The sequence below is a fragment of the Heptranchias perlo genome, unplaced genomic scaffold, assembly GCF_035084215.1.
Source record: "Heptranchias perlo isolate sHepPer1 unplaced genomic scaffold, sHepPer1.hap1 HAP1_SCAFFOLD_44, whole genome shotgun sequence".
Lineage (NCBI taxonomy): Eukaryota > Metazoa > Chordata > Chondrichthyes > Hexanchiformes > Hexanchidae > Heptranchias > Heptranchias perlo.
In genome coordinates this window covers 11,224,755-11,513,112 of record NW_027139453.1, presented here as the reverse complement: position 1 = coordinate 11,513,112, position 288,358 = coordinate 11,224,755, and the positions used below count along the sequence as shown (strand labels likewise).

The 288,358-nt window shown below is 44.1% G+C and overlaps 4 long non-coding RNA genes and 1 other non-coding gene across 17 annotated transcripts; 2 read left to right on the top strand and 3 right to left on the bottom strand.

Annotated features, from left to right (window-relative positions):
* Positions 1–19,802: 19,802 nt before the first annotated feature.
* trnai-uau (transfer RNA isoleucine (anticodon UAU)) lies at positions 19,803–19,897 on the bottom strand. Its single transcript has 2 exons — positions 19,860–19,897; positions 19,803–19,838 (listed from the first exon to the last, which is right to left on the bottom strand). It is a non-coding gene; the product is annotated as a tRNA-Ile (tRNA).
* Positions 19,898–54,797: 34,900 nt separating this feature from the next.
* Positions 54,798–196,991, bottom strand: LOC137312936 (uncharacterized). 13 transcript variants are annotated; one of them, XR_010960938.1, is made up of 14 exons: positions 196,727–196,914; positions 194,060–194,136; positions 190,686–190,922; positions 187,112–187,207; positions 172,924–173,425; positions 165,977–166,072; positions 162,935–163,100; positions 148,425–148,590; positions 133,463–133,632; positions 117,705–117,870; positions 105,955–106,127; positions 102,504–102,673; positions 77,793–77,958; positions 54,798–55,941 (listed from the first exon to the last, which is right to left on the bottom strand). It is a non-coding gene; the product is annotated as an uncharacterized lncRNA (long non-coding RNA). The 13 variants fall into 13 exon arrangements; XR_010960928.1 differs by lacking the exons at positions 105,955–106,127; positions 196,727–196,914 and adding an exon at positions 196,926–196,991; XR_010960926.1 differs by lacking the exon at positions 105,955–106,127.
* Positions 196,989–244,608, top strand: LOC137312939 (uncharacterized). The gene is made up of 3 exons (XR_010960941.1): positions 196,989–197,231; positions 206,761–207,263; positions 243,673–244,608. It is a non-coding gene; the product is annotated as an uncharacterized lncRNA (long non-coding RNA).
* A 4,942-nt stretch (positions 244,609–249,550) lies between these two features.
* On the bottom strand, positions 249,551–251,408 carry LOC137312931 (uncharacterized). Its single transcript, XR_010960909.1, has 2 exons — positions 251,187–251,408; positions 249,551–249,845 (listed from the first exon to the last, which is right to left on the bottom strand). It is a non-coding gene; the product is annotated as an uncharacterized lncRNA (long non-coding RNA).
* Positions 251,409–252,494: 1,086 nt separating this feature from the next.
* On the top strand, positions 252,495–257,925 carry LOC137312845 (uncharacterized). Its single transcript, XR_010960827.1, has 2 exons — positions 252,495–254,993; positions 256,758–257,925. It is a non-coding gene; the product is annotated as an uncharacterized lncRNA (long non-coding RNA).
* Positions 257,926–288,358: the final 30,433 nt, after the last annotated feature.

Below are 288,358 nucleotides of genomic sequence, written 5' to 3'. Positions count from 1 at the left end.
AACAACTTTGAGCTGAATCGCCTTGAACTGTGGACACTTACCACATATGTGGTTGCCTGGGATCTCTCTGATCTCCACAAACTCCCACATGCTGCTTTTCCATTCACTAAGCAGAAATACAGTGTAATACAACACTCGTAAGTTACCTTCAATCAGTGTTAATATGGGCCTTCACTGTCTGTCAGCAGATACTTACTTCCGTTTCCCAGCATACCTTCCACGATAACTGAATGTGAATTCAAAACCTTTCACTTTGTATTAAACGACAGTTACTATCTGTTATAGTTAAAGGCGATGGAAATAATTAAACAGAGAAAGTCAGCTGGAGAACATTAGCCAGAGGTCCCTATCGCTGCTGCAGAGTAACTGGAGCAACTTCATAATCTGACAACAGCCCACTGGCAGAATGTTGCTCACATTCTCACTTACAGCCGCATCAACTTGAAACATTCAATGTATTTAGTTGGAGATTAAAAACACATTATAACATGAATTAACATATCACACAAGAAAGATGGAGGAAAGGGAGTTCGTGATATTCTCTGAATTTCTGACACTCGCCCGAAATCAGCAAAAGAATCACTTCAGGACAAATACAGCAAATGACCAGACCCGCAAGAGCAGCAGTGACACAGTGAGACCCGGATTTATACGAACAGGAACCGGTTTCTATGATTTACCGGGAACTCGAAGGGTTCCAATATTAACACAGGAATTAATTTGCACCTCTAAAGGTTTCAGTTACTCTGGAAATGGACATACGATGAATGCAACGCTCATTTCAGAAATTATGGCTCATGGTCCTAGATACGGGATACAAGGACATAGGAACAGGAGGAGATCATTCAGCCCTACGAGCCTGTACCTCCATTGAATTAGATCATGGCGGATTTGTAACCGAACTCCATTTACCCACCTTTGCTCCATATCCACTGATATTCTGACCCAACAATGATCTATCGAACTCAGTGCTCATTTCTAGATTTCCAGAATCCTTACTGTGAAAAAAATGTTACCTTATTTCACTCAAAAATGGCCGAGCTCTAATGTTAAATTTAACCTCTTCTTCAGGACCCCACCATAGTAAATTGTTTCTCTGCATCGACCTCATCGAATCCCTTTACCATTTTAAATACCGAGATCAGATCATCCTTCAACCATCTAAACTCACGGAAATACAACCACGCTCATGCAACCCGGCTTCATAATTGAACCCTGTCAGCCCCGGTATCATTTTGATGAATCTGTGTTGCATCCCCTCCAAGGCCAATATATCCTTCCTGAGATTCTGTGCCCAAATCTAAAAAGAGTGCTCCAGATGTGGTCTGACCAAAGCTCTGTACAACTGAAGTAGCACTTCCCCACTTTTCAATTGAACCCCCTGGCGATAAAAGACAACATTCCATTAACATCGACCCCTACTTTCTGTCTCCTATCTCACAACCAATTACCGACTCATGTCACAATTTAACTCCAATTCTAGACGTTCGCAATTTTGCTAATGTTCTCTTGAGCGAAAACTATCAAAAGCACGGAAATAATTGACATTGTAGCATAACTTGAGAATGTGGAGTTAGGGGTATATAACATTTCACACAGTACTGAAGATATTCTCAGATAAAATTACACCAGCTGACAGCACGTTCAATGATTGTAACAGATTGGAGCTTTTGCTGGACATTACAAGTACATTATGATCCCAATGAAAATATCACAAAAGGAAGGTTGGGGGAAACGCAGATTTGATATTCAATGAAATTTTGACATTGAGAGAGAAACAGTAACACAAATGCTTCAGAATAAACAACAACTTATCGGACACATAACAAGAACATTGATTTATTTAAACCCTGATTCATAAAGTAAGTAATTGTTCTGAATCAAACATCAAACACCACCTGGAGAACAGGAACACGGCGAACGGATATACAATCAATTAAACTTTATTTGTGTCTGAGAATTGATGGTGACTCTGGGTGCGGAACACCGAGCTACAACTGACCCTGTAAGTTGATATATTCAGAGAAACCCTCATTAATAGAGGCGCGAATTTTCCAGTGGGAGTATTAGGCTGCATTGACATTGAGACTGGTGACAGTCAGAGGGACAGTCAGGCAACTCACTTCACTCGGTTCTTACTGAGCAACATCTTTAAACAGACTTCACAGTTTTATAATCAAACAGCCGAAATATTGATGGTTTATTCCGATCACAGGTGGATGGAGGAAGAGGTGATGAAGAGATATGGGGACAGGGCGGCAAAATGCGATCAGAACAATCTTCTCACTCTAAGGATCTGAGTGATATTAAAGGTGAATTTGTATCGAGCAGCGTTTTGACCGGCCGGACAGACTTGCTAAAAGTGCAGCAGGTGTATCAACCTGCAAGTGAGTGATCTAACTGATAAAAGTGTCCGGTTAGTATACAGGGGCCATAACCCGGCATCTAATCGATGCTATGGGTAAAATACAGGTGGTGGAGGATGAAACGGGTTTCGCAAATCGGGTCAAACCCAGGACAGTTTCATGGAGCGCCGCTCCGCGGTTTCAATCGCTCTATCACTGCATTGGATTCCCAATCTCACCTGCATCGTGACAGAAAGGGGTCTGACATAAACTAGCTGGCTCCCACCGGCAGAGGGCAGCAAAATGCCGGACCGTTGGTTGAAGAGGTGGCTGATTTCAGGCTGAGAACCGTTCATGGGAGAAGATCAGGGGGAGAATCAGTGTTCTACGTGGAGCACAAACCCACCCTGGGAATGGATTGTGATCACCAGGAATAATATCAACACTTTGGTGGGAAAAGACCGAAAACAGTCTGAAAGTTCTGATTAATGGGATTGAACAAATCCCACTCCTGATTGTTCGGATTCACAGTAATATGTCCAGGTTTAGAACGGATATGAACGAGCGTTAGATCAGCGGAAGGAGGGGGGGAGAGGGAGTCTGTTATATGTCCAGTTCTTGAACGTATATTACCTAGTGTTAGATGAGGGGAAGGAGCAGAGGAGAAGAAATCTGTTATATGTCCAGGTATTGAACGGATATTGCCGAGTGTTAGATGAGGGGAAGGAGGAGAGGAGAGGGAGTCTTTTGTGACCACGGGAAATAACTTTAAATCTAAATATATCCACTGTATCACAAACTGCAAGGATTCTCAATTAAAAATGCATCAATTTGAAACTCATTTGATGATCAAAATAAGCTGCAGCTTTTGATGGAGATGAACAATAACATTATACTGTCAATAGAATGATCAGTCAAGGAACAAGATAGAGCGGGAAATACAGTCACTGAATTTCTGCCTTTGATTTAACTTGGAAAAAACACAGTGAAATAAGGACAGTTACCGAGATAAGAGTCGTAATACGGTTAAATTCTGAATCATACATTTAGGAAATGAATATAATAACTTACCGGGGACTCCAATGGCTGCTATAATCGGATAGTAAATCATTACTGTCTGTATAATTGGCGGCAATACGGTAAATGGATACACGGCGAATGGAACTCTCATTCTGTCAGAGAAGTGATGGTGAATCTTGACGCTGGACACACGGCTCCAACTGACTCTGTGAGATGAGAGATTAAGAGAAAATCATTATTTATAATCGAGGGAAACATCCAGTGGGATCAGGGAACAGCAGCATTGACATTACTTCCAGTCATTCGGACAGCCCGCAATTCCCTTCACTGTGATGTTTGTGCTGCACTAATTAATTCCAAAGGATATTGCAAGTATTTTCAAATGGAACAGCCCAACGATTGGTGCAATATTATGTTCATATTTCTATCTAACAATATACAGTAAGCCGGACTCTGACAGCATCACTGCAACACGTTAAACAGAAGGAGGTTCAATTTCCCTCCTGTTTTGTGACACGGTTCACTCCTGTCGATGCACCGACTCAATACCAAGAATTCTCAAACATGCTTCACGGGTTTGCATTGCTCCCCGCGATGAAAACACGTGGTATCATATTGTCATATTATGTTTCAGCACTGGAGGAGGCCATTCGGCCCATTGTTCCTTTGCCGGTTCTTTGAAAAAGCTATCCATTTCGTCCCATTCCCCTATTCTTTCCCCGTACATTTCTATATGTTTTCATTTCAAGTATTCATCCAATTCCCCTTTTTATAGTTACGATTGAACCTGCTTCCACCACCCTTTCAAGCACTGCTGTTAAGGCCACTAAAACTAGCTGTGTAAAAAAAATGTTTCCTCATGACCGTTCATGATTTTGAACACCTTTATGATATCTCCCCTGAGCCTTTTTTGTTCAAAGGAGAAAAACCCCGGCTTCTCCAATCTCTACACATAACTGAAATGCATCATCCCTAGTATCTATGAAATCTCTTCAGAGCCCTCTCTAAAGCATTAACATCTTTCCTAAAGTGTGGTTCCCAGAATTGAAAACAATATTGCAGTTGCGGCATTACGGGAGTTTTCTAATGGTTTGGTATAACTTCCTTAATTTTGAACTTGATGCCTCTAATAATAAAGCTCAGGATCCCCTATGCCTTTTAATAGCCTTCTTAACTTGTCCTGCCACTTTCAAATATTTGTGTATGTGCACATCTAGCTCTCTCTGTTCCTGCACCTCTTTGAAATTGTACCATTTAGTTTTTATTACCTCTCCTCATTCTTCCAACCAAAATATATCCCCTTGCACTTCTCTGTGTTAAATTTAATCTGCCATGAGTCTGCCCATTTCACCAGTCTGTCTATGTCCTCCTGAAGTCTGCTGCTATCCTCCACATTGTTTGCTACATTTCCCTGTCATCTGCAAACTTTAAAATTATAACATCCATACCGATGTCCAGGCCATTAACGTATATCAAAAAGAACTGTGGTCCTAATACTGACCACTGGGGAACACCACTGTATTCTTCCCACCAGTCTGAAAAACTAGCGTTCACCACTACTTTCTGCTTTCTGTCTCTTAGCCAATTTTGTATTCACGCTGCAAGTGTCCCATTAATCGCACGGGCTTTAATTTTGGTAATAAGTATATTATGTGTTACTTTATCAAATTCCCTTTGAAAGTCCATTTACACAACAACAATTGCACCAACCTCGTCAACCCTCTCCACTATTTCATGAAAGAACTTAATCAAGTTAGTCAAACACGATTTCCTTCAACAAATCCGTGCTGACTTTATCTTATTAACCTTTTCCAAGTAATAATTAAGTTTGTCCCAGATTATTGTCCCTAAATGTTGCCCCATCGCCGACGTTAGGCTGACTGACCTGTAATTGCCTTCTTTTCCCCCTTTGTGATCAGACGTGTGACAGATGTAACGTTTTCCTTTCGTTCCTCAGCCATGCTATCTGCCTCCACAAGAACATCTCCTTTTATTGTCCCTGATCGGTCCCACCCTTCCTTTGACTTCTCATATTTATACAATTATGAGACTTTTGTCTTCCCTTTTATGTGAGCCACTAATCTATTCTCATATTCTCTTTACCCCTCTTATTCCCTTTTTTAGATCTCCTCTGTACTTTCTGTATTCAGCCTAGTTCTCTACTGTTTTATGATCCTTACATTTGTCATAAGCCTTCTTTTTCTGTTTCATTTTAGTCTCCGTATCTTTAGTCATGCGTGGATCTCTCGCTTTCCATGCCCTTCCTTTCTACCTCTCAGTGATGTGTCCAGTCTGTACCGGAAACCAACTCCTCCTTGACCTTCCCCGTAATTATTGTAAACCTAATGATATTATGATCAGTGTTCGCCAAATTCTGCCCCACTGTAACATGCTCCACCTGCCCAACTTCATTACCCAGAACTAGACCCTGCATTGTATTCTTACTCGGTGGGCTGGAAACACCCTGTCCCTTAACGTTATCTTGTACACATTTCAGGAACTCCTTCCCCACTTTGCCATTTACAATCTTTTCTGTCCCATTCTATATTGGGACAATTGAATCCCCCGTTATCAGAACTCTATATTTCTTGCATCGTTCTGTAATTTGCCCCCAAATTTGCTCCTCTATCTCCTTCCCACTATTTGGTGGTCTACAGTTTACATCCAGTTGCGTAATAGCTTCTCTATTGTATCTTAATTTTAAACAAATAGTTTCTGTCTTTGAACTCTTGACTACATCATCCCTTTCCAGTGCTATATTAGTGCATTCGATCAATACTGCCTCTCTTTCCTTCACTTCCCTATCTTTCCTGAATGCCTAGTGGCCGGGAATATTAAGTACACTGTCCTCCCCTTCATTGAGCAAGGTGTCTGTTATTGCCACAAAATCATAGAACCATTAAGCGACTTGAGCCTGCAGCTCACCAACCTGTTTTGCCACGCTACGTACATTTAGGCACATGCACTCCAAACTCATCTTAGACTGCTTTGGATTTGACCTTGTCTGATATCTCCTGTTTTTGAACTCTCTTTTAAACTAGTGTTATTTGACCTTCCCAATCCTCTGTGTTCTTTGCTTCTCCCCTCCATTGTTTCCTTCTGATGCTCATGCCCCTGCCAATTTGGTTCAAACGCTCCACCACTTCACTAGTTAGCCTCCCCGCGAGGACATTAGTCCCAGCTCTGTTGAGGTGCAACACGTCCATTTTGAAAAAATCCCTCCTGCCCCAGAACTGATCCCAATGTCCCAGGAATCTGAAGCCCTCCCTCTTGCACCATTTATCCATCTGCTTGAATGTGGCCGTTCAGGCTCTTTATTCAATTAGGAATTTATGTCTTTCGGGCCGGAAGACATAAGGCTTTGCTCGAACACCTCAGGTGGACTAATGTAACCATAGACAAGGGCTTGAAATAACGTCGATTTCATTGAAATGAAGAACTTTAACGGTTACAGATGATGATGAAACTGACACCTTTCTATTTGAAGAGCGCTACCCGAGGTATCGGGACCTGGACGATATTGGAATAGGTTGTGACAAGTATGAAGCAGAAGCTCTACGGAAATCCACATCCCCAGGAGTCTGTGGGCTGCGGTGGGGATTCCAGTTTCTGCTCCGTTCATTAATTTCAATTATTATCCATTCCAGAGAGTTTCACTTTGATGTTTTCTGTGGTATTATAATAGTTCACGCCAAGGACAACATGAACATTAGGAACAGTAGGAGGCCATTCAACCCGTCGGGCCTGTTCTACCATTCGGTTAGATCATGGCTGATCTTCGCCTTAAATCCATTTTCCCAACTTTGCTCCCTATCCCTTGATACCCTTAACTAACAGAAATCTATCTATCTCAGTGTTGATAACTGCAATTGACCCTCGGACTCGACAGTCTACATGGGCCGGAACTGTTTTACACCCGACCATTTCTAACAGACTCAGGACAGACCTGACGTAAATACACACATTCATTGTCTTACTGACTGTACGATTTCAACATTGTCGTTCTGGGTGCACGGGCAGGACATGTTGTAACGTTGACTTTATTTCTACTGTTTGGATTCAGAAAGAAGGAAATAAAACGGCTTTTGAAGCTACCGGTGCGACGAGGTGGCCGAAATCATGAGGCGATGCTAATGCAGTGCGCTCGCAGGGTCCGAATCCCATTCTCCTCGCTATTGTATTACAAGTTGGATGCAGCCCTACCGATAAATGTTCTATTGTTTTTTACATTATGTAATTGGCTTGAAATCTATTCGTATCACTCCGGTGTTTTTTGTCTGTGTTTTCACATTTTGCATTCTGCATCAATGAGATCAACTGAATTTGGATAAATAAACATTCAGCTTCTATCTGCACATCATCTTGAAACATTCCAACATTTTCTCCACGTGCGTTGCGTCAATAAACCGTGTACATTCTGTCCTCTGGTGCTCACACATGCTCTGAATGTAAGTCAATCCTGATAAGAATCTTTGTTGCTATTTCTGCAAGAAACAATTTGAAGTTTCACTTTCTTTCCGGTCTCGAGAATGAGGGTATGAATCTTTTGAAATTGTCGAATGTTTTCCTATTGAAGTGAAGTGAACCGTGTAAATCCGGTTAAACCGGCGGGTCGGAATCCCTTTAGATTGAGAATCCAGCTCTTCAACCTCTTCGCTAAAACAGCTCTGGTTTAAGAATTAAAGTCGTTGACCAGAAGCGGTCCCGCGGTGTTGGTCTGTGTTTAATCTCCACCATGAATGTTTAGCTTTACCCTAGAATCAGTTTGTCCAACGTCCCCTCAGAAAAATTCATTCCCTCCTGTCTACTGGATTTGGGAAAATACAGAATATCAGCGAACAGCTGAATTTTTATTCGGCAATTGATTGATATTATTTAATGGAAATCTAAAAGTAGCAGGGGGCACTTTAACCTCATTTGTAAACCCGTGGATGGGAACCTCTGGAACTAATTTAACTCGGCAGTCAACACAGAGAGGCTGTGAAGCAAACCAAGGGCTTCTGCAAGCAGCAAATGTGGAAGAGGAAACGTTGCTCTCGCTGCTCTCTGGAACACAACGGTTGGAAAATGGGAGCAAAGAAACAAAACGAGCTAAAGGCACGGCGGGGATTTGAACCCAGGATCCCCTGTTTATAAGACAAGTGCTTTAAACACTGAGCCACGGCGCCCACATGAATATCGTTTTTTTCCAAAGTTATCGTATTGATACTTTTGCAAGCGACTGTATTGCTGCTTCCCCTTCATTGCGTCTGCGCAACAACATCAATCATGTGTTCATCGGTCTCTGCTTGAGAAACCATGGATATCAGTCATGACCCTCTGTTCCTTATCCCCTGGCAGTAGATCTTATATCTAGCCCTTTTCATCCTGTTGTATTCCCACACTCTCTCCACACTATCTGGTCTTATCCTATTACATTTCTCATCTCTTCCCACGAAATGCTGGTGAGTAATGTCTGTGATGCACCAGGCCTTGACCTCCTCCTGTGGGTGACCTCCCACAACTACTGCAGAATAGTTTAATGTGTGTGTGTTTTACATTAGGAAATGTGTATTAGCGCTAGTCTACCTGGAGTACCTATTCTCACACGAACGACAATGTGGCTTCAGAGTATTTAAATTTTAGGCAGTCTTACTGGACAAGACAAGTTGTACATTCAATATTTGGTGATATTGTTCACTTGGAATAATTAGTGCACAAATCGATGGTGCTGTACATGGAATAGAAAGCGAGATTGGATGGATAGGAACCGTTTGAAAGGATGGCTGATCGGCTGTGGGTGGCAGCGAAATTCTCTCGTGGCCGCGTGGATCTATTGCCAGCGGTTCGTTGATCTCCGGGTGTGAATCTCGCTTTGGGACTTTCACTGATTACTAAATGAGAAATCCGGGTTGCGAATCTCAGTTAAGCGTCACTAGACTTTTGTTCTTCGTCAAAAATCATCAAACCGCTTGTTGCAGATGACAGGAGCGCCATTTTTCAAAGAAAGACGGCAGTGATGGATAGAAGTAAGGAAGACAAGAAGGAGAAGAAGGAAGAACCACTGAAAAGGAACAAAGGACTGAGCCTGAGAGAAAGAGTGAGAAGCTGAGAGGCTGAAGTCTGTGACTTTTCTCAGTCATTTCTTGCTGCCTCATACTTCATTTGCTGTTTTTGTCCAATCGTAAGGAGCTGCGGCGCGATTAATGACGTAAACACAGCGATTTGGCGATCGCCGTTCAAGGGAACGTTGGGCTGAGCGACGAAAACAACTTTTATCGTTTAATTCAACCTTTCGGAGGAGCGGCACAAATGTTCCAGAAATTATGGGCAAATCACGCCATCCCATATCTCACTTGCTGCAATATTTACCTATCGGTAATGGCGCACGCCGTGAATGCATCATTATGGCTCGAGGTCCCAGCAATTGAAGGATTATAAAGATAGTGAAATAATTCTGGTCCAACAACAGTTAGACCTTGTTCCACTGCTGATACAAAAAACTTTTCTGTCCCTGCTCTGTCCACTTATCCCAGTTATTCACACAGAAAATGACGCCGGTCCAGTATTGTAAAAACTTGGGGAGAGCAAAAATCTGTCTCATTCACCCGACAAGAACAAGCGTCGAACCGGGAACCAAACCAAATGGTAGCTGAGCACAGGCCTGGAGATTTCAGTGAATCAGCCGTCGGTGATATTAATCTCCCCATCAGGTCAATAAACACCAGACAGTTGTTTCAACCTCTCTGCCTGGTGCTGAATCCGGATATAAACGGTGGCAGGTGTAAACTGAGCAGCTCATCACTTCAACCACCTTCGCGCTTCACCCTCGGATCAGTTTCACCAAAACCGCTTCCTGTTTCTGGGTCAAATTCAATCTGATCGAGCGGATCAAAAACAAAAATCTCACTCATATTTCTCCATTCGCGCAGTCGGCAAGATCTGGTTCCAGATCCTATTCCTGATTCTTGGAACACTAATCCCTGACTCGCCAGCACGGGATGCAAAGACAATTCTGATTGAACAGCAAAAACTGACGATTTCCAATAAAGTCCCGAGGACGAGATTTACTGCAGCGCTCACTGAAACCTCTGTGGGGAAACACCGTGGGGTTTCAAGGATTCCTCAAAATATTAAGGACCCGGATTTCAGTCAACACTCGGGAATGTGCTCCCAATATTTCTCAGTCACTTGGATGAAGGAATGGAAAGTTGCATATCCAAGTTTGCAGATGACAGTAAGATCGGGGGCACAGTTACCTGTGTGGATGGGATCAGGAAGTTACAAAGGGACAGAGACAGATTAAGTGACTCGCCAAACTGTGTTGAATGTAGTTCAATGTGGGGAAGTGTGAGGTAATTCACTTTGGATCCAATCAATCGGAAAATGTTCTCAATGTCGAGAGCTTAGGAACAGTGGAGGAGCAAAGGGATTTGTCTGTCCATTTGGAGAAGTACTTCGCTATTGGCCGCGTGGACTCATTTAAAGCCAGCGAGTAAAATGACTGTGGTCGGATTGAAATCTCCAATCTTCTGATAGCATCACAATTACCCCCGGAGTCAGACGCCTGATCCATTAGGCCACGCGGCCAATAGCGAATTACTTCGCCAAATGATCTTGAACACGGGGCAGGGTTGGTTAAGACCCTGCTTGTATCTTTCACTTCCTTTCACTTTGTTGATGTTGTTCATTTACTGTTTTCTATACTTTAGAAAGTTAGTTCTACTGTTTCCGACTTATCAGGAAACTGAGAACTGAACTCCCGCTGGGTCTCCGAGAAACCTACAATCAGAATAAACAATGTTCAAATCTTTGATCAAAATGTTTCGCCTCCAAAGCGAATCTCTTTCGCACTCAGTCTGCACAATAGAGAGAGGGGAAATACAAAAAAAGTCAACTCGGTGAAGCTGCACTCTGTGACATTTCTCAGTGATTTCTTGCTGCCTCATACTTCATTTGCCGTTATTGTCCAATTGTAAGTGGCTGCGGCGCGATTAATGACTTAGTACTGAGAATTGGCGATCGCCGTTCACGGCAACGGAGCGCTGACCGAAGAAAACAAATTTTAACCTTTCATAGAAGCATAGAAGTTACAACACGGAAACAGACCCTTCGGCCCAACATGTCCATGTCGCCCAGTTTATACCACTAAGCTAGTCTCAATTGCCTGCAATTGGCCCATATCCCTCGATACCCATCTTACCCATGTCACTGTCCAAATGATTTATAAAAGACAAAATTGTACCCGCCTCTACTACTGCCTCTGGCATCTCGTTCCAGACACTCACCACCCTTTGAGTGAAAAAATTGCCCTTCTGGAACCTTTTGTATCTCTCCCCTCTCACCTTAAATCTATGTGCCCTCGTTATTGACTCCCCTACCTTTGGGAAAAGATTTTGACTATCTACCTTATCTATGCCCCTCATTATTTAATAAAGATCACCCCTTAACCTCCTACTCTCCAGGGAAAAAAGTCCCAGTCTACCTAACCTCTCCCTATAAGTCAAACCATCAAGTCCCGGTAGCATCGTAGTAAATCTTTTCTGCACTCTTTCTAGTTTAATAATATCCTTTCTATAATAGGGTGACCAGAACTGTACACAGTATTCCAAGTGTGGCCTCACTAATGTCTTGTACAACTTTAACCGAGCCTTTCGGAGGAGCGGCGCAACGGTTTCAGAAATCATGGTAAAATCGGTTTCCATCCCGTATCTCACTTGCTGCAACATTCACCTTTCGATGAGCAGTGGAGGAGCAAAGGGATCTGTGTGTCCATGTACACACATCACTAAAAACCATTGGACAACACAAAAGGTAATCATAAAGCTTCAAGGGAAGTTGACCTTTAACTTCAGGGGACTGGAATACAAAGAGGAGGAAGTTATGTTTCTTTTGAAAGGCCTTGGTCAGACTACATCTGTTGAACTGCGTTCAGTTCTGGGCACCGCCCCTCAGGAAGGATATATTGGCCTTGGAGGGGGTGCAGCGCAGATTCACCAGAATCATCCCTGGTCATAAAGGTTAAATTATGAGGACAGGTTGCATAAACTTGGATTCTATTCCCTTCTGTTTGAAAGGTTGATCTGATTGAGGTATTTAAAATGATAAAACGATTCGGAAGAGTAGATACAGAGAAGTTATTTCCTCTGGTGGTGGGGGTGGGGCGGGGCATAAAATTAGAGCTCGGATTTTCACTGGTGAAATCAGGAAGCACTTTATTACGTTGCACATACAGATGGCAACATAGTTTCTTACCTTATACATTCTGCAAAGTCTTACTTGATTATGCAAGGCGCACATTGAAAACGATGTTGGTAAAGAAGGCCTGATAGCTTCGGCTTGAAATAGATAGTGTACATCATGGACTTGGATGGACAGGGCAGAATTTCAAAGTGTGCAGATCACACGGAACAGAAAAACATGTACAGACTTGGTGTAAATCTAATAACTGGACTGGTTCAAGATTGTTAAAAGTTTTGAAATTAGATTTCTTCCTAATGGATAAAGTTAACCCTTTATGTTCCAGCTCCCTTATCATTTGCTATTCCCGTTAATCTTTCATTAGCTGTAAACCCCAGACGCAGCAAGGAAGTACAGAATGATCTATCTCCGATCAGTCCTCTCTACTCGACCTTTATCCGATTAGAGCATGTGAAAAATTCCAATTATCCCTCTCCATTTAAACAAAATATCAACAATCCAGAGACTGAGACTTAAAACACCGGTGTCGGATTGATAATCATAGCATTCAAATCCGTTTTGATTGTACAAAAATTATGTCGGGCCTTATCAAAAGTGCAATACAATAACGACGCGGATGGTATTCGGACCCACACGGACAGAGCACAATGGATTAGCCGATCATTTCTGAATCCAAACAGTAGAAATAAAGTCACTTTTACACTATGTACTGCCTGTGCACCCAGATCGACAATATTGAAAATGCAGAGTCAGTTTCTGTAAGCAAAGAAATTTACATTTTCCGTTCCATTCGGTCAGTTCCTGTGAGAAACGGTCGGTGCAAAACAGTTATGGCGCACGTTAGAACAAATGTAAAAACGACCGCGGCAGGACTCGAACCTGCAATCTTCTGATAACATCGTCAATTAATACCGAAGTCAGACGCCTTATCCATTACGCCACGAGGCCGAGATTACATGGCTTTACCAAATGATCTTAAACCCGGGCCAGGGGTGGTTTAGGCTCTGCTTGTATCTTTCTCTTACTTTCAATTTGTTGATGTTGTTCATTTATTGTTTTCTGTCTTGCAGCAAGCTGGCTCTACTGTTTCCTACTAATCAGGAAAATAAGAACTGAACTCGCGCTGGGTCTCGAGCAACCTACAATCAGAATAAACAATATTCAAATCTTTTGATCGCAATGTTTCTCCTCCAAAGCGAATCTCTTTCCCACTCAGTCTGCAAAATAGAGAGAAGGAAAATAAAAGAAAAGACAAATCGGTAACTTAAAAATGTACACGGAGAACAACACCGAGCGGAGAATGTGAACAGAATTTACTATCCAAGCCCGACGGGCCGAGCGGCCTCATCCTGCCCTGTAAAATACGAACAATCCCCAATTCTGCTGGGTGAGATTATTATTTTCTGATTTTCTTTTTTTGGTAAATATAAACGCGGACGGGGTCCCGCACCACGCGGTAAACGGGTCAGATCCAGACCTGGCGCTCAGTGTTAATGTTAATATTGAGCACGGGATTCTATCCGTGTAATAACAAAATCACCGGTTTCTTGCTATATATTCGACACATCCCCTTGCTGTGTGTTTAATCAGGGCAGGGAATGTTTTGCTGGTTTAGTGATATTCATTTTTCAGGAAATTTGTAAACTCGTCTCGAAACATGAGTTTTCCAGTTTCTATTTCGCTAAATGGAGTTGAGGTGCAGATCAGCGATGAGCTGCTGTGACTCCGCCGCGCCGGTTTAACCGGAATTAGACGTTTCAGTGAAGTGAAGTGAACCGTCTCAATCCGGTTTATTTTTTTATTTATAACATTGGTTATTTTGAGTGACAGATTGATCGAAAATCCATTGAGAGTTCAGTTGTCAGTTTTAAGATCAGTTGGAATCTGAAGAAGATAAAAAAATAAGGAAAGAAAAAACATTACAAAGGTCAAAAGTAGAACTGATACAATCACCTTGACTCCGTTTTTAAAGGTGATTAGTTCTCCCTGGAGCCCTTTCGATATTTATCCCTTCAGCCACATCACTATAATATATTATCTTGTCATTGTTACATCGCTGTTTTTGGGACCTTGCTTTGCGCAAATTGGCTGCCTCGTTTGCGACATGTCAGAAGTGACCACCATTCAAAAATTGCTTCATTTTCTGTGAAGCGCTTTTCGATGTCTGAGTGGTGAAGGGTGCTATCGAAATTCAATCTTTCTTCCTCTGGCCCTTGTGCTGGGTACCATAATGGAATCGTGTCGACATGCGCACGCAGCGAACTTTGGAGGAAAAATTAGAAAAGAGCCATTTTTCGGCATAGGTCGCGTGATGCGCTGTTTCCCTTGCCCAAGGACCCATGTGCAGGCAGGACGCAAGTTTCGGCTGGCCCGATGACTCACCTGCAATCAGCGTTCCATTCCGGGCCTTGCAAGTTGAATGGATGCTATTCGCACTTCCCACCACCAGGGGGAGCTCAATCTCTTCAAGGGAGGATGTTTCTTCGAAATCTCTTCAAGGTAGCTGGTACCTGTTATTTGCTGAAAATAACAGTCTACTGTCTGCACGGAGTCTGAACGGAGATCAAACATCGCACACGTAAAACACAGACGCAGGTTCCATCCCTATGTTTGGACACTGATAAGTTATGTTGAAACATTGAATAAATGTTGCACGCAACTGAATCCCTCATCCTCCAATCTGCACGCCAAACCTCAGCAATCTGCCGATCTGAGTTGGTACCAGGCCTGGAGAGTGCATCCACCAATGTTCTCTGCTGATGCTGAGAGACCTTACTGCAAGAGGTGGACAGAAGGAGGGACATCCTATATCCGCAGAGTTTGGGTGAGGTGAGTGGGTGCCGGGCGCAAGAGGCGGCACCAATCCAAAAGGCAGCGGGAAGCAGCCGGGGACGAAGTTAATGCCAGGGGAACAGCAACATGGACTTGGATGCAGTGCACGAAGAATTTCAATGCTTTGAGAATGAGTCGTCAAGGTGAGTTCGGTCAACTCTCAAGTGACGTCTCCTACCATCTGCAACACGCACGATACCATCCAATCCGCCACATGCGAACAAACTCTTCACATCAGTGCTCAACTCTTTTAACCAGGGACTTCCTCTCACCCTTACGCATGACCACTGTTGCAAGCCGCACACCCATAACTCGCAGGTCACACACACTGGCAGCTATTAAACCATGAGAGGCACATCACACAGGCACACAATCCGAAGATGGCGCATAACAGGAGGCCGCAAGTGGAAGTGACATTTAGCCCGACAAGCCTGTTCCACCTTTCAGTGAGATCATGGTTGAGCTGTGACGTCACTCCATATACCCGTCTTTGACACATATCCACAAATAATCTTGGTTCACAGAAATCTGTCAATCTCAGATTTTACATTCTCAAGTGAGCTAGCGCCCTGCAGAAGGGCGTTCCAAACGTCCCCCAAACTTTCCGTGCAGAAGCCGAGGTTTTGTGGATGCAACACACCTGGAGAAACGAAAATGTCTCAAGGTGTTTAGCAGATTGAAGCTGAATATGAATTTATCCCAATTCACGCGATGTCATGAATGCAGAATGAAAATGCTCCTGCATTGGGCGGTAATCGAACCCCAACTTCCTGTGGGGCAGGTAAGAATTCGACCAATTTTACACCAAAGCCCAAGCAGCAGTTGGCTTCATGTGTTCACATGGAAATCTGTCTGAGAGAACATACAATCTTACAGGCCAAAAATGAGGCTATTTGACGACAACATCACTACCCGGTGGCTCAAGTGGCGCAATCGGTTAGCGCACGGTACTTAGAGAACGACATCAGGCTCAATCAATGCTGAGGTTATGAGCTCGAGCATTTAAACCTTTTGCATCTGAATATTTCCACCGGAGTTCAAGGTACAGCTGGTTTGTTCCATGAACCATCTCCTTCTTCGTGTTCTTATGTGGGAACAAAAGGTGCTCTGGCCGGCCGTATTGCAACAGCAGCTGTGAGTTTAGTTGTTAATCGGCTGGAGAGTGGGCGATTGGCGACAGCATGAAATGGGAAAGGAGGCGCCACCAGACCTTTAAGTCTAAACAACCGAACACACAATTTTTCTTTTCGTGAAACAGGCATTCTTCAGTTTGAAGTGTCGTTTCGGAATATGGGGATCGGGCGGGAAATAGATTCGAGGTCTAAAATCAGCCATGATCTTATTGAATGGCGGAGTAGGCTCGAGGGGCCGTAAGGCCGACTCCTGCTTCTATTTCTTATCTTCTGATGTAACAGCTGACCCGCTCCTCGTGGCTTGGCTGTTTGTTTTGCAATATCCCGACCCGCCTATCCGCTTGACCCAATTTGTTGCTCCAACTTTCACATTCAAATTGTTTCACTTCCTGGTCATGTGATAAAAATAGCCCGCAGGAAGATCAACGGTGGAAGGAATGTAAGCAGCGATTTTGCGTCGCCACCAATGAAGAAACGCTCACTTTTCCTTTATATTTCGTTGTTCTCTCTGAGAGTGAACTTTGGGGAAAGTGCAGCGAACTTCGGTGACTGTAAAATCACCAGGGGTTCTGGCTGCACAGGCTGAAATTGGCGACATCGGCATCTGAGAAGCTGAAATGGTGAACATTGTTCCCGAGTTTCGGTAAGAGGCAGCACGGATTGATTTGTAGCGCTGAATGTCTCTGCATTCTACCGCCCACGGAGATGATGCTGGAAATGTCTGCAAGGAGTGGGTGGAGGTTAAAAATTATCTAATTTATTCGAACAAAGAAATCAGATTAGCCCAACTAAACTCAGTGTTAACCATCCAATTGACAAGCTGCAGATAACTGCAGTAATCCAAACATTTCCAGGTAACTATGGAAAAGACTCAGTTTGAAGCAGTTTAGACACTAAGCAATCTCTGTCCAAACAAGGGACGGGTGGTGTGAACGGGCAATCAGTGGTCTTTCTAACAGATCATCTCCTGTCCAAATGTTTCTGGTAAAAATGGTGATCAGAGAAGATCAAAGTCCTTTTCTGAGAATGCTCACCAAAGGTCAACATATTGACAACACATCGCAGGCATCGTCTCTTCAGCAGTTGTTGCTCCAGTGGACTGGCAGAACTTGACAGCTGTTCTAAAATTGCTCGCATGAAAAGGGACTTTGAACGCTGGACACTCAAATCACTTCTTCACCTAAAGGTCTGATGGTCTACCGACTGAGCTATCCAGGCGCGTGGTTATAGCTGATTCCATCATTCAGATTCATAGAAATAGAATCAGAAATTTACGGCACAGAAGTAGGCTATTCGGCCCATCGTGTCTGTGCCGGCCGAAAAAGAGCTATCCATCCTATTCCCACTTTCCAACTCTTGGTCCGTAACCTTGTAGGTTACGGCACTTCAAGTGCATATCCAAGTGCTTTTTAAATGTGATGAGAGTTTCTGCCTCTACCACCCTTTCAGGCAGTGAGTTCCAAATCCCCACCACCCTCTGGGTGAAAAGAATTCTCCTCAACTCCCCTCTAATTCTCCTACCAATTACATAAATCTATGCCCCCTGGTTATTGACTTCTCTGCTAAGGGACATAGGTCCTTCCTATACACTCTATCTCGGACCCTCATAATTTTATACACCTCAATTAAATCTCCCCTCAGCCTCCTCTGCTCCAAAGAAAACTTGCCACTTTCCCTTGAATCCAATGGACTCTTACTTTTCTTACCAGTCTGCCATGTGGGACATTTTCAAAAGCCTTGCTAAAATCCATGTAGACTACATCAAACGCGCTACCTTCATTGACCCTCATGATTTTATATCATGTTCTTCAGTGCCAAGAAATCCACATAGATCATGTCCACCGGCTACGACCATGTACTGTATAGTTGGTCTGTTTTGTAAACGGATCAGAAGCCACCTAAAGCAGTTTTGTGCCAAATTTTCCTTTCAGCAGAGTACAAGATAAAACTTGTCAGTGACTGCAAGAGTTTCCAATCGGTTTAGTGGGACTCGATGCCAGCGACAGAATGTGAATCTTGAGGATGGCCATTGCCTGCTGTTGGCAGGATTCATATACTTCAATGAAATTCAACCTGCAGTGCTCTTCAAAGGAGCTCTTCAACCATTGATTATTCTGCGACAGAAAAAGGCTGCTCACAATTAACACCATGGGACACTTTGGGGAGGGCAAGCACTTTACAGTTAAAAAGCTTCATCCGATATTAACGTCCCTCTTTAAATTCATTCTTGACATCTAATTTGTAATGTTTTTACAGTTTGGTAAGCTTTGAGATATGTTTGCATTGGTTTATAGATTTAATGTATCTGATTCAAAAGATACACTTCTGAAAAAAGGATTAAGAATTTCTTACCCAAGAGATATTTAATATAGCTACTGGAACTTAATATTTTAGAATTCATTTCTATTATACTTTTAGATAAAGTTAAAAGTTCTGTCTACTAAGATCTGAATATTTTCAATTTAACTACTTTATGTACTCACTTTTTAAAAAATTGTTATTGATCTGATAATATAAATTATATATCTGTTTCTTGGCACTGAAGAACATGATATAAAATCAAAATCAAATTTAGTGCAAATTATGATATTTAGTGCACAAAGAAATATGTTAAACCTTATAATAAATGAAGCTGCAAGCACATAATCAACTTGGAATACATGCAGCTAAATTCATGGTCGGTCTCTGAATTATCCCTTGCAACCGTCGACCTCGGGTGAGGATCCGATTTATAAAATTCTCATTACCGTTTTGAGGAGAATCTGATGTAAGAAACATGGAGAGGAAATTCGTGAGTTTACAATTCTTCTTGTTTGTGCCAAATGTCCTGTCATTCGTTAGCAGCAATTAAAAAGAATCACTTTACCCAGTGGCTCAAAAGCCAGATTTGTCCCACACGTGAGCTGGAAAAGGTCTCTCGACCTGTCAGCGGATCAAAAACTGAAAGCGGAATAATTCCACCCGTTACTCAGTGACTCCGGGAAACACATTGACCTTCCGAATTTTCCTACACGACACTTCAAACAGAAGAATGTCTGTTTCACGAAAAGAAGAATTGTGTGTTCAGTTCTTTAGATTTAAAGATCTCGTACCGCCTGATTTCCCATTTCATGCTGGAGCCAATCGCCCCCTCTCCCGCCTATTAACAAATAAACTCACACCTGATATTGCAATAATGCTGGCCAGAGGACCCCAAATGCCCACATGAAAACACGAAGAAGGAGATGCTTCATGGAACATTCTCGCTGCACCTTGAACTCGGGTGGAAATGTTCAGAAGCAAAAGGTTAAACTGCTCCAGGTGAGGTTCGAACTCACAACCTCGGCATTTCTCAAGCCGAATACTGTTATATAAGTACCGCGCGCTAACCGATTGCGCCACTGGAGCCGCACTTCTTTAAAGCGCCCAGCCAACAACCGCATTTGCGGCCGGTGAGACTGTCTGTTCTTCCAGTTTATTTCCAAGTGGACACATGCAGCCAACTGCCGTTCGGCCATTGATATTTTCGTCGTCAAATTCTTGCCTGCTGCACAGGAAGCGGGGGTTCGATTACCGCCAAATGCAGGAGCATTTTCATTCTGCTTTCATGACACCGCGTGAATTGGGATAAATTCATATACAGCTTCAATCTGCACAATATCTTGAGATATGTTTTTTTCTCCATTTGTGTTGCGTTGACGAAAGCTCGGCATTCGGTCCTCCAGAGCTGAAACAGGTCGAGAATTAAGTCAATCCTGCCTTCTGCATCGCTGAAACGATGTGAGAAACAAATGAGTGAATTTTCAGCAAAAGTGGAGAGAGAACACTGCTCGATTGGGATTTGAACCTGGGACGTGTCGCACATACAATCAGCAAAACCGCCTGCATTGAGAATTATTCCCCTCGACATACCAACCGCCATGAATCGGGCCGTGCAGCCAGTGCACAATTCGCAACCACCCACAGCCGACCACCCAGCCTTGCAGTCCACTTCTGAACATCCAATCGCGTTTTCTATTCCGATGTACAGCAATGTTCAAGTTGAGCACTAACTATTTCAAGTCACCAATATCCGGCTCTCTTTACCACATTCGTTTTGAATTTACCACTTGCATTATCAAGTAAAACTTTGCAGAATTTATTGCTCCAAAGCTACATTGTCATCTGTCTCGCCATCCGCAGGTTATACACTGTACCATAAGTATAATAAAAATGCTATTTTTTCACTGTGAGGGCGAAGAGCGATACGTTTGGAGACATTAGCTCCGAATTCATCAGCTGGGTTGAACCTTTGCTTTTCCAACCGTCTCAGTCTTTCTTTCTTTACCCTTCTCTGTTGGTTTTGCAGGCTCGATCAAACTTGGCCGTTCAAGGCAGCCTGAGAAGTCCATCAGGGGAAAATACAAAGAGACAAGAGACTGAGACAGGGAGAGATAGAGAGATTAAAGTACAGGAACAAAGAGTATAAATTTCAACTTGTGTGAATTAGCAGAATTTAAGATGGAGCTGGGAACAATTCCTTCATGTATTTTGAAATCTTGCAAGAGACCATCGGGCGCTCGAGTTGGAAAATTGATCATTTAGTTTGAACTCAAGCAGGTGCGATGCAAGAAAAATGCGATAATCCCGAGGAAAACCCGATTAGATAACAAGTCCCACGGCTTAACCATTCAGCCATTGCTGTACGAGTGTACATTAGAATGCGTACGGTTATCAGAGGCGATCTGGCAAACTGTAAATTCGTTCAGACAGGTGTCCAAAGCGACATATGTAATTTGTTGCCGTTCATGGCATTGGTGGTTAAGCAGGAGAAATCTCGCTTCTTTTGCAAGTTAGTTGCATTCGATTCCCGGCCATTACAGAAACTTTTTGCATTGTGCACCCATGAGATTTCCTGAATTCGGATCAATTCACATTCAGATTCAGTCTACACACCATTCTGAGACATTTTTTGTTCTGCCCGTATGTTGTGTCGACAAACCCTTTGCATTCTGTCTTTTGGTTCTCAAACATGCTGTCATTAAAAATCAATTCTGCCATCCTCAACGCTGAAACGATGTGAGAAACCAACTGGTGATTATGGACTAAAATAGTGACACAGAGGGCGCTCGTTTGGTATTTGAACCAAATGCTCATCTGTAATTGGAGATTCTCGCATTTCAATCTCCATCTCCGGGCTGCACCTGAATAAATCCGTCAGCTTGTGATTCTTTGCGAGAGAGCGGGAGATGTTTAGAAATGTGCTGAAGATTTCCCTACATTCATTAATATTGCACATTCTAACATACATTTGATAATGGACTTTCACACAGACTTTCAACCCTTTTTATTTATTGATCACATCCTGCTGGAGGGAGGAGCGCATTGGTACATCCGGGTTTATTGGATAGACTGTGCTTGTGCGGGGAGCAAAGGGCCAAATGGCCGAGGGGACCTGTTTGTTCCCCAAGTCCATCACAGCCTCAGACTGACGAAAGGAAGTGGAGTTACTGATGAAATGGGCGAAGAAGTAGTTATTGAGTAGATTTTGAAGGTAGGAGGGTCAGTTAGCAATGTCACTTTTCCCCAGTTCTGCCACTTCCTTTGCTATTTACAAGCCTAAATTACGATTATCTCTTCTCCCCGCTTATATTGAATGGCCCGCCGTGAGTTTTTGTAATTTATGTTGTTTGTTTAAAGCTCGGTTTTACGATGAACCGATGGACGTCAAAACCTCCCGTGGATGGAGGACGGGTTGATTTTGTGGAAGGGGCAAATCTCACTTGGCAGGAAAAGGGACCTTCAACCGAATGCACAGAAATAACTCCGTTAGTGAACCCCGGTCTACAGAAGCGATCATAACACTAAACACTTCACAAGCCTGATCACAAGAGCCTACACTGGAGACTACCTTCCTGACTGAAATCTGCGTGTGGGAGTTAGGCCTGAATCGGTCCCCTTCAGTGTGAAGCGGCCCGGCAGGCGGCTGGCAGACCCTGCTCGGAATGGGACTCGATTCACTCCTGCATTAATGGCTGGTTCAGAAACCGCTCTGGCTGCTCCTGCTCCCACACTCTGGGTACTCTTCTCTCTTCTGGATCCGGCTCCAACTCTTTACTGTAGACTGGAGCGCGTCAGAACTGTGTGCAAATCCAGACCCGAGTACATCGACTCGGGGACTGGCGATTCGTTTTATATTGGGTCATTGTTTAAGGTATCGGCTGTTCAAAGTTTGTGTAATAGTAATTATCATAATTATTTCCAGCTCCTCCTGCTCACTGGCGCTCGGTCCTTCACCCTGTGATATTCCCTCAGTCTCACGATATATATCCTCTCGAGAGGGTGCACCTGGGCTGGTGATGGAAACGGTGAATCAGGTACAGCAATAGACGCTTCGGAGTTACCAAGCTTACTGTCATATCCTTACTTCTTTAAATGGTGGGAGACCTTATAATTAACAACAACTTACATTTACATAGCGCATTTAACATACTAAAATGTCCCAAGACGCTACACAGGAGCGCAATTAGATAAAATTTCACACAGATCCACAAAAGGAGATATTCGGACAGGTGAACGAAAACTTAGTGAAAAAAGGGCGGTTTTAATGAGCGTCATACAGGAGGAGAGAGAGGAGGAGGGGTTTAAGTCGGGCATTCCAGAGATTTGGGCCCAGGTAGCTGAAGCCAAGACCGCCAATGGTGGATCGATTAAAATCAGGAGTGCACAAGAGATCATTATTTGAGGAACGCAGTTATCTCGGGGGGTTGTGAGGCTGGGGGAGGTTACAGCGATAGGGAGAGGCGAGGCAAAGGAGGGATCTGAACACATGGATGAGATTTTTTAAATCGAGGCATTGGCGGAACGGGAGCCAAAGTCGGTGAGCGAGCACAGGTGTGATGGCCAGTTTCAAAGCTGAGCACCGTGTGCAGGATCGGAGGGACAGTGCGACTCGGGATAATTGGCCTGGGGCAGTGAGAACACATCTTGGGCATTAAGATATTCAATATCTGAAAGAGACAGGGAGATGAAATATTTATGTCAGTTATCCTGGCATCTGCAAAATCCATCGTCTCTCAGTGACCAACATCTTTCTTACCCTCTCCTTCCTTTCCTGGTAATGTGTTTTTTTCAGTCGTTTCATTTGCTTCCAACATCTAATTCCCCCGACATTTGGTGGAGCAGAGGATGCTGGAGGAAAATAAAAGACAGAAGCAGACGGAGATGGCAGGTGAAACTGGCAGAAAATGTGAGCGTCACTTGCTTCAAATGAGGCCTGAGTGGCCGGCGTTGCCTTGCACCTTTCCGAGGAGATGCGTTGATCAGGTAGGTTTGTTTTGGAAATGGAAACAGTTACACCAGCAGCTTGTAATAGTATTTCCCCTCACTGTCCACTTCATGTTCATGCCTACCCGCACTTGGTGCTTTCATTCTCTGAAGAAGTCTTTCGTGTTCTTCCAGTAAATTTCATTTTGTACGAGCAGCTTGTCTGGGGCCAAAGTGACCTGATTTTCAAGGGGACAAGTCGGAAAAGCAGCGTTGGTCGGTTTGCTTGCAGGAAAATTGCAGCTGGTTCCCTGGTGGTTAGGATTCGGATGCAGGTCAGGTTGGTTTTCTGGAAGGAGCAAATCAACTAGGCCGAAAAAACACCTCCAGCCGAAGGCACCAAAATTGTTCTGTCTTTGTAAAAGACTGAATGTCAGGACTGAGATTCAAATCCACGTCTCCACGCGAGCTGAACGCAGTGCCCGAGACTTCCGACTCGTGGGTGCAGTGGTACATTCTCTCATTTCCAGATGAAAAGCCAAAGACATTTTTACTCATTCTGGACTTCGTTAAATGTTTCAGGAGGTCTGAGTGACTGGGATACAATCTCCCCACTTTTTCCTACCCATGTGCTCGGTGTATGGGGAGCTTTGATCGGGTCATGGTATCTTTTTTTCCCCAGGGAGGAGCAGTAATGCGATGTCTGAGGCTGCATTCACTGCTTTCCACCGGCAGCAGATGAATGGAAAAAGCGGGGCCAGAAAGGCGGCCTCAATGTTGCTGCTTGTCGCGGCCTCACTTACTCCGGGAGCTGGGTTGCAGCGAAAAAGCGCTGCAGGATCCTTTAATGATCTCTCACAAATCAACTGAAACCATTCGGAATGTGTAGCTTTGAGTGGGGCTTTCTGCATCGTCAGAGCAGGAAACGTGAGTGAGGGAGAGACACTGCCGTTATCTGTGTGCTGTTTGACCATGTGTAGAACTACAAAGAAAGAAAGAATACACCGGGGATGAGAGATATTGTATTATTTTTATTTTACCCTCAATATGAAATATTGTATTGTTTGTAACTGTTCATTTTTAATGAAGAATGTCTTCAAAATGATTCCACCCGACATTGAAACGGGAGCTTTCTTTATATGAGGCGAAATGTAATAACCGCTACGGAAACTCAGCTCTATGAACCGTTATAGGAACAACTCAAAGAAGAGAATTGGGTTCTATAAATGCTTGTAGTGCGGGAAATGCATTCGATTCCCAATCAGGGAATTAATCTTTACGAAACATTTTACCATGTTAATTACGCAAAACACGTTAAAATCTGTAAAAAAAAGATGAATAATTGTTCCAATCACCATGAATCAACCGATGACTTTCTGTTTCAGACTGAAGGAAATCCTAACATGGTTACCGAGACAGTCAAAACTTTAATAAGTTTTTGTGTTTTGCCTGTGTTGAATTGTCTTCCGTGCTCATTTTACAAACGGCATTTTAGGAATGGGTTAAAAATGTTCAGTGCTTATGACACCAGGAATCTGGTGCAGCCTTTGTTAAATTTCCCACCTCACTAAAACACAACGGTAACTCTTGCCCCACTCGATCATACAACCCCAACTAGTGCCGCCTCATTTAAAGACCTTAACTGGTGCCCCCCACTATTTAACAACCTCAAGTGTGTATATACAAAGTGTGAGTGTGTTTATTTGACTGTGATATTTATGTAATAGCAGCCTCCAATCCCTCCGTGTCTATGGAAAGTTTGATATGGAGATGCCGGTGATGGACTGGGGTTGACAATTGTAAACAATTTTACAACACCAAGTTATATTCCAACAAATTTATTTTAAATTAAATTCCACAAGCTTTCGGAGGCTTCCTCCTTCGTCGGGTGGATGGTGGAAATGATATGTTCGAATCCTTCGCATTTGTAAAACATAGAATAATGCCTGGTGATTACTGCCCGTTGCCAAGGCAATCACAGTGAGCAGACAGAAAGGTGTCATCTAAAAGGCCACTGAATATACAAACCCCATCAAAAAAAAGAGAGAGAGAGAGAAGGAAGACAGTCAAAGACCCGTTATATTAAAAACAGATAACATTTGTTCGCTGGTGGGGTTACGTTTAGTGTGACATGAACCCAAGATCCCGGTTGAGGCCGTCCTCATGGTTGCGGAACTTGGCTATCAATTTCTGCTCGACGATTTTGCGTTGTCGTGTGTCTCGAAGGCCGCCTTGGAGTATGTTTACCCGAAGGTCGGTGGCTGAATGTCCATGACTGCTGAAGTGTTCCCCGACAGGGAGAGAACCCTCCTGTTTGGCGATTGTTGCGCGGTGTCCGTTCATCCGTTGTCGCAGCGTCTGCATGGTCTCGCCAATGTACCATGCTCCGGGGCATCCTTTCCTGCAAAGTATGAGGTAGACAATGTTGGCCGAGTCACAGGTGTATGAACCGTGCATCTGGTGGGTGGTGTCCTCTCGTGTGATGGTGGTATCTGTGCCGATGATCTGGCATGTCTTGCAGAGGTTACCGTGGCAGGGTTGTGTGGCGTCGTGGACGCTGTTCTCCTGAAAGCTGGGTAATTTGCTGCGAACGATGGTTTGTTTGAGGTTGGGTGGCTGTTTAAAGGCGAGTAGTGGAGGTGTGGGGATGGCCATAGCGAGGTGTTCGTCATCATTGATGACATGTTGAAGGCTGCGGAGATCATGGCGTAGTTTCTCCGCTCCGGGGAAGTACTGGACGACGAAGGGCACTCTGTTGGTTGCGTCCCGTGTTAGTCTTCTGAGGAGGTCGACGCGATTTTTCGCTGTGGCCCGTCGGAACTGTCGATCGATGAGTCGAGCATCATATCTTGTTCTTACTAGGGCGTCTTTCAGCGTCTGTAGGTGTCTATCGCGTTCCTCCTCGTCTGAGCAGACCCTGTGTGTTCGCAGGGCCTGTCCATAGGGGATGGCCTCTTTGACGTGGTTAGGGTGGAAACTGGAAAAGTGGAGCATCGTGAGGTTGTCCGTGGGCTTGCGGTAGAGTGAGGTGCTGAGGTGCCCGTCTTTGATGGAGATTCGTGTGTCCAAGAAAGAAACTGATTCTGAGGAGTAGTCCATGGTGAGCTTAATGGTGGGATGGAACTTGTTGATGTTATCGTGCAGTCTCTTTAGTGATTCCTCACTGTGGGTCCATAGAAAGAAAATGTCGTCGATGTATCTGATGTACAGTGTTGGTTGGAGGTCCTGTGCAGTGAAGAAGTCGTGCTCAAACTTGTGCATGAAAATGTTGGCGTATTGGGGTGCGAATCTGGTCCCCATGGCTGTTCCGTGTGTTTGGGTAAAGAACTGGTTATTGAAGGTGAAGCGGATGAGTTGTAGGATGGCGTCTGGAGATTGGCTGTTGTTGGTGTTGTGTATTGATGCTGTCGCAGCGATGCCGTCATCGTGGGGGATACTGGTGTAGAGTGCCGAGACGTCCATCGTGGTGAGAAGTGTTCCTGGTTCAGCAGGTCCGTGGGTACTGAGTTTTTGTAGAAAGTCTGTAGTGTCGCGACAGAAGCTGGGGGTTCCCTGCACGATGGGTTTCAGGATGCCCTCGATGTATCCAGAAAGGTTCTCACACAGGGTTCCGATGCCTGATACGATAGGACGTCCGGGTGTGTTGGCTTTGTGCATCTTTGGGAGGCAGTAGAAGTCTCCCACGCAGGGAGTACGTGGGATGAGAGTGCGTAGGATGTTTTGAAGGTCTGGATCCAAGGTCTTGATCAGTTTGTTCAGCTGATGGGTGTGTTCTTTGGTCGGGTCTGTGGTTAACCGTCTGCAGTGTTCCTGGTTGTCCAGTTGTCGGTATGCTTCTTTGCAATAGTCCGTTCTGTTCTGTATGACGATGGCTCCTCCTTTGTCCGCTGGTTTGATGACGATGTTGCGGTTGGTCTTGAGAGGTTTGATGGCGTTGAGTTGTGCTCGGGTGACATTCTGGACTGTCTTCCGACTGCGGCTGATGAATCTGGCATAGACGCATTTCCTGACAGCTTGAGCATACATGTCAAGCTGAGGGCAGCGACCCTCTGGAGGAGTCCAGTGTGACTCTTTCATCTTCGGTTGTTGTACCGCGGAGCCCTCTGTCTGCTGTTACGGATCGTTGATTGTCTCATTGGGTTCGCTGCTGAAATCTTGGGGTTTGTGTTAGAATTCCCGGAGCCTCATTCTCCTGATGAATTCCTCTGTGTCTGCCGCGAGACTAGTGGGGTCCATTTTGGTAGTGGGGTAGAAATTGAGCGCTCGGCTGAGAACTTCAATTTCGTCTGGTTAAAGGGTGTGGTCGGACAAATTGACGATGGACTTCCCTGTGGTTGCAACCGTGGTACCAGGGGAAGCTTGGTCGATGCTGGTGGTGATGCTGAGTTTCTCAAGCTTCCTGCTCTTGGTTTTCATGTAGGCAGCGTAGTTCCGTTGCCTCGTCTGTTTGGCGGTATATCGTAGCTGGTCTGCTTTGTCCTGAGTACAGTTTGAGAGTATGGACTCCATCTTAGTTTCGAGGTTGCGGCGTCTGCTGTGGAGTTGGTGTACGAGATGGTTGCGGAGTGTGCGAGAGGTACGACGGCAGAGTCTCTCAGCGTAATCCGAGTTGCATGTGGAATTGATTGGGTTCGTGATCTGTCGCCCTTTCGGGATCTTGTCTGCTTTCTTGCAGCTCTGTAAAAACTTGATGTCTGTGTCTAAACGCGCGATCTTCTTGGATATCCTTTCTACTGTGAGCCGGCAGCTTGTGGTGTCGATGGTAGCCATGATGTGGAGATGCCGGTGATGGACTGGGGTTGACAGTTGTAAACAAATTTACAACACCAATTTACAGTCCAACAAATTTATTTTAAATTCCACAAGCTTTCGGAGGCTTCCTCCTTCCTCAGGTGAGTGGTGTGGAAATGAAATTTTCGAATCCTTCGCATTTGAAAATCACAGAACAATGCCTGGTGATTACTGCCCGTTGCCAAGGCAATCACAGTGTGCATACAGAGAGGTGTCACCTAAAAGGCCACCGAATATACAAACCCCCCCCCCCCAAAAAAAAAAAGAGAGAGAGGGAGAAAGAAGACAGTCAATGACCCGTTATATTAAAACGGTTTCAACCTATAATAATACATATCATAGACCCGGAGCATCTCTAATCTCTACAACAACGTGTAACATAGGCTTGAAACATTTCTAATCTCTAAAAGATTGTACAACATAGACCTGGAGCATCTCTAATCTCCACAACAATGTGTAACATAGGCCTGGAGCTTCTCAAATCGCTAAAACAATGTTTAACATAGGCCTGAAGCATTCCTAATCTCTAAAACAATGTGTAACATAGACCTGGAGCATCTCTAATCTCTGCAACAATGTGTAACAAAGGCCTGGAGCTTCTGAAATCGCTAAAAAAATGTTTAACATCGGCCTGAAGCATCCCTAATCTCTAAAACAATGTGTAACATAGGCCTGGAGCTTCTCTAATCTCTCCCACAATGTTTAACCTAGCCCTGGAGCTTCTTTAATCTCTACAATAATGTGTAACGTGGGGCTGGTGCATCTCTAATCTCTACAACAATGTGTGACATAGGCCTAAAACATTTGCAATCTGTACAACTTGTAACAATGTCCTGAAACCACTTTAATCATTAAAATAATGTGTAACACAGGTCTGAAACATCTCTATTCTCAACAACAAAGCCCTACAACATAGACAAGTTATAATCCCACGTTATACACTGTTAAAAAGATCACAGATGTTTCAGGCCTATGCTCCAGGTTGTTGCAGAGATTACAGATGTTCCAGACGTATGTTAAATATTTTTGTAGAGATAAGCGATGTTTCAGGCCTGTGTTACTTGTTGTTGCAAAGATTGCATTCTTTTCAAGCTTGTTTTATACGTGTTTGCAACGATGACAGATGTTTCAGGCCCACGTAGAATCGTATATTCACAGAATGGTTACAGCTCAGAAGGAGGCCATTGAGCATGTGTCGGCTCTCTGGAAGCACAATCCAGTTAACCCCACTACCCGCTCTTTCCGCGTAGCCCTGCAGATGTTTCCCTTCAAGCAATTGTCCAATACCCTTTGCAAAGCCAAGATTGAATCTGCCTCCACCAACCTTTCAGGCATTGCATTTCAGATCATAACCGCTCGCTAAAAAAATGTCCTCATTTCGCCTTTAGTTCTTTTGCCAATCACCGAAAATCTGTGTCCATTGCTTCTCGACCCTTTCGCCATTGGGAAGAGTTTCTCTATATCCACTCTGCCGAGCCCCCTCATGATTTTGTACACCTCTATCAAATCTCCTCTCAATCTTCTGTGCTGTAAGGAGAACAATCCCAGTTTCTTCAGTCTATCCACATAACTGAAGTCCCTCATCCCTGGAACAATTCCAGTAAATCGTTTCCACATCCTCTCTAAGAGTTTCACATCCTTCCTAATGTGCAGTGCCTGGAACGGGACACAATGCACCAGTAGTTGCTGAACCAGTGTTTCATAAAGGTTGGTCATAACCTCCTTGCTTTTGTACTCCATGCCAATATTTATAAAACCGAGGATCTCTTTCGTTTTTTCACCGCCTTCTCAGCCTGACCTGCCACCTTCAACGACCTGTGCACATAATCCCCCAGGTCTCTCTATTGCTGCACCCCATTTACAATTGTAACCTTTCGTTAATATTGCCTCTCCTCGTTCTTCCGACAGTGGTGCAAATTTTTGCAATTGATAGCAATATTTCAGGCCTATGTTACACATTGATTCAAAGATTATAGATGTTTCAGACCTGCATTACACATTGATTCAAAGATTATAGAGGTTTCAGACCTGCGTTACACATTGATTCAAAGCTTACAGATGTTTCAAACCTATGTTACATATTGACGCAAAGATTACAAATATTTCAGACCTACCTTGCACATTGATTCAAAGATTAGAGAGGTTTAATACCTTTGTTACATATTGCTGCAAAGATTACAGATGATTCAGGCCGATGTTACAGATCGTTGTGGAGATCAAAGATGTTTCGAGACGAAGTTATACATTGTTGTAGAGATTAGCGATGTTTCAGATTGATGTTACACATTGTTGCAGAGATTAGAGATGTTCCAGCCCTATGTTATGAACTGTTGCCGAGATTAGAGGTGTTTCGGGTCTATTTTATACATTGTTGCAGTATTTATTGGTGTTTCAGGACAATGTTGCACGTTGTTATGGTGATTGCAGATACCACAGGCCAATTCGTACACATTGTTGTCGAGATGACAGGTGTTTCAGGTCCATGTTATACATTATTGCAAAGATTGCCGATACTTCAGGCAAATGTTACAGTTTGTTGTACAGATTGGTGATGTTTCATCCCTAGGTTTTAAATTGTTGCAGAGATGAGCAAAGTTTTAGGCCTATGTTACAAGTTGTTTTAGAGATTAGAGATGTTTCAGTCCTATGTTAGACATCGTTGGAGCAACTGCAGATGTTTCCGTCCCTTGTTAAACATTTATGTAGTCCTTACAGATGTTTCACGCCTATGTTGAACATTGTTATAAAGATTATTGATGCTTCATAGGAACATAGGAACAGGTGTAGGCCATTCAGCCCCTCGTGCATGCTCCGTCATTTGATAAGATCATGACTGATCTGTGATCTAACTCCATATACCTGCCTTTGGCCCATATCCCTTAATACCTTTGGTTGCAAAAAGCTATCTATGCTGTACATTTTCGCAACAATTACAGATTTTTCAGGCTTATGTTACAAATTGTTGCAGGTAAGAGATGTTTAAGGGCTATTTTATATATTGTGCAGATATTAGAGAAGATTCCAGCCAATGTTGTACATTATTGTTGAGATTGGCGTTGTTGCACGGAATAAAGACTTTTCTGGCTTACGCAACACATTGTTATTGAGAATAGAGATGCTTTAGGCCTTTTTTATACATTGATGTAAAGATTAGAGATGTTCCCGGTCTATGTTACACATTTTTGTATTTATTAGAAATGTTTCAGTTCGATGTTACACGTTGTTTTATACATTAGAAATGATTCAGGCCTAAGTTACACATTTTTGTATACATTAGAGATGATTCAGGCCTATGTTACACATTTTTGTATGCATTAGAGATGATTCAGGCCCATGTTCCACATTGTTGTTTAAATTAGAGCTGATTCAGGCCAAAGTTACACATTTTTATATACATTAGAGATGATTCAGGCCCATTTTACACATTGTTGTTTACATTAGAGCTGCTTCAGGCCTATGTTACACAATGTTGGAGACATTCGAGATGTTTCAGGCCCAATTTACACATTATTGTTTACAATAGCGATTATTTAGGCGGATATTACACATTGTTTTATATATTAGAGATATTTCAGGCGTATGTTACACATTTTTGGATATTTTATAGATGATTCAGGCCTGTGTTACACATTGTTGTATGCATTAGAGATGATTCAGGCCTCTGTTACACATTGTTGTATACATTAGAGATGATTCAGGCCTATGTTGCACATTGTTGTATACATTAGAGATGATTCAGGCCTATGTTACACATTGCTGTGTAATTAGAGATGTTTCAGGCCTATGTTACATATTGTTGTTAAAATAAGTGATTTTTCAGGCTACGTTATCCATTTTTGTTTACATTAGAGATGTTTCAGGCCTGTGTTATAACATTGTTGTATACATTAGAGATGTTTCAGACCTATGTAACCCTTTGTTGTATATATTAGTGATAATTCAGGCCGATGTTACACATTGTTGTTTACATTAGAAATGTTTCAGGCCTATGTTACACATTTCTGCTTACATTAGAGATGTTTCAGCCCTACTTTACCGATTGTTGAATATATTCGAACATTTCGAGGCCGATGTTGCACATTGTTGCAGAGGTTATAGCTGTTTCGTTCCAGTGCCAGCTCTGTGAAAGACCTATCCAATTAGTCCGATTCCCCTGCTCTTTCGCCATAGCCTTGTATTTTTCCCTTGAAGTTTTCCCTTTGTTGATCTTTGTATCTTTCTCATTCGCCAGGATCTGTGCCATTTTTTGTCTTTTTGTATGCCCTTTCCTTATGTCTTATAGTTTCCCTTACCTCTTTAGTTGTCCATGGCTGTTTTTTTTTGCCAAGTAGAGTTCTTGCCCCTCAGCGGTATAAACCGATTCTGTATCACGTTAAATGTTTCTTTGAACATTTAACACTGATCATCAGTCGTTTTACCCATTAACAGATTTGCTCAGTTTACTGTGGACAGTCTCTGTCTCATCCCATTGAAGTAGGCCTTGCCCGAGTCTAGAATCTGAGCAGCTGATTCGCTTTTTTCCGTTTCAAACACTGCATTGAACTCGATCATGTTATGATCACTATTGGATAGATGTTCACGCACAGTTAAGCTGTTAACTACATCTGGTTCATTACTCATTACCAAATCTAGTATGGCTTGCCCCCTTGTTGCCTCTAGGACATACTGCTGTAGAAAACTATCCCGGACACACTCAAGAAATTCACTACGTTTCTGACAGTTGCTAGTCTGCTTTTCCCAATCTATGTGAAGGTTGAAATCCCCCATTAAGACCACAATGCCTTTCTTACAAGCTTGTCGAATCTCTGCATTTATACAATCTAGCACTTCAGAGCTGCTGCCAGGGCTCCTATATACAACCCCCACTATAGTCTTAGATCCTTTCCTATTTCTCAATTCAACGCATAAGGTCTCTGTTGACTGCTTACCTCTCGTTATATCCTCCTTGATCATTGAAGTAATTTCATCTCTAATCATTAAGGCTACTCCTCCCCCTCTTCAATTTACCCTATCTCTCCTGTAGACCTGATAACCTTGTATAATTAGTTCCCATTCCTGGCCATCAATGCAGCCAAGTCTCAGTAATATCTACAATATCATACCCTCCAATTTGAATTTGAACCTGTAGTTCATTTAATTTATTCCTTATACTCCGTGCATTTGTATATAGAAATCTTAGTTGGGCCACACACCCTCGCCTGACCTTCATCTTTGATGCTGGGTTAATCGCCTTACGCCATCTAGTTTTTATTTTATCTGTAGTGCCGAAAGTACACTTTCTTGAACAACTGTTTGTACTATTTGAATTGTAAATTTCCCCTGGGTCTTCCCCTCTCTTGCTGCTCTCAAATTTATACACTTCTGACTCCCCGCTCAGGTTCCCATCCCCCTGCCACTCTAATTTAAAACTTTCCCAACAGCACTAGCAAACACCCAGGCGGGGACATTGGTCCCGGTCCTGCTCGGGTGTAATCCGTCCAGTTTGTACAGGTCCCACCTTCCCCAGAACCGGTCCCAATGCCCCAGGAATCTAAATCCCTCCTTCCTACACCATCCCTGCAGCCCCGCATTCATCCTGTCTATTCTCCTGTTCCTGTACTCACTAGCACGTGGCACTGGTAGTAATCCTGAGATCATTACCTTTGAAGTCCTGCTTTTCAATTTATCTCCTAACTCATTAAATTCACCTTGCAGGACCTCATCGCTTTTTTACCTATGTCGTTGGTACCAATATGGAGCATGACTACTGGCAGTTCACCCTCCCCCTCCAGAATGCCCTGCATCCGCTCCGTGACATCCTTGACCCTAGCACCAGGGAGGCAACATACCATTCTGGAATCACGTTTGCGGCAGCAGAATCGCCTATCTGTTCCCCTTACAATTGAATCCCCGATCACTATAGCCCTGCCACTCTTCTTCCTCCCCTCCTGTGCAGCGGAGCTACCCGTGGTGCCCCGAACTTGGCTCTTGCTGCGTTCCCCTGATAAGCCATCTCCCCCAACAGTATCCAAAGCAGAATATCTATTTGAGAGGGAGATGGCCCGAGAGAACTCCTGCTCTACCTGCCTAGTCCTTTTACTCTGCCTGGCGGTCACCCATTTCCTTTCTGCCTGCGTAATCTTTACCTGCGTTGTGACCACCTCACTGAACGTGCTATCCACGATAGTCTCAGCATCGTGGATGCTCCACAGTGAATCCACCCGCAGCTCGAGCTCCGAAATACGGTTAGCCAGTAGTTGCAGCTGGACACACTTCCTGCACACATGGTCGCCAGAGACACTGGTCGTGTCCATGACTTCCCACATAGTGCAGGAGGAGCATATCACGTGTGCGAGCTGTCCTGCCATGATTGCCTTAGACTCTCAGACTCTCCTCCCGCCCTAGTTTTCTCCTGTTATACTGTGCTCACCTCTCGGACTCTCCTGCCTCACCTGTGACGTCGCACAGTAGTTTTCTCTTGTTGCAGGTCTGCTGCTGCTTTTATTCCCCAATCTCAGTCTTCAACGCTCAGGTCCACTGCCGCTCTGTGGAAAACGTGAGGAAAAGCAAGGCAAAGCAGCACCTCCTTCCCCCACTTCACCGAACTCCCACACTTACCAAACTCTCAGCAGTTCACTGTGTTGTCCGCATACCGTACTGTCGCACTGACAGGCCCCTGTATTTCTACAGTTTGTGACTCAGATGAGTCAGGCCTGCCCCACCATCAGGTACCAGTTTAATCCAGCTAACCAATTAATTTCCGACAGCAGCTCTCTCTGCTGAAGCCTGGCAAAAACTTAAAAATGTAAACTTTAAAATTGAACTTAAACAGTTGAAAGCAATATGCACTAGATTTTAAAGAGATTAACCCTTAAACTCCCACACATACCAAACTCTCAGCAGTTCAATATGTTGTCCGCACACCGTCCTGTCGCACTGATAGGCCCCAGTATTTCTACAGTTTGTGACTCAGATGAGTCAGGCCTGCCCCACCTTCAGGTACCAGTTTAACCGAGCTCACCAATTAACTTCCTACAGCAGCTCTCTCTGCTGAAGCCTGAAAGAAAGTAGAAAAATTTAACTTCAAAATTGAACTTAAACAGTTGATAGCAATTGAACTTGAACAGTTGAAAGCATTCTGCACTAGATTTTAACGAGATTTTCCCGAAAACTCCCACACTTACCAAACTCTCAGCAGTTCACTGTGTTTACCGCACACCGTCCTGTCGCACTGATTGACCTGATTGAATTTTTTGAAGAGGTGACTGAAGTAATGGACATGGGAATGTCAATGGATGTTATTTATATGGACTTCCAGAAGGCATTTGATAAGTTCCACGAAAGAGATTGTTTGCTAAGTTAGAAGCCCATGGAATCGAGGGAAAAGTACGGACATGGTGAGGAAATTGGCTGAGCGAAAGGCGACAGAGAGTAGGGATAATGGGAAGGCACTCTCATTAGCAGGATATGACTAGTGGAGTCCAGCAGGGATCTGTCTTGGGGCCTCAATTATTCACAATATTTATTAACGACTTAGATGAAGGCATAGAATGTCTCGTATCTGAGTTTGCAATGACACAAAGATTGGTGGCATTGTAAGCAGTGTAGATGAAAACATAAAATTACAAAGGGATATTGATAGATTAGGTGAATGGGCAAAACTGTGGCAAATGGAATTCAATGTAGACAAATGTGAGGTCATCCACTTTGGATCAAAAAAGGATAGAACAGGGTACTTTCTGAATGGTAAAAAGTTGAAAAATGTGAATATCCAAAGGGACTTAGTGGTTCAGGTTTTTAGATCATTGAAGTTTCATGAACGGGTGCAGAAAATAATCAAGAAGGCGAATGGAATGCTGGCCTTTAAATCTAGAGGACTAGAGTACAAGGAGGCAGAAGTTATGCTGCAGGTATACAATACCCTTGTTAGACCGCACCTGGCGTACGATGAGCAGTTCTTGGCACCGCACTTTCGGAAGGACATATTGGCCTTGGAGGGAGTGCAGCGTAGGTTTACGAGAATGATACCCGGACTTCAAGGGTTAAGTTAAGAGGAGAGATTACACAAATTGGGGTTGTATTCTCCAGAGTTTCGAAGGTTAAGGGGTGATCTGATCGAAGTTTATAAGATATTAAGGGGAACGGATAGGGTGGATAGAGACAAATTATTTCCGCTGGTTGGGGATTCTAGGAGTCGGGGGCACAGTCTAAAAAATAGAGCCAGACCTTTCAAGAGCGAGATTAGAAAAAAATTCTGCACACAAAGTGTGGTAGAAGTTTGGAACTCTCTTCCGCAAACGGCAATTGATACTAGCTCAATTGCTAAATTCAAATGTGAGATAGATAGCTTTTTGAAAACCAAAGGTATTAAGGGATATGGGCCAAAGGCAGGTAAATGGAGCTAGATCACAGGTCAACCATGATCTTATCAAATGGCGGAGCAGGCACGAGGGGCTGAATGCCTCCTCCTGTTCCTATGTTCCTATGTTCCTAATTAAGCGTCATGCTCGTCATCAGTTCAAGAGATCAGTGAAAGCTTCCTTAGAGTTGCACAAATCTATTTCAATGCAATGTCTGCACATAAACCAATTTATGTTGTTCTAACAAAGCTGTGTCGACGAATTGTTTTCAATGTTAATTTATCTCAACAAGCCCATCTGTTGTATAAATCTCTGTCTGGTACAAGAATTTTAGCCCAGAAACTACATTTGCTCATATAGTGAACAACTAATGAGAAAACACGGTCAAAACAGAAATAAGAAGATACCGAGAGGAGTAATGAAAAGCTTGGTCAAAGAGTAGGTTTAAGGAGGATGTAAAAGGAAGAGTGGGAGACTTAGCTGACTGAAGGCATGGCCACCAATGGTGGGACGGAGAGAGTGGAGGTCGGTTAAATGTAACAAGAATAACTTGTAGCGCCTTTAACATTGATAAAGATCACTGGGTGCTTCACAGGAGTATATATCAGACAAAAATAGACCCCCAGCCAATGGAGGAGATATTCGGAGGCGTGTCAAAAGCTTGGAGCATGAGATTGGTTTCTTGCAAGGTCTGAAAGGGGGAGACGGAGATGAAAGGTAGCGGGGCTTAGGGCGGGTATTTTGGAGCGTGGATATGGCTTAAGCCGCGTCTGCCAAAATTAGGGCAAATGAACTGCAGATGCACAAGCGGCCAAAGTTTGAAGAGCAGTGGGAGGGGCTGTAGAGCTGCTGGAGATTATAGAGATTGGGAGGCGTGAGGCTCTTATGTATTTAAGGTCGAAGATAAACCATGATATTATTGAATACGGAAGCAGGCTCGAGACGATGAATGGCCTCTTCCTGCTCCTATTTCTTCTGTTCCCATAGACGAAAGAAAAATTAAACTGCAGGCTCAGGAGACAGGAAACCATTGCATCCAATGAGGACTTGGGTGATTGGTGACGGACATTGTGCGGGATAGGACACGGACAGCAGAGTTTTGGATTAGCTTAAGTTTGTGGAGAGGCCGGAGAGGCGATCAAAGACCAAAGACGTCACAAAGGCATGGCTGAGGGTTTTAGTAGCACATGAGCTCGACGGGTGGGATGTTATTACGGATGTAGAAGTAGGCTGTCTTTGGGATGGAGAGGATATGGAGTCAGAAGTTTCGCTTATGGTCGAATAGGACGCTGCAGTTATGAACAGTCAAGATCAGCCTCAGACTAAGGCCAGGCATGGGGTTGGAATCAATGACAACGATGTGGAGGTTGTGGGACCAAAGAGCATGATTCTCCAATTGTAACTGGAGGAAATCGTGGCTCATCTAAAACACGATGTCGGTCTGAAAAACACAAAGACATTGGAAGCGTCCAGAGAAGCCGATGTTTTATAAGCGTACATCTGAAAACCAGTTTGTGACTGCGGACTATGTCACCAAATGGCAGCCTGTAGATGAGGAAAAGAAGCGAGCCATGGATTCAACCTTTTGAAACATCAGAGATAATCCGTGATAGGTTGTGAAGAGGAGCTTCTCCTGGCTGTGATCAGTTAGGTGAGTGGAACCAAGCGAGGGTAGTCCCAACAAAGGAGGACAGTGTCCATTCAATAAGGGGGTCAGGGGTGGGTTTGTTGTTGGTGTATGGGGAAATTTACAAGGCTCTGCGCTAAGTGTAGACAGCTCTTTCAAAGAGCCGGCATGAGGGATCGAATGGCCTTCTTCTCTGCTGTGGGCTATATGCTTCTTTGATATCATGTGTGGAGGAGGGGAGGGGGATAGGGAGTGGTGGGCCATGGAGGGATTTAACCCAACAATGAGAATTTTAAATTTAAGGCGATGGGGATCTCGGAGCCAAGGAAGATAATGTGAGAACAAGCAGGTCCTGGTGCGCGTCAGAAGCTAGATTTATGGTGTCTACAGGAGGGCATTGGAGGAATGGAGTCTGGAGGGGACAGTGGCATGGATGGGGGTTTCTATGGCAATGGGTAGAAGAAGGAATGGAGGCTGATGAGGGCATCACGGGGCCTTTGTGATGCAGGTCAAATCTGGTCATGAGCTCAGCTCGGTATTACACGCGGCCAATTTTCTTGCAGTTGTTAACCAATGAAGCATAAACACGTAAATCTGCACTAAAATAGCGGAGAGAGGGATGCCAATGGGGTACATTCAGTGTCTGTTCCCTAATATCACCCACAGTCATTTCTAGGCTGTAGTCCTCAACCTACCCTTTAATGTCCTTGTGTCTGACATTCAAAGTTCATATTTTAACTGGGAAACTGCAGGAACAGGGTGAAACCGGTATTCTTGTGTCCCTGGATTCAGTTTACACTGCAGAGAAATCGGTAACATTTATAAATGAATCGCCAGGAGTGAACATGATCAATAAAATTTCAACGATAGAAAAACTGTAAATGAAGCCGCTCATTATTCTTGGATCAGTCCTGTATGAGTACAGTTTTTAACATTTATTCCTGAGAGAGGTCTGATTGAGATAATATCCTGGACTTTGAGATGTTTGTGTTCGATCCACCACATTATTCTTTTTTCTCCCTGATGAAGCTTAAGGATAAGTGAAACGTCGGAGAAAAAAAGATTCCAGACCGGAGAACTTCCTGAACTAAAGAGTTTTTAGATAGTTTTTGGTGTGCGGATATTACACAGTGTGCTGAGAGTTCGGTCCGTGTGGGAGTTCGGTGAAGTGGGGGAAGGAGGTGCTGCTTTGCCTTGCTTTTCCTGCAGAGCGGTAGTGGACCTGAGAGCGGTGAGCGGCGGGAGAGAGCGAGACCAGAGCGGGGATAAATACAGCGCGGAGAGAGCGAGAGTCCAGTCGGTGAGCGGCGGGAGAGAGCGAGACCAGAGCGGAGATATAAACAGCGCGGAGAGAGCGAGACCAGAGCGGAGATATAAACAGCGCGGAGAGAGCGAGACCAGAGCTGACTCTGAGAGCGAGACTCTGAGACCAGCGGCAGTTCGGGGTGACGTCACCAGTCAGAAAGTGACGCGGCACAGGGGAGGCAGCTGATTGGTGAGTAGGTTCAGGTGAGTATTTCTACCATTTTACTGTAAGTAAAGTAATAAGAAAGGGAAGATCTGCAGGTTTTATAGCAGATAGTGTTTTTTTTTTAGTGAACCTAGGTCCCTAGTATAGTTAACATTTTCTAATTACAACGTAATTTAAAAGGGGTAACTCAGCGAAGGCAAGTCATGGCAGCAGACCTCGCACCCGTGATATGCTCCTCCTGCAAGATGTGGGAAGTCATGGACACTACCAGTGTCCCTGCCGACTATGTGTGCGGGAAGTGTGTCCACCTGCAGCTACTGACCGATCGTATCTCGGAGCTGGAGCTGCGGGTGGACTCACTGTGGAGCATCCGCGATGCAGAGAAACTCGTGGATAGCACGTTTCGCGAGTTGGTCACACCGCAGGTAAAGGGTATACAGGCAGGAAGTGAATGGGTGACCACCAGGAAGAGTAAGAGATGCAGGCAGGTAGTGCAGGGGTCCCCTGTGTCCATCCCCCTCTCAAACAGATATGCCACTTTGGATGCTGTTGGGGGGGATGACTTATCAGGGGAAGGCAGCAGCAGCCAACTTCCTGGCACCACGGGTAGCTCTGCTGCACAGGCTGGGAGGAAAAAGAGTGGCAGAGCTATAGTGATAGGGGACTCAATTGTAAGGGGAATAGACAGGCGTTTCTGCGGCCGCAACCGAGACTCCAGGATGGTGTGTTGCCTCCCTGGTGCAAGGATCAAGGATGTCTCGGAGCGGCTACAGAACATTTTGGAGGGGGAGGGCGAACAGCCAGCTGTCGTGGTGCACATAGGCACCAACGATATAGGTAAAAAAGGGGATGAGGTCCTAAAAGCAGAATATAGGGAGTTAGGAGGTAAATTAAAAAATAGGACCTCAAAGGTAGTAATCTCAGGATTGCTGCCAGTGCCACGTGCTAGTCAGAGTAGAAATAGGAGGATATTTCAAATGAATACGTGGCTAGAGGAATGGTGCAAGGGGGAGGGATTCAAATTCCTGGGACACTGGAAACGGTTCTGGGGGAGGTGGGACCAGTACAAACCGGACGGTCTGCACCTGGGCAGGGCCGGGACCGCTGTCCTAGGAGGAGTGTTTGCTAGTGCTGTTGGGGAGGGTTTAAACTAAAGTGGCAGGGGGTTGGGAACAGGAAGGGACAGAAGGTATGGAGTAATAGGTAAAGTGTTAAAAAAGGAAAAAGCAGGAACTAAGCGTCACAAAACAGATTTGAAAGTTCTTTATCTGAATGCACGTAGCATTCGTAATAAAATGGACGAGTTAACGGCACAAATAACTACGTATGGGTATGATCTTGTGGCCATTACAGAAACATGGCTGCAGGATGACAACGATTGGGAATTAAATATGCCAGGGTATTTAACAATCAGGAAGGACAGGCAGGAAGGAAGGGGAGGTGGGGTGGCTATGTTAATAAAGGAAGGAATCACTGTAATACAGAGAAATGATATTGGGACAAAGCATCAAGATAATGAAACAGTTTGGGTGGAGATAAGGAATAATAAGGGAAAAAAAACATTAGTGGGCGTAGTATATAGGCCTCCTAATAGTTGCAACTCTGCTGGAAGAAGTATTAATCAGGAGATAGTCGGGGCATGTAATAAGGGAACAGCCATAATTATGGGGGATTTTAATTATCATATTAACTGGACAAATCAAATTGGGCAGAGCAGCCTTGAGGACGAGTTCATTGAGTGCATCAGGGATGGATTTCTTGAGCAGTATGTAACTGATCCTACAAGGGGGCAGGCAACCTTGGACCTGGTCCTGTGTAATGAGTCAGGATTAATTAATAATGTCCTAGTTAAGGATCCCCTTGGAACGAGCGACCACAACATGGTTGAATTCCATATCCAATTAGATGGTGAGAAGGTTGATTCTCAAACAAGCGTACTGAGCTTGAATAAAGGAGACTATGATGGTATGAGAGCGGAATTGATTAAAGTGGACTGGGAAAATAGATTAAAGGGTAAGACGGTACACGAGCAGTGGTGTTCATTTAGGGAGTTATTTTACAACTTTCAAAATAAATATATTCCACTGTGGAAAAAAGGGTGTAAAAAAAATGACAGCCACCCGTGGCTCAGTCAAGAAATCAAGGATAGTATCCGACTAAAAACAAGGACATATAAGGTAGCCAAACTTAGTGGGAGGATAGAAGATTGGGAATTCTTCAAAAGACAGCAAAAAGTAACTAAAGGATTGATTAAGAAAGGGAAGTTAGATTATGAAAAGAAATTAGCAAAAAATATAAAAACAGATAGCAAGAGTTTCTATAGTTATATAAAAAGAAAAAGGGTGGCTAAGGCAAACATAGGTCCCTTAGAGGATGAGACCGGGAAATTAATGGTGGGAAACATGGAGATGGCAAAAATGCTGAACAAATATTTTGTTTCAGTCTTTACAGTAGAGGACACTAAGAATATCCCAACACTGGACAAACAGGGGACTCTCGGGGGGGAGGAGCTAAATACGATTAAAATCACTCAAGAGATGGTACTCAGTAAAATAATGGGACTCAAGGCGGATAAATCCACTGGACCTGATGGCTTCCATCCTAGGGTCTTGAGGGAAGTGGCAGTAGGGATTGTGGATGCTTTGGTGATAGTTTTCCAAAATTCCCTGGACTCAGGAGAGGTCCCGGCAGATTGGAAAACTGCTAATGTAACACCGTTATTTAAAAAGGGTAGTAGGCAGAAGGCTGGAAATTATAGACCAGTTAGCTTAACATCTGTGGTGGGTAAAATTTTGGAGTCTATTATTAAGGAGACAGTAACGGAACATTTAGATAAGCATAATTTAATAGGACAAAGTCAGCATGGCTTTATGAAGGGGAAGTCATGTCTGACAAATTTGCTTGAGTTCTTCGACGATATAACGTATAGGGTGGATAAAGGGGAACCAGTGGACGTAGTGTATTTAGACTTCCAGAAGGCATTCGACAAGGTGCCACATAAAAGATTATTACTTAAGATAAAAAATCACGGGATTGGGGGTAATATTCTGGCATGGGTGGAGGATTGGTTATCAAACAGGAAGCAGAGAGTTGGGATAAATGGTTCATTTTCGGACTGGCAACCAGTAACCAGTGGTGTTCCACAGTGGTCGGTGCTGGGTCCCCAACTCTTTACAATCTATATTAACGATTTGGAGGAGGGGACCGAGTGCAACATATCAAAATTTGCAGATGATACAAAGATGGGAGGGAAAGTAGAGAGTGAGGAGGACATAAAAAACCTGCAAGGGGATATAGACAGGCTGGGTGAGTGGGCGGAGATTTGGCAGATGCAATATAATATTGGAAAATGTGAGGTTATGCACTTTGGCAGGAAAAATCAGAGAGCAAGTTATTTTCTTAATGGCGAGAGACTGGAAAGTACTGCAGTACAAAGGGATCTGGGGGTCCTAGTGCAAGAAAATCAAAAAGTTGGTATGCAGGTGCAGCAGGTGATCAAGAAAGCCAACGGAATGTTGGCTTTTATTGCTAGGGGGATAGAATATAAAAACAAGGAGGTATTGCTGCAGTTATATAAGGTATTGGTGAGACCGCACCTGGAATACTGCGTACAGTTTTGTTCTCCATACTTAAGAAAAGACATACTTGCTCTCGAGGCAGTACAAAGAAGGTTCACTCGGTTAATCCCGGGGATGAGGGGGCGGACATATGAGGAGAGGTTGAGTAGATTGGGACTCTACTCATTGGAGTTCAGAAGAATGAGAGGCGATCTTATTGAAACATATAAGATTGTGAAGGGTCTTGATCGGGTGGATTCGGTAAGGATGTTCCCAAAGATGGGTGAAACTAGAACTAGGGGGCATGATCTTAGAATAAGGGGCTGCTCTTTCAAAACTGAGATGAGGAGAAACTTCTTCACTCAGAGGGTGGTAGGTCTGTGGAATTTGCTGCCCCAGGAAGCTGTGGAAGCTACATCATTAGATAAATTTAAAACAGAAATAGACAGTTTCCTAGAAGTAAAGGGAATTAGGGGTTATGGGGAGCGGGCAGGAAATTGGACATGAAGCTGAGTTCGGATCGGTCAATGCCCTGTGGGTGGCGGAGAGGTCCCAGGGGCTATGTGGCCGGGTCGTGCTCCGACTTCTTGTGTTCTTTAGATTTGTGGTTGGGATCAGATCAGCCATGATCTTATTGAATGGCGGAGCAGGCTCGAGGGGCCGATTGGCCTGCTCCTGCTCCAATTTCTTATGTTCTTATGTTCTTATGTTCATCGGATTTGGGCGTCGCTGGCGAGGCCGGCATTTATTGCCCATCCCTAATTGCCCTTGAGAAGGTGCTGCTGATCTAATGTGTTTGATCAATTGACTGTAACTAATGGAAATTATCAGGAGTATAACCATGTCACTGGAGACTTATCCCCTGTATAAATCAGGGCTTTTTGGAACGGACCAGCTCAGAGTGCCTACTGGAGCGAAGGTTTCCAGGCCAACATAAGTCAGTGCTTCTCGCAGAAATGCATTATCCAGTAATATATCAGGTACAGGACATTTACTATCCTGTTCTTGCAGCCGTTGGTGTTCCAGGTCAGCCGTTGTTGGTGTTAACTCTGCTGCTATACTTGGCAAATTATTTTTTCTCCCTGCATGTTTTACACAGTGGCCTGTTCTGCTCCACTGGCTGAATGATGGAATGTCTCAAGTCTCTGCTCTTTCTATCCTGTAGCAAATGCATTATAGCTGTAATTAAGTTTTTATGTCCAACCCTGGCCTTGCTTGCGGGATTATTCTCTGTACTTACTCTATGTTGAGTAATGGAATGTCCTTAAATTCTAAACGTTCTCAATTGTCAAGTTACATTATATCCGTGATTATATTTTTATATCCAGCCCCGGCATTGTTATTGGATTGTTCTCAGTACTTCATATATTGTCGAATGATGGTATGTCCTTAACACTGATATGTTCGATCATATAACAATTACCTGATATCTTTAAAGACCATTTTTATGTCCTTGGATTATCACTGGATTAGTCTATGTACTGAATGTATTGTTGGATAAAGGGATGCCCTTAGCTTCTAACCGTTCGGTCTTGTAGAAGTTACATATTGTGTATCGAAACCTAATATTGTTACTGGATTATTCTCTGTACTGAATGTACTAGAACCAGGTGTCTTTGTTATGAGCTGATATCAGACCACCAGGAGCTGTTATCCGTTTCATGACGGGTAACTACCCTGTCCTGGAATATGTTTTCATCAATCTGTTTTCGGTGATTGATAATGAGACAGCCCAGGGTCTCAGTGTTACAAGGAGGCAGCGCAAAGTCCTCCTGCCCCTAAAACATGCTTCGGTTTAACTAGCATTTCAATGTATTTAGAATCACTGTTATGTAATATTATTTCATCATGTGTGTATCTGATGCCACTTTAGATGTCTGGCAACTGAACTGAGTTTGCTTCTGATTCTTTCACCTCTCCTTCTCTGCTGCACTGTGGATGAATTTACTGACAGTCATTGTAAAATGCAATGTTTGTAGATATGTTGTGCCAGTTTGCATTGTAAGAATCAGGAGGCCATTTATCTGTGGATTATTAGTATCACGTTACCGTTTTGTTAATTGAACAATCGCGCCATCTATCGCTTTTCTTCATAATTGCAGGAGATGGAATCTCAATTATTTTGAGTCCTGTCTGGAAGAGGTGTTCGATTTTGCTTATTCTATGATTTGCAGATGAATTAAACTGTTAGGTGAAATAAGCAGACGTTCCTGAAAGTATCAGCAGATCAGGCAGTATCTGTCGAGAAAGAGACCCTTCGGGTTGATGATCGTTCCTCGGAACGGGAAGTTTAAAATGGAACAGTTTTTAAGCAAGTACAGAGCCCGACAAAGTGGGGATGAAGGCGGGTGGGGGTTGGGTGGGTTGGGGTGGGGGGGAAGAACAAAGGGGAAGATCTGTGATAGGGTGGAAGGTGGGAGTGATTAAATGTCAAAATGATGCAAGATAAGTAGGGTGGCAATGGGACAAATAAATAAATAAATAAAAGATTGGTCTATGGGAACTGTAAATGGCAAAAGCAGAACCATTACCAGCACCTACAGTCCGAAAAAATGAGAGCAGTGTTTATGATCTGAAGTAATTGAAATCACTGTTGAGTCCGGAAGGTTGTAAAATAACTAATGGAAAGATGAGCTGCTGTTAATCGAGCTTCCGCTGAGTTTCGTTGGAACAGTGTAAGGGTCCGAGGGCACAGGGGACAGAGTGTCAGTGGGATAGAGAATTAAAATGTCAAGCGACCAGAAGGTGACGGTCAGGCAAAGCGGTTACCCAATCTGTGTGTAGTCTCCCCAATGTCGAGGTGCGAAGACTTGGCAGTGTATGTAGACACAGTGAACTGTGCCTTGGCAGCTTTAGCATTTAATAAACTGACACAGAGAATAGGATCGGTGGAACACGTGGATGATGAAATGAATGCTGGTGTACGATGATAGGATTTAATCGGGAATTAAAATGCACTTGAGAAAGAGATGAGATTGAATGCTAGAGAGGGTGACTGAGAGAGAAGGCGATAGGCTGTGGTGTGAATAATTCATCAGAATGAACTGCTGAAACTTCCAGTACAATTAATCATGGAAAATGTGACTTGAAGGTATTTTTACGATGTGGTCAGATTGAGTGAATTTTTATTGAGGGATTCGCTGCTCTTTTATATCCCCGTCAGGTCCTCAATCTGTTTTGTGAATTCTCCTTGTTTCCCAACTTAAATCTAAACAAAATTAAACCTTACTTAAATAGTAGAATCAGTAATTTCTCGATCATAATAAATTATTTGAATATTCTATCTTTAAAGCTCGGCTGAATTCAATAAAGAACGAGGCTGGTTTAACTGAAATTTTCAGTTTAATTTTTATTGAATGTACAAAGTAAATTTGATGATGAAATTTAATCCCCTGACATCAATAATCACAGAAAAGAACTGTTGAATTTATGAGTTATATTGTGTTAGTGGGACATATAGATTAGATTTCCTCTAACACTCTGCTCCAGTCTCTTTCCCTGTGAATCCCAGCCTCTCCTCCCACTGCATTGAATCATCTTTCTCCTCATTGATTGCTTCAGTTGATCCGCTTTCTCAAACTATCTGCTCCGGACTCCCCTTCAGCTCCTCATGTCCATTTCCTTATCTCCCTCCCAATGTCACTCACTGGCTCCGTCTCCACCTGATTTTCCCGTTTAGTGCCAGCCCCTGTCGACTCTCTTAACACTGGGCAACAAAACAACAGCATCTCCCCCTGTCCCCTCGCATTCCCGACCCTTCGCTCACTTTCCCCGTTCGTCAGGAGCCCAAATCCGGCTTTAATCCGCTGGATTCGAGCTCGGAAGCGCCCCGTCTCCTTTCCAAACCGGAACTGCGCCCTCACTCAGCCATTCCAATGGATCAGATGTTCATTTTACTCACTTACTTTATCGATCTCCCAATTCATTATTGATCATTGTGTTAAAAAAAAAAACAATTCTCTGCCCGAAAGCGCTGCCCAGGTCTATGAATCACTTTCCATTGTTAGATGCAGCAACAAAGCTGGAAATTTCACCGCAGATCCTCTCAATCTGTTGCTTTGGCTCCAGGTCTGATCAGTAATTTCTCTGCTTCCTTTTCTCTCTCTTGTAGTTACCTTGGTGGCGATTGTGATCCTGTCCCGAGGAAAGTGCGGTCTCTCCAAATGTATCAGTCGCTACCTGGTGGGAATGGCAGTGGCCGATCTCCTGGTCGTTATCACTGATCCGATATTGAGATGGATTGGTCAGATTTATCTCCCATGGTCATTCCTGGACATTACTCCCGTGTGTAGTTTTTTCATCTTCTTGAGTGATGCAACCGCTGTGGTTTCAGTTTGGCTCACAGTCGCTTTCACCTTTGATCGATTTGTGGCCATTTGTTGCGAGGAGCTGAAAACTAAATATTACACCGAGAAAACAGCGGCTGTGGTTCTGGGAACACTGAGTGTGCTGGGCTGTTTGGAAAGTCTCCCCTGGTACTTTACACTTAAACCTGACTATATGATTGATAATGTTGCCTGGTTTTGTGTGATAACAGGAAGCTTCCGTACATCCCCCGCATGGTCCGCATTTGACTTGTTTCACCTCATTTTAACCCCTTGTGTCCCGTTCTGTCTGATTTTGCTGCTCAATGTTCTGACGGTCAGACGTATTTTAGTGGCCAGTCGAGCCCGCAGTGGACTCCGGGGCCACAGCAATGGAGAGAATGACAAGGATGCAGAGATGGAGAACCGAAATAAATCCATCATTGTACTCTTCAGCGTATCGGGCAGTTTTATATTGTTATGGGTAACACAGGTTATAGTTTACATTTTTGCGCGAATTATAAACATTCAGTCTTATAACTCTGCCACTGACCCTGTTTATATCGCAGAACACACAGCAAAGATGCTGCAGCTTTTCAGTTCCTGCACAAACACGTGCATTTATGTCCTGACTCAAACTAAATTCAGAGAGGAGCTGAAGAACGCGGTGAAATACCCATTCCATCTAATTGTCAAATTAGTGAGATCAGAGAAGGAGCTGATGGGTTTCAAGCATTGGAACCAATTCCGATTTTATAATCCACCCCCAACACTTCTCAGGGGACGAAAAGTGCATTTTATATCAGCAGCACAGAGCCATGACATGATCTTAAATCGGATTCTGAGATTATATTTCATTGACAATCTGATTTATTGAGGCGGGGCTTGCTTTACAGACAACACTTGAATGGTTGGTCAAAATGGCCGGACTAAAGATCTCAGCTGGACTTCAACTAAATGGCTGCCCCGCAAAATGGGCAAACCTGGCAATCAAAATAGCTCCCTTCGGCCTGATCAGAATGGGTGCAGTCCACATAAATGGAGAGAGAGAGACAGACAGACAGACAGGCAGAAGAAAAGACAGGTATAGAGAGAGACGGACGCACAGACCAAGGGAGAGAGAGGTCGAGATTGATGGTCAGACAGAGGGAGAGAGAGAGAGAAAGAGACAGCGAGAGAGACACAGGCAGAGGGCGAGATGGAGAGAGACAGAAAGATAGTTGGAGATAGAGATCAAGACAAAGAGAGACCACATCAATGAAGTCCCTCCTCCCTTATTCCATTTTAGTAAATATCCTCTGCACCATCTCCAGGGCTTTGACATCCTTCCTGGAGTGTCGGGCCCAGAATTAGACGCAATACTCCAGCTGACACGTCATCACTGATTTACAACGGTTTAGCTTAAATTCCTTGCTTTTATGCATTATGACTCCATTTGTCAAGCCAATGAACCGGTATGCTTTTTGTGACACTTATCAATCTGTCCTGCCACGTTCAAAGATTTGTGCACTTAAACCCGCAGTCCTTTCTGTTCCTGCATACCATTTAAAATTGTACCATTTAGTTTATGTTGCACCTCCTCACCCTTTCATCCAATCTGCATCACTTCACAATTCCCTGCGTTAAATTTCTCTGCCATGTGCCTGCCCATTACACCAGTCTGTCTATGTCTTGCTGAAATCTGCTACTATACTGTAACTACATTGTTTGGAACTATCCCTGTAAGATATTCAATGCTGCTTCCGGAGAGCGAGTGTGTGTCTGGTGTGTGTGCGTATGTGTGTGTTTGTGTTTGTGTGTTTGTGTGTGAGAGAGAGATAGAATATAGAAAGAGAGGGAGGTGTGGAAAGGATGAGGCACAGTTGCACAGGAAGATAAACATACTAATGAAGGCAAACAGAAATGGAGATTGAGAGAATGGCAGACTCAAACTCAGAAACAGATATAGAGTTCAGGACAGAAAGAGATCAGGGGAGAGAAAGATAGAAAGGAAACGGTAGGAAAGGGGAAATATGAGGAGGAGAAAAGAAAAGATAAAGAAAAAAACACATGAGAGGCGATTGGAAAGACATGAAGACGGATAGAGATATAGTCGGAGAAATAAACAGAGATAGTCAAACAAAAGACAGAAAGGGAAAAGAAAGTAGGAAAGAGACAGGGAGAAGGCAAGAAATGGGCCAAAGGAAAGAAGTGATAAGGACAGGGACAAAAATAAAAATCGGAACTAGGACACGGATAGAGAATACAAGGACAAAAAAAAGTAATGATAAAAAAACAACGACAAAAATGAAGACAGGTTCACATAAAGGGGTGGGAGTGTGTGTGAGGGAGATATATAGAAATAAAGAGGGGCAGAGACACGGTTGGGCAGAGATGGAGATAAATAAATAGAGAGTTATTCAGACAGAAGGGAAAAATAAAGGGAGAAAGAAAGCAGGTAAATATATATATGTAGAAAGAGAGAGAGAGAATGCAAACATGGATGGAACGAGAGAGAGAGACACTGATAAAGAATTATAAAGTGATAGCAGCAGGGTGGTTAATAGACAGAAGAAGTCAAACCAAATCAATTAAAGACTGAGGGATAGACAGAGTACGAGAGTTTCAGACATAATAAGACGGTAAGAGGAAGAGAAAAAGAGGAATTGAAAACAAGAAGAATAGAAAACAGGAGAGAGGAGGAGAAATACAGAGATTAAAGCCGAGATAGAAAGAAATGGAAGAAAATACAGAAACAAATGCAAAGGAAAGAGTGAGAAACAAACAGATTGAAACAAAGACATGCGAAAATGGGAGCGGGAAGAAACAAATAGAGAGAAAGAAACAGTCAAAGTAGATACACAGAGAGAAATAAAGAGTGAGATAGACAGGGGCAAACAAAAAGGGACAGGAGGAAGCGGAGACAGAGGTGAAAGAGTAAATGACAGATGAAGTCAGAGAGAGAGAGACAAAGAGCGAGAGGGACAGGGAGGCGGTCGTAAAAAAAAGACATAGGAGGCAGAGAGAGAAGACAGACAGCGTCGTACAGACACAGAGAGAGGCAAATAGCAAAAAAAAAAAGCCAAGAGCATAGATAGGAAAAGATAGAGAAAAAAACAGCGGCAGAGAATTAGAAATTAAAGTAGAAATAACAAGATAGGAAAACACACAGAAAATAAATGGAGATGAACGATATGCACAGAAAACAGACACAATGAAAGACAGACCAGTATATGAAATACAGGAGGTTCGAGTCAGGAGTGAGAATAAAACATAGAAAGCATTAAATATACAAACAAACTGTGTAATCAGCCTGGAGTGTGAGTGCTGACTCGCAGGACAGCAGCAGATGAAGCCAGTGAGACAATTAATGTTTCCTTTTTTCTGGGTTAAACTCTTTTCGATTTAATTTTGACAGTTCTAAAGATGATGCCTGGAGGCTGCACAATAACGTCACTCAGCCTTGTGTAACTTACCCGGCCCATTATTTATTGCGGGAGTTTCCCAGATGCGCTGTGCAGTAAAAAAAAAATCATCTGTTAAACGAAATCCTGATACTAAATCGGCTTCAGCATGTCTGGAGGAAAGGGTCTCTTAAAAGGTGGACGGGCTTTTAAAAGGATTGTTAATGGCCCATTGTAAAATACACACAGCAAAGGATAACAACAAGAAGAACAATCCCAGGAGGGTTGGAGGTAGTTTGAACACCTGCCGACTGAACTTGGTTACATTGTGGACCCTCAGAGAAAACAAGTGAAGTGCCAATCAATCGTGGCTCTATTAGTACGAACCTATTGTTGACAAATCACCGCCCCAGTGGTTTGAATCTGTGTTAAAAAGGTCTTTAAAAGCTGACCAGAAAGTGAGTGCGGAGAGGCACAGATCCACCAAGACTGCCCCGACTTCACCTTTCGCTTCCTGCCCGCACCACCACAGTTGTACTATTCATGACTGTTCGCTACCACACAGCTTGGTGCCTCAATGCAGGTTCACAGATTGTCTGTGAAGCAGATGACCTGGCGACAAGAGAAAGACATGCGACTCTACAACGGTATCCCTCAAAATACCCAGAATCTTCCCGGCAAGCTTGAGCCAACCATCAGGATATAACTTTCGTCCTGGGATTAATCTAAGATCGACATTTGATTTCCAAACGGTTATGCATTTTGGGAATTCAGAATGTATCGTTTTATTTTTGTTGAAGCGATTCTCAATCAGGCATAAACCCCATGCAACATGTTGTTAACATTCGAATATCAATTTTCCCAATGTATTAATAATAAATTATTGTTTTTTTTGAAAGCCTTTGTTTGTGCCTGAAGCTCTTTCGGGGAAAAAGCCCATTAAATTCAAAATAAAAATAAACCACGTGGAGATAAAAAATCATTGCCCCAAATTAAAGTGTAAAATCACATTGCAGCTTTTTGCTCCTCCCTAGTTTTGGTGGAGAATGCGGTCATCCTAATTTTTCACATCATAATGTTTTTGATTCTTAACTAGAAATCTTAATTTTGATATCCTGAGATATCTTATTTTGTAATTAAGGATCAGGAGATGTAGAATACAATTTTCAGGCATTCTGTGATTTTTAGAAAAGCAATCGAACTGATTTGACTTCAAGTGGCAGCTAAGACACTGCTAATTGAAGCTGAAATTAAAGCTTTAATGTACAGATATGGCGACTTTAAAGAGGAATTTGAGACTTGGAAAGACTCTTCCCACAAATTGACAACAGAAGCGAAACATGGGCCCAACTCCAACGTAGAAAATGTTGAGGTTCCAGCAGAAATTTTGACTAACAAAAAAAAGGCTCTGGTCGAATGAATTGCTAAATCGGTAGCGCTTTGAGATTTTATGAAGCGGTTATTAATATACCAGACAATAGACCACGAATCGTTACCAGATGAAAAGGAGAAATTGGAAAAGGGAAATTGCTGGTTTAACAGTAGAAGTGTTTTCTCCCCTACCATAGCAACACCTGCTGATCAGAGTAATAATGAATCTTTAACGTTCATTGTATTAAGAGTATTGGGACCTGTCTAGGAGAGAAAGACAAATCAAGAACATATTAGGTTCCAAATGAAAAGTTATATGAATCCAGGACAAAGGGCGAGAAACATTTGTCCGAGTGCTGCAAGTTGAATAATTAAATACAATAGTTCGAAATACGGTTATACTCTGAATCATTTATGGGGCAAACAGTCCGTATTTCAGAAGCAGAGAATAGTGACTCAGAGGAAAAAAGCGTTTGTTCTTCTGGAAGCTCCAGTGATAGATCTCTGCCCATATCTTCTTCTCGTTTCCGGGATCAGAAAATAAATGAGCGCACAGAATCAGTTGTGGTAATCCATGGGGTTAAGCATAGGAAGAGTGTAAGCACATTAACAGTAATGAATAACATAATGGCACTAATGAGTGACAAGTCCCAGAGGACCAGGAGGTTGCCATCCCCGGGACTTAAAGGAAGTAATTGAGAATATTGCAGATGCCTTAAATATAATCTTGCAAAGTTCTCTCGATTCAGGAACCGTTTCTTCAGATTGGAAAATTGCACATTGCACTCCGCTGTTTAAGAAAGGTGAGCGAGGGAAACCTGGGAATGATAGACCAGTTAGCCTAACATCTGTTGTCAGGAAATGACTAGATACTCTAATTAAGGATGGAGCTACTAAATATCTTTAAAATTTCCAGCTGATCCGAGAGAGACAGCAGAGATTTGTAAAGGATAGGTCATGCCTGACGAACCTGATTGAATTTTTGAAAATGTGACTAAAGTGTTGAACAGGGGAATGTCGATGGATGGTGTTTATATAGTCTTCGAGAAGGCATTCGATAAAGTCCCTCATAAGAGATTGTTGGCTAAAGTTAAAGCCCATGGAATTGAGGGCAAATTATTGACCTTGTTCGGGAATTGGCTGAGCGGCAGGAGACAGCGAGTAGGGATAACGGATAGTTTATCAAACTGGCAGGATGTGAGGAGTGGTTTCCCGCGGGGACCTTTGTTGGGACCTCAACTGCTCACTGTATTTATTAACGAATTAGATGACGGGATAGAGAGCCACATATCCAAGTTTGCTGATGACACAAAGCATTGTAAGCAACGTAAATGGAAGTATCAAGTAATAAAGATATTAGTAGATTAAATGAATGTGCAAAACTGTTGCAAATTGGTTTCAATGTAAGCAAACGTCAGGTCATCCACTTTGGAACAAAACAGGATAGATCAGAATATTTTATAAATGATAAAAAGCTCGAAACAGTGGAGGTCCAAATATACTTCGGGATCCATGTACATCGATCATTAAAATGTCATGGTCAGGTACAGAAAATAATCGATTAGGCGAATGAAATGCTGGCCTTTATATCAAGAGGACCAGAATACAAGGGGGTAGAAGTTATACTGCAGCTATACAAAGGCTTGGTTAGACCACACCTGGAGTTCTGTCTTCAGTCCTGGACACTGCACCTTAGGATGGATATATTGACGTTGGAGGAAGTGCAGTGTAGATTTAAAAAATGATAGCTGGACTACAAGGGTTAAATTTCGAGGAGAGATTACACAAACTGGAGTTGTATTCCCTGGAATTTAAAAGATTAAGTGGTGATTTGATCGTAGATTTCAAGACATCATGGGGAACTGATAGGTTAGATAGAGAGAACCTATTTCTGATGGTTGTTGAGTCTGGGAATAGGGGACGTCGCCTAAAAATAGAGAAAGAACTTTCAGGAGTGAAGTTCAGAAGCATTTCTACTCGCAAAGGGTGATAGAAGTTTGGAACTCTCTTCCACAAACTGCAGTTGATGCGAGCTCTGTTGTTCATTTTAAATCTGAGATTGGTAGATTTTTGTTAACCAAAGGTATTAAGGGATATTGGGCTAAGGGGGCTATTTGGATTTAGGTCACAGATCAGCCACGATCTCATTGAATGGCCATGATGTGGAGATGCCTGTGATGGACTGGGGTTGACAATTGTAAACAATTTTACAACACCAAGTTATAGTCCAACAATTTTATTTGAAATTCACAAACTTTCCGAGGCTTCCTCCTTCCTCAGGTGAATGTTGTGGAAATGAAATCCTCGAACCCTTCGCATTTATAAATCACAGAACAATACCTGGTGATTACAGACAGTCTTTCCAACTGCCCGTTGCCAAGGCAATCACAGTGTGCAGACAGAGAGGTGTTACCTACAAGGCCACCGAATATACAAACAACCAAAAAAAAACAGAGAGAGAGAGAGGCAGAAACATAGAGACATCCGGAAGGAAGAGAAAGACAGCAAATGCCCCGTTACATTAAAAACAGATAACATTTGTTCGCTGGTGGGGATACGTGTACCGTGACATGAACCCAAGATCCCGGTTGAGGCCGTCCTCATGGGTGCGTAATTGGCTATCAATTTCTGCTCGGCGATTTTGCGTTGTCGTGTGTCTCGAAGGCCGCCTTGGAGTATGCTTACCCGAAGGTCGGTGGCTGAATGTCCTTGACTGCTGAAGTGTTCCCCGACTTTGAATGGCGGAAGAGGCTCGAAGGTCTAATTGGCCCACTTCTGTCAATATGTTTCTATTGGCACTTTAACCATCTACACCACGCAGCGAAATGACGCTCTCACAATCTCGTTGAGCTGCAGTCTGTGATTCTCCACCTGTTGTTTCTGAAGGAATGAATTCGTCAGTTTGTGTTTCTTTGTTCGTGAGCGGGAGAATTTTCGAAATGTTTTGAAGATTTCCCAGTAAATCATTCACACAAACTTCTCCCCAACTTTGTACGAGTGCATTAATGTGAGGATCACATACATCGTTCCCCAAACTCGTCCGCTAAAGTTTTAAAGTCGACTGTGTTTATTGTGAGGCGGTTCGATTTATCCAGACACACATCTAGTATAAAGGTAACGGTGACCCCGACGTGATTTTAACGTGCAGCCTCCAGATCTGAATGTGCTACCTTATTGCCTCGAGGTCGTTGATGGTCAGTTCGCCCTTCCTGGCGATGGAGATATTTGAGGCACCGTTTCATAAATACTAGCTTTGTGTTATATAAAGTCTTTCAAATCTCCACCAGCTCCTGCAGGGTGTGATCCAGCCTTGGGAAGTAGAATTCCTTCTCAGCGCCCATATCGTACTCGTTTCAGCCGCCTTCTGTCGTTAATAGGAGTAAAAGAATGCAATGGAAAAAATAACGAGACGAAAGACACACAAATCTCAATGTGGTTTCCAACCCAGGGTATTAAAAGAAACAGACGAGGGCATTGTAGATGCTTTAATCATGATCTTCTACATCTCTCTTGATTCAGGAAGTTTCGTCTTGGATTGGAAAATTGCCAATGTCACTCCATTATTTAGGAATGGTGAGAGAGATAAACTAGGAAATTATAGTCTATTTGTCTACCACCTGTTATGGGGAAGTTAATTGAATATGTTAGTAGAGACAGAGAGATTGAACATTTGGACGAACATGAACTGATCAGAGAGAGCAAGCATGACTTTTTAAAGGGTAAGTCATGTTTAACGAATCTCGTTGAATCGTTTGAGTATGTAACCAATGTGGTAAATAAGGGAGTGTCTGTTGATGTTATTTATATGGCATTCCAGAAGGCATTCGTTAGAGTTCCTCAAAAGAGACTGTTAACAAAAATGAGAATGCATGTAATTGGAAGGAAACTATTGACAGGGATAGCGAATTGGTTAAGATGTAGATGATATAGAGTAAGGATAATGAGTGTGCTTCAATTGGCAGGATGTGACGAGAGGTGGCACCCACAGATTTGAGAGGGGGCCGCAGCTTTTCACTATATTTATAAATAACTTAGATGAAGGAATGGAGAGATGGACATCCAAGTTTGCTGACGATGCCAAGTCAGGTGGTACAGTAAATAGTGTAGATTGGAGCAGAAATGTGTAAAAGGATATTGGTAGATAATTACGTGGAAAAAAATTGTTTTGGATGGAGTTCAACGTGGAGAATTATGAGGTCATCCACTTCGGAACTAAGATTGATAGATCGGAATATTATCTAAATGACGAGAAGCTAGGAACTGTGGATGAGCAGAGGGAATTGGGGGTCCGAGTACAGAAATCATTAAAACCTGGTGGAAAGGGACAAAAGATAATAAAAAAGACTAATGGAATATTGGCCTCTTTCTCAAGGGGGTTAAAATATAAAGGGGTGTAAGTGATGTTAAAGTTATATAAAACTCTGGATAGACCACATCTCGAGTACTGTGTTCAGTTCTGGACACCGCAAATCAGGAAGGACATACTGACCTTCGAAGGGGTGCAGAGCAGTTTCACCAAAATATTACTGGGGCTAATAGGGTTAAATTTTGAGGACAGAATCCACATACGATGCTTGCATTCCCTTAAATATTGTGGTGTTTAAGATGATTAAAGGAGTTGATCGTTTAGATAGAGAGAAAATATTTCCTCTGGTGGAGAGTCAAGAACAAGGGGGCATAACCTTTAAATTAGAGCCAGGCAGTTCAGGGTTCATGTCAAGAAATAGTTCTTCACACAGAGAGGACTAGAAATCTGAAACACTCTGCCCCAAAAAGCTGTTGAGGCTGGGCCAACTGAAAATTTCAAGACTGAGATTGAGAGATTTTTGTTTGGCAAGCGTACGACGGGTTCGGGAACCAAGGTTGTAGATTGAGTTAAGACACAGGCCAGCCATGATCCAATAAAATGATGGAACAGGCTCGAGGGGCTGAATCAACTACTTCTGCTCCTACGTTGCTATAAACATTAGAGTTAGGGTTTGCGTTAGGGTGAACCTAACCGATTCACACACACCCACTCTTCAATATAAACCTCACACTCATTCATACCCATACTTCATTTATAAACGTCATACTCAAATGTATACTCCGATATTTTATAAAGCAAAAGCGCAGTCATATCCACATACCCAGTTTAAAACTTCCCCGGGTCCTGTTTGGAGCTCTCACGAAAGTCTGCACACTGAACGGTTAACTGTTTTCCAGACGCTGCCCGCAATGCTTTGTTTTGGATTTGCTGCCTTCCGCTGACGGCAGGCGATTAATTCGAGCGCGATATCGCCCCTAGCGGCGAATGCTGCTTCTGACGGATGTCTCCGTCTCCAGGAGCTGGACGGGATTGGAAAGCTCTTGTGTCACACGAAGTGCCTGAAGAGCCCATAGAAACTTGAAGGTCATCAGTGCGCTGACTACAGCCTGAGGTTCAATAATAGCGTGTCTGGCATCAACTTAAAGGCGCTGTGTTGGAAATAGGTTGGGGGTCACAGTTTATTTTTGGAGGAAACTGAACCGAAATCATTCAAGATGGCAGATTTTCTTTGCTGCATCATAATAAACAATATCTTGCTATAAATTTGTCTCATTAGTTCCCCAGTGTCAGAAGGAGAATTCTCTGATCTCCTCATTTATTTCGTAAGAGAAACAAACACAAGCAGGCGTCTTAAATTAGAATCAACTCACACATTGACACAGATAAACAGAGCGAGAGACACTGGCAGTATCGGGAAACCTGCTGGAAATAGGCAAGAGAAGCGATGAGGATACTCCTCAAACCAACCTTCTCTGCTGTGTGGTAGCTGATCGATCTCGGTGATTTGGCGCCGTGGTTTAGCTGGTCAAAGCACTTGTTTAATAAATAGGACATCCTGGGTTCGCTTTATCGCGGGGCCTTTTTATTACCTCAGTGATATTTATTCATTGTGAATTTAAGGAAAAAATATCCGAGGGCGCGATTTGTAATAGTTCGGGAGAAAACAAGGTAAGGATTCTGGAATTACTGTGTGCAAGCGCCCCTTCATTGTACAACAGGCATCTCATAGAATGTGTCCAGAACACATTTCACCGATACTGCTCTGAAGGGCTGATTTTACAAACTTATTTCCTTACAACCAGCAACCCATCTCCTACTCAAGGGTGCGAAGCGAAACTGGTTTCAAAGCCGTTTTCGATGTTCAGCTTTTATCTGCAACGTGCAATTGGTAGAAACTATTTTGCAACATATCTTAGTATCAATGAGAATGTCAGGCACGGGACGTTAGGGATGGAACCGCCTCTTACAATAAATACAAAGGATAATCGATTACAAAGTGAAAAAGCCAATCCAATCTCTCAGTCTCTCTCTCTAGGTCACGTTCTCTATGAGTGGGCATAAACCAGAAGAAGATAACAGAACAGTTCAGTTTGTTTCATTTTCCTTCTGCTGAGTACAGTTGAAGAGAATGGTCGCTCTGTTCTGCTGGACAAATAACCGGAATGAGCAGTGTATCTGGTTCCCACGGTACCCAGTGAACCATCCACGTGTATATCTGATATTTACACTGATAGCTTCCTCCCGCACTAATTACAGGAAACTTTTGTCTCACAGTTCAACAACACTTCAGAAGTCCAGAAACACAAAGAATGGTAAACGCCTCCTGATGATGTCAAATAGAGATCAAAGAAGTTTGCAGGTTTAGAGAATCATAGAATGATACGTTCTTACAGAACAGAACGAGGCCCTTCGTCCCGTCGGGCCTGTGCCGGTTCTTTGAAAGAACTGTCCAATTTAATCCCACTTCCCAGCTATTTCCACATTGTCCTGCAAATTAGTCCTGTTCAAGTACATGTCCAATTGCCTTTTGAAAGGTCCTATCGAGCCTGATAGGAACTTTCAGGTAATGCGTTCAGATCTTCATAACCCTCCGTGTGAAAAAAATCTCTTCATTTCCCCTCTAGTTCGTTTGCCAATTATTTTAAATCTATTACCTCTGGTTACCGACCCACTTGCCAAAGTGAACACTTTCTCCCTACTTGCTCTATCAAAACCCCTCATTATTTTGAATACCTCCATAGGTATCCCATAACCTTCTCTGCTCTAATGAGATCAATCCTAGCTTCTCCCATCTCTCCACAGAACTGAAGTCCCTCATCGCTGGTATCATCCTGGAAAACCTCGACTGTGCCCTCTCCAAGACCTTGACATACTTCCTAAAGAGTGGTGTCCAGAATTGTACGCAATACTCCAGCTGAGGCCTAACCGGTGTATAATAAATGTTTAGCAACACTTTCTTGCATTCATACTCTATGCCTCAATTAATAAAGCCCAGGATCCCATATGTTTTTTACAGCCTTCTCAACTTGTCTTGCTACCTTCAAAGATGTGTACACATATACCCCCAGATCTTTCTGTTCCTGCTCGCCCTTTAAAATTGTACGATTTCATTTATATTGCCTCTCCTCATTCTTCCAGCAAATGTCTCACTGCACTTCTCTGTGTTAAATTACATCTGCCATGGGTCCACCCATTTCACCAGTCTCTCTGTGTCCTCCTAAAGACTATTACTGTTCGCCACATTGTTTACCACGTTTCTGAGTTTCTTGTCTGCTGAAAACTTTAAATTATATACTGTTTACCTAAGTTCAGGTCAATAATATACATCAGTCCTGGATCATAATGTGTCACTGTCTGTTTAATCTTGGTGTCCTGTCGTTCCGGATCATTCTGTATCTGTTGAAAATGGGTCTGCCGTCAGTGCCGGATCATTCTGTGTCTATGTCTGTTTAAAAGTGGTGTGCAGTCAGTGCCGGATCATTCTGTGTCTATGTTTTTTTTAAAAGGGATGTGCACTCAATCCCCCATCATTCTGTGTCGATGTCGATTTAAAAGGATTGTGCACTCAATACCGGATCATTTTGTGTCGATGTCTTTTAAAAAGGTTCGTTCTCAGTCCCGGATCATTTTATGTTTGTATCCATTGGAAAGGGATGTGCAGTCAGTCCCGAATCATTCTGTGCCTGTTCAACGGTGGAAGAGCGATCAGGCTGGAAAATACTCATGGGCACAGGGAGCAAGCAGGAGCGAGGGGCTCGATGCAGGCTTCATGTGGGGAGAATACTGTAGTTGGAGTTGATGGGTTAAATGCCCTGTTCGTCTACCTGGCACATCCTGTCAGCGGAACTCACATGTTAAGCCTTTCAGTTGGGTCCAAGTTCACAATCTTGTGATCTGAAAGATAAATAACTGACAGCTTAGTCCACCTGTCAACTGATCAGCAGTCACACAGGATGGAAGCAACTTTTCCCAGGATATTTTCAGAGACCGGTCAGTCCCCGTGTGTGTGATGATAAAATGCAGCAAACTCCTTGCCAAAACTGATGAAATCGCTGCTCTCGTTCTTTGGAGTCCTGGTGTTGAATTAATCCATCACTGCTTGAAGTGGGCTCGGTGGATTTGAGATCAATTTAAGTGGTATATTAAAGGGCACGAGGAGGGAACAGGAGAGAGGGGGCAGATTTAGAGCTCCTGTGGAAGCAATAGTGGGGGTGGAGTTAACCATTAAATGTCCTGCTTTTGTACCTGGTACAACCTGTCAGATGAGCTCATGTTTCAAACCCTGAAGTGGGGCCAAAAACACAACCTTGTGATCTGAAAGATAGAGAACTGCCAACTGAGGCAAGCTGCCAACTGATCCACCGTCATACAGAAGGGAAAGTCCTTTTCCCAGGATCTTTTCAGAGAGTCACTCCCCTTTTATGTGATTATAAATACAGCAAACTCTCTAAGACCAGATACAAAATTTGTGAACTCCAGCCGTCTGATCCTGACTCTGAGGAACTCAGCAGAAGATGGCGAAAGTTCTAATTTTGGTATTTGTATTCCTGGTGCTGACTCAGTCCATCACTGCTCGACATCTGTTCAGTGGAAGTGTTATAGGTATCGGATCTTCTTTCTTTGAAAAAAGTAAGTTTATTTGATCTCTCAATACCAATTTTTGTTTAAACTATTTTATTCTCTGACTGAAGCTCACGGTTTGATTGCTTAAATGAACATTATTGTAATATTGTAACAATGAATGAAGAATTTAACCTGAACCAGTTCCACAGGAAAATCGTCCGATTGTTTAGTCGGTACCTGAGCGGGGAGTGGGAATGGTGGGTGTTGTGTGAGGATCCAAAAAGACCAAGAATTACAGCACAAATTACTGGCCAGTGCCGAGTTACCGGATCTCAGCCGGAGAATTGACCTGTTTGGGAAAGTCTGTAATTGGCTTCAGTACCCAGCGACTATGGAGGGGGAAACTCACAGTTCCTGCTACCGATCAGTGTTACCTGCTGTAAAATGTGAGTGTGCGGACGGGAGCTCCTTCAGTCCCTTTCCCCCACACTCGCTGCTCAGACCCACAGACAAAGAATCGTGAATTGGGATCGATACTGGAGGCGTCAGAGGAACCGATCCCCAGAGATGAGTCAGATTTTCATAACATGAGGGGAGGGGATTGGATCAAAAGGGTTTCAAAATAGGTTTCTGAATTCTAATAATTCTGCAGCCTTCATAGAGATCAGGATATGAGGACACTAAATAAGTGGACGAGTCAAGCGGTGAAACTATCAATTTTCAGGAGCCGGGTGTCAGTTTACCTCAGTTGGGAGTTGAGTGAACAAGTTATGGGCTGATGTCCCACTCCAGTACATACAGCCCAGCACTGGGGGAGTGCAGCACTGTTGGAGGTGTCATCTTTTGAATGAATCGTTAAAAGGAGACCTTGTCTACCTGTTCATTGGTCAGGAAACACTTGATCGCATTATTTGAAGAGCTGGGAGTTCTCCTGGTTTCTTGGACCAACATCACTCTCTCAACTAACATCACCAGAAACTCCCCACACTGTCAAATCTCATTTGCTGTTTGTGGGACTTTGCTGTGAGCAATTTGGTTACAAAGCAGTGTCGGTACTTCAGAAATAATCCTTTGTCTGTGAAACTCTTCGGGCCCTTCTGTTAACGGGAAAGGCTCCATATAAATGTGAGATCATTCTTTTCTTTGTCTCTAGTCTCAGAAAGCACGAACGGTTGGCTCCATTCTGTGGAAAAACTATTGGGCTGCCCTTGAGAACAAAGAGTGAGTCTCTACCGGTCGGGGAGGGGTCAGGGTGAGGTTTAATGAAGTACAAATGAGCTGAGGTTCATGTGTGGTCCAGAGTCAGTCCAAGTAACACGGACAGACTCGGCTTCATGTTTTCTCATTGTTCTCCCTCCCTCTATGTCCAGAACGGTCAATTAATTAACTCTTCATTTTGGATTTCAGATGCCAACGACAGATGCAGCCCTCTTGTCGGAATGTGTCGTACAGGATCCTGTCACACAAACGAGGAGACTCTGCCGAAATTCTGCGGCGATGGGTTACAATGTTGTGGACCGAACGAGAGAAAGATCCAGTGATGGATTCTCACCAGCCCGAGCTCTCCAAGTTCTCACTGAATGAAACCTTCGTTCACGGGGAGCAGGCTCTATTTGAGTGTGTAGATCCCACAACCCCTGACCCTGTATTACTGCTGTCTGAATAATGGGCTGTGCTCAGAAATAAATCTCACTGCATTGATCACAGCTTCATATCCGTGTATTGTTTCTCTTTTGGATCATTGTGTCCGAGGATGGGGTGTTCAGGGGTCTTATGAGGCTGCGGGAAGATGTGGGAATTGTAGGTAATGGGAAGAGGAGACCACAGCAGGGAATCTCTGAAAGTGCCTAATCACACATTCAGAAAGTTACTGAGATAAGACAGGTGTCCCAGAGTGTCAGCTCTCTGACCGTTCAAGATTCAAGATTGGAAGGAGACGCGCATTGCATCAGGCCCATCAGATTGTTTGATCGGACATTGAAGCGGGAGCTTTACTCTGAATCTAACCCGTGCTGTTCCTGCCCTGGGAATGTTTGATGGGATAGTGTAGAGGGAGCTTTATTCTGTATCTAATCCGTGCTGTTCCTGCCCTGGGAGTATTTGATGGGGGCAGTGTAAATGGAGCTTTTCTCTCCTTCTCACCCTTGCTGTTCCTGCCCTGGGAGTATTTGATGGGGCAGTGTAGAGGGAGCTTTATTCTGTAACTAATCCGTTCTGTTCCTGCCCTGGGAGTATTTGATGGGGGCAGTGTAAATGGAGCTTTACTCTCCTTCTAACCCTTGCTGTACCTGCCCTGGGAGAGTTTGATGTGTCAACGCAGAGGGCTATTGACCAGAGACCCATGTGTCGCTGGCAGTATAACTCGATGCTGTTGGATGAACCTGCTCTGACATCAGTAACTGTCTCAAAATCAATACTTATTGAGCAAAATGTTATGGGTTCAAAATCTGTGATTATAATCCAACTGCGCTCTTATTATAGAAGAATAAAAAATATAAGAAATATTTACCTGTGTAAGGAAGCAGGGACAAAATCTTTTCCACCTTCCGTCTCTCTCTCCCTGCCTCTGCCAAATCCCTCGGTCTCGTTTTATCTCACTCTTTCCCTCTTTGACTTATTTTATTTCTTTCTATGCTTTTCTTTCTCTGCCTCTGATTTCTCTGCCTCTGTTTATTTATCTCTCGCCCTGTCACTCCCTGCCTCGTTCTCCCTCTTTCATTCACCTTTACGGGGATTCTCTTTTCTTTCTCTCAATCACTCTCTCTCTACCTCTCGCTTATTTCACTCTGCCTCGTCTCTCTTACACTTCCTGCCTTCCTCTGTTCTCGATCTCACGTTCCCTCTTCTTGCCTCGCACTAATTCCCCATCACTCCATCTGTATCGTCCATCTTTCTTCTCTCTGCCTCGTTGTTTCTCGCCACTTCTGTCGATTTCCTGTCTCTCTCTCCTCTTTCTATCTCTGCCTCATTCTCTTCCTTTCCATCTCTGCTGCTGTATCTTCCCTCCCTCCTTTCTATCTCTCTGCCTCATTCTCTCTCTCCTACCCTCACTTCTCTCTCTCGCTCTCTCTCAGTCTCTCTCTCTCTTATTTCCACCTGTCACTGTTTCCTAGCTGCCTTTCACTTACTCACTTTCTCTCTCTGTCCTTGTCTTCTTTCTAAGTTAAGATCCCTGATGCAACAGGACTATCCAAACACAAACAATTTCACACTGATCCCAGCCTGAACTCTGAACACATTGCATGAGCTGATCACAGTTTCTGCACCCCTAGTTCGCAAATGAGCTGCTCAGGATGTGCAAGGCCCACCAGTGGCCTGTGGTCCTGGAAGACTTTGCCATTGCTCGAGAGGGAAGCCTGCATTTGGTTCTAAGTTGTGCCGCACCTCTGCCCCCACTTCTCATCCAACCTCGATTCCTGAACTAATTTTATTACCTTCCATCTTCAAGTGACATATGCACCCTCTTCTTTATCCAGGAATTATACATGCTTCTGATTTGATTCTCTCTGTAAATCTTCTGGACCTTGTTTTTCATCATTTTTGACAGTCCGTCTCTGTAACTGAATCTGTTTGTTCATTTTCTAATTTGATCTGAAATGTTTGAATAGCTGGCAAGCAATACCTGCTATTCTGCCAAGCGTATTTCCACAAACAAAGATGAATCTAGGGAGACGGAATTAACCTTGTGAACCTTCGTTTCACCTCCTCTCAGGCAACTTGGTCTTTCCTCAGATAAGGAGAACAAAACTGTACACAGTACCCCAGGTGTGATCTCACCAGTGCCGTGTACAATTGCAGCAAGTCCTCCTTACTATTTTAACCCAACCCCCTTGCAAGAAAGGCTAACATGCCATTTGCCTTCCTAATTGATTGTCGTACCTGCATGCTAACTTTCTATGATTCTTCTACAAGGACAACGAAATCCCATTTAAATCCCTATATAAGCACACGAGGGAGAAATGGATAGAAGGGTATGCTGATAGGGTTAGATGAAGTAGGGTGGAGGAGAGATAGAACACGAGTTAAAGTTCAAAATTGCTTTGAGGCCAATTTTACTAAGCTGAGAAATGAATGAGCAAAAGTGGAATGGAAACAGCTACTTGAAGGTAAATCAGTGTCAGAGCAGTCGGAGCCATTAAACGGAGAGATTAAAGAGTTTCAGAGTAAACGTGTTGCCACAAAGATAAAGGCTGGGACTGCCGAATCTGGAGCCTCCTGAATGAGAAGGAGCATCCAGGCTAAGATAAAGCAATGATGTGGAGATGCCGGTGATGGACTGGGGTTGACAATTGTAAACAATTTTACAGCACCAAGTTATAGTCCAGCAATTTTATTTTAAATTCACAAGCTTTCGGAGGCTCCCTCCTTCGTCAGGTGAACGATGTTCACATCGTTCACCTGACGAAGGAGGTAGCCTCCGAAAGCTTGTGAATTTAAAATAAAATTGCTGGACTATAAATTGGTGTTGTAAAATTGTTTACAAAAGATAAAGCAAAAAAGAGAAGCTTATGACAGACACCAAGAGCTCAATACTGCAGAAAGCCTAGAGGAGTATAGAAAGTGAAATTAAATTAAATAGGTGAAATTAAAAAGGAAATTAGGAAAGCAAAGAAAAATACTGTCAATTAAAATTAATGAAAACCCAAAAGTGTTTTATAAATACATAAAGGGCAAGAGGATAACTAAGTAAAAGGTACGGGCTATTAGACATCAATAAGGCAACCTATATGTGGAGGTGGAAAATGTGGGTATGGTTCTTAATGAATACTTTGCTTCTGTCTTCACAAAGAAGAGGGAAGATGCAGGTATTGAAGTTAAGGAGGAGGAGTGTGAAATATTGGATGTGATAAACATAGTCAGAGAGAGGAAATATTAAGGTGATTGGCATCTTTGATAGTAGATAAATCACGAGCCCCGGACGAAATGTGTTACAGGCTGTGAAGAGAAAAAAGGGAGGCAATAGCTGAGGTTCTAACCATCATTTTCCAATCCTTCCTGGCTATAGCTGTGTGCCACAGGATTAGAGGATTGCTGACTCGGTACCATTGTTTAAAATGGGAGAAAGAGATAGATGGACTAATATATCCAGTCAGTCGAACCTCGGTGGTGGACAAATTATTGGAATCGATTCTGAAGGATAACAAACCGTCATTTAGAAAGGCATGGGTTAATCAAGGACAGTCAGCATGGGTTTTTTAAGGGAGGGTCGTGTCTGACTAATTTGATTGAATTTATTGAGCCGGTAACAAGGAGGGTGGATGAGGGTAACGCGTTTGATCTCGTGTACATGGATTTAACCAAGGCTTTTGACAAGGTCCCACATGGCACACTGGTCAATAAGTACAAGCCCATGTGATCCAAGGGAGAGTGATTGATTGGATCTAAAATTGGCTCAGTAGCAGGAAGTAAAGATTAATGGTCGACGGGTGTTCTTGCGACTGAAAGGCTGTTTCCAGTGGGGGTCCGCAAGGCTCAGTACTATGCCCGTTGCTTTTTCTGGTATATATTAATGTTTTGGACTTGAATGTGGGGGGCTTGATCAAGAAGTTGGCAGGTAATCCAAAAATTGGCCATGTTGGTGGGGAGAAAAGTGCCAAATGGAATTTAATCCAGAGAAGTGCGAGATAATGCATTTGGGGAAGGCAAACAAGGCAAGGGAATAAACAATAAATGGGAGGATACTGAGAGTGTAGAGGAACAAAGGGACCTTGGATTGCATATCCACAGATCGCTGAAGGTAGCAGGCAGGTAGATAAGGTGGTTAAGAAGGCATATGGAATACATTCCTTTATTAGCAGAGGCATAGAATACAAGAGCAGGGAGGTTATACTCGAACTGTATAAATCATTGTTTAGGCCACAGCTTGGTTACTGCGTACAGTTCAGGTCACACATTACAGGAAAGATGTGATTACACTGGGGAGAAACAGAGGAGATTTACTAGGACATTGACAGGGCTGCAGAATTTTAGCTATGAGAAAAGCGTGGATAGGCTGGAGTTATTTTCATTGGAACAAAGGAGGCTGAGGGGAGATTTAATTGAGGTGTATAATATAATGATGGGATTGGATGGAGTGGATGGAGATTGCCTATTTCCCTTAGCAGAGATGTCTGTGCCGGGGACAAAGATTTAAAGTAATTGGTAGAAGGATTAGAGGGGAGTTGAGGTCAAAAGATTTCACCTAGAAGGTGGTGAGGATCCGGAACTCATTGCCTGAAAGGGTGGTTGAGGCAGAAACACTCAACTCATTTAAAATCACTTGGATGAGCACTTGAAGTGCCGCAACCTACAGGGTTCCGGACCAACTGCTGGAAAGTGGGATTAAACTGGATAGCTCTTTACCTGCCGGCAGAGGCACAATGAGCCGATTGGACCTCCTTCTGTGCTTTAAATTTCAATGACTGTATACCTTTATGTTTGTGTATGTGTATGTCTGCGAATGTGCCTGAACCCGTCGACGGCTCGATCACACTGGAGATCACAACCAACTGAGATAAACTGGGGCATCAAAAGCTTTCAATTAATGAAACAAATTCTTCAAACAGGAAGTATTGACCCTACACGGAAATACGGAGATCAGAGGAGCCTGTAGCTAAGGCAAAGCAGTTATGAAGGGAGATTTTAAGTTTCACATAGACTGGGACACAAAGGCAATACATTTCTAGAATGCATCCAGGACAGTTTTCTGAAACAATGTCATTGAACTGAGAGGTTACACATGTCAGGAAAGAGAGAAAAAGCTGGGGCTCTTTTCTCTGGAAAAGAGAAGACTGAGCAGTGACGTGATAGAGGTCTTTAAGATTAATGATGTGTTTGATCGGGTGTACCTAGAGAAGATGTTTCCACTTGCAGGGGAGACCAGAAGCAAGGGTCATTATTATCAGATAGTCACTACTAAATCGAATTGAATCGAATATTGAATTCAGGAAATCATTCTTTGCCCGAGACTGGTGAGAATGTAAAACTCGGTACCACAAAGAGTAATTGAGACGAATAGCAAAGATGCGTTTAAGGGGAAGCTAGATAAACACAAGAGACATAAAGAACATAAGCACATAAAAAATGGGAGCAGGAGTAGACCATCCGGCCCCTCGAGCCTGCTCCGCCTTTCTATCAGATCATGGCTGATCTTCCACCTCAACTCCACTTTCCCGCCCGATCCCCAAATCCCTTGATTCCCCGAGAGTCCAAAAATCTATCATTCCCAGTCTTGAATATACTCAACGACTGAGCATCCACAGCCTTCTGGGTAGAGAATTCCAAGGATTCACATCCCTCTGAATGAACAAATTCCTCGTCATCTCGGTCTTAAATCGCCGGCCATTTAACTGAAGATTATTCCCCCTTGTTCTCGACTCGACAGCCAGTGGAAACAATCTCTCTCCATCTATCCTGTCAAGCCCCCTCTGAATTTAATATTCTATTTTATATGTTTCAATCAGATGAGAAAGGAATAGAAGGACTTGTTCATAGGGTTAGACGAAGAAGGATGGGAGGGGGTTCGTTTGGAGCATAAATATCGGCATGGACCTAATGGGCTGAATGGCCTGTTTCTGAGCTGTACACTCTAAGTAATTCTGGAATCTTAGCAAACATTCGGCCCTTCTCGCCTGTGCTAGCTTTTTGAAAGAACTGCCCAATTTAGTCCCACACCCCAGCGTGTTCCCCATAACCCTGCAAATTAATCCACTTCAAAGACATGTCCAATTGCCTTTTGAACGTGCCTATTGAATGTGGTTCCACCACTCTTTCAGGTATTGTATTCCATCTCATAACAAACCTCAGTGAAAAAATGTTTCCTCATTCCCCATCCAGATATTTTGCGAATGATGTTTTATCTCACAGAGGAGCGGTACAGAGAGAGAGAGTAGATGGTATGAGAAAGACAGCTTAGAGAGAGCAGAGTAGGGTGAGGACGGGAGATAGAGAGAGTTTAGAAGGAGACAGAGAGGGTACAGAGAGAGGGAGTAGGAGAGAGAGGAGACAATTGTGAGGAAGAGACATAGAGAGAGAGTAGAAGGAGACAGAGAGGGTACAGACAGATAGAGTACGAGAGAGACAGATAGAGAGAGAGGAGAGTAGGGTGAGAAAGAGAGAAAGAGAGAGTAGAAGGAGAAAGAGGGGGTACAGACAGAGTCATTAGGAGAGAGAGGAGCGTAACGTGAGGAAGACAGAAAGAGAGAGAGTAGAAGGTTACAGACACTCTCCTCCTTTATGACGTTACTTAAAATGCACCTTCTCACGATATCCCTCAATCCACAACTGCCCACCTTCTCCCCATATCACTAAGCCCCACCTACCCGCCTCCCCCCCATATCCCTTAATCCCCAACTGCAAGCCTTCTCTCCCAATCGCTAATCCCGACCTAACACCGTCTCAAGATATCCTTCAATCCCTACCTACCCACCTTCCCACCTTCCAACCATATCCCTCAATCCCCAACTAGCAAACCTTCTCCCCACATCCCTAATTCCAACCTACCCACTTTCGACACATATTCCTTAATCTCACCAATCCATCTTCTCCCCATATTGCTCACTCTCACCTACCAACCTTCTCCTCTTATCCCTCATTCCCACCTACCCACCTTCTCAAGAGTTCAGAATATACTCCTTTCATTAAGGTGAGTTTGGAGATTGAGAATCACTCCTAGGAGTATTCCAGTTTCTGAAGGGGTATAAAGAGCTATTTTGTTCCTGATACTCAAACTTTCCTTCAAACTCTGAATCAACTCCCACACTAACCTGGTTGACTTAACTGCCCTCTGAAATATGGCCTCGGTATCAGACAGGCGCACCGAGCCCAGACGGGCCTGCAAAGTCCTTCTCACTAACGACTGTGAACTTGTGCCAAAGTTGGGAGATCTGTCCCACAGACTCGTCAAGCAATAACCTGACATCGTCATTATGAGCCGGGGCTCAGGAGGTAGCGTCTGTCCTCAGAGTCAGAAGGTCGTTCTCTCGGACACCACACACACCAGAGACTTGAGCATCTTAATCCAGGCCGACAATATCCTGTGCCAGCACTGTGGGAGCGCTGCACGCTCAGAGGGTCAGTACTGAGTTAATGCTGCATTGTCAGAGGAGCAGTACTGAGGAAGCGCCGCACGGTCGGAGGGTCAGTATTGAGGGAGTGTTGCACTGTTTGAAGTGTCGTCATTTGGATGAGATGTTAAACCGAGTGCGCTCATCTCGGTCTGAAATGGCCGACCCCTTATCTGGGGAATGGGGAATGACTATTCCCCATTGTTCCAGATTCGCCAGTCAGTGCATCTATCCTGACAAGTCCATTAATCCTGTCAAGTCCCCTCAGAATACTATATGTTTCAATGAGATGAGAAAGGAATAGGATATGTTGATGGGGTTAGATGAAGAAGGGTGGTGGGAGGCTCGTGTGGAACATAAACCCCGACATGTATCTATTGTGCCGAATGGCCTGTTTCTCAGCTGTACAGTCTAAGTATTTCTGGAATCTTAGCATACATTGGGCCCATCATGACTGTGCTGGTTCTTTGAAAGAACTCCCCAATTTAGTCCTGCACCCCAGATTTTGCCCCATAACCCTGCAAACTAGTCCTCTTCAATGATATGCCCACTTGCCTTTTGAAAGTGCCTGTGGAATGTGGTTCCACCGCTCTTTCAGGAAATGCATTCCAAATCATAACAAACGTCAGTGAAAAAATGTGTTCAAATTTCCCCGAGGTCTTTTGACAATTATTTTATTATCACAGAGAGGAGAAATAGAGAGTGAGACAATATTGGGCTGAAGAAAGAGAGAGAGTGTAGACAGAGACAGAACGAGTATCGTGAGAGAGAGAGCAGGAGAGAGAGAGAGACATAGAGAGAATTAGGTGAGAAAGAGAGAGAGAGAGCAGTGAGGCAGAGGCAGAGGACAGGATGAGACAGGGTAAGAGAGAGAGAAGGTGAGCACAAGAAGAGAAACAGAGACAGAGGGGAAGACAGAGAAAGATAAGGGTGATAAGGAGAGAGACCGACACAGGGCCAGAGAGAGAAAATAAAAGTCAGGGAGACATGAAATAAACAGGGGAGACAAACAGAGCGAGTGACATTTAGCTCAGGTGGTTCGAGCGTGATATTAATGCCACAAAGGGTGCAGGTTTCATCCCTGCAAGGACCACGAACGTTCTTTTTATTGATGGCGCAGTTTGCTCTCTTTATTTTAGACTGTGAGCGAATTATAAATGCAAAGTTTGGAAGGAAATTCACTCAGAACAGAGCATCGGAGAAGCATTTTCATGTTGGTGCTGTCAGTCTCGGATCATTCTGTGACTGTTTAAAAGCGGTGTGCTGTCAGTCCCGGATCATTCTGTGTCTGTTTAAAAGGGGTGTGCTGTAAGTCCTGGATCATTCCGTGCCTGTTTAAAATGGGTATGCTCTCAATCCAGGATCATCCTGTTCCTGTTTTAAAGGGGTGTGCTGTCAGTCCCGGATCATTCTGTCTCTGTTTATAAGTGGTGTGCTGTCAGTCCTGGATCATTCTGTGCCTGTTTTAAAGGGATGTGCTGTCAGTCCCGGTTTATTCTGTGCCTGTTTTAAAGGGATGTGCTGTCAGTCCAGGATCATCCTGTGTCTGTTTTAAAGGGGTGTGCTGTCTGTCCTGGATCACAGACTCAAGTTACTGTTCAGAGCCTGAAACCGTCGACGGCTCGATCACACTGGAGATCACAACCCACTGAGGGGAACTGGGGCATGAAAAGCTTTCAATTAATGAAATAAATACTTCAAACAGGAAGAATTGAGCCCCCACAGAAATACGGAGATCAGAGGAGCCTGTAGCTAAGGCAAAGCCGTTATGAACGGAGATTTCAATTTTCCCATTGTCTGCGTTATAGTGCACCTCGGACAGTTCACTGAAACAATATAACAGAACGGGGAGGATATAACTGTCACGAAAGAGAGAACAAGCTTGAAAAGAAAAGACTGAGGAGTGACCTGATAGAAGTCTTTAAGTGTAATGACAGGTTTGATAGGGCAGACGGAGAGAAGATGATTTCACCCGCGAGTGAGAGCAGACCTCGGGGTTATAAATCGAAGCTGGTCACTGATAAATCCAATATTAATTCAGGAGAAACTCCTTTACCCAGGGAGTGGTGAGTGTGAGCAACTCGCTACCACATTTGAGTTGAGGCGACGAGCAAAGATGCTGTTAAGATTAAGCTAGATAAACACACGAGGGAAAAGGGAATAGAAGGATATGTTGATTGGGTTCGATGAACAAGCGTGAAAGGAGGATCATCTGCAGCATAAGCAAAGGCATGGACTCATCGGGACGAATGGCTTGTTTCTGTGCTGCACAGTGCATGCAGGGGGTAAGAGAAAGAGAGAGCGTAAAGGGAGAAAGAGATAGTAGAGGGAGTGAGAGAGAGAACACGAGAGAGACAGGCAGAGACAGACAGAGAAAGAGATAGAGTTAGAGGAACAGTATATCGAGAAAGAGAGGAGCGATAAGTAAATAGAGACAGAAGGAGATGTTTTGGAAATGCCTGTGAGCTGTTGGCAGCGGAACAATAGCCACTTGTTGCTGCTTCAATTGATTTGAGATGGAAAGTGGAGAAGGAGAGACAGATTAGAGGGAGAGAGACCGGGAGACAGAAACAGAGAGAGGGAGAATGACGACTTTGAGAGTGGCAGAGAGACAGGCAGATTGTAAGGGTAAGCATAATCGAGACAGATAAATTGTACGGGTGATGGAGAAGAAAGGGACAGACAGGGGGAGAAACAGACAGACAGAGAGAGAGAAACAGGGGAGGCAGAGAAACAAGATAGACATAGAGTGAGAGACGGGGATAGATCATAGAGTGTAGATTGAGGGACACAGAGAGAGAGAGAGAGCGATGAGAGACAGAGATAGAAGTGTAGATGCAGATATACTCGGACAGAAAGGGAGAGAGAAAGAGAGTGGAGGGTAAGTGACCGGGAAAGAGAGAGAACCAGAGGGAAAGAGTCAGAGGGAGAGAGAAATGGACAGAGTTAGAGAGTATAGGGAGAGAGACAGAGGGGGGGGGACAGATAGAGAGAGGATGAGACGGGGATGGTCAGAGGGCGAGAGATAGGGAGAAAGAGAGACAGAGAGATGGGGCTGGGTCAGAGTTTGTAGTCGCACAGAGTGCAGTCGCACAGAGTAAAGTGGCAGAGGCAAAGAGGAAGAGTAAAGGGGAAGCTTGAAATTGAAGGTGAGATATAGAGAAAGGGAGAGAGTTCGTGATTGAGAGAGGTGGAGAGTAGACGTGGAGAGGGAGAGAGTTGGAGAGTAGGGGGAGAGAGTGAGGGGAAAGAGTGAAGAACGAATGATGGAGACACAGTGGAGAGGCAGAGAGACACCGAGAGGGATTATGAGGATGTGGGGGGGGGGGGATTGACAGAGAGAGAGGCGGACAGACTGTGAGAGTCTGAATAATACAGAGAGAGAGAGATGGTGGTGGTGAGGGAGAAAGAAAGAGACAGACAGATAAAGAAAGAGAGAGAAACAGGGGAGACAGAGAAGCGGAAGACAAAGAGTAATAAATGGGGATGAGACAAGGAGCGTAGAGAGAGAGGCAGAGAGAGAAGAGAGAGAGGAAGTGGGAGAGACATGGAGTCGAGCGTGAGAGCGTGCAGAGAGTGAGGAGAGTGTGACAGACAGAGAGAGAGAGGCCGAGAGAGAGAGAGGGAGAGAGAGAGGGTCTGGAGAGCGAGTAGAGGGAGAGCACGAGTAGAGAGCGAGAAGAGTGAGACACAGAGATGGAGAGAGGGGTAGAGAGAGGGGGACAGGGAAAGTGGGAGGGACTCCCACCTACCGATCTGCTCCTCATATCACTCAACACAACCACCCAAACCTTCTCACAATATCCCTCAACTAAACTTACCACCTTCTCACCATATCCATCAACCCCACCGACCGAATTACTCCCCATATCACTCAACCCCACCTACACACATTCACACAACATCCATCAATCCCCACTTAAACACATTCTCCACATATACCTCACAAAGGGCTAACCAACTTCTCCTCCATATCTCTCACAACCTCCTACCCACCTTCTACCAAGATCACTCAACCCCACATAACCACCATCTCACAATATCTCTCAATCATAACCTACCCGCCTTATTAACATTTCCCACAATCACACTTACCCAACTCCTCACCATATCGGTCGACCGCACCGACACACCTTCTCCCCATTTCACTCAACTACACCTACCCATCTTCATACAAAATGCCTCAACTCCAAACTACCCATCATCCCCCGTGTCCCTCAATCCCCACCTACCTATCTTACCCCCAAATACCTCAATCCCCACTTACCAACATTATGACCTTATTCCTCAATCCCACGGACACAACATCCCACCTTATCTCTCAATACCACGTAAACACCTCCCATATCCCTCAAACCAGAACTACACACCTTCTCCCCATAACACTCAACCCCAGCTACCCACATTCTCATAAGACCCCTCAATCCCGAACAACACACATTCCCACCATATCCTTCAATCCCAAACTAACCACCTTCTCCTCATATCCCTCACTCACACCGACCTATCTTCTCCCCATATTCCTCAATCCACACCTGCCATCTTCAGACCAGATTCCTCCGACACTCCTATCCACATCCCCAAAGACCACAATCCTCACCCACCCAACCTCTCGCCATATCCCTCAATCGCACCTACCCACCTACACACCTTCTCTCCACATGCCTCAACCCCACCTACCCACCTTCTCACAATATCCCACAACCCCCACTTACCCACCATCCCTTCATTTCACTAAATCCCCACTGAAGCACCTTCTACACATATCCCTCAACCCCACCTACTCACATTCTCATCTCATCCGTCAATGCCCACATACCCACCTTCCCCACTTATCCCTCAATCCCCACCTACCGACCTTCACAACAATTCCTTCAATCCCCACCAACCCATATTAGCTCCTTATACCTCAATTCCACCGAATCAACTTCTCACCATATCCCTCAATCCACAACCACCCAACTTCTCACCATATCCCTCAATCGGGCCGACACACCTACCCATATCCCTCAATTCACATCTACACACCTTCTCCCCATAACACTCAAACCCACCTACCCGCATTCTCAAAACATCTCTCAATCACCACCTACACTTCTGTGCACCATATCCCTCAATCCCCACCTAACTGCTTTCTCTTCATGTCCCTCACTCATACTTACCGATCTTCTCCAAATATTCCTCAATCTGCACATATCCATCGACTCACCAAATGCCTGAACTCTTCTACGCAGTTTTTCAACAAATCTCTAAACCCCACCTTCCAAGCTTCGACCCATATCCCTCATGACCACCTTCACGCCATATCATTCAATCCCCAACTACTCACGTTGTCCCAATCCCTCAAACCCATCTACCCAACTTCTCACCATGTCAGTCAATCCCAACGAACCACATCCCCATATACCTCAATCAACACATACGCACCTTAGCCTCCTATCCCTCAATCCCACCTCCGCAAACTTCTCGGCAATGCCCTCAATCCCCACCAAACTACCTTCCCTCCGTATCCCACAAATTCACCGACGCACCATCTCCACAGATCACTCAAACACACCCAACCACCTTCTCACTCAATCCAGTATTACCACTTACCCACCCTCTCACCATATCCGTCAACACCACCTACCCACATTATCTTCATATCCCTCAATCCCGACCTATACAACTTTTCCCCGTATCACTCAACCCCAACTTTCCACATTAAAAAAAAAATCCTCTATCCACAACTACCTCCCATATCCCTCAATCACCTGAAGACATCTTTCCGCCATATCCCTCAATCCCCACTTAATCATGGGTGACTTTCATCTGCATATATACTGGCCAAACCAAATTAGCAATAATACTGTGGAGCATTATTTCCTGGAGTGTGCAGGAGATGGTTTTTCAAACCAATATGTTGAGCAGCCAATTCGGGAACAGGCTATCCTAGATTGGGTATGGTGAATCGAGAAGCGGTTAATTCATTAAATTGTTCTGCGGGGTCCTTTAGAGGAGAGTGATCGGAACATGATATAATTCTTCATTAAGATAGAAAGTGAAGGAGTGCAATCCGAAACTAGGGTACTAAATCGAAGGTATGAGGAGTGAGTTGGCTGTGATAGATTTGAGACCTTCATTAAAAGGCATGACGGTGGATAGGCAATGTCTAACTTTTGAGGAACGAATGCATGAATTGCAACAGTTATACGTTCCATTCTGGCACAAAAAGACAAAAGGACAAAAGGCCCAACCATGGCTAACAGAAGAAGTTAAGGCTAGGATGCGATGCAAAGTGGAATCATAACATTTTGCCAGAAAATGCAGCAAGCCAGAGGATTGGGAACAGTTTAGAACGGAGAAAAAAATGGTCAAGAGATTGATTAAGAGGGAAAATAGAGAATGAGAGTGAACTAGCTAGGAACATAAAAGCGGACTGTAAAAACTTCGACAAACGGGAATATTGTATTGAGATAGACGATCAGCCATGATCATATTGAATGGTGGAGCAGGCTCGAAGGGCCGAATGGCTTACTCCTGCTCATCTTTTCTATGTTTCTATGACTCGGAGGCCGAGATTTCCACCTTCAGCAGGTGGTGTCAGATCGACCGTCCATTACAAACCCTGTCACATTTTCACTTCCATTTACTTCGATACCATGGAAAGTAATTGACAGAATATTATGGGCTGATTGCATGCAATTTCCTAAAGTGCTCTCCCGGGGAGTGACGCTCCACCGCAAGTTCCACTGCCCGGATTGTGAGTCCGCTGAAGGCAGAATTAACCCCCGGTGATGAATGGGGGAGAACAAAACCAGGCACGGCCTCGGTTTCGCGCTCCCCATTGTTTGTTTGATTCGTTTCCATGTTCGGTCTGAGGCATTTTAACCATTTTAACATTTTTGTTCTTGAAATGTCTCTCATTTACTCCGCAGAAATTTTTGTCATCTCTCAATTCCTCAATATCCTGAAATAGATTCCAGGTCAGTGAAAGCATGAAATTCCCTCTAACTCCTGTTTGTCGCCTCCGTTCTGTCCTTTTCCCAGTTCCACTAAAACTGTTTCACTTTGTTTTCAGTCCACACTAGAGTTATACCTGAACCGTCACCCTGTCCTTTGTACAGATACTGACCGATCCGCTGGGTATTTTCACCTCTTCCTTTCATTGTTTCAGATTCACAATAACTGCAGTTTGACCCATTTCTTTCCAGTTTGGTATGTTTCTCTTCTGTTCCCTTCTCTGATTCTAAGATCTGATATATTGTTAGTTTTGTGATGTTTAAATAATCCAAACTCATCCTGTCCCCTCCCACTTACCTGATGTTCTTGTCCATTGGAATGCCTCTCGTATGTTGTCAACGAACTGTCTCCGTCCACCCCTTCTTCAGCTGCCTGTTCTAGTCTGTCCCGGTAGAATTTCTTAAACTGGATCAGTTGGTAACCGGCAGACTTTGTCCAGAACTCAGTGATCGCAGTGTTCGGTCTGTGAACAACAATGGAGAAAAATACACATTATCGACCGTCCATCCGGGCGGCTACATTTGCCCTTAATCCAAACGACTGACGCCTCCTGTGAGCCACGTTATCAAATACCTTCTGAAAACCCATATATGCCGCATATGTTACAATCCATTGACCTGTATAGTCACGTCTCAACAAGGCTGTCTCAAATTTGTCAAATACAATGTCAAATGTCTACAGTTAATCCGTTCTCACCTTCTCCGAAATTGAAATGCTCACTAATTACGTGCCTGTTTCAAAGGGATGTGCTTTCATTCCCTGATCATTCTGTGTCTGTTTGAAATGGGTTTGCTGTCAGTCCCTAGTTCTTTCTGTGTCTGTTTAAAAGGGCTGTGCTGTCAGTCTCAGATCACTCTGTGCCTGTTTGAAATGGGTGTGCTGTCAGTCCCGGATCATTCTGTGCCTGATTAAAATTGGGTGTGCTGTCAGTCCCAGATCAGAGAATCAAGTTGCTGTGCAGAGCCTGAACCCATAGACGTCTCGATCACACTGGAGATCACAACCAACTGAGATGAACTGGGGCATAAAAAGATTTCAATTGATGAAAAAAATAGTTCAAACAGGAAGTATTGACCCAATACAGAAATACGGAGATCAGTGGAGCTAAGGCAAAGCAGTTATGAAGGGAGATTTTAATTTTCATATAGACTGGGACACGGAGGCAATATATTTCTAGAATGCATCGTGGACAGTTTTCTGAAACAATGTCATGGAACTGAGAAGTTACACATGTCAGGAAAGAGAGAACAAGCTGAGGCTCTTTTCTCTCGAAAAGAGAAGACTGAGGAGTGACGTTATCGAGGTTTTTAAGATTAATGATGTGTTTGTTCGGGTGGATCTGGAGAAGATGTTTCCACTTGAAGGGGAGACCAGAACCAAGGGTCATTATTATGAGATAGTCACTGATAAATCGAATTGAATCGAATAATGAATTCAGTGAAAACGTCTTTACCCAGAGACTGGTGAGAATGTGAAACTCGCTACCACAAAGGGTAGTTGAGAAGAATCGCACAGATGCATTTAAGGGGAATCTGGATAAACACATGAGAGAGAATGAACATAAGAACATAAAAATGGGAGCAGGAGGAGGCCATCCGGCCCCTCGATCCGGCTCCACCATTCAATCAGAACTTGGCTGACCTTCTACCTCAACTCCACATTCCCGCCCGACCCACAAATCCCTTGATTCCCCTAAGCACAAAAATCTATCAATTCCAGCCTTGAATATGCTCAACGACTGAGCATCCACAGACCTCTGGATGGAGAAATCCAAAGATTCACATCACTCTGAGTGAATAAATTCCTCCTCATCTCAGTCTTACATGGCCCACCCCTTATCTGAAGACTATTTCCTCTTGTTCTAGACTCGACAGCCAGGGGAAACAATCTCTCCGGATCTATCCTGTCAAGTCCCCTCAGAATCTTATATTCTGTTTTATATGTTTCAATGAGAAGGCAGAGGAATAGAAGGACATGTTGATGGTGTTAGATGAAGATGGATAGGCGTGGGGTGTTTTATAGAATAAGCACCGGCATGGACCTTGTGGTGTGAATGGCCTGTTTCTGAGCTGTGCAGTCCACGGAATTCTGGAACCTTAGCCTACATTCGGCCCGTCATGCCTGTGCTAGCTTTTTGAAAGAACTGCCCAATTTAGTCCTACATCCCAGCGATTTCCTCATCACCCTGCAAATTATTCCTCTTCAATGACATGTCCAATTGCCTTTTGAAAGTGCATATGGAATGTGGTTTCACCGTTCTTTTGGGTATTGCACTCAATCCCATAACAAACCTCGGTGAAAAAATGTTTCTTCATTTCCCATCGAGATATGTTGCCAATTATTTTTTTATCTCACAGTGGAGCGGTAGGGAGAGAGAGAGAGAGAGAGAGAGAGTAGAGGGCGTGAGAAAGACAGAGTAGAAGGAGACAGACAGGGTCCAGACAGAGAGAGTAGGAGAAAGAGGAGAGTAACTTGAGGAAGAGAGATAGAGCGAGAGTGGAAGGAGAAAGAGAGAGGACAGAGAGAGCACGAGAGACAGAGATAGAGAGAGAGGAGAGTAGGGTGAGAAAGAGAGAAACAGAGAGAATAGAAGAAGACAGACAGGGTAGAGGGGTAGAGAGGAAGAGAGGATGAGACAGAGACAAGAGGAAGATAAGGAGAACAAAAAAAGAGAAATAGAGTCAAAGGGGAAGACAGTGAATGACCACGGAGAGAGTGAGAGAGGACGACAGAGGGACAGAGAGAGGGAGAGAAACAGACAGAAAGAGAAACAGGGTAGAGACGGACGGAGAGAGGGAGAGACAGGGACAGAGCGAGTGATTGAGACTGGTCAGAGAGAGAGAGAGTCGAGTGTGTGTGTGTGTGTGAGAGAGAGAGAGAGAGAGAACAAGGATCACAGCATCACAGGGCGTTGGAATCACTGAGAATGGGGGAAGGCAGTGATCTCTGGAGAAGGCCCAGGCTTCATCAAAGTCTCTGTTGGTAGATCTCACCCGGTGTGCGACTGACACCCACACACAGAGAATGGGAGAGAGAAGAGGGAGCTTAACTCTCCATCTCACGCGTGCGGTACCTGCCTTGGGAGTGTTTAACGGGACACTCTGGAGGCGCTTTCACTCCCTATCTAATCCGTGCTGTACCTGTCCTGCGAGTTTTTGATGGGACAGTGTCTTGGGGCCTTGACTCTGTATCTAACCGGTGCTGCACCTCCACTGGGAGTAGTTGATGGGACACTCTGGAAGGGTTTTCACTCCGTATCTAATCCGTGCTGTACCTGTGCTGGGCGTGTTTAATGGGACAGTGTAGAGAGGGAATTTCTCTGTATCTAAACTGTGCTGTGCCTGCCATGGGAGTGTTTGATGGGTCAGTGTAGAGGGGATTATACTCTGTATCTAACTCGAGCTGTACCTGCCCTGGGAGTGTTTGATGGGACAGTGTGGTGGGGGATTTACTCTGTATCTAACCTGTGCTGTGCCTGCCAGGGGAGTGTTTGATGGGAGAATGTAGAGCGGGCTGCACTCTGTATCTAACCCGTGCTCTTTCTAACTTGTGAACAGTTCAGACTGAAGTGGTTGATATTCCTCATGCCTCTCATTCCGAAGCATGAAACACTGTGACAGTGTTTTATTTTGCTCCGCCCTGTTATTATAAAACTCTCTCTGTTCACCTCAGAAGTTTCTGCCTCTCGCATGGATCCGTGTTCCACCGGCAGATGCCCCACGGGTCAGCGCTGAGTGTGGTTATTGTACCATGGGGTGTATCACTGCCAGTCCACATCATGTGCTCATAATGTGGACTGGCAGTGATACACCCAACGACTCCATCCCTCTCCCTGGCGAACGTCTGGTGCAGAAACAGACCATTCACAACCCTCGACTTACGATTTGACCCAGAGCTGAAATTCCGACCACATATTCTATCCATCACCAAGTCCGCCTACTTCCATCTCTGTATCTCGACCGTCTCGCTCACGTCTCTTCTCACCTATTGCTGAAACCCTTGTCCGTGCCTTTGTTACCTCGAGACTGGACTATTCCAATGCTCTTCTGGCCAAACTCCCATCTTCCACCCTTCAGTAACATCAGCTCATCCAAAATTCAGCTGCCCGTATCCAAATTCGCACAAAGTCCTGTTCAATCATCACCCCCTGTGTTCGCATTGGCTCCCGGTCCGGCAACGCCTCGATTTTAAAATTCTCATCGTTGTGTTCAAATCCTTCCACGGCCACCGATCCCCCTATCTCTGTAATCTCCCCCAAGACTACAACCCCATCCTCCCCCACTGAGGTTTCTGCACTCCTCCCATTCTGGCCTCTCGCGCATTCCCGAATTCCTGCACCGCACCATTGGTGGCTGTTACTTCAGCTGCCTGGTCCATAAGCTCTCGAATTTCCTGCCTCTGATTCACTCTCCTCCTTTGTGACGCTACTTAAAAAGCAGCTTCTCACGATATCCCTCAATCCACAACTGCCAACCTTCTCCCCATATCACTAAACCCCACCTACTCGCATTCTCCCCATTACCTTAATCCCCAACTGCGAACCTTCTCTCCCAATCGCTGAACCCGACCTACCCACCGTCTCAACATATCCCTCAATCCCTACCTACACAGCTTCCCACCTTCCAACCATATCCCTCAATCCCCAACTAGCAACCTTCTCCCTACATTTCCTAATTCCAACCTACCCACTTTCTGCCCATATTCCTTAATCTCACCGATCCATCTTCTCCCCATATTGCTCACTCTCACCTACCAACCTTCTCCCCTGATCCCTCATTCCCACCAACACACCTTCTCAAGAGTTCAGAACATACTCCTTTCATTAAGGTGTGTTTGGAGACTGAGAATCACTCCCAGGAGTATTCCAGTTTCTGAAGGGGTTTAAAGAGCTAATTTGTTCATGATACTCAAACTTTCATTCAAACTTTGAATCAACTCCCACACTCACCTGGTTGACTTAAATGCGCTCTGAAATATGGCCTCGGTATCAGACAGGCGCACCCAGCCCAGACGGGCCTGCAAAGTACTTCTCACTAACGTCTGTGAACTGGTGCCAAAGTTGGGAGATCTGCCCCACAGACTCGTCAAGCAGTAACCTGACATAATCATTATGAGCCGAGGCTCAGTCGGTAGCATCTCTCCTCAGAGTCAGAAGGTCGTGCGCTCGGACCCCACACACACCAGAGACTTGTGCATCTTAATCCAGGCCGACAATTTCCTGTGCCAGTACTGTGGGAGCGCTGCACGCTCAGAGGGTCAGTGCTGAGGGAATGATGCACTGTCAGTGGAGCAGTACTGAAGAAGCGCCACAAGGTCGGTGGGTCAGTATTGAGGGAGTGTTGCACTTTCGGAAGGTCACTACTGAGAGAGCGCTGCAGTTTTGGAAGGTCAGTACTGAGGGAGGGCTGAACTCTTTGAAGTTTCGTCATTTGGATGAGATGTTAAACCGAGTGCGCTCATCTCAGTCTTAAATGGCCGACCCCTTATCTGGGGAATGGGGAATGCCTATTCCCCATTGGACTAGATTCGCCAGTCAGTGGAGTCACCATCTATCCTGTCAAGTCCCCTCAGAATACTATGTGTTTCTATGAGATGAGAAAGGAATAGGATATGTTGATGGGGTTAGATGAAGAAGGGTCGTGGGAGGCTCGTGTGGAACACAAACCCCGGCATGTATCTATTGTGCCGAATGGCCCGTTTCTCAGCTGTACAGTCTAAGTATTTCTGGAATCTTAGCATATATTGGGCCCGTCATTCCCGTGCTGGTTCTTTGAAAGAACTCCCCAATTTAGTCCTACACCCCAGATTTTGCCCCATAACCCTGCAAAATAGTCCGCTTCAATGATATGCACACTTTCCTTTTGAAAGTGCCTGTGGAATGTGGTTCCACCGCTCGTTCAGGAAATGCATTCCAAATCATAACAAACCTCAGTGAAAAAATGTGTTCAAATTTCCCCGAGATCTTTTGCCATTTATGTTATTATCACAGAGGAGAAATGGAGAGAGAGAATATTGGGCTGAAGAAAGAGAGAATGCAGAGAGAGACAGAACGAGTATAGTGAGAGAGAAAGCAGGAGAGAGAGAGAGAGATAGAGAAAATAAGGTGAGAAAGAGAGAGAGAGAGTAGAGAGGCAGAGGCAGAGGACAGGATGAGACAGGGTAAGGGAGAGAGAAGGTGATCACAAGAAGAGAAACTGAGACAGAGGGGAAGACAGAGAACGATAAGGGGGATAAGGAGAGAGACCGACACTGGGCCAGAGAGATAAAAAAAAGTCAGAGAGAGTGAAAAAAAACAGGAGAGACAAACAGAGAGAGTGAAAATTAGCTCAGTTGGTTAGATATTAACACCAAAAAGGGCGCAGGTTTTATCCATGTCAGGGCCACGAACGTTTTTATATTGAGGCGCAGTATCTTCTCTTTATTTTAGACTGTGAGCGAATTATAAATGCAAAGTTCGGAAGGAAATTCACTCAGAACAGAGCATCGGAGAAGCATTTTCATGTTGGTGCTGTCAGTCCTGGATCATTCCGTGCCTGTTTAAAATGAGTATGCTCTCAATCCAGGATCATCCTGTGTCTGTTTATAAGGGGTGTGCTGTCAGTCCCGGATCATTCTGCGTCTGTTTAAAAGGGATGTGCTGTCAGTCCAGGATCATCCTGTGCCAGTTTAAAAGGGGTGTGCTGTCAGTCCCGGATCATTCTGTGTATGTTTTAAAGGGGTGTGCTGTCAGTCCTGGATCATTCTGTGTCTGTTTATAAGGGGTGTGCTGTCAATCCAGGATCATTCTGCGTCTATTTATAAGGGGTGTGCTGTCAGTCCCGGATCATTCTGCGTCTGTTTTAAAGGGGTGTGCTGTCAGTCCTGGATCATTCTGTGTCTGTTTTAAAGGGGTGTTCTGTCTGTCCTGGATCATAGACTCAAGTTACTGTTCAGAGAATGAAATCGTAGACGGCTCGATCATACTGGAGATCACAACCCACTGAGGGGAACTGGGGCATGAAAAGCTTTCAATTAATGAAACAAATACTTCAAACAGGAAGAATTGAGCCCCCACAGAAATACGGAGGTCAGAGGAGCCTGTAGCTAAGGCAAAGCAGTCATAATCGGAGATTTGAATTTTCCCATTGTCTGCGTTAAAGTGCATCTCGGACAGTTTACTGAAACAATATCATAGAACGGGGAGCATATAACTATCACGAAAGAGAGAACAAGCTTGAAAAGAAAAGACTGAGGAGTGACCTGATAGAAGTCTTTAAGTGTAATGACAGGTTTGATAGGGCAGACGGAGAGAAGATGATTTCACCAGCGAGTGAGAGCAGACCTCGGGGTTATAAAACGAAGCTAGTCACTGATAAATCCAATATTAATTCAGGAGAAACTCCTTTACCCACGGAGTGGTGAAAGTGAGAAACTGGCTACCATAAGTGAGCTGAGGCGACGAGCAAAGATGCTGTTAAGATTAAGCTTGATAAACACACGAGGGAAAATGGAATAGAATGATATGTTGATTGGGTTCGATGAAGAAGGATGAAAGGAGGATCATCTGCAGCATAAGCAAAGGCATGGACTCTTTGGGACGAATGGCTTGTTTCTGTGCTGTACAGTGTATGTAGGGGGTAAGAGAAAGAGAGAGAGTAAAGGGAGAAAGAGAGAGTAGAGGGAGAGAGAGAGAACACGAGAGAGACAGGCAGAGACAGACAGAGAAAGAGATAGAGTTTGAGCAACCGAATATCGAGAAAGAGAGGAGGGATAAGTAAATAGAGACAGGAGAAGATGTTTTGGAAATGCCTGTGAGCTCTTGGCAGCTGAACAATAGCCACTTGTTGCTGCTTCAATGGATTTGCTCCAAGAAGAATTTCGACAAAAACAGCAATTTGTATCTTAACATCAATCGGACTGAGAGACTGGAACAGACATCGAAGGAATGGAGAATGAGCGAGAATGGGTGAAGCCATTGATCTCTGGGAAAGGCCCAGGCTCCATCCCGGTATCCGTTCGTTTATATCACCCGGTGTGGGATTGAGACCCACACACAGATCATGGGAGAGTGCAGTGGGACTTTTACTCTGTATCAAACCTGTGTTGTAACTGCCACGGGAGTGTTTGATGGTACAGTTTAAAGGGAGCTTTACTCTGTATCTAACCGTTGTTGGACCTGCCCTGGGACGGTTTGATGGAAAAGTGCAGAGGGAGATTGAATCTGTTACTAACCCCAACTTCACCTGCCCTTGGGGTGCTTGATGTGACATTGTAGATGGAGCTTTACTCTATATCTGACCCATTTTATACCTGTCCTGGGAACACTTTAAACTAAGGTGGTTGGCATTTCCCATGCCTCATTTTCCAAAGCATTAATTCCGTGACAGTGTCTCTGTTGGTGAGCCCTGTTATTACAAAAATCCTTCTCATCTCACCGGAAGGTTCTGTCTCTCACTGGTGTTCGGTTACTCGAGCAGTTCCTTCACAGGTCAGTGCTGAGTGTGGCAATTGGATCATGGTGTTTGGAGGGGGGCATCATTCCCAGGGCCCACTATTGTGCAGACACAGAGAAAGTAGATCGTAGTCCAGACACTGAGAATGCAGATCAGAACAGATATTGAAAGAGGGGATCATAGCCCAGACACTGAGAGAGGCGATCACTGACCAGACAGTGAGAGAGGACATCACAGTCCAGACAGTGAGAGGGGATCACAGTCCAGACACTGAGAGAGGCGATCAGAGTCCAGACACTGAGAGAGGCGATCACAGTCCAGAAACTAAGAGAGGCGATCAGAGTCCAGACACTGAGAGAGGTGATCACAGTCCAAATACTGCGAGGGTATTACAGTCCAGACACTGAGAGAGATCAAAGTCCCGACACTGAGAGTGTGGATCACAGTCCAGCCATGAGAGAGGAGATCACAGTACAGACACAGAGAATATCAGGAGCAATTTTTTTTTTAAAATGCACTCAAGGGTTATAATCTCTGGATTATTACCTTAGCCAGGTGCAAATAGTCGGAGGGATAAGCAGATTTGGGAGGAGAACACATCGATGAAGGAGTGGTTCCATTTCGTGGGAGAATGGCACCTGCACTAAGACAGGATGGAACCTTGAATATATTCAATGACTCAGCATCCACAGTCCTCTGGGTCGAGAATTCCAATGATTCACATCCCTCTGAGTGAATAAATTCTTCCTCATCTCAGTCTTACATGGCCGACCCCTAATCTGAAGTCTATTTCCCCTTGTTCTCGACTCGACAGCTAAGGGAAACAATCTCTACGGATCTATCCTGTCAAGTCCCCTCAGAATCTTATGTTCTATTTTCGATTTTTCAATGAGATGGCAGAGGAACAGATGGACATATTGATGGGGTTAGATGGAGATGGATAGGCCTGGGGTCGTTGAGAGCTTCAGCACCGGCATGGACCTATTGGGCTGTATGGCCTGTTTCTGAGCTGTGCAGTCCACGTAATTCTGGAATCTTAGCCTACATTCGGCCCGTCATGCCTGTGCTAGCTTTTTGAAAGATGTGCCCAATTTAGTCCTACAACCCAGCGATTTCCCCATCACCCTGAAAATTATTCCTCTTCAATAACATGTTCAATTGCCTTTTGAAAGAGCCTATGGAATGTGGTTCCACCGCTCTTTTAGGTATTGCATTCCATATCATATCAAATCACGCTGAAAAAAATGTTTCTTCATTGCCCATCGAGATATATTGCCAATTAATTTTATCTCACAGAGGCGCGGGAGAGAGAGAGAGAGAGAGAGAGAGAGTAGATTGCATGAGAAAGACAGAGTAGAAGGAGACAGAGAGGGTACAGACAGAGAGAGTGGGAGATACAGGAGAGTAAGGTGTGTAAGAGAGATCGAGAGAGAGAGAGTAGAAGGAGACAGAGAGAGTACAGACAGAGAGTGTACGAGAGACAGAGATAGAGAGAGGAGAGTGGGGTGAGAAAGAGAGAAAAGGAGAGAATAGAAGAAGACAGAGAGGGTAGAGGGATAGAGGGGAAGAGAGGATGAGACAGAGACAAGAGAAAGATCAGGAGAACACAAGAAGATAAAAGAGACAATGGGGAAGGCAGAGAACGACCACAGGAGAGTGAGAGAGACCGACAGAGGGACAGAGAGAGGGTGAGAAACAGACAGAGAGTGAAACAGGGGAGAGACGGACGGAGAGTGTGAGAGACAGGGACAGAGCGAGTGACAGAGACTGGTCGGGGAGAGAGAGAGTAGAGAGAGAGAGATCGAGAGAGAGAGAGAAACAATCAGGATCACAGCATCACAGGGCGTTGGAATCACCGAAAATGGGGGAAGACAATGATCTGTGGGGAAGGCCCAGGCTTCATCCCAGTCTCTGTTGGTAGATCTCACCCAGTGTGCGGCTCACACCCACACACAGAGAATGGGGGAGTGTAGAGGGAGCTTTCCTCTGTATCCAAACTCTGTTATTCATGACCTGAGAGTGTTTGAAGGGATAGTGTAGATGGAGCGTAACTCTCTGTCTAACTTGTGCTCTACCTGTCCTGGGAGTATTTGACGGGACACTCTGGAGGGGTTTTCACTCCTTATCTAATCCGTTCTGTACCTGTCTTGTGAGTTTTTGATGGGACAGTGTCGAGGAGGAGTTAATCTGTATCGAACCGGTGCTGCACCGATCCTGGAAGTAGTTGACGGGACACTCTGGAGGGGTTTTCACTCTGTATCTAACCCGTGCTGTACCTGCCCTGGGAGTGTTTGATGGGACAGTGTAGAGGGAGTTTTACTCTGTATCTAACTCGTGCTGGACCTGCCCTGGGAGTGTTTGATGGGACATTGTAGTGGGGGTTTTACTCTGTATCTGACCTGTGCTGTACCTGCCAGGGGAGTGTTTGATGGGACAGTGTAGAGGGGCTGTACTCTGTATCTAACCCGTGCTGTTTCCAACGTTTGAACAGTTTAGACTGAGGTGGTTCATATTCCTCATGCCTCACATTCCTAAGCTTTAAACACCGTGACAGTGTTTTATTTTGCTCCGCCCTGTTATTGTAAAACTCTCTCTGATCACCTCAGAATGTTCTGCCTCCCGCATGGATCCGTGTTCCGCCGGCAGATGCCCCACAGGTCAGTGCTGTGTCTGGTTATTGTACCATGGGGTTTATCACTGCCAGTCCACGTCATGTCCTCCCGAAACAGGCCGAACCCACCGACTCCATCCCTCTCCCTGATGCTGAAACAGACCATTCACAATGCTTGACGTCCGATTTGACCCTGAGCTGAGATTCCGACCACATATTCTCTCCATCACCAAGTCCGCTGACTTCCATCTCTGTAATTCGCCCGTCTCCGCTCCTGCCTCTTCTCATCTATTGCTGAAACCCTTATCCGTGCCTTCGTTACTTCGAGACTGGACTATTCCAATGCTCTTCTGCCAACCTCCATCATCCACCCTTCATTAACTTCAGCTCATCCAAAACTCAGCTGCCCGTATCCTAATTCGCACAAAGTTTGGTTCAATCATCACCCCCTGTGTTCGCATTGGCTTACCGTCCGGCAACGCCTCGATTTGAAAATTCTCATCGTTGTGTTCAAAACCTTCCACGGCCATCGCTCCCCCCTATCTCTGTAACCTCCAACAAGACTAAAACCCCATCGTCCCCCAATGAGGTCTCTGCGCTCCTCCCATTCTGGTCCACCGCGCATCCCCGATTTCCTGCACTGCACCATTGGCAGCCGTGTCTTCAGCTGCCTGGTCCCTAAGCTCTGGAATTTCATGCCTCTGATTCACTCTCCTCCTTTATGACGCTGCTTAAAATTCACCTTCTCACGATATCCCTCAATCCACAACTGCCCACCTTCTCCTCATATCACTAAACACCACCTACCTGCCTTCTCCTCATATCCCTTAATCGCCAACTGCAAACCTTCTCTCCCAATCGCTAAACCCGACATACCGACCGTCTCTAAATAACCCTCAATCCCACCTTCCAACCATATCCCTCAATCCCCAACTAGCAAACTTATCCCCATATCACTAATTCCAACCGACCCACTTTCTACCCATTTTCCTTAATCTCACCGATCCATCGTCTGCCCATATTCCTCCCTCTCACCTACCAACCTTCTCCCCTTATCCCTCAGTCCCACCTACCCACCTTCTCAAGAGTTCAGAACGTACTCCCCTAATTAAGGTGAGTTTGGAGACTCAGAATCACTCCCAGGAGTATTCCAGTTTCTGAAGGGGTAAAAAGAGCTATTTTGTTCCTGATACTCAAACTTTCCCTCAAACTCTGAATCAGCTCCCACACTAACCTGGTTGACGTAACTGCCCTCTGAAATATGGCCTCGGTATCAGACAGGTGCACCGAGCCCAGACGGGCCTGCAAAGTCCTTCTCACTCACGACTGGGAACTGGTGCCAAAGTTGGGAGATCTGTCCAACAGACTCGTCAAGCAATAACCTGAAATAGTTATTATGAGCCGAGGTTCAGTAGGCAGCATCTGGCCTCATAGTAAGAAGGCCCTGCGCTCGGGCCCCACACACACCAGAGACTTAAGCGTCTTAATCCAGGTCGACAATTTCCTATGCCAGTACTGTGGGAGCGCCGCACGCTCAGAGGGTCAGTACTGAGGGAATGCTGCACTGTCAGAGGAGCAATACTGAGGAAGCGCCGCACGGTCGGAGAATCAGTAATTAGGGAGTGTTGCACTTTCGGAGGGTCAGTAAAGTGGGAGTGCTGCACTGTCGGAGGGTCAGTACTGAGGGAGTGCTGCACTGTCGGAAGGTCAGTAATGAGGGAGTGTTGCACTGTCGGAAGGTCAGTCCTGAGAGAGCGCTGCAGTGTTGGAAGGTCAGTACTGAGGGAGGGCTGTACTCTTTGAAGTGTCGTCATTTGGATGAGATGTTAAACCGAGTGCGCTCGTCTCAGTCTTAAATGGCGGACCCCTTATCTGGGGAATGGGGAATGAATATTCCCCAATGTTCTAGATTCGCCAGTCAGTGGTGTCAACATCTATCCTGTCAAGTCCCCTCAGAATACTATATGTTTCTATGAGATGAGAAAGGAATAGGATATGTTGATGGGGTGAGATGAAGAAGGGTGGTGGGAGGCTCGAGTGGAACATAAACCCCGGCATGTATCTATTGTGCCGAATGGCCTGTTTCTCAGCTGTACAGTCTAAGTTTTTCTGGAAACTTAGCATATATTGGGCCCGTCATGCCTGTGCTCGTTCTTTGAAAGAACTCCCCAATTTAGTCCGAAACACCAGATTTTGCCCCATAACCCTGCAAACTAGTCCTCTTCAATGATATGCCCACTTGCCTTCAAAAAGAGCCTGTGGAATGTGGTTCCACCGCTCTTTCAGGAAATGCATTCCAAATCATAATAAACCTCAGTGAAAAAATGTTTTCAAATTTACCCGAGATCTTTGGCCAATTATTTTGTTATCACAGAGAGGAGAGCTGAAGAAAGAATATAGAGCTGAAGAAAGAGGGAGAGTGTATAGAGAGACAGAACGAGTATAGTCAGAGAGAGAGCAGGAGAGAGAGAGAAACATCCGGAGAATCAGGTGAGAAAGAGAGAGAGAGTGAGAGGGGATGAGACGGGGTAAGAGAGAGAGAAGGTGAGCACAAGAAGAGAAACAGAGACAGAGGGGAAGACAGAGAAAGATAAGGGGTATAAGGAGAGAGACCGACACAGGGCCAGAGAGAGAAAAAATAAATCAGAGAGAGAAAAAAAAAACTGGGAAGACAAACAGAGAGAGTGACGATGAGCTCAGGTGGTGAGAGCGTGATATTAATGCCACAATGGGCTCAGGTTTGATCCCTGTAAGGACCATGAACGTTCTTTTTATTAAGAGCGCAGTTTCCTCTCTTAATTTTAGACTGCGAGCGAATTATAAATGCAAAGTTTGGAAGGAAATTCACTCAGTACAGAGCATCGGAGAAGCATTTTCATGTTGGTGCTGTCAGTCCCGTATCATTCTGTGTCTGTTTAAAAGGGGTGAGCTGTCAGTCCAGGATCATCCTGTGTCTGTTTTAAAGGGGTGTGCTGTCAGTCGCCGATCATTCTGCGTCTGTTTTAAAGGGATGTGCTGTCAGTCCCGCATCATTATGTGACTGTTTATGAGGGGTGTGCTGTCAGTCCAGGATCATACTGTGTCTGTTTTAAAGGGGTGTGCTGTCTGTCCTGGATCACAGACTCAAGTTACTGTTCAGAGCCTGAAACCGTCGACGGCTCGATCACACTGGAGATCACAACCCCCTGAGCGGAACTGGGGCGTGAAAAGCTTTCAATTAATGAAACAAATACTTCAAACAGGAAGAATTGAGCCCCCATAGAAATACGGAGATCAGAGGAGCCTGTCGCTAAGGCAAAGCAGTTATGAACGGAGATTTCAATTTTCCCATTGTCTGCGTTATCGTGCATTTCGGACAGTTTACTGAAACAATATCACAGAACGGGGAGGATATAACTATCACGAAACGGAGAACAAGCTTGAAAATAAAAGACTGAGGAGTGACCTGATAGAAATCTTTAAGTTTAATGACAGGTTCGATAGGGTCGACGGAGAGAAAATGATGTCATCCGCGAGTGAGAGCAGACGAAGGGGTTACAAATTGAAGCTGGTCACTGATAAATCCAATATTAATTCAGGAGAAACTCCTTTACCCAGGGAGTGGTGAGAGTGAGCAACTCGCTACCATAAGTGAGTTGAGGCGACGAGCAAAGATGCTGCTAAGATTAAGCGAGATAAACACACGAGGGAAAATGGAATAGAAGGATATGTTGATTGGGTTCGATGAAGAAGGATGAAAGGAGGATCATCAGCAGCATAAGCAACGGCATGGACTCGTTGGGACGAATGGCTTGTTTCAGTGCTGTACAGTGTATGCAGGGGGTAAGAGAAAGAGAGAGAGCAAAGGGAGAAAGAGAGAGTAGAGGGAGAGAGAGAGAACACGAGAGAGACAGGCAGAGACAGACAGAGAAAGAGATGGAGTTTGAGGAACAGTATATGGAGAAAGAGAGGAGGGATAAGTAAATAGAGACAGAAGAAGATGTTTTGGAAATGCCTGTGAGCTGTTGGCAGCTGAAGAATATCCACTTGTTGCTGCTTCAATGGATTTGTTCCAGGAAGAATTTCGACAAAACAGCAATTTGTATCTTAACATCAATCGGACTGAGAGAGTGGAGCAGACAGAGAAGGAAGGGAGAATGACGGAGAATGGGGGAACGCATTGATCTCTGGGAAAGTCCCAGGCTCCATCCCGGTCTCCGTTCGAATATATCACCCGGTGTGGGATTGAGACCCACACAAAGAGCATGGGAGAGTGCAGAGGGACTTTTACTCTGTATCTAACCTGTGTTGTAACTGCCCCTGGAGTGTTTGATGGGACAGTGTAAAGGGAGCTTTACGCTGTATCGAACCGTTGTTGGACCTGCCCTGGGACGGTTTGATGGAAGAGTGCAGAGGGAGCTTTAATCTTTTACTAACCGCAACTTCACCTCCCCAAGGAGTGATTGATGTGACATTGTAGATGGTGCTTTACTCTATATCTGACCCATTTTATACCTATCCTGGGAACATTTTAAAATAAGTTGGTTGGTATTTCCCATGCCTCATATTAGAAAGCATTAATTCCGTGACAGTGTCTCTGTTGGTGAGCCCTGTTGTTACAAAAATCTTTCTGTTCACACCGGAAGGTTCTGTCTCTCACTGGTATTCTGTTACTCGAGCAGTTCCTTCACAGGTCAGTGCTGTGTGGCAATTGTATTATGGTGGTGGAGGGGGGCATCATTCCCAGGGCCCACCATCGTGCAGACACAGACAGAGTAGATCGTTGTCCATTCAATCAGAGATCAAAACACAGTCCAGACACTGAGAGAGGAGATCAGTCCAGACATTGAGAGAGGAGATAACAGTCCAGACATTGAGAGTGGTGATCACAGTCCAGACACTGAGAGAGGAGATCACAGTCCAGACACTGAGAGTGGTGATCACAGTCCAGACACTGAGAGAGGAGATCACAGTCCAGACATTGAGAGTGGAGATCACAGTCCAGACACTGAGAGAGGAGATCACAGCCCAGACACTGAGAGTGGTGATTACAGTCCAGACACTGAGAGAGGAGATCACAGTCCAGACACTGAGAGAGGAGATCACAGCCCAGACACTGAGAGTGGTGATCACAGTCCAGACACTGAGAGAGGAGATCAGTCCAGATATTGAGAGAGGAGATCACAGTCCAGACACTGAGAGAGGAGATCACAGTCCAGATATTGAGAGTGGTGATCACAGTCCAGACACTGAGAGAGGAGATCACAGTCCAGACACTGAGAGTGGTGATTACAGTCTAGACACTGAGAGAGGAGATCACAGCCCGGACACTGAGAAAGCAGATCAGACCAGACATTGAGAGAGGAGACCACAGTCCAGACATTGAGAGAGTCGATCACTGACCAGACAGTGAGAGAGGAGATCACAGTCCAGACAGTGAGAGGGCATCACAGTCCAGACACTGAGAGAGGCGATCACAGTCCAGTCACAGAGAGGCGATCACAGTCCAAATACTGCGAGGGTATTATAGTCCAGACACTGAGAGAGATCAAAGTCCAGACACTGAGAGAGTGGATCACAGTCCAGCCATGAGAGAGGAGATCACAATTCAGACACTGAGAATATCAGGAGCAATTTTTTTTAAAAAATGCACTCAAGGGTTATAATCTCTGGATTATTACCTGAGCCACGTGCAAAGAGTCGGAGGGATAAGCAGATTTGGGAGGAGAACACATGGATGAAGGAGTGGTTCCATTTCGTGGGACACATTCACCTGGACGAGGACAGGATGCAATTGTTCCGTTGGGAGCGGCACCACCTGACCCGGGCGGGGGCCAGGATCCCAGCGCTAAGGATAAATCGGGCTTTAAACGAGTAAATGGGGCGAAGGGCTCAGATGGAAAGTAATATAAATAACAATTCTAGAACAAAAGGGAAGAGACTATCGTCAGAAATTATGCTTTAGGCACTGCAGGTAAAGGAAAAATTGAAAGATGTAAAGTAATTAAATCGGGAGTGAGAAACAAGGAAATTGTGAGAAATACAACAATACAATATGGGTAGGGTGTGTGGCCCAAATAAGCGTTCATTATAGAAACGCATGGAGTATAAGCAACAAATTGAATGAAATGCGGGCACAAATTCAACATGCAGGGTACGAAATGGTAGCCATTACTGAGGCATGGCTGCACAACAGTCAGGAATGGGAACTGAATATACCAGATTGTAATATCTATAGGAAGGATAGGAGAACTGGTAGAGGGGGAGGGGTATCCTGAGTGATTAAGTATGAATTTACTTCATTGTTAAGAGAGGATGTAACGAGAGGTAAGCAGGCAGTGGAAACTTTATTGGATGAATTAGGAAATAGAAAAGGAATTGAGACCAAAGTGGGAGTTGTGTATGCACCCTCCTGTTGCAGCTGTGAAGCGGCAGGATGTGCAAATGCGGAGATTAGACAAGCAGTGTGTTTGTAAAGGGGATAGAATTTACTTTCATGCAGATAGGGATAAACAGACGAGCTCATGTCAGAAAGGTAACGAATTTCTGGACTAAGTTCAGGAAAGATTTCTGCAACAATATATCCGAGGACCAACAAGGGGGCGGGCCATACTGGAATTATCAATGAGTAATGGGGCAGATTAGTTAATAGCCTAAAGTTGCATGAACGTTTATCTAAATTGGAAAACTGCACATGTCACTCCACTATTTAAGAAAGGTGACAGAAGAAAACCAGGGAATTATGGACCAGTTCGCCAAACATCGGTTTCGAGAAATTACTCGAGTCTCTAATTAAGGATAGTGACTGAACACCTTGAACATTTTCAGCTGATCGAAAGAGCCAGCATGGATTTTGTTTTGAAGAGGTCACAACAGTCGTGGACAGGGGAATGCCGATGGAGTTTGTTTCAATGGACTTCCAAAAGACATTCGATAAAGTCCCTCAGAAGAGACTGTTCGCTAAAGTTGAAGCTGGTGGAATTGAGGGGAATTGGTTGACATGGATTGGAAATTGGCAGAGCGGCAGGAGACATTGGGACAGAAATCGCAACGAGCGGCGAGGCAACGCTCACTGCAGCTGCTGCGAATTAAATTAACAAAACTACTGACTGTCGGCTCTGTGGCGATCAATTGCTAGAATTCGAACTGCACAAAAATTGTGCACGATCAACCCAGCCTCTGAGCAGCGTGATTTGCTGCGCAGCTGGAAAGGTGTGTGAGGAGAAGTCACGATCACAAAAATCGGTAAGGACGAGTAGTCCCGCCCACAGAATCAGGCTGCATTGCTGAAACAATCAAGCAGACTTCATTCTTTTAAAGTTAGCATTCTGTGTGGCATCGTAAATTTAAATAAAATCAAAAACCAAAGAAATAATCGAATTAAATTAAAGAGACAGAAGGGAAAAGTTTAAAACATTATTTTGGAGTTTTAATTGTTCTTCAATCACCAAAAACTAATAAAATAAAGAGTAACATGAGAGTCCACGTTTTTAAAAGTTAATCTTCACTTGTTTCGCAGTCATTAAAACTTACCGAGCTGTTAAAACTCAGTTTGGACATTGTATTTACCAGAATGATACCTGGAATTCAAGGGTTAGACAATGAAGTGAGATTACACAAACTAGGGTTGCATTCTCTGGAATTTAGAAGATTAAGGGGTGATTTGTTCGAAATTTTCAAGACATTAAGGGGAACTGATAGGGTCGATAGAGAGAAACTGTGTCCGCTGGTTGGGGAGTCCAGCACTAGTGGTCTCAGCCTGAAAATTAGAGCCAGAACTTTCAGGAGTGAAGTTATGAAACACTTCTACACGCAAAGGGTGGGAGATGTTTGGAACTCTCTTCTGCAAACGGAAGTTGATGTTCGCTCAATTGTTAATTTTAAATCTGAGGTTGTTAGATTTTTGTTAACTCTCTTAATATTGGGTTTCAGGCGGGTGAATGAAGTTCAGTCAGACATCCGCCATGATGCCATTGAATGGCGTAACAGGCTCGAGGGATCAAATGACCGACTCCTGTTCCGACGTTCCTGGTCAATGTCATCAACCACCCCAATCTTCAACACTCGGCGCTGCTGACCAGCAGTGACAGAGCAAAGAAATACAGAGAAAGCGGCAAGAGAAAGAGAGATATAAGCAAAACGGTTGATAAATGGGGAGAGGGAGGGAGAGAGAAAAATGAAGATATCGACAGATAGTTCGGGAGAGTGAACGAGAGATACAGACAGGTTACACAGAGAGATAGAAACAGAGAGGAGAGAGCAAGAGATAGATAGAAATAGGAGAGCCCGAAAGAGAGACAGACAGAGAGGTAGCGACGAGGATAGAGGGAGAGACGAGGACAGAGGGAGAGATAGCTGAGGGAAAGAGAGAGAGAGACGCAGAGGGAGACGGAGAGAGAGAGAGAGAGACGAATGGCGGGGAGAGAGCGATGGAGAGGGAGACAGAGGGATAGTGATAGAAAGGCAGAGAATCAGCAGAGAGAGAGAGAGACATAGAGAGAGAGACAGAATTATAGAGACAGAGAGATGGTGGGGGAGAAAGAATGAAAGATACAAACAGAGGGAGAAACAGACTGAGAGAGTGGGCGGAGGGAGGAACAAAGAGAGGGAGAGACGGAGATGGATCAGTGAGTTTAGATGGAGGGTGACAGAGAGAGAGAGGGAGTAGCGACAGAGAGAGGACGGTGCCTGTCGAGAGACGGGGAAAGAAAGAGAGAGAGAAAGAAAGTGAAGGGTGAGTGACTGGGAAAGAGAGAACCCGAGGGAAAGAGTCAGAGGGATGGGGATGGGATAGAGGGTGTAGTGGCTGAGAGTGTAGTGGCACAGACTGTAGTGCACAGAGTGTAGTGGCACAGAGTGTAGTGGCACAGAGTGTCGTGGCAGAGACAAAGAGAACGAGTAAAAGGAAAGCTTGAAATTGAAGGTGAGATATATAGAAAGGGAGAGAGTTAGTGACTGAGAGAGGTGGAGACCAGAGGTGGAGAGGGAGAGAGATGGAGAGTAGAGGCAGAGAGTGAGGGGAGAGAGTGAAGAACGAAAGAGGATGACACAGTGCAGAGGCAGAGAGACACCGAGAAAGACAATGAGGAGGCGGCGGAGTGACAGAGAGACAGGCAGACAGACTGTGAGAATCTGAATAATACAGACAGAGAGATAGTGGGGGCGAGGGAGAAAGAAAGAGACAGATAGATGGAGAAACAGACAGAAAGAGAAAGAAAAAGAGGAGACAGAGAAACGGAAGAGAAATAGTGATAGATGGGGATGAGTCAGAGACTGAGAGAGTGAGAGAGAGAGACAGAGAGAGAGAGTGAGGGAGAGAGACAGAGAGAGAGAGAGAGGAATGGGGAGAGACATGGAGTGGGTGAGAGGGTGAGAGAGAGAGAGAGATGAATGGGGAGAGACATGGAGTGGGTGAGAGGGTGAGAGAGAGAGAGAGAGGAATGGGGAGAGACATGGAGTGGGTGAGAGGGTGAGAGAGAGAGAGAGAGGAATGGGGAGAGACATGGAGTGGGTGAGAGGGTGAGAGAGAGAGAGAGAGGAATGGGGAGAGACATGGAGTGGGTGAGAGGGTGAGAGAGAGAGAGAGAGGAATGGGGAGAGACATGGAGTGGGTGAGAGGGTGAGAGAGAGAGAGAGAGGAATGGGGAGAGACATGGAGTGGGTGAGAGGGTGAGAGAGAGAGAGAGGAATGGGGAGAGACATGGAGTGGGTGAGAGGGTGAGAGAGAGAGAGAGAGGAATGGGGAGAGACATGGAGTGGGTGAGAGGGTGAGAGAGAGAGAGAGAGGAATGGGGAGAGACATGGAGTGGGTGAGAGGGTGAGAGAGAGAGAGAGAGATGAATGGGGAGAGACATGGAGTGGGTGAGAGGGTGAGAGAGAGAGAGAGAGGAATGGGGAGAGACATGGAGTGGGTGAGAGGGTGAGAGAGAGAGAGAGATGAATGGGGAGAGACATGGAGTGGGTGAGAGGGTGAGAGAGAGAGAGAGATGAATGGGGAGAGACATGGAGTGGGTGAGAGGGTGAGAGAGAGAGAGAGATGAATGGGGAGAGACATGGAGTGGGTGAGAGGGTGAGAGCGAGAGAGAGAGGAATGGGGAGAGACATGGAGTGGGTGAGAGGGTGAGAGAGAGAGAGAGAGAGGAATGGGGAGAGACATGGAGTGGGTGAGAGGGTGAGAGAGAGAGAGAGAGGAATGGGGAGAGACATGGAGTGGGTGAGAGGGTGAGAGAGAGAGAGAGAGGAATGGGGAGAGACATGGAGTGGGTGAGAGGGTGAGAGAGAGAGAGAGAGGAATGGGGAGAGACATGGAGTGGGTGAGAGGGTGAGAGAGAGAGAGAGAGGAATGGGGAGAGACATGGAGTGGGTGAGAGGGTGAGAGAGAGGGAGAGAGGAATGGGGAGAGACATGGAGTGGGTGAGAGGGTGAGAGAGAGAGAGAGAGGAATGGGGAGAGACATGGAGTGGGTGAGAGGATGAGAGAGAGAGAGAGAGGAATGGGGAGAGACATGGAGTGGGTGAGAGGGTGAGAGAGAGAGAGAGAGATGAATGGGGAGAGACATGGAGTGGGTGAGAGGGTGAGAGAGAGAGAGAGAGGAATGGGGAGAGACATGGAGTGGGTGAGAGGGTGAGAGAGAGAGAGAGAGGAATGGGGAGAGACATGGAGTGGGTGAGAGGGTGAGAGAGAGAGAGAGATGAATGGGGAGAGACATGGAGTGGGTGAGAGGGTGAGAGAGAGAGAGAGATGAATGGGGAGAGACATGGAGTGGGTGAGAGGGTGAGAGAGAGAGAGAGATGAATGGGGAGAGACATGGAGTGGGTGAGAGGGTGAGAGAGAGAGAGAGATGAATGGGGAGAGACATGGAGTGGGTGAGAGGGTGAGAGAGAGAGAGAGATGAATGGGGAGAGACATGGAGTGGGTGAGAGGGTGAGAGAGAGAGAGAGATGAATGGGGAGAGACATGGAGTGGGTGAGAGAGTGAGAGAGAGAGAGAGGAATGGGGAGAGACATGGAGTGGGTGAGAGGGTGAGAGAGAGAGAGAGATGAATGGGGAGAGACATGGAGTGGGTGAGAGGGTGAGAGCGAGTACGGAGCGAGGAGAGTGCGACATACAGAGTGAGAGAGGCCGAGAGAGAGAAAGGGAGAGAGGAAGGAGTTAGAAAGCGAGCTGAGGGAGAGTACGAGCAGAGAGCGAGGAGGGTGTGACGCAGAGAGAGAGAGAGAGTTGTCCAGGAGAGGGACAGGGAAAGAGAGAGAAACTCCCACCTACCGATCTTGTCCCCATTTCACTCAACACAACCACCCAAACCTTCTCACAATATTCCTCAACAAAACTTATCACCTTCTCACCATATCCATCAACCCCACCTACCGAATTTCTGCCCACATCCCTCAACCCCACCTACACACATTCAGACAATATCCATCAATACCCTCCAACCCACATTCTCCACATTTCCCTCAAACTCCACCTAATCACCTTCTCCACAAATACCTGACACACGGCGACCCAACTTCTCTCCATATCCCGCATTCCTTCCTACCATCCTTCTCCCAAGATCACTGTAACCCACCTAACCTGTTTCTTACAATTTCTGTCAATCATAACCGACCCCCTTTATTCATATTTCCCACAATCACACTTAACCATCTCCTCACCATATCCGTCCACCACACCGACCACTTTCTCCCCATATTTCTCAATCCCCACCGACACACATTCTCCACATATCGCTCAACCACACCTAACCACCGTCATACAAAATCCCACAATTCCCAACGACCAATCTTCCCCCCATATCCCTCATTGCCCACCGACCTATCTTACTCCCATATCCCTCAATCCCAACCTACCCACATTCTCTCCTTATTCCTCAATCCCACCTGCACAACTTCTCACCCTATCCCTCAAACCCCAGTTACCCAAAATATCACCATATCCCTCAGTACAAACTAACCAACTCCCAATAACACTCAAATCACAGCTGCACAACTCTCTCCGTAACACTCAACCCCAACTGCCCACATTCTCACAACATCACTCAATCCCCACCAACACACCATGCCAACATATCCCTCAATCCCATCTACCCAACTTCTGACCATGTCAGTCAATCCCAACTAACCACATTCCGAGATCCCTCAATCAACATCCATGCACTTTAAACCCATATCCCTCAATCCCACCAAACCAACTTCTCAGCATAGTCCTCAATCCCCACGTAACCACCTTCCTTCCTTATACCACAAACGCACCATCTCAGCAGATCATTCAAACACACCCAACCACCTTCTAACAATATCCATTAATTACCACTTAACCACCCTCTCACCATATCCGTCAACCGCACCTACAAACATTCTACCCATATCCCTCAATCCCGACTTACTCAGCAACTCCCCATATCACTGTATCCCACCGACCCGCATTCACAAAAATCCCTCAATCCACAACTACCTCTCTTATCCCTGAACCCCCTATTGACGTATTTCCGCCATATCCTTCAATTCCCACTTCATCATGGGTGACTTTAATTCACATATATACTGGCCAAACCAAATTAGCAATATTACTTTGGAGCATTAAATTATGGAGTGTGTACGAGATGATATTTTAGACCAGTATGTTGAGGAGCTAATCTGGGAACAGGCTATCCAAGATTGGGTGTTGTGCATTGAGAAGCGGTTAATTAATAACCTTGTTGTGCTGGGTGCTTTCGGGAAGAGTGACCGCAACATGATAAAATTATTCATTCAGATACAAAGTGAAGTCGTGCAATCCGAAACTAGGGTACTAAATCTCAACAAAGGAAACTTAGAAGTTATGAGGAGTGAGTTGGCAATGATAGATTGGGAACCTTCATTGAAAGGCATGACGGTGGATCGGCAATGGCTGACATTTAAAAAACGAATGCATGAATTGCAACAGTTATACATTCCAATCTGGCACAAAAAAGACAAAAGGAAACGAGGTCCAAACACGGCAAACAAAAGAAATTATGGATAGGATGAGACCCAAAGAGGAGTCATATAAATTTGCCAGAAAATGCAGCAAGCCTGAGGATTGGGAGCTGTTTAGAATTGAGCAAAAACGAGCCAAGAGATTGATTAAGAGGGAAAAATAGAGTATGAGTGTGAACTTGCAAGGAACATAAAAGCGGGTTGTAAGAACTTCACAAGAGGGAATATGATATTGAGATAGAGGATCAGCCATGATCATATTGAATGGTGGAGCAGGCTCGAAGAGCCGAATGGCCGATTCCTGCTCCGATTATCTATGATGTCAGATCGACCGTCCATTACACACCCTGCCACATTTTCACTTCGATTCCATTGAAAATAATTGACAGAATATTATGGGCTGATTGCCTGCAATTTCCTAAAGTACTCTCCCGGGGAGTGACGCTCCACAGCAAGTTCCACTGCCCGGATTGTGAGTCCGCTGAAGGTCGAATTAACCCCCGGTGATTAATGGGGGTGAACAAAACCCTGCACGGCCTCGGTTTCGCGCTCTCCACAGTTTGTTTGATTAGTTTCCCTGTTCGGGTCTTACACATTTTGACCATTTTAAAATTTTTGTTCTTGAAATGGCTCTCATTTACTCCGCAGATATTTTTGTCATCTCTCAATTTCTTAATATCCTGAAGTAGATTCCAGGTCAGTCAACTCATGAAATTCCCACTAACTCCTGTTTGTCTCGTCCGTTCTGTCCTTTTCCCAGTTCCACTAAAACTGTTTCACTTTTTTTCAGTCCACACTAGAGTTATACCTGAACCGTCACCCTGTCCTTTGTGCATATACTGACCGATCCGCTGGGTATTTTCACCTCTTCCATTCATTGTTTCAGATTCACAATAAATGCAGTTTGAACCATTTCTTTGCAGTTTGGTCTGCTTCTCTTCTGTTACCTTCTATGATCCTAAGATCTGATATCCTGTTAGTTTTGTGATGTTTAAATAATCCAAACTCATCCTGTTCCCCTCCCACTTACCCGATGTTCTTGTCCACTGAAATGCCTCTCGTATGTTGACAACAAGCTGACTCCGTCCACCCCTTCTTCAACTTCCTGTTCCAGTCTGTCCCGGTAGAATTTCGTTGACTGACTGGATCAGTTGGTAAACGTCAGACTTTGTCAAGAACTCAGTGATCGCGATGTTCGGTCTGTGAACAACAATTGAGAAAACGAAACACATTATCGACCTTCCATCCAGGCGGCTACAATTCCTCTGACACCAAACGGCTGAAGCCTCCTGTGAGCCACGTTATCAAATAACTTCTGAAAACCCATATATGCCGCATGTGTTAAAATTCATTGACCGATATAGTCACGTCTCAACAAAAGCTGTGTCAAATTTGTCAAATACAAAGTCAAATGTCCACAGTTAATCCGTTCTAAACTTCCCCGAATCTGAAATGCTCACTAATTACGTGTCTGTTCAAAAGGGGTGTAATGTCAGTCCCTGATCATTCTGTGTCTGTTTGAAAGGCGTGTACTGTCAGTCCCGGATCATTCTGTGTCGTTTTTAAAGGGTTGAGCTATCAGCCCCAGATCATTCAGTGTCTGTTTAAAAGGGGTCTACTGTCAATCCCGGATCATTCTGTGTCTGTTTGAAAGGCTTGTACTGTCAGTCCCGGATCATTCTGTGTCGTTTTTCAAGGGTTGTGCTATCAGAACCGGAACATTCTGTGCCGGTTTGAAATGGGTGTGCTGTCAGTCCCGCATCAGAGAATCAAGTTGCTGTTCAGAGCTGAACCCAGAGACGGCTCGATCACACTCGAGATCACAAGGAACTGAAACGAACTGGGGCATGAAAAACTTTCACTTCATGAAAAAGTTCTTCAAACAGGAAGTATTGACCCGACACAGAAATACGGAGATCAGAGGAGCATGGAGCTCGGGCAAAGCAGTTATGATGGGAGATTTTAATTTTCACATAGACTGAGACACAAAGGCAATACATTTCTAGAATGCATCCAGGACAGTTTTCTGAAACAATATCATAGAACTGAGAGGTTACACATGCCAGGAAAGAGAGAAAAAGCTGGGGCTCTTTTCTCTGGAAAAGAGAAGACTGAGGAGTTACGTGATAGAGTTTTTTTAAGATTAATGATCTGTTTGATAGTTTAGACCTGGAGAAGATGTTTCCACTTGAAGGGGAGACCAGAACCACGGGTCATTATTATAAGATAGTCACCAATAAATCGAATTGAATCGAATAATGAATTCAGTAAAAAGTTCTTAACCCAGTGACTGGTGAGAATGTAAAACTCGCTCCCACGAAGTGCAGTTGAGAAGGATCGCAAAGATGCATTTAAGGGGAATCTGGATAAACAGATTAGAGAGAAAGAACATAAGAACATAAAAATTGGGAGCAGGAGTACGCCATCCAGCCCCTCGATCCTGCTCCACCATTCAATCAGATCATGCTTCATCTTCTACCTCAACTCCACTTTCCCGCCCGATCCCCAAATCCCTTGAATCCCATCGAGCCCAAAATTCTATCAATTCCAGCCTTGAATATACTCAACGACTCAGTATCCACAGTCCTCTGGGGAGAGTATTCCAATGATTCACATCGCTCTGAGTGAATAAATTCCTCCTCATCTCAGTCTTACATGGCCGACCCCTTATTTGAAGACAATTTCCCCTTGTCCTAGACTCGACAGCCAAAGGAAACAATCTCTCCGGATCTATCCTGTCAAGCCCCCTCAGAATCTTATGTTCTATTTTATGTTTCAATGAGATGACAGAGGAATAGATGGACATGTTGATGGGGTTAGATGGAGAAGGATCGGCCTGGGGTCGTTGAGAGCTTCAGCACCGGCATGGACCTATTGGGCTGTATGGCCTGTTTCTGAGCTGTGCAGTCCACGTAATTCTGGAATCTTAGCCTACATTCGGCCCGTCATGCCTGTGCTAGCTTCTTGAAAGAACTGCCCAATTTCGTCCTACAACCCAGCGATTCCCCCATCAACCTGCAAATTATTCCTCTTCAATGACATGTTCAATTGCCTTTTGAAAGTGCCAATGGAATGTGGTTCCACCGCTCTTTTAGGTATTGCATTCCATATCACATCAAATCATGCTGAAAAAAATGTTTCTTCTTTTCCCATCGAGATATATTGCCAATTAATTTTATCTCACAGAGGCGCGGGAGAGAGAGAGAGAGTAGAGTGCGTGAGAAAGACAGAGTAGAAGGAGACAGAGAGGGTACAGACAGAGAGAGTGGGAGATGCAGGAGAGTAAGGTGTGGAAGAGAGATAGAGAGAGAGAGAGAGTAGAAGGAGACAGAGAGAGTACAGACAGAGAGTGTACGAGAGACAGAGATAGTGAGAGGAGAGAGGGGTGAGAAAGTGAGAAAGAGAGAGAGTAGAAGAAGACGGAGAGGGTAGAGGGATAAAGGGGAAGAGAGGATGAGACAGAGACAAGAGGAAGATCAGGAGAACACAAGAAGATAAAAGAGACAATGGGGAAGGCAGAGAACGATCACACGAGAGTGAGAGAGACCGACAGAGGGACAGAGAGAGGGAGAGAAACAGACAGAGAGTGAAACAGGGGAGAGACGGACGGAGAGTGTGAGAGACAGTGACAGAGCGAGTGACAGAGACTGGTCACGGAGAGAGAGAGTAGAGAGAGAGAGATCGAGAGAGAGAGAGAAACAATCAGGATCACAGCATCACAGGGCGTTGGAATCACCGAGAATGGGGGAAGACAATGATTTGTGGGGAAGGCCCAGGCTTCATCCCAGTCTCTGTTGGTAGATCTCACCCGGTGTGTGACTGACACACACACACACAGAATGGGAGAGTGTAGAGGGAGCTTTACTCTGTATCCAAACTCTGTTATTCATGTCCTGAGAGTGTTTGAAGGGATAGTGCAGATGGAGCGTAACTCTCTATCTAACTTGTGCTCTACCTGCCCTGGGAGTATTTGACGGGACACTCTGGAGGGGTTTTCACTCCTTATCTAATCCGTGCTGTACATGTCTTGTGAGTTTTTGATGGGACAGTGTCTAGGGGGATTTAATCTGTATCTAACCGGTGCTGCACCTATCCTGGAAGTAGTTGACGGGACACTCTGGGGGGGTTTTCGCTCTGTATCTAACCCGTGCTGTACCTGCCCTGGGAGTGTTTGATGGGACAGTGTAGAGGGAGCTTTACTCTGTATGTAACTCGTGCTGGACCTGCCCTGGGAGTGTTTGATGGGACAGTGTAGTGGGGGCTTTACTCTGTATCTAACCTGTGCTGTACCTGCCAGGGGAGTGTTTGATGGGACAGTGTAGAGGGGCTGTACTCTGTATCTAACCCGTGCTGTTTCCAACGTTTGAACAGTTTAGACTGAGGTGGTTCATATTCCTCATGCCTCACATTCCTAAGCATTAAACACTGTGACAGTGTTTTACTTTGCTCCGCCCTGTTACTGTAAAATTCTCTCTGATCACCTCAGAATGTTCTGCCTCTCGCATGGATCCGTGTTCCACCGGCAGATGCTCCACAGGTCAGTGCTGAGTCTGGTTATTGTACCGTGGGGTTTATCACTGCCAGTCCACGTCATGTCCTCCCGTCACAGGCCGAACCCACCGACTCCATCCCTCTCCCTGGACACCGTCTGATGCTGAAACAGACCATTATCAATCTTTGACGTCCGATTTGAACCTGAGCTGAGATTCCGACCACATATTCTCTCCATCACCAAGTCCGCTGAATTCCATCTCTGTAATTCGCCCTTCTCCGCTCCTGCCTCTTCTCATCTATTGCTGAAACCCTTATCCGTGCCTCAGTTACCTCGAGACTGGACTATACCAATGCTCTTATGCCAACCTCCATCATACACCCTTCATTAACTTCAGCTCATCCAAAACTCAGCTGCCCGTATCCTAATTCGCACAAAGTTTGGTTCAATCATCACCCCCTGTGTTCGCATTGGCTCACGGTCCGGCAACGCCTCGATTTGAAAATTCTCATCGTTGTGTTCAAAACCTTCCACGGCCATCGCTCCCCCTATTTCTGTAACCTCCAACAAGACTACAACCCCATCGTCCCCCACTGAGGTCTCGGCGCTCCTCCCATTCAGGTCCATCGCGCATCCCCGATTTCCTGCACTGCACCATTGGCGGCCGTGTCTTCAGTTGCCTGGTCCATAAGCTCTGCTATTTCCTGCCTCTGATTCACTCTCCTCCTTTATGACGCTACTTAAAATGCACCTTCTCACGATATCCCTCAATCCACAACTGCCCACCTTCTCCTCATATCACTAAACACCACATACATGCCTTCTCCTCATATCCCTTAATCGCTAATTGCAAACCTTCTCTCCCAATCCCTAAACCCGACCTATCCACCGTCTCAAAATATCCCTCAATCCCTACCTACCCACCTTCCTACCTTCCAACCATGTCCTTCAATCCCCAACGAGCAACCTTATCCCCATATCACTAATTCCAACCTACCCAATTTCTACCCATTTTCCTTAATCTCACCGATCCATCGTCTGACCATATTCCTCCCTCTCACCTACCAACCTTCTCCCCTTATCCCTCAGTCCCACCGACCCACCTTCTCAAGAGTTCAGAACGTTCTCCCCTGATAAAGGTGAGTTTGGAGACTCAGAATCACTCCCAGGAGTATTCCAGTTTCTGAATGGGTAAAAAGAGCTATTTTGTTCCTGATACTCAAACTTTCCCTCCAACTCTGAATCAGCTCCCACACGAACCTGGTTTCCGTAACTGCCCTCTGAACTATGGCCTCGGTATCAGACAGGCGCACCGAGCCCAGACGGGCCTGCAAAGTCCTTCTCACTAACGACTGGGAACTGGTGCCAAAGTTGGGAGATCTGTCCAACAGACTCGTCAAGCAATAAGCTGACATCGTCATTATGAGCCGAGGCTCAGTAGTCAGCATTTGGCCTCATAGTAAGAAGGCCCTGGGCTCGGACCCCACATACACCAGAGACTTGAGCATCTTAATCCAGGTCGACAATTTCCTATGCCAGTACTGTGGGAGCGCCGCATGCTCAGAGGGTCAGTACTGAGGGAATGCTGCACTGTCAGAGGAGCAATACTGAGGAAGCGCCGCACGGTCGGAGAATCAGTAATGAGGGAGTGTTGCACTTTCGGAGGGACAGTAAAGTGGGAGTGCTGCACTGTCGGATGGTCAGGACTGAGGGAGTGCTGCACTGTCGGAAGGTCAGTACTGAGGGAGTGTTGCACTGTCGGAAGGTCAGTACTGAGAGAGCGCTGCAGTGTTGGAAGGTCAGTACTGAGGGAGGGCTGTACTCTTTGAAGTGTCGTCATTTGGATGAGATGTTAAACCGAGTGCGCTCATCTCAGTCTTCAATGGCCGACCCCTTATCTGGGGAATGGGGAATGAATATTCCCCAATGTTCTAGATTCGCCAGTCAGTGGTGTCACCATCTATCCTGTCAAGTCCCCTCAGAATACTATATGTTTCTATGAGATGAGAAAGGAATATGAAATATTGATGGGGTTAGATGAAGAAGGGTGGTGGGAGGCTCGTGTGGAACATAAACCCCGGCATGTATCTATTGTGCCGAATGGCCTGTTTCTCAGCTGTACAGTCTAAGTTTTTTCTGGAAACTTAGCATATATTGGGCCCATCATGCCTGTGCTCGTTCTTTGAAAGAACTCCCCAATTTAGTCCAACACACCAGATTTTGCCCCATAACCCTGCAAACTAGTCCTCTTCAATGATATGCCCACTTGCCTTTAAAAAGAGCCTGTGGAATGTGATTCGACCGCTCTTTCAGGAAATGCATTCTAAATCATAATAAACCTCAGTGAAAAAATGTTTTCAAATTTACCCGAGATCTTTGGCTAATTATTTTGTTATCACAGAGAGGAGAGCTGAAGAAAGAATATAGAGCTGAAGAAAGAGGGAGAGTTTATCGAGAGACAGAACTAGTATAGTGAGAGAGAGAGCAGGAGAGAGAAAGAAACATCGGGAGAATCAGGTGAGAAAGAGAGAGAGAGTGAGAGGGGATGAGATGGGGTAAGAGAGAGAGAAGGTGAGCACAAGAAGAGAAACAGAGACAGAGGGGAAGACAGAGAAAGATAAGTGGGTTAAGGAGAGAGACCGACACAGGGCCAGAGAGAGAAAAAATAAATCAGAGAGAGAAATAAAAACAGGGAAGACAAACAGAGAGAGTGACGATTAGCTCAGGTGGTGAGAGCGTGATATTAATGCCACAAAGGGCGCAGGTTTGATCCCTGTAAGGACCATGAACGTTCTTTTTATGAAGAGCGCAGTTTCCACTCTTAATTTTAGACTGCGAGCGAATTATAAATGCAAAGTTTGGAAGTAAATTCACTCAGAACAGAGCATCGGAGAAGCATTTTCATGTTGGTGCTGTCAGTCCCGGATCATTCTGTGTCTGTTTAAAAGGGGTGAGCTGTCAGTCCAGGATCATTCTGTGTCTGTTTTACTGGGATGTGCTGTCAGTCCCGGATCATTCTGCGTCTGTTTTAAAGGGGTGAGCTGTCAGTCCAGGATCATCCTGTGTCTGTTTTAAAGTGGTGCGCTGTCAGTCCCGCATCATTATGTGACTGTTTATGAGGGGTGTGCTGTCAGTCCAGGATCATACTGTATCTGTTTTAAAGGGGTGTGCTGTCAGTCCTGGATCACAGACTCAAGTTACTGTTGAGAGCCTGAAACCGTCGACGGCTCGATCACACTGGAGATCACAACCCACTGTGCGGAACTGGGGCATGAAAAGGTTTAATGAATGAAACAAATACTTCAAACAGGAAGAATTGAGCCCCCACAGAAATACGGAGATCAGAGGAGCCTGTCGCTAAGGCAAAGCAGTTATGAATGGAGATTTCAATTTTCCCATTGTCTGCGTTATCGTGCATTTCGGACAGTTTACCGAAACAATATCATAGAACGGGGATGATATAACTATCACGAAACGGAGAACAAGCTTGAAAAGAAAAGACTGAGGAGTGACCTGATAGAAATCTTTAAGTTTAATGACAGGTTCGACAGGGTGGACGGAGAGAAAATTATTTCATCCGCGAGTGAGAGCAGACAAGGGGTTACAAATCGAAGCTGGTCACTGATAAATCCAACATTAATTCAGGAGACACTCCTTTACCCAAGGAGTGGTGAGAGTGAGCAACTCGCGACTACAAGTGAGTTGAGGCGACGAGCAAAGATGCTGCTAAGATTAAGCGAGATAAACACACGAGGGAAAAAGGGAATAGAAGGATATGTTGATTGGGTTCGATGAAGAAGGGTGAAAGGAGGATCATCTGCAGCATGAGCAACGGCATGGACTCTTTGGGACGAATGGCTTGTTTCTGTGCCGTACAGTGTATGTAGGGGGTAAGAGAAAGAGGGAGAGTAAAGGGAGAAAGAGAGAGTAGAGGGAGAGAGAGAGAGAACACGAGAGAGACAGACAGAGACAGAGAGAGAAAGAGATGGAGTTTGAGGAACAGAATATCGAGAAAGATAGGAGGGATAAGTAAATTGATACAGAAGGAAATGTTTTGGAAATGCCTGTGGGCTATTGGCAGCTAAACGAAAGCCACTTGTTGCTGCTTCAATGGATTTGTTCCAGGAAGAATTTCGACAAAAACAGCAATTTGTATCTTAACATCAATCGGACTGAGAGAGTGGAGCAGACATAGAATGAAGGGAGAATGACCGAGAATGGGGGAAGGCATTGATCTCTGGGAAAGGCCCAGGCTCCATCCCGGTCTCCGTTCGTAGATATCGCCTGGTGTGGGATTGAGACCCACACACAGAGCATGGGAGAGTGCAGAGGGACTTTTACTCTGTATCTAACCTGTGTTGTAACTCCCCCGGGAGTGTTTGATGGGACAGTGTTAAAGGAGCTTTACTCTGTATCTATCCGTTGTTGGACCTGCCCTGGGACGGTTTGATGGAAGACTGCAGTCATCTGTTACGAACCCCAACTTCACCTGCCCTAGGAGTGCTTGATGTGACATTCTAGAGGGTGCTTTACTCTATATCTGACCCATTTTATACCTGTCCTGGGCACAGTTTAAACTAAGGTGGTTGGTATTTCCCATGCCTCATATTCCAAAGCATTAATTCATTGACAGTGTCTCTGTTGGTGAGCCCTGTTATTACAAGCATCTTTCTGTTCACACCGGAAGGTTCTGTCTCTCACTTGTGTTCTGTTACTCGAGCAGTTCTATCACAGGTCAGTGCTGAGTGTGGCAATTGTATCATGGTGGGGGTGCATCATTCCCAGGCCCACCATCGTGCAGACACAGAGAAAGTAGATCGTAGTCCAGACACTGAGAATTGAGATCAACCAGACATTCAGAGAGGAGATCACAGTCCAGACACTGAGAGAGGCGATCACTGACCAGACATTGAGAGAGGAGATCACAGTCCAGACAGTGAGAGAGGCGATCACAGTCCAGACAGTGAGAGAGGCGATCACAGTCCAGACACTGAGAGAGGAGATCAGAGTCCCGACACTGAGAGAGTGGATCACAGTCCAGCCATGAGAGAGGAGTTCACAGTACAGACACTGAGAATATCAGGAGCAAAATTTTAAAAAAATGCACTCAAGGGTTATAATCTCTGGATTATTACCTGAGCCAGGTGCAAATAGTCGGAGGGATAAGCAGATTTGGGAGGAGAACACATGGATGAAAGAGTGGTTCCATTTCGTGGTACACTGGCACCTATAATAAGACAGGATGGAACTGTACCGTTGGGAGCGGCTCCACCTGACCCGGGCGGGGGCCAGGATCCCAGCGCGAAGGATAAATCGGGCTTTAAACGAGTAAATGGGGTGTGGGGCTCAGTTGGAAAGTAATATAAATAACAATTGTAGAACAAAAGGGAAGAGACTATCGTCAGAAATTTTGCTTTGAGCACTGAAGGTAAAGGAAAAATTGAAAGATGTAAAGTAATTAAATCGGGAGGGAGAAACAAGGAAAGTGTGAGAAATACAATATTACAATATGGGTAGGGTGTGTGGCCCAAATAAGAGTTCTTTATACAAACGCATGGAGTATAAGCAACGAATTGAATGAAACGCGGGCACAAATTCAACCTGCAGGGTACGAAATGGTAGCCATGACTGAGGCATGGCTGCACAACAGTCAGCAATGGGAACTGAATATACCAGGTTATAATGTCTTTTGGAAGGATAGGAGAACTGGTGGAGGGGGAGGAGTATCCTGAGTGATTAAGGATGAAAATTCTTCATTGATAAGAGAGGATACAACGATAGGTAAGCAGGCAGTGGAAACTTTATTGGAAGAATTAGGAAATAGAAAAGGAATTAAGAACAAAGTGGGAGTTGTGTATAGACCCTCTTGTAGCAGCTGTGAAGCGGCAGAATGTATAAATGCGGAGATTAGACAAGCAGTGTGTTTGTAAAAGGTATAGATTTTAACTTTCTTATAGATTGCGATAAACAGACGAGCTCATGTCAGAAAGGTAACGAATTTCTTGAGTAAGTTCAGGAAAGATTTCTGCAACAATATATCCGAGGACCAACAAGGGGGTGGGCCATACTAGAATTAATAATGAGTGATGGGGCAGATTAGTTAATAGCCTAACGGTGCCTGAACATTTATTAAATTTGAAAACTGCACATGTCACTCCACTAATTAAGAAAGGTGACAGAAGGAAAGCAGGGAATTATAGACCAGTTCGCCAAACACCTGTTTTCGAGAAATCACTCGAGTCTCTAATGAAGGATAGTGACTGAACACCTTGAACATTTTCAGCTGATCAGTAAGAACCTTTATGGATTTTGTTTTGAAGAGGTGACTAAAGTAGTGGACAGGGGATTGTCAATGGAGTTTGTTTAAATGGACTTCCAAAAGGCATTCGATAAAGTCCCTCAGAAGAGACTGTTCGCTAAAGTTGAAGCTGATGGAATTTAGGGGAAATGATTGACCTGGATAGGAAATTGGCAGAGCGGCAGGAGACATTGGGCCAGAAATCGCTACGAGCGGCGAGGCAACGCTCACTGCAGCTACTGCGAATTAAATTAACAAAAATACTGACTGTAGGCTCTGTGGCGATCAATTGCTTGAATTTGAACTTTACAAAAATTGTGCTCTATCAACCCAGCCTCTGAGCAGCGTGATTTGCTGCGCAGCTGGATAGGTGTGTGAGGAGAAGACACGACCACAAAAATCGGTAAGGACGAGAATAACTGCCCACAGAATCAGGCTGCATTGCTCAAACAATCAAGCAGACTTAATTCCTTTAAAGGTAGCATTCTGTATGGCATTCTAAATTTTAAAAAAATCAAAAACCAAAGAAATAATTGAATTAAATTAAAGAGACAGAAGGGAAATGTTTGAAAAATAATGTTGTAATTTTAATTGTTCTTCAATGACGAAAAACTAATAAAATAAAGAGGAACATGAGAGTCCTCGTTTATAAAAGTTAATCTTTACTTGTTTGGCAGTCATTAAAACTTACCGAGCTGTTAAAATTCATTTTGGACTTTGTATTAACTAGAATGAGACGTGGACTTCAAGGGTTAAATAATGAAGTGAGATTTCACAAACTAGGGTTGCATTCTCTGGAATTTAGAAGATTAAGGGGTAATTTGTTCGAAGTTTTCAAGATATTTAGGTGAAATGATAGGGTGGATAGAGAGAAATTAGATCCGCTGGTTGGGGAGTCCAGCACTCGGGGTCTGAGAACAAAAATTGGAGGCAGAACTTTCAGGAGTGAAGTTATGAAACACTTCTACACGCAAAGGGTGGGAGATGTTTGGAACTCTCTTCTGCAAACGGAAGTTGATGTTAGCTCAATTGATAATTTTAAATCTGAGGTTGTTAGATTTTTGTTAACTCTGTTAATATTGGGTTTAAGGCGGGTGAATGAAGTTCAGTCAGAGATCCGCCATGATCCCAGTGAATGGCGTAACAGGCTCGAGGGATCAAATGGCTTACCCCTGTTCCGACGTTCCTGGTCAATGTCATCACCCAATCCAATCTTCAGCAGGCGGCGCTGGTGACCAGCAGTGACAGATCAAAGAGAGACAGAGAAAGCGGCAAGAGGAACAGAGACATAAGCAAAAAGGTTGAGAAATTGGGAGAGGGAGTGAGAGCGAAAAATGAAGACATCGACATATAGTTCGGGAGAGCGAACGAGAGAGACAGAGAGGTGACAAAGAGAGATTGAAAAAGAGAGGAGAGAGCAAGAAATAGAGAGAAGTCGGAGAGGCCGAAAGAGAGACAGACAGAGAGTGAGAGAAGAGGATAGAGGGAGAGACGAGGATAGGGGGAGAGATAGCTGAGGGAAAGAGAGAGAGACGCAGAAGGAGACGGAGAAAGAGAGAGAGAGACGAGACGAATGGAGGTGGCGGGGGGAGAGTTATAACGATGGAGAGGGAGACAGAGAGATCGTGATAGAAAGGCAGAGAATCAGCAGAGAGAGAGAGACATAGAGAGACAGAATTATAGAGACAGAGAGATGGTGGGGGAGAAAGAATGAAAGACACAAACAGAGGGAGAAACAGACAGAGAGGGCGGAGGGAGGAAGAAATAGAGGGAGAGACTGAGATGGATCAATGAGTGTAGATGGAGGGAGACAGAGAGAGAGAGTGCGAGTAGAGACAGAGAGAGGAGGGTAGATATAGAGAGACGGGGAAAGAAAGAGATGGTGAAAGAAAATGGAGGGTGAGTGCCTGGAAAACAGAGAATCAGAGGGAAATATTCAGAGGGAGAGAGTGAGAGGGAGATAAAGGGACAGAGTTACACAGTACAGGGCGAGAGACAGAGAGAGAGACAGAGAGATGGGGATGGGACAGAGAGTGTAGTGGCACAGACTGTAGTGCACAGACTGTAGTGGCAGAGTGTCGTGGCAGAGAGAAAGAGAACGAGTAAAAGGGAAGCTTGAAATTGAAGGTGAGATATATAGAAAGGGAGAGAGTTAGTGACTGAGAGAGGTGGAGACCAGAGGTGGAGAGGGAGAGAGATGCAGAGTAGAGGCAGAGAGTGAGGGGAGAGAGTGAAGAACGAAAGAGGATGACACAGTGCAGAGGCAGAGAGACACCAAGAGTGGCAATGACGAGGCGGGGGAGTGACAGAGAGACAGGCAGACAGACTGTGAGAATCTGAAAAATACGGACAGAGAGATAGTGGGGTTGAGGGAGAAAGAAAGAGACAGACAGATGGAGAAACAGACAGAAAGAGAAAGAAACATTGGAGACAGAGAAACGGAAGAGAAATAATGAGAGATGGGGATGAGTCAGAGACAGAGAGAGAGAGAGAGAGAAAGGGGGAGAGACATGGAGTAGAGGGTGATAGCTAGTAAAGAGCGAGGAGAGTGCGACAGAAATAGAGATAGAGGCCGTGAGAGAGAGAGGGAGAGAGGAAGGGGTGAGATAGCGAGCAGAGGGAGAGCACGAGCAGGGAGCGATGAGGGTGAGACACAGAGAGAGAGTGAGGGGTATAGGGAGGGGGACAGGGAAAGAGAGAGAGATTCCCACCGACCGATCTTCTCCCATTTTCACTCAACACAATCACCCAACCTTCTCACAATATCCCTCAACAAAACTTACCACCTTCTCACCATATCCATCAACCCCACCGACCGAATTTCTCCCAACATCACTCAAACCCACCTACACACATTTACACAATATCCATCAATACCCACCTGCACACATTCTCCACATTTCACTCAAACTGCACCTAATCACCTTCTCCACATATAACTGACACACGGCGACCCAACTTCTCCCCATTTCTCGCAATCCCTCTTACCATCCTTCTCCCAAGATCACTCTAACCCACCGAACCACCTTCTCACAATATCTCTCAATCATAACCAACCACCTTTATTAATATTTCCCACAATCACACCTAACCAACTCCTCACCATATCCATCCACCCCACCTACCACCTTCTCCACATATTCCTCAATCCCAACCGACACACCTTCTCCCCATGTCACTCAACCACACCATCCCACCTTCACACAAAATCCCTCAATTCCCAAATACAAATCATCCCCTCATATCCCTCGATCCCAACCGACCCACATTCTCTCCTTATTCCTCAAATCCACCGACACAACTTCTCAACCTATCACTCAAACCCCAGAGACCCAAATTCTCACCATATCCCTCAGTGCAACCTAACCAACTCCCAATAACACTCAAATCACAGCTACACACCTTCTCCCCATAACACTCAACCCCACCTGCCCACATTCTTACAACATCACTCAATCCCCACCAACACACCTTCCCAACATATCCCTCAATCCCATCTACCAACTTCTAACCATGTCAGTCAATCCCAACTAACCACATTCCCAGATCCCTCAATCAACATCCATGCACCTTAACCCCATATACCTCAATCCCACCAACCCAACTTCTCAGCATAGTCCTCAATCCCCACCAAAATACCTTCCTTCCGTATCCCACAAAAGCACCATCTCAGCAGATCATTCAAACACACCCAACCACCTTCTCACTATAACCATTAATTACCACTTAACCACCCTCTCACCATATCCGTCAACCGCACCTACAAACATTCTACCCATATCCCTCAATCCCCACCTACACACCTTCTCCCCATATCACTGAATCCTACCGACCCGCATTCACAAAAATCCCTCAATCCACAACTACCTTTCTTATCCCTGAACCCCCGATTGACGTCTTTTCGCCATATCCTTCAATTCCCACTTAATCATGGGTGACTTTAATTTCCATATATACTGGCCAAACCAAATCAGCAACATTACTTTGGAGCATTAAATTATGTAGTGTGTACGAGATGATATTTTAGACCAGTCTGTTGAGGAGCTCATGTGGGAACAGTCTATCCAAGATTGGGTGTTGTGCATTGAGAAGCGGTTAATTAATAACCTTGTTGTGCGGGGTGCTTTCGGGAAGAGTGACCGTAACATGATAAAATTATTCATTCAGATAAAAAGTGAAGTCGTGCAATCCGAAACTAGGGTACTAAATCGAAACAAAGGAAACGAGGAAGTTATGAGGAGTGAGTTGGCTATGATAGATTGGGAACCTTCATTAAAAGGTACGATGGTGGATAGGCAATGACTGACATTTAATGAACGAATGCATGAATTGCAACAGTTATACATTCCAATCTGGCACAAAAAGACAAAAGGAAACGAGGTCCAAACACGGCAAACAAAAGAAATTATGGATAGGATCAGACCAAAACAGGAGTCATATAAATTTGCCAGAAAATGTAGCAAGCCTGAGGATTGGGATCTGTTCAGAATTGAGCAAAAACGAGCCAAGAGATTGATTAAGAGGGAAAAATAGAGTATGAGTGTGAACTTGCAAGGAACATAAAAGCGGGTTGTAAGAACTTCACAAGAGGGAATATGATATTGAGATTGAGGATCAGCCATGATCATATTGAATGGTGGAGCAGGCTCGGAGGGCCGAATGGCCGACTTCTGCTCCTATTATCTATGATTCGATGACTCGGTTGCCAAGATTTCCACCTTCAGCAGGTGGTGTCAGATCGACCGTCCATTCCACACCCTGCCACATTTTCACTTCGATTCCATTGAAAGTAATTGACAGAATATTATGGGCTGATTGCCTGCAATTTCCTAAAGTGCTCTCCCGGGGAGTGACGCTCCACCGCAAGTTCCACTGCCCGGATTGTGAGTCCGCTGAAGGTCGAATTAACCCCCGGTGTTTAATGGGGGAGAACAAAACCCTGCACGGCCTCGGTTTCGCGCTCTCCACAGTTTGTTTGATTAGTTTCCCTGTTCGGGTCTTACACATTTTGACCATTTTAAATTTTTTGTTCTTGAAATGTCTCTCATTTACTCCGCAGATATTTTTGTCATCTCTCAATTTCTTAATATCCTGAAGTAAATTCCAGGTCAGTCAACTCATGAAATTCCCACTAACTCCTGTTTGTCGCCTCCGTTCTGTCCTTTTCCCAGTTCCACTAAAACTGTTTCACTTTTTTTCAGTCCACACCAGAGTTAGACCTGAACAGTTACCCTGTCCTTTGTCCAGATACTGACCGATCCGCTGGGTATTTTCACCCCTTCCTTTCATTGTTTCAGATTCACAATAATTGCAGTTTGAACCATTTCTTTCCAGTTTGGTCTGCTTCTCTTCTGTTACCTTCTATGATCCTAAGATCTGATATCCTGTTAGTTTTGTGATGTTTAAATAATCCAAACTCATCCTGTTCCCCTCCCACTTACCCGATGTTCTTGTCCACTGAAATGCCTCTCGTATGTTGACAACAAGCTGACTCCGTCCACCACTTCTTCAACTTCCTGTTCCAGTCTGTCCCGGTAGAATTTCGTGAACTGGACCAGTTGGTAACCGTCAGACTTGATCAAGAACTCAGTGATCGCGGTGTTCGGTCTGTGAACAACAATGGAGAAAACTAAACACGTTATCGACCTTCCATCCAGGCGGCTACAATTCCTCTGACACCAAACGGCTGAAGCCTCCTGTGAGCCACGTTATCAAATAACTTCTGAAAACCCATATATGCCGCATGTGTTAAAATCCATTGACCGATATAATCACGTCCCAACAAAAGCTGTGTCAAATTTGTCAAATACAATGTCAAATGTCCACAGTTAATCCGTTCTAAACTTCCCCGAATCTGAAATGCTTACTAATTACGTGTCTGTTCAAAAAAGGGTGTAATGTCAGTCCCTGATCATTCTGTGTCTGTTTGAAAGGCGTGTACTGTCAGTCCCGGATCATTCTGTTTCGTTTTTAAAGGGTTGTGCTATCAGTCCCAGATCATTAATTGTCTGTTTAAAAGGGGTGCACTGTCAGTCCCGGATCATTCTGTGTCTGTTTGAAAGGCGTGTACTGTCAGTCCCGGATCATTCTGTGTCGTTTTTAAAGGGTTGTGCTATCAGTCCCGGATCATTCTGTGCCGGTTTGAAATGGGTGTGCTGTCAGTCCCGGATCAGAGAATCAAGTTGCTGTTCAGACCCAGAGACGGCTCGATCACACTGGAGATCACAACCAACTGAAACGAACTGGGGCATGAAAAGCTTTCACTTAATGAAAAATTCTTCAAACAGGAAGTATTGACCCTGCACAGAAATACGGAGATCATAGGAGCAAAGCAGTTATGATGGGAGATTTTAATTTTCACATAGACTGAGACACAAAGGCAATACATTTCTAGAATGCATCCAGGACAGTTTTCTGAAACAATATCATAGAACTGAGAGGTTACACATGTCAGGAAAGAGAGAAAACCTGGGGCTCTTTTCTCTGGAAAAGAGAAGACTGAGGAGTTACGTGATAGAGTTTTTTAAGATTAATGATCTGTTTGATAGTTTAGACCTGGAGAAGATGTTTCCACTTGAAGGGGAGACCAGAACCAAGGGTCATTATTATAAGATAGTCACCAATAAATCGAATTGAATCGAATAATGAATTCAGTAAAAACTTCTTAACCCAGTGACTGGTGAGAATGTAAAACTCGCTCCCACGAAGTGCAGTTGAGAAGGATCGCAAAGATGCATTTAAGGGGAATCTGGATAAACAGATGAGAGAGAAAGAACATAAGAACATAAAAAGTGGGAGCAGGAGTACGCCATCCAGCCCCTCGATCCTGCTCCACCATTCAATCAGATCATGCTTGATCTTCTACCTCAACTCCACTTTCCCGCCCGGTCCCCAAATCCCTTGAATCCCCTCGAGCCCAAGATTCTATCAATTCCAGCCTTGAATATACTCAACGACTCAGCATCCACAGTCCTCTGGGTAGAGAATTCCAATGATTCACATCCCTCTAAGTGAATAAATTCCTCCTCATCTCAGTCTAACATGGCCGACCCCTTATTTGAAGACAATTTCCCCTTGTCCTAGACTCGACAGCCAAGGGAAACAATCTCTCCGGATCTATCCTGTCAAGCCCCCACAGAATCTTATGTTCTATTTTATATGTTTCAATGTGATGGCAGAGGAACAGATGGACATGTTGATGGGGTTAGATGGAGAAGGATAGGCCTGGGGTCGTTGAGAGCTTCAGCACCGGCATGGACCTATTGGGCTGTATGGCCTGTTTCTGAGCTGTGCAGTCCACGTAATTCTGGAATCTTAGCCTACATTCGGCCCGTCATGCCTGTGCTAGCTTTTTGAAAGAACTGCCCAATTTAGTCCGACACCCCAGCGATTTCTCCATCACCCTGCAAATTATTCCTCTTCAATGACATGTTCAATTGCCTTTTGAAAGTGCCTATGGAATGTGGTTCCACCGCTCTTTTAGGTATTGCATTCCATATCATATCAAATCACGCTGAAAAAAATGTTTCTTCTTTTCCCATCGAGATATATTGCCAATTAATTTTATCTCACAGAGGCGCGGGAGAGAGAGAGAGAGAGAGGAGAGTGCGTGAGAAAGACAGAGTAGAAGGAGACAGAGAGAGTACAGACAGAGAGAGTGGGAGATGCAGGAGAGTAAGGTGTGGAAGAGAGATAGAGAGAGAGAGAGCAGAAGGAGACAGAGAGAGTACAGACAGAGAGTGTACGAGAGACAGAGATAGAGAGAGGAGAGTCGGGTGAGAAAGACAGAAAGAGAGAGAGTAGAAGAAGACAGAGAGGGTAGAGGGATAGAGGGGAAGAGAGGATGAGACAGAGACAAGAGGAAGATCAGGAGAACACGAGAAGATAAAAGAGACAATGGAGAAGGCAGAGAACGACCAAAGGAGAGTGAGGGAGACCGACAGAGGGACAGATAGAGGGTGAGAAACAGACAGAGTGAAACAGGGGAGAGACGGACGGAGAGTGTGAGAGACAAGGACAGAGCGAGTGACAGAGACTGGTCGGGGAGAGAGAGAGTAGAGAGAGAGAGATCGAGAGAGAGAGAGAAACAATCAGGATCACAGCATCACAGGGCGTTGGAATAACCGAAAATGGGGGAAGACAATGATCTGTGTGGAAGGCCCAGGCTTCATCCCAGTCTCTGTTGGTAGATCTCACCCAGTGTGCGGCTCACACCCACACACAGAGAATGGGAGAGTGTAGAGGGAGCTTTACTCTGTATCCAAACTCTGTTATTCATGCCCTGAGAGTGTTTGAAGGGATAGTGTAGATGGAGCGTAACTCTCTGTCTAACTTGTGCTCTACCTGCCCTGGGAGTATTTGACGGGACACTCTGGAGGGGTTTTCACTCCTTATCTAATCCGTTCTGTACCTGTCTTGTGAGTTTTTGATGGGACAGTTTCGAGGGGGAGTTAATCTGTATCGAACCGGTGCTGCACCTATCCTGGAAGTAGTTGACGGGACACTCTGGAGGGGTTTTCACTCTGTATCTAACCCGTGCTGTACATGCCCTGGGAGTGTTTGATGGGACAGTGTAGAGGGAGTTTTACTCTGTATCTAACTCGTGCTGGACCTGCCCTGGGAGTGTTTGATGGGACATTGTAGTGGGGGTTTTACTCTGTATCTAACCTATGCTGTACCTGCCAGAAGAGTGTTTGATGGGACAGTGTAGAGGGAGCTTTACTCTGTATCTAAGCCGTGCTGTTTCCAACGTTTGAACAGTTTAGACTGAGGTGGTTGATATTCCTCATGCCTCACATTCCTAAGCATTAAACACCGTGACAGTGTTTTATTTTGCTCCGCCCTGTTATTGTAAAACTCTCTCTGATCACCTCAGAATGTTCTGCCTCCCGCATGGATCCGTGTTCCACCGGCAGATGCCCCACAGGTCAGTGCTGTGTCTGGTTATTGTACCATGGGGTTTATCACTGCCAGTCCACGTCCTGTCCTCCCGAAACAGGCCGAACCCACCGACTCCATCCCTCTCCCTGATGCTGAAACAGACCATTCACAATCCTTGACGTCCGATTTGACCCTGAGCTGAGATTCCGACCACATATTCTCTCCATCACCAAGTCAGCTGACTTCCATCTCTGTAATTCGCCCGTCTCCGCTCCTGCCTCTTCTCATCTATTGCTGAAACCCTTATCCGTGCCTTCGTTACTTCGAGACTGGACTATTCCAATGCTCTTCTGCCAACCTCCATCATCCACCCTTCATTAACTTCAGCTCATCCAAAACTCAGCTGCCCGTATCCTAATTCGCACAAAGTTTGGTTCAATCATCACCCCCTGTGTTCGCATTGGCTCACGGTCCGGCAACGCCTCGATTTGAAAATTCTCATCGTTGTGTTCAAAACCTTCCACGGCCATCGCTCCCCCTATCTCTGTGACCTCCAACAAGACTACAACCCCATCGTCCCCCACTGAGGTCTCGGCGCTCCTCCCATTCTGGTCCACCGCGCATCCCCGATTTCCTGCACTGCACCATTGGCAGCCGTGTCTTCAGCTGCCTGGTCCCTTAGCTCTGGAATTTCCTTCCTCTGATTCACTCTCCTCCTTTATGACGCTACTTAAAATTCACCTTCTCACGATATCCCTCAATCCACAACTGCCCACCTTCTCCTCATTTCACTAAACACCACCTACCTCCTTTCTCCTCATATCCCTTAATCGCCAACTGCAAACCTTCTCTCCCAATCGCTAAACACGACCTACCCACCGTCTCAAAATAACCCTCAATCCCACCATCCAACCATATCCCTCAATCCCCAACTAGCAACCTTATCCCCATATCACTAATTCCAACCTACCCACTTTCTACCCATTTTCCTTAATCTCACCGATCCATCGTCTGCCCATATTCCTCCCTCTCACGTACCAACCTTATCCCCTTATCCCTCAGTCCCACCGACCCACCTTCTCAAGAGTTCAGAACGTACTCCCCTAATTAAGGTGTGTTTGGAGACTCAGAATCACTCCCAGGAGTATTCCAGTTTCTGAATGGGTAAAAAGAGCTATTTTGTTCCTGATACTCAAACTTTCCCTCAAACTCTGAATCAGCTCCCACGCTAACCTGGTTGACGTAACTGCCCTCTGAAATATGGCCTCGGTATCAGACAGGTGCACCGAGCCCAGACGGGCCTGCAAAGTCCTTCTCACTCACGACTGGGAACTGGTGCCAAAGTTGGGAGATCTGTCCAACAGACTCGTCAAGCAATAACCTGACATCGTCTTTATGAGCCGAGGCTCAGTAGGCAGCATCTGGCCTCATAGTAAGAAGGCCCTGCGCTCGGGTCCCACACACACCAGAGACTTAAGCATCTTAATCCAGGTCGACAATTTCCTATGCCAGTACTGTGGGAGCGCCGCACGCTCAGAGGGTCAGTACTGAGGGAATGCTGCACTGTCAGAGGAGCAATACTGAGGAAGCGCCGCACGGTCGGAGAATCAGTAATGAGGGAGTGTTGCACTTTCGGAGGGTCAGTAAAGTGGGAGTGCTGCACTGTCGGAGGGTCAGTACTGAGGGAGTGCTGCACTGTCGGAAGGTCAGTAATGAGGGAGTGCTGCACTGTCCGAAGGTCAGTACTGAGAGAGCGCTGCAGTGTTGGAAGGTCAGTACTGAGGGAGGGCTGTACTCTTTGAAGTTTCGTCATTTGGATGAGATGTTAAACCGAGTGCGCTCATCTCAGTCTTCAATGGCCGACCCCTTATCTGGGGAATGGGGAATGAATATTCCCCAATGTTCTAGATTCGCCAGTCAGTGGTGTCACCATCTGTCCTGTCAAGTCCCCTCAGAATACTATATGTTTCAATGAGATGAGAAAGGAATAGGATATGTTGATGGGGTGAGATGAAGAAGGGTGGTGGGAGGCTCGTGTGGAACATAAACCCCGGCATGTATCTATTGTGCCGAATGGCCCGTTTCTCAGCTGTACAGTCTAAGTTTTTCTGGAAACTTATCATATATTGGGCCCGTCATGCCTGTGCTCGTTCTTTGAAAGAACTCCCCAATTTAGTCCAACACACCAGATTTTGCCCCATAACCCTGCAAACTAGTCCTCTTCAATGATATGCCCACTTGCCTTCAAAAAGAGCCTGTGGAATGTGGTTCCACCGCTCTTTCAGGAAATGCATTCCAAATCATGATAAACATCAGTGAAAAAATGTTTTCAAATTTACCCGAGATCTTTGGCCAATTATTTTATTATCACAGAGAGGAGAGCTGAAGAAAGAATATAGAGCTGAAGAAAGAGGGAGAGTGTATAGAGAGACAGAACGAGTATAGTCAGAGAGAGAGCAGGAGAGAGAGAGAAACATCCGGAGAATCAGGTGAGAAAGAGAGAGAGAGTGAGAGGGGATGAGACGGGGTAAGAGAGAGGGAAGGTGAGCACAAGAAGAGAAGCAGAGACAGAGGGGAAGACAGAGAAAGATAAGGGGGATAAGGAGAGAGACCGAGACAGGGCCAGAGAGAGAAAAAATAAATCAGAGAGAGAAAAAAAAACAGGCGAAGACAAACAGAGAGAGTGACGATGAGCTCAGGTGGTGAGAGCGTGATATTAATGCCACAATGGGCGCAGGTTTGATCCCTGTAAGGACCATGAACGTTCTTTTTATGAAGAGCGCAGTTTCCACTCTTAATTTTAGACTGCGAGCGAATTATAAATGCAAAGTTTGGAAGGAAATTCACTCAGAACAGAGCATCGCAGAAGCATTTTCATGTTGGTGCTGTCAGTCCCGTATCATTCTGTGTCTGTTTAAAAGGGGTGAGCTGTCAGTCCAGGATCATCCTGTGTCTGTTTAAAAGGGGTGTGCTGTCACTCCTGGATCATTCTGCGTCTGTTTTAAAGGGATGTGCTCTCATTCCCGCATCATTATGTGACTGTTTATGAGGGGTGTGCTGTCAGTCCAGGATCATACTGTGTCCGTTTTAAAGGGGTGTGCTGTCAGTCCTGGATCACAGACTCAAGTTACTGTTCAGAGCCTGAAAGCTTCGACGGCTCGATCATACTGGAGATCACAACCGACTGAGCGGAACTGGAGCATGAAAAGCTTTCAATTAATGAAACAAATACTTCAAACAGGAAGAATTGAGCCCCCATAGAAATACTGAGATCAGAGGAGCCTGTCGCTAAGGCAAAGCAGTTATGAACGGAGATTTCAATTTTCCCATTGTGTGCGACATAGTGCATTTCGGACAGTTTACTGAAACAATATCATCGAACGGGGAGGATATAACTGTCACGAAACGGAGAACAAGCTTGAAAAGAAAAGACTGAGGAGTGACCTGATAGAAATCTTTAAGTTTAATGACAGGTTAGATTGGGTAGTCGGAGAGAAAATTATTTCACCGGCGAGTGAAAGCAGAACAAGGGGTTAAAAATCGAAGCTGGTCACTGATAAATCCAATATTAATTCAGGAGAAACTCCTTTACCCAGGGAGTGGTGAGAGTGAGCAACTCGCTACCACAAGTGAGTTGAGGCGACGAGCAAAGATGCTGCTAAGATTAAGCGAGATAAACACACGAGGGAAAAGGGAATAGAAGGATATGTTGATTGGGTTCGATGAAGAAGGATGAAAGGAGGATCATCTGCAGCATAAGCAACGGCATGGACTCGTTGGGACGAATGGCTTGTTTCAGTGCTCTACAGTGTATGCAGGGGGTAAGAGAAAGAGAGAGAGCAAAGGGAGAAAGAGAGAGTAGAGGGAGAGAGAGAGAACACGAGAGAGACAGGCAGAGACAGACAGAGAAAGAGATGGAGTTTGAGGAACAGTATATGGAGAAAGAGAGGAGGGATAAGTAAATAGAGACAGAAGAAGATGTTTTGGAAATGCCTGTGAGCTGTTGGCAGCTGAACAATAGCCACTTGTTGCTGCTTCAATGGATTTGTTCCAGGAAGAATTTCGACAAAAACAGCAATTTGTATCTTAACATCAATCTGACTGAGAGAGTGGAGCAGACAGAGAAGGAAGGGAGAATGACCGAGAATGGGGGAAGGCATTGATCTCTGGGAAAGGCCCAGGCTCCATCCCGGTGTCCGTTCGAAGATATCACCCGGTGTGGGATTGAGACCCACACACAGAGCATGGGAGAGTGCAGAGGGACTTTTACTCTGTATCTAACCTGTGTTGTAACTGCCCCTGGAGTGTTTGATGGGACAGTGTAAAGGGAGCTTTACTCTGTTTCTTACCGTTGTTGGACCTGCCCTGGGACGGTTTGATGGAAGAGTGCAGAGGGAGCTTTAATCTGTTACGAACCGCAACTTCACCTCCCCTCGGAGTGATTGATGTGACATTGTAGATGGTGCTTTACTCTATATCTGACCCATTTTATACCTGTCCTGGGAACACTTTAAAATAAGTTGGTTGGTATTTCCCATGCCTCATATTAGAAAGCATTAATTCCGTGACAGTGTCTCTGTTGGTGAGCCCTGTTATTACAAAAATCTTTCTGTTCACACCGGAAGGTTCTGTCTCTCACTGGTATTCTGTTACTCGAGCAGTTCCTTCACAGGTCAGTGCTGTGTGGCAATTGTATCATGGTGGGGGAGGGGGGGGGCATCATTCCCAGGGCCCACCATCGTGCAGACACGGAGAGAGTAGATCGTTGTCCATTCAATGAGAGATCAAAACACAGTCCAGACTCTGAGAGAGGAGATCAGTCCAGATATTGAGAGAGGAGATCACAGTCCAGACATTGAGAGAGGAGATCACAGTCCAGACACTGAGAGAGGAGATCACAGTCCAGACACTGAGAGAGGAGATCACAGTCCAGACACTGAGAGTGGTGATCACAGTCCAGACACTGAGAGTGGAGATCACAGTCCAGACACTGAGAGAGGAGATCACAGTCCAGACACTGAGAGAGGAGATCACAGCCCAGACACTGAGAGAGGTGATCACAGTCCAGACACTGAGAGAGGAGATCACAGTCCAGACACTGAGAGAGGTGATCACAGTCCAGACACTGAGAGAGGAGATCACAGTCCAGACACTGAGAGAGGATATCACAGTCCAGACACTGAGAGTGGTGATCACAGTCCAGACACTGAGAGTGGTGATCACAGCCCAGACACTGAGAGAGGAGATCAGAGTCCAGACACTGAGAGAGGAGATCACAGCCCGGACACTGAGAAAGCAGATCAGACCAGACAGGGAGAGAGGTGATCACAGTCCAGACAGTGAGAGGGCATCACATTCCAGACACTGAGAGAGGAGATCAGAGTCCAGACAGTGAGAGGTGATCACAGTCCAGACACTGAGAGATGCGATCACAGTCCAGACACTGAGAGAGGCGATCACAGTCCAAATACTGCGAGGGTATTACAGTCCAGACACTGAGAGAGATTTAAGTCCAGACACTGAGAGAGTGGATCACAGTCCAGCCATGAGAGAGGAGATCACAGTTCAGACACTGAGAATATCAGGAGCAATTTTTTTTAAAAAATGCACTCAAGGGTTATAATCTCTGGATTATTACCTGAGCCACGTGCAAAGAGTCGGAGGGATAAGCAGATTTGGGAGGAGAACACATGGATGAAGGAGTGGTTCCATTTCGTGGGACACATTCACCTGTCCGAGGACAGGATGGAATTGTTCCGTTGGGAGAGGCACCACCTGACCCGGGCGGGGGCCAGGATCCCAGCGCTCAGGTTAAATCGGGCTTTAAACGAGTAAATGGGGGGTAGGGCTCAGTTGGAATGTAATATAAATAACAATTCGAGAACAAAAGGGAAGAGACTATCGTCAGAAATTATGCGTTAGGCACTGCAGGTAAAGGAAAAATTGAAAGATGTAAAGTAATTAAATCGGGAGGGAGAAACAAGGAAATTGTGAGAAATACAATAATACAATATGGGTAGGGTGTGTGGCCCAAATAAGCGTTCATTATAGAAACGCTTGGAGTATAAGCAACAAATTGAATGAAATGCGGGCACAAATTCAACCTGCAGGGTACGAAATGGTAGCCATTACTGAGGCATGGCTGCACAACAGTCAGGAATGGGAACTGTCGGAAGGATAGGAGAACTGGTGGAGGGGGAGGAGTATCCTGAGTGATTAAGTATGAATTTACTTCAGTGAGAAGAGAGGATGTAACGAGAGGTAAGCAGGCAGTGGAAACTTTATTGGATGAATTAGGAAATAGAAAAGGAATTAAGACCAAAGTGGGAGTTGTGTATGGACCCTCCTGTCGCAGCTGTGAAGCGGCAGAATGTATAAATGCGGAGATTAGACAAGCAGTGTGTTTGTAAAGGGGATAGATTTTTACTTTCATGCAGATAGGGATAAACAGACGAGCTCATGTCAGAAAGGTAACGAATTTCTGGAGTAAGTTCAGGAAAGATTTCTGCAACAATATATCCGAGGACCAACAAGGGGGCAGGCCATACTGGAATTATCAATGAGTAATGGGGCAGATTAGTTAATAGCCTAAAGGTGCATGAACGTTTATCTAAATTGGAAAACTGCACATGTCACTCCACTATTTAAGAAAGGTGACAGAAGAAAACCAGGGAATTATGGACCAGTTCTCCAAACATCTGTTTCGAGAAATTACTCGAGTCTCTAATTAAGGATAGTGACTGAACACCTTGAACATTTTCAGCTGATCGAAAGAGCCAGCATGGATTTTGTTTAGAAGAGGTCACTGCAGTAGTGGACAGGAGAATGCCTCTGGAGTTTGTTTCAATGGCATTCGATAAAGTCCCTCAGAAGAGACTGTTCGCTAAAGTTGAAGATGGTGGAAGTGAGGGGAAATGATTGACCTGGATTGGAAATTGGCAGAGCTGCAGGAGACATTGGGACAGAAATCGCTACGAGCGGCGAGGCAACGCTCACTGCAGCTGCTGCGAATTAAATTAACAAAACTACTGACTGCAGGCTCTGTGGCGATCAATTGCTGGAATTCGAACTTCACAAAAATTGTGCACGATCAACCCAGCCTCTGAGCAGCGTGATTTGCTGCGCAGCTGGAAAGGTGTGTGAGGAGAAGACACGACTACAAAAATCGGTAAGGACGAGTAATCCCGCCCACAGAATCAGGCTGCATTGCTGAAACAATCAAGCAGACCTCATTCCTTTGAAGTTAGCATTCTGTGTGGCATTGTAAATTTAAATAAAATCAAAAACCAAAGAAATAATCGAATTAAATTAAAGAGACAGAAGGGAAAAGTTTAAAAAATTATTTTGGAGTTTTAATTGTTCTTCAATAACCAAAAACTAATAAAATAAAGAGTAACATGAGAGTCCTCGTTTTTAAAAGTGAATCTTCACTTGTTTCGCAGTCATTAAAACTTACCGAGCTGTTAAAACTCAGTTTGGACATTGTATTTAGTATAATGATACCTGGACTTCAAGGGTGAGACAATGAAGTGAGATAACACAAACTAGGTTTGCATTCTCTGGAATTTAGAAGATTAAGGGGTGATTTGTTCGAAGTTTTCAAGACATTAAGGGGAACTGATAGGGTCGACAGAGAGAAACTATGTCCGCTGGTTGGGGAGTCCAGCAATAGTGGTGTCAGCCTGAAAATTAGAGCCAGAACTTTCAGGAGTGAAGTTATGAAACACTTCTACACGCAAAGGGTGGGAGATGTTTGGAACTCTCTTCTGCAAACGGAAGTTGATGTTCGCTCAATTGTTAATTTTAAATCTGAGGTTGTTAGATTTTTGTTAACTCTGTTAATATTGGGTTTCAGGCGGGTGAATGAAGTTCAGTCAGACATTCGCCATGATGCCATTGAATGGCGTAACAGGCTCGAGGGATCAAATGACCGAATCCTGTTCCGACGTTCCTGGTCAATGTCATCAACCACCCCAATCTTCAACACTCGGCGCTGCTGACCAGCAGTGACAGAGCAAAGAGAGACAGAGAAAGGGGCAAGAGAAAGAGAGACATAAGCAAAACGGTTGATAAATGGGGAGAGGGAGGGAGAGAGAAAAATGAAGATATCGACAGATAGTTCGGGAGAGTGAACGAGAGATACAGACAGGTTACAAAGAGAGATAGAAACAGAGAGGAGAGAGCAAGAGATAGTGAGAAATAGGAGAGCCCGAAAGAGAGACAGACAGAGAGGTAGCGACGAGGATAGAGGGAGAGACGAGGACAGAGGGAGAGAGAGCTGAGGGAAAGAGAGAGAGAGACGCAGAGGGAGACGGAGAGAGAGAGAGACGAATGGCGGGGGGAGAGCGATGGAGAGGGAGACAGAGAGATAGTGATAGAAAGGCAGAGAATCAGCAGAGAGAGAGAGAGAGACATAGAGAGAGAGACAGAATTATAGAGACAGAGAGATGGTGGGGGAGAAAGAATGAAAGATACAAACAGAGGGAGAAACAGACAGAGAGAGTGGGCGGAGGGAGGAAGAAAGAGAGGGAGAGACGGAGATGGATCATTGAGTGTCGATGGAGGGAGACAGAGAGAGAGAGAGAGAGAGTAGCGACAGAGAGAGGACGGTGCTTGTAGAGAGACGGGGAAAGAAAGAGAGAGAGAAAGAAAGTGAAGGGTGAGTGACTGGGAAAGAGAGAACCTGAGGGAAAGAGTCAGAGGGATGGGGACGGGATAGAGGGTGCAGTGGCAGAGAGTGTGGTGGCACAGACTGTAGTGCACAGAGTGTAGTGGCACAGAGTGTCTTGGCAGAGACAAAGAGAACGAGTAAATGGGAAGCTTGAAATTGAAGTTGAGATATATAGAAAGGGAGAGAGTTAGTGACTGAGAGAGGTGGAGACGAGAGGTGGAGAGGGAGAGAGATGGAGAGTAGAGGCAGAGAGTGAGGGGAGAGAGTGAAGAACGAAAGAGGATGACACAGTGCAGAGGCATAGAGACACCGAGAGAGACAATGAGGAGGCGGCGGAGTGACAGAGAGACAGGCAGACAGACTGTGAGAATCTGAATAATACGGACAGAGAGATAGTGGGGGCGAGGGAGAAAGAAAGAGACAGACAGATGGAGAAACAGACAGAAACAGACAGAAAGAGAAAGAAAAAGTGGAGACAGAGAAACGGAAGAGAAATAGTGAGAGATGGGGAAGAGTCAGAGACTGAGAGAGTGAGAGAGAGAGAGAGACAGAGAGAGAGAGAGAGGAATGGGGAGAGACATGGAGTGGGTGAGAGGGTGAGAGAGAGAGAGAGGAATGGGGAGAGACATGGAGTGGGTGAGAGGGTGAGAGAGAGAGAGAGGAATGGGGAGAGACATGGAGTGGGTGAGAGGGTGAGAGCGAGTACGGAGCGGGGAGAGTGCGACATACAGAGTGAGAGAGGCCGAGAGAGAGAGAGGGAGAGAGGAAGGGGTTAGAAAGCGAGCAGAGGGAGAATACGAGCAAAGAGCGAGGAGGGTGAGACGCAGAGAGAGAGTGAGGTATCTTGGGACAGGGACAGGGAAAGAGAGAGAGACTCCCACCTACCGATCTTCTCCCCATTTCACTCAACACAACCACCCAAACCTTCTCACAATATCCCTCAACAAAACTTATCACCTTCTCACCATATCCTTCAACCCCACCTACCGAATTTCTGCCCACATCACTCAACCCCACCAACACACATTCACACAATATCCATCAATACCCACCAACCCACATTCTCCACATTTCCCTCAAACTCCACCTAATCACCTTCTCCACAAATACCTGACACACGGCGACCCAACTTCTCTCCATATCCCGCATTCCTTCCGACCATCCTTCTCCCAAGATCACTCTAACCCACCTAACCTGTTTCTCACAATATCTCTCAATCATAACCTACCCCCTTTATTCATATTTCCCACAATCACACTTAACCATCTCCTCACCATATCCGTCCACCACACCGACCACTTTCTCCCCATATTTCTCAATCCCCACCTACACACCTTCTCCACATATCACTCAACCACACCGACCCACCGTCATACAAAATCCCACAATTCCCAACTACCAATCTTCCCCCCATAACCCTCATTGCCCACCGACCTATCTTACTCCCATATCCCTCAATCCCAACCTACCCACATTCTCTCCTTATTCCTCAATCCCACCTACACACCTTCTCACCCTATCCCTCAAACCCCAGATACCCAAATTCTCACCATATCCCTCAGTACAACCTAACCAACTCCCAATAACACTCAAATCACAGCGACACAACACTCCCCGTAACACTCAACCCCACCTGCCCACATTCTCACAACATCACTCAATCCCCACCAACACACCATCCCAACATATCCCTCAATCCCATCTACCCAACTTCTCACCATGTCAGTCAATCCCAACTAACCACATTCCGAGATCCCTCAATCAACATCCATGCACCTTAACCCCATATCCCTCAATCCCACCAATCCAACTTCTCAGCAGAGTCCTCAATCCCCACCTAACCACCTTCCTTCCGTATCCCACAAACGCACCATCTCAGCAGATCATTCAAACACACCCAACCACCTTCTCACAATATCCATTAATTACCACTTAACCATCCTCTCACCATTTTCGTCAACCGCAAATACAAACATTCTACCCATATCCCTCAATCCGCACCGACACACCTACTCCCCATATCACTGAATCCCACCGACACGCATTCACAAAAATCCCTCAATCCACAACTACCTCTCTTATCCCTGAACCCCCTATTGACGTATTTCCGCCATATCCTTCAATTCCCACTTCATCATGGGTGACTTTAATTCACATATATACTGGCCAAACCAAATTAGCAACATTACTTTGGAGCATTAAATTATAGAGTGTGTACGAGATGATATTTTAGACCAGTATGTTGAGGAGCTAATTTGGGAACAGGCTATCCAAGATTGGGTGTTGTGCATTGAGAAGTGGTTAATTAATAACCTTGTTGTGCTGGGTGCTTTCGGGAAGAGTGACCGCAACATGATAAAATTATTCATTCAGATACAAAGTGAAGTCGTGCAATCCGAAACTAGGGTACTAAATCTAAACAAACGAATCTTAGAAGTTATGAGGAGTGAGTTGGCTATGATAGATTGGGAACCTTCATTAACATGTATGACGGTGGATAGGCAATTGCTGACATTTAAAGAACGAATGCATGAATTGCAACAGTTATACATTCCAATCTGGCACAAAAAAGACAAAAGGAAACGAGGTCCAAACACGGCAAACAAAATAAATTATGGATAGGATGAGACCCAAAGAGGAGTCATATAAATTTGCCAGAAAATGTAGCAAGCCTGAGGATTGGGAGCTGTTCAGAATTGAGCAAAAACGAGCCAAGAGATTGATTAAGAGGGAAAAATAGAGTATGAGTGTGAACTTGCAAGGAACATAAAAGCGGGTTGTCAGAACTTCACAAGAGGGAATATGATATTGAGATAGAGGATCAGCCATGATCATATTGAATGGTGGAGCAGGCTCGAAGAGCCGAATGGCCTTCTCCTGCTCCGATTATCTATGATTCGATGACTCGGTTGCCGAGATTTCCACCTTCAGCAGGTGGTGTCAGATCGGTCGTCCATTACACACCCTGCCACATTTTCACTTCGATTCAATTGAAAATAATTGACAGAATATTATGGGCTGATTGCCTGCAATTTCCCAAAGTGCTCTCCCGGGGAGTGACGCTCCACCGCAAGTTCCACTGCCCGGATTGTGAGTCCGCTGAAGGTTGAATTCACCCCCAGTGATTCATGGGGGAGAACAAAACCCTGCACGGCCTCGGTTTCGCGCTCTCCACAGTTTGTTTGATTAGTTTCCCTGTTCGGGTCTTACACATTTTGAACATTTTAAAATTTTTGTTCTTGAAATGTCTCTCATTTACTCCGCAGATATTTTTGTCATCTCTCAATTTCTTAATATCCTGAAGTAGATTCCAGGTCAGTCAAATCATGAAATTCCCACTAACTCCTGTTTGTCGCCTCCGTTCTGTCTTTTTCCCAGTTCCACTAAAACTGTTTCACTTTTTTTCAGTCCACACTAGAGTTAGACCTGAACCGTTACCCTGTCCTTTGTCCAGACACTGACCGATCCGCTGGGTATTTTCACCTCTTCCTTTCATTGTTTCAGATTCACAATAATTGCAGTTTGAACGATTTCTTTCCAGTTTGGTCTGCTTCTCTTCTGTTAACTTCTATGATCCTAAGATCTGATATCCTGTTAGTTTTGTGATGTTTAAATAATCCAAACTCATCCTGTTCCCCTCCCACTTACCCGATGTTCTTGTCCACTGAAATGCCTCTCGTATGTTGACAACAAGCTGACTCCGTCCACCCATTCTTCAACTTCCTGTTCCAGTCTGTCCCGGTAGAATTTCGTTGACTGACTGGATCAGTTGGTAACCGTCAGACTTTGTCAAGAACTCAGTGATCGCGGTATTCGGTCTGTGAACAACAATGGAGAAAACTAAACACATTATCGACCTTCCATCCAGGCGGCGACAATTCCTCTGACACCAAACGGCTGAAGCCTCCTGTGAGCCACGTTATCAAATAACTTCTGAAAACCCATATATGCCGCATGTGTTAAAATTCATTGATCGATATAGTCACGTCTCAACAAAAGCTGTGTCAAATTTGTCAAATACAAAGTCAAATGTCCACAGTTAATCCGTTCTAAACTTCCCCGAATCTGAAATGTTCACTAATTACGTGTCTGTTCAAAAGGGGTGTGCTGTCAGTCCCTGATCATTCTGTGTCTGTTTGAAAGGCGTGCACTGTCAGTCCCGGATCATTCTGTGTCGTTTTTAAAGGGTTGTGCTATCAGTCCCAGATCATTAAGTGTCTGTTTAAAAGGGGTGTACTGTCTGTCCCAGATCATTCTGTGTCTGTTTGAAAGGCGTGTACTGTCAGTCCCGGATCATTCTGTGTCGTTTTTAAAGGGTTGTGCTATCAGTCCCGGATCATTCTGTGCCGGTTTGAAATGGGTGTGCTGTCAGTCCCGGATCAGAGAATCAATTTGCTGTTCAGAGCTGAACCCAGAGACGGCTCGATCACAATGGAGATCACAACCAACTGAAACGAACTGGGGCATGAAAAGCTTTCACTTAATGAAAAAGTTCTTCAAACAGGAAGTATTGACCCGACACAGAAATAGGGAGATCGGAGGAGCATGTAGCTGAGGCAAAGCAGTTATGATTGGAGATTTCAATTTTCACATAGACTGAGACACAAAGGCAATACATTTCAAGAATGCATCCCTGACATTTTTCTGAAACAATATCATAGAACTGAGAGGTTACACATTTCAGGAAAGAGAGAAAACGCTGGGGCTCTTTTCTCTGGAAAAGAGAAGACTGGGGACTTACGTGATAGAGTTTTTTAAGATTAATGATCTGTTTGATAGTTTGGACCTGGAGAAGATGTTTCCACTTGAAGGGGAGACCAGAACCACGGGTCATTATTATAAGATAGTCACTAATAAATCGAATTGAATCGAATAATGAATTCAGTAAAAACTTCTTAACCCAGTGACTGGTGAGAATGTAAAACTCGCTCCCACGAAGTGCAGTTCAGAAGGATCGCAAAGATGCATTTAAGGGGAATCTGGATAAACAGATGAGAGAGAAAGAACATAAGAACATAAAAAGTGGGAGCAGGAGTACGCCATCCAGACCCTCGATCCTGCTCCACCATTCAATCAGATCATGCTTTATCTTCTACCTCAACTCCACTTTCCCGCCCGGTCCCCAAATCCCTTGAATCCCCGAGAGACCAAAATTCTATCAATTCCAGCCTTGAATATACTCAACGACTCAGCATCCACAGTCCTCTGGGTAGAGAATTCCAATGATTCTCATCCCTCTGAGTGAATAAATTCCTCCTCATCTCAGTCTTACATGGCCGACCCCTTATTTGAAGACAATTTCCCCTTGTCCTAGACTCGACAGCCAAGGGAAACAATCTCTCCGGATCTATCCTGTCAAGCCCCCTCAGAATCTTATGTTCTATTTTCTGTTTCAATGAGATGACAGAGGAATAGATGGACATATTGATGGGGTTAGATGGAGAAGGAGAGGCGTGGGGTCGTTGAGAGCTTCAGCACCGGCATGGACCTTGTGGGCTGTATGGCCTGTTTCTGAGCTGTGCAGTCCACGTAATTCTGGAATCTTAGCCTACATTCGGCCTGTCATGCCTGTGCTAGCTTTTTGAAAGAACTGCCCAATTTAGTCCTACACCCCAGCGATTCCCCCATCACCCTGCAAATTATTCCTCTTCAATGACATGTTCAATTGCCTTTTGAAAGTGCCTATGGAATGTGGTTCCACCGCTCTTTTCGTTATTGCATTCCATATCATATCAAATCACGCTGAAAAAATGTTTCTTCTTTTCCAATCGAGATATATTGCCAATTAATTTTATCTCACAGAGGCGCGGGAGAGAGAGAGAGAGAGAGAGAGAGAGAGTAGAGTGCGTGAGAAAGACAGAGTAGAAGGAGACCGAGAGGGTACCGACAGAGAGAGTGGGAAATACAGGAGAGTAAGGTGTGGAAGAGAGATAGAGAGAGAGAGAGAGTAGAAGGAGACAGAGACAGTACAGACAGAGAGTGTACGAGAGACAGTGATAGAGAGAGGAGAGTGGGGTGAGAAAGAGAGAAAGAGAGAGAGTAGAAGAAGACAGAGAGGGTAGAGGGATAGAGGGGAAGAGAGGATGAGACAGAGACAAGAGGAAGATCAGGAGAACACAAGAAGATAAAGGAGACAATGGGGAATGCAGAGAACGATCACAGGAGAGTGAGAGAGACCGAAAGAGGGACAGAGAGAGGGAGGGAAACAGACAGAGAGTGAAACAGGGGAGAGACGGACGGAGAGTGTGAGAGATAGGGACAGAGCGAGTGACAGAGACTGGTCAGGGAGAGAGAGAGCAGAGAGAGAGAGATCGGGAGAGAGAGAGAAACAATCAGGATCACAGCATCACAAGGCGTTGGAATCACCGAGCATGGGGGAAGACAATGATCTGTGGGGAAGGCCCAGGCTTCATCCCAGTCTCTGTTGGTAGATCTCACCCAGTGTGCGGCTCACACCCACACACAGAGAATGGGAGAGTGTAGAGGGAGCTTTAGTCTGTGTCCAAACTCTGTTATTCAGGCCCTGAGAGTGTTTGAAGGGATAGTTTAGGTGGAGCGGAACTCTCTGTCTAACTTGTGCTCTACCTGCCCTGGGAGTATTTGACGGGAAACTCTGGAGGGGTTTTCACCCCTTATCTAATCCGTTCTGTACCTGTCTTGTGAGTTTTTGATGGGACAGTGTCTAGGGGGAGTTACTCCGTATCTAACCGGTGCTGCATCCAACCTGGAAGTAGTTGACGGGACACTCTGGAGGGGTTTTCACACTGTATCAAACCCGTGCTGCACCTGCCCTGGGAGTGTTTGATGGGACAGTGTAGAGGGAGCTTTACTCTGTATCTAACTCGTGCTGGACCTGCCATGGGAGTGTTTGATGGGAGAGGGTAGAGGGGCTGTACTCTGTATCTAACCCGTGCTGATTCCAACGTTTGAACAGTTTAGACTGAGGTGGTTGATATTCCTCATGCCTCACATTCCTAAGCGTTAAACACCGTGACAGTGTTTTATTTTGCTCCGCCCTGTTATTGTAAATCTCTCTCTGATCAGGTCGGAATTTTTTGCCTCCCGCATGGATCCGTGTTCCACCGGCAGATGCCCCACAGGTCAGTCCTGAGTCTGGTTATTGTACCATGGGGTTTATCACTGCCAGTCCACGTCATGTCCTTCCGTCACAGGCAGAACCCACCGACTCCATCCCTCTCCCTTGACACCGTCTGATGCTGAAATATACCATTCACAATCCTTGACGTCCGATTGGAACCTGAGCTGAGATTACGACCACATATTCTCTCCATCACCAAGTCCGCCTACTTCCATCTCTGTAATTCGCCCGTCTCCGCTCCTGCCTCTTCTCATCTATTGCTGAAACCCTTATCCGTGCCTTAGTTACTTCGAGACTGGACTATTCCAATGCTCTTCTGCCAACTTCCATCATCCACCCTTCATTAACTTCAGCTCATCCAAAACTCAGCTGCCCGTATCCTAATTCGCACAAAGTTTTGTTCAATCATCACCCCCTGTGTTCGCATTGGCTCACGGTCCGGCAACGCCTCGATTTGAAAATTCTCATCGTTGTGTTCAAAACCTTCCACGGCCATCGCTCCCCCCTATCTCTGTAACCTCCAACAAGACTACAACCCCATCGTCCCCCACTGAGATCTCTGCGCTCCTCCCATTCTGGTCCACCGCGCATCCCCGATTTCCTGCACTGCACCATTGTCGGCCGAGTCTTCAGCTGCCTGGTCCATAAACTCTGGAATTTCCTGCCTCTGATTCACTCTCCTCCTTTTTGACGCTACTTAAAATGCACCTTCTCACGATATCCCTCAATCCACAACTGCCCACCTTCTCCTCATATCACTAAACACCACCCACATGCCTTCTCCTCATATCCCTTCATCGCCAACTGCAAACCTTCTCTCCCAATCGCTAAACACGACCTACCCACCGTCTCTAAATAACCCTCAATCCCACCTTCCAAACATATCCCTCAATCCCCAACTAGCAACCTTAACCCATATCACTAATTCCAACCTACCCACTTTCTACCCATTTTCTTTAATCTCACCGATCCATCGTCTGCCCATATTCCTCCCTCTCACCTACCAACCTTCTCCCCTTATCCCTCAGTCCCACCTACCCACCTTCTCAAGAGTTCAGAACGTACTCCCCTAATTAATGTGAGTTTGGAGACTCAGAATCACTCCCAGGAGTATTCCAGTTTCTGAAGGGGTAAAAAGAGCTATTTTGTTCCTGATACTCAAACTTTCCATCAAACTCTGAAACAGCTCCCACACTAACCTGGTTGACGTAACTGCCCTCTGAAATATGGCCTCGGTATCAGACAGGCGCACCGAGCCCAGACGGGCCTGCAAAGTCCTTCTCACTAACGAATGGGAACTGGTGCCAAAGCTGGGAGATCTGTCCAACAGACTCGTCAAGCAATAACCTGACATGGTCATTATGAGCCGAGGCTCAGAAGGCAGCATCTGGCCTCATAGTAAGAAGGCCCTGCGCTCGGGCCCCACACACACCAGAGACTTGAGCATCTTAATCCAGGTCGACAATTTCCTATGCCAGTACTGTGGGAGCGCCGCACGCTCAGAGGGTCAGTACTGAGGGAATGCTGCACTGTCAGAGGAGCAATACTGAGGAAGCGCCGCACGGTCGAAGAATCAGTAATGAGGGAGTGTTGCACTTTCGGAGGGTCAGTAAAGTGGGAGTGCTGCACTGTCGGAGGGTCAGTACTGAGGGAGTGCTGCACTGTCGGAAGGTCAGTACTGAGGGAGTGTTGCACTGTCGGAAGGTCAGTACTGAGTGAGCGCTGCAGTGTTGGATGGTCAGTACTGAGGGAGGGCTGTACTCTTTGAAGTTTCGTCATTTGAATGAGATGTTAAACCGAGTGCGCTCATCTCAGTCATAAATGGCCGACCCCTTATCTGGGGAATGGGGATTGAATATTCCCCAATGTTCTAGATTCGCCAGTCAGTGGTCTGACCATCTATCCTGTCAAGTCCCCTCAGAATACCATTTGTTTCAATGAGATGAGAAAGGAATATGATATGTTGATGGGGTGAGATGAAGAAGGGTGGTGGGAAGCTCGTGTGGAACATAAACCCCGGCATGTATCTATTGTGCCGAATGGCCTGTTTCTCAGCTGTACAGTCTAAGTTTTTCTGGAAACTTAGCATATATTGGGCCCGTCATGCCTGTGCTGGTTCTTTGAAAGAACTCCCCAATTTAGTCCTACACCCCAGATTTTGCCCCATAACCCTGAAAACTAGTCTTCTTCAATGAGATGCCCACTTGCCTTCAAAAAGAGCCTGTGGAATGTGGTTCCACCGCTCTTTCAGGAAATGCATTCCAAATCATAATAAACCTCAGTGAAAAAATGTTTTCAAATTTACCCGAGATCTTTGGCCAATTATTTTTTTATCACAGAGAGGAGAGCTGAAGAAAGAATATAGAGCTGAAGAAAGAGGGAGAGTTTATAGAGAGACAGAACGAGTATAGTCAGAGAGAGAGCAGGACAGAGAGAGAAACATCTGGAGATTAAGGTGAGAAGGAGAGACAGAGTGAGAGGGGATGAGACAGGGTAAGAGAGAGAGAAGTTGAGCACAAGAAGAGAAACAGAGACAGAGGGGAAGACAGAGAAAGACAAGGGGGATAAGGAGAGAGACCGACAGAGGGCCAGAGAGAGAAAAAATAAATCAGAGAGAGAAAAAAAAACAGGGAAGACAAACAGAGAGAGTGACGATGAGCTCAGGTGGTGAGCGCGTGATATTAATGCCACAATGGGCTCAGGTTTGATCCCTGTAAGGACCATGAACGTTCTTTTTATTAAGAGCGCAGTTTCCACTCTTAATTTTAGACTGCGAGCGAATTATAAATGCAAAGTTTGGAAGGAAATCCACTCAGAACAGAGCATCGGAGAAGCATTTTCATGTTGGTGCTGTCAGTCCCGGATCATTCTGTGTCTGTTTAAAAGGGGTGAGCTGTCAGTCCAGGATCATTCTGTGTCTGTTTTACTGGGATGTGCTGTCTGTCCCGCATCATTATGTGACTGTTTATGAGGGGTGTGCTGTCAGTCCAGGATCATCCTGTGTCTGTTTTAAAGGGGTGTGCTGTCAGTCCTGGATCACAGACTCAAGTTACTGTTCAGAGCCTGAAACCGTCGACGGCTCGATCACACTGGAGATCACAACCCACTGAGGGGAACTGGGGCATGAAAAGCTTTCAATTCATGAAACAAATACTTCAAACAGGAAGAATTGAGCCCCCATAGAAATACGGAGATCAGAGGAGCCTGCAGCTAAGGCAAAGCAGTCATAATCGGAGATTTCAATTTTCCCATTGTCTGCGTTATAGTGCATCTCGGACAGTTTACTGAAACAATAACATAGAACGGGGAGGATATAACTGTCACGAAACGGAGAACAAGCTTGAAAAGAAAAGACTGAGGAGTGACTTAATAGAAAACTTTAAGTTTAATGATAGGTTCGATAGGGTCGACGGAGAGAAAATGATGTCATCCGCGAGTGAGAGCAGACCAAGGGGTTACAAATCGAAGCTGGTCACTGATAAATCCAATATTAATTCAGGAGAAACTCCTTTACCCAAGGAGTGGTGAGAGTGAGCAACTCGCTACCACAAGTGAGTTGAGGCGACGAGTAAAGATGCTGCTAAGATTAAGCGAGATAAACACACGAGGGAAAAAGGGAATAGAAGGATATGTTGATTGGGTTCGATGAAGAAGGGTGAAAGGAGGATCATCTGCAGCATAAGCAACGGCATGGACTCTTTGGGACGAATGGCTTGTTTCTGTGCTGTACAGTGTATGTAGGGGGTAAGAGAAAGAGAGAGAGCAGAGGGAGAAAGAGAGAGTAGAGGGAGAGAGAGAGAGAACACAAGAGAGACAGACAGAGACAGACAGAGAAAGATATGGAGTTTGAGGAACAGAATATCGAGAAAGATAGGAGGGATAAGTAAATAGATACAGAAGGAAATGTTTTGGAAATGCCTGTGAGCTATTGGCAGCTAAACAATAGCCACTTGTTGCTGCTTCAATGGATTTGTTCCAGGAAGAATTTCGACAAAAACAGCAATTTGTATCTTAACATCAATCGGATTGAGAGAGTGGAGCAGACATAGAAGGAAGGGAGAATGACCGAGAATGGGGGAAGGCATTGATCTCTGGGAAAGGCCCAGGCTCCATCCCGGTCTCCGTTCGTAGATATCACCTGGTGTGGGATTGAGACCCACACACAGAGCATGGGAGAGTGCAGAGGGACTTTTACTCTGTATCTAACCTGTGTTGTAACTCCCCCGGGAGTGTTTGATGGGACAGTGTTAAAGGAGCTTTACTCTGTATCTATCCGTTGTTGGACCTGCCCTGGGACGGTTTGATGGAAGACTGCAGTAATCTGTTACGAACCCCAACTTCACCTGCCCTAGGAGTGCTTGATGTGACATTGTAGAGGGTGCTTTACTCGATATCTGACCCATTTTATACCTGTCCTGGGAACAGTTTAAAATCAGGTGGTTGGTATTTCCCATGCCTCATATTCCAAAGCATTAATTCCGTGACAGTGTCTCTGTTGGTGAGCCCTCTTATTACAAGAATCTTTCTGTTCACACCGGAAGGTTCTGTCTCTCACTTGTGTTCTGTTACTCGAGCAGTTCATTCACAGGTGAGTGCTGAGTGTGGCAGTTGTATCATGGTGGTGGGGGCATCATTCCGAGGCCCACCATCGTGCAGACACAGAGAAAGTCGATCGCAGTCCAGACACTGAGAATTGAGATCAAACCAGACATTGAGAAAGGAGTAAACAGTCCAAACAGTGAGAGGGGATCACAGTCCATATAGTGAGAGAGGCGATCACAGTCCAGACACTGAGAGAGGCGATCAGAGTCTAGACACTGAGAGAGTGGATCACAGTCCAGCCATGAGAGAGGAGTTCACAGTACAGACACTGAGAATATCAGGAGCAAAATTAAAAAAAAATGCACTCGGGGTTATAATCTCTGGATTATTACCTGAGCCAGGTGCAAATAGTCGGAGGGATAAGCAGATTTGGGAGGAGAACACATGGATGAAGGAGTGGTTCCATTTCGTGGGACACTGGCACCTGTACTAAGACAGGATGGAACTGTACCGTTGGGAGCGGCTTCACCTGACCCGGGCGGGGACCAGGATCCCAGCGCGAACGATAAATCGGGCTTTAAACGAGTAAATGGGGTGTAGGGCTCAGTTGGAAAGTAATATAAATAACAATTCGAGAACAAAAGGGAAGAGACTATCGTCAGAAATTTTGCTTTAAGCACTGAAGGTAAAGGAAAAATTGAAAGATGTAAAGTAATTAAATCGGGAGGGAGAAACAAGGAAAGTGTGAGAAATACAATTTTACAATATGGGTACGGTGTGTGGCCCAAATAAGAGTTCTTTATACAAACGCATGGAGCAAAAGCAACGAATTGAATGAAATGCGGGCACAAATTCAACCGACAGGGTCCGAAATGGTAGCCATGACTGAGGCATGTCTGCACAACAATCAGGAATGGGAACTGAACACAGCAGGTTTTAATGTCTCTCGGGAGGATAGGAGAACTGGTGGAGGGGGAGGAGTATCCTGAGTGATTAAGGATGAAAATACTTCATTGATTAGGGAGGATACAACGATAGGTAAGCAGGCAGTGGAAACTTTATTGGAAGAATTAGGAAATAGAAAAGTAATTAAGACCAAAGTGGGAGTTGTGTATGGACCCTCTTGCAGCAGCTGTGAAGCGGCAGAATGTATAAATGCGGAGATTAGACAAGCAGTGTGTTTGCAAAGGGGATATATTTTATCTTTCTTATAGATTGGGATGAACAGACGAGCTCATGTCAGAAAGGTAACGAATTTCTTGAGTAGGTTCAGGAAAGATTTCTGCAACAATATATCCGAGGACCAACAAGGGGGCGGGCCATACTGGAATTAATAATGAGTAATGGGGCAGATTAGTTAATCGCCTAACGGTGCCTGAACATTTATTAAATTTGAAAACAGCACATGTCACTCCACTAATTAAGAAAGGTGACAGAAGGAAACCAGGGAATTTTGGACCAGTTCGCCAAATACCTGTTTTCGAGAAATTACTCGAGTCTCTAATTAAGGATAGTGACTGAACACATTGAACATTTTCAGCTGATCAGTTAGAACCAGCATGGATTTTGTTTTGAAGAGGTGACTGAAGTCATGGACAGGGGAATGTCTATGGAGTTCGTTTCAATGGACTTCCAAAAGGCATTCGATAAAGTGCCTCAGAAGAGGCTGTTTGCTAAAGTTGAAGCTGATGGAATTGAGGGGAAATGATTGACCTGGTCAGGAAATTGGCAGAGCGTCAGGAGACATTGGGCCAGAAATCGCTACGAGCGGCGAGGCAACGCTCACTGCAGCTACTGCGAATTAAATTAACAAAAATACTGACTGTAGGCTCTGTGGCGATGAATTGCTTGAATTTGAACTTTACAAAAATTGTGCTCTATCAACCCAGCCTCTGAGCAGCGTGATTTGCTGCGCAGCTGGAAAGGTGTGCGAGGAGAAGACACGACCACAAAAATCGGAAAGGACGAGAATACCTGCCCATAGAATCATGCTGCATTGCTCAAACAATCAAGCAGACTTAATTCCTTTAAAGTTAGCATGCTGTATGGCATTCTAATTTTTTTTAAAAATCAAAAACCAAAGAAATATTTGAATTAAATTCATGAGACAGAAGGAAAATGTTTAAAAAATAATGTTGTAATTTGAATTGTTCTTCAATAACCAAAAACTAATAAACTAAAGTGCAACATGAGAGTCCTCGTTTATAAAAGTTAATCTTTACTTGTTTGGCAGTCATTAAAACTTACCGAGCTGTTAAAATTCAGTTTGGACTTTGTATTAACTAGAATGAGAAGTGGACTTCAAGGGTTAAATAATGAAGTGAGATTTCACAAACTAGGGTTGCATTCTCTGGAATTTAGAAGATTAAGGGGAAATTTGTTCGAAGTTTTCAAGATATTAAGGTGAAATGATAGGGTAGAAAGAGAGAAACTAGATCCGCTGGTTGGGGAGTCCAGCACTCGTGGTCTGAGAACAAAAAATAGAGCCAGAACTTTCAGGAGTGAAGTTATGAAACACTTCTACACGCAAAGGGTGGGAGATGTTTGGAACTCTCTTCTGCAAACGGAAGTTGATGTTAGCTCAATTGATAATTTTAAATCTGAGGTTGTTAGATTTTTGTTAACCCTGTTAATATTGGATTTAAGGCGGGTGAATGAAGTTCAGTCAGAGATCCGCCATGATCCCACTGAATGGCGTAACAGGCTCGATGGATCAAATGGCTTACCCCTGTTCCGACGTTCCTGGTCAATGTCATCACCCACCCCAATCTTCAGCAGGCGGCGCTGGTGACCAGCAGTGACAGATCAAAGAGAGACAGAGAAAGCGGCAAGAGGAACAGAGACAGAAGCAAAAAGGTTGAGAAATGGGGAGAGGGAGTGAGAGAGAAAAATGAAGACATCGACATATAGTTCGAGAGAGTGAACGAGAGAGACAGAGAGGTGACAAAGAGAGATTGAAAAAGAGAGGAGAGAGCAAGAAATAGAGAGAAGTAGGAGAGGCCGAAAGGGAGACAGACAGAGAGTGAGAGAAGAGGATAGAGGGAGAGACGAGGATAGGGGGAGAGATAGCTGAGGGAAAGAGAGAGAGACGCAGAAGGAGACGGAGAAAGAGAGAGAGAGAGAGACGAATGGAGCTGGGGGGGGGGGGGGGGAGAGTGATAACGGTGGAGAAGGAGACAGAGAGATCGTGATAGAAAGGCAGAGAATCAGCAGAGAGAGAGAGAGACATAGCGAGAGAGACAGAACTATAGAGACAGAGAGATGGTGGGGGAGAAAGAATGAAAGACACAAACAGAGGGAGAAACAGACAGAGAGAGAGGGCGGATGGAGGAAGAAGGAGAGGGAGAGACTGAGATGGATCAATGAGTGTAGATGGAGGGAGACAGAGAGAGAGAGTGCGAGTAGAGACAGAGAGAGGAGGGTAGTTATAGAGAGACGGGGAAAGAAAGGGACAGGGAAAGAAAGTGGAGGATGAGTGCCTGGAAAAGAGAGAATCAGAGGGAAATATTCAGAGGGAGAGAGTGAAAGGGAGATAAAGGGACAGAGTTACACAGTACAGGGCGAGAGACAGAGAGAGAGACAGAGAGATGGGGATGGGACAGAGAGTGTAGTGGCACAGACTGTAGTGCACAGAGTGTAGTGACACAGAGTGTCGTGGCAGTGAGAAAGAGAACGAGTAAAAGGGAAGCTTGAAATTGATGGTGAGATATATAGAAAGGGAGAGAGTTAGTGACTGAGAGAGGTGGAGACTAGAGGTGGTGAGGGAGAGAGATGGAGAGTGGAGGGAGAGAGTGAGGGGAGAGAGTGTAGAACGAAAGAGGATGACACAGTGCAGAGGCAGAGAGACACCGAGAGAGGCAATGACGAGGCGGGGGAGTGACAGAGAGACAGGAAGACAGACTGTGAGTATCTGAAAAATACGGACAGAGAGATATTGGGGTTGAGGGAGAAAGAAAGAGACAGACAGATGGAGAATCAGACAGAAAGAGAAAGAAACATTGGAGACAGAGAAACGGAAGAGAAATAATGAGAGATGGGGATGAGTCAGAGACAGAGAGAGAGAGAGAGAGAAAGGGGGAGAGACATGGAGTAGAGGGTGAGAGCTAGTAAAGAGCGAGGAGAGTGCGACAGAAACAGAGATAGAGGCCGTGAGAGAGAGAGGGAGAGAGGAAGGGATGAGATAGCGAGCAGAGGGAGAGCACGAGCAGAGAGCGATGATGGTGAGACAGAGAGAGAGAGTGAGTGGTATAGGGAGGGGGACAGGGAAAGAGAGAGAGATTCCCACCGACCGATCTTCTACCATTTTCACTCAATACAATCACCCAACCTTCAACCAATATCCCTCAACAAAACTTACCACCTTCTCACCATATCCATCAACCCCACCGACCGAATTTCTCCCAACATCACTCAACCCCACCTACACACATTTACACAATATCCATCAATACCCACCTGCACACATTCTCCACATTTCACTCAAACTGCACCTAATCACCTTCTCCACATATAACTGACACACGGCTACCCAACTTCTGCCCATATCTCGCACTCCCTCTTACCATCCTTCTCCCAAGATCACTCTAACCCACCGAACCACCTTCTCACAATATCTCTCAATCATAACCAACCACCTTGATTAATATTTCCCACAATCACACTTAACCAACTCCTCACCATATCCATCCACCCCACCTACCACCTTCTCCACATATTCCTCAATCCCAACCGACACACCTTCTCCCCATGTCACTCAACCATACCATCCCACCTTCACACAAAATCCCTCAATTCCCAACTACAAATCATCCCCTCATATCCCTCAATCCCAACCTACCCACATTCTCTCCTTATTCCTCAATCCCACCGACACAAATTCTCACCATATCCCTCAAACCCCAGATAACCAAATTCTCACCATATCCCTCAGTACAACCTAACCAACTCCCAATAACACTCAAATCACAGCTACACAACTCTCCCCGTAACACTCAACCCCACCTGCCCACATTCTCACAACATCCCTCAATCCCCACCAACACACCTTCCCAACATATCCCTCAATCCCATCTACCAACTTCTAACCATGTCAGTCAATCCCAACTAACCACATTCCCAGATCCCTCAATCAACATCCATGCACCTTAACCCCATAATCCTCAATCCCACCAACCCAGCTTCTCAGCATAGTCCTCAATCCCCACCAAAATACCTTCCTTCCGTATCCCACAAAAGCACCATCTCAGCAGATCATTCAAACACACCCAACCACCTTCTCACTATAACCATTAATTACCACTTAACCACCCTCTCACCATATCCGTCTACCGCACCTACAAACATTCTACCCATATCCCTCAATCCCCACCGACATACCTTCTCCCCATATCACTGAAGCCCACCGACCCGCATTCACAAAAATCCCTCAATCCACAACTACCTCTCATATCCCTCAACCCCCTATTGACGTATTTACGCCATATCCTTCAATACCCACTGAATCATGGGTGACTTAGCATTAAATTGTGGAGTGTGTCCGAGATGATATTTTAGACCAGTATGTTGAGGAGCTAATTTGGGAACAGGCTATCCAAGATTGGGTATTGAGCATTGAGAAGCGGTTAATTCATAACCTTGTTGTGCGGGGTGCTTTCAGGAAGAGTGACCGTAACATGATAGAATTCTTCATTAAGATAGAAAGTGAAGTCGTGCAATCCGAAACTAGGGTACTGAATCTAAACAAAGGAAACGAGGAAGGTATGAGGAGTGAGTTGGCTATGATAGATTTGGAACCTTCATTAAAAGGCATGACGGTGGATAGGCAATGGCTGACATTTCAACAAAAATGCTTGAATTGCAACAGTTATACATTCCAATCTGGCACAAAAAGACAAAACGAAACGAGTCCCAAACATGGCAAACAAAAGAAATTATGGATAGGATGAGATCCAAAGAGGAGTCATAGAAATTTGCCAGAAAATGTAGCAAGCCTGAGGAATGGGAGCTGTTTAGAATTGAGCAAAAAAGAGCCAAGAGATTGATTAAGAGGGAAAAATAGAGTATGAGTGTGAACTTGCAAGAAACATAAAAGCGGATTGCAAGAACTTCACAAGAGGGAATATGATATTGAGACAGAGGATCAGCCATGATCATATTGAATGGTAAGGCAGGCTCGAAGGGCCGAAAGGCCTACGCCTGCTCCTATTTTCTATGATTCGATGACTCGGTTGCCTTGATTTCCACCTTCAGCAGGTGGTGTCAGATCGACCGTCCATTACACACCCTGCCACATTTTCACATCGATTCCATTAAAAGTAATTGACAGAATATTATGGGCTGATTGCCTACAATTTCCTAAAGTGCTCTCCCGGGGAGTGACGCTCCACCGCAAGTTCCACTGCCCGGATTGTGAGTCCGCTGAAGGTCGAATAAACCCCCGGTGAGAACTGGGGGAGAACAAAACCCTGCACGGCCTCGGTTTCGCGCTCTCCACAGTTTGTTTGATTAGTTTCCCTGTTCGGGTCTTGCACATTTTAACCATTTTAACATTTTTGTTCTTGAAATGTCTCTCATTTACTCCGCAGATATGTTTTGTCATCTCTCAATTCCTTAATATCCTGAAGTAGATTCCAGGTCAGTCAACGCATGAAATTCCATCTAACTCCCGTTTGTCGCCTCCGTTCTGTCCTTTTTCCCAGTTCCACTAAAATAGTTTCACTTTGTTTTCAGTCCACACTAGAATTATACCTGAACCGTTACCCTGTCCTTTGTCCAGATACTGACCGATCCGTTGGGTATTTTCACCTCTTCCTTTCATTGTTTCAGATTCACAACAATTAGACTTTGATCCATTTCTTTCCAGTTTGGTCTGTTTCTCTTCTGTTACTTTCTCTGATTCTACGCTCTGATATCTTGTTAGTTTTGTGATGTTTAAATAATCCAAACTCATCCCGTGTCCCTCCCACTTACCCGATGTTCTTGTCCACTGAAATGCCTCTCGTAAGTTGACAACAAGCTTACTCCGTCCACCCCTTCTTCAACTTCCTGTTCCAGTCTGTCCCGGTAGAATTTCGTGAACTGGACCAGTTGGTAACCGTCAGACTTGATCAAGAACTCAGTGATCGCAGTGTTCGGTCTGTGAACAACAATGGAGAAAACCAAACACATTATCGACCTTCCATCCGGGCGGCGACATTTCCTCTGAGACCAAACGGCTGACTCCTCCTGTGAGCCATGTTATCAAATACCTTCCGAAAACCCATATATGCCGCATGTGTTACAATCCATTGACCTATATAGTCACGTCTCAACAAGGCTGTGTACAATTTGTCAAATACGATGTCAAATGTCCACAGTTAATCCGTTCTAACCTTCCCCGAATCTGAAATGCTCAAAATTAACATGTCTTTTTAAAAGGCGTTTGCTGTCAGTCCCGGATCATTCTGTGTCTGTTTAAAATGGGTGTACTGTCAGTCCCGGATCATTCTGTGTCTGTTTAAAATGGGTGTGCTGTCAGTCCCGGATCAGAGAATCAAGTTGCTGTTCTGAGCCTGAACCCATAGACGGCTCGATCACACTGGAGATCACAACCAAATGAGATGAACTGGGGCATGAAAAGCTTTAAATTAATGAAACAAATACTTCAAACAGGAAGTATTGACCCTACACAGAAATACGGAGATCAGAGGAGCATGTAACTCAGGCAAAGGAGTTATGGAGGGAGATTTTAATCTTCACATAGACTGAGACACAAAGACAATACATTTCCAGAATGCATCCAGGACAGTTTTCTGAAACAATATCATAGAACTGAGAGGTTCCACGTGTCAGGAAAGAGAGAACAAGCTGGGGCTTTTTTCTCTAGAAAAGAGAAGACTTAGGAGGGACGTGATAGAGGATTTTAAGATTAATGATGTGTTTGATAGGTTATACCTGAAGAAGATGTTTCCACTTGAAGGGGAGACTCGAACTAAGGGCCATTATTATCAGATCGACACTAATAAATCGAATTGAATCGAATAATGAATTCAGTAAAAACGTCTTAAACCAGAGACTGGTGAGAATGTGAAACTCGCGCCCACGAAGTGTACTCGAGAAGAATCGCAAAGATGCATTTAAGGGGAATCTGGATAAACAGATGAGAGAGAAAGAACATAAGAACATAACAAATGTGAGCAGGAGTAGGCTATCCGGGCCCGCGAGCCTGCTCCACCATTCAATCAGATCATGCTTGATCTTCCACCTCAACTCCACCTTCCCGCCCGATCCCCAAATCCCTTGATTCCCCTCGAGCACAAAATTCTATTAATTCCAGCCTTGAATATAGTCAACGACTCAGCATCCACAGCCCTCTGGGCAGAGAATTCCATTGATTCACATCCCTCTGAATGAATAAATTCCTCCTCATCTCAGTCTTTCATGGCCGACCCCTTATCTGAAGACAATTTCCCCTTGTTCTCGACTCGACAGCCAAGGGAAACAATCTCTCCGGATCTATCCTGTCAAGTCCCCTCAGAATCTTATGTTCTATTTTAGATGTTTCAATGAGATGGCAGAGGAATAGATGGACATATTGATGGGGTTAGATGGAGAAGGAGAGGCGTGGGGTGGTTTATAGCATAAGCACCGGCATGGACCTTGTGGGCTGAATGGCCTGTTTCTGAGCTGAGCAGTCCACGAAATTCGGTAATCTTAGCCTACATTCGGCCCGCCATGCTTGTGCTAGCTTTTTGAAAGAACTGCCCAAATTAGTCCTACAACCCAGCGATTTCCTCATCACCGTGCAAATTATTCTTCTTCAATGACATGTCCAATTGCCGTTTGAAAGTGCCGATGGAATGTGGTTCCACCGCTCTTTTAGGTATTGCATTCCACATAATAACACACCTCGATGAAAAAATATTTCTTCATTTCCCATTGAGATATATTGCCAAGTATTTTTTATCTCAGAGGGGAGCGGTGGAGAGAGAGAGAGAGAGAAAGTGGAGTGCGCGAGAAAGACAGAGTAGAAGGTGACAGAGAGGGTACAGACAAAGAGAGTAGGAGAAAGAGGAGAGTAATGTGAGGAAGAGAGATAGAGAGAAAGTAGAAGGAGACAGAGAGAGTACATACAGAGAGAGAACGAGAGACAGAGATAGAGAGAGAGGAGATTCGGGTGAGAAAGAGAGAATGAGAGAGAGTAGAAGAAGACAGAGAGGGTAAATGGATAGAGGGTAGAGAGGATGAGACAGAGACAAGAGGGAGATAAGGAGAGCACAAGAAGAGAAAAAGAGACAAAAAGGGGAAGACAGATAAAGACCACGAGGAGAGTGATAGAGAACGACAGAGGGACAGAGAGAGGAAGAGAAACAGACAGAGAGTGTAACAGGGGAGTGACGGACCGAGAGAGGGAGAGACAGGGACAGAGCGAGTGATTGAGACTGGTCAGAGAGAGAGAGTAGAGTGAGAGAGAGAGAGAGCGAGAGATAGAGAGAAACAATCAGGATCAAAGCATCAGAGGGCGTTGGAATCACCGAGAAGGGGGGAAGTTATTGATCTTTGGGGAAGGAGCAGGCTTCATCCCAGTCTCTATTGGTAGATCTCACACGGTGTGCGGCTGACGCCCACATACAGAGCATGGGAGAATGTAGAGGGAGCTTTACTCTGTATCTAAACAGTGATGTTCCTGCCCTGAGATTGTTTGAATGGATAGTGTACAGGGAGCTTGACTCTCTATCTAACTCGTGCTCTACCTGCCCTGGAAATATTCAATGGGACACTGTAGAGGGATCTGTACTCTCGATCTAACCCATGCTGTACATGCATGGGAGTGTTTGATGGGACAGTGTGGAGCTAGATTTACTCTGTATCTCACCGTGCTGTACCTGCCCTGGATGTATTTGCCGGGACACTCTGGAGGGATTTTCACTCCGTATCTAATCCGTGCTGTACCTGTCCTGGGAGTGTTTGATGGGACTGTGTCGAGGGGGCTTTACTCTCTATCTAACCCGTTCTCTTTCGAACTTGTGAACAGTTCAGACTGAGGTGGTTGATATTCCTCATGCCTCACATTCCTAAGCATTAAACACTGTGACAATGTTTTATTTTGCTCCACCCTGTTATTATAAAACTCTTTCTGTTCACCTCCGATGGTTCTGCCTCTCGCATGGATCCGTGTTCCACCGGCAGTTGCCGCACGGGTCAGCGCTGAGTGTGGTTATTGTACCATGGGGTGTATCACTGCCAGTCCACGTCGTGTGCTCCCGTAACAAGCCCAACCCACCGACTCCATCCCTCTCCCTTGACACCGTCTGATGCTGAAACAGACCATTCACAACCATTGACGTCCAATTTGACCCTGAGCTGAGATTCCGACCACATATTCTCTCCATCACCAAGTCCGCCTACTTCCATCTCTGTTACTCGCCCGTCTCTGCTTCTGTCTCATCTCATCTGTTGCTGAAACTCTTGTCCGTGCCTTTGTTACCGCGAAACTGGATTATTCCAATGCTCTTCTGGCCAACCTCCCATCTTCCACCCTTCATTAAATTCAGCTCATCCAAAACTCAGCTGCCCGTATCCGAATTCGCACAAAGTCCTTTTCAATCATCACGTAAATTGGCTCCCTGTTCCGCAACGCCTCGATTTTAAAATTATCATCGTTGTGTTCAAATCCTTCCACGGCCATCGATCCCCCTATCTCTGTAACCTCCCTCAAGAATTCAACCCCATCCTCCCCCACTGAGGTCTCTGCGCTCCTCATTCTGGCCTCTTGCGCATCCCTGATTTCTTGCACTCCACCATTGGCGGCCGTGCCTTCAACTGCCTGGTCACCAGCCTCTGGAATTCCCTCCATAAACTATCGAGTTCACTCTCCTCCTTTATGAAGCTCCTTGAAATGCACCTTCTCACAATAACCCTCAATCCACACCTGCCCACCTTCTCCCCACATCACCAAAGCCGACCTACTCGCCTTCTCCACATATCCCTTAATCTCCAACTGAAAACCTTCTCTCCCTAACGCTCAACGCGACCTACCCACCTTCCCACCATATCCCTCAATTCCCACCTACCCGTCTTCCCACGATATCCCTCAATCCCCACCTACCCGTCTTCCCACCATATCCCTCAATCCCCACCTACCCGTCTTCCCACGATATCCCTCAATCCCCACCTACCCGCCTTCTCCCCATATCCCTCAATCCCCACCTACCCACCTTCCCACGATATCCCTCAATCCCCACCTCCCCGCCTTCTCCCCATATCCCTAAATCCAACCTACCCACTTTCTACCCATATTCCTTCATCTCATCAATCCATCTTCTCTCCATATTGCTCATTCTCACCAAGCAACCTTCTCCCCTTATCCGTAATTCCCAACTACCCACCTTCTCAAGAGTTCAGAACATACTCCTCTCATTAAGGTGAGTTTGGACTCAGAATCACTCCCAGGAGTATTCCAGTTTCTGAAGGGGTATAAAGAGCTATTTTGTTCCTGATACTCAATCTTTCCCTCCAACTCTGAATCAACTCTCACACTAACCTGGTTGACTTAACTGCCCTCTGAAATATGGCCTCGGTATCAGACAGGCGCACCCAGCCCAGACGGGCCTGCAAAGTGCTTCTCACTAACGTCTGTGAACTGGTGCCAAAGTTGGGAGATCTGTCCCACGGACTCGTCAAGCAATAACCTGACATAGTCATTATGAGCCGGGGCTCAGTGGGTAGCATCTGGCCTCAGAGTCAGAAGGTCGTGCGCTCGAACCCCACACACACCAGAGACTTGAGCATCGTAATCCTGGCCGACAATTTCCTGTGCCAGTACTGTGGGAGCGTTGCACGCTCAGAGGATCAGTACTGAGGGAATGCTGCACTGTCAGAGGAGCAGCACTGAGGAAGCGCCGCACGGTCGGAGGGTCAGTATTGAGAGAGTGTTGCACTTTCGGAGGGTCAGTAAAGAGGGAGTGCTGCACTGTCGGAGGTTCAGTACTGAGGGAGTGCTGCACTGTCGGAAGGTCAGTGCTGAGGGAGTGCTGCATTGTCGGAAGGTCAGTACTGAGGGAGTGCTGCACTGTCGGAAGGTCAGTACTGAGGGAGTGCTGCACTGTCGGAAGGTCAGTACTGAGGGAGTGCTGCACTGTCGGAAGGTCAGTACTGAGGGAGGGCTGTACCCTTTGAAGTGTCGTCATTTGGATGAGATGTTCAACCGAGTGCGCTCATCTCAGTCTTTAATGGCCGACCCCTTATCTGGGGAATGACTGGTCTAGATTCACCAGTCAGTGTAATCACCATCTATCCTGTCAAGTCCCCTCAGAATACTATATGTTTCTATGAGATGAGAAAGGAATAGGATATTTTGATGGGGTTAGATGAAGAAGGGTGGTCTGTTGCTCGTGTGGAACATAAACCACGGCATGTATCTATTGTGCCGAATGGCCTGTTTCTCAGCTGTGCAAATCTAAGTATTTCTGGAATCTTAGCATACATTGGGCCCGTCATGCCTGTGCTGGCTCTTTGAAAGAACACACTGGAGATCACAACCCACTGAGGGGAACTGGGACATGAAAAGCTTTCAATTTATGAAACAAATACTTCAAACTGGAAGTATTGAGCCCACACAGAAATACGGAGATCAGAGGAGCCTGTAGCTAAGGCAAAGCAGTTATGAACGGAGATTTTAATTTTCCCATTGACTGCGTTATATTGGCAATACATTTCCCGAGTGCATCACGGACAGTTTACTGAAACAATATCATAGAACGGGGAGGATATAACTATCATGAAAGAGAGAACAAGCTGGATGTCTTTTCTCTGGAAAAGAGAAGACTGAGGAGTGACCTGATAGAAGTCTTTAAGTTTAATGACGGGTTTGATACGGTAGACGGAGAGAAGATGATTCCACCCGCGGGTGAGAGCAGAACTCGGGGTTAAAAATCGAAGCTAGTCAATGATAAATCCCATATTAACTCAGGAGAAACTCGTTTACCCAGGGAGTGGTGAGAGTGAGCAACTCGCTACCACAAGTGAGTTGAGGCGACGAGCAAAGATGCTGTTAAGATTAAGCTAGCTAAGCACTCGAGGGATGAGGTAATAGACGGATATGTTGATTGGGTCATGATGAAGCAGGGCGAAAGGAGGACCATGTGGAGCAGAAGACAACGGCATGGACTCTTTGGGACGAATGTCTGAACGGTGTATGTTGGGGGTAAGATAAAGAGAGACGGAGAGAGCAAAGGGAGAAAGAGAGAGTAGAGGGAGAAAGAGAGCACGATAGAGACAGAGAGAGACATACAGAGAAAGACAAAGAGTTTGAGGAACTGAAAATCGAGAAACAGAGGAGGGATAAGTAAATAGAGACCGGAGGAGATGTTTTGGAAATGCCTGTGAGCTGTTGGCAGCAAAAAAATAGCCACTTGTTGCTGCTTCAATGTATTTTTTCCAGGAAGAATGTTGACAATAACAGCAATTTGTATTTTAACACCAATCGGACTGAGAAACTGGAGCAGAGCATCGAAGAAAGGGAGAATGAACGAGAATGGGGGAAGGCAGTGATCTCAGGAAAAGGCCCAGACTCCATCCCGGTGTCCGTTAGTAGATATCACCCGGAGTGAGATTGAGACCCACACACAGAGCATGGGAGAGTGCAGAGGGACTTTTACTCTGTATCTCACCTGTGTTGTAACTGGCCTCGGAGTGTTTGATGGGACAGTGTAGAGGGAGCTTTACTCTGTTTCTAACCCTGTACCTGAACTGGGACTGTTTGACGGGACAGTGTAGATGCAGCATTACTCTGTTTCTAACCCCCATTTCACCTGCCCTGGGAGTGTTTGTTGTGACATTTTAGAGGGAGCTTTACTCTATATCTGACCCATTTTATTCCTGTCCTTCGGAACAGTTTAAACGAGGGTGGTTGGTATTTCCCATGCCTCATGTTGCAATGCATTAAGTCCGTGACTGTATTTCTGTTGGTGAGCCCTGTTATTACAAAAATCTTGCTGTTCACACCGGAAGGTTCTGTTTCTCACTGGTGTTCGGTTCCTCGAGCAATTCCTTCACAGGTCAGTGTTGAGTGTGGCAAATGTATCATGGTCGGGGGGGGGGGGCATCATTCCCAGGGCCCACCATCGTGCAGACACAGAGAGAGTTGATCGTTGTCCATTCAATGAGAGATCAAAACACAGTCCAGACACTGAGAGAGGAGATCAGTCCAGACATTGAGAGAGGAGATCACAGTCCAGACACTGAGAGAGGAGATCAGAGTCCAGACATTGAGAGAGGAGATCACAGTCCAGACACTGAGAGAGGAGATCACAGTCCAGACACTGAGAGTGGTGATCACAGTCCAGACACTGAGAGAGGAGATCAGTCCAGACACTGAGAGAGGAGATCACAGTCCAGACACTGAGAGTGGTGATCACAGTCCAGACACTGAGAGAGGAGATCAGTGTCCAGACAGTGAGAGGGGATCACCGTCCAGACACTGAGAGTGGTGATCACAGTCCAGAATCTGAGAGATGTGCTCACAATCCAAGCACTGAGAGAGGAGATCACAGTCCAGACACGGAGAGAGGCGATCTCAGTCCGGACAGTGAGAGAGGAGATCAGAGTCCCAACACTGAGAGAGGTGATCACAGTCCAATTGCTGAGAGGGTATTACAGTCCAGACACTGAGAGAGATCAAAGTCCAGACACTGAGAGAGGAGATCACATTCCAGCCATGAGAGAGGTGATGACAGTCCATAAAGTGAGCGTTTCAAGAGCAAAATTTTAAAAAGAACAGACACACAAGGGTTATAATCTCTGTATTATTACCTAAGCCACGTGTAAATAGTCGTAGGGATAAGCAGATTAGGGAGGAGAACACATGGATGAAGGAGTGGTGTAGGAAGGAGAGGTTCCATTTCGTGGGACACTGGCACCTGTACTAGGACACGATGGAATTGTACCGTTGGGACCGGCTCCACGTGACCCGGGCTGGCACCAGGGTTCCAGCGTTAAGAATAAATACGGCTTTAAATTTGTAATTGGGTCTGGAGCTCAGTTGGAAAAGTAATATAAATAACATTTCTGGAACAAAAAGGAAGAGCGTAGAGTGTTAGTCAGAAATTATGCTTTCAGCACTACATTTAAAGGAAAAACTGAAAGATGAAAAGTAATTAAATCTGGAGAGAGAAATAAGGAATTTGTGTGAAATACAATACTGATTGATGAAAAGTAATTATATCTGGAGAGAGAAATAAGGAATATGTATGAAATACAATACTGATTGATGAAAAGTAATTAAATCTGGAGAGAGAAATAAGGAATGTGTGAGAAATACAATATTACAATATGGGCAGGGTGAGTGGCCCAAATAAGCGTTCTTTATACAAACGCATGAAGTATAAGCAACAAATTGAATGAAATGCGGGCACAAATTCAACCTACAGGGTATGAAATGTTAGCCATTAGTGAGGCATGGCTGTACAACAGTCAGGAATGGGAACTGAATATACCAGGTTATAAGGTCTATAGGAAGGATAGGAGAACTGGTAGAGGTGGAGGAGTATAGTGAGTGATTAAGGATGAAATTTCTTCATTGATAAGAGATGATATCACGAGAGGTAGGCAGTCAGTGGGAACTTTATGCGTAGAATTAGGAAATAGAAAATGATTTAAGGCCAAAGTGGGAGTTGTGTATAGAACCCCTGTAGCAGCTGTGAAGCGGCAGAATGTATAAATGGGGAGATTAGACAAGCATGTAGCAAAGGCAGAGTGGTTTATATGGGGATCGATTTTAACTTTCATATAGATTGGGATGAACAGACGAGCTCATGTCAGAAAGGTAACGAATTTCTTGAGTATGTTCAGGAAAACTTTCTGCAACAATATGACCGAGGAGAAAGAAGGAGGCAGGCCACAGTAGAATTAATAATGAGCAATGGGCCAGATTTAATTAACAGCCTAACGGTGTACGAACATTGATCTGAATTGGAAAACTGTACATGTCACTCCACTATTTAAGAAAGGTGATAGAAGGAAACCAGGGAATTATAGACCAGTTCGCAAAACATCTGTTTTCGAGAAATTACTCGAGTCTCCAATTAAGGATAATGACTGAACACATTGAACATTTTCAGCTGATCGAAAGAGCCAGCATGGATTTTGTTTTGAAGAGGTGACTAAAGTAGTGGACAGGGGAATGTCTATGGAGTTTGTTTCTATGGACTTCCAAAAGGCATTCGATAAAGTCCCTCAATAGAGACTGTTAGCTAAAGTTGAAGCTGATGGAATTGAGGGAAAATGATTGACCTGGTTCGGAAATTGGCAGAGCGGCAGGAGACATTGGGCCTGAAGTCGCTGCGAGCGGCGAGGCAACGCTCACTGCAGCTACTGCGAATTAAATTAACAAAAATACTGACTCTAGGCTCTGTGGCGATGAATTGCTTGAATTTCAACTTTACAAAAATTGTGCTCTATCAACCCAGCCTCTGAGCAGCGTGATTTGCCGCGTAGCTGGAAAGGTGTGTGAGGAGAAGACACGAACACAAATTCGGTGAGGACGAGACGTCCCGCCCACAGAATTAGGCTGCATTGCTCAAACAATCAAGCAGACTTCATTCCTTTAAAGTTTGCATTCTGTATGGTGTTGTAATTTTTTTCTAAAATCAAAAACCAAAGAAATAATTGAATTAAATTAATGAGACAGAAGGAAAACGTTTAAAAATTAATATTGTAATTTTCATTCTTCTTCAATAACCAAAAAACTAATACAATAAGGAGTGATATGAGAGTCCTCGTTATTAAAAGTTCATCTTCACTTGATTGGCAGTAATTAAAACTTACCGAGCTGTTAAAACTCATTTTGGACTTTGTATTTAATGGAATGATACCTGGATATCAAGGGTTAAATAATGATGATAGATTACACAAACTAGGGTTGCATTCTCTGGAATTTGGAAGATTAAGGGTTGATTTGTTCGAATATTTCAAGCTATTAAGGGGAACTGATAGGGAAGACAGAGAGAAACTATGTCCGCTGGTTGAGGAGTCCAGCACCAGTGATCTCAGCCTAAAAATTAGAGCCAGAACTTTCAGGAGTGAAGTTATGAAACACTTGTACACGCAAAGGGTGGGAGATATTTGGAACTCTCTTCTGCAAACTGAAGTTGGTGTTAGCTCAATTGTTAATTATAGTTCTGAGGTTGATAGATTTTTCTTAACTCTGTTAATATTGGGGTTAAGGCGGGTAAATTAAGTTCGGTCAGAGTTCCGCCATGATGCCATTGAATGGCGCAACAGTCTCCAGGGATCAAAATGCCGACTCCTGTTCCGACGTTCCTGGTCAATGTCATCACCAACCACAATCTTCAGCAGGCGGCACTGCTGACCAGCAGTGTCAGACCAAAGAGAGAAAGAGAAAGGGGCAAGAGAAAGGGTGACATCAGCAAAAAGGTTGAGGGAGGGAGAGAGATAAATGAAGACATAGAGATATAGTTCGTGAGAGAGAACGAGAGAGACAGACATGTGACAAAGAGAGATAGAAACAGAGAGGAGAGAGCAATAAATAGAGATAAATAGGAGAGGCCGAAAGGGAGACAGACAGAGAGGGAGAGACGAGGATAGAGGGAGAGACGAGTATAGAGGGAGAAATAGCTGAGGGAAAGAGAGTGAGACTCAGAGGGAGATGGAAAGAGAGAAAGAGAGAGACGAATTGTGGGAGAGAGAGAGAGCGATGGAGAGGGACACAGAGAGATAGTGATAGAAAGGCAGAGAATCAGCAGAGAGAGAGACACATGGAGAGAGAGAGAGAGAGAATTATAGAGAGAGAGAAATGGTGGGGGCGAAAGAATGAAAGACACAAACAGAGGGAGAAACAGACAAACAGAGAGGGCGGAGGGAGGAAGAAAGAGAGGGAGAGACGGGGATGGATCAGAGAGTGTAGATGGAGGGAGACAGAGAGAGAGCGAGTCGAGACAGAGAGAGTAGGGTAGATGTAGAGAGACGGAGAAAGAAAGAGAGTGAGAAAGAGAGTGGAGTTTGAGTGACTGGGAAAGAGAGAAAATCAGACGGAAAGATTCAGAGTGGGAGAGTCAGAGGGAGAGAAAGGGACAGAGTTAGAGAGTTTAGGGAACGAGACAGAGAGAGAGACAGAGAGATGTGGATGGGTCAGAGAGTGTAGTGGCACAGACTGTAGTGCACAGAGTGTAGTGGCATAGAGTGTCGTGGCAGAGACAAAGAGAACGAGTAAAAGGGAAGCTTGAAATTGAAGGTGAGATATATAGAAAGGGATAGAGTTACTGACTGAGAGAGGTGGAGATTAGTGGTGGAGAGTGAGAGATATGGAGAGTAGAGCGAGAGAATGAGAGGAGAGAGTGAAGAACGAAAGAGGGAGACACAGTGCAGAGGCAGAGAGACACCGAGAGGGAGAATGAGGAGGGGGTGGTGAGTGTGACAGAGAGACAGGCAGACAGACTGTGATAATCTGAATAATACAGACAGAGAGATAGTGGGGGTGAGGGAGAAAGAAAGAGACAGACAGATGGAGAAAAAGACAGAAAGAGAGAGAAACAATGGAGACAGAAAAACGGAAGAGAAATATTGAGAGATGGGGAAGAGAGAAAAAGAGAGAGAGAGGGAGGAGAAGGGGGAGAGATATGGAGTAAAGGGTGAGAGCGAGTAGAGAGCGAGGAGAGTGCGACAGACAAAGAGAGAGAGAGGCCGAGAGAAGGAGAGAGAGGGAGAGAGGAAGGGGTGAGATAGAGAGCAGAGGGAGAGAGAGCGAGGAGGGTGACAGAGAGAGAGAGAGTGAGGGGTATAGGGAGTGGGACAGGGAAAGAGAGAGAGACTCCCACCTACCAATTATCTACCCTTTTCATTCAACACAACCACCCAAACCTTCTCACAATATCCCTCAACAAAACTTACCACCTTCTCACCATATCCATCAACCCCACCGACCGAAATACTCCCCATATCACTCAACCCCACCGACACACATTCACACAATATCCATCAATCCCCACTTAAACACATTCTCCACATTTCACTCAAACTCCACCTAATCACCTTCTCCACATATACCTGACACACGGCTACCCATCTTCTCCCCATATCTCTCACTCCCTCCTACCATCCATTTCCCAAGATCACTCTAACCCACCGAACCACCTTCTCACAATATCTCTCAATCATAACCTACCCCCTTCATTAATATTTCCCAAAATCACACTTAACCAACTCCTCACCATATCCGTCCACCCCACCTATCCATCTTCTCCCCATTTCACTCAACTACACCCACCCACCTTCAGTCAAAATCCCTCAATTCCCAACTACCAATCATCCCCCATATCCCTCAATCCCCACCTTCCTTTCTTACCCCCAAATACCTCAATCCCCACCTCCCCACATTATCACCTTATTCCTCAATCCCACCTAAACAACTTCCCACCATATCTCTCAATACCACCTAAACACCTCCCCATGTTCATCAAACCAGAGCTACACAACTTATCCCCATAACACTCAACCCCACCTACCCACATTCTCACAACATCCCTCAATCACCACCTACACTTCTTCGCACCATATACCTCAATCCCCACCTAACCGCCTTCTCTTCATATTCCTCACTCATACTTACCAAACTTCTCCCTATATCCCTCAATTCCACCTACGCAACTTCTCAGCATAGCCCTCAAAGCCCACCTAACTACCTTCTCTCCGTATCCCACAAACTCACCGACGCACCATCTCCACAGATCACTCAAACACACCCAACCACCTTCTCACTATATCCATTATTACCACTTACCCACCCCCTCACCATATCCGTCAACCCCACCTACCCACATTATCGTCATATCCCTCAATCCTACCTATACACCTTCTCCCCTTGTCACTCAACCCCAACTACACACATCAAAAAAAAAATCCTCAATCCACAACGACCTCCCATATCCCTCAATCACCTGAAGACATCTTTCCGCCATATCCCTGAATCCCAACTTAATCATGGCTGACTTTCACCTACATATATACTGGCCAAACCAAATTAGCAATAATACTGCGGGGCATTAATTCCTGGAGTGTGTACGAGATGGTTTTTCAAACCAATATGTTGAGCAGCCAATTCGGGATCAGGCTATTCTAGATTTGGTATGGTGCATTGAGAAGCAGTTAATTGATAACATTGTTGTGCGGGGTCCTTTGAAGGAGAGTAACTGTAACATGATAGAATTCTTCATTAAGATAGAAAGTGAAGGAGTGCAATCCGAAACTAGGGTACTAAATCGAAGGTATGAGGAGTGAGTTGGCTCTGATAGATTTGGGACCTTCATTAAAAGGCATGACGGTGGATAGGCAATGGCTGACATTTTAGGAACGAATGCATGAATCGCAACAGTTATACATTCCATTCTGGCACAAAAACACAGAAGGACAAGAGCCGCAACCATGGCTAACAAAAGAAGTTAAGGCTAGGATGCGATGCAAAGTGGAGTCATATCAATTTGCCAGAAAATGCAGCAAGCATGAGGATTGGGAGCAGTTTTGAACGGAGCAAAAAAGGGACAAGAGATTGATTAAGAGGGAAAAATAGAGAATGAGAGTGAACTTGCAAGGAACATAAAAGCGGACTGTAAAAACTTCTACAAACGGGAATATGGTATTGAGATAGACGATCAGCCATGATCATATTGAAAGGCAGAGCAGGCTCGAAGGGCCGAATGGCCTACTCCTGCTCCTCTTTTCTATGATTCGATGACTCGGTTGCCAAGATTTCCACCTTCAGCAGGTGGTGTCAGATCGACCGTCCATTACACACCGTCCTCCATTTTCACTTCCATTTACTTCGATACTATTAAAAGTAATTGACAGAATATTATGGGCTGATTGCCTGCAATTTCCGAAAGTGCTCTCCCGGGGAGTGACGCTCCACCGCAAGTTCCACTGCCCGGATTGTGAGTCCGCTGAAGGCAGAATTAACCCCCGGTGATTAATGGGGAGAACAAAACCCCGCACGGCCTCGGTTTCGCGCTCTCCACAGTTTGTTTGATCAATTTCCCTGTTCGGGTTTTATGCATTCAATCATTTTAACATTTTTGTTCTTGAAATGTCTCTCATTTACTCCGCAGATATTTTTTGTCATCTCTCAATTCCTTGATATTCTGAAATAGATTCCAGGTCAGTGAAAGAATGACATTCCCACTAACTCCTGTTTGTCGCCTCTGTTCTGTCCTTTTCCCAGTTCCACGAAAACTGTTTCACTTTGTTTTCAGTCCACACTAGAGTTATACCTGAACCGTCACCCTGTCCTTTGTCCAGATACTGACCGATCCGTTGGGTATTTTCACCTCTTTCTTTCATTGTTTCAGATTCACAATAATTGCAGTTTGAACCATTTCTTTCCAGTTTGGTCTGTTTCTCTTGTGTTACCTTCTATGATTCTAAGATCTGATCGTCTGTTGGTTTTGTGATGTTTAAATCATCCAAATTCATCCCATGTCCCTCCCACTTACCTGATGTTCTTGTCCACTGAAATGCCTCTCGGATGTTGACAACGAACTGACTCCGTCCACCCCTTCTTCAACTTCCTGTTCCAGTCTGTCCCGGTAGAATTTCGTCAACTGGATCAGTTGGTAACCTTCAGACTTTGTCAAGAACTCAGTGATCGCAGTGTTCGGTCTTTGAACAACATTGGAGAAAATTATCACATTATCGACCTTCCATCCGGGCGGCTTCATTTCCTCTGATACCAAACGGCTGACGCCTCCTGTGAGCCATGTTATCAAATACCTTCTGAAAACCCATATATGCCGCATGTGTTACAATCCATTGACCGATATATTTTCGTCTCAACACGGCTGTATCAAATTTGTCAAATACAATGTCAAATGCTACAGTTAGCCGTTGCAGCCTTCACTGAATCTTAAATGCTAAATAATTCGACGTGAAATTTCAGATACCAGGGGTTTGTCCACAAATGACGTGGACTAATTAGTCTCGAGTTATCTTTTTTTTTATTCCTTCTTGGGACGTGGACGTCGCTGGCGAGCCGGCATTTATTGCCCATCCCTAATTGCCCTTGAGAAGGTGGTGGTGAGACGCCTTCTTTAACCGCTGCAGTCCGTGTGGTGAAGGTTCTCCCACAGTGCAGTTAGGAAGGGAGTTCCAGGATTTTGACCCAGCGACGATGAAGGAAAGGCGATATATTTCCAAGTCGGGATGGTGTATGACTTGGAGGGGAAAGTGCAGGTGGTGTTGTTCCCATGTACCTGCGGCTCTTGACCTTCTAGGTGGTAGAGGTCGCGGGTTTGGGAGGTGCTGTCGAAGAAGCCTTGGCGAGTTGCTGCAGTGCATCCTGTGAATGGAGCCACTGCAGCCACTGTGCGCCGGTTGTGAAGGGAGTGAATGTTTCGGGTGGTGGATGGGGTGCCAATCAAGCGGGCTGCTTTGTGCTGGATGGTGTCGAGCTTCTTGAGTGTTGTTGGAGCTGCACTCATCCAGGGAAGTGTGGAGTGTTCCATCACACTCCTGACTTGTGCCTTGTAGATGGTGGAAAGGCTTTGGGGAGTCAGGAGGTGAGTCACTCGCCGCAGAACACCCAGCCTCTGACCTGCTCTTGCAGCCACAGTATTTATATGGCTGGTCCAGTTAAGTTTCTGGTCAATAGTGACCCCCAGGATGTTGATGGTGGGGGATTCGGCGATGGTAATGCCGTTGAATGTCAACGGGAGGTGGTTAGACGGTCTCTTGTTGGAGATGGTCATTGCCTGGCACTTGTCTGGCGCGAATGTTACTTGCCACTTGTCAGCCCAAGCCTGGATGTTGTCCAGGTCTTGCTGCATGCGGGCTCGGACTGCTTCATTATTTGAAGGGTTGCGAATGGAACTGAACACTGTGCAATCATCAGCGAACGTCCACATTTCTGACCTTATGATGGAGGGAAGTTTATTGATGAAGCCGCTGAAGATGCTTGGCCCAGGACACTGCTCCGAGGAACTCCTGCAGCAATGTCCTGGGGCTGAGATGATCGGCCACCAACAACCACTGCTATCTGATTGACACAGTCTCCTTATTTTAACACAGACATGACTTGGTCTCTTTCAGTACACCTGGATATTTTCATCAACAATTGTGTTATCAAAAATTATGAGTTTTGAAAAATTGTGGTCATAGTCCCTCCTATCTGCTCTCTGAATTCCTTTAAAAGCCTCGGTTGCGTTTTCTCTGAGCTCAGTGGCATATCCAGCTCGGCAATTAAATTCACAACCAAATCCTTCCCTAAAATTGTCTCGAAATATGGCTCGCTGAAGATGCTGTATCGACGCCTTTGTATTGAATAATTTTACTGTAGATAGTTTGATACTGTGATACTTTGATGCTTTGAAACCAACATTTGCACATCTGCCATCATTTTTAGAAACTGACTGAAATATTTTGTATCTCCCCAAAAGTTCATCCACTCCAGCCCTGTCTTTGCGACACTAGAACACATCTCTCATGATTCTGACTTTCCAAACGTGCTTGGAATGATTTGTAGATTCACAGACATAACACACAATCTGAACTCCAATTCACTGGACTGTTGACCAGTTCTCGTTTTTTTCTCTTTTTTTAATATCAAGTTACTTCTTCTGTCACTACTTCAAAAACCTCCTTCCTTTTTTCCTGCGAATAACTTTTCACTATTTCATCATTCTTCTGTTCCTGCTCCAACAGTTTTATTATTTCCACTCTCTAATCTCAGATCCGGATATTTCACATGCTCCAGTCCTATCAGGTGAAACCCTCCCACTGCTCTATATACCCATTCTGTCAATCCGTTTTGGCTGGTTGGTTCAGATCGTAACCGTCCCTACCTTTCGTCCTGAACTCACCTTAGTGTCCCAAGAGCATGAACCCTTCCCTCCTGCTCCAGCCCTGCAGCAGCACATTGACCTGCCTCATATTGTCCTCAGTAAGCGGCCCAGTGCAAAACAATTCGGAGTTCACCAACTTGAGGCCTTGTTTTTCGGTCTCGTGCTCAAATTCTAATATTCTCTGTATAAACGTATTTCTAACCGTGTTATTGGCTCCGACTATGAATATTTACCGCTCTCCTTTCCTTCCCAGAGATGGTCACACCTGTTGCAGGAAGTACTTCCTTGTGGCACCATGGAGGCAACTTACAATTTGGACCTGCTCAGGGCTGCAGAAGAGTCTGTCTATTCCCCTGACCATAGAATCTCCCACCACTCTCGCTCTCCTATTCCTGTGCCTTACCTGCCTCTCACCACTCCCCCAATGATCCCTGGTTTCACATTGTTACTCAGGAAGACCAATCTGATTCACTGTTTCTATCCACCTTACAGTCCATAACATCAGGTGTCTATTGCCAGTTCCACTACTGAGATCCCTCCACCTGTGACTGCACTGCCCCACGAGATGGTCACTCACTTTCTTCTATCTACACACCATATGCTCGGTTTCTTCTTCCTGTGTGAGCAACAGGATCTTGTTCGTGATCTTGACCCTTTATCAGGACACATTTGATATTTTAAAGATTGTTCTGAACCTACCGGTGTCTATTCCCTTTCTTGTTGATGATGTTGGATCTTCTCCCCTGTTTGGACCTTCAGCCATGGTGGTAAGAGACGTTCCAAGATTCTGACGCTCTGTAATAAATATATTAATAGGAAGGTTAGACTGAAATATTATAATGAGAATGATAAAACTGCGTCTTGTTGAATGTGATATCAAGTCCCTTCTCCCCCATCAGGACAACAGCTGTTAGACCTGGGATCGAGCATTTCCCGACTTTTACGATCAACTCTCCACATGAGGTGCGGCACAGACAGCTGCCCAGTGAAACCCAATGAGTCCCTCTGATCTTCACAACCCAGTGAGAGTCGGCCGAGATTCTGCACTCGCAGCACCAATTGGTAAGATTTGGTCACAGTGCAGGCCAGCACCAGACTTATTCCTGAGGTAGTGAATATTCTGGAGGGCAATATGGAACGAGGTGATGAATTAAATGTTCCTTCACTCGTTGTTACCCAGTCTGGCGCTGTTGTATTATTTTATTCACAGATTTGTTTTTAATATTTTTGATTTGTTAAGTTTTGATATTAAATTCTGATGTTTATGAGACTGATATCTATCTACATACACAATATTTAGCTTGGTGTGATTTCTCTGCTCTCTTTGGTAGTGACATTGTTCGTGTGTTCATGGAGATGTGTTTTGGTTGGTGCTTCTATTTGAATATATTTACCTTATCCCTCATAGTATCAGCTCCTGACTAATGACCACTGTTCAATAATATTAACACTCATGTTTAATATTATGAATTGCATAACTTTAAACAGGTGCTGCACATTTATTTTTGGATTATTTTTAGGTGTCTCACAATCTCAGAAAACATCACAACTATATAAGTTGAAGATTTGACGGCTGTTTTACAATCATAATTCCCCATTGTGTGTGTGTCTCGCTCTTTGTGTGCACGCACAGGCAAGAGCAAATAATCAAACTATCAGTCACCGTCCTTTCCTTTCCACACTGTGGAAATGTAAAAGAGATTAGTCTCGGTCCGTAATTTCTTCAATCAATAGTTGAAGTCATTTGCTGACAATTGTGTAATAAACGGACATGAGCAATAAAAAAATATATTTACACCGACACTAATTGCATTCGTGCAATCAAACACAAGATTAACTTATGTCGTTACTTTTTATATGAAGATTAGTGATAGGTCCTCCTGCCTATTTTTAATTTCAGTTGTTACGTTTTATATAAAGATTAGTGATCGATACTCGTACTTGGCGGTAAATTCAGCAGTTATTTTTTATGAAAATATTCGTGATGAGTCCTCCTGCCTGTTTTTAATCTCAATAGTTACTTTTTTATGTGATGGACCCTCCTACCTGCTGGTAATTTCAGTGGTTACTTTTTAAATAAAGATAAGTGATGGATCCTCCTCCCTGTTGGTCATTTCAGTAGTTTATTATTTTACTAATATTAGAGATGGACCCGCCTACCAGTGGGTGATTCCAGGAGTTACTTTGTTTAAACAGATTACTGATGGACCTTCCTACCTGTTATAATTTCAATCGTTGCTTTTTATTTAAAGATTAGTGATGGACCCTCCTGCCTTTTGGTAATTTCTGTAGTTTCTTTTTTAACAATGATTCGTGATGGACCCGACCAACTGTTGCAGATTTCAGTAGTTACTTCGGTTATCTAAAGATTCGTGATGGACCCTACTGCCTGTTGGTAATTTCAGTAGTTGATTTTTATAAAAGGATTAGTGATGGACCCTCCTACCTGCTGGTAATTTCAGTCGTTCCTTTTTTTAATCTAAAGATTATTGATGGACCCTGCTGCCTGTTGATAATTTCAGTATTTACTTTTAATATATAGATTAATGATAGACCCACATACCTGTTGGTAATTTCATTTGTTACTTTTTATATAAAGATTAGTGACGGACACTTCTACTTGTTGCTGATTTCAGTTGTTAATTTTTATATAAAGATTATTGATGTACACTGCTACCTGGTGGTAGTTTCAGTTGTTATTTTTGAGGTAAAGATTAGTGATGGGACGTCCTGCTTGTTGGTAATTTCAGTGGTGTATTTTTTATAACGATTACTGATGGACCCTCCTACCCGGTGGTAATTTCAGTTCTTACTTTTGATATAAAGATCAGTGATGGGCCCTCCTACCTGTTGTAATTTCAGCAGTTACTCTCGATATAAAGATTAGTGGTGTACACTGCTACCTGGTGGTAGTTTCAGTCGTTTTTTTAGGTAATGATGAGTGATGGGTCCGCCTGCTTGTTGTTAATTTCAGTGGTTACTTTTTTATGCAAAGGTTAGTGATGCACCCTCCTACCTGTTGGTAATTTCAGCATTTACTTTTTTTATAAATATTAGTGATGTGACATCCTGCCTGTTGGTAATTTCAGAAGTTCATTTTTTAAATCTGAACATTAATAATGCACACCACTGCCTGTTTTTAATTTCAGCATTTACTTTTTACATAACGATTTGTGATGGACAATACTCCCTGGTGGTAAATTCAGTGCTTACTTTTTATCTAAAGATTAGTGATGGACCTTCCTGCCTGTTGGTGTTTTCAGTCGTTACTTTTTATTTAAAGATTACTGATGGACACTCCTCCCTGTTGTTAATTTGACTTGTCACTTTTTATATAAAGATGAGCGATGGATCCTCCAGCCTGTTTGTAATTTCAGTGGTTACTTTTTATATAAGGATAAGTGATGGATCCTCCTCCCTGTTGGTCATTTCAGTAGTTTATTCTTTTACAAATATTAGAGATGGACCCGCCTACCAGTGGGTAATTCCAGGAGTTACTTTCTTTAAACAGATCACCGATGGAACTTACAACCTGTTATAATTTCAGATGGACCTTCCTACCTGTTATAATTTCAGTCGTTGCTTTTTATTTAAAGATTAGTGATGGACCCTCCTGCCTTTTGGTAATTTCTATAGTTTCTTTTTTAATAATGATTCGTGATGGACCCGACCAACTGTTGCAGATTTCAGTAGTTACTTCGGTTATCTAACGATTCATGATGGACCCTCCTGCCTTTTGCTAATTTCCGTAGTTACTTTTTATATAAAGATCAGTGATGGACCCTCCTACCTGCTGGTAATTTCAGTTGTTACTTCTTTTATAAAGATTAGTGATGGGAACTCGTGCTTTTTTGTAATTTCAGTAGTTAGTTTTAAAAAAGGTTTGTGATGTGACCACCTGCCTGTTGGTAATTTCAGTAGTTACTATTTTATGTAAAGATTCGTGATGCACCCTCCTCCGTGGTGTAATTTCAGTGGTTAGTTTTTTTCTTAAAAAAGGTTAGTGATGGGACCTCCTGCCTGTTGCTAATTTCAGTAGTTATTTTGCATGTAAAGATTAGTGATGGAAACTCCTTCCTGTTGGTAATTTCAGTGGTTACTTTTTATACAAAGATTAGTGATCGGCACTCCTACCTGTTGGTAATTTCAGTAGTTACTGTTGTTATCTGAAGATTAGTGATGGACCCTTCTGCCTGTTGGTGATGTCACTAGTTACTTCTGTTATCTAAAGATTCGTGATGGACCCTCCTACCTGTTGGAAAATTGACTTGTTACTTTTAATATAAAGATTTGTGCTGGACCCTCCTTCCTGTTGATAATTACAGTAGTTGTTTTTTATATAAAGATTCGTGATGTACTCTCCTACCTGCTGGTAATTTCAATAGTTACTTTTGTATGTAAAGTTTAGTGATGGTCCCTCCTACCCGTTGGTAATTTGAGTTGTTACTTTTTTATAAAGATTAGTGATGGGATCTCATGCCTATTCGTAATTTCTGTTGTTACTTTTAGTATAAATATTAGTTATTCATCCTCCTGCCTTTTTGTATTTTCAGTAGTCAGTTTTTAAAAATTGGTTGGTGATGGAATCTCCAATCTCTTGGTAATTTCAGTAATTACTTTATATATAAAGATGAGTGATGGACCCTCCGACATGTTGGTAATTTCAGTAGTATCTTTTTCTGTAACGTTTAATGATGGACACTCCTACCTGGTGGTAATTTCAGTCGTTATTTTTTATGTAAATTTAGTGATGGACCCTCCTACCTGTTGGTAATTTGAGCAGTTACTTTTTTTATAAAGATTAGTGATGGGACCTCCTGCCTATTAGTAATTTATGTTGTTACTTTTAGTATAAATATTACCGATTGATCCTCCTGCCTTTTTGTAAATTCAGTAGTTATTTTTTTTTTAAAGGTTGGTGATGGAACCTCCAATCTGTTGGTAATTTCAGTTATTACTTTTTACATAAAGATGAGTGATGGACCCTCCTAGCTGTTGTTAATTTCTTTCGATAATTTTTATAAAAAGGTTACCTGTTGGTAATTTGACTTGTTACTTTTTATATAAAGATTAGTGATGGACCCTCCTACCTGGTGGTAATTTGTGTCGTTAATCTTTTCTAATATTAGTGATGGACCCTCCTGCCCGTTGGTAATTTCAGTAGTGACTTCTTCTTTAACGATTAGTGATTGACCCTCCTCCCTGTCGATCAATTCAGGAGTTACTTTTTACATAAAGATTAGTGATGGACCCTCCTACCTGGTGGTAATTTCAGTAGTTACTTTTTCATATAAAATTTAGTAATGGACGCTCCTACCTGTTCGTAATTTCAGTCGTTTCTTTTTTATAAAGATTAGTGATTGACCCACCTCCTTTTTCGTAATTTGAGTTGTAACTTTTTATATAAAGATTACTGAACCCTCATACCTGTTTGGTAATTTCAGTAGTTTATTTTTTGTATAAAAAGTAACAACTCAAATTATCAACAGTTAGGAGGGCCCATCACTATAAAATTAGTGATGGGCCCTCCGAACTGTTCGTAATTTGAGTTGTTACTTTTTATATAAAGATTAGTAATGGCCCCTTCTCTCTGTTGGTAATTTTTGTCGTTAATTTTCATGAAAAGATTAGTGATGTACACTCCTACCTGGTGGTATTTTCAGTAGTTATTTGTTTAGGTAAAGATTAGTGATCGGACTTCCTACCTGTTGGTAATTTCAGTAGTTACGTTTGTATGTGGAGATGAGTGATGGACCCTCCAACCTGGTTGTAAATTCAATAGTTACTTTCATATAAAGATTAGTGCTGGGACCCTCATACCTGCTGGTAAATTGACTTGTTACTTTTTTATATAAAGATTAGTGATGGACCCTCCTACCTGGTGGTAATTTCAGGAGTTACGTTTTGTATAAAAAATAGTGATGGACCCTCCGACCTGGTGGTAATTTCAGTCGTTATTTTTATATGAAGATTAGTGATGGACCCTCCTACCTGTTGGTAATTTCAGTTGTTACTTTTTTTTACACAGATTTGTGATGGGACCTCCAACCTGGTGGTAATTTCAGTAGTTACTTTTAATATAAAGATAAGTGATGGACACTCCTCCCTGTTGGTAATTTCAGTAGTCACTTTTCATGTAAAGGTTAGTGATTAACCCTCCTACCTGTTGATTATTTCAGTAGTTACCTTTTATATAAATATTCGTGATGGACCCTCCTACCTGTTGCTAATTTGAGTTGTTATTTTTTGAAAAAAGATCTATGATGCGCCCTCCTAACTGTCGGTAATTTGAGTTGTTATTTTTTATATAACGTGTATTGATGGACTCTCCTCCCTGTTGATAATTTCAGTATTTACTTTTTCTATAAAGGTTAGTGATTGACCCTCCGACAGGTTGGTAATTTCAGTCGTTAATTTTTGTATAAAGATTAGTGCTGGGGCCCTGCAAGTTAATTGACGTTTTTCCACCTCTCGCACAGAACCATTTATTCATACTGATGTCCTCTCTCCTCAATATGTTGTAATCAGGAACATTTCTCTGTGTTCTGTGGAAACCCAGGCCCTGTTTTAAAGATACCTGAACACATTTCTCATAATTCTGACTTTCCAAACGTCAATTCAATGGAATGTTGACCCGTTCTCGTTTTACTTTTTAAGATCAAGTTACTCTTCAAAACCTCCTTCCATTTTCCTGCTAATAACTTTTCACTGTTTCATAAATCTTCTGTTCCTGCTCCAACAGTTTTATTAATTCCACTCAGTGCTGTGGCCCTCCTACCTGTTGATATTAAAAGTAACTATTCAAATTACCAAGATTAACGGTCAGGAACGACCTATCTGTGTGAAAGATGGTTTCGCCTGAACCGGTTTCCCTTTAAAACATTCTGGAAGTTTGTTTCTCTCCAAAGGGAGCGGCCTCTCTTTATTTAGTTGAGCCAGTTCAACACCGTCACGAACATACTTCAGCAAAAACAGAAGTCCCTGCTCCATTCTCCCACCTAATTCGCATTAAACTAATCAATTATAATTGATCAGGAACAAGTTTTGGCTCCGATTTTGCTCCTGTCCTGTGATTGGATGGCGTTCAGTCCAGCCTCGTGTAACCATAGGCTGATTTTCCAGGTGCCCGGCAGAGAGCGATGATCGGCCATTGCGAATCTGTTAACGCTTTACTGAGCTGAACTTTGTGTTCGATCAGTCTTTGATCAGTGTACCGGGAACCAAACGGTTCAGTAATTAAAAAGAGCCAGTGTCATAGTTTAAAAAATGCAAATAGAGTGAGAAAGGCCAGTTTCCCACCCCTGTTTACTGAATATCAAATTCTAACATGAGGAGGAGGCACATCTGGACTAAGATGGTGCAAATCTCCAGAGTTCGTGTTCCTGCTTTCTGTCCCGTAATCGCTTTAAAATGTGCCTGTGGGGAGATTGGTGGGGTCCATGAAGGGATAAGCACTGAAATTCCCAGTGTAAAATACCCGGCCTTCAGTCAGTGTCTGAGCGAACAATTAGTGAATTGTTCCATCCGCGAGGAATGGAGAGCTCCCTCCGCCGGAGAACATATCTGACAGCGGGAAATCGGCATTAGAAAAGAGGAAGGGGCAGAAAAAGTTAATTTAAATCAAATTGACACGACATGAACCTTACCTTGATCCCGCAAGTATTTTCCGCCTCGCAATGTCCGTGTAGATTTGACAAATTATATCCTTGTTATTTCAATGTAATCAATCGACTGCAAGTTCTTTGCATTATTTTAGCAGTTCATAACTTGAGAATTTGATCTGATCCTTGTTATGTGAGATTCAGAGCTCCGCCCCCTGTGAAAGCTGCTGCCAGGCATCAGGATGGATTTCAACACAAACATTCCTCATGTGTTTCAGAACAGGGAGCGGCCTTTCTGGTGGAATCAAATCGAACCGGGTTGACAATTCGCTGCCACGTCAATTGTGAACAAAGATGGTGATAAATTTTACTTTTTCTCTTCTTGTTAAAGAGAAGTTCAGAAAAACAGATATTTGGTGAGAAATAAATAGTTACATTTGCATCAGGGACATTGTTCACTGAAGTCCCATCGATTTTCTGATGTTGGCGCTTTCAATCCTGTGGCCAAGAGCCAGTGTTTCGTCAGTGAGCAGAGGAGAGGCGATTTCTGCAAGTGAGGATATTAACCATTAAACCGCCGAATTAAACTATTGCGAAGCATCAATCAGATCAATCACTGGGGGAATGGACAGTATGGGTAAATGCTGGGTTTATATATCATTAAATACATCGTTACATGAACAGCGTGGTTAAATGGTGGGTTTATATTTCATTAAATACACTGTTAAATCGACAGTGTTGGTAAATGGTGGGTTTATATATCATTAAATACACTGTTAAATGGGCAGTGTGGGTAAATGGTGGGTTTATATATCATTAAATCCTCTGTTAAATGGGCAGTGTGGTAAGTGGTGGATTTATATATTGCTAAATACGCTGCTAAATGGACATTTTCTTAAATGGTGGGTTTATATATCATTTAATACAATGTTAAATGGAGAGTGTGGGTAAATGTTGGGTTTATATATCATTAAATACACTGTTAAATGGACAGTGTGTGTAAATGTTTGTCTTATGTATCATTAAATACACTGTTAAATGGACAGTGTGGGTAAATGGTTGGTTTATATATCATTAAATACACTGCTAAATGGACAGTGTGGGTAAATGGTGGGTTTATATATCATTAAATACACTGTTAAATGGACAGTGTGGGTAAATGGTGGGTTTATATATCATTAAATACACTGTTCAATGGACAGTGTGGTTAAATGGTGGGTTTATATATCATTAAATACAATGTTAAATGAAGTGTGGATAAATGGTGGGTTTATATATAATTAAATTCTCTGTTAAATGGGCAGTGTGGTAAGTGGTGGATTTATATATTGTTAAATACGCTGCTAAATGGACATTTTCTTAAATGGTGGGTTTATATATCATTTAATACAATGTTAAATGGAGAGTGTGGGTAAATGTTGGGTTTATATATCATTAAATACACTGTTAAATGGACAGTGTGTGTAAATGGTTGTCTTATGTATCATTAAATACACTGTTAAATGGACAGTGTCGTTAAATGGTGGGTTTATATATCATTAAATACAATGTTAAATGAAGTGTGGATAAATGGTGGGTTTATATATCATTAAAGACAATGTTAAATGGACAGTGTGGGTAAATGATGGTTTTATATATCATTAAATAAACAGTTAAATGGACATTGTGGGTAAATGGTGGGTTTATATATCATTAAATCCACTGTTTAATACACATTGTGGGTAAATGGTGGGTTTATATCATATTAAATACAATGTTAAATGGACAGTGTGGGTAAATGGTGGGATTATTTATCATTAAATGCAGTGTTAAATAGGCAGTTTAGGTCAATCCTGTGAATTTCCACGTTAAATACACTATTAAATGGACAGTGTGGGTAAATGTTAGGTTGATAAAGCATTAAATACACTGTTAAATCGACGGTTTTGGTAAATGGTGGGTTTGCGTGGAGTCAGGGTGTGTTAATTGAAATTTCTAAAATGATAAAAGGATTCAATAAAGAATTACATAGAATTACATAGAACATATGGCATTGTAAAAGGCCATTCGGCCCAACATGTCCATACGACACACGAGACTCCACCCCCTACTTCTTCTATCCCTACCACCATATCCTTATATTCCTTTATCCGTCGCTTGTTTATCTAAGTTTCGTAAATGCATCTATTCTCGTCGCTTCAACCATTCTCTGGGTGAAAAATTTCTGCTGAATTCCCTATTGGATTTACCCCCAGAACCCTCTGCTCCTCTACCCGATTTAGACACTTATTATCCAAGCAGTTTGTGGCCCCCTTATTTTTCCTACTAAAATGTAATACCTCACACTCATTCGGTACAGATAATGCATTTCGTCTGATGGAGGAGTTCAGAACAAGGGGACACAATATTAAAATTAGCACTCGGCCGTTCAGGAGTGAAATCTGGACGCAATTTTTTTCACACAAAGTTTACTGGAAATGTGGAATTCCCTCCTCCAAAAGGTTGTGGATTCTGGGTCAACTGAAATTTTCACGGTTGTTAGCGGCAGATTTTTTTTGTTCACGGTGTGAAACGAAATCGATCAAGGGCAGGTAAATAGAATTCAGGTTGCAGAGCGGTCATGATCTAATTAAATGGGAGAACAGATTCGAGGGGCTGAATGGTCTACTCCTGTTCCTATGTTCTTATATTTAAACATGCGCTGGATTCCGGAATTTGGCGAATGTGAAATTTAATTAGAGTTTCTGTGCAATGACTTCAGCAACTGGAGGGTTTACACGATCCCTTTACATGGTTGTATCGTAGTATCATAATAGGTACATCACAGGAGTCCTTTCGGCCCATGATGCCTGTGCTGGCTCTTTGAAAGAGCTTTCAAATTAGTCCCTTTTCCATTCTCTTTCCCCAAAGCCCTGTAAATTTTTCCTTCAAGTTTTTATCCAATTCCCCTTTGAAATTTACTGTTGAATCTCTCTTTTTGCCCCTCTTATTTCCACCTTTTTTTTTGATCTCCTCTGTTCCTTCTGTATTCAGCCTGGTTCACTCCTGTATTATAAACCTTACATTCGTCATAAGCCTCAGTTTTCTGTTTCATTTTAATATCTCTCTCTTTAGTCATCCAGGGAGCTCCAGCTTTGGATTCCCTTCCTTTCCCCCTCGTTAGGATGTGTCTGCACTGTGCCCGAACCAAGTAGGCTCTGACTGGCTGTTTTTATTTAAGGCAGAGCTCCATCGGTTCTGAACTTCGCAGAATTCCAGGTGAGTAAAGATCAGAGAATCGGTGCAAGAGAATCGAAGGTAAACGTTGTTAAATATAGTTTTGTAAACACTCCCATTGTTCCACCCTGTGTCCAGTCAGAATTAAACAGTGAAACCCCGAAACCAACCTGCGATTTAATTACGTGGCCGGTTAAAAGTTCAGTACAAGAGATTCTGTATCTGTAGATTTTAAATACTAAGTTCCTGAAATTGATGCTTTTTGTAGCTGCCGCGATGCTGAACTGATGTGTCCAGGATTCTGGATCGCAATTCACCTCCCCTCATCCCCCAAACCCACGTTATCATAAGAATCTTGTGCAGTCGATAAACAGAGAGACAGGTCAGGACATCGCACTCTCTGGCGCCGTTTCGGAGTCTCTGCCTCTGCCGTGCGAGTCCCAGCAGTTCTCCCGCACCCACCTGGCAGGACAAGGCAATACTTGCACAGAATGTTGTTTTTTAATATGTGTGTTTGACAGTGCAGTCCTTCTAACACATCTGCTTTTACCGCAGCAATGCACAAACACAGCCTGCCGGCTCCGGGCATTTTATTGGTGCATTTTGAAGTACCCCTTCTACCGTGTTCTGGATTGTGCCGAGATTGCCTGAATTTACCCGCTACTCGGGGAGAAGATTATGTACTGGGTTGTTCCTGTCCGTCATTACTTTCCTTTAATTCCTGTCGTCACTTGTTCAATGCATTATTTACCAACATTATCAGGAAAGATTTAACAGGCTGTGACTCTGTTCTCTTTTAAGCTGAAGACGGAGAGGTGACCTGATTGAGGTCTTTAATATTCGGAAGGAGTTCCATAGGTCCGACCGAGAGAGGATGCTACCAATTGAGGGCGGTCCAAAACTAGAGGCCATGAATATAAGATAGTTACTAATGACACCACGATATAATTCAGGAGAGACATCTTATACAATAGCGAGAATGTGCAATTCGCTACCACGTGGAATGGTTGAGGCGAAAATTGCAAATGCATTTAAGGGGAAGGTAGATAAATACACGAGGGGGCTAGAAATAGAAAGATAAGTTGATAGGGTGCGATGCAATAGTGTGGGACAACGCTGGTGTTGAGCATAAATACAGTCAAAGACCTGTTGGGACAAATGGGCTGTTCCTGAGCTGTAAAATGCTATGTAATTCAATTAATATTTTAATTACACCAGCTCTTTCATCAACACAGATGCAGTCAGTAATAACAACCCTATATTGAGCAGGGATACTGTCAGAATTATCAGCCCTATAATGAGCAGGGATACTGTCAGTAAAAACAGGCCTATAATGAGCAGGGATACTCTCAGTAATAACAGCGCTATATTGAGCACAGATACAGTCAGTAATATCAGAGCTATATTGAGCACAGGTACAGTCAGTAATATCAGCTCTATGATCAATACAGGTAATCTCAGAAGTATAAGCTGTATACTGTCAGTTGTATCATCTCTGTAATCAACACAGATACTGTCAGTAAAATCAGCTCTATAATCAATACAGATCCTGTCAGTATATCAGCTCTATAATCAATATAGATACTCTCAGTAATATCAGCTCTATAATCAGTAGAGACACTGTCAGTAATATCATCTCTATAATCAGTACAGATACTGTCATCAATATCATCTCTATAATCAGTACAAATACTGTCATTAATATCAGCCCTGTAATCAGTACATACACTGTCAGCAATATCATCCTTACTGTCATTAAGAGCAGTTCTAAAATGAGTACAGATACTGTCAGTAATATCATCGTTGTAATCAATACCGATACTCTCATTAATATCAGCTCTATAATCAGTGGAGATACTGACATTAATATCAGATCTGTAATCAACACATGTCCGTAATATCGGCTCTATAATTAATACCGATACTGTCAATAATATCAGCACTTTTTAGTTTCACAATTGCTATGCTGAGATATGAACTCACGATCCGAGCGCTGTTCTATTACCAATAGGCTTGCACTTTGAAACAGTCTCGAATCGCCAACATGCCACATTCATTCGCCACATTATATCAGGGACTCTGAGTTCGCTCTGATGCTCAGACTCGGGATATCAACACCTCCCCCCACACCCCGGTTTTCGTGCCATTCGGGTGGTTTCTTTCCCACATAAACCGGGTAAGAAGAATCCAATCCCTTTGAACCCCAGATCCCCACTCCTCATAAGGAGTAGAGTGGATTAAACCTCCTCCCGCACTGAGGGGCCAATCAGAGATTTATGAATCCATTCTCATCCCACACTTAGAGGCCAATCAGAGACCCGCACTTTCCAGCAGCCACCGGGAACCCTGGGTGTTGTCACTCCCCCAAACGCAGAAGCAGAGGAGACAGAGGGGCATTCTGGGAGAAGTCAGCTCAGTCACCTCCACTGAGCAGTGGGCAGCAGAAGAAGCCCTTCAGTGACGACCAGGAGGAAAAGCATCCAGCAAATGAGACAGAGGGGCATTCTGGGAGAAATGGGCTCAGTCACCTCCAATGAACAGTGGGTAGCAGAAGAACTGGTATCGAGGAGCAGTTAAACCCGAAACACAACACTTGTGTTTCCCTCCCTCCTCCTCTAACCAAAAAAAAGAGGCACTGTGAGGAGGGCAAGCAAGTTGACTAGGAGGAGGATCGAAGTCACAGCCAACAGGTAAATGATTGGCTGGAGACTGGTAAGCTCTTTTTCTTTCCTTTTTTTTGACATTGTCGTTGTTGTTAAGCTAAATTAAGGGTTAAGTCATGGCAGGAGATCCCAGAGCCGTGTCATGTTCCTCTTGTGGGATGTGGGAATTCACGGATCCTTCCTGTGTCCCTGGTTCCTTCACCTGCGGGACGTGTGTCCAGCTGCAGCTACTGTTTGACCGTTTGACGGCTCTGGAACTGCGGATGGACTCACTTTGGGGCATCCACGATGCTGAGGAAGTCGTGGATAGCACGTTCAGTGAGTTGGTCACACCACAAATAAAAATTACTGAGGGAGATAGTGAATGGGTGAACAACAGACAGAGGAAGAGTTGGAAGGCAGTGCAGGGATCCCCTGCGGTCATCTACCCTCCAAAACAGGTATACCGTTTTGGATACTGTTGGGGGAGATGGCTCACCAGGGGAAGGTGACAGCGGCCAGGTTCATGGCACCGTGGCTGGCTCTGCTGCACAGGGGGGCAGATAAAGAGTGGCAGAGCTATAGTGAGAGGGGACTCGATTGTAAGGGGAATAGACAGGCGTTTCTGTGGACGCAACCGAGACTCCAGGATGGTGCCAGAGCCAGGGATGTCTCCGAGCGGCTGCAGGACATTCTGGAGGGGGAGGGTGAACAGCCAGTTGTCGTGGTGCATATAGGTACCAACGATATAGGTAAAAAACGGGATGAGGTCCTACAAGCTGAATTTCGGGAGTTAGGAGTTAAAGAAAAAAGTAGGACCTCAAAGGTAGTAATCTCAGGATTGCTACCAGTGCCACGGGCTAGTCAGAGTAGGAATGACAGGATAGCTACGATGAATACTTGGCTTGAGAGATGGTGCAAGAGGGAGGAATTCAAATTCCTGGGCCATTGGAACCGGTTCTGGGGGAGGTGGGAGCAGCACAAATTGGACGGTCTGCATCTGGGCAGGACTGGAACCAATGTCCGAGGGGGACTGTTTGCTAGTGCTGTTGGGGAGGGTTTAAACTAATGTGGCAGGGGGATGGGAACCGATGCAGGAAGTCAGTGGGAAGTAAAGTGGTGACAGAAACAAAAGGCAGTAAGGGAGAGTGTACGAAACATGACCGGACAGATGGTCTGAGAAAGCAGGGCAAAGACCAAGTGAAGTCCAAATTAAACTGCATTTATTTCAATGCAAGAAGTCTGATGGGCAAGGCAGATGAACTCAGGGCATGGATGGGTACATGGGACTGGGATGTTATAGCTATTACTGAAACATGGCTAAGGGAGGGGCAGGACTGGCAGCTCAATGTTCCAGGGTACAGATGCTATAGGAAAGATAGAGCGGGAGGTAAGAGAGGAGGGGGAGTTGCGTTCTTGATTAGGGAGAACATCACGGCAGTAGTAAGAGGGGATATATCGGAGGGTTCGCCCACTGAGTCTATATGGGTAGAACTGAAAAATAAGAAGGGAGAGATCACTTTGATAGGATTGTACTACAGACTCCCAAATAGTCAACGGGAAATTGAGGAGCAAATAAGTAAGGAGAATACAGACAGCTGCAAGAAAAATAGGGTGGTAATAGTAGGGGACTTTAACTTTCCCAACATTGACTGGGACAGCCATAGCATTAGGGGCTTGGATGGAGAGAAATTTGTTGAGTGTATAAAGGAGGAATTTCTCATTCATTATGTGGATAGCCCGACTAGATAGGGGGCAAAACTTGACCTCCTCTTGGGAAATAAGGAAGGGCAGGTGACAGAAGTGTTAGTGAGGGATCACTTTGGGACCAGTGATCATAATGCCATTAGTTTTAAGCTGGCTATGGAGAAGGATAGGTCTGGCCCAAAAGTTAAAATTATAAATTGGGGAAAGGCCAATTTTGTTTGGTATTTGACAGGAACTTTCAGAAGTTGATTGGGAGAGTCTGTTGGCAGGCAAAGGGACGTCTGGTAAGTGGGAGGCTTTCAAAAGTGTGTTAACCAGGGTTCAGGGTAAGCATATTCCTTATAAAGTGAAGGGCAAGGCTGGTAGAAGTAGGGAACCTTGGATGACTCGGGAGATTGAGGCCCTAGTCAAAAAGAAGAAGGAGGCATATGACATGCATAGACAGCTGGGATCAAGTGGATCCCTTGAAGAGTATAGAGATTGCCGGAGTAGAGTTAATAGAGAAATTAGGAGGGCAAAAAGGGGACATGAGATTGCTTTGGCAGATAAGGCAAAGGAGAATCCAAAGAGCTTCTACAAATACATAAAGGGCAAAAGAGTAACGAGGGAGAGAGTAGGGCCTCTTAAGGATCAACAAGAGATAGGTGAGATCCTGAATGAATATTTCAAATCGGTATTTACGGTTGAGAAAGGCATGGATGTTAGAGAACTTGGGGAAATAAATAGTGATGTCTTGAGGAGTGTAAATATTACAGAGAGTGAGGTGCTGGAAGTCTTAACGCGCATCAAGGTAGATAAATCTGCAGGACCTGATGAAATGTATCCCAGGACGTTATGAGAGGTTCGGGAGGAAATTGCGGGTCCCCAAGCAGAGATATTTGAATCATCGACAACTACAGGTGAGGTGCCTGAAGATTGCAGGGTAGCAAATGTTGTGCCTTTGTTTAAGAAGGGCGGCAGGGAAAAGCCTGGGAACTACAGACCGGTGAGCCTGAAATCTGTAGTGGGTAAGTTGTTCGAGGGTATTCTGAGAGACAGGATCGACGGGCATTTGGAGAGGCAGGGACTAATTAGGAACAGTCAGCATGGTTTTGTGAGAGGAAAATCATGTCTCACGAATTTGATTGAGTTTTTTGAAGGGGTAACCAAGAAGATAGATGAGGGCTGTGCAGTAGACGTGGTCTACATGGACTTGAGCAAAGCCTTTGACAAGGTACCGCATGGTAGGTTGTTACGTAAGGTTAAATCTCACGGGATCCAAGGTGAGGTAGCCAATTGGATACAAAATTGGTTTGAAGACAGAAGACAGAGGGTGGTTGTAGAGGGTTGTTTTTCAGACTGGAGGCCTGTGACCTGCGGTGTGCCTCAGGGATCGGTGCTGGGTCCGCTGTTATTTGTTATTTATATTAATGATTTGGATGGGAATTTAGGAGGCATGGTTAGTAAGTTTGCAGATGACACCAAGATTGGTGGCATTGTGGACAGTGAAGAAGGTTATCTAGGATTGCAACGGGATCTTGATAAATTGGGCCAGTGGGCCGATGAATGGCAGATGGAGTTTAATTTAGATAAATGTGAGGTGATGCATTTTGGTAGATCGAATCGGGCCAGGACCTACTCCGTTAATGGTCGGGCGTTGGGGAGAGTTATAGAACAAATGGATCTAGGAGTACAGGTTCATAGCTCCTTGAAAGTGGAGTCACAGGTGGATAGGGTGGTGAAGAAGGCATTCGGCATGCTTGGTTTCATTGGTCAGAACATTGAATACAGGAGTTGGGATGTCTTGTTGAAGTTGTACATTAGTAAGGCCACACTTGGAATACTGTGCACAGTTCTGGTTAGCCTATTATAGAAAGGATATTATTAAACTAGAAAGACTGCAGAAAAGATTTACTAGGATGCTACCGGGACTTGATGGTTTGACTTATAGGGAGAGGTTAGATAGACTGGGACTTTTTTCCCTGGAGAGTAGGAGGTTGAGGGGTGATCTTATAGAAGTCTATAAAATAATGAGGGGCACAGATAAGGTAGATAGTCAAAATATTTTCCCAAAGGTCGGGGAGTATGTAACGAGGGGACATAGATTTAAGGTGAGAGGGGAGAGATAAAAAAGGGTCCAGAGGGGCAATTCTTTCACTCAAAGGGTGGTGAGTGTCTGGAACGAGCTGCCAGAGGCAGTAGTAGAGGCGGGTACAATTTTGTCTTTTAAAAAGCGTTTGGACAGTTACATGGGTAAGATGGGTATAGAGTTATATGGGCCAAGTGCAGGCAATTGGGACTAGCTTAGTGGTATAAACTGGGCGACATGGACATGTTGGGCCGAAGGGCCTGTTTCCATGTTGTAAACTTCTTTAACACTGAGTCCAATTGTCAGCGTCTCACTGCAGCCCAGACTTAGCCCCACCCTGGGCCCTTCTGTACATTGAGTGTCCCATTGCAGCCCAGACTGAAAACCGCCATGGGCACTTTATTTCTGTTCATTGACCCAATGTCCCAATGAAGACCAGGCTGAGTCCTACCCTGGTCCCTTCCTGTATGTACATTGACCCAGTGTCTCACTGCAGCCCAGATTGTATCCTACCCTGGTCCCATCCTGTCTGCACATTGACAAAATCCCCATTAGGGAATATTTAGCCCCGGATATCCTGTGGAATCAGCGCTGTGGGACCGGGTGACTGAGTCTCATGACCCTGTCGCTGCGCCTCTTACTTCACAATGGGAGACAACGCTCGCTCAGCTCGGGCTTAAAACCTGGAGCGCGGCCCGTGAATGGGGACAGACAGGGAATCGGGCAAAATGATCAAGGACTGAGAGCACATCGCTTTTAAACAGAGACAGAATGATCCGGGACTGATCGCTCACCCCTTTTAAACAGAGACAGAATGATCCGGGACTGATCGCTCACCCCTTTTAAACAGGGACAGAATGATCCGGGACTGATCGCTCACCCCTTTTAAACAGAGACAGAATGATCCGGGACTGATCGCTCACCCCTTTTAAACAGAGACAGAATGATCCGGGACTGATCGCTCACCCCTTTTAAACAGGGACAGAATGATCCGGGACTGATCGCTCACCCCTTTTAAACAGAGACAGAATGATGCGGGACTGATCGCTCACCCCTTTTAAACAGAGACAGAATGATCCGGGACTGATCGCTCACCCCTTTTAAACAGAGACAGAATGATCGGGGACTGATCGCTCACCCCTTTTAAACAGGGACAGAATGATCCGGGACTGATCGCTCACCCCTTTTAAACAGAGACAGAATGATCCGGGACTGATCGCTCACCCCTTTTAAACAGAGACAGAATGATCCGGGACTGATCGCTCACCCCTTTTAAACAGGGACAGAATGATCCGGGACTGATCGCTCACCCCTTTTAAACAGGGACAGAATGATCCGGGACTGATCGCTCACCCCTTTTAAACAGGGACAGAATGATCCGGGACTGATCGCTCACCCCTTTTAAACAGAGACAGAATGATCCGGGACTGATCGCTCACCCCTTTTAAACAGACAGAGAATGATCCGGGACTGATCGCTCACCCCTTTTAAACAGGGACAGAATGATCCGGGACTGATCGCTCACCCCTTTTAAACAGGGACAGAATGATCCGGGACTGATCGCTCACCCCTTTTAAACAGGGACAGAATGATCCGGGATTGATCGCTCACCCCTTTTAAACAGGGACAGAATGATCCGGGACTGATCGCTCATCCCTTTTAAACAGGGACAGAATGATCCGGGACTGATCGCTCACCCCTTTTAAACAGGGACAGAATGATCCGGGATTGATCGCTCACCCCTTTTAAACAGGGACAGAATGATCCGGGACTGATCGCTCATCCCTTTTAAACAGGGACAGAATGATCCGGGACTGATCGCTCACCCCTTTTAAACAGGGACAGAATGATCCGGGACTGATCGCTCACCCCTTTTAAACAGGGACAGAATAATCCGGGACTGATCGCTCACCCCTTTTAAACAGGGACAGAATGATCCGGGACTGATCGCTCACCCCTTTTAAACAGGGACAGAATGATCCGGGACTGATCGCTCACCCCTTTTAAACAGGGACAGAATGATCCGGGACTGATCGCTCATCCCTTTTAAACAGAGACAGAATGATCCGGGACTGATCGCTCACCCCTTTTAAACAGAGACAGAATGATCCGGGACTGATCGCTCATCCCTTTTAAACAGAGACAGAATGATCCGGGATTGATTGCTCATCCCTTTCAAACAGGGACAGAATGATCCGGGACTGACAGCACATCCCTTTCAAACAGGGACAGCATGATCCGGGAGTGACAGCACGCCCCTCTTAAAGAGACACAGAATGAACCGGGACTAACAGCACATCCCTTTTAAACAGACAAAGAATGATCCGGGACTGACAGCACACCCCTTTTGAACAGACACAGAATGACCCGGGATTGGTTAAAGGAAAGAAACAGAAAGTAGGGATAAACGGGCCATTGTCAGGTTGGCAGGGTGTTACTGGTGGGGTGTCGCAGGGGTCAGTGCTTGGGCCTCAGCGATTTACAATCTATATTGATGAATTAGTTGAAGGGACAGTGTAAAATGTCCAAGTTCGCTGACGATACAAAGCTAGGTTGGAAAGTAATTTGTGAGGAGGACACAAAGAGTCTGTGAAAGGATAGAGACAGATTAAGTGAGTGGACAAGACGGTGATAGTTGTGGCATAATGTGTGGAAATGTGAGGATATTCACTTTGGAAGGAAGGATAGAAAAACAGAATATTTTAAAATGGTGGGAGACTATTAAATGTTGGTGTTCACAGAGAATTGGGTGTCCTTGTATAAGAAACTCAAAAATGTAGTATGCAGCTAGAGCAGGTAATTCGGAGAGCAAATGGCATGTTGGCCTTTATTGCAAGGGGGTTCGAGTACAAGAGGAGGGAAGAATTACTACAGCTGTACACGGCTTTAGTGAGACCTCACCTGAAGTATTGCGTCCAGTTTTGGTCTCCTTATCGAAGGACGGGTATGCTTGCCTTGGAGGCGGTGCAACGAGGGTTCACTAGATTAATTCCTGGGATGAGAGGGTTGTCCTATGAGAAGAGATTGAGCAGATTGGGCCTGTACTCTCAGGAGTTTAGAAGAATGATAGTGATCTAATTGAAACATATAAGATTATGATGGGGCTTGACAGGTTAGATGCTGAGAGATTGATTCCCCTAAATGGAGATTCTAAAACTAGGTTGCATAGTCTCAGCATAAGGGGTCGGCCATTCAAGACTGAGATGAGAATGAATTTCTTCACGCAGAGTGTTTTGAATTTTTGGACCTCTCTACCCCAGAGGGCTGTGGATGATGAGTCTTTGAATATATTCAAGGCTGAGATCGATAGATTTTTTGAATTGTGATCAAATTCCCTCCTATCTCCTCTCTGACTTCATTTAACAGTCTCGGGTGCGTTATTTCTCAGTGACTTATCCACCTCGGCTATTAAATTCAGATCCCAATCCTTTTCTACAGTTATCTCGAAATATGGTCCCACATGCTCCACTGTTACAACAACATTTTCACATCTGCCATCACTTTTAGAAACTAAAGGAAATGTGTTGTTTCTCCCCAAAACCTCATCCATCACAGCCCAATCTTATAGATACTAGATCACATCTCTCATCAATCTAACTTTCCAAATGTGTTTGGAATGATTTGTAGATTCACAGACATAACACACAATCTGAACTCCAATTCATTGGACTGTTGATCTGTTCTCGTTTTTCTTTGCTTTTAATATTAAGTTACGTCTTCTGTCACGACTTCAAAACCTCCTTCCTTTTTCCTGCTCATAAATTTTCACTATTTCACAAATCTTCTGTTCCTGCTCCAACAGTTTTATTATTTCCACTCTCCAGTCTCAGATCCGGATATTTCACACGATCCAGTCCTATCAGGTGAAACCCTCCCACTGCTCTATATACCCAGTCTGTTAAACCGTTGTTGTTTGTCGGTTCAGTTCGTAACCGTCCCTCCACTTCGTCCTGAACTAACCCTGTGCTCCCAAAAACATGAACCCTTCCCTCCAGTTCCATCCCTGCAGCCGGACATTGACCTGCCTCATATTGTCCTCCTTAAGCAGCCCAGCGCAAAACAATCCAGAGATCACCACGTTAAGGCCTAGTTTTTCAGTCTAGAGCTCAAATGTTAATATTCCCTCTCTCAACGGAGCTCTTTCCTTGTTATTGGTTCCGGCCATGACTATTTTCCGCTCTGCTTTCCTTCCCAGAGAGTGTCCCACCTGTTCCAGGAAGTTCTTCGCTCTGACACCAGGAAGGTAACTTACTTATTGGGACTGCATAGAGCTGCGGAAGAATTTGTTTATTCGCCTGACTATCGCTCTCCTATTCATGTGCCCAACTTGCCTCTCACACATGCCCCTACTCCCTGGTTTCACACTATTATTCAGAAGGACCATCCTGGGTCGCTGTCGCTATCCACCTTACAGTCGAAACACCAGATATCTATTGAACAGTTCCAGCACTGAGATCCCTCCATCTATGACTGCACTGGCCCACTGGATTTTCACTCACTTCCCTCTATCAACACAGTATCTGCTCGGTTTCCTCTTCCTGAGTGAGCTGTAGGTTCTTGCTCGTGATCAGTACCCTTTATCAGGATATAATTGATATTGTAAAGGTTGATCTGAACCTACCGGTGACTATTCTCATTCTTGTTGATGAAGTTGGATCTTCTCCCCTGTTTGGACCTTCAGCCATGGTGGTGACAGGCGTTCCAAGATTCTGCTGCTCTGTAATAAATATATTAATAGCAGGGTTAGACGGAAATATTAAGATGAGAAGGATAAAACATCGCCTTGTCGCGATATCAAGTCCCTACTCCCCCATCAGCACAACAATTGTTAGCTCTGGGATCGAGCATTTCCCGACTGTTACCAACAACTCTCCACATCAGGTGCGGCACAGACAGCTGGCCAGGGAAAACCAATGAGTCCCGCAGACCTCCACAACCAGTTCTAGACGGCCGAGATTCTGCACTGGGAGCACCCATTGGTAAGATTTAGTCTCCGTGCAGGACAGCACCAGATTATCCCTGAGCTGGTGAATATTCTGAAGAGCAATATGGAGCGAGGTGATGAGTTCAATGATTCTTCACTCGGTGTTACCCAGTCTGGCGCTATTGTATTATTTTATTCACAGATTTGTTGCAATTTTTTGATTTGTTGAGTTTTGATATTAAATTCTGGCATTTTATGAACCTGATATCTACCTACATACACAATACGGAGCTGGGTGTGATTTCTCTGCTCTCTCTGGGTAGTGACATTGTCCGTGTGTTCATGGAGATGTGTTTTGGTTGGTGCTTCTATTTGAATATATTTACCATATCTCTCACGGTATCAGCACCTGACTAACGTTTGCCGATGACACAAAGATTGGTGGCATTGTCAGCAGTGTAGATGAAAACATGAAATTACAAAGCGATATTGATAGAATAGGTGAATGGGTAAAACTGTGGCAAATGGAATTCAATGTAGACAAATGTGAGATCATTCACTTTGGTTCAAGAATGGATAGAAGAGGGTACATTCTAAATGGTAAAATGTTAAAAACAGTGGATGTCCAAAGGGACCTCGGGGTTCAGGGACATCGATCATTGCAGTGTCATGAACAGGTGCAGAAAATAATCAATAAGGCTAATGGAATGCTGGCCTTTATATGTCGAGGACTGGAGTACAAGGGGGCAGAGGTCATGCTGCAGCGATACAAAACTCTGGTCAGACCGCACCTGGAGTACTGTGAACAATTCTGGGCACCGCACCTTCGGAAGGACATGTTGGCTTTGGAGGGAGTGCAGCGTAGGTTTACTGGAATGATACCCATACTTCAAGGGTTAAGTTACGAGGAGAGATTACACAAATTGGGGTTGTATTCTCTAGAGTTTCGAAGATTAAGGGGTGATCAGTTCGAAGTTTATCAGATATTAAGGGGAACGGATGGGGTGGATGGAGAGAAACTATTTCTGCTGGTTGGGGAATCTTGGAGGTGGGGGCACAGTCTAAAAAATAGAGCCAGACCTTTCAGGAGCGAGATTAGAAAACGTTTCTACACACAAAGGGTGGTAGAAGATTGGAACTCTCTTCTGCAAACGGCAATTGACACTAACTCAATTGCTAAATTTAAATGTGAGATATATAGCTTTTTGGCAATCAAAAGTATTCAGGGATATGGGCCAAAGGCGGTTTTATGGAGTAAGATCACAGATCAGCCATGGTATTATCAAATGGCGGAGCAGGCACGAGGGGCTGAATGGCCTACTCCTGTTCCTGTTTTTCCTATGTTTCCGAATTTTACACCGTTCAATAAAATTAACACTAATGTATAATGTTATCAATCGTGTAATCTTAAACTGGTGCTGCACAGTTATCTTTGGATTATCTTTAGGGGTCTTACAATCTCAAAAACCACCACAAATATATAAGTTGTCGATTTGAGGGCTGTTTTACAATCATAATTCTCTATTGTGTGTTTGTCTCTCTGTGTGTGCGCAAAGGCAAGAGCAACAAATTAAACTATCAGTCCCGGTGCTTGCCTTTCCACACTGTCGGAATGTAAAAGCGATTCATCTCGGTCAGTAAATTTCTATAAACTATAGTTGAAGTTTTCTCGAGCATAAATGTGCAGCCAAGATTGAGACCTTTTAAGATGCAGTTATCTGTTGTTTCAGTCACGCTCACACTAGTGTAATAAACGGACAACAGCAACAAAAACTTACATTTACACCTACACTAATTATATTAGTTTAATCAAATACAAGATTCATTTGAGCAGTTACTTCCTTTTTTATATAAAGCCTAGAGATCGGGCCCTAAAACCTGTTGGTAATTTGAATGGTTACTTTTTATGTAAAGATTAGTGATGGACCCTCCGACCTGTTGGGAATTTCAGTCGCTACTTTTTCTAAAGATGAGTGATGGGCCCACCGACCTGTTGGTAATTTGAGTTGTTAGTTTTATTTAAAGATTAGTGTTGGACACTCCCACCTGTTGGTAATTTCAGTGGTTAATTTCGTTATAAAGACTTGAGATGGACCCTCCTTCCTGATTGTAATTGGAATTGTTACCTTTTCGATAAAAATTAGTGGTGAGGCCCTGCTACCTATTTGTAATTTATGTCGTTACTTTTTACACAAAAAATACTGATGGACCCTCCTACCAGTTGGTAATTTAGATTGTTACTTTTTATATGAAGAATAGTGATGGATCCTCGTGCCTGTTGCTAATTACAGTAGTGACTTTTTATATAAAGATTAGTGATGGACACTCCTGCCTTTTGGTAAGTTTTTTTATGTGGACTAGTGATGAGGCCTCCAAACTGTATATATTGGAAGTAACTACTCAAATTATTAAAATTAACGATCAGGAACCTCCTTTCTCTGTGAAAGATGGTTTCAGCCCTGAAGCTGTTTCTCTTTAAAACAGTCCTGCAGTTTACTTCTGCCTGAAGGGATAGGCCTCTTTTTCTTCAGTTGAGCAAATCTAACAGCCAACATCCTCAATAACTTATTTTTCGAAAAAAGGTGAAGTCCTTGCTCCATTCTCCCACCTAATTCGCATTAAACTAATTAATTATAATTAATCAGGAGCAAGTTTTGTCTCCGATTTTGTTCCTATCCTGTGATTGGATGGCGTTCAGTCCGGCCTCGGGTCAGCTGAGGCTGATTTCCCAGGTGTCCGGCAGAGAGCGATAATCGGCCATTGCGAATGTGTTAACCCTTTACTGAGCTGAACTGTGTGTTCCACCAGTCTTTGATCAGTTCAATGCAAGTGTGCCGGGAAACATAACGGTTCAGTGAGTAAGAAGAGCAAGTTTCACAGTTACAAATAAATGCACATGGAGTGAGAAAGGCCAGTTTCCCACTCCTGTTCACTGAATATCAAATTCTAACATGGGGAGGAAACACCGCAAGGCGAGGATGGTGTAAATCTCCAGAGTTCGTGTTCCTGCTATCTGTCCTGTAACCGCTTTAAAATGTGTCTGAGCGGAGATTGGTGGGGTCCAAGAAGGTATAAGCCCTCAAATTCTGGGTGTAATGTCGCCACCCTTCAGTCAGTGTTTGAACGAACAATTAGTGAATTGTTCAATCCGCGAGGAATGGAGAGCTCCCGACGCCGGGGAACATATCTGACCGCGGGAAATCGACTTTACAAAAGAGGAAGGGGCAGAAGAACTTAATTAAAATGCAAATTGACATTACATTAACATTACCTTGATCCCGTCTCTCAATGTCCGTGCAGATTTTACAAATTATTCCCTTGTTGTTTCATTACAACCAATCGAGTACAAGTTCCTTGCTTTATTTTAGCAGTTCACAACTTGGGAATTTGATCTGATCCTTGGTATGTGAGATTAAGAGCTCCACACTCTGTGAAAGCTGCTGCCAGACATCAGGATGGATTTCAACACAAACATTCCTCATCTGTTTCAGAACAGGGAGCGGCCTTTCTGGTGGAATCAAATCGAAGCGGGTTAACAATTCGCTGCCAGTAAAGCAGATACATGGTTAGAAATAAATTGTTACATTTGCATCAGGGACATTGTTTGCTGAAAATCCCATCGATTTTCGGATGTTTGCGCTTTCAACCCTGGGGCCAAGAGCCAGTGTTTCGTCAGTGAGCTGAGGACAGGCTGTTTCTGTAAATGAGGACATTAACCGTTTAACCTCCGAATTAAACTCTTGTTGAGCATCAATCACCTCAATCACTGGGGGAACGAGTACTGACATTCCACAGTTACATTTATCAGAGTAAATATTCAGCAGATACACCAGTTACATTGTTAATTCCGGAAAGGACCATTCCTGGACTGTGATTGGTATAAGGATTGGATTTCTCCCATTTTCAGAGGGTTCACAGACAGAATACAAAAACAACTCCACAGGTTGGAAGTGTCCAAAGAGAGAAAGTATTTGAGCACAGATTGTGGTGATAATTCCGAGGGACGGATTGTTGTGATCAATCCCAGGAACATATTGTGGTGATAATTCCGAGGGATGGATTATTGTGAACAATTGTCGAAACGGATTGCTGTGATAAATCCTAGGGACAGATTGTGGTTATAACCCCGAGGGTCTGATTGTTGTGATCAATCCCAGGGACAGATTGTGGTTATAACCCCGAGGGTCTGATTGTTGTGATCAATCCCAGGGACAGATTGTGGTTATAACCCCGAGGGACGGACTGTAGTGATCAATCCCAGGGACAGATTGTGGTGATTATCCCGAGGGACGGATTGTTGTGATCAATCCCAGGGACAGATTGTGGTGATAATTCCGAGGGACGGATTGTAGTGATCAATCCTAGGGACAGATTGTGGTGATAATTCCGAGGGACGGATTGTTGTGATCAATCCAAGGGACAGATTGTGGTGATAATTAAATACTCTGTTAAGTGGACAGTTTGGGTAAATGGTGGGTTTATATATCATTAAATACACTGTTAAATGGACAGTGTGGGTAAATGGTGGGTTTATATATCATTAAATACACTGTTCAATGGACAGTGTGGGTAAATCTTCAGTTAATAGATCATCAAATACAATTTTCAATGGACAGTATGGATAAATGGTGGTTTTATATATCATTAAATACACTGTTAAATGGACAGTGTGGGTAAATGGTGGGTTTATATATCATTAAATACACTGTTAAATAGACAGTGTGGGTAAATGGTGGGTTTCGATACAATTAAATACAATGTTAAATGGACTCACAGTCCCTGTACTGATTATCGAGCTGATACTGCTGACAGTATAAGTTTTGCTTATAGAGCTTATGCTTCTGAGATTACCTGTATTGATCATAGAGCTGATATTCCTGACAGTATCTGTATTAATTGTAGAGCTGATATTATGAACAGTATCTAATCTGAATATGGAGCTGGTATTACTGGCCTTATCTCTGCTGATTTTACATGTGATATTACTGAACGTACCTGTACTGATTATAGAGCCGATATTACTGACAGTACTTGTATTTATTATCGAGATGATATTACTGATTATATCTGCACTGATTATAGAACTGATATTAATGACAGTACTTTTATTGATTGTCGAGCTGATATTACTGAAATTATCTGTCCTGATTTGATAGAGCTTAATCGTGAGAGTATTTTGACGCTTATAGGGTTGTTCTACTGAAAATGTTTGTTTTGATTATGGAACTGATATTACTGACTGTATCTGTGCTAATATGACGCTGTTATTACTGACTGTATCTCTGCTCAATATAGCGCTGATATTACTGACATTATCTGCGCTAATATGTCGCGGTTACTAACTGTATCTCGGCTCAATATCGCACTGATATTACTGAATGTATCTGTGCTCAAAATAGCCCTGCTTTACTGACTTTATCCCTGTTCAATATAGGGCTGATTATTCTGACAGTATCCCTGCTCAATATTGAGCTGTTACTACTGACTGTATCTGTGTTGATGAAAGAGCTGGTGTAATAAAAACATTAATTGAATGACTTAGAATTGTCCAGCTCAAGAACAGCCCATTTTTCCCACATGTCTTTGCCTGGATTTATGCTCCACACGAGCGTCCTCCCGCACGATTTCAACGCACCCTATCAACTTATCTTTCTATTTCTAGCACCCTCGTGTATTTATCTACCTTCCCCTTAAATGCATCTTAACTTTTCGCCTCAACCATTCCATGTGGTAGAGAATTGCACATTCTCACCACTCTCTGAGTAAGATGTCTCTCCTGAATTACATCTTGGTTTCATTAGTAACTTTCTTATATTCATGGCCTCTATTTTTGGACTGCCCTGAAGGGGAAACATGCTCTCCAGTTCGAGCCTATGGAACCCCTTCCGAATATGAAAGACCTCTATCAGTTCACCTCTCCGTCTTCAACTGAATATAGAAAATAGACAGAGTCTGTTAAATCTTTCCTGATATTGTTGGTAAATAATGCATTGAACAAGTGACGCCAGGAATTAAAAGAAAGTAATGCCAGTAAGGAACACCCAGGCCACAATCTTCTCCCATGGGAGCGGGTAAATTCAGGCAATCTCGGCACAATCCAGAGCACGGTAGAAGGGGGACTTAAAACTGCACCAATAAAATACCCGGAGCCGGCAGGCTGTGTTTGTGCATTGCTGTGGTTAAAGCAGATCAGTTAGAAGGACTGCACTGTCAAACTCACATATTAAAAAAACAACCTTTGGTGCAAGTGTTGTCTTGTCCTGCCAGGTGGGTGCGGGAGAACTGCTGGGACTCGCCCGGCAGAGGCGGAGACTCCAAAACGGCGCCAGAGAGTGCGATGTTCTGACCTGTCTCACTGTTCATCGACTGAACAACAAGATTCTTATGATAACGTGCGTTTGGTTGGGGGGTGAATTCCGATCCAGAATCCTGGACACATCAGGTCAGTATCTCGGCAGATACAAAAAGCATCAATTTCAGGGCCATAGTATTTAAAATCTACAGATACAGAATCTCTTGCACTGAACTTTTAACCGTCCCCGAAATAAAATCGCAGGTTGGTTTCAGGGTTTCACTGTTTAATTCTGACTGGACACAGGGTGGAACAATGGGTGTGTTTACTAAAGTATATTTAGCAAAGTTTACCTTCGATTCCCTTGCACCGATTATCTGATCTTTACTCCCCTGGAATTCTGCGAATTGCAGAACCGATGGAGCTCAACCTGAAATACAAACAGCCAGTCAGAGCCCATTTGGTTCGGGTACGGTGTGGACATATCCCTACGAGGGGGAAAGGAAAGGCATCCAAAACTATATCACCCTGAATGACTAAAGAGATGGAGATATTTAGAAAAATGAAAATGGAGGCTAATGACGAATGTAAGGTTTATAATACAGTAGAGAACCAGGCTGAATACAGAAAGAACAGGAGATCTAAAAAAAAAGGTGGAAATAAGAGGGGGGAAAAAGAGAACCAATTGTAAATTTCAAAAGGGAATTTGAAGGGAATTAAAGAACTTGAAGGAAAAATTTACAGGGCTTTGGGGAAAGAGCATGGAAGAGGGAATAATTGGAAAGGTCTTTAAAAGAGCCAGCACATGCGTCATGGGCTGAATGGACTCCTGTGCTGTACCTGCTATGATACTGCGTTGCAACCATTTAAAGGGAACAGACAATCCTTCCGTTGCTGAAGTCATTGTACAGAAACTCGAATTAAACTTCACATTCGCCAAATGCCGGAATCCAGCACATGTTTAAATATAAGAACGTAGGACCAGGAGGAGGCCATTCAGCCCCTCGAATCTGTTCTCCCATTTAATTAGATCATGGCCGCTCTGTACCTGAACTCTATTTACCTGCCCTTGACCCATTTCGCTCATACCCTGAACTAAAAAAGACTGCCGCTGTCAACCGTGAAAATTTCAGTTGACCCAGAATCCACAACGTTTTGGAGGAGGGAATTCCACATTTCCAGTAAACTTTGTGTGAAAACGTGCGTCCAGATTTCACTCCTGAACGGCCTCGAGCTAATTTTAAGATTGTGTCCCCTTGTTCTGGATTCCTCCAACAGAGGAAATGCCTCCTCTGTACCTAATGAATGTGAGGTATTAGATTTTAGTAAGAAAAATAAGGGGGTCACATACTGCTTGGATAATAAGTGTCTAAGTAGGGTAGATGAGCAGAGGGTTCTGGGGGTAAATCCAATGGGGCATTGAGCAGAAATTTCTTTACCCAGAGAGTGGTTGGAATGTGGAACTCAGTACCACAAGGCAGAATTGAGGTGACTCGCATCGACGCATTTAAGGGAAGCTAAATAAACACACGACGGATAAAGGAATAGAAGGATATTAGCGCAGATACTGTCAGTAATATCAGCGCTATATTGAGCAGAGATACAGTCAGTAATAACAGCTTCATATTAGCACAGATACAGTCAGTAATATCAGCTCCATAATCAAAACAGACATTTTCAGTATAACAACTCTCTTAGCGTCAAAATAATTTCACTATTAAGCTCTATAAAATCAGCACAGATACTTTCAGTAATATCAGCTCGAAAATCAATAAAAGTACTGTCATTAATATCCGTTCTTTTATCAGTGCAGATAAGATCAGTAATATCAGCTCTATAATAAATACAAGTACTGTCAGTAATATCGGCTCTATAATCAGTGCAGATATGATCAGTAATATCAGCTCTATAATAAATACAAGTACTGTCAGTAATATCGGCTCTATAATCAGTATAGGTACGTTCAGTAATATCACATGTAAAATCAGCACAGATAAAGCCAGTAATACCAGCTCTTTATTCCGAGCAGACACTGTTCATAATATCAGCTCTACAATCAGTAATATCAGCTCGATGATCAATACAGGTAATCTCAGAAGCATAAGCTCTTTAAGCAAAACTTATACTGTCAGCAGTATCAGCTCGATAATCAGTACAGGGACTGTCAGTCCATTTAACAGTGCATTTAATAATATATAAACCCACCATTAACCCACACTGTCCATTTAACAGTGTATTTAATGATATATAAACCCACCATTTACCCACACTGTCCATTTAACAGTGTATTTAATGATATATAAACCCACCATTTACACACACTGTCCATTTAACAGTTCCTTTAATAATATATAAACCCACCATTTATCCGCACTGTCCATTTAACAGTGTATTAAATGATATGTAAACCCACCATTTACCCACACTGTCCATTTAACTACTTGTTTAATGATAATTAATCGACCATTTTCCCACAATGTCCAATTAACTGAGTTTTTAGCAATATATAAACCCACCATTTACCCACACTATCCATTTAACTACTTGTTTAATGATAATTAATCGACCATTTTCCCACAATGTCCAATTAACTGAGTTTTTAGCAATATATAAACCCACCATTTACCCACACTGTCCATTTAACAGTGTATTTAATGATATATAAACCCACCATTTACCCACATTGTCCATTTAATAGTGCATTTAATGATATATAAACCCACCATTTAACGACACTGTCCATTTAACAGTGTATTTAATGAAATATAACCCCACCATTTACTAACTATCAATTTAACAGTGCATTTTATTGTATATATACCCAGCAATTACCCACACTGTCCATTTAACAGTGCATTTAATGATATATAAACCCACCATTTACCCACACTGTTCATTTAACAGTACATTTAATGATATATAATCCCACCATTTACCCACATTGTCCATTGCCCCAGTGCTTGAGCTGATTGATGCTCAGCCATAGTTTCATTCGGCGGTTGAATGATTAATGTCCTCACTTGCAGAAACAGCCTCTCCTCTGCTCACTGACGAAACACATGCTCCTGGTCGCAGGGTTGAAAGCGCAAACATCAGAAAATCGATGGGACTTTCGTAAACAACGTCCCTGATGCAAATGTGACAATTTATTTCTGAACAAGTATCTATTTGACTGAAATTTCCAGAAATAAGATTAGAAAAAGAACATTTAGAACCAACTTTGTTCACAATTGACTTTGCAGCGAATTGTGAACGCGGCTCGATAACATTCCACCAGAAAGACCGCTCCCTGTTCTGAAACAAATGAGGAATGTTTGTGTTGAAATCCATCCTCATGTCTGACAGCAGCTTTCACAGTGGGCGGAACTCTGAATCTCACAACAAGGATCAGATCAAATTCCCAAGTTGTGAACTGCTAAAATGAAGCAAAGAACTTGCACTCGATTGATTACAATGAAATAACCAGGATATAATTTGCAAAATCTGCACGGACATTGAGAGACGGAAAATACTTGCGGGATCAAGGTAAGGTTAACGTAGTGTCAATTTGTTTTTTGATTAACTTTTCCTGCTCCTTCCTCTTTTCTAAAGCCGATTTCCCGCGGTCGGATATGTTCCCCAGCGTAGGGAGCTCTCTCTTCATCGGGGATTGAACAATTCACTAATTGTTCGCTCAGACACTGACTGAAGGCCGGCGATTTTACACCGGGAATTTCAGGGCTTATCCCTTCACTGGACCCCACCAATCTCCCCACAGACACGTTTTAAAGCGGTTACGGGACAGAAAGCAGGAACATGAACTCTGGAGATTTGCACTATCCTCGTCCAGCGGTGCCTCCTCCCAATGTTAGAATTTGATAGTTATTAAACAGGGTTGGGAAACTGTCCTTTCTCACTCTATATGCATTTATTTTTAACTGTAACACTGGCTCGTTTTACTCAATCAACCGTTTTGTGCCCGGTACACTTTTATTGAACTGATCAAAGACTGATCGAACACTCAGTTCAGCTCAGTAAAGGGTTAACTCTTTCGCAATGGCCGATTATCGCTCTCTGCCGGGCACCTGGAAAATCAGCCGATGGTTGCACGAGGCCGGACTGAGCGCGATCCAATTATAGGACAGGAGCAAAATCGGAGACAAAGCTTATTCCTGATTAATTATATTTAATTAGTTTAATTCGAATTAGATGCGAGAATGGAGCAGGGACTTCGGTTTTTGCTAAATTATGTTATTGAGGGTGTTATTTGTTAAATTGGCTCAACTGAAGAAAGAGAGGCCGCTTCCTTCGGACAGAAACACATTTCAGGAATGTTTCAAAAGGGAAACCGGTTCAGGGCTGAAACTATCTTTCAAAGAGAACGGAGGTTCCTGATCGTTAATTTTGGTAATTTGAGTAGTTACTTCTAATATCAACAGGTCGGACGGTCCATTACTTATCTTTATATCAAAAGTCACTGCTGAAATTACCGACAGGCTCGAGGGTCCATCACTAATCTTTATATAAAAAGTCAACACTGAAATTACCAACAGGCAGGAGGGCCAATCACTATTCCTTATATGAAAAGTCACTACTGAAATTACCAACAGTGAGGAGGGTCTATCACTAAACTTTACATGAAGAAAACCCACTGAAAATACCAAAAGCCAGGCGAGTCCATCACTACTCTTTTTTTAAAAAAGAAACTACTGTATTTACCAACAGGTAGGAGTGTCCATCACTCAACTTTATATGAAAAGTATCTACACAAATTAACATCAGTTGGAGGGTCCATCACTAATCTTCATACAAAAAGTAACCACATAAAAATTACCAACAGGTAGGAAGAGCCATCACTAATCTTGACATAAAAAGTAACTACTGAAATCACCAACAGGTATGAGGGTCCATCACTAATCTTGATATAAAAAGCAACCACGGAAATTACCAACAGGAAGAAGAATGCACACTAAACTTTTTTTTTTTAAATAACAAATCAAATTACAAACAGGTCGGATGGTCCATCAGTATTTTTTGCATAAAAATTAACGACATAAACTACAAACAGGTAGCAGGGCCCCACCACTAATTTTAACTAAAAAGTAACAACTCCAATTGCAATCAGGAAGGAGGGTGCATCTCAAGTCTTTATAAATAAATTAACCACTGAAATTACCAACAGGTGGAAGTGTTCAACACTAATTTTTACAAAAAAGTAACAACTCAAATTACCAACAGATAGGAGGGTCCATCACTAATCTTTAGAAAAAGTAACTACTGAAATCACCAACAGGTAGGAGGGTCCATCACTAATCTTTATCTAAAAAAGTAACTATTCAAATTACCAACAGGTTTTAGGGCCCGATCTGTAGGCTTTATATAAAAAAGGAAGTACCTGCTGAAATTAATCTTGTGTTTGATTGCACTAATGTAATTAGTGTAGGTGTAAATGTAAGTTTTTGTTGCTGTTGTCCGTTTATTGCAATGGTTGTGAGCGTCACTGAAACAACAGATAACTGCATCTTACAAGGTCTCAAACTTGGTTGTACATTTATGCTGGAGAATAACTTCAACTATAGTTTGCAGAAATTTACTGACCAAGATCAATCGCTTTTACATTCCCACAGTGTGGAAAGGCAAGCACCAGGACTGATAGTTTGAGCAGTCGCTATTGCCTTTGCGCACAACACAGCGTGGCACACACACAATGGAGAATTATAATTGTAAAACACCGTCAATTCTTCAACTTATATATTTGTCGTGTGTTCTGAGATTGTAAGACCCCTAAAGATAATCCAAAGATAAATGTGCAGCACCAGTTTAAAGTTACACGATTGATAACATTATACATTAGCGTTAATATTATTGAACGGTGTAAAATTCCTCACCTCATAAAATGCTCATTAGGAAACATAGGAAACATAGGAACAGGAGTAGGCCATTCAGCCCCTCCTGCCTGTTCCGCCATTTGATAAGATCATGGCTTATATTTGATCTATCTCCATCGACCCGCTTTTGCCAATATCCCTTAATACCTTTGGTTGCCAATAAGCTATTTGTCACAGATTTAAATTTAGCAATTGAGCTAGTATCAACTGCCATTTTCGGAAGAGAGTTCCAAAATTCGACCACCCTTTGTGTGTAGAAATGTTTTCTAATCTCGCTCCTGAAAGGTCTGGCTCTAATTTTTACACTGTGGACCCGACTCCTGGAATCCCCAACCAGCGGAAATATTTTCTATCTATCCACCCTATCCGTTCCTCTTAATATCTTATAAACTTCGATCAGATCACTCCTTAACATTCGAAACTCCAGAGAATACAACCGCAATTTATGTAATCTCTCCTCGTAACTTATTCCTTGAAGTCCGGGTATCATTCCAGTAAACCTACGCTGCACTCACTCCAAATCCAATATGTCCTTCCGAAGGTGCGGTGCCCAGAACTGCTCACAGTACTCCAGGTGCGGTCTAACCAGGGTTTGGTACAGCTGCCGAATAACTTCTGCCCCCTTGTACTCTAGTCCACTTGATATAAAGGCCAGCATTCCATTCGCCTTAATGATTATTTTCCGCACCTGTTAATGACACTTTAATGATCTATGTACCTGAACCCCGACGTCCCTTTGGATATCAATTGTTTTTAACTTTTTAACATTTAGAACGTACCCTGTTCCATTCTTTTTTGACCAAAGTGGATGACCTCACACTTGTCCACATTCAATTCCATTTGCCACAGTTTTGCCCATTCACCTAATCTATCAATACCGCTTAGAAATTTTATTTTCATCGACACTGCTTACAATGCCACCAATCTTTGTGTCATCGGCAAACTTAGATATGAGACTTTCTATGCCTTCATCTAAGTCGTTAATAAATATTGTGAATAATTCAGGCCCCAAGACAGATCCCTGCGGCACTCCACGAGTTACATCCTGCCAAAGTGAGTACTTACCCATGCTCCCTACTCTCTGTCGCCTTTCGCTCAGCCAATTTCCTGATCAAGTCCGTACTTTTCCCTCAATTCCATGGGCTTCTATCTTAGCTAACAGTCTCTTATGAGGGCCCTTATCAAATGCCTTCTGGAAGTCCATATAAATAACCTCCATTGACATTCCCCTATCCAATACTTTAGTCACCTGTTCAAAAAATTCAATCTGATTTATCAGGCACGACCGACCTTTCACAAATCCATGCTGGCTCTCTCTGATCAACTGAAAATTCAGAGGTGTTCAGTCACCCTATTCTTAATTATAGACTCCAGCATTTTCCCCACAACAGATGTTAGGCTAACTGGTTTATAATACTCCGCTTTCCCTCTCTCTCTCCTTTCTTAAAAAGCGGAGTGACATGTGCAATTTTCCAATCTGGATGGACAGTTCCTGAATCTAGAGAACTTTGAAAGATTATAGTTAGGGCATCTGCAATGTGCTCACTTACTTCCTTTGAAACCTTGGGATGGAAACCATCCGGTCCTCGGGATTTCTCACTCTTTGGTGCTATTATTTTCTTCATTACTGTTGCTTTACTTATGCTAATTTTATTGAGTCCCTGTCCCCGATTCAATATTAGTTCTCATGGGATTTCCGGCATGCTATCTTCTTTTTCTACTGTAAATACTGACGCAAAGTAATTATTCAACATGTCCGCCATTTCCCCATTGTCAATGACAATACCCCCACTTTCAGTTTTTAAGGGGCCAAAACTGCTCCTGACCATCCCCCTTTTCCTCATGTAATTATAAATGTACTTCGTATTGTTTTTGATATCCCTTGCATGTTTCTTTTTATACTCTTTTTTGTAGCTCTAACGATCTGTTTTGTGACCATTTGTTGATCTTTGTATCTTTCCCATTCGCCAGGATCTGTGCCATTCTTTGCCTTTTTTAATTCCCTTTCCTTATGTCTTATACTGTCCCTTAGGTCTTTAGTTGTCCATGGCTGTTTTTTTATGGCAAGTAGAGTTCCTGCCCCTCAGGGGTATAAACCGGTTCTGTATCTCGTTAAATGTTTGTTTAAACATTTCCCACTGATCATCAGTAGTTCTAACCATTAACAAATTTGCCCAGTTCATGTGGACAGTCTCTTTTGTTCAGCCTGGGCTGAAGTGGAACACTGGGTAAATGTACAGACAGGAAGGGCCCAGGGCCGTGGTCAGTCTGGGCTGCAGCTGAACACTGGGTAAATGCATAGACAGGAAACGCTCAGTGTGGTGCTCAGTCTGGGTTGCGGTGAGACGCTGATAATCGGACTCAGTATTCGTGGGTTTCGGGAGTGACAACACCCAGGGAATCCGGTGACTGCTGGAAAGTGCACCTCTATGGGTCTCCGATTGTCCTCTCAGTGTGGGATGAGAATGTATTCTTAAATCTCTGATTGGCCCCTCAGTGAGGGAGGAGGTTCAAAACACTCTGCTCTTTATGAGGAGTGGGGATCTGGGGTTCAAAGGGATTGGATTCTTCAGACCCGGTTTATGTGGGAAATAAACCACCCGAATGGCACGAAAACCGGGGTGCGGGGGGTGGTGTTGTTTTCCCGAGTCAGAGCATCAGAGCGACCACAGAGTCCCTGATATAATTTGGCGAGTGAATGTGGCAAGGTATTGGCGATTCGAGACTGTTTCAAAGTGCAAGCCTCGTGGTTATAAAACAGCGCTCGGATCGTGAGTTCAATTCTCAGCCTGTGAAACTAAAAAGTGCTATAATTACTGACGGTATCTGTACTGATTGTGGAACTGACAGTGCTTGTATTGATTGTAGAACTGACATTATTTGTGCTGGTTTTACAGAGCTTAACAGAGAGGATATTTGTGATGCTGAAAGAGTTGTTATACTGACGTTGTCCTTTTGATTATAGCGCTGATGTTACTGACAGTATCTCTGCTAATCTGACGCGGTTATTACTGACTGTATATCTGCTCAATATAGGGCTGATAGTACTGATAGTATCTATGTTCAATATCGCCCTGTTACTACTGACGTATCCCTGCTCAATATGGGGCTGATATTTCTGACATTATCTGTATTGATGAAAGAGCTGGTGTAATAAAAATATTCATTGAATTACATAGAATTTGACAGCACAGGAACAGCCCATTTGGCCAAAAAGGTCTTTGCCTGGATTTATGCTCGACACGATCGTTCCCCACATTACTTCTTCGCATCCTATCAACTTATCTTTCTATTGCTGCGGTTCAAGCAGATCAGTTAGAAGGACTGCACTGTCAAACTCACGTATTAAAAAAAATAAGTGTTTCCTTGTCCTGCCAGGTGAGTGCAGGAGAACTGCTGGGACTCGCCCGGCAGAGGCGGAGACTCCGAAACGGTGCCAGAGATTGCGATGTTCTGACCTGTCTCACTGTTCATCGACTGAACAACAAGATTCTTATGATAGCGTGGGTTTGGGTGGGGGGTGAATTGCAATCCAGAATCCTGGACACATCAGGTTAGCATCTCGGCAGATACAAAAAGCATCAATTTCAGGAACTTAGTATTTAAAATCGACAGATACAGAATCTCTTGTACTGAACTTTTAACCGTCCACGAAATAAAATCGCCGGTTGGTTTCAGGGTTTAACCGTTTAATTCTGACTGGACACAGGGTGGAACAATGGGTGTGTTTACGAAACTATATTTAACAAAGTTTCCCTTCGATTCCCTTGCACCGATTATCTGATCTTTACTCCCCTGGAATTCTCCGAAGTGCAGAATCGATGGAGCTCAGCCTGAAATATAAACAGCCAGTCAAAGCGCATTTGGTTCGGGTATAGTGTAGAGCATCCCTACGAGGGGGAAAGGAAGGGCACCCAAAGCTAGAGCTCACTGGATGACTAAAGAGATAGAGATTAAAATGAAACAGAAAACGGAGGCTTATGACGAATGTATGGTTCATAACACAGTAGAGAATCAGGCTGAATACAGAAAGAACAGAGGAGCTCGAAAAAAAGGGAATAGAGGGGCAAAAGGAGAGATTCAATAGTAACTTTCAAAGGGGAATTGGATAAAAACTTGAAGGGAGAAATTTGGAGGGCTATGGGGAAAGAGCAGGGGAAAGGGACTAATTGGACAGCCCTTTCTAAGAGCCAGCACAGGCGTCATGGGCCGAATGGCCACCTCCTATGCTGTACCTACTATTATACTATGTTGCATCCATATAAAGAGAACGTACAAACCATCCAGTGCTGAAGTCATTTTACAGAAACTCTGGTTAACCTTCACATTCACCAAATGCCGGAATTGATAATCCAGCACATGTTTAAATATAGGAACATAGGAAGAGTAGTAGGCCATTCAGCCCCTCGAATCTGTTCTCGATTTTAATTAGATCATAGTTGCTCTGTACCTGAATTCTATTTATCTGTCCTTGATCCATTTCGCTTGATAGCCTTACCACAAAAAATCTGCCGCGATCAGACTTCAAAGTTTCAGTTGACCCAGAATCCACAACCTTTTGGAGGAGCGAATTCCACATTTCCAGTAAACTTTGTGCGAAAAGGTGCGTCCAGATTTCACTCCTGAAGGGCCGAGCGCGAATTTTAATGTTGTGTCCCCTTGTTCTGGATTCCTCCATCAAAGGAAATGTCTACTCTGTATTTAATGAGTGTGAGGTATTACATTTTGGTTGTAAAAATAGCGGGGCCACAAACTGCTTCGATAATAATTGTCCAAAAAGGGTAGAGGAGCGGGGGGTTCGGGGGGTACAGATAAAGAAATCACTAAATGTAGCGAAGCAGGTTAATAAGGCCATAAAAAAGCAAATCAAGCAATGCGGTTCTTTCCAGAAGGCTAGAACTGTAAAGCAGAGAAGTGAAGTTAAATTTGTATTGAACCTTGGTTAGGCCACACTTGGATTGCTATGAATAGTTCTGGTCTCCACATTATAATAAGGATATAGAAGCACTGGAGAAGGTACAAAAAGATTTACTAGGATGATACCAGAACAGAGAAGTTATACCTATCAATGAAGATTGAGCAACATGGGGCTCTATTCCCTGGCACAAGGAAGACGGACGGGTGGCCTGATAGATGTCTTTAAGATTATGTAAGGGTTTGATAGGGTGGACGTAGAGAAGATGTTTCCACTTGCGGGAGAAACCAGAACGAGGGACCATAAATATCAGATAATCACTGATAAATCCAATAGGGAATTCAGCAGGAACTTCTTTACTCAGAGATTGGTTGGAAAGTGGAACTCACTACCAAAAGGAGTGGTAGAGGCGAGTAGCATTTAATTGAAGCAAATTAAACACATGAAGGAGAAAGGAATTGAGGGAATTGCTAATAGGGGTAGATTAGGGGAGGAGGTTAGTGTGGAGAATGGACCATTTGGGCCGAATGGTCTGTTTCTGTGCTGTACGTTCTATGAAATTCTCTATCGAATCTTATTATCATTTTAGAAATGTCATTTAAAGCACCCTGACTACATGCAAACCCACCATTTACACACGGTCCATTTAACAGTGTATTTAATGATATATAAAGAAATCATTTGCTCACACTATCCATTCAACTGTGTATTTAATGATATATAAACCCAACATTTGCATACAATGTCCATTACCACTGTATTTAATGATACATAAACCCACCAGTAACCCACACTGTCCATTTAACAGTGTTTTTAATGACATATAAACCCACCATTTACTCACACTGTCCATTTAACAGTGTATTTAATGATATATAAACACACCATTTACTCCTACTATACATTTAACAGTGTATTTAATGACATACAAACCAACCATTTACTCCTACTGTACATTGAACAGTGGATTTAATGATATTTAAACCCACCATTTACCCACACTGTCCATTTAACAGTGCATTTAATGACATATAAACCCACCATTTACCCACACTGTCCATTTAACAGTGTATTTAATTATATGAATCGTTCGTTTGAATATTTTTACAAAATGAATAAAACTCCGTTTAACTCAGCGATAGATTGAAAGAAGTAAGAAAGAGAAGGTCTGTCGAGGGAGAATTCACAGGAAGACTAATATTCTGCAATGTTTCATTCCGCCACTTTAGGTTGTGTCTCCGGCCCGAATGAATCCTCAATCCTGGTCAAAAAACAAGGGGGAAATTGGAGAGAAAAGGGGAAATATCGCAATCTGTCCCTGGGATTGATCACAACAATCCGTCCCTCGGAATTATCACCACAATCTATCCCTGGGATTGATCACAACAATCCATCCCTCGGGATTATCACTCCAATCTGTCCCTGGGATTGATCACAACAATCCGTCCCTTGGAATTATCACCACAATCTATCCCTGGCATTGATCACAACAATCTGTCCCTCGGAATTATCACCACAATCTATCCCTGGGATTGATCACAACAATCCGTCCCTCGGAATTATCATCACAATCTATCCCTGGGATTGATCACAACAATCCGTCCCTCGGAATTATCACCACAATCTATCCCTGGGATTGATCACAACAATCCGTCCCTCGGAATTATCACCACAATCTATCCCTGGGATTGATCACAACAATCCGTCCCTCGGAATTATCACCACAATCTATCCCTGGGATTGATCACAACAATCCGTCCCTCGGAATTATCACCACAATCTATCCCTGGGATTGATCACAACAATCCGTTCCTCGGGATTATCATCACAATCGGTCCCTGGGATTGATCACAACAATCAGTCCCTCGGGATTATCACCGCAATCTATCCCTGTCATTGACCACAACAATCCGTCCCTCGGGATTATCACCACAATCTGTCCCTGGGGTTGATCACAACAATCCGTCCCTCGGAATTATCACCACAATCTGTCGTCAAACACTTTCTCTCTTCGGACACTTCCAACCCGGGGAGGGGCTATTTATAACTGTCTGTGAACCCCCTCAAAATGAGGGCAATCCAATCTTTATACCAATCACAGACCAGGAATGGTCCTTTCCCGATTTAACAATGCAACTGGTGTATCTGCTGAATATTTACTTTGATAAATGTAACTGTGGAAAGTCAGTACTCATTCGCACAGTGATTGAGGCGATTGATGCTCAGCGATAGTTTCATTTGGCGGTTAAATGGTTAATGTCCTCACTTACAGAAACAGCCCGTCCTCAGCTCTCTGACGAAACACTGGCTCTTTGCAACCGGGTTGAAAGCGCAAACATCAGAAAATCGATGGGACTTTCAGCAAACAATGTCCCTGATGCAAATGTAACAATTTATTTCGAACCAAGTATCTGTTTTACTGAACCTCCCTGGAACAAGATGATAAAAAGTAAAATGTATAACTGACTTTGTTCACAATTGACGTGGCAGCGAATTGTCAACCCGGTTCGATTTGATTCCACCAGAAAGGCCGCTCCCTGTTCTGAAAGAAATGAGGAATGTTTGTGTTGAAATCCATCCTGATGTCTGGCAGCAGCTTTCACAGAGGGCGGAGCTCTGAATCTCACATAAGAAGGATCGGATTAAATTCACAAGTTGTGAACTGCTAAAATAAAGCAAGGAACTTGTTCTCGATTTATTGTAATGAAATAACAAGGATATAATTTGTAAAATCCACACGAACATTGAGAGACGTAAATTCCTTGCGGGATCAAGGTAAGATTAATGTCGTTGAAATTTGTTTTTAAATTAACATTTTCAGCCCCTTCCTCTTTTCTAAAGCCGATTTCCCGCGGTCAGATATGTTCCCCGGCGTACGGAGCTCTCTATTCCTCGCGGATGGAACAATTCACTAATTGTTCGCTCAGACACCGACTGAAGGCCGGTTACTTTCCACCGGGTATTTCAGGGCTTATCCCTTCATGGACCCCACCAATCTCCCCACAGACACATTTTGAAGCGGTTACAGGACAGAAAGCAGGAACACGAACTCTGAGTCCAGCGGTGCCTCCTCCCCATGTTAGAATTTGACAGTCAGTAAACAGGGGTGGGAAACTGTCCTTTCTCACTCTACATGCTTTTATTTTTAACTGTAACACTGGCTCTTTTTACTCACTGAACCGTTTTGTTCCTGGTAGTTATCAAAGACTGATCGAACACACAGTTCAGCTCAGTAAAGGGTTAACACATTCGCAATGGCCGATTCTCCCCATCTGCCGGGCACCTGAGAAATCAGCCTCTGGAAACCTGAGGCCGGACTGAAAGCGATCCAATCAAAGGATTGGAGCAAAATCGGAGACAAAACTTGTTCCTGATTAATTATAATTAATTAGTTTAATGCGTATTAGGTGGGAGAATGGAACAGTGACTTCTTTTTTTGTTGAAGTATGTAATAGCGGCCTTTCGAGAAAAACAAACTTCAGGAATGTTTTAAGGGGAAACCGGTTCAGGGCGGAAACCATCTTTCGCACGATAGGTGGTTCCTGACCGTTAATCATGGTAATTTGAGTTGTTACTTTTAATATCAACAGGTCGGAGGGTGCCAGCACTGAGTGGAATTAATAAAACTGTTGCAGCAGGAACAGAAGATTTATGAAATAGTGAAAAGTTATTAGCAGGAAAAAGGAAGGAGGTTTTGAAGAAGTAACTTTATATTAAAAATGGAAAACGAGAACGGGTCAACATTCCAATGAATTGGAGTTCAGATTGTGTGTTATATCTGTGAATCTACAAATCATTCCAAACACGTTTGGAAAGTGAGAATCATGAGAGATGTGATCGAGTATCTATAAGACTGGGATGTGATGGATGAGGTTTTGGGCAGAAACTAAATATTTCCTTTAGTTTCTAAAAGTGACGGCAGATGTGAAAATGTTGTTTTACCAGAGGAGGATGTGGGACCATATTTCGAGAAACTGTTGAGAAGGATTTGGATCTGAATTTAGTAAACATTTGGAAAGTCAGAATCATGAGAGATGTGATCTACTCTCTAGAAAACAGGGCTTGGGTTTTCACAGAACAGAGTGAAATGATCCTGGTGATAAAATTTTGAGGAGAGAGGACGCCAGTATGAATAAATGGTTATATGACAGAGGTGGAGAAACATCAACAAACTGGCAGGGCCCCAGCACTAATCTTTATATAAAATGTAACTACTGAAATTACCAACAGGTATGAGGGTCAATCACTATTTTTTATATAAAAAGTAAATACTGAAATTACCACCAGGAAGGAGGGCCCATCATTAATCTTTATATTAGAAGTTACTATTGAAATTACAAACAGGGAGGAGGGTCCATCACTAATCTTTACATAAAAAAGTAACAACTCAAATTACCAACAGGCAGGAGGCCCCATCGCTAATGTTTACATCAAAGTGTAACTACTGAAATTTCCAAAAGGCAGGAGGGTCCATCAATGATCTTTATACAAAAAGTAACAATACAAATTACCTGCAGGTTTGAGGGTCCAAGCACTAATCTTTACATAAAAAGTTGGAGCTCAAATTACCAACAGGGAGGAGGGTCCATCACTAATCTTTATATAAAAAAAGAAACTACTGAAATTACAAACAGTTAGTGGGGTCCATTAATAATCTTTAACAAAAACGTAACTAATGAAATAATCAACAGGTAGGAGCGATCATCACTAATCTTTACATAAAAATAACGACTGAAATTACCAACAGGTATGATATTCCATCACTAATCTTTATATAAAAAGTAACCACTGAAATTACAAACAGGCAGGAGACCCCATCACCAATTTTATATAAAAAAGCAACGAATGAAGTTAGCAACAGGTATGAGGGTCCATCACTAATCTTTATATAAAAAATAACGACTGAAATTACCACCAGGTAGGAGGATCCATCACTAATCATTATATAAAAAGTAAATACTGGAATTACCAAAAGGCAGGAGGTTCCATCACTAATCTTTATATATTCAAAATAACTACTGAAATTACCACCAGGTAAGAGAGTCCATCACTAATCTTTAAATATAAAAAATAACTACTGAAATTACCACCAGGTAGGAGGGTCCATCACTAATCTTTATGTAAAAAGTAACCACTGAAATTACCAACGGTCAGGACACCCCATCACTAATATTTTATCAAAAGGTTACAACTCAAATTACCAGCAGGTAGGAGGGTACATCACTAATCTTTATATGAAAAGTATCTCCTGAAATTACCAAATGGGTGGAGGATCCGTCGTTAATCTTGATATAATGAGTAATAATTCAAATTACCACCAGGTCAGAGTGCCCATCACTAATCTGTATAAAAAAAGAAAGTACTGGACTTACCAACAGGTGGGAGGGTCCATTACCAATCTCTGTATAACAAGTAATTACTGAAATTATCAACAGGGAGTAGTGTCAATCACTAATCTCTTTAGAAAAAGTAACAACCCAAATTACCAATAGGTAGGAGGGTCCATTACCAATCTTTGCATAAAAGGTAATTCCTGAAATTACCAACAGGGAGGAGGGTCAATCACTAATCTCTTTAGAAAAAGTAACAACCCAAATTACCAATAGGTAGGAGGGTCCATTAACAATCTTTGTACAAAAAGTAATTTCTGAAATACCAACAGGGAGGAGGGTCAATCACGAATCATTTTATAAAAAAAGTAACAACCCAAATTACCAACAGGTAGGAGGGTCCATCACTAATCTTTACATAAAAATTAACTACTGAAATCACCACCAGGAAGTAATGTCCATCAGTCATTTTTATAAAAGAAAAAAATATACTCCTGAAATTAGCAACAGGCAAGAGGTCCGATCCCTTATCCTCACCTAAAATATAACTGAAACTACCACCAGATGGCAGTGTCCATCATAAATCCTGACATGAAAGGTCACGACTGAAATTACCATCAGGTGGGAGTGTCCATCATTAATCTTTATATCAAAAGTAATTACTGAAATTAACACCAGGGAGTCCGGTCCATCACTAATTTGTAAATAAAAAAACAGCTACTGAAATTACCAACCGGCAGGAGGGTCCATCACTAATCTTCAGATAACAAAAGTATCTACTGAAATCACCACCAGGTGGTAATGTCCATCATTATTTTTATAAGGAAAGAAATTACTGAAATTACCAACAGGTAGTAGGGTCCACCACTAATATTTATATAAAAAGCTACTACTGAATTTACAACAGGTAGCAAGGTCCATCACTAATCTTTTAAATTAAGTAATTATTGGAATTACCAACAGGTGAGTGGGTCCATCACTTATTTTTAAATAAAACGAAACCACTGAAATTACCACCAGGCCGGAGTGTCCATCACTAATCTTTATATAAAAAGCAACGACTGAATTTACAACAGGTAGCAAGATCCATCACTAATCTTATTAAATAAAATAACTACTGGAATTACCAACAGCTAGGCGGCTCCATCACTAATCTTTGTCGAAGAAAAAACTACTGAAATTACCAACAGAGAGGAGGATCCATCACTTATCTTCATATAAAAAGCAACCACTGAAATTACCACCAGGTAGGACTATCCATCGCGAATCTTTATATAAAATGTAACTACTGAAAATAACACCAGGCAGGACTATCCATCACCAATCTTTATATGAAAAGTAACTACGAAATTACCACTAGGCAGGAGGGTCCATCACTAATCTTCATATAAAAATTAACTACTGAAATCACCACTAGGAAGTAATGTCCATCACTCATCTTTATAAAAGAAAAAAATAAACTCCTGAAATTATCAACAGGCAAGACGTCCGATCCCTTATCCTGACCTAAAAATTAACTGAAACTACCACAAGCTGGCAGTGTCCATCATCAATCCTCACATCAAAGGTAACGACTGAAATTACCACGAGGCAGGAGTGTTCATCATTAATCTTTATATCAAAAGGAGTTATTGAAATTAACACCAGGGAGTCCGGTCCATCACTAATTTGTATATCAAAAAAACAGCTACTGAAATTACCAACAGGCAGGAGGGTCCATCACGAATCTTTAGATAACAAAAGTATCTCCTGAATTCACCACCAGGTGGTAGGGTCCATCATTATTTTTTATAAGGAAAGAAATTACTGAAATTACCAACAGGTAGGAGGGTCTATCACTAATCTTTATGTAAAAAGTAACCACTGAAATTACCAACCGTCAGGACACCCCATCACGAATATTTTATCAAAAAGTTACAATTCAAATTACCAGCAGGTAGGAGGGTCCATCACTAATCTTTATATAAAAAGTAACTCCTGAAATTACCAAATGGGTGGAGGGGCCGTCATTAATCTTGATATAATGAGTAATAACTCAAATTACCACCAGGTCAGAGTGCCCATCACTAATCTGTATAAAAAAGAAAGTACTGAACTTACCAACAGGTAGGAGGGTCAATTACCAATCATTGCATAAAAAGTAATTACTGAAATTACCAATAGGGAGGAGTGTCAATCACTAATCTCTTTGGAAAAAGTAACAACCCAAATTAACAACAGGGAGGAGGGTCCATTAACAATCTTTGTACAAACAGTAATTACTGAAATACCAACAGGGAGGAGGGTCAATCGCGAATCATTTTATAAGAAAAGTAACAACCCAAATTACCAACAGGTAGGAGGGTCGTTCACTAATCTTTACATAAAAATTAACTACTGAAATCACCACCAGGAAGTAATGTCCATCACTCATCTTTATAAATGAAAAAAATAAACTCCTGAAATTATCAACAGGCAAGAGGTCCGATCCCTTATCCTCACCGAAAAAATAACTGAAACTACCACCAGATGGCAGTGTCCATCATAAATCCTGACATGAAAGGCAACGACTGAAATTACCTTCATGTGGGAGTGTCCATCATTAATCTTTACATCAAAAGTAATTTCTGAAATTAACACCAGGGAGTCCGGTCCATCACTAATTTGTTTATACAAAAACAGCTACTGAAATTACCAACAGGCAGGAGGGTCCATCACTAATCTTCAGATAACAAAAGTATCTACTGAAATCACCACCAGGTGGTCGGGTCCATCATTATTTTTTATAAGGAAAGAAATTACTGAAATTACCAACAGGTAGGAGGGTCTATCACTAATCTTTATACAAAAATTAACTACTGAAATTACCAACAGGCATGAGGGTCAATCACAAATCTTCATATAAAAAGCTGCTACTGAATTTTCAACAGGTAGCAAGGTCCATCAATAATCTTTTTAAATAAAGTAATTATTGGAATTACCAACAGGTGGGTGGGTCCATCACTTATTTTTAAATAAAACGAAACCACTGAAATTGCCACCAGGCCGGAGTGTCCATCACTAATCTTTATATGAAAGCAACGACTGAATTTACAACAGGTAGCAAGATCCATCACTAATCTTTTCAAATAAAGTAACTACTGGAATTACCAACAGCTAGGCGGCTCCATCACTAATCTTTGTCGAAGAAAAAACTACTAAAATTACAACAGAGATGAGGGTCCATCACTTATCTTTATATAAAAAGCAACCACTGAAATTACCACCAGGTAGGACTATCCATCGCGAATCTTTATATAAAAATAACTACTGAAAATAACACCAGGCAGGAGGTTCCATCACTAATCTTAATATAAAAATCAACTACTGAACTTATAGCGGTAGGAAGGTCCATCACTAATCTTTTCAAATAATGTAACGACTGAAATTACCATTAGCCAGGAGGTCCCATCAGTAGTCTTTACATGAAAAGTAACTACACAAATTATCAACATGGAAGATAGTCCATCTGTATTCTATATGTAAAAAGTAACTACTGAAATTACCACCAGGCAGGAGTGTCCATCACTAATCTTTATATAAAAAGTAACTACTGAATTAATAACTGGATATAAAACTTACCAGGGACACCGAGAGCAGCTGGGCAGGCACAGTAAATGACTGGAACAGTAATACAGTAAATCATGGTTTATGGAACTAATAGCTAGATGTAGAGAATTACCACGGACACCGATAGCAGCTCGGTGGGCACAGTAAATGACGAGAACGGTAATAAAGTGACTCATGGTTTATAGAACTAATAACTGGATATGGAGAATTACCAGGGTCATCAAGAGCAGCTAGGTGGGCACAGAAAATGACTAGCGCAGTAATAAAGTGACTCATAGTTCATGGAACTAATAGCTGGATATAGAGAATTACCAGGGACACCAAGTGCAGCTCGTTGGGCACAGCAAATGCTCGAAAAGTAATAAAGTGACTCATGGTTTATAGAACTAATAGCTGGATATAGAGAATTTCCAGGGACATCGAGAGCAGCTAGGTGGGCACAGTAAATGTCTAGAATAGTAATAAAATGACTCATGGTTTATCGAACTAATAACTAGATATATAGACTTACCAGGGACACCAAGAGCAGTTAGGTGGGCACAGTAAATGAATAAAATAGTAATAAAGTGACTCATGGTTTAGAGAACTAATAGCTAGATATAGAGAATTACCAGGGACACCAAGAGCAGCTAGGTGGGCACATTAAATGCTAGAAAAGTAATAAAGTGACTCATGGTTTATAGAACTAATAGTTGGATATAGAGAATTACCAGGGACACCAAGAGCAGCTAGGTGGGCACAGTAAATGACTAGAACAGTAATAAAGTGACTCATGATTTATAGAACTAAAAGCTGAATATAGAGAATTATCAGGGACACCAATAGCAGGGAGGAGGGAATGGTAAATGATAAGAACAGTAATTTTGAAACACGCGTTATACAATTAATAGCTGGATATAGAGACGGATCAGAAGCACCAACAGCAGTGATGAGGGGATGGTACATTACGAGAACAGTAATACAGTGAAACATGGTGTATGGAACCATTCTAGTAAGTCTCTTCTGCATCCTCTCAAAGGCCTTTGCATCTTTACTAAAGTGCTGTTCCCAGAAGTGGACACAATACTCCAGTTGTGGCCGAACCAGTGTTTTATAAAGGTACATCATGACTTCCATACTTTGTACTCTATGTCTCTATTGATAAATCCCAGGATCCCGTATGCTTATGAAACCGCAAGCTCAACCTTCCCTGCCACCTTCAACGATTTGTGCACATATACTCCCATATCTCTCTGTTCCTGAACGCATTTTAGAATTGTGCCCTTTCGTTCATACTGCCTCTCTTCGTTCTTTCTACCAAAATGTATGACTTCGCACTTTTCTGCGTTAAATTTCTTCAGTCACGTGTCCGCCCGTTCCACCACGCTGCCTATATCCTCTTGAAGTATATTACTATCCTCCACACTGTTCACTACACCTCCTAGTGTTGTTTCATCTGCAAATTTTGAAATTGTGCCCTGTACACCCCAGTCCACGCCATTAATATATATCAAAAAAGCTGTGATCCCAGTAGCGACCACTGGGGCACATCACTTTACAGCCCTCCAGTCCGAAAAAAAATCGTTCACCATTATTCTCTGTCTTCTGTTACTTAATGAATCCCTGCTGCCGCTTTTATCCCATGGGGCTTCAACATTGATGACAAGCCTATTATGCAGCACTTTATCAAACGCCTTTTGAAAGTCCATATACACAACATCAACCGCATTGCCCTCATCGAACGTCTCGGTTACCTCATCAAATAACTCAATCAAGTTATTAAACACGATCGGCCTTTCACAATTCCGTGCTGGCTTTCCTTAATTAATCCCCAATTGATCAAGTGACGGTTAATATCGTCCCGGATTAACGTTTCTAAAAGTTTCTCCACTACCGAGGTTAAACTGACTGGCCTTTAATTGCTGAGCTTATCCTTACTCCATTTTCTGAACAATGGTGTAACATTTCCAATTCTCCAGTCCTCTGGTACCATTCACGTATGCAGGAAAGATTGGAAGATTTTGGCCAGTATCTGCAAAATTTCCTTCCTGTATTCCCTCAGCATCCCATCCAGACCGAGTGATTTATCTACTTTAAGCACAGCTAACCTTCCTAGTACCAAATATTTATCAATTTTAACCCATCCAGTATCTCAACTACATCTTCCGTTACTGTGACTTTGGCAGCATCTTCTTCCTCGGTAAAGACTGGAGCGAAGTACCCACTTAGAACCTCAGCCAATACTCTGCCTCCATGTGCATGATCACCTTTATGGTCCCGAATCGATCAGATCTCTCCCTTTACTACCCGTTTGCTGTTTATATGCCGATCGAAGACTTTAGGATTCCTTTTTATTTGTTCGCTGACAGTCTATTCTCATCGTCTCTCTTTGCCCCTCTCATTTCCTTTTTCACTTCCACTCTGATCTTCTTACATTCAGCTTGATTCTCACTTGTATTATCAACCTGACATCTGTCATACGCCCCCTTTTTCTCCTGCTTCATTTACCTCACTATTTCTTCGTCATCCAGGGAGTTCTGGCCTTAGTTGCCCTAACTTTCGCCCTCGTGGGACTGTATCTAGACTGTAGCTGATTCATCCCCACTTTAAAGGCTACCCATTATTCAATTACAGTTTTGGCTGCCAATCTTTGATTCCAATTTAACGAGGCAGAACAGTTCTCATCCCATGGAAATTCGCCATCCACCAATTGAGCATTTTTCTCCAGAGTCATCCTCTGAGTTATCCATGTATAAACAGGGCCGCACTCTGAACAAGGGCCGCACTCTGAATATGGGCCGCACTCTCAACACACAACCCCCACTCTCAACAGGGCCGTACCATGAACATGGAGCCCTCTCTCAACACGGACCCCACTCTCAACACACAGACCCCACTCTCAACGGGGCCGCACCCTCAAAACGGACCCCACTCTCAACACGGACCCCACTCTCAACAGGGCCGTACCCTGAACACGGAGCCCTCTCTCAACACGGACCACACTCTCAACACGGACCCCACTCTCAACGCGGACCCCACTCTTAACACGGGCCGCACTCTCAACACGAACCCCACTCTGAGCACGGAACCCACTCTGAACACAGACCCCACTGTGAACGAAGCTCCCACTCATAAGACGGACCTCACTCTGAAAAGGGACCCCAATCTGAGCACGGACCCCAATCTGAGCACGGACCCCAATCTGAACACGGACCCCACTCTGAGCACGGACCCCACTCTGAGCACGGGCCCCACTCTGAGCACGGCCCCCACTCTAAAAACGGAACCCCTCCCCCAGCACAAAACCCACTCTGAGCACAGACTTCACTCTGAAGAATGAACCCACGGTAAACACAGACCTCACTCCGAACAAAGACCCCAATCTGAAGATTTCTGTGTTAGCCTTGATGGAGCTTTATTGTACATCTGGACGATGTTGTTCCTCTCTCCTCACTTCTCCTTCACCCCCCTGGTTCCACCCACCTTTGGAACATTACGAATGTCATTTACATTCCCCCCTCCTCTTCATTCCCGAATTCTCCTCTCCTCCTCTTCACGTCTTTCTGTAAATCTTCTTTAAATCTGCTTTTTATTTCCCCATTTAACCTGCCTGTCCCAGTAACTGAAACATCTTGTTCATTTTCCAACTGAATTCCTTACTTTGCATACCAAGCAACAAAGCCACCTCATCGACAGAACATTCAGTCCTGGGACTAAAGGTTTCAGAAATAATTGATATGTGGAGCTCAGACCCGTATATATTTCGTTCCAGGAATGAGAGATTTCCTTAATCGTCCCTGAACTGATAACGTTGCTCTAAGGTGCCTTTCGAGTGCCTTCAAAAACCTGCTTAAAACCTGTTTAAAACCTGTTTCTTGAAATTTATTTTCTCCGCCTATCTCCTTACCACGCACTGCCTCTGCATCATATTTTGCGAGATGTTGAATTCTTTGTAAAGTAATCTCCGATATCTATTTACAAACAAAGCCTGTCACTGAACACAGACCGAAACTGAACATTGTCCCCACTCTGAAAACTGTCCCCACTCTGGGACCACAGAGCCCACGGGAAGCGGGGTGGGAGGCGGTGTTATCAATGTAGCTGTGAGAGCCGGTGTTGTTAACAAGTCCCTGAATTGACAGCGTTGCTCTGAGGTGCCGATCATGTGCACGTAAAAAGAAGCCTATTTCTTCAAAAGGCTTCTCCTCCATTTTCTGTTAAACCTGCTTTCTCTCTCTCTCTCTCTCTGCCACATTCTGCGTGCAATCGAATTCTTTGTAAAGTAATTTGAAGTATCTATTTATAAACAAAGCCTGACACTGAATACCGACCACCACTGCATTAGGGCAATAATCTGAACACAGACCCCTCTCTGAACACAGACTCCATTCTGAAGATGTCTTTGTTAGTGTACAGGAAACTCTATTGTACATCTGGACGATGCTGTTCCTCTCCCCTCATTGCTCCTTCATCCCCCGTGGCCGTGATGAGGGCGAAGGAGGAATTCTGTTTAGTTTAAGGCGTAATTCTCATAACATTGCATCGACGACAAATTATGAGACACCGCATGTGTCACAAGAGGGGAACACTATTAACATTCACCCCTGGGAACTAAATACCTGAGATCAAATTTCACTGCGGAGTTCAGGACTTAAAATATTTAGTGCCAGGAATGTAAATATGCCCTTAATATGTCTTTAATTGTAAAGAGGGTCTAAGCTGTCTGCAAGTGCCTTCAAAAGCTGTTTTAAAACCGATTTCTTCAAAGTGCTTTGCCTTCATCTATCTCTTTAAGCCGCTCTTTTTCTCACATTCTGCTAGCAGTTGAATCGTTTATAAATTAGTCTGAGGTATCTATTTATAAACAAAGCCTGACACTGAACACAGATCCGACACGGAACACAGACGCCTCTCAGAACGAAGATACCACTCTCTACACAGAAGGAAGTCGGAACACAGACCCCACTCTGAGCAAAGACACCAATCAGTACACAGGCCCCCATCTGAATACATACTGCCCACTCTGAACACAGGCCCCACTCTGAGCAAAGACGCCAATCTGAACACAGGCCCCACTCTGAATACATACTCCCCACTCTGAACACAGGCCCCACTCTGAACTTGGACCCCACTCTGAACAGAGACTCTAATCAACACATCGTCATCACACTGAACGCAATTCCCAGTCTGAACACAGAAACCCACTCTGAACACAGACCCCACTCTGAAGATTCCTGTGTTCGTGCAGACAGAGCTTTATTTTACATCTGGACGATACTTTCATCTCTCCCCACTTCTCCTTCAAACCCCGTGGCTCCACCCATGTTTGGAACATTACTTATGTCATTTACATTCCCCCGACCTCTTCATTCCGAATTCTCCTCTCCTTCACTTTAATTCTTTCTGCAAATCTTCTTTAAATCTGCTTTTTATTTCCCCCATTTTACATGCCTGACTCAGTAACTGTAACTTTTTGGTCATTTTCTAACTGAATTCTTTACTTTGCACACCAAGGAACAAAGCCACGTCATCGACAGAATATATTTTCATGCCGGACAGAGATTGCTCAGGGGGAACGGAGCTATCTGTCTTGTTGAAATTCGAATTCAATCAATATTCTGTCCGAAACTGTGAGGCAGGACCTTGTGTTACATGAGGGGAAACACTCTGAACATTCACCCCTGAGACCTACAGATCTCAGGTTGAATTGTTATGTTTTGCTCAGACCCGAACATGTCTCGTGCCAGTAATGAAAGACATCCTCAATAGTCCCTGAACTGATAAAGTTGTTCTAAGGTTCCATTCAAGTGCCGTCAAAAACCTCTTTAAAACCTGTTTCTTCAATGTTATTTTCTCCACCTATCTCCTTAACACGCACTATCCCTGCCACACACTCTGCGCGCTGTTGAATTCTTTGTAAGGCAATCCCTGATATCTATTTGCAAACAAAGCCTGACACTGAATACAGATCGAAAATAAACATTCTCTCCACTCTGATAACTGTCCCCGCTTTGGGAACACAAAGCCCACAGGAAGCTGGGTGGGAGGCGGTGTAATCAATGTAGCTGTGAGAGCCGGTGTTCTTTATAAGTCCCTGAATTGGCAGCTTTGCTCTGTGGTGCCGATCATGTGGACGCAAAAGAAAACCAATTTCTTCAAAACGCTTTTCCTCCATTTTTTCTTTAACCCGCAATCTCTCCCACATTCTGCGTGCAGTCGAATTCTTTGTAAAGTAATCTGAGGTATCTATTCATAAACAAATTCTGACACTGTATACCGACCACCACTGCATAAGGGCCATGCACTGAATTGAGGCCCTTCTCTTAACACAGACTCCATTCTGAAGATGTCTTTGTTAGTGTACAGGATACTTTATTGTAAATCTGGACGATGCTGTTCCTCTCCCCACTTCTCCTTCACCCCGCACCACCCCCTTGGCTCGACCCATCTTTGTATCATTACTTATGTCATTTACATTTCCCCTTCCTCTTCGTCAATGAATCTTCCTGTCCTCCACTTTACTTCTTTCTCTAAGTATGCGGTAAACCTGCTTTTTATTTTTTTTCCCATTTTAGTTGCTTTTCTCTGTAAATATAACACTTTGGTAAGTGTTCAACTTAAATCCTTACTTTGGATTCCTAGCAACAAAGCCACCTCATCGACAGAATATTTTTTTCCATACGGGACAAAGCTTGCTCAGGGGGAGGGAGGAATTCTGTTTCGTTAAAGGCGTAATTCTCACAAAATTGTATCGAGAACAAACTGTGAGACACCGCCCTGAGTCACAGAAGGGGAAAACTATGAACATTCACCCCTGGGAACTAAATACCCGAGATAAAATTACTGTGCGGAGTTCAGGCCTTGAAATATTTAATGCCATTAATGTAAAGATGCCCTTAATATATCCTGAATTGGTAAATAGGTTGTAAGGTGTCAGCAAGTGCCTTCAAAAGCTGCTTCAAAACCAATTTGTTCGGAGAGCTTTGCCTCCATCCATCTCTTTAAGCTGCACTCTCTCACACAGTATGCCCGCAGTTGAATCCTTTATAAATTATTCTGAGTTATCGATTGATAAACAAAGACTGACACTGAACACAGACCCCACTCTGAACACAAACCCCGCTCTGAACACAGACCCAATTCTGAACACAGACCCAGCTCTGAAGATTTCTGTGTTCGTATCGAAAGAGCTTTATTTTACATCTCGACGACGCTGTTCCTCTCTCTTCATTTCTCCTTCACCCCCGTGGCTCCACCCACCTTTGGAACATTACATATGTCAGTTGCATTCCCCCTTCCTCTTCATCCCCGAATTCTCCTCTCGTCCACTTTAGTTCTTTCTGTAAATCTTCTTTAAATCTGGTTTTTATTTTCCCCATTTTACCAGCCTGACTCAGCAACCGAAAAATGTTGGTCATTTTCCAAATGAATTGCTTACTTTGCATACAAAGCAGCAAAGCCACCTCATCGACAGAATATATTTTCATACGGGACAGAGATTGCTCAGGGGGAAGGACGAATTCTGTTTAGTTAGATGTTCAGAGTGGGGCCTGTGTTCAGAGTGGCAGTATGTATTCAGAGTGGGGCCTGTGTTCAGATTGTTGTCTTTGTTCAGAGTGGGGTCTGTGTTCCGACTTTGGTCTGTTCAGAATTGTATCCAGAACAAACTATAATAAACCGCACTGTGTCAAATGAGGGGAACACCGTGTACATTCACCACTGGGAACTAAATAACCGAGATAAAATTACTGTGCGGAGTTCAGGCCTTGAAATATTTAGTGGCAGCAATGAAAAGATGCCCTCAATATATCCTGAATTGTAAAGAGGCTGTCAGGTGTCTGCACGTGCCTTCAAAAGCTGCTTTAAAACCAATTTGTTCAGAGAGCTTTGCCTCCATCTATCTCTTTAAGCTGCACTCTCTCACACAGTATGCACGCAGTTGAATCCTTTATAAATTATTCTGAGTTATTGACTGATAAACAAAACCTGAGAGTGAAGACAGATCCCACACGGAAAACAGGCTCCTCTCAGAACACAGACTCCACTCTTGAACACAGACCAAAGTCGGTACACAGGCCCAACTCTGAACACAGACCTCACTCTGAACACAGACCTCACTCTGAACACAGACCCCACTCTGAACACAGACCCCACTCTGAACACAGGCACCACTCTGAACACAGCCCCCAATCTGAACACAGACACCACACTGAACACAGACCCCACTCTGAACGCAACCCCCACTCTGAACACTACCCCATTCTGAACACATTCACCCCACTCTGCACATAGACGCCACTCTGAACACAGAGTCTGAGGTATCTATTTATAAACAAAGCGTGACACTGAAAACAGATCCCACACGGAGCACAGACTCCTCTCAGAACAAAGACACCACTCTCTACACAGACCAAAGTCGGAACACAGACCCCACTCTGAACAAAGACAACAATCTGAACACAGGCCCCACTCTGAGTACATACTCCCCACTCTGAACACAGGCCCCACTCTGAACTTAGACCCCACTCTGAACATAGATTCTACTTCACACCTCGTCATCAGACTGAACGCAAATCCCAGTCTGAACACAGAAACCCACTCTGAACACGGACCCCACTCTGAAGATTCATGTGTTCGTGTAGACATAGCTTTATTTTACATCTGGACGATACTTTCATTTCTCCCCACTTCTCCTTCAACCCCCGTGGCTCCACCCACGATTGGAACATTACTTTTGTCATTTACATTCCCCAGACCTCTTCATTCCGAATTCTCCTCTCCTCCACTTTAATTCTTTCTGCAAAACTTCTTTAAATCTGCTATTTATTTTCCCCATTGTACCTGCCTGTCTCAGCAACTGAAACATTTTGGTAATTTTCTAACTGAATTCATTACTTTGCATGCCAAGGAACAAAGCCACGTCATCGAAAGAATATATTTTCATGCGTGACAGGGATTGCTCAGGGGGAACGGAACTATCTGTTTTGTTGAATTTCGTATTCAATCAATATTCTGTCCGAAACTGTGAGGCAGGACTTGTGTCACATGAGGAGAAACACTCTGAACATTCACCCCTGAGTCTTAAAGATCTCAGGAAAAATTGCTATTTGGAGTTCAGAGTGTAACACATTTCGTGCCAGCAAGAAATATGTCCTTTTTAGTCCCGGAAAATTGTGAAGGTGCTCTAAAGTGCCAATTAAGTGCCTTCAAAAAACTGTTTCAAACCTCCAAGGTATTCCCTCCATCTATCTCTTCAACCCGCACTCTCTCTCTTTCTCTCTCACCTTCTGCACGCAGTTGAATTCTTTGTAAAGCAATCAGAGATATCAATTCACAAACAAAACCTGACACGGAACACAGATCTAACTCTGAACACTGTCCCCACTCTGAACCCAGACCCCACACTGAACACAGGTCCCACTATGATCACAGACACCACTCTGAACACTGTCCCCACTCTGAACCCAGACGCCACTATGATCACAGACACCAGTCTGAACACTGTCCCCACTCTGAACACTGCCCCCACTCTGAACACAGGTCCCACTATGATCACAGACACCACTCCGATCACTGTCCCCACTCTGAACCCAGACCCCACTCTAAACCCAGACCCCACTCTGAACACAGGCCCCACTATGATCACAGACACCACTCCGATCACTGCCCCCACTCTGAACACTGTCCCCACTCTGAACCCAGTCCGCACTCTGAACCCACACCCAACCCTGAACACAGGCCCCACTATGATCACAGACACCACTCCGATCACTGTCCCCACTCTGAACCCAGACCCCACTCCGATCACTGTCCCCACTCTGAACCCAGACCCCACTCTGAACACTGTCCCCACTCTGAACACTGTCCACACTCTGAACACAGACCCAGTATAAGCACGGACCCCACTGTGGACACGTCCCCACTCTGTGCACGAACTCAACTCTCAGCACGGACACCACTCTGAGCACGGACCCCACTCTGAGCAGGGACACCACTCTGAGCACGACCTCCAAACTGAGTGCGAACCCCACTCTGTGCACGGATCCCACTCTGAGCACGGACCCCACTCTGAGCAGGGACACCACTCCGAGCACGACCCCAACACTGAGCACGGACCCCATTCTGAGCAGGAACCCCACTCTGAGCACGGACGCCAATCTGAGAAAAGACACCACTCTGAACACATACACCCCACTGTGAACACAGACCCCACTGTGAACACAGCCACCACTCTGAACACAGACCCCACTCTGAACATAAACAACACTCTGAAGACAAACCCCACACTGAACACACGCACCCCACTCTGAACACAGACCCCACTCTCAACATAGACCCCACTCTGAACACACACCCCACTATGAAGAAAGACACCACTCTAAACAAAGAACCCACACTGAAAAAAGACCCCACTCTGAACATAAACCCCACTCTGGACACAGAACCCACTATGAAGAAAGACCCCACTCTAAACAATGAACCCACACTGAAAAATGACCCCATCCTGAACACAAACCCCACTCTGGACACAGAACCCACTCTGGACACAAACCCCATTCTTAAGACTCCTGTTTTAATGTTGACGATTTTGTTCCTCTTTTTCACTTCTCCTTCACCCCCGTGGCTCCACCCACCTTTGGAACATTATGTATTTCAATTAAATTCCCCCTTCTCTTCATTCCGAATTCTCCCCTCCTCCACTTTTTTTGTTTCCGCAAATCTTCTTTAAATCTGCTTTTTATTTTCCCCATTTTATCAGCCTGACTCAGCAACTGAAACAGTTTTGTACTTTTCCCACTGAATTGCTCACATTGCATACCAAGCAACAAAGCCACCTCGTCAAAAGAATAAGTTTTCGTGAGGGACACAGATTTCTCAGGGGAAACGGAGGTATCTGTTTTGTTGAATTTCGAATTCAACCAATATTCTGTCCGAAAGAAACTGTGTGGCAGGACCTTGTGTCACATGAGGAGAAACACTCTGAACATTCACCCCTGAGACTTAAAGATCTCAGGTTAAATTGCTATTTGAAGTTCAGAGCCCAACATGTTTCGTGCCAGTAATGAAAGATGTTCTTATTAGTCCCGGAAATGGTAAAGGTGCTCTCAGGTGCCACTCAAGTGCCTTCAAAAAAGGGTTCAAACCATTTTCTTCCAAGGTATTCCCTCCATCTATCTCTTTCACCCGCACTCTCTCTCTCTCACCTTCTGCACCTAGTTAAATTCTTTGAAAAGCAATCTGAGATAACTATTTACAAAAAAAGCCTGACACTGAACACAGACCCCACTCTGAACACAATCCCCGCTATAATCACAGACACCACTCTGAATACTGCCCCTACTCTGAACCCTGCCCCCACTCTGAACACTGACCCCACTCTGAACGCGGACCCCACTGTGGACTCGGACCACACTCTGGACACGGACCCCACTCTGAGCACGAACGCCACACTGTGCACGGACCCCACACTGAACACGGACCCCACTAAGAACATGGACACCACTCTGAGCACAGGCGCCACTCTGAGCATGGAGCCTAATCTGAACACAGATGCCACTGTGAACACAGTCCCCGCTCTCAAAACAGAACCCAATCTGAGCACGGACTCCACTCCGAACGCCGACTCCACGGTGAACACAGTCCCCACTCTGAACACGGACATACTCTGGCACAGACCCCACTGTGAACACAGTCCCCACTTTCAACACAGACCCACTCTGACATAGAACCGACACTGAGACAGAACCTACTCTGACACAGAACCCACTCTGAACACAGACCAACTGTGACATAAAATCCAGTCTGATACAGAATCAATCTGAAACACTCTGAACAAAGACCCGACTCTGAAGATTCCTGTGTTAGTGTGGACAGAGCTTTCTGGTACATCTGGACGATGCTGTTCCTCTCTCCGCATTCCTCCTTCACCCCCGTGGCTCCACCCACCTTTGGAATATTAAATGTTTCATTTAAATTCTCCTCTCCTTTTCATCTCCGAATTTCCCTCTCCTCCACGTTAGTTCTTTCTGTAAATCTTCTTTAAATCAGCTTTTTATTTTCCCCATTTTAACAGCCAGACCCAGCAACTGAAATATTTTGGTCATTTTCCAAATGAATCGCTTACTTTGCATACAATGGAACAATGTCACCTTATCAACAGAATACGTTTTCATAAGGGACACAGATTGCTCAGGGGCAACGGAGAGATCTGTTTTTTTTAAATTCGACTTCAACCAATATTCTGTCCGAAACATATTGTGAGGCAGGACCTTGTGTCACATGAGGAGAAACACTCTGAACACTCACCCCTGGGAGCTACTGGTCTCAATTGGAATTGTTATGTTTTGCTCACACCCGAACATATTTCGTGCCAGTAACAAAATAAATCCTCAAAAGTCCCTGAACTGATAAAGTGGTTCTAAGGTGCCATTCAAGTGCCGTCAAAAACCTATTTAAAACCTCTTTCTTCAATGTTATTTTCTCCATCTATCGCCTTACCGCGCACTGTCTCTCCCTCACATTCTGCGCTCTGTTGAATTCCTTGTAAAGCAATCTCCGATATCTGGTTGCAAACAAAGCCTGACACTGAATTCAGATCTAAACTGAACATTGTCCCCACTCTGATAACTGTCCCCACTCTGGGAACACACAGCCCACCGGAAGCGGTGTGGGCGGCGGTGTTATCAATGTAGCTGTGAGAGCCGGTGTTCTTTATAAATCCGTGAATTCGCAGCGTTGCTGTGTGGTGCCGATCATGTGGACGCAAAAGAAAACCTGTTTCTTCAAATGGCTTTTCCTCCATTTTCTCTTTCACCCGCACTCTCTCACACACTCTGCGTGCATTCGAATTCTTTGTAAAGTAATCTGAGATCTCTATTTATAAACAAAGCCTGACACTGAATACCATCCACCACTGCATAAGGACCACACTCTGAACACAGACCCTTCACTGAACACAGACCCCAATCTGAATACAGGCTCCACTCTGAGCACAGACTCCACTCTCTGCATGGACCCGACTCTAAGCACAGACTCCATTCTGAAGATGTCTTTGTTAGTGTACAGGAAACTTTATTGTACATCTGGACGATGCTGTTCCTCTCCCCTCACTTCTCCTTCACCCTCCATGGCTTCACACACTATTGTAACATTACATATTTCATTTACATTTCCCCCTCATCTTCGTCATCGAATCTTCCTCTCCTCCACTTTACTTCTTTCTCTAAGTATGTTGCAAACCTGCTTGATATTTTCTCTATTTCAGTAGCTTTTCTCTGTAAATATAAGACTTTGGTCAGTTTTTAACTCAATTCCTTACTTTGGATTCCGAGCAACAAAGCCACCTCATCGACAGAATGTATTTCCATACGGGACAGAGATTGCTCAGGGGGAAGGAGGAATTCTGTTTTGTTGAAGGCGCAATTGTCAAAATTGTATCCAGAACAAACTATGAGACATCGCCCTGTGTCACATGAGGGGAACACTATGAACATTCACACCTGGGACCTAAATACCTCAAATAAAATTACAGTGCAGAGTTCATGCCTTAACATATTTAGTGCCATTAATGTAAAGATACCCTTAATAATTCATTCATTGGTCAAGAGTCTGTAAGTCCTGAATTTGTTAAGAGACCACACTCTGAACACAGACCCCACTCTGAAGATTTCTATGTGAGTGTTGATGGAGCTTTATTGTACATCTGTTCGGTGCTGTTCCTCTCTCCTCACTTCTCCTTCACCCCCGTGGCTCCACCCACCTTTGTTACATTACTTATGTCATTTCTGTTCCCCCTACCTCTTCATTCCCCAAACCTCCTCTTCTCTACTTCAATTCTTTCTGCAAATCATCTTCAAATCGACTTTTTTATATTTCCCATTTTAACTGCCTGACTCAGTAACTGAAACATTTTGGTCATTCGCCCCACTCTGGACACAGACACCACTATGGACACAGACCCCACTCTGGACACAGACACCACTCTGGACACAGACCCCACTATGGACACGGACACCACTATGGACACAGACCCCACTCTGGACACAGACCCCACTCTGGACACAGACCCCACTCTGGACACAGACACCACTCTGGACACAGACCCCACTCTGGACACGGACACCACTCTGGACACAGACCCCACTCTGGACACAGACACCACTCTGGACACAGACCCCACTCTGGACACTGACCCCACTCTGGACACAGACCCCACTATGGACACAGACCCCACTCTGGACACAGACCCCACTATGGACACAGACCCCACTATGGACACAGACCCCACTCTGGACACAGACCCCACTATGGACACAGACACCACTCTGGACACAGACCCCACTATGGACACAGACCCCACTATGGACACAGACACCACTCTGGACACAGACACCACTCTGAGCACGAACCACACTATGAGCACGGACCCAACTCTGAGCCCGGAGCGCACTCTGAACACAGATCCAACTGTGAACACAGTCCCTCCTCTCAACACAGAATCCACTATGAGCACGGACCACAATTGAAACACAGACCCCAAGGCGAACACAGTCCCCACTCTGAACACAGCGCCACTCTGAAGCAGAACAAAATCAGAATACAGTCCCCACACTGAACACAACGCCCTTTCTGAACACAGACCCAACACTGAACGCAGATCCCACTCTGAACACAGACCACACTCAGAGCACAGACTTCACACACAACACAGACCCGAATTTAACACAGACCCCGCTCTGAACACAGACCCCACTCTGAACACAGACCACACTCAGAACACAGACCCCACTCTGAACACAGTCCCCACTCTGAACAAAGGCCCCAATCTGAACACAGACCCCATTCTGAACACAGAACCAATTCTGAACACAGACCCACTCTGAACACAAACCCTGCTCTGAAGATTTCTGTGTTCGTATAGAAAGAGCTTTATTGTACATCTCGACGACGCTGTTCCTCTCTCCTCATTTCTTCTTCACCCCCGTGGCTCCACCCACCTTTGGAACATTACAAATGTCATTTAAATTCTCCTCTCCTCTTCATCCCCGAATTCTCCTCTCCTCCACTTAAGTTCCTTCTGTAAATCTTCGATAAATCTGCTTTTTATTTTCCCCATTTTACCAGCCTGACTCAGTAATCGAAAAATTTTGGTCATTTTCCAAATGAATTGCTTACTTTGCATACAAAGCAACAAAGCCACCTCATCGACAGAAAATATTTTCATACGGGACAGAGATTGCTCAGGGGGAAGGAGGAATTCCGTTTAGTTAAATGCTTAATTCTCACAAAATTGTATCCAGAACAAACTATAATAGACCGCCCTGTGTCAAATGAGGGGAACACCGTGAACATTCACCCCTGGGAACTAAATAACCGAGATAAAATTACTGTGCGGTGTTCAGGCCTTGAAATATTTAATGGCAGTAATGAAAAGATGCCTTTAATATATCCTGAATTGTAATGAGGCTGTAAGGTGTCTGCAAGTGCCTTCAAAAGCTGCTTTAAAACCAATTTGTTCAGAGAGCTTTGCCTCCATCTATCTCTTTAAGCTGCACTCTCTCACACATTATCAACGCAGTTGAATCCTTTATAAATTATTCTGTGTTATTGATTGATAAACAAACCTGACACTGAAAACAGATCCCACACGGAACACAGACACCTCTCAGAATACAGACTACACTCTGAACACAGACCCCACTCTGAAATAAGACAACACTCTGAACACAGGCCCAACTCTGAACGCAAACGCCACTCTGAACACAGACCTCACTCTGAAAAAAGATACCACTCTGAACACAAACCCCACTCCGAACACAGTGCTCACTCGGAGCAGAGGCCTCACTTTGAATACAGACCTCACTCTGAACACATACACCCGAATCTGAACACATTCACCACATTCTGAACACAGGCACCACAATCTCAACGAAGAAAAACTGAACAAAGACTTCACTCTGAATAAAGACAGCACTCTGAACACAGATACCCCACTCTGAACACATATACCCCACTCTGAATACATGCACCCCAATCTGAACAAAGACACCACTCTGAACATAGGCCAAGCTCTGAACACAGGCCGTCTCTGAACACAGGCCCCACTCTGAAAACAGGCCCCACTCTGAACACAGGCCCCACTCTGAACACAAGCCCCTCTCTGAACACAGACCCCACTCTGGACACAGACCCCACTCTGAAGATTTCTGTGTTAGTGTGGACAGAGCTTTATTGTACATCTGGACGATGCTGTTCCTCTCTCCTCACTTCTCCTTCACCCCAGTGGCTTCTGCTACCTTTGGAACATTACAGATCTCATTTACATTCTCCTCTCCTTTTCATCCCCGAATTCTCCTCTCCTCCACTTTCGTTCTTTCTGTAAATCTTCTCTAAATCTGCTTTTCATTTTCCCCGTTTCACCAGCCTGACACAGCAACTGAAATATTTTGGTCATTTTCCAAATTAATTGCTTACTTTGCATACAATGGAACAAAGCCACCTCATCAACATAATATGTTTACATAAGGGACACAGATTGCTCAGGGGCAACTGAGATATCTGTTTTTTTGAAGTTCGAATTCAACCAATATTCTGTCCGAAACAAACTGTGAGACAGGGCTTTGTGTCACACGAGGACAAACGCTCCTAACATTCAACCCTGGGATCTACAGATCTCAGGTAGAATTGATATGTTTTGCTCAGACCCGAACATATTTCGTCCCAGTAATAAAAATAAATCCTCAATAGTCCCTGAACAAATAAAGTTGCACTAAGGTGCCATTCAAGTGCCATCAAAAACCTATTTAAATTCTGTTTCTTCAAACTTATTTTCTCCACCTATCTCCTTACCCCGCACTGTTTGTCCCTCACATTCTGCACGCTGCTGAATTCTTTTTAAAGCAATCTCCGATGTCTATTTACAAACAAACCCTGACACTAAATACCGACCGAAACTGCATAAGGGCCATATTCTGAACACAGGCCCCAGTCTGAAGATGTTTTTTGTTAGTGTACAGGAAACTTTATTGCACATCTGGACGATGCTGTTCCTCTCCCCCCACTTCTCCTTCACCCCGCCCCACCGCCTTGGCTCGACCCATCTTTGTAACATTAGTTATGTTATTTATATTTCCCCTTTCTCTTCCTCAACGAATCTTCCTCTCCTCCACTTTACTTCTTTCTATAAGTATGCTGTAAATCTGCTTTTATTTTCCCCATTTTAGTTGCTTTCCTCTGTAAACATAACACTTTGGTCAGTTTTCAACTTAATTCCATACTTTGGATTCCGAGCAACAAAGCCACCTCATGGACAGAATATATTTTCATCCGGGACAAAGATTGCTCATGGGAAGGAGGAATTCTGTTCAGTTAAAGGCTAAATTCTCATTATATTGTATTGACAACAAATTATGAGACTCGGGCCTGTGTCACAGGAGGAGAACACTATTAACATAAAGGGCAAAAGAGTAACTCGGGAGAAAATAGGGCCTCTGATGGATCAACAAGGTCATCTATGTGCGGAGCCACAAGAGATGGGTGAGATCCTAAATGAATATTTCACATCGGTATTTACGGTTGAGAAAGGGGAAATAAATAGTGATGTCTTGAGGAGTGTACATATTACAGAGAGGGAGGTGCTGGAAGTCTTAACGCGCAACAAGGTAGATAAATCTCCGGGACCTGATGAAATGTATCCCAGAGCGTTATGGGAGGTTAGGGAGGAAATTGCGGGTCCCCCAGCAGAGATATTTGAATCATCCACCGCTACAGGTGAGGTGCCTGAAGATTGGAGGGTAGCAAATGTTGTGCCTTTATTTAAGAAGGGCGGCAGGGAAAAGCCTGGGAACTACAGTCCGGTGAGCCTGACATCTGTTGTGGGTAAGTTGTTAGAGGGTATTCTGAGAGACAGGATCTACGGGCATTTGGAGAGGCAGGGACTGATTAGGAACAGTCAGCATGGTTTTGTGAGAGGAAAATCATGTCTCACAAATTTGATTGAGTTTTTTGAAGGGGTAATCAAGAAGATAGATGAGGGCTGTGCAGTAGACGTGGTCTACATGGATTTAGCAAAGCCTTTGACAAGGTACCACATGGTAGGTTGTTACATAAGGTTAAATCTCACGGGATCCAAGGTGAGGTCGCCAATTGGATACAACATTGGCTTGACGACAGAAGACAGAGGGTGGTTGTAGAGGGTTGTTTTTCAAACTGGAGGCCTGTGACCAGTGGTGTGCCTCAGGGATCGGTGCTGGGTCCGCTGTTATTTGTTATTTATATTAATGATTTGGATGAGAATTTAGGAGGCATGGTTGGTAAGTTTGCAGATGACACCAAGATTGGTGGCATCGTGGACAGTGAAGAAGGTTATCTAGGATTGCAACGGGATCTTGATAAATTGGGCCAGTGGGCCGATGAATGGCAGATGGAGTTTAATTTAGATAAATGTGAGGTGATGCATTTTTGGAGATCGAATCGGGCCAGGACCTACTCCGTTAATGGTAGGGCGTTGGGGAGAGTTATAGAACAAAGAGATCTGGGAGTACAGATTCATAGCTCCTTGAAAGTGGAGTCACAGGTGGATAGGGTGGTGAAGAAGGCATTCAGCTTGCTTGGTTTCTTTGGTCAGAACAATGAATACAGGAGTTGGGATGTCTTGTTGAAGTTGTACAAGACATTAGTTAGGCCACACTTGGAATACTGTGTACAGTTCTGGTCACCCTATTATAGAAAGGATATTATTAAACTAGAAAGAGTGCAGAAAAGATTTACTAGGATGCTGCCGGGACTTGATGGTTTGATTATAGGGAGAGGTTAGATAGACTGGGACTTTTTTTCCCTGGAGAGTAGGAGGTTGAGGGGTGATCTTATACAAGTCTATAAAATAATGAGGGGCATAGATAAGGTCGATAGTCAAAATCTTTTCCCAAAGGTAGGGGAGTCTATAACGAGGGGACATAGATTTAAGGTGAGAGGGGAGAGATACAAAAGGGTCCAGAGGGGCAATTTTTTCACTCAAAGGGTGTTGAGTGTCTGGTACGAGCTGCCAGTGGCAGTAGTAGAGGCGGGTACAATTTTGTCTTTTAAAAAGCATTTGGACAGTTACATGGGTAAGATGGGTATAGAGGGATATGGGCCAGGTGCAGGCAATTGGGACTAGCTTAGTGGTATAAACTGGGCGACATGGACATGTTAGGCTGAAGGGCCTGTTTCCATGTTGTAAACTTCTATTCACCCCTGGGAACTAAATAACTGAGATAAAATTACAGTGCGGAGTTCAGGCCTTAACATATTTAGTGTCAGTGATGTAAAGATGCCCTTAATAGGTCCTTAATCGTAAAGAGGGTCTAAGGCATCTGCAAGTGCTTTCAAAAGCTGTTTTAAAACCCATTTCTTCAAAGAGCTTTGCCTCCATCTATCTCTTTAAGCAGCACTTTTTCTCACATTCTGCAAGCAGTCGAATCCTTTTTAAATTAGTCTGAGGTATCTATTTATAAACAAATCCTGACACTGAACACAGATCCGACACGGAACACAGACTCCTCTCAGAACAAAGACACCACTCTCTACTCAGACCAAAGTCGGAACACAGACCCCACTCTGAACAAAGCTACCAATCTGAACACAGGCCCCACTCTGACTGCATACTGCCCACTCTGAAGACAGGCCCCACTCTGAACATAGAGTCTAATCAACACATCGTCAACAGACTGAACGCAAATCCCAGTCTGAACACAGAAACCCACTCTGAACACATGCCCCACTCTGACGATTCATGTGTTCGTGTAGACAGAGCTTTATTTTACATCTGGACGATACTTTCATCTCTCCCCACTTCTCCTTCAACCCCCGTGGCTCCACCCACGTTTGGAACATTACTTATGTCATTTACGTTCCCCAGAGATCTTCATTCCGAATTCTCCTCTCCTCCACTTTAATTCTTTCTGCAAAACATTTTTATATCTGCTTTTTATTTTCCCCATTTTACCTGCCTGACTCAGTAACTGTAACATTTTATTCATTTTCTAACTGAATTCTTTACTTTGCATAAGAAGGAACAAAGCCGCGTCATCGACAGAATATATTTTCATGCGGGACAAAGATTGCTTCGGGGGAACGGAGCTATCTGTCTTGTTCAATTTCGAATTCAATCAATATTCTGTCCGAAACTGTGAGGCAGGATCTTGTGTCACATAAGGAGAAACACTCTGAACATTCACCCCTGGGACCTACAGATCTCAGGTAGAATTGTTATGTTTTGCTCAGACCCGAACATGTATCGTGCCAGTAATGAAAGACATCCTCAATGGTCCTTGAACTGATAAAGTTGTTCTAAGGTTCCATTCAAGTGCCGTCAAAAACCTATTTAAAACCTGTTTCTTCAATGTTATTTTCTCCACCAATCTCCTTAACACGCACTGTCCCTGCCACACACTCTGCGCGCTGCTGAATTCTTTGTAAAGCAATCTCCGATATCGATTTTAAAACAAATTCTGACACTGAATACAGATCGAAACTAAACATTGTCCCCACTCTGATAACTTCCCCGCTCTGGAAACACAAAGCCCACAGGAAGCGGGGTGGAAGGCGGTGTCATCACTGTCGCTGTGAGAGCCGGTGTTCATTCTCAGTCCGTGAATTGGCAGCTTTGCTCTGTGGTGCCGATCATGTGCACGCAAAAGAAAACCGATTTCTTCAAAAGGCTTTTCCTCCAGTTTCTCTTTAACCCGCAATCTCTCCCACATTCTGCGTGCAGTCGAATTCTTTGTAAAGTAATCTGAGGTATCTATTTATAAACAAAGTCTGACACTGAATAACAACCACCACTGCATCAGGGCCATGCTCTGAATAGAGGCCCCTCTCTGAACACAGACTCCATTCTGAAGATGTCTTTGTTCGTGTACAGGATACTTTATTGTAAATCTGGACGGTGCTGTTCCTCTCACCTCACTTCTCCTTCACCCCGCATCAACCCCTTGGCTCGACCCATCTTTGTATCATTACTTATGTCATTTACATTTCCCCCTCCTCTTCGTCATTGAATGTTTCTCTCCTCCACTTTACTTCTTTCTCTAAGGATGCGGTAAACCTGCTTTTTTGTTTTCTCCATTTTAGTTGCTTTTCTCTGTAAATATAACACTGGTCAGTTTTCAACATAACTCCTTACTTTGGATTCCTCCCAACAAAGCCACCTCATCGACAAAATATATTTTCATACGGGACAAAGCTTGCTCAGGGGGAGAGGAACAGCATCGTCCAGATGTACAATAAAGCTCTGTCCACACGAACACAGAAATCTTCAGAGTGGGGTATTTGTCCAGAGTAGGGCCTCTGTTCATTGTGGTGTCTTTGTTCAGATTGGGGTGCATGTTTTCAGAGTGGGATAGATGTGCTTTCAGAGTGGTGTCTGTGATCAGAGTGCTGTCTTTGTTCAGAGTGGTGTCTTTGTTCAGACGGGTGCCTGTGTTCAGAATTGGGTGTATGTGTTCAGAGTGTGGTGTCGGTGTTAAGAGTGAGGTCTGTATTCAAAGTGGGGCCTGTGTTCAGAGCGGCTCCTGTCTTCAGATTGGGGTCTTTTTTCAGAGTGAAAGGCGTAATTCTCACAATTTTTTATCGAGAACAAACTATGAGACACCGCCTTGTGTCACAGGAGGGGAACACTATGAACATTCACCCCTGGGAACTAAATACCCGAGATAAAATTGCTATGCGGAGTTCAGGCCTTGAACTAATTAGTGCCATTAATGTAAAGATGCCCTTAATACATCCTGAATTGTAAAGAGGCTGTAAGGTGTCTGCAAGTGCCTTCAAAAGCTGCTTTGAAACCAATTTGTTCAGAGAGCTTAGCCTCCATCTATCTCTTCAAGCTGCACTCTCCCACATAGTATGCACGCAGTTGAATCCTTTATAAATTATGTTGAGTTATTGATTGATAAACAAAACCTGACACAGAACACAGATCCCACACGGAACAGAGACTCGTCGCAGAACACAGACTCCACAGTGAACAGAGACCAATGTCGGAACACAGACCCCACTCTGAACAAAGACACCACTCTGAACACAGGCCCAACACTGAACACAGGCCATCTCTGAACACAGAGCACACTCAGAACACAGGCACCACTCTGAACACAGACCTCACTCTGAACACAGACTCCACTCTGAACACAGACCCCACTCTAAACGCAATCCCCATTCTGAACACTAACCCCACTCTGAACACATTCACCCCACTCTGCACACAGACTCAATGAACACAGGCCGCACTCTGAACACAGACCCCACTCTGAACACAGGCCCCACTTTGAATACTGACCTCACTCTGAACACATACACCCCACTCTGAACACAGGCACCACTCTGAACAAAGACACCACTCTGAAGACAGACCCCTCTCTGAACATGGACCCCACTCTGAACACAGACACCACTCTGAATATAGACACCATTCTGAAGACAGACCTCACTCTGAACAAAGACACCACTCTAAACAAAGAACCCACTCTGAAAAAAGACCCCACTCTGAACACAAACCCCACTGTGGACACAGACCCCACTCTGAAGAGCTGTTTTAATGTTGACGGAACTTTATTGTACATCTGGACGATGCTGTTCCTCTCTTCTCACTTCTCCTTCACCCCCGTGGCTCCACCCACCTTTGGAACATTGTATATATCAATTAAATTCCCCCTCCCCTTCATTTCGAATTCTCCTCTCCTCCACTTTCGTTGTTTCTGCAAATCTTCTTTAAATCTGCTTGTTATTTTCCCCATTTTACCAGCCTGACTCAGTAACTGAAACAGTTTGGTCCTTTTCCAACTGAATTACTTACATTGCATACCAAGGAACAAAGCCACCTCGTCAACAGAATACGTTTTCGTAAGGGACACAGATTGCTCAGGGGAACTTGTGTCACATGAGGAGAAACACTCTGAACATTCACCCCTGAGACTTAAAGATCTCAGGTAAAATTGCTTTTTGTAGTTCAGAGCCTAACATGTTTCGTGCCAGTACTGAAAGATGTCCTTATTAGTCCCGGAAATGGTAACGTTGCTCTCAGGTGCCACTCAAGTGCCTTCAAAAAACGGTTCAAACCATTTTCTTTCAAGTTATTCCCTCCATCTATCTCTTTAACCCGCACTCTCTCTCTCTCTCTCAGCTTCTGCACGCATTTGAATTCTTTGTAAAACAATCTGAGTAATCTATTTACAAACAAAGCCTGACACTGAACACAGTCCCCACTCTGAACACAGACCCACTCTGACATAGCACCCACTCTGAGACATAACACACACTGACACAGAACACACTCTGAAAACAGACCCACTCTGAGACAGAACCCACTCTGAACAAAGACCCCACTCTGACACAGTTCACACTCTGAGACATAACCTACTCTGAGACAGACCCCACTCTGACACAGAACACACTATGACACAGAACACACTCTGAGACAGAACCCACTCTGAAAACAGACCCACTCTGAGACATAACACACTCTGAGACATAACCCACTCCGACACAGAACACACTCTGAGACAAAACCACTCTGACATCGAACCCATTCTGAAAACAGACCCACCCTGACTCAGAACCCACTCTGACTCAGAACCCACTCTGACACAGAACACACTCTGACACAGAATCCACTCTGACACAGAACACACTCTGACACAGAATCCACTCTGACACAGGACACATTCTGAAAACAAACTCACTCTGACACAAAACCCACTCTGAGACAGAAGCCACTCTGAAAACAGACCCACTCTGACACACAACACACTCTGACACAGAAGCCACTCTGAACAAAGACCCCACTCTGAAGATTTCCGTGTTCGTGTAGACAGAGCTTTATTGTACGTGTGGACGATGCTGTTCCTCTCTCCTCACTTCTCCTTCACCCCCGTCGCTCCACCCACCTTTGGAACATTAAATATTTCATTTACATTCCCCTCTCCATTTCATCCCCGAATTCTCCTCTCCTCCACTATAGTTTTTTTGTAAATCTTCTTTAAATCTGCTTTTATCCCCCCCCCCCCCCATTTTACCAGCCTGACCCAGTAACTAAAATAGTTTCGTCTTTTTCCAAATGAATTGATTGCTTTGCATACAAAGGAACAAAGTCACCTCATCAACAGAATGAGTTTTCATAAGGGACACAGATTGCTCAGGGGCAACGGAGGTATCTGTTTTGTTGAAGTTCGAATTCAACCAATATTCTGTCCAAAACAAACTGTGAGACAGGGCTTTTTGTCGCATGAGGAGAAACACTCCGAACACTCACCCCTGGGACCTACAGGTCTCAGGTAGAATTATTACGTTTTACTCACACCCGAACATATTTCGTGCCAGTAATGAAAGAAATCCTCCATAGTCCCTGAACTGATAAACTTGTTCTAAGGTGCCATTCAAGTGCCGACAAAAACCTATTTAAAATCTATTTCTTCAATGTTATTTTCTCCACCTATCTCCTTACCCCGCACTGTCTGTCCCTTACATTCTGCGCTCTGTTGAATTCTTTGTAAAGCAATCTCCGATATCTATTTACAAACTAAACCTGACACTGAATACAGTTCGAAACTGAACATTGTCCCCACTCTGAACACTGTCCCCACCCTGAGTGCACAGAGCTCACAGGAAGCGAGGTGGGAGGCGGTGTTATCAATGTAGCTGTGAGAGCCGGTATGTTTTATAAGTCCCTGAATTAGCAGCGTTGCTCTGTGGTGCCGATCATGTTGAGGCAAAAGAAAACCGATTTCTTCAAATGGCTTTTCCTCCGTTTTCTCATTAACCCGCACTCTCTCACACAACCTGCGAGCAGTCGAATCCTTTGTAAAGTAATCTGAGGTATCCATTTACAAACAAAGTCTGACACTGAAAACCGACCACCAATGCATAAGGACCATACTTTGAATAGAGGCCCCTCTCTGAACACAGACCACAATCTGAATACAGGCTCTAGTCTGAACACAGACCCCACTCTCTGCATGTACCCGACTCTGAGCACAGACTCCATTCTGAAGATGTCTGTGTTCGTGTACAGGAAACTTTATTGTACATCTGGACGATGCTGTTCCTCTCCCCTCACTTCTCCTTCACCCTCCATGGCTTCACACACTATTCTAACATTACATATTTCTTCCTCATCTCCGTCATCGAATCTTCCTCTCCTCCACTTCATTTCTTTCTCTAAGTATGCTGTAAATCTGATTGTTATTTTCCCCATTTTACTTGCTTTTCTCTGTAAATATAACACTTTGGTCAGTTTTCAACTTAAGTCCTTACTTTGGATTCCTACCACAAAGCCACCTCATCGACAGAATATATTTTTCATCAGGGACAGAGATTGCTGAGGGGGAAGGAGGAATTCTGTTTTGTTGAAGGCGTAATTCTCACAAAATTGTGTCCAGAAGAAAATGAGACACTACCCTCTGTCACATGAGGGGAACACTATGAACATTCAACCCTGGGACCTAAATACCTGAGATAAAAGTACTGTGCGGAGTTCAGGCTTTAAAATATTTCGTGCCACTAACCCGCACTCTCTCTGTCTCATATGCTGCACGCAGTTGAATTCTTTGTAAAGCAATCTGAGATATCTATTTACAAACAAAGCCTGACACTGAACACATTCCCCACTCTGAACACATTCCCCAATCTGAACACTGTCCCCACTCTGAACACTGTCCCCACGCTCAACACCGACCCCACCCTGAACACAGACCCCACCCTGAACACAGACCCCATTCTGAACACAGACTCCACTCCGAACACAGAGCCAACTATGAACACAGACTCCACTCCGAAAACAGACTCCACTCTGAACACAGACCCCACTCTGAACACAGACCCCACTCTGAACACAGAGCAAACTATGAACACTGACCCCACTCTGAACACAGAGCAAACTATGAACACAAACCCCACTCTGAACACAGAGCAAACTATGAACACAAACCTCACTATGAACACAGATCCCACTCTCAACACAGACCCCACTCTGAACAGTGTCCCTATTCTGGAAACAGAACCCACAGGAAGCGGGGTGGGAGGAATTGTAATCAAGTTCGCTGTTTGAACCGTTGTCCTTTATAATTCCCTGAATTGGCGGAGTTGCTCTGAGCTGCCGATCATGTGCCCTCAAAGGAATGTTTAAAAACTATTTCTTCAAAGGGCATTTCCTCAAACTTCTCTTTATTCCGCACTCTCTCACACTTTTTGCGTGCAGTCTTTGTAAAGTATCCTGAGGTATCGATTTATAAACAAAACCTAACATTGAATACCGACTCCCACTGCATAAGGACCATACTCTGCACACAAACCCCTCTCTGAACACAAACCCCAATCTGAATACAGGATCCACTCTGAACACAGACACCATTCTGAAGATGTTTTTGTTAGTGTACAGGAGGCTTTATTGTACATCTGGACGATGCTGTTCCTCTCCCCTCACTTCTCCTTCACCCTCCATGGCTCCACTTACCTTTGTTACATTACATTTGTCATTTACATTTCCCCCTATCTCTTCGCCATCGAATCTTCCACTCCTCCACTTTATTTCTTTCTCTAACTATGCTGTAAATCTGCTTTTTATTTTCCCCATTTTAGTTACTTTTATCTGTAAGTATGTCACTTTGGTCAGTTTTCAACTTAATTCCTTAATTCGGATTTCTAGCAACAAAGCCACCTCATCGACAGAATATATCTTCATACGGAACAGAGATTGTTCAGGGCGAAGGAAGAATTCTGTTTCGTTGAAGGCGCAATTCTCACAAAATTGTGTCCAGAACAAACTGTGAGACAGGGACCTGTTTCACATGAGGGAAACCGCTGAGAACTAAATATCTCTGATAATATTGCTGTGCAGAATTCAGACCCTCAAATATTTAGAGCCATTAATGAAAATATATCCTTAATAAGCCCTAAATTGGTAAAGTGATTCTAAGGTGACGATTAAATGCCTTCAAAAGCTGCTCTAAAACCAATTTCTTCAGAGAGTTTTGCCTCCATCTATCTTTTTAAGCCGCACTCTCACCCATTCTGCAAGCAGTTGAATCCTTTATAAATTCGTCTGAGGTATCGATTTATAAACAAAGCCTGACACTGAACACAGATCCGACACGGAACACAGACCCCATTCTGATCAAAGACCCCACTCTGAACACTGTCCAAACTCGGAACACTCCATTGAAAGGCAAACAAGGCAAGGCAGTACAAAATAAATGGGGGGATACTGAGAGGAGAAGAGGAACCAACGGACCTTGGTGTGCTTGTCCACAGATCCCTGAAGGTAGCAGGACAGGTAGATCAGATGGTTCAAAAGGCATACGGGATACTTTCCTTTATCACTCTGAGCACCGATCCACTGTGAACACAGACACCACTCTGAACACAGACAAACATTTAACGCAAACCTCATTCTGAACACAGACTCCACTCTGAACATAGATCCCAATCTGAACAAAGACCCCATTCTGAACAGAGACCCCACTCTGAACACAGACCCCAATCTGATCAAAGACCCCATTCTGAACAAACACCACTCTGAACATTGACCCCATTCTGAACACAGACCACACTCTGAACACAGACCCCACTCTGAAGATGTCTGTGTTAGTGTTCACGGAGCTTTATTGTACATCTGTTCCAAAGAAAAAAAAATAGCATTTTCTATCTTTACTAATAGCTAAAATTCTCCAGCTCTGGCAACATCCTCGCAATTCTCTTCTGTCCCCTCTCCAGTGCAATCACATCTTTACTGTAATGTGGTGACCAGAACTGTAGCAAGTACTCAAGCTGTGACCTAACCAAAGTTTTATGCGGTTCTCGCATAACCTCCCTGCTCTTGTATTCTATGCCTCCGCTGATAAAGGAAAGTATCCCGTGTGCCTTTTGAACCATCTAATCTACCTGTCCTGCTACCTTCAGGGATCTGTGGACATGCACGCCAATGTCCGTTGGTTCCTCTACTCCTCTCAGTATCCCCCCATTTATTGTGCACTCCCTTGTCTTGTTTGCCTTTCACAAATGCATTCCCTCACTCTTCTCTGCATAGAATTCCATTCGCCACTTTTCTGCCCAACTGACCAGTCCATTGATATCGTTCTGAATTCCACAGCGTTCCACCTCACGATCAACCACACGACCAATTTTTGTATCATCTGCAAACTTCATGGTCAAGCTCCCCACATTCAAGGCCAAATCAATAATATATACCACTTAAAGCAAGACACCTACTATCGAGCCCTGTTGGACCCGAAAGGAAACAGCCTTCCAGTCGCAAAAACAACCGTCAACCACGGTAGGAACAACTCGGGTTAGATACAGAGTAAAGCTCCACCTACACCGCCCCTTCAACATTCCCAGGGCAGGTACAACAGAGGTCAGAGACAGAGTAAAGCTCCATCAACACTCCCATGAACTGTGTGTGGGTGTCAGTCGCACACCCGATGAGATCTACCAACAGAGGCCGGGATGCAGCCTGCGCCTTCCGCAGAGATCACAGATGTGATGCTGTGATCCTGATTCTCTCTCTCTCTCTCTCTCTGTGTCATTCTACTCTCTCTCTGACCAGTCTCTATCACTCGTTCTGTCATCGTCTATCGCTCTCTCTGTCTATCTCTCCCCTGTTTCTTTATCTGTGCCTGTATCTCTCTCTCTTTTCTCTCTGTCGGTCTCTCTCACTCTCCCCCTTGTCTTTCTCTTTCTTCCCCTCTGTCTCTTTTTATATTTCTGTGCTCTCCTTCTCTTCCTCTACTCTATGTCTCATCCTCTTTTCTCTCTCTCTCTCTCTCTCTCTCTACTATCTCTCTTTCTCACCCTACTCTATGTCTGTCTGTCTGTCTCTCTCTCCTAATCGCTCTACCTCGACTCTGTCTGTCTGTCTCCACTCTCCCTATTTCTCTTGCCCTCTCGTCTCTCTCTCTGTACCTCACCTCTCTGTGATAATAAATTAATTGGCAAAAGATCTAGATGCAAAATGAGGACACACTTTGCACTGAGGTTTATTAAGATCTGGAATGCAACATCTGAAAGAGCGGTGGAACCACATTCCAACGGCACTTTCAAAAGGCAATTTGCAGTGTGGTGGGGAAATAGCTGGGGTTTTGGGACTAAATTGGGCCGTTCTTTCAAGGAGCCAGCACAGGTATGAAGGGCCGAATGTATGTTAACATTCCAGGATTTCGCAGACTATACAGCTTAGAAACAGGCCAATCGGCCCAACAGGTCCATTCCAGTGTTGATGCTCCAAACGAGCCCCCTCCCCTCCTTCTTCATCTAACCCTATCAACATGTCCTTCTATTAATTTCTCATCTCACTGAAACATGTAAAATAGAATATAAGATCCTGAGAGGGCTAGACAGGATAGATGCTGAGAGATTGTTTCCCCTGGCTGGCGAGTGTAGATCAAGGGGGAATAGTCTTCGGATAAGAGGTCAGCCATTTACGACTGAGATGAGGAGGAATTTCTTCACTCAAAGGTTTGAGAATCTTTGGAATTCTCTATCCTAGAGGGCTGTGGATGCTCAGTCGTTGAGAATATTCAAGGCTGGGACTGATCGATTTTTGGACTTTAGGTGAATCAAGGGATTTGGGGATCGGGCGGGAAAGTGGAGTTGAGTCAGAAGATCAGCCAAGATCTGATTAAATGGCGGAGCCGGCTCAAGGGTCCATACGACCTAATCCTGCTCCCATTTCTTATGTTCTTATGATATTACTCTCTCATGTGTTTATCTTGCTTCCCCTTAAATCCATCTTTGCTATTCCTCTCTACTACTCTTTGTGGGAGCGAGTTTGACATTCTCAGCACAATCTGGGAAAAGAAATTTCTCCTGCATTTATTATTCGAATCAATTCGATTTATTAGTGACTATCTTATAATAATGACCCTTGGTTCTGGTCTCCCCTTCAGGTGGAAAAATCTCTACGTCTACCCTATCAAACACGTCATTAATCTTAAAGACCTCTATCACGTCACTCCTCAGTCTTCTCTTTTCTAGAGAAAAGAGCCCCAGCTTGTTCTCTCTTTCCTGACATGTGTCATCTCTCAGTTCTATGATATTGTTTCATAAAACTGTCCTAGATGTACTCTAGAAATGTATTGCCGTTATGTCCCAGTCTATGTGAAAATTAAAATCTCCCTTCATAACTGCTTTGCCTTAGCGACAGGCTCTTCTGACCTCCGTATTTCTGTTCAGGATCAATACTTCCTGTTTAATGTATTTGTTTCAGTAATTGAATGTTTTTCATGCCCCAATTCACCTCAGTTGATTGTGATTTCCAGTGTGATAGAGCCGTCCACGGGTTCGGGCTCTGAACAGCAATTTGATTCTCTGATCCGCGACTGACAACACACCCATTTTACACAGGCACAGAATGATCCGGGAGTGACAACGCACCTCTTTTAAACATGGACAAAATGATGCGGGAGTGACAACACACCCCTTTCAAACAGGCACAGAATGATCCGGGAGTGACAACGCACCTCTTTTAAACAGGGACAAAATGATCCGGGGCTGACTGTACACCCCTTTTAAACAGAAACAGAATGATCCGGGACTGACAGCCCCAACCTTTTAAACAGTCATAGAATGATCCGGGACTCACAGCACCAACGTGAAAATGATTTTTCAGTGCTGTAAGCAACTGAGCTAACCGGCCACTTCCGAGAAGAGCTGCTGGCACTTTCAGATCAATTTGCAAAGTTGGCGTCCACGGGAACCGAATCTCTGCAGCTGCCTCTCAAAGAAACTGCTGGAGGGTAGAAATTTATGAAGATGTGCAACATTGGCCTGAAACATCTGTAATCTCTGCAACAACGTATAGCACAGACCTGAACAATCTGTAATCTCTCTAACATTGTGTAACATAGGCCTGAAACATCTCTAAACTCTGTAAAATTGTATAACATAGGCCTGAAACATCTCTCAACTCTGTAACATTGTACAACATAGGCCTGAAACATCTCTAAACTCTGAAACATTATTTAATTCAATTTCTTATGTTCTTATAATTAGGTGTTACAGGGAGCGGGCAGGAAATTGGACATGAATTTTGATTTGAGGTTAGGATCAGATCAGCCATGATCTTATTAAATGGCGGAGCAGGCTCGAAGGGCCGATTGGCCGACTCCTGCTCCTAATTCATATGTTCTTATGTTCTAATAACACAGGCCTGAAACATCTCTGATCTTGATGCAGCAATAAATCTGATCTCTCTCTCCTGCTCGCTGCTCAATTCTTTAATATCTCACCTAGTCTGGTCTCTCTTCCACCCGCCCCTCTCAAGCAGTCAGCAGCATGATTCTAAGTACCGAGAGCAGCACTTTTATCATACACAAACATATACAGTCACATGCACACAAATACGAACACATACAGGCACATACATACACATAAAGGCACATACACACACATAAAGTCACAGACGCACATACACATACATACAGGCGCATACACACATATACACGCATATACGTACATATAAAGGCACAGACACACATACGGCACAAACACAAACATACACATACAGACATAAACGCACATACAAATACACTCATACAGACACACACAAACAAATAAAGGCACATACACACACATACGGGAACATACAGACAAATATGGGCGTCACACATAATGCCACATACAAACATACACATACACACACATAAAGGCACATGCACACAAATACTCACACATACACAAACAGGCAAATGCACACAAATAAAGGCACATGCACACACATACACACATAGAGGCACATGCACATATATCAAGGCACATACACAGACATACACAAACACAAATATAAAGGTATGGAATCATACAAAGTTAAAGCACAGAAGGAGTTCATTTGGCCCATTGTGCCGGTGCCGGCCGATAATGAGCTATCCAGCTTAATCCCACTTTCCTGCACTTGGTCCATAGCCCTGTCGGTTACGGCACTTCAAGCGCTCATCCAAGTGCTTTTTAAATGAGTTGAGAGTTTCTGCCTCCACCACCCTTTCAGGCAGTGAGTTCCAGACCCCCACCACCCTCCAGGTGCAATCTTTTGTCCTCAACTCCCCTATAATCCTTCTACCAATTACTTTAAATCTATGTCCCCTGGCACTGATATCTCTGCTAAGAGAAATAGGTAATCTCTATCCAATCTATCTAGTCCCATCATTATATTATATACCTCAATTAAAACTCCCCTCAGCCTCCTTTGTTCCAAAGAAAACAACCCCAGCCTATCCAATCTTTTCTCACAGCTAAAATTCTCCAGCCCTGGCAATATCCTTGTAAATCTTCTCTGTATCCTCTCTTGTGCAATCACATCTTTCCTGTAATGTGTGACCAGAAATGTACGCGGTATTCAAGCTGCGGCCTAACCAATGATTTATACAGTTCGAGTAAAACCTCCCTACTCTTATATTCTATGCCTTGGCTAATGAAGGAATGTATTCCATATGCCTTCTTAACCATCTAATCTACCTGTCCTGCTCCCTTCCGGGATCTGTGGATATGCACTCCAAGGTCCCTCACTTCCTCTACATCTCTCAATATCCTCCCATTTATTATTTATTCCATTGCCTTTTTTGCCTTTCCCAAATGCATTATCTCAAATTTCTCTGCATGGAATTCCATTTGCCACTTTTTTTGCCCACCTGACGAGTCCATTAATATCTTCCTGCCGTCTACAGCTTTCCTCCTCACTGACAACGACACGGCCAAGTTTTCTATCACCTGCAAAATTCTTGTTCAAGCCCTCCAAATTCAAGTTCAAACCATTAATATATACCACAAAAAGCAACAAACCGAGCACTGAGCCTTCTAGTCGCAAAAACACCCGTCGACCATTGCACTTTACTTCCTGCAACTGAGCCAATTTTGGATCCAATCAATCACTCTCCCTTGGATCACATGTGCTTGTACTTTTTGACCAATCTGCCATGTGGGACCTTGTCAAAAGCCTTGCTAAATCAATATACACGAGATCAAACGCTTTACCCTCATCGACCCTCCTTCTTACCTGCTCAAAAAATGCAATCAAGTTAATCAGACACGACCTTCCATTAACAAATCCATGCTGACTCTCCTTGATTAACCCGTGCCTTTCTAAATGACGGTTCATTTTATCCCTCAGAATCGATTCCAATAATTTGCCCACCACCGAGCTGAGACTGACTGGATGTATTACTCTATCTATCTCTTTCTCCATTTTCAAACAAATGGTAGAACGTTAGCAGTCCTCCAATCCTCTGGCACACACCTGTAGCCAGGGAGGATTGCAAAATGATGGTCAGAAACTCCGCTATTGCCTCCCTTGTTTCTCTTAACAGCCTGGCATACATTTCATCCGGGTCTAGTGATTTATCTACTTTCAGAAATGCAGAACTCCTTAATATTTCCTATGTCGCCAAGTTTATCCCATCCAATATTTCACACTCCTCCTCCTTAACTTCAATTCCTGCATCATTCCTCTCCTTTGTGAAGACAGAAGCCAAGTATTCATTAAGAAACATACCCACATTTTCCACCTCCACACATAGGTTACCTTTTTGATCTCTAATAGGCCGTATTTTTCCTAAGTTGCCCTCTTGCTCTTGAAGTATTTATAAAACATTTTTAGGTTTTCCTTAATTTTAGTTGCCGGTATTTTTCTTTTCTTTCCTAATTTCCTTTTTAATTTCAGCTATTTAATTTAATTTCACTTTCTATACCCGTCAAGGCTTTCTGCAGTATTGAGCTCTTGGTGTCTGACATAAGCTTCCGTTTTTTGCTTTATCTTTCCCTGTATCCTTCTTGTCATCCAGGAGGCTCCAGATTTGGCAGTCCCATCCTTTATCTTTGTGGCAACACGTTTACTCTGAAACCCTTGAATCTCCCCTTTTAATGGCTCCGAATGCTCGAAACGGACTTACCTTCAAGCAGCTGTTTTGATTCCACTTTTGCTAAATCACTTCACAGCTTAGTAAAATTGGCCTTAACCCAATTTTGAACTTTAATTCCTGCCCTCTCTCTCCTCCAAACTACTTCATCTAACCCTATCAGCATCCCCTTCGATTCATTTCTCCCTCGTGTGCTTATATAGGGATTTAAAAGGGATGTGGGTGTCCTTGTAGATGGATCATAGAAAGTTAGCATGCAGGTATGACATTGAATTGGGAAGGCAAATGGTATGTTAGCCTTCATTGCAAGGGGGTTGGGTTAAAATAGTAAGGAGGACTTGCTGCAATTGTACAGGGCACTGGTGAGATCACACCTGGAGTACTATGTACAGTTTTGTTCTCCTTACCTAAGGAAAGACATACTTGTCTTAGAGGAGGTGCAGCGAAGGTTCACAAGGTTGATTCCGGCTCCCTTGATTCATCTCTGTTTGTGGAAATACGCTTCGCAGAATAGCAGGTATTGCTTGCCAGCTATTCAAAAATTTCTGATCAAAATTAGAAAATGCACAAACAGATTCAGTTGCAGAGACGGACTGTCAAAAATAAGGAAAAACAAGGTCCAGAAGATTTAGAGAGAAGCAAATCAGAGGCATCGATATATCCTGGATAAAGAAGAGTGTGTATATGTCAATTGAAGATGGAAGGTAATAAAATTAGTTCAGGAATCGAGGCTGGATGAGATGTGGAGGCAGAGGTGCAGCAGAAGTTAGAACCAAAAGCAGGCTTCCCTCTCGAGCAATGGCAAAATCTTGCAGGACCCCAGGCCACTGGTGGGCCTTGCACATCCTGAGCAGCTCATTTGCGAACTCGGGGTGCAGAAGATGTGATCAGCTCATGCAATGTGTTCAGACTACAGGCTGGGATCAGTGTGAAATTGCTTGTGTTGGGATAGTCCTGATGCATTAGGGATCTTAACTGAGAAATAAGACACGGAGAGAGAGAGAAAGTGAGTAAGTGAAAGACAGATAGGAAACAGTGACAGGTGAAAATAAGCGAGAGAGGGAGAGAGAGATAGGAGAGGGTAGGAGAGAGAGAATGAGGCAGAGTGATAGAAAGGAGGGGCGAAGGTATAGCAGCAAAGATGGAAAGGAAGGGAATGAGGCAGAGAGAGAAAGAGGAGTGAGAGACAGGAAAGCGACAGAAGTGGCGAGAAACAATGAGGCAGAGAGAAGAAAGAGGGACGATACAGATGGAGTGAGGGGGAATGAGAGCGAGGCAAGAAGAGGGAACGTGAGATGGAGAAGAGAGGAAGGCAGGAAGTGTAAGAGAGACGAGGCAGAGTGAAATAAGCGAGAGGGAGAGAGTGAGGGATTGAGAGAAAAAAAAGAGAATCCCCGTAAAGGTGAATGAAAGAGGGAGAACGAGGCAGGGAGTGACAGAGCCAGAGATAAATAAACAGAGGCAGAGAAATCAGAGGCAGAGAAAGAAAAGCATAGAGAGAAATAAAATAAGTCCAAGAGGGAAAGAGTGAGATAAAACGAGACCGAGGGATTTGGCAGAGGCAGAGAGAGAGAGAGACAGAAGGTGGAACAGATTTTATCCCTGCTTCCGCACACAGTTAAATATTTCTTATATTTTTACTCTTCTATAATGAGAGCGCTGTTGGATTATAATCACAGATTTTGAACCCATAAAATTTTGCTCAATAAGTATTGATTTTGAGACAGTTACTGATGTCAGAGCAGGTTCATCCAGCAGCATCGAGTTATACTGCCAGCTATACATGGGTCTCTGGTCAATCGCCCTCTGCATTGACATATCAAACTCTCCCAGGGCAGGTAAAGCAAGGGTTAGAAGGAGATTAAAACTCCATTTACCACTGCCCCCATCAAATACTCCCAGGGCAGGAACAGCACGGATTAGATACAGAATAAAGCTCCCTCTACACTGTCCCATCAAACATTCCCAGGGCAGGTACAGCACGGGTTAGATTCAGAGTAAAGCTCCCGCTTCAATGTCCGATCAAACAATCTGATGGGCCTGATGCAATGCGCGTCTCCTTCCAATCTTGAACCTTGAACGGTCAGAGTGCTGACACTCTGGGACACCTGTCTTATCTCAGTAACTTACTGAATGTGTGATTAGGCACTTTCAGAGATTCCCTGCTGTGGTCTCCTCTTCCCATTACCTACAATTCCCACATCTTCCCGCAGCCTCATAAGACCCCTGAACACCCCATCCTCGGACACAATGATCCTAAAGAGAATCAAGACACGGATATGAAGCTGTGATCAATGCAGTGAGATTTATTTCTGAGTACAGCTCATTATTCAGACAGCAGTAATACAGTGTCAGGGGTTGTGGGATCTGCACAATCAAATAGAGCCTGCTCCCCGTGAAGGAAGGTTTCATTCAGTGAGAACTTGGAGAGATCGGGCTGGTGAGAATCCATCACTGGATCTTTCACTCGTTCGGTCCACAACATTGTAACCCATCGCGGCAGAATATCGGCAGAGTCTCCTCGTTTGCGTTACAGGAGCCCTGACGACACATTGCTCCAAACAAGCTGCAGCCGCCGTCTTGATCTAAAATCCAAAATGAAGAGTTAATTAATTGACCGTTCTGGACATAGAGAGAGGGAGAACAATGAGAAAACATGAAGCTGTGTCTGTCCGAGTTACTGAGACTGACTCTGGACCACACATGAACCTCAGCTCATTTGTACTTCATTAAACCTCACACTGACCCCTCCCCGACCGGTAGAGACTCACTCTTTGTTCTCAAGGGCAGCCCAATAGTTTTTCCACAGAATGGAGCCCACCGTTCGCGCTTTCTGAGACTAGAGACAAAGAAAAGAATGATCTCACATTTATATGGAGCCTTTCCCGTTGTCAGAAGGGCCCAAAGAATTTCACAGACAAAGGATTATTTCTGAAGTACCGACACTGTTTTGTAACCAAATTGCTCACAGCAAAGTCCCACAAACAGCAAATGAGATTTGACAGTGTGGGGAGTTTCTGGTGATGTTAGTTGAGAGAGTGATGTTGGTCCAAGAAACCAGGAGAACTTCCAACTCTTCAAATAATGCGACCAAGTGTTTCCTGCCCCATGAACAGGTAAACAAGGTCTCCGTTTAACGATTCATTCAAAAGATGACACCTCCAACAGTGCTGCACTCCCCCAGTGCTGGGCTGTATGTACCGGAGTGGGACATCAACCCTTAACTTGTTCACTCAACTCCCAACTGAGGTGAACTGACACCCGGCTCCTGAAAATTGATAGTTTCACCGCTTGACTCCTCCACTTATTCCGTGTTCTCATATCCTGATCTCTATGAAGGCTGCAGAATTATTAGAATTCAGAAACCTATTTTGAAACCCTTTTGATCCAATCCCCTCTCCTCATGTTATGAAAATCTGAATCATCTCTGGGGATCGGTTCCTCAGACGCCTCCAGTATCGATCCCAATTCACTATTCTTTGTCTGTGGGTCTGAGCAGCGAGTGTGGGGGAAAAGGACTGAAGGAGCTCCCGTCCGCACACTCACATTTTAGAGCAGGTAACACTGATCGGGAGCAGGAACTGTGAGTTTCCCCCTCCACAGTACCTGGGTACTGAAGCCAATTTCAGACTTTCCCAAACAGGTCAATTCTCCGGCTGAGATCCGGTAACTCGGCACTGGCCAGTAATTTGTGCTTTAATTCTTGGTCTGTTTGGATCCTCACACAACACCCACCATTCCCACTCCCCGCTCAGGTACCGACTAAACAATCGGACGATTTTCCTGTGGAACTGGTTCAGGTTAAATTCTTCATTCATTCTCACAATATTACAATAATGTTCATTTAAGCAAACAAGCCGTGAGCTTCAGTCAGAGAATAAAATAGTATAAACAAAAATTGGTGTTGAGAGATCAAAGAAACTTACTTCTTGCAAAGGAAACAGATCCGCCACCTCCAAAACCTCCACCGAACCGCATTCGAGCAGTGATGGACTGAGTCAGCACCTGGAATACAAATACCAAAATTAGAACTTTCGCCATCTTCCGCTGAGTACCTCAGAGTCAGGATCAGACGGCTGGAGTTCACAAATTTTGTATCTGGACTTAGAGAGTTTGCTTTATTTGTAATCACATAAAAGGGGAGTGACTCTCTGAAAATATCCTGGGAAAAGGATTTTCCCTTCTGTGTGACGGTGGATCAGTTGGCAGCTTGCCTCAGTTGGCAGTTCTCTATCTTTCAGATCACAAGTTTGTGTTTTTGGCCCCACTTCAGGGTTTGAAACATGAGCTCATCTGACAGATTGTGCCAGGTACAGAAGCAGGACATTTAATGGTGAACTCCACCCCCACTATTGCTTCCACAGGAGCTCTAAATCTGCCCCCTCTCTCCTGTTCCCTCCTCGTGCCCTTTAATATACCACTTAAATTGATCTCTCTTCCACCGATCCCACTTCAAGCAGTGATGGACTAATTCAACACCAGGACTCCAAGGACCGAGAGCAGCGATTTCATCAGTTTTGGCAAAGAGTTTGCTGCATTTTATCATCACACACACGGGGACTGACCGGTCTCTGAAAATATCCTGGGAAAAGTTGCTTCCGTCCTGTATGACTGCTGATCAGTTGACAGGTGGACTAAGCTGTCAGTTCTTTATCTTTCAGATCACAAGATTGTGAAATTGGACCCAACTTAAAGGCTTAACATGTGAGTTCCGCTGACAGGATGTGCCAGGTAGGCGAACAGAGCATTTAACCCATCAACTCCAACTACAGTATTCTCCCCACATGAAGCCTGTATCGAACCCCTCGCTCCTGCTTGCTCCCTGTGCCCTAGAGTATTTTCCAGCCTGATCGCTCTTCCAACGTTAAACAGACACTGAATGATTCGGGACTGACTGCACATCCCTTTCAAATGGATACAAACATAAAATGATCTGGGACTGAGAACGCACCTTTTTAAAAGACATCGACACAAAATGATCCGGTATTGACTGCACACTCCTTTTAAATAGACATCGACACAGAATGATGCGGGATTGAGTGCACATCCCATTTAAACAGACATAGACACAGAATGATCCGGCATTGACGGCAGACCCATTTTAAACAGACATAGACACAGAATGATTCGGCACTGACGGCAGACCCATTTTCAACAGATACAGAATGATCCGGAACGACAGGACACCACGATTAAACAGACAGTGACACAGTATGATCTAGGACTGGTGTGTGTTAATGACCTGAACTTAGGTAAACAGTATATAATTTAAAGCTTTCAGCAGACACGAAACTCAGAAACGTGGTAAACAATGTGGCGAATAGTAACAGTCTTCAGGGGGACACAGAGAGACTAGTGACATGGTTAGACCCATGGCAGATGTAATTTAACGCAGAGAAGTGCAGTGATACATTTGCTGGAAGTATGAGGAGAGGCAATATAAATGAAATCGTACAATTTTAAAGGGCGAGCAGGAACAGAAAGATCTGGGGGTATATGTGCACACATCTTTGAAGGTGGCAAGACAAGTTGAGAAGGCTGTAAAAACATATGGGATCCTGGGCTTTATTAATGGAGGCATAGAGTATGAATGCAAGAAAGTTTTGCTAAACATTTATTATACACCGGTTAGGCCTCAGCTGGAGTATTGCGTGCAATTCTGGACACCACTCTTTAGGAAGGATGTCAAGGTCTTGGAGAGGGCACAGTCGAGGTTTTCCAGGATGATACCAGCGATGAGGGACTTCAGTTATGTGGAGAGCTTGGAGAAGCTAGGATTGTTCTCATTAGAGCAGAGAATGTTATGGGATACCTATAGAGGTATTCAAAATAATGAGGGGTTTTGATAGAGCAAGTAGGGAGAAAGTGTTCACTTTGGCAAGTGGGTCGGTAACCAGAGGTAATAGATGTAAAATAATTGGCCAACGAACTAGAGGGGAAATGAAGAGATTTTTTCACACGGAGGGTTATGAAGATCTGGAACGCATTACCTGAAAGTTCCTATCAGGCTCGATAGGACCTTTCAAAAGGCAATTGGACATGTACTTGAACAGGACTAATTTGCAGGACAATGTGGAAAAAGCTGGGAAGTGGGATTAAATTGGACAGTTCTTTCAAAGAACCGGCACGGGCCCGACTGGACGAAGGGCCTTGTTCTGTTCTGTAAGAACGTATCATTCTATGATTCTCTAAACCTGCAAACTTCTTTCATCTCTATTTGACATGATCAGGAGGCGTTTACCATTCTTTGTGTTTCTGGACTTCATCAGTGTGGTTGAACCGTGACACAAAAGCTTCCGGTAATTAGTGCGGGAGGAAGCTATCAGTGTAAATATCAGATATACACGTGGATGGTTCACTGGGTACCGTCGGAACCAGATACACTGCTCATTCCGGTTATTTGTCCAGCAGAACACAGCGATCATTCTCTTCAACTGTACTCACCAGAAGGAAAATGAAACAAACTAAACTGTTCTGTCATCTTCTGCTGGTTTATGTCCACTCATAGAGAACGTGACCTAGAGAGAGAGACTGAGAGATTGGATTGGCTTTTTCACTTTGTAATCGATTATCCTTTGTATTTATTGTGAGAGGCGGTTCCATGCCAAACGTCATGTGCCTGACATTCTCATTGATACTAAGATGTGTTGTAAAAGAGTTTCTACCAATTGCACGTTGCGGATAAAAGCTGAACATCGAAAACGGCTTTGAAACCAGTTTCGCTTCGCACCCTTGAGTAGGAGATGGGTTGCTGGTTGTAAGGAAAGAAGTTTGTAAAATCAGCCCTTCAGAGCAGTATCGGTGAAATGTGTTCTGGACACATTCTATGAGATGCCTGTTGTACAATGAAGGGGCGCTTACACACAGTAATTCCAGAATCTTTACCTTGTTGGCTCCCGAACTAATACAAATCGCGCCCTTGGATATTTTTTCCTTAAATTCCCAATGAGTCAATATCACTGAGGTAATAAAAAGGCCCCGCGATAAAGCGAATCCAGGATGTCCTATTTATTAAACAAGGGCTTTGACCAGCTAAACCACGGCGCCAAATCACTGAGATCGATGAGCTACCGCACAGCAGAGAACGTTGGTTTGAGGAGTATCCTCATCGCTTCTCTTGCCTATTTCCCGCAGGTTTCCCGATACTGCCAGTGTCTCTCGCTCTGTTGATCTGCGTCAATGTGTGAGTTGATTCTGATTTAAGACGTCTGTTTGTGTTTGTTTCTTATACGAAATAAATGAGGAGATCAGAGAATTCTCCTTCTGACACTGGGGAACTAATGAGACAAATTTATAGCAAGATATTGTTTATTATGATGCAGCAAAGAAAATCTGCCATCTTGAATGATTTCGGTTCAGTTTCCTCCAAAAACAAACTGTGACCCCCAACCTATTTCGAACACAGCGCCTTTAAGTTGATGCCAGACACGCTATTATTGAACCTCAGGCTGCAGGCAGCGCACTGATGACGTTCAAGTTTCTATGGGCTCTTCAGGCACTTCGTGCGACACAAGAGCTTTCCAATCCCGTCCAGCTCCTGGAGACGGAGACATCCGTCAGAAGAAACATTCGCCGCTAGGGGCGATATCGCGCTCGAATTAATCGCCTGCCGTCAGCGGAAGGCAGCAAATCCAAAACAAAGCAATGCGGACAGCGTCTGGAAAACAGTGAACCGTTCAGTGTGCAGACTTTCGTGAGAGCTCCAAACAGGACCTGGGGAAGTTTTAAACTGGGTATGTGGATATGACTGTGCTTTTGCTTTATAAAATATCGGAGTATACATTTGAGTATGACGTTTATAAATGAAGTATGGGTATGAATGAGTGTGAGGTTTATATTGAAGAATGGGTGTGTGTGAATGGGTTAGGGTCACCCTAACGCAAACCCTAACTCTAATGTTTACAGCAACGTAGGAGCGGAAGGAGGTGATTCAGCCCCTCGAGCCTGTTCCATCATTTTATTGGATCATGGCTGGCCTGTGTCTTAACTCAATCTACAACCTTGGTTCCCGAACCCTTCGTACGCTTGCCTAACAAAAATCTCTCAATCTCAGTCTTGAAATGTTCAATTGGCCCAGCCTCAATAGCTTTTTGGGGCAGAGTTTTTCAGATTTCTAGTCCTCTCTGTGTGAAGAACAATTTCTTGACATGAACCCTGAAATGCCTGGCTCTAATTTAAAGGTTATGCCCCCTTGTTCTTGACTCTCCCACCAGAGGAAATATTTTCTCTCTGTCTACACGATCAACTCCTTTAATCATCTTAAACACCACAATATTTAAGGGAATGCAAGCATCGTATGTGGATTCTGTCCTCAAAATTTAACCCTATTAGCCCCAGTAATATTTTGGTGAAACTGCTCTGCACCCCTTCGAAGGTCAGTATGTCCATCCTGATTTGCGGTGTCCAGAACTGAACACAGTACTCGAGATGTGGTCTATCCAGAGTTTTATATAACTTTAACATCACTTACACCCCTTTATCTTTTAACCCCTTGAGAAAGAGGCCAACATTCCATTAGTCTTTTTTATTATCTTTTGTACCTGTCCTCCAGGTTTTAATGATTTCTGTACTCGGACCCCCAATTCCCTCTGCTCATCCACAGTACCTAGCTTCTCGTCATTTAGAAAATATTCCGATCTATCAATCTTAGTTCCGAAGTGGATGACCTCATACTTCTCCACGTTGAACTCCATCCAAAACAGTTTTTTCCACGTAATTATCTACCAATATCCTTTTGCAGATTTCTGCTCCTATCTACACTATTTACTGTACCACCTGATTTGGCATCGTCAGCAAACTTGGATGTCTAGCTCTCCATTCCTTCATCTAAGTTATTTATAAATATAGTGAAAAGCTGTGGCCCCCTCTCAAATCTGTGGGTGCCACCTCTAGTCACATCCTGCCAATTGAAGCACACTCATTATCCTTACTCTATATCATGTACACCTTAACCAATTCGCTATCCCTGTCAATAGTTTCCTTCCAATTACATGCACTCTCATTTTTGTTAACAGTCTCTTTTGAGGAACTCTAACGAATGCCTTCTGGAATGCGATATAAATAACATCAACAGACACTCCCTTATTTACCACGTTGGTTATATACTCAAACGATTCAACTAGATTCGTTAAACATGACATACCCTTTAAAACGTCACGCTTACTGTCTCTGATCAGTTCATGTTCGTCCAAATGTTCAGTCAATCTGTCTCTACTAACAGATTCAATTAACTTCCCCATAACAGGTGGTAGACAAATAGACTATAATTTCCTAGTTTATCTCTCTCACCATTCCTAAATAATGGAGTGACATTGGCAATTTTCCAATCCAAGACGAAACTTCCTGAATCAAGAGAGATGTAGAAGTTCATGATTAAAGCATCTACAATGCGCTCGTCTGTTTCTTTTAATACCCTGGGTTGGAAACCACATGGAGATTTGTGTGTCTTTAGTCTCGTTATTTTCTCCATTGCATTCTTTTATTCCTATTCACTACAGAAGGCGGCTGAAACGAGCACGATATGGGCGCTGAGAAGGAATTCTACTTCCCAAGGCTGGATCACACCCTGCAGGAGCTGGTGGAGATTTGAAAGTCTTTATATATCACAAAGCTAGTATTTATGAAACGGTGCCTCAAATATCTCCATAGCCAGGAAGGGAGAACTGACCATCAACGACCTCGAGGCAATAAGGTAGCACATTCAGATCTGGAGGCTGCACGTTAAAATCACGTCGGGGGCACCGTTACCTTTATACCAGATGTGTGTCTGGATAAATCGAACCGCCTCACAATAAACACAGTCGCCTTTAAAACTTTAGCGGACGAGTTTGGGGAACGATGTATGTGATCCTCACATTAATGCACTCGTACAAAGTTCGGGAGAACTCTGTGTGAATGATTTACTGGGAAATCTTCAAAACATTTCGAAAATTCTCCCGCTCACTAACAAAGAAACACAAACTGACGAATTCATTCATTCAGAAACAACAGGTGGAGAATCACAGATAAACACAACCAGAGAGACCTGTAAAGACTGCAGCTCAACGAGATTGTGAGAGCGTCATTTCGCTGCGTGGTGTAGTTGGTTGAAGTGCCAATAGAAACATAGGGACAGAAGTGGGCCAATTAGACCTTCGAGCCTCTTCCGCCATTCAAAGTCGGGGAACACTTCAGCAGTCAAGGACATTCAGCAACCGACCTTCGGGTAAGCATACTCCAAGGCGGCCTTCGAGGCACACGACAACGCAAAATCGTCGAGCAGAAATTGATAGCCCAGTTCCGCACCCATGAGGACGGCCTCAACCGGGATCTTGGGTTCATGTCACGCTACACGTATCCCCACCAGCGAACAAATGTTATCTGTTTTTAATGTAACGGGACATTTGCTGTCTTTCTCTTCCTTCTGGATGTCTCTATGTTTCTGCCTCTCTCTCTGTTTTTTTTTTGGTTGTTTGTATATTTGGTGGCCTTGTATGTAACACCTCTCTGTCTTCACACTGTGATTGCCTTGGCAACGGGCAGTTGGAAAGACTGTCTGTCATCACCAGGTATTGTTCTGTGATTTATAAATGCGAAGGATTCGAGGATTTCATTTCCACAACATTCCTGAGGAAGGAGGAAGCCTCCGAAAGCTTGTGAATTTCAAATAAAATTGTTGGACTATAACTTGTTGTTGCAAAATTGTTTAGAATTGTCAACCCCAGTCCATCACAGGCATCTCCACATCATGGCCATTAAATGAGATCGTGGCTGATCTGTGACCGAAATCCAAATAGCCCCGTTAGCCCAATATCCCTTAATTCCTTTGGTTCACAAAAATCGACCAATCTCAGATTTAAAATGAACAATAGAGATCGCATCAACTGCAGTTTGTGGAAGAGAGTTCCAAACTTCTATCACCCTTTGCGAGTAGAAATGCTTCTGAACTTCACTCCTGAAAGTTCTTTCTCTATTTTTAGGCTGTGTCCCCTATTCCCAGACTCAACAACCATCAGAAATAGGTTCTCTCTATCTAACCTATCAGTTCCCCATGATGTCTTGAAATCTACGATCAAATCACCACTTAATCTTTTAAATTCCAGGGAATACAACTCTAGTTTGTGTAATCTCTCCTCGAAATGTAACCCTTGTAGTCCAGCTATCATTTTTTAAATCTACACTGCACTTCATCCAACGTCAATATATCCATCCTAAGGTGCAGTGTCCAGGACTGAAGACAGAACTCCAGGTGTGGTCGAACCAAGCCTTTGTATAGCTGCAGTATAACTTCTACCCCCTTGTATTCTGGTCCTCTAGATATAAAGGCCAACATTTCATTCGCCTATTCGATTATTTTCTGTACCTGACCATGACATTTTAATGATCGATGTACAAGGATCCCGAAGTATATTTGTACCTCCACTGTTTCGAGCTTTTTATCATTTATAAAATATTCTGATCTATCCTGTTTCGTTCCAAAGTGGATGACCTGACGTTTGCCTACATTGAAACCCATTTGCAACTGTTTTGCCCAATCATTTAATCTACTAATATCTTTATTACTTTATACTTCCATTTACGTTGCTTACAATGCTTTGTGTCATCAGCAAACTTGGATATGTGGCTCTCTATCCCGTCATCTAATTCGTTAATAAATACAGTGAGCAGTTGAGGTCCCAACAAAGGTCCCCGCGGGAAACCACTCCTCACATCCTGCCAATTTGATAAACTATCCGTTATCCCTACTCGCTGTCTCCTGCCGCTCAGCCAATTCCCTAACAGGGTCAATAATTTGCCCTCAATTCCATGGGCTTTAACTTTAGCCAACAGTCTCTTATGAGGGACTTTATCGAATGCCTTCTCGAAGACTATATAAACAACATCCATCGACATTCCCCTGTTCAACACTTTAGTCACAATTTCAAAAATTCAATCAGGTTCGTCAGGCATGACCTATCCTTTACAAATCTCTGCTGTCTCTCTCGGATCAGCTGGAAATTTTAAAGATATTTAGTAGCTCCATCCTTAATTAGAGACTCTAGTCATTTCCTGACAACAGATGTTAGGCTAACTGGTCTATCATTCCCAGGTTTCCCTCGCTCACCTTTCTTAAACAGCGGAGTGCAATGTGCAATTTTCCAATCTAAAGGAACGGTTCCTGAATGGAGAGAACTTTGCAAGATCACAGTTAAGGCATCTGCAATATTCTCAATTACTTCCTTTCAGTCCCGGGGATGGCCATCATCTGGTCCTCTCGGACTTGTCACTTATTAGTGCCATTATTTTATTCATTACTGTTAATGTGCTTACACTCTTCCTATGCTTAACCCCATGGATTACCACAACTTATTCTGTACGCTTATTTCTTTTCTGATCCCGGAAACGAGAAGGAGATATGGGCAGAGATCTATCACTATGGCTTCCAGAAGAACAAATGCTTTTTTTCTCTGAGTCACTATTCTCTGCTTCTGAAATACGGACTGTTTGCCCCATAAATGATTCAGAGCATAACCGTATTTCTAACTATTGTATTTAATTATTCAACTTGCAGCACTCGGACAAATGTTTCTCGCCCTTTGTCCTGGATTCATGTAACTTTTCATTTGGAACCTAATGTGTTCTTGATTTGTCTATATCTCCTAGACAGGTCCCAATACTCTTAATACAGTGAACGTTAAAGATTCATTATTACTCTGATCAGCAGGTGTTGCTATGGTAGTGGAGAAAACACTTCTACTGTTAAACCAGCAATTTCCCTTTTCCAATTTCTCCTTTTCATCTGGTAACGATTCGTGGTCTATTCTCTGGGATATTAATAACCGCTTCATAAAATCTCAAAGCGCTCCCCATTTAGCAATTCCTTCGACCAGAGCCTTTTTTTTGTTAGTCAAAATTTCTACTGGAGCCTCAACATATTCTACGTTGGAGTTGGGCCCATGTTTCGCTTCTGTTGTCAATTTGTGGAAAGAGTCTTTCCAAGTCTCAAATTCCTCTTTAAAGTCGCCATATCTGTACATTAAAGCTTTACTTTCAGCTTCAATTAGCAGTGTCTTAGCTGCCATTTGAAGTCAAATCAGTTCGATTGCTTTTCTAAAAATCACAGAATGCCTGAAAATTGTATTCTCCATCTCCTGATCCTTAATTACAAAATAAGATATCTCAGGATATCAAAATTAAGATTTCTTGTTAAGAATCAAAAACATTATGATGTGAAAAATTGGGATGACTCATTCTCCACCAAAACGAGGGAGGAGCAAAAAGCTGCAATGTGATTTTACACTTTAATTTGGGGCAATGATTTTTTATCTCCACGTGTTTTTTTTTTATTTTTAATTTAATGGGCTTTTTTCCGTAAAGAGCTTCAGGCACAAACAACGGCTTTCAGAGAAAACAATAATTTATTATTAATACATTGGGAAAATTGACATTCGAATGTTAACATCATCTTGGGTTTATGCCTGATTGAGAATCGCTTCAACAATAATAAAACGATACATTCTGAATTCCCAAAATGCATAACCGTTTGGAAATCAAATGTCGATCTTAGATTAATCCCAGAACGAAAGTGAAAATACTGATGGTTGCCTCTCTCTGTGTCTGTACGACGCTGCCTGTCTTCTCTCTCTGCCTCCTATGTCTTTTTATTACGACCGCCTCCCTGTCCCTCTCGCTCGTTGTCTCTCTCTCTCTGACTTCATCTGTCATTTACTCTTTCACCTCTGTCTCCGCTTCCTCCTGTCCCTTTCTATTTGCCCCTGTCTATCTCACTCTTTATTTCTCCCTGTGTATCTACTTTGACATTTTCTTTCTCTCTATTTGTTTCTTCCCGCTCCCATTTTCACATGTCTTTGTTTCAATCTGTTTGTTTCTCACTCTTTCCTTTGCATTTGTTTCTGTATTTTCTTCCATGTCTTTCTATCTCGGCTTTAATCTTTGTATTTCTCCTCCTCTCTCCTGTTTTCTGTTCTTCTTGCTTCCCATTCCTCTTTTTCTCTTCCTCTTACCGTCTTATTATGTCTGAAACTCTCGTGCTCTGCCTATCCCTCAGTCTGTAATTGATTTGGTTTGACTTCTTCTGTCTATTAACCACCCTGCTGCTGTCACTTTATAATTCTTCGTCAGTGTCTCTCTCTCTCGTTCCATCCATGTTTGCACTCTCTCTCTCTCTCTCTCTCTCTCTCTCTCTCTTTCGACATATGTTGATTTACCTGCTTTCTTTCTCCCTTTATTTTTCTCTTCTGTCTGAATAACTCTCTATTTATTTCTCTCCATCTCTGCCCAACCGTGTCTCTGCCCCTCTTTATTTCTATATGTCTCCCTCACACACACTCCCACCCCTTTATGTGCACCTGTCTTCATTTTCGGTGTCTTTTTATCATTACGTTTCTATTGTCCTTGTATTCTCCATCCGTGTCCTACTTCCGATTTTTATTTTTGTCCCTGTCCATATCACTTCTTACCTTTGGCCCATTTCTTGCCTTCTCCCTGTTTCTTTCCTACTTTCTTTTCCTTTTCTGTCTTTTGTTTGACTATCTCTGTTTATTTCTCTGACTATATCTCTATCCGTCTTCATGTCTTTCTAATCGCCTCTCATGTGTTTTTTTCTTCATCTTTTCTTTTCTCCTCCTCAATCACTGTCTTATTATTTTCCTTTTCCTACCGTTTCATTTCTATCTTTCTCTCCCCTGATCTCTTTCTGTCTTTAACTCTATATCTGTTTCTGACTTTGAGTCTGCCATTCTTTCAATCTCCATTTCTGTCTGCCTTCATTTGTATCTTCCTGTGCAACTGTACCTCCTCCTTTCCACACCTCCCTCTCTTTCTATGTTCTCTCTCTCACACACACAAACACATGCACAAACACACACACACGCACACACACCACAGACACACACTCGCTCTCCGGAAGCAGCATTGCAAATCTTACAGGGATAGTTCTACACAATGTAGTTACAGTATAGTAGCAGATCTCAGCAAGACATAGACAGACGGGTGTAATGGGCAGGGAATTGTGAAGTGATGCAGTTTGGATGAAAGGGTGAGGAGGTGCAACATAAACTAAATGGCACAATTTTAAATGATATGCAGGAATAGAATGGACTGCGGGTTTAAGTGCACAAATCTTTGAACGTGGCAGGACAGATTAATAAGTGTGACAAAAAGCATACCGGTTCATTGCCTTGACAAATGGAGTCATAATGCATAAAAGCAAGGAATATATGCTGAACCGTTGTAAATCAGTGATTACGTGTCAGCTGGAGTATTGCGTCCAATTCTGGGCACTGCACTTCAGGAAGGATGTCAAAGCCCTGGAGATGGTGCAGAGGATATTTACTGAAATGGTACAAAGGAGGAGGGACTTCATTGATGTGGTCCCTCTTTGCCTTGATCTCTATCTCCAACTATCTTTCTGTCTCTCTCCCTCTCGCCCTCTGCCTGTGTCTCTCTCGCTGTCTCTTTCTCTCTCTCTCCCTCTGTCTGACCATCTTTCTCGACCTCTCTCTCCCTCGATCTGTATGTCCGCCTCTCTCTATCCCTGTCTTTTCTTCTGCCTGTCTTTCTGTCCCTCTCTCTCTCTCTCCATTTATGTGGACGGCATCCATTCTGATCAGGCCCAAGGGAGCTATTTTGATTGCCAGGTTTGCCAATTTTGCGGGGCAGCCATTTCGTTGAAGTCCAGCTGAGATCTTTAGTGCGGCCATTTTGACCAACCATTCAAGTGTTGTTTGTAAAGCAAGCCCCGCCTCAATAAAATATAATCTCAGAATCCGATTTAAGATCATGTCATGGCTCTGTGCTGCTGATATAAAATGCACTTTCCGTCCCCTGAGAAGTGTTGGGGTGGATTATAAAATGGGAATTGGTTCCAATGCTTGAAACCCATCAGCTCCTTCCATGATCTCACTAATGTGACAATTAGATGGAATGGATATTTCACCGCGTTCTTCAGCTCCTCTCTGAATTTAGTCTGGGTCAGGACATAAATACACGTGTTTGTGCAGGAACTGAAAAGCTGCAGCATCTTTGCTGTGTGTTCTGCGATATAAACAGGGTCAGTGGCAGAGTTATAAGACTGAATGTTTATAATTCGCGCAAAAATGTAAAATATAACCTGTGTTACCCATAACAATATAAAACTGCCCGATATGCTGAAGAGTATAATGATGGATTTCTTTCGGTTCTCCATCTCTGCATCCTTGTGATTCTCCCCATTGCTGTGGCCCCGGAGTCCACTGCGGGCTCGACTGGCCACTGAAATACGTCTGACCGTCAGAACATTGAGCAGCAAAATCAGACAGAACGGGACACACGGGGTTAATATAAGGTGAAGCAAGTCAAATGCGGACCATGCGGGGGATGTACGGAAGCTCCGTGTTATCACACAAAAATAGGGAACATTATCAATGATATAGTAAGGTTTAAGTGTACAGTACCAGGGGAGACTCTCCAAACAGCCCAGCACACTCACTGTTCCCAGAACCACAGTCGCTGTTTTCTCGGTGCAATATTTAGTTTTCAGCTCCTCGCAACAAATGGCCACAAATCGATCAAAGGTGAAAGCGACTGTGAGCCAGACTGAAACAACAGCGGTTGCATAACGCAAGAAGATAATAAAACTACACACGGGAGTAATGTCCAAGAATCACCGTGGGAGATAAATCTGACCGATCCATCTCAATATCGGATCAGTGATAACGACCAGGAGATCGGCCACTGCCATTCCCATCAGGTAGCGACTGATGCATTTGGATAGACCGCACTTTCCTCCGGACAGGACCACAATCGCCACCAAGTTAACTGTAAGAGAGAGAAAAGGAAGCAGAGAAATTACTGATCAGACCTGGAGCCACAGCAGCACTTTGAGAGGATCTGGCGTGAAATTTCCAGCTTTGTTGCTGCATCGAACGGTGGAAAGTGATTCATTGACCTGGGCAGCGGTTTCGGACAGAGAATTGTTTTTCAACACAATGATCAATAATGAATTGGGAGATCGATAAAGAAAGTGAGTAAAATGAGCATCTGATGCATTGGAATGGCTGAGTGAGGGCGCAGTTCCGGTTTGGAAAGGAGACGTGGCGTTACCGAGCTGGAATCCAGCGGATTAAAGCCGGATTTGGGCTCCTGACAAACGGGGAAAGAGAGCGAAGCGTCGGGAAGGCGAGGGGACAGGGGGAGATGCTGTTGATTTGTTGCCCAGTGTTAAGAGAGTCGACAGGGGCTGGCACTAAACGGGTAAATCAGGTGGAGACGGAGCCAGTGAGTGACATTCGGAGGGAGATAAGGAAATGGACATGAGTAGCTGAAGGGGAGTCCGGAGCAGATAGTTTGAGAAAGCGGATCAACTGAAGCAATCAATGAGGAGACAGATGATTCAATACAGTGGGAGGAGAGGCTGGGATTCACAGGGAGAGACTGGAGCAGAGTGTTAGAGGAAATCTAATCTATATGTCCCACTAACACAATCCAACTCATAAATTCAACAGTTCTTTTCTGTGGTTATTGGTGTCAGGCGATAAAATGTGATCATCAAATTTACTTTGTACATTCTATAAAAATTAAACTGAAAATGTGAATTAAACCAGCCTCGTTCTTTATTGAATTCAGCCGAGCTTTAAAGATAGAATATTCAAATCATTTCTAACGATCGAGAAATGACTGATTCTACTGTTTAAGTAAGGTTTAATTTTGTTTAGATTTAATTTGGGAAACAAGGAGAATTCACAAAACAGATTGAGGACCTGACAGGGATATAAAAGAGCAGCGAATCCCTCAATAAAAGCTCACTCAATCTGACCACATCATATTAATAACTTCAATCAAATTTTCTATGATTAATTGTAGTGGACGTTTCAGCAATTCATTCTGATGAATTATTCACACCACAGCCTATCGCCTTCTATCTCAGTCACCCTCTCTAACATTCAATCTCATCTCTTTCTCAAGTGGATTTTCATTCCCGATTAAATCCTATCATCGGAAACAGCATTCATTTCACCATCCACGTGTTCCACCGATCCTATTCTCAGTGTCAGTTTGTTAAATGCTAAAGTCTCCAAGGCACAGTTCACTGTATCTACATATCATTCACCTCTCCACCTGTTCACATACACTGCCAAGACTTCGCACCTCGACGTCGGGGAGACTAAACACAGATTGGGTAACCGCTTTGCCTGACCGTCATCTTCTGGTCGCTTGCCATTTTAATTCTCCATCCCACTGCCTATCTGTCCCCGGTGCCCTCGGCCCCTTACACTGTTCCAATGAAACTCAGCGGAAGCTCGATGAACAGCAGCTCATCTTTCCATTAGTTACTTTACAACCTTCCGGACTCAACAGTGATTTCAATTACTTCAGATCATAAACACTGCTCTCATTTTTTCGGACTGTAGGTGCTGGTAATGGTTCTGCTTTTGCCATTTACAGTTCCTCGAGACCAATCTTTTATTTATTTATTTGTCCCATTGCCACCCTATTTATCTTGCATCATTTTGTCATTTAATCACTCCCACCTTCCACCCCATCACAGATCTTCCCCTTTGTTCTTCCCCCCCCCCCCAACCCACCCAACCCCCACCTGCCTTCCTCCCCACTTTGTCGGGCTCTGTACTTGCTTAAAAACTGTTACATTTTAAACTTCCCGTTCTGAGGAAAGATCATCAACCCGAAGGGTTAACTCTGTCTCTTTCTCGTCAGATGCTGCCTGATCTGCTGATACTTTCAGCAACGTCTGCTTATTTCACCTAACAGTTTACTTCATCTGCAAATCATAGAATAAGCAAAATCGAATACCTCTTCCAGACAGGTCTCAAAATAATTGAGATTCCTTCACCTGCAATTATGAAGAAAAGCGATAGATGGCGCGATTGTTCAATTAACAAAACGGCAACATTATACTAATAATCCACAGATAAATGGCCTCCTGATTCTAACAATGCAAACCGACACAACATAACAACAAACATTGCATTTTACAATGACTGTCAGTAAATTCATCCACAGTGCAGCAGAGAAGGAGAGGTGAAAGAATCAGAAGCAAACTCAGTTCAGTTGCCAGACATCGAAAGTGGCATCAGATACACACATGATGAAATAATATTACATAAGAACATAAGAACATAAGAAATTGGAGCAGGAGTAGGCCAATCGGCCCCTCGAGCCTGCTCCGCCATTCAATAAGATCATGGCTGATCTGATCCCAACCACAAATCTAAAGAACACAAGAAGTCGGAGCAGGACCCGGCCACATAGCCCCTGGGCCCTCTCCGCCACCCACAGGGCATTGACCGATCCGAACTCAGCTTCATGTCCAATTTCCTGCCCGCTCCCCATAACCCCTAATTCCCTTTACTTCTAGGAAACTGTCTATTTCTGTTTTAAATTTATCTAATGATGTAGCTTTCACAGCTTCCTGGGGCAGCAAATTCCACAGACCTACCACCCTCTGAGTGAAGAAGTTTCTCCTCATCTCAGTTTTGAAAGAGCAGCCCCTTATTCTAAGATTATGCCCCCTAGTTCTAGTTTCACCCATCTTTGGGAACATCCTTACTGCATCCACCCGATCAAGACCCTTCACAATCTTATATGTTTCAATAAGATCGCCTCTCATTCTTCTGAACTCCAATGAGTAGAGTCCCAATCTACTCAACCTCTCCTCATATGTCCGCCCCCTCATCCCCGGGATTAACCGAGTGAACCTTCTTTGTACTGCCTCGAGAGCAAGTATGTATTTTCTTAAGTATGGAGACCAAAACTGTATGCAGTATTCCAGGTGCGGTCTCACCAATACCTTATATAACTGCAGCAATACCTCCTTGTTTTTATATTCTATCCCCCTAGCAATAAAAGCCAACATTCCGTTGGCTTTCTTGATCACCTGCTGCACCTGCATACCAACTTTTTGATTTTCTTGCACTAGGACCCCCAGATCCCTTTGTACTGCAGTAATTTCCAGTCTCTCGCCATTAAGAAAATAACTTGCTCTCTGATTTTTCCTGCCAAAGTGCATAACCTCACATTTTCCAATATTATATTGCATCTGCCAAATCTCCGCCCACTCACCCAGCCTGTCTATATCCCCTTGCAGGTTTTTTATGTCCTCCTCACTCTCTACTTTCCCTCCCATCTTTGTATCATAACAGTGATTCTAAATACATTGAAATGCTAGTTAAACCGTAGCATGTTTTAGGGGCAGGAGGACTTTGTGCTGCCTCCTTGTAACACTGAGACCCTGGGCTGTCTCATTATCAATCACCGAAAACAGATTGATGAAAAAATATTCCAGGACAGGGTGGTTCCCCGTCATGAAACGGTTAACAGCTCCTGGTGGTCTGATATCAGCTCTGAACAAAGACAGCTGGTTCCAGTACATTTAGTACAGAGAATAATCCAGTAACAATACTAGGTTTCGATACACAATATATGTAACTTCTACAAGACCGAACGGTTAGAAGCTAAGGGCATCCCTTTATCCAACAATACATTCAGTACATAGACTAATCCAATGATAATCCAAGGACATAAAAAAGGTCATTAAAGATATCAGGTAATTGTTATATGATCGAACATATCGGTGTTAAGGACATACCATCATTCGACAATATATGAAGTACTGAGAACAATCCAATAACAATGCCAGGGCTGGATATAAAAATATCATCACGGATATAATGTAAATTGACAATTGAGAACGTTTAGAATTTAAGGACATTCCATTACTCAACATAGAGTAAGTACAGAGAATAATCCCGTAAGCAAGGCCAGGGTTGGACATAAAAACTTAATTACAGCTATAATGCATTTGCTACAGGATAGAAAGAGCAGAGACTTAATACATTCCATCATTCAGCCAGTGGAGCAGAACAGGCCACTGTGTAAAACATGCAGGGAGAAAAAATAATTTGCCAAGTATAGCAGCAGAGTTAACACCAATAACGGCTTACCTGGAACACCAACGACTGCAAGAACAGGATAGTAAATGTCCTGTACCTGATATGTTACTGGATAATGCATTTCTGCGAGAAGCACTGACTTCTGTTGGCCTGGAAACCTTAGCTCCGGTAGGCACTCTGAGCTGGTCCGTTCCAAAAAGCCCTGATTTATACAGGGGATAAGTCTCCAGTGACATGGTTATACTCCTGATCATTTCCATTAGTTACAGTCAATTGATCAAACACATTAGATCAGCAGCACCTTCTCAAGGGCAATTAGGGATGGGCAATAAATGCCGGCCTCGCCAGCGACGCCCAAATCCGATGAACGAATCAAAAAAAAGAATAATGTGGTGGATCGAACACAAACATCTCAAAGTCCAGGATATTATCTCAATCAGACCTCTCTCAGGAATAAAGTTAAAAACTGTACTCATACAGGACTGATCCAAGAATAATGAGCGGCTTCATTTACAGTTTTTCTATAGTTGAAATTTTATTGAACATGTTCACTCCTGGCGATTCATTTATAAATGTTACCGATTACTCTGCAGTTTAAACTGAATCCAGGGACACAAGAATACCGGTTTCACCCTGTTCCTGCAGTTTCCCAGTTAAAATATGAACTTTGAATGTCAGACACAAGGTCATTAAAGGGTAGGTTGAGGACCACAGCCTAGAAATGACTGTGGGTGATATTAGGGGACAGACACTGAACGTACCCCATTGGCATCCCTCTCTCCGCTATTTTAGTGCAGATTTACCTGTTTATGCTTCATTGGTTAACAACTGCAAGAAAATTGGCCCTGTTTAATACCGAGCTGAGCACATGACCAGATTTGACCTCCATCACAAAGGCCCCGTGATGCCCTCACCAGCCTCCATTCCTTCTTCTACCCATTGCCATAGAAACCCCCCATCCATGCCACTGTCCCCTCCAGACACCATTCCTCCAATGCCCTCCTGCAGACACCATAACTGTAGCTTCCGACGCGCACCAGGACCTGCTTGTTCTCACATTATCTTCCTTGGCTCCGAGATCCCCATCGCCTTAAATTTAAAATTCTCATTGTTGGGTTAAATCCCTCCATGGCCCACCACTCCCTATCCCCCTCCCCTCCTCCACACATGATATCAAAGAAGCATATAGCCCACAGCAGAGAAGAAGGCCATTCGATCCCTCATGCCGGCTTTTTGAAAGAGCTGTCTACACTTAGCGCAGAGCCTTGTAAATTTCCCCATACACCAACAACAAACCTACCCCTGACCCCCTTATTGAATGGACACTGTCCTCCTTTGTCGGGACTACCCTCGCTTGGTTCCACTCATCTATCTGATCACAGCCAGGAGAAGCTCCTCTTCACAACCTATCACGGATTATCTCTGATGTTTCAAAAGGTTGAATCCATGGCTCCCTTCTTTTCCTCATCTACAGGCTGCCATTTGGTGACATAGTCCGCAGTCACAAACTGGTTTTCAGATGTACGCTTATAAAACCTCGGCTTCTCTGGGCGCTTCCAATGTCTTTGTGTTTTTCAGACCGACATCGTGTTTTAGATGAGCCACGATTTCCTCCAGTTACAATTGGAGAATCATGCTCTTTGGTCCCACAACCTCCACATCGTTGTCATTGATTCCAACCCCATGCCTGGCCTTAGTCTGAGGCTGATCTTGACTGTTCATAACTGCAGCGTCCTATTCGATCACAAGCGAAACTTCTGACTCCATATCCTCTCAATCCCAAAGACAGCCTACTTCGACATCCGTAATAACATCCCACCCGTCGAGCTCATGTGCTACTAAAACCCTCAGCCATGCCTTTGTCACGTCTTTGGTCTTTGATCTCCTCTCCGGCCTCTCCACAAACTTAAGCTCATCCAAAACTCTGCTGTCCGTGTCCTATCCCGCACAATGTCCGTCACCAATCATCCAAGTCCTTATTGGATGCAATGGTTTCCTGTCTCCTGAGCCTGCAGTTTAATTTTTCTTTCGTCTATGGGAACAGAAGAAATAGGAGCAGGAAGAGGCCATTCATCGTCTCGAGCCTGCTTCCGTATTCAATAATATCATGGCTTATCTTCGACCTTAAATACATAAGAGCCTCACGCCTCCCAATCTCTGTAATCTCCTCCAGCTCTCCAGCCCCTCCGATTGCTCTTCAAACTTTGGCCGCTTGTGCATCTGCAGTTCATTTGCCCTAATTTTGGCAGACGCGGCTTAAGCCATATCAACGCTCCAAAATACCCGCCCGAAGCCCCGCTACCTTTCATCTCCGTCTCCCCCTTTCAGACCTTGCAAGAAACCAATCTCATGCTCCAAGCTTTTGACACGCCTCCGAATATCTCCTCCATTGGCTGGGGGTCCATTTTTGTCCGATATATACTCCTGTAAAGCACTTAGTGATCTTTATCAATGTTAAAGGCGCTACAAGTTATTCTTGTTACATTTAACCGACCTCCACTCTCTCCGTCCCACCATTGGTGGCCATGCCTTCAGTCAGCTTCGTCTCCCACTCTTCCTTTTACATCCTCCTTAAACCTACTCTTTGACCAAGCTTTTCATTACTCCTCTCGGTATCTTCTTATTTCTGTTGTGACCGTGTTTTCTCATTAGTTGTTCACTATCTGAGCAAATGTAGTTTCTGGGCTAAAATTCTTGTACCAGACAGAGATTTATACAACTGATGGGCTTGTTGAGATAAATTAACATTGAAAACTATTCGTCGACACAGCTTTGTTAGAACAACATAAATTGGTTTATGTGCAGACATTGCATTGAAATAGATTTGTACAACTCTAAGGAAGCTTTTACTGATCTCTTGAACTGATGACTAGCATGACGCTTTGTTAGGAACATAGGAACATAGGAACAGGAGGAGGCAATTCAGCCCCTCATGCCTGCTCCGCCATTTGATAAGATCATGGCTGATCTGTGATCTAGCTCCATTTACCTGCCTTTGGCCCATATCCCTTCACACCTTAGGTTGCCAAAAACCTATCGATCTCACATTTAAATGCAGCAATTGAGCTCGTATCAATTGCCGTTTGCGGAAGAGAGTTCCAAACTTCTACCACACTTCGTGTGTAGAATTTTTTTCTAATCTCGCTCCTGAATGGTCTGGCTCTATTTTTTAGACTGTGCCCCCTGCTCCTCGAATCCTCAACAAGCGGAAATAATTTGTCTCTATCCATCCTATCCGTTCCCCTTAATCTCTTATAAACTTCGATCAGATCACCCCTTCACCTTCGAAACTCTGGAGAATACAACCCCAATTTGTGTAATCTCTCATCGTAACTTAACCCTTGAAATCCGGGTATCATTCTAGTAAACCTACGATGCATTACCTCCAAGGCCAATATGTCCTTCCGAAGGTGCGGTGCCCAGAACTGCTCATAGTACGCCAGGTGCGGTCTAACAAGTGTTTTGTATACCTGCAGCATAACTTGTGCCTCATTGTACTCTAGTCCTCTAGATATAAAGGCCAGCATTCCATTCGCCTTCTTGATTATTTTCTGCACCCGTTCATGACACTTCAATGATCTATATAGCTGAACCAATAAGTCCCTTTGGATATCCACATTTTTCAACTTTTTACCATTTAGAAAGTACCCTGTTCTATCCTTTTTTGACCAAAGTGGATGACCTCACATTTGTCTACATTGAATTCCATTTGCCACAGTTTTGCCCATTCACCTAATCTATCAATATCCCTTTGTAATTTTATGTTTTCAGCTACACTGCTTACAATGCCACCAATCTTTGTGTCATTACAAACTTAGATACGAGACTTTCTATGCCTTCATCTAAGTCGTCAATAAATATTGCGAATAATTGAGGCCCCAAGACAGATCCCTGCTGGACTCCACTAGTCACATCCTGCTAATGTGAGTACCTTCCCATTATCCCTACTCTCTGTCGCCTTTCGCTCAGCCAATTTCCTAACCAAGTCCGTACTTTTCCTTCGATTCCATGGGCTTCTAACTTAGCTAACAATCTCTTTCGTGGAACTTATCAAATGCCTTCTGGAAGTCCATATAAATAACACCCAGTGACATTCCCATGTCCATTACTTTAGTCACCTCTTCAAAAAATTCAATCAGGTCAATCAGTGCGACAGGACGGTGTGCGGACAACACAGTGAACTGCTGAGAGTTTGGTAAGTGTGGGAGTTTTCGGGTTAATCTCGTTAAAATCTAGTGCATAATGCTTTCAACTGTTCAAGTTCAATTGCTATCAACTGTTTAAGTTCAATTTTGAAGTTAAATTTTTCTCCTTTGTTTCAGGCTTCAGCAGAGAGAGCTGCTGTAGGAAGTTAATTGGTGAGCTAGATTAAACTGGTACCTGAAGGTGGGGCAGGCCTGACTCACCTGAGTCACAAACTGTAGAAATACTGGGGCCTATCAGTGCAACAGGACGGTGTGCGGACAACATAGTGAACTGCTGAGAGTTTGGTATGTGTGGGAGTTTAAGGGTTAATCTCTTTACAATCTAATGTATATTGCTTTAAACTGTTTAAGTTCAATTTTAAATTTTACATTTTTAAGTTTTTGCCAGGCTTCAGCAGAGAGAGCTGCTGTCGGAAGTTAATTGGTTAGCTGGATTAAACTGGTACCTGAAGGTGGGGCAGGCCTGACTCATCTGAGTCACAAACTGTAGAAATACAGGGGCCTGTCAGTGCGACAGAACCGTATGCGGACAAAACAGTGAACTGCTGAGAGTTTGGTAAGTGTGGGAGTTCGGTGAAGTGGGGGAAGGAGGTGCTGCTTTGCCTTGCTTTTCCTAATTTTTTCCACAGAGCGGCAGTGGACCTGAGCGTTGAAGACTGAGATTAGGGAATAAAAGCAGCAGCAGACCTGCAATAAGAGAAAACTACAGTGCGACGTCACAGATGAGGCAGGAGAGTCCGAAAGGTGAGCACAGTATAACAGGAGAGACCTAGAGCGGGACGAGAGTCTGAGAGTCTAAGGCAATCATGGCAGGACAGCTCACACACGTGATATGCTCCTCCTGCACTATGTGGGAAGTCATGGACACTACCAGTGTCCCTGGCGACTATGTGTGCAGGAAGTGTGTCCAGCTGCAGCTACTGGCTAACCGTATTTCGGAGCTCGAGCTGCGGGTGGATTCAGTGTGGAGCATCCGCGATGCTGAGACTATCGAGGATAGCACGTTCAGTGAGGTGGTCACACCGCAGGTAAAGATTACGCAGGCAGAAAGGCAATGGGTGACCGCCAGGCAGAGTAAAAGGACTAGGCAGGTAGAGCAGGAGTCCTCTGGGGCCATCTCCCTCTCAAATGGATATTTTGCTTTGGATACTGTTGGGGGAGATGGCTTATCAGGGGAAAGCAGCAAGAGCTAAGTTCGGGGCACCACGGGTAGCTCCGCTGCACAGGAGGGGAGGAAGAAGAGTGGCAGGGCTATAGTGATAGGGGATTCAATTGTAAGGGGAACAGACAGACGATTCTGCTGCCGCAAACGTGACTCCCGAATGGTATGTTGCCTCCCTGGTGCTAGGCTCAAGGATGTCACGGAGCGGATGCAGGGCATTCTAGAGGGGGAGGGTGAACAGCCAGTAGTCGTGCTCCATATTGGTACCAACGACATAGGTAAAAAAGGGATGAGGTCCTGCAAGGTGAATTTAATGAGTTAGGAGATAAATTAAAAAGCAGGACTTCAAAGGTACTGATCTCAGGATTACTACCGGTGCCACGTGCTAGTGAGTATAGGAACAGGAGAATAGACACGATGAATGCGTGGCTGCAGGGATGGTGTAGGAAGGAGGGATTTAGATTCCTGGGGCATTGGGACCGGTTCTGGGGAAGGTGGGACCTGTACAAACTGGACGGGTTACACCCGAGCAGGACCGGGAACAATGTCCCCGCGTGGGTGTTTGCTAGTGCTGTTGGGAAATGTTTAAATTAGAGTGGCAGGGGGATGGGAACCTAAGCGGGGAGTCAGAAGGGTATAAAGTTGAGAGCAGCAAGAGAGGGGAAGACCCAGGGGTAATTTACAATACAAATAGTACAAACAGTTGTTCAAGAACAAGTGAAAGGGAAAAGCATAGAGCAGCGGAAAGAAAGTGTACTTTAGGCACGACAGATAAAATAAAAACTAGAAGGCGTAAGGCGATTAACCCAGCATCAAAGCTGAAGGTCAGGCTAGGGTGTGTGGCCCAACTAAGATTTCTATATACAAATGCACGGAGTATAAGGAATGAATTAAATGAACGACAGGTTCAAATTCAAATTGGAGGGTATGAAATGATAGATATTACTCAGACTTGGCTGCAGGATGGCCAGGATTGGGAACTAATTATACCAGGTTATAAGGTCTGCAGGAGAGATCGGGTAAATGGAAGAGGGGGAGGAGTAGCATTAATGATTGGAGATGAAATCACTTCAATGATAAAGGGGGATATAACGAGAGGTAAGCAGAGACCTTATGGGTTGAATTGAGAAATAGGAAAGGATCTAAGACTATAATTGCAGTTGTATACAGGAGCCCTGGCAGCAGCTCTGAAGTGATAAATTGTATAAATTCAGAGATTCGACAAGCTTGTAAGAAAGGCATTGTGGTCTTAATGGGGGACTTCAACCTTCACATAGATTGGGAAAAGCAGACTAACAACTGTCAGAAAGGTAGTGAATTTCTTGAGTGTGTCCGGGATAGTTATCTACAGCAGTATGTCCGAGAGGCAACAAGGGGGCAAGCCATACTAGATTTGGTAATGAGTAATGAACCAGATTTAGTTAACGGCTTAACTGTGCGTGAACATCCATCCAATGGTGATCATAACATGATCGAGTTCATTGTAGTGTTTGAAACAGAATAAAGCGAATCAGCTGCTAAGATTCTAGACTCGGGCAAGGCCGACTTCAATGGGATGAGACAGAGACTGTCCACAGTAAACTGAGCAAATCTGTTAATGGGTAAAACGACTGATGATCAGTGGGAAATGTTTAAAGAAACATTTAACGTGGTACAGAATCGGTTTATACCCCTGAGGGGCAAGAACTCTACTTGGCAAAAAAAAAAAACAGCCATGGAAAACGAAAGAGGTAAGGGACAGTATAAGACATAAGGAAAGGGCATACACAAAGACAAAAAATGGCACAGATCCTGGCGAATGAGAAAGATACAAAGATCAACAAAGGGAACACTTCAAGGGAAAAGTACAAGGCTATGGCGAAAGAGCAGGGGAATGGGACTAATTGGATAGGTCTTTCTCAGAGCTGGCACTGGAACGAAACAGCTCTAACCTCTGCAACAATGTGCAACATCGGCCTGGAAATTTTCTAATATATTCAACAATCGGTAACATAGGGCTGAAACATCTCTAATGTAAGCAGCAATGTGTAACATAGGCCTGAAACATTTCTAATGCAAACAACAATATGTAACATCGGCCTGAATTATCACTAATACATACAACAATGGGTTACATAGGTCTGAAACATCTCTAATGTATACAACAATGTTATAACACAGACCTGAAACATCTCTAATGTAAACAAAAATGGGTAACGTAGGCCTGAAACATCACTTATTTTAACAACAATATGTAACATATGCCTGAATCATCTCTAATGTATACAACAATGTGCAACATAGGCCTGAATCATCTCTAATGTATACAACAATGTGTAACATAGGCCTGAATCATCTCTAATGTATACAACAATGTGTAACTGAGGCCTGAAACATCTCTAATGTGCACCACAATGTGTCACAGAGGCCTGAATCATCTCTAATGTATAAAACAATGTGTAACACAGGCCTGAATCATCTATAATATATACAACAATGTGTAACATACGCCTGTAACATCTCTAATGTATAAAACAATGTGTAATATCCGCCAAAACAACCCTATTGTAAACAATAATGTGTAAATTGGTCCTGAAACATCTCTAATGTATACAACAATGTGTAACATAGGTCTGAATCAGCTCTAATGTAAACAAAAATGTGTAACATCGGCCTGAATCACCTCTAATGCCCAGAGCATAGTATATTGGCGAGACCATGCAGACGCTGCGACAACGGATGAACGGACACCGCGCAACAATCGCCAAACAGGAGGGTTCCCTCCCAATCGGGGAACACTTCAGCAGTCATGGACATTCATCCACCGACCTTCGGGTAAGCGTACTCCAAGGCGGCCTTCGAGACACACGACAACGCAAAATCGTCGAGCAGAAATTGATAGCCAAGTTCCGCACCCATGAGGACGGCCTCAACCGGGATCTTGGGTTCATGTCACGCTACACGTTACCCCACCAGCGAACAAATGTTATCTGTTTTTAATATAATGGGTCATTTGCTGGCTTTCTCTGCCTTCCGGATGTTTCTACCTCTCTCTGTTTTTTTTCCTGTTTGTTTTTTTGTTGAATGTGTATTCGGGGGTTCTGCAGCTGACACCTCTCTGTCTGAACACGGTGATTGCCTTGGCAACGGGCAGTTGCAGGGGCATTCTGTAAACACCATGTATTGTTCTATATGTATAAATGCGTAGGCTTCGAGGAGCTCCTGAACATTTACCTGAGGAAGGAGGAAGCCTCCGAAAGCTTGTGAATTTAAAATAAAATTGCTGGACTATAACTTGGTGTTGTAAAATTGTTTACAAGTATACAAAAATGTGTAACTTAGGCCTGAATCATCTCTGGTGTACACAACAATGTGTAACATGGGCCTGAATCCTCTCTATTATATACAACAATGTGTAACATAGGCCTGATTCATCTCTAATGTACACAACAATGTGTAACACAGGCCTGAAACATCTCTAATGTATACAACAATGTGTAACATCGAACTGAAACATTTCTAATAAATACAAAAATGTGTAACATAGACCGGGAACATCCCTAATCTTTACATCAATGTATAAAAAAGGCCTAAAGCATCTCTAATCTCAATAACAATGTGTTGCGTAAGCCAGAAAAGTCTTTATTCCGTGCAACAACGCCAATCTCAACAATAATGTACAACATTGGCTGGAAACTTCTCTAATATCTGCACAATATATAAAATAGCCCTTAAACATCTCTTACCTGCAACAATTTGTAACATAAGCCTGAAAAATCTGTAATTGTTGCGAAAATGTGCAGCATAGATAGCTTTTTGCAACCAAAGATATTAAGGGATATGGGCCAAAGGCAGGTATATGGAGTTAGATCACAGATCAGTCATGATCTTATCAAATGGCGGAGCATGCACGGGGGGCTGAATGGCCTACACCTGTTCCTATATTCCGATGAAACATCAATAATCTTTACAACAATGTTCAACATAGGCGTGAAACATCTGTAAGGACTACATAAATGTTTAACAAGGGACGGAAACATCTGCAGTTGCTCCAACGATGTCTAACATAGGACTGAAACATCTCTAATCTCTAAAACAACGTGTAACATCGGACTAAAACATTGCTCATCTCTGCAACAATTTATAACCTAGGGAGGAAACATCACCAATCTGTACAACAAACTGTAACATTTGCCTGAAGTATCGGCAATCTTTGCAATAATGTATAACATGGACCTGAAACACCTGTCATCTCGACAACAATGTGCACGAATAGGCCTGTGATATCTGCAATCACCATAGCAACTTGCAACATTGTCCTGAAACACCAATAAATACTGCAACAATGTATAAAATAGACCCGAAACACCTATAATCTCGTCAACAGTTCATAACATAGGGCTGGAACATCTCAAATCTCTACAAAAGTGTGACACACGGACCTAGAAAGTCTCTGATCTCTACAACAATGTGTAACATCAATCTGAAACATCGCTAATCTCCACAACAATGTATAACTTCGGTTCGAAACATCTTTGATCTCCACAACGATCTGTAACATAGGCCTGAATCATCTGTAATCTTTGCAACAATATGTAACACAGGTATTAAACCTCTCTAATCTTTGAATCAATGTGTAAGGTTGGTCTGAAACATCTGTAATCTTTGGATCAATATGTAACATAGGTTTGAAACATCTGTAATCTTTGAATCAATGTGTAACGCAGGTCTGAAACCTCAATAATCTTTGAATCAATGTGTCATGCAGGTCTGAAACATTTATAATCTTTGAATCAATGTGTAACATAGGCCTGAAATATTGCTATCAATTGCAAAAATTTGCACCACTGTCGGAAGAACGAGGAGAGGCAATATTATCGAAAGGTTACAATTGTAAATGGGGTGCTGCAATCGAGAGACCTGGGGGATTATGTGCACAGGTCGTTGAAGGTGGCAGGTCAGGCTGAGAAGGCGGTTAAAAAACGAAAGGGATCCTCAGTATTATAAATATTTGCATGGAGTACAAAAGCAAGGAGGTTATGACCAACTTTTATGAAACACTGGTTCAGCCATTACTGGTGCATTGTGTCCCGTTCTCGGCACTGCACATTAGGAAGGATGTGAAGGTCTTAGAGAGGATGTGGAAACTATTTACTGGAATTGGTCCAGGGATGAGGGACTTCAGTTATGTGGATTGACTGAAGAAACTGGGATTGTTCTCCATAGAGCACAGAAGATTGAGAGGAGATTTGATAGAGGTGTACAAAATCATGAGGGGTCGAGGCAGAGTGGATATGGAGAAACTCTTCCCAATGGCGAAAGGGTCGAGAACCAATGGACACAGATTTTCGGTGATTGGCAAAAGAACTAAAGGCGAAATGAGGGCATTTTTTTAGCGAGCGGTTATGATCTGAAATGCAATGCCTGAAAGGTTGGTGGAGGCAGATTCAATCTTGACTTTGCAAAGGGTATTGGACAAGTGCTTGAAGGGAAACATCTGCAGGGCTACGCGGAAAGGGTGGGTAGTGGGGTTAACGGGATTGTGCTTCCAGAGAGCCGACACATGCTCAATGGCCTCCTTCTGAGCTGTAACCATTCTGTGAATATACGATTCTACGTGGGCCTGAAACATCTGTCATCGTTGCAACCATGTATAAAACAAGCTTGAAAAGAATGACATCTTTACAACAACATGTAACACAGGCCTGGAACATCGCTTATCTCTACAAAAATATTTAACATATGTCTGAAATATCTGTAATCTCGACAACAACCTGGAGCATAGGCCTGAAACATCTGTGATCTTTTTAACAGTGTATAACGTGGTATTATAACTTCTTTATGTTGTAGGGCTTTGTTGTTGGGAATAGAGATGTTTCAGGCCTGTGTTACACATTATTTTAATGATTAAAGTGGTTTCAGGACATTGTTACAAGTTCTACAGATTGCAAATGCTTAAGGCCGATGTCACACTTTGTTGTAGAGATTAGAGATGCCACAGGTCCATGCGACACATTGTTGTAGAGATTAGAGATGCACCAGCCCCACGTTACACATTATTGTAGAGATTAAAGAAGCTCCAGTGCTGGGTTAAACATTGTGGTATAGATTAGAGAAGCTCCAGGCCTATGTTACACATTGTTTTAGAGATTAGGGATGCTTCCGGCCTATGTTAAACGTTGTTTTAGCGATTTGAGAAGCTCCAGGCCTATGTTACACATTGTTGTAGAGATTAGAGATGCTCCAGGTCTATGTTACACATTGTTTTAGAGATTAGGGATGCTTCAGGCCTAAGTTAAACATTGTTTTAGCGATTTGAGAAGCTTCAGGCCTATGTTACACATTGTTGTAGAAATTGGAGATGCTCCAGGTCGATGTTGTACAATCTTTTAGAGATTAGAAATGTTTCAAAACTATGTTACACGTTGTTGTAGAGATTAGAGATACTCCAGTTCTATGATATGTATTATTATAGAGATTGTAACTGTTTCAAGCCTAGGTTGAAAAAGTTTTTAATTTCACGGGTCATTGACAGTCTTCCTTCTCTCTCTCTCTCTTTTTTTTTTGGGCGGGGTTTGTATATTCGGTGGCCTTTTAGGTGACACCTCTCTGTCTGCTCACTGTGATTGCCTTGGCAACGGGCAGTAATCACCAGGCATTGTTCTGTGATTTTCAAATGCGAAGGATTCGAAAATTTCATTTCCACACCACTCACCTGAGGAAGGAGGAAGCCTCCGAAAGCTTGTGGAATTTAAAATAAATTTGTTGGACTATAAATTGGTGTTGTAAAATTGTTTACAATTGTTAACTCCAGTCCATCACCGGCATCTCCACATCATGGCTCTCATCGACATGACAAACTGCCGGCTCACAGTGGAAAGGATATCCAAGAAGATCGCGCATTTAGACACAGATATCAAGTTTTTACAGAGCTGCAAGAAAGCAGACAAGATCCCGAAAGGGCGACAGATCACGAACCCACTCAAGTCCACATGCAACTCGGATTACGCTGAGAGACTCTGCCGTCGTACCTCTCGCACACTCCGCAACCATCTCGTACACCAACTCCACAGCAGACGCCGCAACCTCGAAACTAAGATGGAGTCCATACTCTCAACCTGTACTCAGGACACAGCAGACCAGCGACGATATACCGCCAAACAGACGAGGCAACGGAACTACGCTGCCTGCATGAAAACCAAGAGCAGGAAGCTTGATAAACTCGGCATCACCACCAGCATCGACCAAGCTTCCCCTTGTACCACGGTTGCAACCATAGGGAAGTCTATAGTCAATTTTTCCAACCACACCCTTCAACCAGACGAAATCGAAGTTCTCAGCTGAGGGCTCAATTTCTGCTCCACGACCAAAATGGACCCCACTAGTCTCGCGGCAGACACAGAGGAATTCATCAGGAGAATGAGGCTCCAGGAATTCTAACACAAACCCCAAGATTTCAGCAGCGAACCCAATGAGACAATCAACGATCTGGAACAGCAGACAGAGGGCTCCGCGGTACAGCAACCGAAGAGGAAAGAGTCACACTGGACTCCTCCAGAGGGTCGCTGCCCTCAGCTTGACATGTATGCTCAAGCTGTCAGGAAATGCGTCTATGCCAGATTCATCAGCCGCACTCGGAGACAGTCCAGAATGTCACCCGAGCACAACGCAACGCCATCAACGCTCTCAAGACCAACCGCAACATCGTCATCAAACCAGCGGACAAAGGAGGAGCCATCGTCATACAGAACAGAACGGACTATTGCAAAGAAGCATACCGACAACTGGACAACCAGGAACACTGCAGACGGTTACCCACAGACCCGACCAAAGAACACACCCACCAGCTCAACAAACTGATCAAGACCTTCGATCCAGACCTTCAAAACATCCTACTCATTCTCATCCCACGTACTCCCCGCGTGGGAGACTTCAACTGCCTCCCAAAGATACACAAAGCCAACACACCCGGACGTCCTCTCGTATCAGGCAACGAAACCCTGTGTGAAAACCTCTCTGGATACATCGAGGGCATCCTGAAACCCATCGTGCAGGGAACCCCCAGCTTCAATCGCGACACTACAGACTTCCTACAAAAACTCAGTACCCACGGACCTGTTGAACCAGGAACACTTCTCACCACGATGGACGTCTCGGCACTCTACACCAGTATCCCCCACGATGACGGCATCGCTGCGACAGCATCAACACACAACACCAACAAAAGCCAATCTCCAGACGCCATCCTACAACTCATCCGCTTTATCCTGGATCACACTGTCTTCACCTTCAATAACCAGTTCTTTACCCAAACACACGGAACAGCCATGGGGACCAAATTCGCACCCCAATACGCCAACATTTTCATGCACAAGTTCGAGCAGGACTTCTTCACTGCACAGGACCTCCAACCAACACTGTACACCAGATACATCGACGACATTTTCTTTCTATGTACCCACGGCGAGGAATCACTAAAGAGACGACACGATAACATCAACAAGTTCCATCACACCATCAAGCTCACCATGGACTACTCCTCAGAATCAGTTTCTTTCTTGGACACACGAATCTCCATTAAAGACGGGCACCGCAGCACCTCACTCTACCGCAAGCCCACGGACAACCTCACGGTGCTCCACTTTTCCAGCTTCCACCCTAACCACGTCAAAGAGGCCATCCCCTATGGACAGGCCCTGCGAACACACAGGGTCTGCTCAGACGAGGAGGAACGCGATGGACACCTACAGACGCTGAAAGACGCCCGAGTAAGAACAGGATATGATGCTCGACTCATCGATCGACGGTTCCGACGGGCCACAGCGAAAAATCGCGTAGACCTCCTGAGAAGACTAACACGGGACTCAACCAACAGAGTACCCTTCGTCGTCCAGTACTTCCCCGGAGCGGAGAAACTACGCAACCTTCAACATGTCATCAATTATGACGAACACCTCGCTATGGCCATCCCCACACCTCCACTACTCGCCTTTAAACAGCCACCCAACCTCAAACAAACCATCGTTCGTAGCAAATTACCCAATTTTCAGGAGAACAGCGTCCATGACACCACACAACACTGCCACGGTAACCTCTGCAAGACATGCCAGATCATCGACACAGATACGACCATCACACGAGAGGACACCACCCACCAGGTGCACGGTTCATACACCTGTGACTCGGCCAACATTGTCTACCTCATACGTTGCAGGAAAGGATGCCCCAGAGCATGGTACATTGGCGAGACCATGCAGACGCTGCGACAACGGGGAACACTTCAGCAGTCATGGACATTCAGCCACCGACCTTCGGGTGAGCATACTCCAAGGCGGCCTTCAAGACACACGACAACGCAAAATCGTCGAGCAGAAATTGATAGCCAAGTTCCGCACCCATGAGGACGGCCTCAACCGGGATCTTGGGTTCATGTCACGCTGCACGTTACCACACCAGCGAACAAATGTTATCTGTTTTTAATATAACGGGTCATTGACTGTCTTCCTTCTCTCTCTCTCTTTTTTTTGAGGGGGTTTGTATATTTAGTGGCCTTTCAGATGACACCTTTCTGTCTGCTCACTGTGATTGCCATGGCAACGGGCAGTACTCACCAGGCATTGTTCTATGTTTTTCAAATGCGAAGGATTCGAACATATCATTTCCACCATCCACCCGACGAAGGAGGAAGCCTCCGAAAGCTTGTGGAATTTAATTTAAAATAAATTTGTTGGAATATAACTTGGTGTTGTAAAAATGTTTACAATTGTCAACCCCAGTCCATCACCGGCATCTCCATATCAAACTTTCCATAGACACGGAGGGATTGGAGGCTGCTATTACATAAATATCACAGTCAAATAAACACACTCACACTTTGCATATACACACTTGAGGTTGTTAAATAGTGGGGGGGCACTAGTTAAGGTTCTTTAAATGAGGCGGCACTAGTTGGGGTTGTATCATAGAATGGGGCAAGAGTTACCGTTGTGTTTTAGTGAGGTGGGAAATTTAACAAAGGCTGCACCAGATTCCTGGTGTCATAAGCACGGAACATTTTTAACCCAGTCCTCAAATGCCGTTTGTAAAATGAGCACGGAAGACAATTCAACACAGGCAAAACACAAAAACGTATTAAAGTTTTGACTGTCTCGGTAACCATGTTAGGATTTCCTTCAGTCTGAAACAGAAAGTCATCGGTTGATTGATGGTGATTGGAACAATTATTCATCTTTTTTTTTACAGATTTTAACGTGTTTTGCGTAATTAACATGGTAAAATGTTTCGTAAAGATTAATTCCCTGATTGGGAATCGAATGCATTTCCCGCACTACAAGCATTTTTCGACCCCAATTCTCTTCTTTGAGTTGTTCCTATAACAGTTCATAGAGCTGAGTTTCCGTAGCGGTTATAACATTTCGCCTCATATAAAGAAAGCTCCCGTTTCAATGTCGGGTGGAATCATTTTGAAGACATTCTTCATTAAAAATGAATAATTACAAACAATACAATATTTCATGTTGAGGGTAAAATAAAAATAATGCAATATCTCTCATCCCCGGTGTATTCTTTCTTTCTCTGTAGTTCTACACATGGTCAAACAGCACACAGATAACGGCAGTGTCTTTCCCTCACTCACGTTTCCTGCTCTGACGATGCAGAAACCCCTCTCAAAGCTGCACATTCCGAATGGTTTCAGTTGATTTGTGAGAGATCATTGAAGGATCCTGCAGCGCTGCCACCATTAATAACAATAGGTCGTAAACGCATTGCAGCCGTGGCAACAAAGCCATCAGTTTTTCACTGCACCCCAGCTCCCGGAGTAAGTGAGGCCGCGACAAGCAGCAAAATTGAGGCCGCCTGTCTGGCCCCGCTTTTTCCATTCACCTGCTGCCGGTGGAAAGCAGTGAATGCAGCCTCAGACATCGCATTACTGCTCCTCCCTGGGGAAAAAAGAGACCATGACCCGATCAAAGCTCCCCATACACCGAGCACATGGGTAGGAAATAGTGGGGAGATTGTATCCCAGTCACTCAGACCTCCTGAAACATTTAACGAAGTCCAGAATGAGTAAAAATGTCTTTGGCTTTTAATCTGGAAATGAGAGAATGTACCACTGCACCCACGAGTCGGAAGTCTCGGGCACTGCGTTCAGCTCGCGTGGAGACGTGGGTTTGAATCTCAGTCCTGACATTCAGTCTTTTACAAAGACGGAACAATTTTTGGTGCCTTCCGCTGGAGGTGTTTTTTCGGCCTAGTTGATTTGCTCCTTCCAGAAAACCACCTGACCTGCATCCGAATCCTAACCACCAGGGAACCAGCTGCAATTTTCCTGCAAGCAAGCCGACCAACGCTGCTTTTCCGACTTGTCCCCTTGAAATTCAGGTCACTTTGGCCCCAGACAAGCTGCTCGTACAAAATGAAATTTACTGGAAGAACACGAAAGACTTGTTCAGAGAATGAAAGCACCAAGTGCGGGTAGGCATGAACATGAAATGGACAGTGAGGGAAAATACTATCACAAGCTGCTGGTGCAACTGTTTCCATTTCCAAAACACACCTAACTGATCAACGCATCTCCTCGGAAAGGTGCAAGGCAACGCCGGCCTCTCAGGCCTCATTTGAAGCAAGTGACGCTCACATTTTCTGCCAGTTTCACCTGCCATCTCCGTCTGCTTCTGTCTGTTATTTTCCTCCAGCATCCTCTGCTCCACCAAATGTCGGGGGAATTAGATGTTGGAAGCAAATGAAACGACTGAAAAAAACACATTACCAGGAAAGCAAGGAGAGGGTAAGAAAGATGTTGGTCACTGAGAGACGATGGATTTTGCAGATGCCAGGATAACTGACATAAATATCTCATCTCCCTGTCTCTTTCAGATATTGAATATCTTAATGCTCAAGAGGTGTTCTCACTGCCCCAGGCCAATTATCCCGAGTCGCATTGTCCCTCCGATCCTGCACACGGTGCTCAGCTTTGAAACTGGCCATCACCCCTGTGCTCGCTCACCGACTTTGGCTCCCGTTCCGCCAATGCCTCGATTTTAAAAATCTCATCCATGTGTTCAGATTCCTCCTTTGCCTCGCCTCTCCCTATCGCTGTAACCTCCCCCAGCCTCACAACCCTCCGAGATCACTGCGATCCTCAAATTATGGTCTCTTGTGCACTCCTGATTTTAATCGATCCACCATTGGCGGTCTTGGCTTCAGCTACCTGGGCCCAAATCTCTGGAATACCCGACTTAAACCCCTCCTCCTCTCTCTCCTCCTTTATAATGCTCATTACAACCGCCCTTTTTTCACTAAGTTTTCGTTCACCTGTCCGAATATCTCCTTTTGTGGATCTGTGTGAAATTTTATCTAATTGCGCTCCTGTGTAGCGTCTTGGTATATTTTAGTATGTTAAATGCGCTATATAAATGTAAGTTGTTGTTAATTATAATGTGTCCCACGATTTAAAGAAGTAAGGATATGACAGTAAGCTTAGTAACTCCGAAGCGGCTATTGCTGTACCTGATTCACCGTTTCCATCACCAGCCCAGGTGCACCCTCTCGAGAGGATATATATCGTGAGACTGAGGGAATATCACAGGGTGAAGGACCGAGCGCCAGTGAGCAGGAGGAGCTGGAAATAATTATGATAATTACTATTACACAAACTTTGAACAGCCGATACCTTAAACAATGACCCAATATAAAACTAATCGCCAGTCCCCGAGTCGATATACTCGGGTCTGGATTTGTACACGGTTCTGACGCGCTCCAGTCAACAGTAAAGAGTTGGAGCCGGATCCAGAAGAGAGAAGAGCACCCAGAGTGTGGGAGCAGCAGCAGCCAGAGCGGTTTCTGAACCAGCCATTGATGCAGGAGTGAATCGAGTCCCATTCCGAGCTGTGTCTGCCAGCCGCCTGCCGGGCCGCTTCACACTGAAGGGGACCGATTCAGGCCTAACTCCCACACACAGATTTCAGTCAGGAAGGTAGTCTCCATTGTAGGCTCTTGTGATCAGGCTGGTGAAGTGTTTAGTGTTACGATCGCTCCTGTAGACCGGTGCTCACTAACGGAGTTATTTCTGTGCATTCGGTTGAAGGTCCCTTTTCCTGCCAAGTGAGATTTGCCCCTTCCATAAAATCAACCCGTCCTCCATCCACGCGAGGTTTTGACGTCCATCGGTTCATCGTAAAACCGAGCTTTAAACAAACAACATAAATTACAAAAACTCACGGCGGGCCATTCAATATAAGCGGAGAGAAGAGATAATCGTAATTTAGGCTTGTAAATAGCAAAGGAAGTGGCAGAACTGGGGAAAAGTGACCTTGCTAACTGACCCTCCTACCTTCAAAATCTACTCAATAACTACTTCTTCGCCCATTTCATCAGTAACTCCCCTTCCTTTCGTCAGTCTGAGGCTGTGATGCACTCGGGGAACAAACAGGTCCCCTCGGCCATTTGACCCTTTGCTCCCCGCACAAGCACAGTCGATCCAATAAACCCGGATGTACCAATGCGCTCCTCCCTCCAGCAGGATGTGATCAATAAATAAAAAAGGTTGAAAGTCTGTGTGAAAGTCCATTATCAAATGTATGTTAGAATGTGCACTATTAATGAATGTAGGGAAATCTTCAGCACATTTCTAAACATCTCCCGCTCTCGCGCAAAGAATCACAAGCTGACGGATTTATTCAGATGCAGCCCGGAGATGGAGATTGAAATGCGAGAATCTCCAATGACAGATGAGCAGTTGGTTCAAATACCAGACGAGCGCCCTCTGTGTCACTATTTTAGTCCATAATCACCAGTTGGTTTCTCACATCGTTTCAGCGTTGAGGATGGCAGAATTGATTTTTAATGAGAGCATGTTTGAGAACCAAAAGACAGAATGCAAAGGGTTTGTCGACACAACATACGGGCAGAACAAAAAATGTCTCAGAATGGTGTGTAGACTGAATCTGAATGTGAATTGATCCGAATTCAGGAAATCTCATGGGTGCACAATGCAAAAAGTTTCTGTAATGGCCGGGAATCGAATGCAACTAACTTGCAAAAGAAGCGCGATTTCTCCTGCTTAACCACCAATGCCATGAACGGCAACAAATTACATATGTCGCTTTGGACACCTGTCTGAAAGAATTTACAGTTTGCCAGATCGCCTGTGATAACCGTACGCATTCTAATGTACACTCGTACAGCAATGGCTGAATGGTTTAGCCGTGGGACTTGTTATCTAATCGGGTTTTCCTCGGGATTATCGCATTTTTCTTGCATCGCACCTGCTTGAGTTCAAACTAAATGATCAATTTTCCAACTCGAGGAGAGATACTCGGCGACATGGACAATTTGGATTGAGCGCACGATGGTCTCTTGCAAGATTTCAAAATACATGAAGGAATTGTTCCCAGCTCCATCTTAAATTCTGCTAATTCACACAAGTTGACATTCATACTCTTTGTTCCTGTACTTTAATCTCTCTATCTCTCCCTGTCTCAGTCTCTTGACTCTTTGTATTTTCCCCTGATGGACGTCTCAGGCTGCGTTGAACGGCCAAGTTTGATCGAACCTGCAAAACCAACAGAGAAGGGTAAAGAAAGAAAGACTGAGACGGTTGGAAAAGCAAACGTTCAACCCAGTTGATGAATTCGGAGCGAATGTCTCCAAACGTATCGCTCTTCGCGCTCACAGTGAAAAAATAGCATTTTTATTATACTTATGGTACAGTGTATAACCCGCGGATGGCGAGACAGATGACAATGTAGCTTTGGAGCAATAAATTCTGCAAAGTTTTACTTGATAATGCAAGTGGTAAATTCAAAACGAATGTGGTAAAGAGAGCCGGATAGTGGTGACTTGAAATAGTTAGTGCTCAACTTGAACATTGCTGTACATCGGAA